We start from the raw sequence: 265,211 nt of genomic DNA, 5'->3' as shown, positions 1-265,211 counted from the left end.
GTTTCCATGCGAGGGTATATCTGGGTGTCTAATGTTGCTGCTTAGTTGAACTGTCTATTCGGACGGAGTCTCCGAGAAGTTTTTGTACTGTGTCATTTGAAAAATGTTAAGTGGCGCTGCAATACAGGAGGCTCGTTGTGCTGATCTTTTTCATCGCGCAACTGCTACTCGGCCACAGATCGCAGGGCACGATTCTAGCTCATCGTACCTCATTTTTGCGAGCAAGGCTACAATTGCGAGTAAGAAGATGATAATAAAGCTCAGCTTTATGTTTTGAGAGATAACTGACCGTGAACGACAACAAGCATCAGCCACGGCGTTCCGTTTTCAACTTCATGCATGTTTTTTTTTTTTTTTCGCATCGCGTGCTAGTCCCAAATATTGTGCTCGCTGTAAATGAAAAGTCAGCCATTCACATGATGTCTTTACGTTATTTGGGGGCAAATTTGTGCCTCTGATAATGACAAACCGCCAGGTTTATTCCAGGAAACCACCCGAAATTGCACATTTTGAATTGCAGGTTGGGCTTCACCGCATGACACGAGCACCGTGCATGCTAATATTTTTTTTTTATATCTGACAAACTGTTCCGCGCAAGTCGACATTTTTTCTAGAGCGTGTTTTTGATATGTTTCCCTACAGAATGTATATTCTAATTTTTTTCTCCTACCGGTGGTTTAATAAACACAACTCCTTTTTTATCATTTTTTTCGACGACTTGACAAAAATTTTGATTTTGATATTTTTTTTACAACTATGATATATAAAAACCTTTAAAAAACTAGTGTTATTGGAAAGGCCGTTAAATAATCTGCATTTCGTGTTCCTGCAATTAGTGCCTAACCAATTTTTTAGCAGGAAAAAAAATGTTTTTTTGGACCCCTAAAATTAGTCAATTTTCCGGCGGTAGCGAAATAGCTAATATAAATACTGGATGTGATGGTGTCTTCGTCTATCGGCATCGCCTGCGCTCCTACCGATTCACTCGCGCGAAGAATCATTTCGGCCCATCTCCATTTCTTTTCCCCTTCGCAGAACCTTAAGACTTGTCTTCACGAGGACGACAGCATGACCTCCCGCCGGGCTCGGATTCACCGGGTGTGCCGACTCTACGCAGCCTCGACCGAACTGCAGAGGCCCAGTCTGGGCTTCGGCATGCACGCGCCCACGAAAAGGACCAAAGCGGGCCCCAACTGCAATTCAGCTCGGTGCCCCATATTTATCGACAACGCGCACTTCCTGGCTTTCTGCCTCATCCCGAAGGTGGTTCTCAAGACTTGGTGGTTCGTTCGTATGGGGCTTTAAGCGCAGGGTTTTGTTCTAACTGCCGACTTTAAAGGGGTCATGCAGACAAAACACAAGTTTCGTTCATTCAAAAGATTGCCTCGTTAGAACCATACTGGCACTCCTTTTAACGAAAACTTCGCTCAAATGAGCTATATAATTAGGAAAAACGGGAATGGCCATGCGACCCACAGCTCATTTCCCGCAACAGAACCTGTGATGTCATACCAGCCAGCTCTGCCATTGGCGGAGGCCGGCAAAAGCAAACGCAAATTAGCAGAGCTTATAAGCTTGCCGCATGAGCTATTTGTGCTTAAATGTGGGGCACAAGAACCTGTGATGTCATACCAGCCAGCTCTGCCATTGGCGGAGGCCGGCAAAAGCAAACGCAAATTAGCAGAGCTTATAAGCTTGCCGCATGAGCTATTTGTGCTTAAATGTGGGGCACATTGTTTTTAAAGCAGTAAGAATGGTGGGACAAACAGTGGAAGTTCGAAGGCACACGTAAACATGGAAGTACCGATGCGTACTGCTGTTGGTACTGCGCGCACTATGTTTGGTTCAGCTGCACAGAACTGTGGCTCTTTAGGGTTGCCTCAGACGACACTGGCCGATTGACGCAAGCAACGGTGTCTTGCGTGAACATATTTGTCGAGCGAGCACTATGTTTCACGAGACGATTATTTTCTCTCTGAACAAAAACAAGCCAGGTTTAAAAAACAAACCAAAGGTAGAAAACGGCTTTCCGTGGTATGGTGGCGCCATCTAGGTTAAACAGCGGTAAACAAGGCTTCTAAATCGGCTGCAGAGCTGTCGGTTTCTGTGATGTCATTGCAGACCATGAAAATACACGATTTAGCGGGAAAATAAAAAATTTAACTGAAATTGAATAATTTCCCCGTGAATAAAACATCGTTTGCATCCGGACAAGCGCCGAGGGCACTATAAAACACGATATATTTCGAATAAAACAAACTTGCATTTTGTCTTCATGGCCCCTTTATCCTTGATGTAGGCCCACGCAAGAAAATTCGCGGTGTCACGCATGACAGCGCGCGGCACAGGTTGATTGTGCATTGCGGGAAAAATAACAGGCCCTGAAAGAGGTGATGTTGGATGGTGTGCGTAGTCTCTTCCGTAGGCGGTTTGTAAACGCTGAGTTCTATGTAAAGCATTGAAGGACTCTGGTTCTATTGAGGGTTCAGCGATTGGCCTGTACTGCAAATCTCAACGCAGTCATTTTTGGGGGACCGAGATTGTCTGCGAACGACATACAGTATTTTTCGCACAGCAAGGGCTCTAACTCAGTAGAACAATTTTACAAAAGATACATTTTTCACGTATCAAGATTTTATTGAAAATTGTTTAGTTCACAAAAGATAAGGGCAGTGCCATTGCAGGGTAGCACACATTCGGTCTGGCCGGTGTTCGTGTCTTGCGGACACGGACACCTTATTTTACAATAATGCGGCAACTCGCCCCACAACACGTATATGCGACGCGAGCTTTGATGTTGCGAGCTGACTTAGCTACACCAGAGAGAAAGAGAGAGAGAGAGAAAGAGAAAGAGAAAGAGAGAGAGAGAGAGAGAGAGAGAGAGAGAGAGAGAGAGAGAGAGAGAGAGAGAGAGAGAGAGAGAGAGAGAGAGAGAGAGAGAGAGAGAGAGAGAGAGAGAGAGAGAGAGAGAGAGAGAGAGAGAGAGAGAGAGAGAGAGAGAGAGAGACTTTATTGAGCCAAGCTCTGTTACGGGGATGTGGTGGATGCTGGCTTTAACCTAGCGGCGACTGACAGCTCGTTTCGTTAGGGAGGTTTGAACCTTTCAGACATCCACAGGACCTTGTAAATTTAGTCGTTAAATGTTGCTGCCGGTAGAGTCACGCCTGATGAGCCCTCTGGATCCTAGTAGGACCATCGCAATAGTGATGTTGATTTTCAGCGACGAACTGTGCAAGCTAACTGTGAAAATAAATTTTGCGAAGCACCCAATAACCTTTGCACCATTAATCACAAAAGCAACGCGATATCTCGAACTGGTTTGTACATATGGGCAGCGCTAAGCTGGGTATGAGCGCTTGAGCGTAGCACCACGCAAGGCCGCAATCGAATTCGCCGCAGGTGGCCTCTACCAGCCTGAAGATTCTCTTCCAAGACAAGCTGGGCGTACGGGTTCGTGGGCGAGCCAGTGGCAGAGGGGCCTGGGACGCACTGCACCGGGCCTTCGATAGTCAGACCTACCGACTGGGACCTCGTACGCTCTTCTTGCACGGCGGGGCATACACCAAGGCTCTGTTCGTGAGGCACCCGTTCGAAAGCTTGTCTCCGCGTACGTCGACAAGGCGCTCAGGCACGTCCTCCGGTATCTGCTTAGTCTACTGGCGGCGCTTTTGTCAGAAGCAGTATATATGGCTAACTGGTTCATTTGCGCTCTGGCCAATACTTCTTGAGCGAACCGAGACAACGTCTAGCGCTTTTAAAGGAGCCATGAAGACAAAATACAAGTTGAGTTTATTAGAAAGCCTACTTAGTCCCGATAACAATGATACCAATATCATCGCAATCTTCGAACAAATAACGGAGATATTGAAGAAAACGTGTGAAGCAGTCGCGACCCCTAGACAATTTTCCTCAACTTTTCTATGACGCCACGGAACCTTGTTTGGGCGATTGGCGGCCGCCTAACTGACCCGTCGCGACCACACATGACTGGACGTCTGTAATGGGGCCTCTAGTTCTATTTGACCGCATCACTTGAATGCTAACGTGCAGTTAACGCACTGAAAATTATGTTTTATTGTTGGCCCGTATGACGTCAATCTTGCTCATAACACGTCACTGTGGTGCAAAATTTGAAAGTTTTTAAATACTCCTTGCTTTTTTTTTTGTTAAAAAAATATTTTGTGGCTGTAATGGAGCTCAGTGAGATACTGAATTCTAGTCCTTTCAAATTAAACGAAGTTGTATTTTCTCTTCATGGCTCCTTTAAGATGTTATGCTCGACATGTTGCACAAGCTAATCTGCTTATTACCGCAAGTAAAAATAGCCAGTGTTGTTTTGCAGGCACTGGTCTTGGCAACGAACTGTTTTGAATTGCAATGAGAATATTGGCGTGGTAAGTTAGCGCAAAAATAGCACCTGCTTTAGCAAAGGCGAGCTCTTCTAAAGTGCACCGGCGCTATGCCAATAAAGTACACCTTTTGTTGTTTTCAGTGCTGTCGACATTGTTGTTAAGAAAACCCCGTTTCCAGAACTTCAATCAATCTCTCTATGCCTGTACTTCATCCATACCGCGAATTTCCACTGTTACTCGTTAGCGTAAGCCGCCGACCCAAGCGCTGACCCAATCAAGCAACTCAATTTTATACATGTCTCTCGTTTCTTAAGTTCCTCATGAATCAAAAGCACACAATTCCATCCTCTTGTGAAGAAATTTCCAGAATATGACGCGTGGGAATTGTAAGAAACTGCGTGAGCGGTCGTTCCAAGGGCTCACCCGCGCATGCATGTTGCATGTTTGCCTAGGAAGCCATATGCCTTAGGGCCCATAAAACCATTTTAATGAGCGACCTTTTATTAAATACATGCTACGCAGGCCGTTTGTCTGTGCAACTCATTACGGACGGACGGAAAAATTTCTATAGGTATAGTCGCTAAAGATGCTCACGCATTAAAGGAAATGACTTTCCTCACCACGGCATTACAGACCACGATCCGACGTGTCCTGGTTCTACGCGACGTTCTGGGACAAGATCCCGGGAGTGAAGGCAGAGCAGCGGAGCCCGACGTTCGCGGAGTTCGTCAACCTGCTTCTCTCCATGCCCGTACGTTCGTGGGACTCGCACTGGCTGCCGTACTACAGGCTCTGCCAGCCCTGTCTACTGGACTACGCCTTCGTCGGAAAGCTGGAGACCGCCAGCCGCGACTTCCCGCTCTTCTTCTCCGAGACCGGCGTGGACGGCAGCCGCTTCTCTCACGTCCACGCTGGACGCAACGCCAGCGGAGGTGCCACCAATGGCGTCAACGTCACTGGCGCTACCAACGCTAGCGCCAGAGACCACTTCGCCCAGCTCTCGTACAACCAGACCATGGGCCTGTATGCGCGCTACTTTTTCGACTTCGAGCTGTTCGGCTACGACTTCAGGGATTACCTCGTCTCGTGAACGTGTGGACGACGTCAGTGGGATGGGCAACTAAGCGGGACTTGTGTGGACAGCGGCGCTTTTTAGTGACCTTTTTATGTCGACTACCTCGTTTAGCGGGCATGATAGCTCATCACGTGTCCTTGCTGGAGATGTATCTTGGCGGATCTGCTATAATGCGGCACATGGACCCTGTCACCGTACATTTTCTGGATGCACATTACACTGTCATGTTTTAGTGTGGATTTGCAAAGCATTCTGGTATTTAGAGTACTGCGATGGCACGAAGCCATGCAGTCTGTGGAGTGAGGTGCGTGCATACCCTTAGCTACCTCCCGATATCGTTGTACATTGATATCGGATGCTTAGACGGTGCAGCAGAAACGCCATCGATGCACGTTGAGTAGAGAAACTCCGCCACACTCAGAGTCTACGGTGACTCGGTGCACATGTAGAGTGCATGACGTTTTCTAATGGCGAGTTTCGTACAAAGTCCACGAAACCCCTGTGACATGAGCGCAAGGTCATAGCCATGATCGATTACTCTTTAAAGGCAATATTTCACAGCGCTGCACGCAATTCGGCTGCCAACGTGGTCAACGTGTGTGAACTATGCGCCGTGAAAACCGTCGCACAGGTTCTTTTCTTTTAATACGAAAGTGTTTTATTCCTGGGTACACAATGATTTCACTTCCATCATCTCCGACGTCATATCCGTCACGGAGATGACGTCAATACAACGGAGCAAGCGGCCTGTAAAGGGTGCACATTTGCACACAGGGTCTTCTTGCGGGTAAGCAACCTTTAGTACTAAAGAGTACGTTATACTTAAGGTTGTTCGTTTTCGGGTTTTATATTTGAACACAAAAGTGTTTTATGCCGGGATACACCAAGATTTCACTGACGTCATATCCGTCACGGAAATGACGCCAGTACACCTATGCCGAAGCGACCTGCCAGCATGAGGTTGCTCACCAAGCACGCCCACAAGGCAGCCGCCGACCTGCAAATCATGCTCAGCTGCAGATTTCGCTGCAGGTTTCACTTTCGTGTTTTCCGATTCCTATGAAAGAGAAATCAACCACACTTTGTATGACCCACTAGTATGAGACTCGGGAGCCTGCACGTGCAAGAAGTTTAAATGTTTTTTTTTTTTGTAATCAACTATAGGAGTGATTGGTAACGTGTGGCATTTTAAAGTGGGATCCGTCCGGCCGACAATTGCAATACAGAGGGACAGGCAAGTGGTCTGATAGGACCAGCAAAATAAAATACTTCTTGTAACAAAACAAAGAAAAAAGGTCTGTATAGCTTTTCGTTTCACGGGTTGACTGAACCCAATCAAGAGCGATGTGTCAGGCCGGAGACATGACATTACGCGGGTACTAAACTTTTATTTGTCCTCTGCGACTTGAATTCACGTTGCGTTCAATGGCCTCACTTCCCCGTCTATTCAATGCTGCGATAGCAGCAGCGTAGAGGTCCATTCACTACCCGAAGCTAGAACTGAAGGAAACAGTTCGTCTAACCCTTCCGATTTATTTTCATCCAATCTACAAGTATATATGCACACGGATACTACTCTCAAAACAGGTACCTACTAAATTAAGTAGCATTTCACTGGGTAAAGAATGGAGGAGAAACCAAGAACAGTCTTTAACAGCTAATTTACTGTGAACTTCATTGTTAAGAACATTTTGATGCTGAACACCAGTGCTGTCCGCGCATGTATGCATGAAAATTAGCTGTAGCTACCTCCAGGGAATAGCGTTGACGCATCAAATCACTCTACCCAGTTCTGTCACCAAGAGTCACATTCGAATGCTCAGAAAGTAGTTTTATCGAATAACACAGAAAGGTCGGCTTGATTATATAAGCAAATACAATATGTCTCAGGTTTGTATCCACCGTGCATGCGTTAAGAGCAAATTCAATCGCGGCGAAGCGCACACGGGCACTCAATAAAACATTGTTTCTGCGTTTACTGCATCATGTATACATTATAATAAGTAAATAGGTGCCTTCGTAGTATTTTAATCAAGGCTGAAAACAACTCCCCAGGAGACGGCAATTTCCAACTGCCCTAAGGAACTTTATGCGGTTACAAATAATGCAGAACGACTAACAACAATGGGCATGTAAGTGTAGAAAGCAGATATTCTGTGAATTGCCAGTACAGTGTAAGGATGCCGTGCTTTTTATTGTAATAGCCATAGTGGGGGCATTTCCGGCAAAATTTAGGGGTCGCTCCGCATAGGTACGTCAACCGAGCGAACGACAGAAGAGCGCAGAACGAGAGGGTGGAGAGAACGCGTGAGTGACTGGAGTCGCCTTCGAAACGCTGGCGACGTGTTCAGGGAGACAGATGTCAAGTCGAAGTGCGGCTGGCGACCTGCCTGTGCCGAAGCGCTGATTCGGTTCCACGTCCTCTCGATTGGTCCCGTGGCTTCCGCTACCACTTATACGCGTTGTAAAATCGAGTGTACAAGCAGTTGAGGGCAGCGAAAGAGGAAGGGAGGGGAATGACAGCGCAAGTTCTGATGCAATGCGCGCCAAAAAAACAAAGAAACGATAGCGAAGAAAGAGTTGCAAATACGGTGCAGCAGCAAAGAGTTCGTTGATAGCTATCGCCAAACTTTCGCCTTCAAAGCAAGTAAACACACTTAAGTACTTCAGAAGGCAAAAGGTTTGGGCGTGTTGGTTCATCGTCACACGGAAAACAAGCGCTAAATAAAAACACGGGACGAGGAGTAGACGGGACAAGCGCTGACTTTCAACAAAAAGTTCATTGCCGCTCCAGCGCTTATAAACAAGTCTGAGAGCACGAAGAGAGGGGAAAAAGAAAGGGAAACATAAAAAACGGAGGCCAAAAAAAAAAGAACAGTGACGAGCCGCCTACGATAAGAAATCCAATTCGTGTTTCGATAAAGCCACAGACGGCCTGCTGACGCATTGATCCCCCGACCTCGCTATCTCGGCCGCTTCCACAATTTCCATTGTGAGGGCCGAGCGGTGAAAATACAAGATGGTAGTCTGGTCGTACAGGGGATGACACTGGTTACCCGAGACACATTTTTTACAGTGGGCAGCCAGCTGGCCGTCGGTGGCTACGCTCCTGACCTTGTTCTTGTGTTCTTGTAGACGAACGTTTAAGCATCTGCCGGTCTGGCCGATATAGTGTCTGCCACACGACAAAGGAATTTTGTAGACAACGCTACGTCGGCATTTCACAAACGCGTCTCTGTGCTTGATAGCGCAGATCGGTTTCCGCGCACGCGTGGGACAGCTCAACCTGCACAAAGCCAAAAGCGTGTTAGGCGCCGTGAACAAGACCTTGACCCCTGAACGTTGCCCAACTTTCTTGAGGTTATGCGAGATTTTATGTATGTAAGGGATGACAGCTATCTTTTCTTTAGCTCTTCTTTCTTTGCCCTTTCTCTGATTTTCTGCCTTCTGCTCATCGCTCAAACAAGACTCAATTTTTCTTTTGCGATGTAAACCTTCCGCGACGGAAACAATAACCTGCCTGCGGTAACCCGCGGCTTCCAAACGTACCACCTGCTTTCCAAGGCTTTCATCCACCGCGTGCGGGCATGACTTGCTGAGAGCGCTGGACAAGAACGACAGCACAATATTCCTCTTTACCAGCTTAGAGTGTGCCGAGCTGTACGGCAGGGGCGGCTTGTTGGCTCTAGGCTCGTACAACCAACACACGTGATCATCCTCAAAACGTAGCCGCAAATCTAAAAACCTGATGCTGTCATTCTCGGGCAATTCAAACGTAAAAATGAGCGGCGTAAAACAGGCGTAAAACGAAACACGAATTGGATTTCTTATCGTAGGCGGGACGTCACTGTTCTTCTTTTTTTTTTGGCCTCCGTTTTTGATGTTTCCCTTTCTTTTTCCCCTCTCTTCGTGCTCTCAGACTTGTTTATAAGCGCTGGAGCGGCAATGAACTTTTTGTTGAAAGTCAGCGCTTGTCCCGTCTACTCCTCGTCCCGTGTTTTTATTTAGCGCTTGTTTTCCGTGTGAGACTTAAGTACCCCGGGAATTTTTGTTTTTGTTTGTGGAGATACCGCCAGCCAAACCAGCGGATGAACCAGATTTAAAAAGAGGGAGTTCATCTCTCTGACTCTCGCTTCAGAGGGTAAATCTTCTTAACATAGAGCACACTTATGCACGAAAGACCTTCAGTTGAGTAGACGTCATGCACTGCCTCGTTTTCCGTCGTTCCTTTAGGTATTTCTTTCTCACTTATGAGTTCTGAGTCGTACTCTCTGAACCCATGGATAACTTTAAACGCACTATTGCATGTTTGAAGACCTAGAAATTATTTACATTGCTCACGAACTAAAAATTCTCCAGCGAAGCTAATTATAGTTTTACGCTCCTTGACCGGTCCCCCAGAGTGGGTATGTGTGTGAATAGACCCACGAGTAATTGACGGGTGTGTTCGATTCACGCGCTCCTCATCTCAGAGCATGCGATTCGTCATTGCCCCTCTCGAAGCCGAAACCTATAGAGACCGTTATCGGTGTTGGTAGGAAAGAAGTTCAGCTCACCTTAATCCACACTTCCCATTAGTGAGGCGAGGGTGAACCGGTCATTAGGTGCTTCCGAGGAGACATTAACTACTATTGCAACTTCTGATTAGCGTTGGCAGTGTATTTATTGACGAAGTGTTAGGCGCACCGGGGAATCTAGGGAAGAGACGCGAGGAAGCCGCGCGGAGTGGATGCGATGGTACTCCCCTCTACCAACGCCTAAATGCCTCACTGCCACAATGCCCCCTAAGCTATCTATCTCCACCACCTTATCTGGTTGTGCCCCAAAGTCATACGTTACCGCACATTCACACCCCCTACAAATGACCCGTCTGCCCCAACTGGCCCTCACACTGTCAATGTCCCTACCTTTACACTCACTGCAAAGTTCTCCATAAATATCGGTCTTGCACGAACTGTCAAAAACTGCCAACTTGCTCCCCACGTCAACCCAGCCCACTACTCCCGTTGACCAACCTCATCTGGGACACACATCTAGACACTTCGTCTTGAAGACAACACATAGCCTCACTCACTCCTCATGCCCCTTTTCTCCAGACGGGCCCAGTGCCTTCCCTCCTAATAAAAGTGCCTCTCCTTCTAGGATAAGCGGGTTCCCATGTGACAGGTTCGCTGAAATAACCGCCAGACGATCACCCAAGGTCATCCTCTATTAATAGGGAGTAACGAATGAAGACGTCTCTTCGGTGAAGCCGCAGTAATTCGGCTGCACGCAGACCTTTTTCCAATGACCTTCGCCTCAAAGCCTTTTCAGGTCGTTCTGTGTTTTCTTTGTCTACTGCAGGCTTACGGCCACGCTCTTCATGACGAGCATCTTTTTGTTGTAGTTGCACCTTATCTGCTACGGGCATCCACAACTTCCGCAAATGAGCTATTGAAGAAAGTGTTGCGTAAACCGGCGCTATCCTGGCGGTTCACGCAAAAAAAAAAAAAAAAGACCAGCACACCATTTACTCTGCTGAGACACGTGCAACACCATGACGGGATGCTTGCATGGTAGGAAAAAAATACCCGATGGGTTAAGTTCACTCCTGACGACTTGCAAATGATGGACAGCCCTTCGAACGCTTGTTTTAACAATCCGATCACACGCTGCAATCGTTACAGAAGCGTTACTGCATCAAGGAGAGGAGTATCCGTGTCTTCTATCGGCCCCATCTTGTTCCTGCTGCAGTTTTTCTCCATTTTGCATGAGGTCATCAGTAACTGACTTAATGTACCCGCACTTCAACAAATATACCATCGTGATGATACCTGGCGTGGGAGGCGGTGTTGCCATTATCGTAAAAAGTGTTTCAGGTCTAAGTTCCCCGCAGATTGAAGAGCACGAACATTCTTTTTTTGTAAATAAACCTATGTAGACACTTGTTCACGGTATGCGCTGCTTAGATGCTCCCGCCATAATCTACCGTGTTTTTGTCATCATCTGCGTGGCCACGTATGTCAACGCTACTAGACTTCCAGATAACATTTACAGGCGATTTTAACCTACTGCCTATATTCAGGAAAATCTGTAAGCAGTGGTTCATCGTCTGAAACAAGTACGAAACCCTTGGCAATGCCATTATACGGGCGAAACTCTCTACTACAGGTTAAACAGCGATACACCGATTTCTGATTGCTACCGGACTGCGCCCGTTGACACGTATTCAGCAGGTCTGGCGACCGTCTTTGTCTGCTCCCCGGAGCTTTTGAAACGCTCGATATCTGTTCGGGAAGCCTCGAGCTTCTCTGCGCAGATGCACGAACCGCCCAGTCTTTCGAATACGATAGGGTTGTAGTTGTCTTCACGGGAATAAGGCATCCCACATCACTTTCACTCCAGGAAAGCAAGAGCGTGGCCCAGTTCCTCCTTTCGAACCTTTCTTCTTGACCCGTGGAGAAACGTGACCCTCTCACCAATCGAATCTGAGGCTCTACCATCTGTGAGCGAACCTCAACTTTAATTGTGTAGCTGGATCGGGGCTGACTAAAGGCATTTGGGGATGAGATGAAGTAAATGATGCTGAGGTCATTGCCCCACGTCTGCCATTCGAAGTTCCTCAACAATTGCGAGCTCAGGATTGTATTTGCCGGGGAACAACTCAACTAGAGTAGACAGGTTTTTCTTACTCGTTGATAAAGGTATGGACCCATAGAAATGATTGTCCAATACAGTGAAATAAATATGAAGCAGAATTTGGGCGCGCGTAGTTCGCCACGTAGTTCGCCACACAAATCTTAGACTCGTTCAACGCATTTCCGCAATTTGCTGGCGGTGGCTACGATACACTCGGGCCAACGCGCAGAACTTGCACAAACGCACACGCAGCGCCCCAATCACCCTCATCCGCCGTATGTGCTCGCTACCTTCGTCGCTGCTTCGCTGGCGGGCAATTTCCGTCAGACCAGCGGCTTATCGAACCGGCTAGTGACAGCGGCGCCGACGTCCGAAGGTTGCCGCCGATACGCGCACCAACACTCCCAGAGCGCGCACTGAAAACATTGCGGTGGCCGCCGAGAAAGAAAAAAAAAAACCGGGTTTTGGGGTTTGCCACTTGGGCAATCCGCATCGCATCAAGCGTTCACCCTAGTGCTGCAAGCGCGCGGTCGGCGAACTCCGCGCGCGGAGGCCGCGTGCGCGTCCAAGGATCCCCGCGGCCGCGACTCCGCATCCAAGGCGCCGTCATGCGGCAACAAACAACAGGAGCACTGTGTCAAGGTGGCGGCCGGCTGCCGTCTGCGCTTGCTGCGCATGCGTCGCACAGGAGGGGTTCGTTGCCTCCGGCACGAGCGGGCAATTTTCCATTTCCCCAAGGAGAGGGTGGAGGCGGAAGGGTGGCGGAACCCACGGAACGCTGGAAGCCCCTTTCACATTTGCACATAACGCAATCAAGAGGTTTTATACCGCAGCAAAGCGTATTGCTTTGATTGATTGTAGGGTTTAACGCGCTGACGCAACGCAGGCGATGAGGCGCGCCGTAGTGGAGGGTTCCGGATTAATTTTGACCACCCGGGGTTCTTTAACGTCCCCCGAAATTTCCTATAAACGGGAGTTTTTGCTTTTCGCCTCCACCAGAAAAGCCCCCGCCGCGGCCGGGAACCGAACCCGCGCCCTCGTGCCCAGCAGCACAACGCCTTAGGCACTGAGCCACCGCGACGGGTAGTGTGTTATGTGTTGAATGTGCCGTTACGCGAAAATCCGGCACCCTCCGTCGGCGTGACCTATTTCCGAGAATGGCCGACAGCGCTAAGAGGATAAAAGTAAAGAAAATTGCGTGAATTGGGCTCTGGGATTCGAACCCGGGGCCTACGTAATGCGAATCAGACACACATCTTGTAGACCACAGCCGAGGCCTGGCTTAAGATAACGGTGAGCGTAATGAATGAGTTGTGGCTTTCGACTTGGGGACGTGTGCTAGAGGCATGGGCTGATGCCTACAGCAGTACTTTGGGCAGCCTGATTGGCTGATTACAAGAGTAGGACAGATTGCGCTAATAGCACGTGTGTAAGGCCGACAAGGGTGACTAGCCAAGCCTGTCAGTCATAGCAACAGAGAAAATAAAGAGATGAAATTGTAGGAGAATCGCGACGATGGTGATGAGAGGACACTGGACACGCGCTTTCGCTGCTCTTTCTACAACGTGGCGACCACGTTTCCCAGCTGCCACTTTTTGTGGCAGCTGGGAAACGTGGTCGCCCACGAAAGTGAGCCTCAGAAGCAGATGCAACCAAAAATCCCGCGCGGCGCGCAAAACGGCAGGCGCTATTGGCGGTGAGCGCGAACACAGGCGGCGCTGCGAAGCGCGCCTCCGTGACGTCAGCTTAGGGATTCTCGCATTTGTCGTCTGCTTCACTCAGGATCGCCCTCCCTGCTGTTTCTTTGCGCTCGGTCAACGTCTGATGCTTGTCCGCACCAGAATTGGCGTGTGGGTAACTTTTTATCATAATAATAGGCTTAAAATCGCATACACTAGCTCATGGTGTCAATTAAATGTATAGTTTTGGATACCGCTACGGGAGAAACATTGCCGGCGCCACCCCATTCCTTGCGAAGCCGGTCCCGTGCGGAGCGCGAAGAGTCGGAGCTAGGCGTCAGCTTCTCATGTAAGCATCGAACAAAAGGAACAGTCAGCTGCTAATAACCGATAACAGCGAAAATGGAAGACCAAAACAAATTCTAGGTCTTCAGGGCTGTCGGCTTTGGCAGAAGGCATCATGATTCCCGGTAATCATATGTACGGTAAAACAGTTTTTGCAACCTTGCCGAGCGCTCGAACGCGTTTTGTCACATAACTTTACGTTGTCAAGGTATGAAAGTTTGCCGACATGCACTATAGACTGCAAAAACTGTAGGTAAAGTTCCAAATAACCCAGTGTGTATATACGCGCGTGCTGATTCTATACCAGGCATCTAACCAGTATGGAGGTTTATTGAGCAAAATGAGTCACGTCTTCGTTAAATTTATAGTAACACATATATGTTTGTTAAGACCTGGAGGGATATTTCGGGTTATTTTGCTCAGCCATATCTTCCCGATATTCGGAAATGCGTTATAGGAAAACTGCACTCAAGAGGAGGAGTAGGAGTAAGGAGAGGAGGGGAAAACTTTGTTTAACAATTAAATCGAACTGGTTAGTGGGCCAGGTCCTCAGTCCAGGACAAGAGAGTAAAAGTAATTTTCTTCAAATGATAGAACGCCATCCCGACTAGAATAGGATTTGTTCTTCGCTCCTGTAAGGGTTGAAAAGCAATAAAGAGCGACTTGGAATTCTTCTTCGGTTTCGAGTCTTGTAATATATGCAGGTATACTATTTATTACGTTAGTTCGCGAGTATATCATGCCTTCAACACCGTAATCATGTCATCATTGTTCGAGTTGAGAGTCAGTTCTTTATGATAACGATATAATTACGAAAGAAATTCGGAGCACAAAAGCCGCCTTCGAGTACTGTGGACCACGTTGTTTAGGGCGCGATCGCGGTGGCGTAGCACAAACCTTCTCATTGTATTTGCATGTGAATAAACAAAGCACGCTGCGGATATACACCTTCTTGCACGCAGCCGCAATGAAAGCCAATTTGTGAAGAAGGGAATGTATGCCATACAAAATGAAGGAAATATCCACACGACCTTTGTGAGGCTCCCAAACATCCCGAAACCTCCTAATAAGAAGTTGGTGACGGCCCAGAAAAATTAATGCGTGGGGCAGAAAAAAAAAAGCAAGAAACATTAATCCGATACAAGACAACAACGAAAGAAACAGAAGAAAGCCGCTTTATTTCCTGCTGTGCGATGAGCGTGTAGAGGCCGCTGCTTGGTGCGTATACTATTAGACTGTTGAGTCTTCATAGGAGCATCTCAAAAATACTGCAGGGAAGCCTACGCATTTTGAATACTTATCGAGAAGCTCTGATCGCTGATCCTCGCGAATAAGCAAGAAATGACGAGTTACACACGATCTTCTGACCGATACTCTGAAGACAGTTGTTCTCTATCTCTTCGTGTGTTGCAAACTTGTGGGGGATACAGCTTCAAATTATTCAGATGCGTCAGAAGCTGGCAAAATAACTGAGTCGCTAGAAATACGCTTTTTAACGCACTACAGCAACGAAGCGGGCGATTTCTAGCCCAGGCACTGTGGCCCCTCACAAGCGGAGTTCAACAGACGACAGCGGCCCGAATCCCTAAGCCGACGTCAGAGCCAGGGGGCGCCACTCAAAGATCTCACCGCCAATAGGTGCAGCTAAAACCACACCAGCCGACACCGCCGCAAAAGCTGCGATGCAGAGATTACACAAATATCCAAATGACAACGAAGACAATACCGCAACAAAAGGCAACGCGCTCCCATACTTCAGTAGTTTTAAGTGTCGGTTCATTTTTTTTTTTTTTTTGCAGGTTTCATTTCGGTATCTGGCTTCGCCAGTGCAAAGTCACGTCTGTTCCTTTTCGACCTTACCTCATTTCATGCTTATTATTTTTTCCCGTGCTTGTCGGGTATGTTTTAGCTACTCAAGCGTATAGACAAGAATGTAGTGTGGCGCTCTTCAGCTTCCAGTATTTTCGCACGCCTGCCTCAGTTGTCACGTCCTCGTAGTCTCTTAGTTTTCTTGTTGTTCTTGCGGGAGTTGACGTATGCGCACTGAAGTGGAACAGGCCTATTCTCGAGTACGACCTTACAAAGACATTTTTCGCCCCTCCTTTTTGCTTTTGGTTTCCTTCGTTCGCTCTCAAGACTAACTGACTGCGATTCAAATGTAGCGTAATATAGGCTGGGTTTATAACGTTTACTCGTGCAGTCCTTGAGAGAAATTTGTGAAGCCTGTTAGAAGAGAGAAAAGGTAGAAAAGATGAGGCAGCTTTCCGGCTTCCGCCATGCCCCGTCCCTAACCTTCGCGCACGACTGCTGCTAGCCTTGGTAAAAACGCTATCCTCAACTTGCTAGCTACCGCAACAATAAACTACACCGATGTTTTTTCCAGGGTTAAAGCGAGCCTCCGTGCTCCGTCACTGTAAGTCCTCACGGTTAGAGCGTGACTGCGGATAGTTAATTTCGAGAGTACGACGTCGTTGTTTGGCACGTGTTTTGCACCTGACCGTCTAGAGTCTAGCCCCGTTATAACGCCCACGTTATTCGACGCGATTTGTTCGCTATGCGAAGTAATTCGATATCACCAAACCCGCTTGTAACGAACTTCCGCATCAAATTCGTTATAAACAATGTGAACAGTTGATTGAAAACACGATAGCGAAAAAAAGGCCACGCCACTCTCCATGGCTAGTAATTTACCCCTAAAGAAATTGATTGCGGAGAAACAAAGCAGTGATTTTCGCCTAAAAATTGCATTAGCACTATCAATTAGAATCGCATTCTCGACACGCGGCATCATTTCGACAAACTCCAGTCCACTTGTATTTCAGCGCAGTATCTCCGAAGTACATCGGTAGCAGAACGAGCTTTTTGCAACCTTGGCCGAGGGCGATCGTCTCCCGGCGACGGCTCGTCAGGGCCACCGCCGGCACCAGACACCATAGCCTCAGCAACTACTTCAGAATACAGCGGTCTCGCTGTCACAGCAACGTCGTCGTCGTCGACCGTCAAAAAGTCCTCAAAGGCAACTTTTTCTAGAAGAGCGTTCGGAGAATCGGCGAGTTCCTCCCAAAGCGTGGAAATATCGCTGCCGCCTTGCACTGCATGCCCTCGCAACTTCCGCGCCCTCTCGAGTCTCGACACAGTCCAGCACGGTGGAAGCTGTTGCGGATTGTGTCTCGAGTCTCGCTCTGCCTGGCAGGACTGATCATTTCGATTGCAGGCAGCAAAGTAATCTTCAATTCGTCATTAGAGAGTTTTAGCTAACCATTTTCGGGTCCGCTCCGGTATCGGCGGCGCGGTCAGCGCAACCGGAGCCAATGCCGTTCGCGGCCAAGCGGGCAATGGCGCTCCCGCTGGCTATCGGAGCGGAGCGGACCGTGAAAAACGGTCAGCTAAAACTCGCTATCTTTCAGCGGATTGCTCCCGCTGCTGCGTTTCACGGAAGCGCGGGCGTGCAGCGCAGCGGCCCAGAGCAGCCGGCGCAGAAGCGCGTTGGCGGACGTTTGGTGACGGAGCCCGCGCGCTCAGAGATCGATATATCTAGGGGTGTACGTTTTTTCGTTTTACATTTTTTTTAAATGGGAGGGTAAAAATCTGGCGCTCTTTTTCAAACTAAGAATGATTTTTTATTAAAACCATTCCGAAATTCCGTTTTTTTTTTCAGGTTAAATTTTTCACTCATCTTTGTTTACATGCATTATAATCTGCTTGCGCAACATTTCGGTCTTCAATCGAGATCTGTCTGATCGGTGAACGTATCTCAACTGGGAGGAAGTTCTCTCGACTACGCAGCTTCACAACAATGTCAGTGCAGCATTTACCAGCCATAGGTAAGCGAGCGGTAGAGTATTTCAAATACTCAATCAGTTCAGATGCTGTGTTTGTGGAGCTTGCTCCCACCAAGTTCTGGTTGTGCAGATCGCTGCTTGTGCAGATCGCTGCTTCGAAAAGGGCCATTCGGGGAGAAATCCCTTTTAACCCGATTCTCCTTAAACATGTTCGGGGTGAAAGAGTCGGGTAAAATTCGGGTTTTACCCGAAAACGAACAACCCTATCCATATACAATGCTTAGTTGGTTATAATAAATATATTTTGCATGCATAATGGCGGAATCATTTTGAGTGTTCGCTATAAAGCATAATTCGCTATATCCGAGTTCGTTATATTCGGGTTTCACTGTATTCGCTTCGAGGTGACGGTTTGTCCACTCCAGTAGATAGATAGATAGATTTTTATTATTGCGCAAAGTGAATACATGAACTCAAAGGGAGCCGAGGAAAAAGCTGTAAAACAACTTGACTAGCCCCAGTTCCCCGGTGAAGCAGGGGGAAAGGGCAAGGGCCAATATTGACAACAATATACGCGTACAAAAAACACAAGGTTTATACAGCGTATACACTGAAACTATAAACATTCTACTGGAATACGGAATACGCAGTAAACAGGGTTTGCGAAATAGGAACTTTGAAAGACAGCAACGAGAAGGAGAGGGAATGTGTACCCTTGTAACAATATAATGACTTCGGTATAAAAAAAACTGCGTATGTGGTTCAAAGGAATGGTAGAAATTTTTTTAAAGTAATGACGGCAATCCTTATCGCAGCATTTCTTGGAGTGCCCTCCGTCTAACGCCCTTCCCTAGCGCATATAGTGCCAGTATTTTCGTGCAGTCAGTTTTTATTCTAGGACGTTACGTAGCGCTTCCACTGCAGACGCTCACTTAAGGCAGGCTTTGAGCGCCCTCGACCGCTGGTCCCAATCCCAGGCCACAAAAGGAGCTCAGGCCACTCCCTCCCATGATGTGTCTCCAGTAAAGAGCTGCCTCTAACTGGCAGAAGATGTTTGGGCGGAAGAAGCAGACGCATAAGAGTTTAGGCCACGTATTTTCCTCGAGAATCGCTACTTTTCAGTGCATATTAGGTGCTACGCACTTTCATTGTCCCCGTAGTTCGATGCTTCATGAGTTGCGGTAACAACGGAAGGAATCGTGTTCGCGCACCGCCATACCTCGGCCTGCGTCTTACAGAGGACTGTGCTATATTAGCTGTTTCGCCGGCACCGCGCAACTGTCAACCAGGCGTGGTAAAAGCAGTGAAATCGACAGTTGGGCTAGTTGGTGCTCATACAGCGTTAAGTAGCGCTTGAAACTGACGAAAGCAGGGAAGACACACGCGACGGCGCTAACTCGCAACCGTTTTTATTACGCATGAACACAAATATATACTCAGAATGAACACGTACCAACGTCAACCCCTTGATAGTGCGCTTCGATATACACAACATTATAATGGTTACAAGATTGTGTTTATCGAACCAGAATGGTTAGCGAATGGTTACAGGATTGTGTTTATTGAACCGTTATCCTGCAACCATTGTAATCTTGTGTTTATCGAACCGCAGTATCGAGGAGTTGACCTGGGCACGTGTTCATTATGAGCATATGTTTGTGTTCATGCATAATAAAAACAGTTGCGAGTTAGCGCCGTCGTATCTGTCTTCTCTGCGTTCGTTCTGTTTCAAGCGCTACTTAAGGATGTGATAAAAACCATCTCAAATTTGGAATTTTATATATATATATATATATATATATATATATATATATATATATATATATATATATATATGTGTGTGTGTGTGTGTGTGTGTGTGTGTGTGTGTGTGCGTGTGCGTGTGCGTGTGTGTGTGTGTGTGTGTGTGCGTGTGTGTGCGCGTGCGTGCGTGCGTGCGTGCGTGCGCGCGCGCGTCGTAGTGTAGGGCTTCGGATTAATTTCGACCTCCTGGAGATCTTAACACGCGCCGAAATCTCCACACATGGCCGTTTTCACTGTCCGCTTCCATCGCATGCATATAAATGTCACGCCATCTGGAGTCAAATCAAATCCAATTAGTTTATTTTTCCCAAGTGGACGGTTCCTCGGGTAGAAGACACTTCTGCAGCTTGACGAAGCCCGCGTCATTGGCATCAGCAAAACAACGCCTCAGGCACACAGCCACCGCAGCGGGTGGTAGAAATAGTCTTACTGAGGAGTTCCCGCTTACGAGAGCTACCGATCGAGCCAACAATTTCCGACGTTCTCCGAGGCACTGCGGCTGTAAACAGCATGGCACCATTCGCCCTTACCGCATCTACTTCCTGAACACGTCCTACTCCAGAAGCCTCGTAGAAAGGCTCGGCGTTATTGGCCACGCTTAAGTAGCCTTATTATTTAGACCCTTTAATTACCACTGCATCGGCGCGATGGTAAAAGGTAAGCGGAAGGGCATATGCCTCGTTCTGAGTTCACACTTCCTCAAGAAGCACTCCGCGCATGCCGGCAATCACGAACGCGAAAGGAGCAGCGTAAGGACACTATGAAGCATGAGACAGTTTTCCTCCAAGCTGGCGGGGGGATTTTATTTCATACAACTTATCACCGGTGATTATTAAGCCTTTCTTGAGGGTTTGGATTCAAACAAAAAAGTATATACGAGGAACATCGCGTGAAGGTTGGAGAGGTAGTCCCATTCAGTCTTATCCTTGAACCACGGCTTTGAAGTGTCCACCGGGAGCATACATGCCTATAATGAGGCCATCAACTCGGACGAACCTTTCACGGTGGACCTCAGCGGGCCTTGAAACGGGAGGTGAAATACCTCAATCATGAGAATCGCGGACGACGCGTGCAAAGGAGTCGCGTGGGCCTACGTGGCCGAGTGCACGGACGAACGAAAGAAGACTCGTTCCTACACATACAGGTCGAGGAAATTCGGCGAGGGACAGCCGCCGACACGTCTTCTCGCCCGCACTGATTGCACAGAGAACCTCGGCTCGGGAGTGCGCGCCTTCCGCGCTACACAATTCAGACAATGCGAAGAAGGTCTGCTCATTGCCCCTTCGCGATAGCTCGCCTCAACAGACCAAGGGGGGGGGGGGTGGAATTAAGGCATCGGGCTATTTGACTGACTCCATAAGGTATTACCACATAAGGCGAAGAGTCGCCCTCTTTAACCTTTCCATAAGGACGCCACGCGCAGGCTTTCTCGTCAAGGCGGTGTTGTCAGCCTGAGCTGGTGTTTCTCGCATCCAGTAGGTGAACGCTACAGCTAGGTGGATATGTAAAAGCGCTTGAAGAGGCCTGGGAACGCGCCCCTGTCGCATTGCCCCGCGCGAAGGCCGTGCAACGAATCTCTGATTGGCCCGTTCGACGAATCTCTGATTGGCCCGTTCAAGGACGAGGGAAGCCCTTCGCCGCATTTCGAAAAAAACGTTTGTTCCCTTGCGCTATTGTCTTTGGTCCTGCGCCGTGCTTTCGCACAGGGTTCCCCCGTTTTTTTGAGAAGGGGGCATAATGACTGCGGGTCTTACTTGTGTCTCGACGGGAATTGTTATTTCATATTTCTATTTTCCCGCCTTGTCGTTTCTTGTCATGCGCCACGCGTATAGGAAGCGCAATTGTGCTGAACAGGAAAAAAGGAGCCAGCAATAAATCAAGGGCACAAAAGTAGCTGGCGTTGTTCCGAAACGATGGCAAGTACACTGTCTTGGCCCCTGATGTCCTTGAAAACAAAAAAATTATATTTCTTCCTTCACCTATCGGTTCAAATCCCAGCTCCTTCGTTCTCTGTTCTTTCTAGTTTTCGCGCATTTTGCCGCCTCGCATCCCTGCGAAGTAACTTTTGTCAACCCGAGATCCTAAACGCGACCCGGTCCGGCTTTCGTGTGCAAATTCACAATAAAGAAATGAAAACGATGTACCAATGTCTCAAAGGTAGCTTGCGCTTTTTTCAAGACTGGGGCAGGCCCTGCCTTGAGCCCTAATATCCCATGGAAACAAAGACATTGTCTCCTTTCTACCTCATCAGTTCCAAGTTTGGCCCCACTCTTTCGTTTTTTTTTTCTTCTGGTTTTTACACAATTACTGATTCGTGGCTTTCCCGAATTATCTTTTGAGAGTCATAAATCTTAAATGCAACTAAGCGCAGCTACGGAGAATCAAGATGGCACGTATATCCGAGATTATGGTTACGCGGCGACGAGGATAGAGCAGTATAGCTATACCGCTTTTTGTATGCTCTGGCAATGTAATATTTCGGGGTCTTAAGTGGAAACAAAGCTTTGCTATAGAGCAGTGAGACGCTGACACGCCGCAAGAAATACCGTGAGACTTACTTCGCAAGGTTAAGGCTAAAACTCCGCTAGATAAATGCCACGTGCCTCGTCAAACGAGTGCTATTTTTGCTACCAGTTGACTGAAGGGAACATGGAGACGTCTTAAAAGGAGCGAACATTTCTGATCGCCTGCACGTCGGCTAGTAGGGGAGTTTTTAAGCTCATTGTTCATGCACATTCAGGTGGACGCAAAAGGAACACCGAGCCGTCAACTACCACTACCACTACTTTTGCTACTACTACTACTACCATCACACTGGTATTACTACAACTATTACAACTGCTACTACTATTACTACAAATAATAATGTTATTGCATTAACAATTACTATTATTATTAGTATTCCTGAACGAACATGCACAGGCAGGAAAGAATTAGAATTAATTTGCAAAAGATCACCATCATCATCGTTGTCGTCGTCCAGTTGAATCATGGACATTAGACTAAGCACTGGAATACCTTTCGAGTGACCGAATTCACGGTGAAGTTAGCTACCCTCCGCATTTACTACCTGTGATTGTGCTTCCGAATCGAGGCCTCAAGCTATATTCAGCAAACATTATATATGGATCATCCTTCGCTTCGGGAATGCCCAACTCAATTTAACCTTTGAAAGATGCCATACTTGCATGGGCCATGGATCCCTGTAAGAATATTTTATAAAGACTGGAGCAGCGTTGATCGTATAAGGTGTTTCATTATATTGTCCTAATTCACACACAGTGTTACACTACAGAGGATCATGATACCGGAAGTTCAAGTTCTTGTTAAATCTTTTATTCGAAAAGGAAAGGCCGGATGCCTTGTGCGGGAGTTGGGAGGTGAGGATTCTTGGTCGAAGGGGGCTCATATGAGTCCGTGATCTTCGGGGGGCGGCATCAGTTTTTCACAGGACAATTGTTCAACATTGAATGGTTCATTCACTGGTGTAGGCCATCGCTATATAAATCGCGCTAGACCGCTCTTAGTGGCGAACCGTATTATAAGGTTAATGGTGTGTTCATCTAATGTGAGGGGATCGATACGGGTTGAGAGATCTGGGTTTGGGGAAGGGAAATTCCGGTATCGAGAGAATTTGTGGCATATCCAGACTATGTGGGGCAAATCAGCCTTGACGGCTTGCTGACTGTATGGACATTTCGGGTTGATGGGGAGGGGGGGGGGTAGTACCGTTGGCGAATTTTTTCCGGTGAAAATGATGCATCTGTATAGAATTTGTTAATAAATATTTCTTGGGTTCTTGTAAGGAAAAGTAAGTTCATGACGTTGAAGTTTCGTGATGGCGGGGAAGGGAGGGGGGGGGGGGAGGGGAGTGTGTCACGTGACGGGCACCTTGAAACAAAATCCCCCAAAAGAAAAACACGAGAGAAAGTACCACGACACAAATACCAGTACACCCAATGGCCATTCACACGCTCGGCACATACCACTCTGCACTCTACCAGGCATAAGTTCGAACAGCTACTTTCACCCCTGTCTCCGTGCGCCCGTAAACAGCACGCGTGGTCTTTGGCGTTATGCGACCGCCCACCACACGTGTGGCGAGGCAGGCGCAATCCGGACACGGCCGGACGTAACCCGATCGATGTACGCCTGACCAATAACCGTACGTGGAAGCAAAGCAAACCAGCTGGGATCGCATTTTTTGTTTTGGTAGGCGGTGTTGTAAACTTACCGCGGCACGTGCAAGGACGACTGCATTTACAAAAAAGTCTAATTCGCACAGAAAGATGATGTGTGCGCACGAGTGTGAGTGAGTGAGTGAGTGAGTGAGTGAGTGAGTGAGTGAGTGAGTGAGTGAGTGAGTGAGTGAGTGAGTGAGTGAGTGAGTGAGTGAGTGAGTGAGTGAGTGAGTGAGTTAGCGAGCGAGTGAGTGAGTGAGTGAGTGAGTGAGTGAGTGAGTGAGTGAGTGAGTGAGTGAGTGAGTGAGTGAGTGAGTGAGTGAGTGAGTGAGAGTGCACGTGCGCATGGGAGTGTTTGCATGCGTTCGTGTATGTGTACGTACGCGCGTGTTCGTGTATGTGTACGTACGCGCGTGTGTGTGAGACACCTGTATTTGTGTAACACCGCGGCATTTCGCGGAGCAACATGTGTGCTGCATACATTCGCTCCAGTTTGGAAATTTAATTAGATATGACTAGCAGCCGGCGGCAGATTGTCTTCTCAGACAACACGCGTGCCAACGCCCTCGCACGCCCGCGTGGCTGCCTCCGCGTTTGCAGTGATACGGAATGCAGGCGCGAGCCCTGGCACCGACACCTTCCAGGCAAGAAGCGCGCCCGTGTTTGTTGCCCCAATATCGCTACCGATGCCACGTTCTCCGTTCTTCTCAGTAGCAAAGTCCGACACGTGCAACCAAAACGTAAACAGGCCCATTTGAAATCAGCTGATGAGAAAATTTAGCTCGGAGGGTGATGCGCGTGGTTGTGCTCGCCTGGCATACGTGGCATGCGTGTCTGACGATGGGTCGCGGTCATTTCGACAACGCACTAATTAACTCTGACGCGCGACGGCAAGCGGTCTCTTCAAGCGGGCTGCTATAATGTATGTACGTTGCACACACTCACAAAGCCGGTGAAAGCACGTGCGCTGCAGGAAATGAAAAGAAATGGAAGAGACGATTGCGGGGATTCCTGGCAAAGCACCGGACCGCATCTCAGGCATGTGCACGCAAGGAGGGAACGGTCCATAGCGTGCGCTCTTCGCGCTGTATGCCGGTGTTTTTCTGACGTTAACCATTACCTTCAACGACACCTCTCCTTTTGCGAATATTTCTTCCTGCTTGCCTGTGCATAGAACTGTTTGGCGAGACGAGCGAGATGAAGCGATTACGTCACACCGCAAGGTCATGCGCTGTAAGAGGAATTAAAATTTCCGTTGCGTCATTTATAGTTAATAGCTTTGTAATGGAAGTACGTTCGCCGGATCTTTTGAAGGAAGCTATATTAGTGCAGGAATTCGTGTGTTCAAAGGGCGTCTCTGCTGCGGTTGCTAGGCTGCCCGTTTCGATTTCAGTTGTGGTCGCCTTCGGCTTAGAATTCGTCTGAAGTCATATCATCGCTATAAAAAGTATCTCAACCGATACGCCCGATATTTGTATTACAAAGAAGTGTGATCGTCGGCTAATTAATTGAGGACGAAATAAAACGTCGAGCGAGCGAGCTGTCTCTCCTGTTGCGGACCAAAAGTTGTGGCTCATTTTAATTTTTATTTTGCGTAGTATATCAAAACAATAAAACAGTGTGTGGTGCGGGATCCGCAACTTCAGCTATTGGCGGTAAATATGAAATGATCAGAGAAAGGGAAGTTGAAATGCTAAGATGAGTGTGGTCTTTTTGACTTGACTCGTACTTTTTCGGCACTTATCTGAGAATTAACTTGAGCCACCTTTCTGAAATCAATAAGCCCCAATCCTACCCACGGCGGTGGCTCAGTGGCTAAGGCGACGCGCTGCTGAACACAAGGTCGCGGGTTCGGTTCCCGGCCGTGGCGGGCCCTTTTCTGATGGAGGCGAGAAGCAAAAACGCCCGTGTGTACGAGATTTCGGCGCACGTTAAAGATCCCCAGGTGCTCAAAATTAATCCGGAGCCTTCCACTACGGCGCGCCTCATCGCCTGCGTTGCGTCGGTGCGTTAAACCCTACAATCAATCAATAAGCGCCCAATCCTGTGATAACGCTTGGATGTTGGCTTTGATTTTTTTTTAAGTACCTTGCAAGTGCTCTAACGGAAGTTTATCTGAGGTGCTGTTCCTTGGAACAGCTGTAATTTGCTCTTAATATGCTCAGAACTGACGGATTTGTGGGTGACTGGTAAAAGCACTTTACCATCCCTTCCTGAAGAAAGTTGAGAGAGGAGCGAAAGCTTTCTCGCATCAAAATTGAGTCAGAAGTGCGTCAAAGCCCTCGCTAAAATTGCGGCCAACCTTTGCTGAAAATACGCCCAAAGGACGCAAACTCCCAAGACGCCTGAACGAGTACTTATCAGAACATACTAGATCAAGAACACATTTATGGTAGTGCAACAAGAATAACCAGCAGCAGAACATAAGCTCAGGATGGCTGACTAAAGCCCTCGATGCTTTCATCAAGGTAATCAGCAGCTCCCTGGAAGGGCATAGCTTTGAGTACAGTGGGAGAAATAAAACTCTCTGTCTGTCTGTCTGTCTGTCTGTCTGTCTGTCTGTCTGTCTGTCTGTCTGTCTGTCTGTCTGTCTGTCTGTCTGTCTGTCCGTCTGTCCGTCCGTCTGTCCGTCCGTCCGCTTACGTGATAACCGCGGTATAAATAAGAACGTTGACCCCGGGCAGGCTGACTTAGCGACTTTGAACTGCTCCGCCAGTTACAGCGATTGCCAGAATTGGTTTCGAACCGCTATGCAAACACTGAGTATATAACGGGCACTATTTTATTTTTGTTGCTCCACTGCTTGTTCTTGTCCGTTTTACACCATGTCAGCCTTCTTTATTTATGTAGCTAAATGACCTCACAATAATTATACATTGGTGGTTTAGGTGTTCGTAACAATAGATAAATAGGTGAATGTATTAATTCAATCAGAAAATTGTTCAATACCCAAAGTACGTCCGAGAGAACAATGCTGCAGGTGGCGGATAAAGGTACAAGTTCCAGAGTTAGGCAATTACAAACGCGGAGCCCTACGAGAGCCGCGGCGGTGGTTAAATGTTACTGTTGGGCATACGGTATAAATTCAGTCCGGGTTCGGGTTTCCACCGGTTGATTGCGCCTGTACTTTCGCGCTGAACACTTGTTCTGATGACGGGACATATGCCTAAGTTCCCATCAGCCTAAATTACGAATGAAAAAAATCCCAATTACAAATCACCACTGCATTTACGATGCAGCCTCCCTACTTACGATCAAATTTACCTTTTTAACAATCAAGTTGTTCAGTTCTTGTTTTTAGCTGCTTGAACGTTGTCACAATTTCTCAAAAGAAAATGAACAAAATACTTTTCCTGAAAGGGTCCAGTATTAGCCAAAAAGTCTGGCATTATTGAAATGGTCATTCTTCAACCAAGGCTCAGTGGGTGAGGCCTTCTATAACCGAACACGAGGTGGCAGTTGAGACTCTCGGCAGCGGCGTCTGTGTTTCCCATTGAGGTAAAATACAAAGCACCTCCGAGAGCAAATGTAGGCAGTGGTTACATCGCTCCAGGGGATATAAACAAATACAGAGCACGCCTCTACCGCGCGTAGCCGGGCGCCAAATTTAAAATTTTATATTTTTAACGTCCCCCCAATCTCCCCAAGCCAAGCCGTCCATCAACATTTTCCATTTTCTGGGTATTTTTCCGCGGGCCGCACAAAAGCTCGATCGCCTTCGGCCGCGGTCGGAAGGGCGCACGTGGCCATACACTGCATCGGCCTTCACTGGTGACACGCGGCCGATCACAGAGAGGAAGCCTTCCTCAATTCACCAGGAAAACGAAAGAACCGCACCGGCCAGCGATCATTTTGTGCCCTGAGAACCACCAAGGGCGATCGTGACGCCTTTTGCCTGTAACCAAGAACCGCACCACAGCTCACCGCACAGGACGCACGGGCGAGACCAATTGTGTACGCCGTTATGTCGCGAACAATATTCCTCTACAGCTCCCGAGCTGTGCGTCAAAACCTACTCCTGGATTAGGGGAGAGCAGGCTCCGGTTCACATCTTTGCTTTGGTTCCTCGCCGCAAATGACTCGCGAGTCGCCCAACTCGTATCAGTGACATCTCTGGTCGAGGTCATTGAGAAAATGCGAAAGCCCATTACAGACAGCAACGTTGTGATCTCTTGTAAATTAAGGATGGAGGCAGGGCTTCCCTCAGTGCGACTGTCCAGCGTTCGCAGACAGCTGTGCAAGCGATCGCGAGCTATACGTCAATCACGAAAACCCGAGCAGGCGATGAAGAACCATTACCATTTGTGCGCGCGCAATTTACGCACAGATGTTTGCGCGCGTCATAATCGAACCACGAATGGTTCGGTTATGGGCCTGGCTAGTGCGTCGACAATCACGTGTCATTTGTGCAGCCGCTGATGCTAGCAATCGTCGCACCTTGCCGTAGAATGAAAGGTAGTCGCCATATGCATCGCGACATTGTTTTTTCTTTATTGAACTTTTGACAATTAGGAAATGCCGTGGCGCTGAGGCAAGAGGCCACAGTAATAGTCACCTGGCTAGGCCCCAAGCACCTTACAGCACAAACGACAGGAAAAGATGATTTGATTGATTGATTGATTGATTGTAGCGTTTAACGCGCAGACGCAACGCAGACGATGAGGCGCGGCGTATAGGGCTCCGGATTAATTTTGACCGCCCGGGGATCTTTAACGTGCGCCGAAATCTCATACACACGAGATTTTTCGCTTTTCGCCTCCATCAGAAAAGTGGCCGCCCCGGCCAGGAATTGAACCCGCGACCTCGTCTCAGCAGCGCAACGCCTTAGCCACTGAGCCACCACGGCGGGTGACAGGAAAAGAAGCAACCATACATGCCTTAATAAATAAAAAATATAAAAATATGCGTACACATTTTCAGAGTAATAAAAACAAAAATATTACATACTACAAAAATATATAACTCAACAGAGATACACGCTCTTTTGGGTAACAACACACTAAATAATAATATAAAATAAAAAGAAAAGAAAATTACCGCGAAATCACTCCGCTTTGGCAAAGAAAACGAACATAGCGTAAACATACACACCAAAAAGCACGAATATACAAGGAAATGTTACACTTCACGTAGAAAATACATTTTTGTTTTACGTCCGAAAGTGGGTACAGAGAAACTGTGTTCGAATAATGTCAAATAGTGCAGGATGACTGTTGTGGTCCCTCTACCTCGCAATATGCATAACCCTAGCATTGCACAAGGCAGGCATTCATGCACACTGCGAGGAACCACCGCGGGTTCGAGCTATTTGAGCACGCTCACGATACTGAAACGCCGTCGCGCCAACTTAACACCGCCTCTGTTGGGCAGGTGGAGAAGGGGGCGACAAAGGAATATGCCCAGGGTACGGAGGGAAGACGTTTATTTTATACTAACATTCTAGTCACATATTTTACAGACCCAATTACATAATTTACAGTACCGGTACGTACTTCCCGTCAGGTGAAAGGGGCGATGGGGCGCCACGCGCAAGTGCGCACGTTTCGTCGGCGCAGAGCCAGTGGGCTCTTCTGTCAGGGCAAATTCCGGGGTGCGCGCACGTTGTGCGCGCGCGCATCGCCGTGCTGGCCGGATCGGCTCGCAGCAGCGAGGGAGACGGGGCCCATTCGCTCACAGGCGCGTACCGCACGGCGTGATCGTCGAGTGTTAGGTACGGCCTTACTATATGCAAGCGTAGGGGCAACAGGAGCAGCCTTAGGCACGGGCCGCAGCCGGAAGGGCTGGTGGGCTTTCGCCGGCGCAACAGGGTTGCAGCCGGCTGGTAAAGAAAGCGTCACATACCTTCGGCCACCGCCTTCGGCGTCCTGGAAGCGTCTCCCCGAACGGACCCCCGCGCAGGGCGCGCGTTCGCCTCCCGGCGAGAGTCGGGTTCGGGCCTCGTTCAAACGGACCAATGAGGTGAGGTTAGCTCCGCTACCAGGGCGGAGCGCCCGCTGCGTGACAGTGTTTTATCGCCGCAACGGTCTCTGCAGGCTTCACCTCACGCAAGAGTTTGAGAGATGGCTCGGCTCTACGCAGTGGCGCCAAGACGAGCCGGAATTTTCGGGGAGAGAGGGGAAAGGCGCCGCGCGACGCCACAAACCCAGTGATCGCGCAATGGCTTGGGCGTCAGGATCCCCACACTGTTCAGGAGATTAGTAATTTGCTATTTAAGTGTTCGGGTACCATAAGTCGCGCTAGTTCGTATTTTTACGACGTTTTTACGTCGGAAATTATATGCCACTTCAGTGTTAGTGTAATTAAAAATAAGCTATCGGTAAGCTTGGAATTCCACAAAAATTGCTTCAGCCAGTCGTTTATTATACAAAGATTGAACATGAAGTACGCGATCTTGCTGAAAGTATGGAAATGTATTGACATAGTTTCCGAGATTGTGGATGAACCGCAGACCCTTCTATTGCATGCGATGCAAGTCTGCCATGAACGATTTTGACACAGCTGCCAGTACAAGTAAAAATAATGTAACCGTGGGTGTACACGGGCAAAGGAAAGTTTCCTTTTTATTCTCCCCGGCAACAGGGGTCTAAATTTACTCAACATGCCAATGCGTTGCGCAATAATACATTTTAGAGAACTGTTATGACATCTCCAACGAAGGTTTTCATGAAACACTACACCTACAAACTTGTTTTCGGAAACTCCAAAGGTCTAGATTTAAAGGTAAGTGCATTAGTAAGAGTAACAGCTGTGTTAATAGAGGGGAAAACTATATACTTCGTTTTATTAATGTTCAGCTGAAGCTTATTGGAACTAAGCCACCGCGATAGGAGCTCGAGCCATGAATTTGTTAAGGAAACGAGAGATGACACGTTCCGCGCTAAAAAGAAGACATTTGTATCACCTGCGCACAGTATACGATATCCGGTGTTTGTGGGATTGAAACAATCTCGTTGATGTACAAAAGAAATAATATTGGTCCTGATATTGAACCCTGAGGGACACCAAATTTTATATATTCAGTATCTGAAGATATATTATGAAGACTACAAACTGCTTTCGATAAGATAACTTCGTAGCAACTCGAGTGCAATACCTCTTAGGTCGAATATGGTAACTTAACAAATCATCATCATCATCATAATAATAATCATCAGCCTATCTACGCCCACTGCAGGGCAAAGGCCTCCCCCATTATTCTCCAATTACCTCGGTCCTGTGCCAACTGTGACCAGTTTATCCCCGCAAACTTCTTAATCTCATCTGCCCATCTAACTTTCTGCCGCTCCCTGCAACGCTTGCCTTCTCTAGGGATCCACTCTGTTACCCTTAATGACCAGCGGTCATCTTGCCTTCGCATGACAAGCCCTGCCCACGTCCATTTCTTCTTCTTAATTTCTACTAATATGTCCTTAACACGTGTTTGTTCCCTGACCCACTCCGCTCTCTTCTTGTCCCTTAATGTTACACCTATCATTTTACGCTCCATTGCCCGCTGAGTCGTTCTCAATTTAAGTTGAACCCTCTTAGTGAGCCTCCAAGTTTCTGCCCCGTAGGTGAGTACCGGTAAGATGCAGCTGTCATACACTTTCTTCTTCAGCGACAATGGTAGGCTGCTATTCATTATCTGAGAATGCCTGCCATATGCACCCCACCCCATTCTGATCCTTCTAATTATCTCTGCCTCATGGTTGGGATCTGGGGTCACAACTTGGCCTAAGTAGATATATTCGCTTACCACTTCCACTGCCTCGCCACCTATCTCAAACCGCTGTGCTGTCCCGAGGTTATTGATCATTACTTTAGTTCTCTGCATAATAATTTTCAGGCCCACGGTTCTACTCTGTTCGTCCAGTGCGGAAAGCATGCTTTGCAATTCGTCCCCCGAGTTACTTAGCAAGGCAATGTCATCAGCAAATCTGAGGTTACTGAGGTATTCCCCCATAAATACGCCAATTAAAAAATAATATCTCGTGTTTAATCGAATCGAACGCTTTACTGAAGTCTCAAAAATACCAATAATCTAAAGCTGTTTCTCTATGTTATCTACGAGTTTTTCTCTAATATTTACCTGTGCCGTTGACGGCACATGTAGTGAAACTGCAAGCTCCGCGGTGCGCAGACCGCGAAACCCTCAAGCTTACGTGCGCCCGCGTAGAACGGTCGCCCAACGCCGGAGACGCGATTAGTGATTATTAAGGCGATAAGCCTTAGTCAAAGGCTTCTGGATTGGACATCTAAGGCCCTTAGATGTCCCATAAAACGCAACAGGTGACCGTTGCAGCCGGCGACGTCAACACGAATGGTACTAAAATGGCCGCCGCGGTAAAAAGAATAAGAAGCCCGATTTGGCCCGTGGAATTTAAACCCTGGTCTCCTCAACAGGAGCCAAGTGCGTTCCCACTCGCTAACTCGGAACCTACAGGAACCCTTGCAGTGGGGGAACAAGAGTTAGCCTGGTTGGTATATGCGAATTGACGAAAAATTCACGACACGTAGTTTCAAGCAACGCCATGTTAATTAATTGTTGATTAGTGATTAATAGTTATGCTTAAAATGGTGGGTGTTAGATGGATTAAAATGAATTCACATAGATTTAGGTTGATTGAGATTAAGATAGATTAAGGATTAATTATACACTGGTAGGAATGAAGTTGGGATAAAGGTGAATCAAGATGTTCTAAGGTAAACTAAGATGGATTACGGTAAATTTAGGTGCAATAAGATGGATCAAGGTAGACAGTTAGGTAGATTAAGATGTATTGGGGTAGACTAAGGCGGAATTCAGGCCGATTAAGGCTGGGCCGACGCAGATTAAGATGAAATAAAGTGGATCAAAGTAGATTGAGATGGGTCTAGGGCAGTAAAAAAGCGTGAACGCTGTGTCGACGTGTGGATGTGTTTATAAAAATTAAGCCTCACAGCAGCACGCCACCTTCAAAGCACGTAAGGAGACTTAAGTGTCCTGAGAAATTTATTTGGGTGGTGCCCGCTTACATCACGAGCAAGGCAGTCCGTCTGCTCAGCGCAACGCTCACGTGCGTCCTACAGCTATATATACTTAGTCTCAGTTAGGCGTCGGTAATCCGCGCTCCCCCTTCCACCTCTTCAGGCCTAACTCAAGTGGCGTGACACTTACACAGTCGCACGACGATGTTTAACCCCTCTCTGTGACGGGTCGGAGGAAGCTCGAAAGAAACCGTGCGAAGCGTCGCCGATAACGCTACCCGTGAGAAAGCGCCGTCTTCTGCGCGCGCAGAAACAAAAACTGGCGATCGGCGACGCCTTAGGCAACGTTCCCCTTAACGGCTGAGTGTCGCCGATGGTATACGTCTGCTGTGCGAGCGCGACTTCTTACCGCAAACTGCACGTGGGCGTGATTCCTCTCGACTGCGAGTTACTCTTTCGGCGAAGCCGAGAAGCTCTACGAATGCACCTTTCCCAGGGTTGGGTGTATTGCGCGTCAACTTCGACTCTTAACTCGTGTTTGCTGGCCGATTAGGGCTCATGAAAGTGGCCACGAAGACGAAATACAAAATAATAAATAAATTTATTTAGGGCTGAGTTTTGTTCCTCTAGGCTAAATCTTTTTGTAGACTGAGCGCTCGTGCAGTCTTCTTGTGTTTCCTCTGTCCACGTCCTTTGCACTCCTTTTTATTTTTGAAGCCGTGAACCAGCTCGCCCAACAAAGCATACAAGTTTTAGATGCAACGCATCTCATCTCTTTCACCCACCTTGTCCCTCCGGCGTAATCCGGCGGCGTCCGCATCCCTCCCCCATTCTCCTCGCCGCGCCAGCTGCGCGCTAGCGCCGCTCTCACCGCAGCGCCATCTGCGTGTTAGCGCTCGGCTGCGCTCGCTCCGTCGCCGTGCCAGCTGTGTGTGGGTGCGGGTTAACACATGCGCATGCGCTGCTCTGCCCTGCTCTCTCTCATTCCCCTCACCGTACATATAAACGCGGTAACTGCGCCGCTCCGCTCAGTCGTTCCGCCGGCGCTCCTCCGATGACATCCTCCGGTGACCGCCGATGATTTGATATGGAGACTAACAGGCCTGATATCGCGATGGTCGGCGCAACCGTAAAATTTACACCATCTTCCCGCGAGGGGAACCATGGGGTAGATGCCACGCATCGGGGGTGAACATGCTGCGTAAATAGGACACACAACAACAGCAATCCACACGCTAACATAACGTAAATGCAACGGCAACCCCCGATGCGTCGCATCTACCCCATGGTTCCCCTCGCGGGAAGATGGTGTAAATTTTGTTCGTGAAGACGATCACGTCAAAATTACAGTCATGCCAATTCTGATGAAAACTTCCAAAAATTAAGCTTGGTATAAAAACTATAAAAACATTAAAGCCGTTCCATCAATGGGAAAGCTGTCAGAAGTGCAGAGCAGTGATTCGCCACAAGGGGCTGTGGCGCCGTTGTGCACTCACTCTTACCACCCATCACGCTTTTCGCCGTCCTGTCTCATTCCTCTCCTGATGAATTCAACCGAGATTTGTCCAACGAATTTTGAATTTCCCGCCTTCGCAGTGCTCGCGCACACCCTGCCTGAAACTGCGCCAGCGGGAGTTCCGTTCTTTCTGAGCTTGCTTTTCCTCCCGCACGTGCCGGCATTGCCCTGCCACTTTTTTTCGCTTACTATCGTAAGAACCAACCCAACGATTCTTTCGAACTAAATGAACGCGGGCGCTGGCGGTTAATAACGTAAATTTTGCCTCAAATGTGCCTGCAGTTTTCTTTGCGCTAAACAACGGGGAGATGGATGACAAGAGCCAGCGGTTCACGAGTTTCGAACGCTTGTGACTATATAAACCACTTGGCTTTCGAAGCTTCTGTGGGACGCTGCGACGACAGAACGCCGTGTGGCTCTACTTGGGTCCAGTGATCGAGCTACGACAAGGCGAGCCCCTAAAGTGTTTTGCACTACAAAAGATTACAAAGTTGTGACTCACTATTCACTTCTTCGAACTCCCCTTATGACATCACAGGGAATAAATATTTTGTGTGATGCGGCCGCCGACAAATATTGACGCCAATAAACGTAATAGTGAGAGCGTATAGTGGTGCCTTAATGCTCGCACGGGACGAACACGCAGATTTGTGCTTGGTACCTCCTTAAAGGCGCCATTTCTGACGTTGTGTATAGCGGGAAATTCGAAACTCTCTTCAATATCAGTGATACCTTTTGTTGTTGAATACAACGCTCCTGGCCGCCGGAATGGAGTTGCGGTAGTTACAAAAGCCTGGTTCTTAAAATGAAAACAGGAATGTGTGTTGTCTCAATGGGCTCTGTAATTAAGAGGCTTCACTCAGCGGCCGCGCGAGATTTACGGCTCCGCGAAGGCGTTACAAGTATTAGAGGACGGAACTTTGTTTAGCTAATACAGCTTCGCTATTTCTAAGGGAAAATCGTGGGAAGACCGACGGTGTTCTAAAGCGCATGTGTTTACATTATGCGTGATGGGATTTGTGCACCACTGGGAAGGGGTATAAAGTCCATCGTTTCTCTGCGAAAACTGATGTTGTCCAATATTCCCCCTGCAGTAATTCCCGTTCCTACGATTGCAGTTATAAAGTCTGCGTGCGTGCATGTTGTGTGTGCGCGCCCGCACCCGCGCGCGCGCGCGCGCGCGCGCGCGCGCGTGTGTGTGTGTGTGTGTGTGTGTGTGTGTGTGTGTGTGTGTGTGTGTGTGTGTGTGTGTGTGTGTGTGTGTGTGTGTGTGTGTGTGTGTGTGTGTGTGTGTGTGTGTGTGTGTGTGTGTGTGTGTGCGCGTGCGTGTGCGTGCATGCGTGTGTGTGTGTGCGTGTGCGTTAATGCGTGTGTGTGTGTGTGCGTGCATGCGCGTGTGTGTGCATGTGTGTGTGTGCGTGCGTGCGCGTGTGTGTGCATGTGTGTGTGTGCGTGCGTGCTAAGCGATGGGAAACTGTAGCGGCGTATACACTGGTGACCCTAATCCGTATTATTTTATTTTGCCGTCATTTTGGGCGTTTACTCAAGTACCCATTCTGTCGGATGTCAAACTATCACGGCGAAAAATGCAAGCACATCTCTTCCGTTCTTTTGCTTCCTTCTTTCGTCGAACGCGACAGTCGTCGTCGGCTTTTTCTCTTCGCCAGACCTCTTTCCTCGGCGGAGAATGCCTGCCGACGTCTTCCGAAAACAGTCGCGCGCCCGAATGGAGGCCATACACCGTAGGTTACCCTCAGTGCGCGCCGCGACCGAGCGCCAACCCGGGTGATGGCGGTGGTTGAGGGTCGCACGGGGTCGGCCGGCGTTTCGGAGGCTCTGGTGACCCCGCCACGACCCCCGCATGAGCAGGCGCGGTGTCTGCGCGTGTTCCCGCGCCAAAACGAATCGAGTGCGCGGCCTCGCGACCTTGAAGAAAGGTGACGCGTGCCAGTCCCGCTCTTTTTCCTGTTTGTTTCTGCTTTGTTTCTCGTTCTTCTTCCCTTCTACAAACCCCCCCCCCCCCCCCCCTTTTTTTTTTCTTTTTCTTTTTTGGTAGGAAGGTGACAGTAACTTTACAAGTTTTGCGTGGTTCCGAACACACCACTCGCGCAGTCAGCATCTCGATTCCATTCGATAAGCCATTGGGTTCAACACGCTGAGGCGATGCATCTGTGCTACGTGTAGGAAGTTTTATATGAATTTAGAATCCCAGGGTGTCTTTCGGTGCTCCGTTCTCATCTTTCACCTTTACTTATGAAACGACGGCCGTGGCCTTATTCTTAACCAGTGACTTCGTGTGCAGCAGAATTTTTTAGTCCGATAAAAGAAGACAGAAGAGATTGCCGTTAAAGTGCGTGTAGTCCAACCTCTGTAGGGGTCCAACTAATATCCAAAGGTAACAACGTAAAGCACCCACGCGCACATGCAGGCACGCACACACGGATAGCTGCGCGCACACGCTCGAACGCAGAGAGGGATAGGAGGGGAAGGGAAATGAGAGAAAGGGAAGATGGAGAAGGGTAAGAACCTATCAGCATAAATAACGGGGAGGCAATAGCCGTAGGCGTCTCTGAAGTTCTCTGTTACATAGCGGTTTGCCCAAAACAACGAACTACATGAAAATAAGTAGTTAAACCAGTCAGGTGTCTCCGGACTTGCGGGAATTAAACATATTCCAGCAGTCATTCGAGATGACTTCTTAGAAGATTTATTTGTTGATGGTGATCGTCGCGGTCGAAGACAGTTTAGAGGAAAGGCGGCTAAAACAGAAGGGTGATCAAGAAAGTATGGAAAGATGTTTGTAGATTGCAGTTTTTATTACCTTTTCAATCTGCAACTCTAGCTAGCGTTAAGCGAGATAGCGTGTTATGGTCGACAGCCATAAAACAAAAAACACAGGAAGCTCACACTAACGCGTATGACTTGAAAATAGCGAAGCTGTACGCAACCTTCACGACCATCCCGTTGGTTTACATCCACGATTGCAGCCGATTTGCTTTTTTCTTCACTGCCGCAACGACCTTTACTACATCATTATTGGTATAAGTGTGAGCTTGTTTCAGTTTTTTTTTTTTTTTTTTTTTGAAGTGATAATCATTGGACATTACCTTGGAGGAGCGCACGCTATGACGTCTCTTTCTCGTTCCGAGCAAGAGTGGATCCACGATTACGGCAAAGGCTGGAGCTTTTCTTGGCCAATCTCCCTAAGGGGTTATGCCTGGCTTGACAAACGTGCGCCGGGGACGCTGGGCGGCCACCGCGAGCACGCACACACGAGCGCTCGGTATTTTCTTGGTTTTTTTTTAACTGCCGGGCGGTCCCCGCATTCTTGGTCAATCTCCTTAGGTGAATATAAGCTTGGCTTGACGAACGTGCGCAGGGAACGCTGGGCGGTCGTCGCGAGGCACGCATACACGAGCGTTAGGCGTTTTCTTGGTTTTGTTAGCTGCCGGGCGTTCGCCGCGAGGCCCGCGCTGACGTTAACGCGCTCGGCAATGTCTTGGTATTTTTAAATGCCGACACGAAAATTACGATTTGCTAAACAGCTTCCCGGTTAATGTCACAATGCGTCCATTTTTGTTCAGTCAAGCGTAGAGAAAAATAGATTAAAAAATAAACATCTTTACAAGGCAATGCTTCATTTACCACCTGCTGTGTGATCGTTGCGATAGGATAATCACAATGAATGAGGGATTTCACATATTGCCACATTTGCATTTTGCAGGACGGAGTGGTGGTAAAACTCATAAAAAAATCACATACGGTCATTCCCGGGTTTTTACGACCTACAGCCACACCTGGTAACATTGAAGTATGCGAATAAAATTAGTCCTCATAACGATAATGATAACAACCACAATAATAATAGTAATCATAATAACATTGTTGGGCTTGAGCTATGACACCAGTTGTTGGAGCAGCTCATCTGTGTTTGAGCGTTGCTGCCTCTTGGCTTTCTACGCTTGCGTAGTTGCACCGGTTGCCGTTTTGGTATTGCTTCTCATGGCACAGTGTTTTCCTCGGATAGGACCAGCTGTCATATCACTATTAGATGCGACGGCATCTCATTCACTCGCCTTGTCCCTCCATACGGCATTGTCGTTGTCCGTCCACACCCCTCCCCCATTCTCCTCACCGCACGAGCTGCGCTCTCCGCCGCTCACCCCCTCTCCTCTCCGATAGCGAACACTCTCTCGCGAGGGGCATTGGATTCGATTGGCTTGGATTGGATTGGATTTGGATTGGATTGGATTGGATTAAAGTGGATTGTGTTGCGTCATAGCCGCGGCAGGGGGTTCACGGCACGTTTCACGCGATGGGAGAATCAACCTAACGGAAACAACAACGGAACCCCCTATGCGTCGCATCTACACAGGGGTTCCCGCGAGGGGAGGTGGGAGTAATTTTTACATAGCATTTCTCTTTGTATATTCCTAGACGTCTAACGAGCTTTAAGGGAAGTGACACCACAAACAAGAAGGCATTCGCATATGGCGACGCGCTAACGTGCGTAGTTTACGGATGTACCTAATTTGCCGGTACGAGCTCTTTGAGGAACTGTAAGATTACAAAAGCGCAAGTGCGCGAATCGCAAACCCTTTTCACTTTCCGCATTACGATTCCTGACGTCGCTAACCCTGAATGCGGCGTATTGCTGTATACTTTTTCAGTAAGCCTATGAGAAGGGGCACCTAGTAACATGCCTGGAAACGAGCAAAACGCACCGATAGGCTAATGAGCCTACAAGAGTCCCGCGCGCGTGGAGGAAATCACTCGTTGATGACCGAGGAGATCGCAAAGCACTACAAACACCGATAAAAGTGGCGTTCGTGGCCCTGGTCGATTTCCGCACTACGGTTTGTGACGTCACTAATTGTTTATGCGACAGATTTGCCGGCAACACCAATCACAAATTATCCTGTCGTTCTTTTCGTACTGTTAACGTTAGATGGCAGAAGGTGTTACGAACCTGAATGCATTTCCAGTTGCTTTCTATGGCGCTATACGCAGAACCGGTAAGCAAGCAACTCAACGTTATTTATTCTGAATCATTTGGTGTCTGTTGTCTGCCATCAGGATGGAAAATAGCCACAGTTATCCGGTTTAGATGTGTACGGCTGACTATAACCCGTGTATTGCAAGCCTACTTCACTTACATGTACCTTCTCCAAAATTGCGGGGTCAACTGTTTTGAAATTTCTAGAATAACATTTAGGACGAATGGCATTCTTCATCGCAACAAGCAATGATTTAGGGCCGGGTTATCCGCTGTCATCCACCTTCCAGAATTTTTTTTTTTTGCGAACTCGCGCAAAGATTCAGGGGCAAAAACCAAACAAATGTAATTTTCCTGCATCGACAAAGGTGTTCGATCGAACCTCTTATAAAAAATGAAGGCAGCTCACACTAACGCGTAAGACTTGAAGGTAGCGAAGCTGCACGCAACAGTAGCGTGTTTCCTCTTTTTCGCGGCGTTGTTCAAGCCTCGACGCTGTAGGATTGGCCGCAGCTGGATGTTCGTCTTCCTCCATCGCACACGGCTCTGCGCCGCACGTGGCCTGCTGGCCTTCCTTATCGGAGAGCGCTTATCGCTGCGGCGGCGGCCTCCTCGCCATCCTCCGCCAGATGGCGACACGCGTCCCGCGCACGTCTCCATTCCCTCCTCGCTTATCTCTCTCCGCCATCAGAGCGGGGCTCCGTGCCCGGCGCTTGAGAAAGGGGGTGTGGTTTGACCTCTAGCTCTCAAGGTCAAAACTGGTCACCCCGCGAAGACTGCCCGAGGTAGCGTAGTGTAGCTTTCGCTACAAAAGCTATTTATTACTCAGTGGTGAACACGTCATGAGATCAGAAATGACCTCTACATTCGATTAATGTTTGTACTGTTCGCGGTGACCATCTTTACGACAGAGTCGGAGTTATTTCTGGTGGCCCTCAGGACTCCGTTCTTTTCCAAGATTTTATTTATCTCGTTTATAAATAATGTTACTGAGCATACCTAGATGTTAAAATACGTTTTGCGAAGGTTAATGGGTTATCTAGCTCTTGCGAAGGTTGCTGCGTTATCTACCTCTAGCACATACACAGCACTCACAATAGCATTAGAAAGTGCAGCGCGATGGTGCACAGGCAGATACTCATCAACTTACAAACACAAGTTTCGATCCCGATAACAAAAGAAACTAAAGTTAAGCTTCTCGTGTAACTGCATCTCAGGGAAACAATATACTTGGGTGTTATCACATCGGAACACCTCGACTCCGTTGCCCATGAGCAAGAAATAACTAATAACTGAAACAGTTCCACGGAACGTGAAACCTGTCAAGTGCGGAGAAGTGACTGGCCAGAGGGGCTGTGGCGCCCTCTCTTGATAGTATTCTGGCCTCGCGGTACGCAATTCGACGGAGTCGATGCGTCCGCTATCCATAAAGATTACGGATAAACAGTGGATGGCTTAAAAGGCAAACTTTAATGAAGTACAAATGAAGTAAATAAAAAGGTTACAAGTTCAAAAAAATCACGCCATATCCACGGAATGAATGATGATAAGTGGGGCGAAGCTCGAGAGGGGGAGATCATCGGTAACCGTAACTCTCCCGTGAAAGTTCGCCCATTACATCATTAAAGAAGACGTAAGACCGTGCATTGTACAAATCAACTTTTATTTACGGAGTCAATGCTCCCAGGCCCAGACCTGGTGAAAGACCCCGCGCCATCGAGGACTACCCCGCACCTCCACCACAATTTGTCACGTAGGATGGGACACAACGGTAAAGAAAGAACTTTTATTTAGGGCGAACTTGTGCCCGAACAAGACGAGAGGAAACGAGCAAAGGTCCTTGCGTCTCGTTCGATCTCCGAGAACGACTGCCTGCGTTCGTGGCGTGATCTCTTGCGTGATCTCCCCCTCGCAGTGCACGTGCGCTCGCGCCTCCGTTGGCGAACACAGACAAGCTCGCGCTCCCGGTGCCGAGTTTGCGCTGCCGGTTGCAGCCGGTTCTTGCGCGTGCAACGCGGCCCACTTTGCGACATCTCCGAAAGCATGCGGCGGTCACGTACCACGAGACACAAGGGATGGACAGACCCATGGCTTTAGGAGCTTCGCCCCTAAAAAGAAAGGTTCCTTCCTCTGGTTAGCTCCGTAAAAAAGTGGTGCTGTCTCGAGGGCTGGCAGCGGCAGACTGACTGGTAGTGGTAGTCGCGGCGTCTCCGGTCCTAGGCGCGGCACTGTTCTGCGTAATGTTACTCAACACCTCGCCGGGGCTGCAGTACAGCGGAAGAAACGGGCCGAATTCCTTTCCCGGTCGTTCCCGGCTCGGAGAGAGAAGAAGAAGCGCGCACACACAAGTACAAGTACAAGAACAAACACAAAACACACTTGTTTCTCCCTCCGATGGACACCCGCTTGGCTCGGAGTTCATAGTTTGTGGCGTCTCGCTGTGCGTCGATGAATGCGAGCTGAACAACAGTTTCCATACCAGCCTGGCGTTAATACCGCAAGTAGTCACGAGAGGGCGCCGCAGCCGCTGAAAAAGCCTATAAAGAGACACGGGATTGAGTTTTCATTACCTTTGGGTAAATAATGCGTTAATGCGTGCTTTTATTCTTTATTTTGATGTTGTTGTTTACTTATTTGCGTCCTAGCAACGCCAGCCTCCGGCAACGGCGCAGTGCAAGGATAACCCCAAACACCTTGCGCATATATGAGTAAGGTGTGCCTGCTCGGCCTAACAATACATGTATATAAAAATACCTGTGTGGCCCAATGAGATTGACGTCGGCTTCGTAACCCGAGGGACCCAGGTTCGACCCCGGCCAGGGGACGCTGTGATTTTTTCGAAGCTTCTGTTCGGGTGCGTTACGCCGCGTTACCCGTTACGTGTTACTTTTTTGGCTAGATACCGTGACCCCGGACGAACTACAGTGACAAGCCGGGCCCCTAAAGTGCAGAGTCGTTTATGAATGCACCGGCTGTTCTTAAATTGACCTTGTACTATTCCATTTAGGAAACAAAGCTGCTTGCTTACGAGATTATCTAACTTGCCCTATTTTGGAATACACTGACCTTATGGCTCATTTCACGAGCTGCGTGCAACACAGTAGACGCGTCTCGGTTCTCGAGAAAGCCGCCCTGCGAGCGCGTCTCAAACTGAATCCTACAAGTGCCCGCTGAAGAAAAGCGACAGAATATAGGCGTTGGTACTTTGGATGAGCATCTCCGCCCACTTGCGGGGCAGGAGGAACGACCTCGACAGGTCGCCTAACTTCGTCCCTGCTGGCCAAGAGATTGTGAAATGGACTGTAGTTATATTCCTGTTACGTGTGTATAACTACTTTTCATTATATAATATAGCTAAATTACGTGAATATATCCAAGGCAACGTGAACGTGGTCGAATACGGCAACGAAACGCCGTTCGTTTTTACGTCACCACATATCAGCGCAATGGTTCCCTTCACTGAAAGGCTGTGTTAGCTTAGTTATCACCACTTTGTCCAGCCGCGGAAATCTCCAACGGCTGATACTGTGGCACCCGTGCATATGTGGTGAATTCCAGGTGAACTCAAACTGTCATCTAATGGAAATACGCCATAAAGACGAACAAACGCTTGAAGAAGGCTTTCAGACATACAAGTTTTGTTTTGTTTTTCTTCCCGCAAGCTGCACAGGAATTTTACACGCTATTTCCAATGCGAGTGTCCACGTTTTTCATCCCAAAAAGGCAGCTCTCTTCAACTCTACGGAAGCTAGACTATCGGCAGCCGTACTCTGGGGATAAAATCTTGGGCCACTGGCCTTCTCCGTCATCAACGCACAAGCTGACAAAAGAGCTCTTTGGCTTCCTAAAAACGACGGACTTGTACAGGCGAGTGTAGCCCAAAAGCCTACCCTCTGTGGACTCACTGCACTCTTTTGTCTATAGTGTCCTAATGCTGGGCCACTTTACGATGCGTCGTCATTTTCCCCCTTTTTTTCTATTTTTTTTTCTTTTTTCCCATTGTTCCCCCGTCCCACGATAGCATACTAAACCATAGCCTGCTTAACATTCACGCCTTTCTTCTACCTTTTAGGGGCGATGCACCTTATGGGCTCGGGCTGTCGGCGTCTCCGGTCGTCGTCGTCTCATGTAGTGACGGTACAAAAACAACGGGACGCTTGTTCTCCAACGCCTCGCGCTAGAACGTAACGCGTACTAAAAGAAAAGTGTATAATGGTTCAAATCGGTTCAAAATTAACTGATTTAAACATTCGTGGAACGCTCTCTGTCCGCATTAGCAATCGTCAAGCACAAGCAGAAGCTGTCTGTAGACGGGTTATAATTTGTGTTACACTAAAGTACCCACCGGCTCTTGACGGTTCGGGCGGTTCGGGTCGGGTCGACGGGTCGGGTGGTCGGTCGAAGCAAGAAAAGGCCTGCTTGCCTAGTGCCGGGGCCTCGTTGATCACCGAGGACAAGCCCTCAGTGCGAGGCGCCTGCATTGCACTGCGCTCGCGTTCCCCTCTGCCGCTATCCCAAACTGGGGCAGATCGGGCATGCAAATTGTTTAATTATGGTTCAACGCAAGATAAGGCGCGACCGCCTCAGCAAGCGCGCGATTGCTCTTCCCACCGGCGCTTCTCCGGCGCCCAATCAGCGCGCGCCGTGTTGCGAGAGGGGGACTTGCAATCTTTGAATTTACTTAGACACTGCACGCTTTGCCCCTCCCCAGGTTTCACGTTAGTGGAGTTGGTCCGTTTTTTCCCTTCTGTCCCTTGAACGCGCAGGACAGTTTAAGATTTTGCGCAGGTGACAGTGGAGGGTTGTTTCTAATTATCTGTAATGTAATGTAATGTAATGTTATGTAATGTCTCTTTGTATTATACATACATGTTTTGTTCGGTTTTTGTTTTCTTGTACTTTTTAGATGCGAAGCATCTCATGGTCTGGGCTATATGTCCCTCCCTTGTTGTTGTTGCGCCGCCCACACCCCCACTGCGCACGCTCAACTTGCTGAACGCCCGTTGGTGTCTTACCCTTTAATGGCTCCTGAAGCGACAGTGTTGCCGTTGTCTTCCTGGGCCGGCACGAGACGAGCACGCTTCACGCGCCTTCGACGTTATATCGTCGAAGGCGGCGGCGTGTGTCGGTGAGTCTCGGCGGGCCGTGATTACAAGCAGCCCACAACCATCCGGGGAACGTGCATCGACCTCATCTTCAGCAACTTTAGGGTTCATCCACTACAACAGCCTTTGACTTTACATTTCACAGACCATAAGGCGGTCATAATCAAAGCGGAACGCCAACCACAGCTCGTCGTCACCTACGTTGAACATGATCATGATAATGCCTAAATAAAGACAAACTCATACCACGTACAACGTCTCTCTCTCTCTCTCTCTCTCTCTCTCTCTCTCTCTCTCTCTCTCTCTCTCTCTCTCTCTCTCTCTCTCTCTCTCTCTCTCTCTATCTCTATCTATCTCTCTCTCTCTCTCTCTCTCTCTCTCTATCTCTCTCTCTCTCTCTCTCTAATGCCTCTCCACTCTAACACCCCCACCCCCCTCCAATAAAATTACACCATCTTCCCGTAGGATGCTTATGGTCGAGCGTGTTCCCTCCCTTGTTGTTTCTCCGTCCACACCTCCACTGCGCATGCGAGTCTCTCCTCCATTCTCCTCCTCACCCTACCCACGCGTCCCCTTACTCTAACACCACACACCAACTCTACTCACACTACTTACTTCAACTCTACTTACACACCAACCAACCCGCACTGCTGCTTCGCTCCTCCTCAGGGTTCCCCCCACGGGATTCGGGAAGATGGTGAATTTCTTTTTTGTTTTGCTTGCTTTTTTCGGTGCGGCTGAGGTATTTTCATTGTAGCTCAACAACAGCCCATCAGGGTTTTGAATTATTTCGATCGGCTCACTGAAAACAAAATTACATGCAAACCGGAAGCCAAACGCCACATTAGAAGACATCTCCACAAAAGAATGCTTCCGTAAAGCGTCCGGCATAAAATTGGTCTGGAAGGCTGCATTTCTTTCCACTAGTGTATTTCGATGACCTGACGGGGACCCAACCATTCCCTTCGTGGCGTCATTTCCGTACTGGCCGGTTTCTTTTTTTCTTTCTCACGGCACATCATTCGGGTCAGAGAAGGAATGCGAGAGACAGGAGGCCCTGGCTGCCACAAGGGCGGGTTGGTTCACGACTCGGAAGAGACCCCGTTTCGTTTTTTTTCCTTAAGATTTGTCTTTCGTAACAACGGCAAATAGTCGGTGGAGCCACCTCGGCCCTCTTGGCGTGCCTAGCAAGCGTCGCCCAAACGAGGTAAGGTAGGCAAATGGCCCATGAAGAGTTTCTCTGAGGGGGAGATGGCTGAGCACCGCGGGCCGGGGCTCCCTTGGGGTCAGGCAGTAACTATACTCAAGTGCTGCAGCCAGATCAACTACGTGTACACCCTTAAATAGAAAGCTCACTCAGTGTGCATGTCATTTCCCACTGAAGTCCCGTCAAACTGAATGAGCTGCAAGTAATAATTCATCATGTTTTATATGTCTTATTCCCCAACTCGAACGTGCACCTACAGAAATTATGAGAAGTATCTACCGTTGCGTAAGCATTCTTACGCCGCTCCTCCGTTTCACCAACCTTACTTTTCCTTGGTGTCTTTAAAGGAAGCCGTCAACGCAGACAGCGTTTTTGGGGGGGTTTGTTGTCTGCTTTGTTTATTTAGTGGCGTGAGGGCGCTGGATTAGATAGGCTTTCATGTTTACACGGTTTTTTACTTTGTTGTCTGCTTTGTTTATTTAATGGCGTGAGTGTGCTGTATTATATAGACTTTCACGCTTACACCGTTTTTTGCTTAGTTGTCTGCTTTATTTATTTAATGGCGTGAGGGGGCTGGATTATATAGACTTTCATGCTTACACGGTTTTTTACTTTGTTGTCTGCTTTGTTTATTTAATGGCGTGAGGGTGCTGTATTATATAGACTTTCATGCTTACACCGTTTTTGCTTTGTTGGCTCCTTTGTTTATTTAATGGCGTGAGGGCACTGGATTAGATAGACGTCCATGCTTTCGTGAGTTCACCCTGTTTTTCTTGCGTCTCTGTCATGAAGAGAAGAGAAAGAAGACGTACACAAAACGACAACAAAGAAGACGCAAGGCACGCGGCGCGAAGGTAATCGACACCGGCTACGGCGCCGAAGGCTCGCGACCACGGCACGAGCTTGCGCCGGCGACCAGCCAATGGGAAGCGGCCAGCGACAGCAGCTGGCAGCAGAAGCGGCCGAAGAACACGGAGAGTGAAGAGAGACCGGAACTCTGGCGGCCGGGTGCCCTGACCCGGGCCACGTCCAAGAGGTCCGTCACAACAAAACCCCTGACGCCCTCTTCCGCAAGCAAGTTGTCTCGTCGGACATCGGCAGAAGGCAGCGACGTTCCAAGAGAGCTGCGTCGGCTCTTCAGCGGCGGGAGCTCGGAGCGCGTCGCCCTACCTTCAGCCACGAGACGTCACGACCTGACTGTGCTACCGGGAAGTGAGGTGCGATGGACCATTTTCAATGACAAACCACGTACTTTCTCTACTTTTGTTTGAACTGTAACGTCTTGCCAATAGTTAGCCACGCTCACCTTTTGTTATTCTCTCATCACTGTATCTGTTTCTGTTGTGTTTATTTTGGGTGGTTTGGAGCAGTAGAACTTAGTCTCGGCGAAAGTTTTTCGTTCTGTTATTATTATTGTCCCGAACCTGACAGTCTGTCTATTAAAGGGAACCTTTCTTCGCCTCCCTGATGGCGACCGTCCACACGAAAACGCACTGCAGGAAGCAAACTTTCTCTGACGTTGATGGTGATCGTGGTTGAAGTGAAAGGTAATTGAAAACTGAAGCTTTGTCTGGTCGAAAGCCAATGTCTTTAAAGTCCAAATTTGTCAGAGTCTAAAATCCAAATCGTCACGCCCAAAACTCACTGCAGGAAAGCCAACTTACGCAACGGGTTTCCACAAAGACACTTCAAGCGCCCAAAAGAAAAATACTGCAGGGGTCGGAATGAAACCTGAGTCCCTCGCGTTATGAAGACAACGTTTACCTTATAGCGCCATTCCGACATTGTCGAAGAAGTTTGAATTTTGGGCCTTGACTTTTACGCAGGTTGCACTGGAGAAAGCTTCGCGTTTTAACCATCTTTCTCTGAAGAAAGTGCCTTTGGTGTTTTGTTTATCGGGGGAGGACGATGCATTAGATATACATTTGCTATGTGGTTTCTCCCTATTCGGTTTTAAAGAGGACCTTCATTTGTCTTTCTCCCACCACTTTTCCAGGAGCTGCTGTTGTTCCCTGGCCGAATGCTCTGCTGAGTGCCCGGCGGAGTAGAATACTCGGGATGAATTTTCAGGGAAATGCTCGAGCGGACACCAGCATAACGCAACTACGCACTACGTCTTCCCAACTGTCACGCATAATCAGGCTCCTAACACAGAACCTGGGTGTATTGAGAGAAGAAGGCACCATCCGAATAGTACGTACAACCACTCATTATCCCTTGTATCGCCTACAGTCTACCATTCAGAATCTCACAATGCCGGTCGAGGAGCAGGTCGACGCCATGATGCGCACAGCGTTGAAAGCTGCGCTCAACCTCTCACAGTTCACCTCTAATGAAAAACTCACTCACCTGGGTCTCACGAACACCGTACAAGAGGTAAACATACCACCGTTCAAACACAACGGATACGACAAGAAAAGTCCCGCACGGGGAGAACGATCTTATGGAGAGCAGGCAACCCACCCGATTGCATTCGCCAAGAGCATGAAACAGATATAAACTCTGCACAATGATCGGGCATCAAGACGCTGCCGCTTTCCACGAAAATGAATCCCAAAATCCACACAGAAAGAAAGAAGCCAAGGTCACTTTCCTGCAAAAGAAATTCGAACTCTGCGACAATACGGTGTACGTCGATGCAGCAAAGTATGATGAAGAAACAAACGGTGGCGTTAATGGTGACCACCCGTGAAGGGTGGTCACTATGCGTCACCATACGTCAGCAACTGCATCACCTGCGAAACACTCCTACAAAGCATGCGGATACCGGAGCCCTCTTCCTCGTCATTCGCTGGGAAGAACTGAACGGCCACGGGCTCAACGACATCACCGATTCGCTAGAGGCAGTGCGAATGCTCGCCGCAGGAAGAATACCGCTTGCCTTACGAAGGGCACTTGCGGAATACGTAGGTAAAGTCCACAAGATTACATTGAGACCCGAACACGAGGGAGTGCCGGGTAACGAGGCGGCGAACAGTCGAGCGCGCGACTTCACTCACCACCCCCCTGCGACCGACGCCCTACGATACCCTATCACCGCCACGTACGGTGGATACCTCCAAAACACCAGAAAACAGCGGGATACACATCCAATCCCTCATTGTGAACTTGCGGCAACCGAAGAATAGATGTTACAAAAATACAAACATTTTCGTTTATAAATCTCGCTAGGGAAGATTTTCGAATGCAGACTGCAGGGAAGATACACGACTGCAGACTGTGTGGAGAGACTGCTACCCTCTTCCACGTCACATGGGCCTGCCCGCACCCCTGCGCAGGGGCTGAATATGAAAAGGACCCGCCACTAACTTCACGAGAATCATGGGAGGCCCACATCGCTAGCCCTGACTTACAGGTCCAAAAGGCCCTAATCATCGAGGCGAAGACAGGAGCAGAAGCCACTGGAGCACAACAGGAACAAAGGGTTCCGCCTGTGATTCTCTCCCCTTATCTTCTCCTTCATCTTTCCTTCAAATAATTTTATTTAGTCAGTCAGGCGGCTTTTCCTCGCCCGCCGTTCCGGGGACGAAAAGGAGCCCTATGGGTTTCGCACAAAACCACCAGATGGTACGGTGGCCTCTGCGAATATCGGATGCCGCCACCGCCGCGGTAGTTCACTGCAGGCGCGGAGCGGTGAAACCTTTGCCAGTTTCTACGTTGCCGTGCGTTTGGAGCTGGCGTCCGAAAAGCGTGCTGGCAAAGTATGAAAACGGAGCGTGTAAACAGGCGCCAGCAAAATTTCTCAAAGTCATTGCCACAGCGTCCAGGTCATCCAGGCCCGAAAGAAGTGTCACTCCGAACAGGAATGTCTTCGCTAACAGCGAAACGTGCACATGAAGCAGACTGCGTATGTATGGTGGGTCTGCTGGTTCGAAGACCTGAATCATGGCAGCAACGCGTGGCGGCAACGAGGTGACCAGCGGAACAAAGATGCCACTCGTTCTTTTGTTTCAAACCAGTTATGCCACGACGCGCGTGGAACCGTTTCAAACGATATTACCTGAACTCCATCGTGGAGTTCCAAACAGCGACAATAAAGGCAATTTAAAATTTATAGAAAGCTTCGCTGTATTCTATGCATACATTTATTTATTTAGTTTGCAAGTTGTGTAGAAGAACGCCTAACACCTTGTACCACATGGTGTGGGAGTGTAAGGACGTAACGGAACTCCCTGGCACCGTCACCGGAGCAGTGATAGTCCCTGATGGCTGCGTAAACTTGGCGAACCAGCGCTGCCTGTGACCCGGGTCGTTCGTGCTGTGGCAGGCTATTGCTTTCAAGACTAGCGATGCCAACCACCCAGGATGATCACTTTAACGCAGAAGATCGTGCCCACCTCTCCCCTACCCACTTGTGGCCACAGGCCATTTGTACTACTAGTTTCCTGCGACAGACGATGCTTGCCAGATTCGGCCATCGAGAGCCATACTGAGTGACTTCTCGTTTGGTGCGGTTACCTTTTCTTTTCATTTTGAAATTTTTTATGTGCTTCGTTTACAGTTACGACGATCGAGTGCCCTGAATCCGACAGTTATGCATCATCTGTTAAGGTACAACGAATTACACTGTTTGAGTTAGGGTACTCGGAAAAGAATGCTTACACATTAAAAATCTGCCTCTCATGTCCATGGCACCGACCTGGGGTGTGGCTGACGGATTGGCGCGGCTACTCTATTGGACAGTCATTTGGACAGTAATTTGTTGACGGGAAAATATAGTTCTCTGCAGCAACACATTAAACACAGCCCCATCTGGAATGGTCCAAAGTGCGTGTGTGTGCGTGTGTGTATGTGTGTGTATGCGTATGTGCGTGTGCGTGAGTGAGCTTCTTTAGGTGTTTGTGTGTGCCCCCGTCCTCGTCCTAAAGTCGCTGAAGTGTGTGGGTCATTTTATTTGGGGTCATCAATATCATATTCCTGCAGCCCAAAAAAGAACATTGAAAACACAAAAAATCCCACTAAACAAACCCGCTGAGCGACTCCTCCCTGTTTGCTATGCTTACTGCCGAAGCGAACTGAGCCTGCGTCACAAATTGCAAACTTCCGGTCGGTCAAGAAGCCACCTTGAGTGCAACACATGAAGGAAAGGGATAGCACGAAGGAAGAAAAGAAAACGCAGAAAACACTTTCCCAGTCGAGAATTCCCGCTCTATCAGTTGGCGAAGTTGATCTCATCTCTCTCTCTCTCTCTCTCTCTTTCTCTCTCCCTCTTTTTTTCTCTGTGATTTCCACTTGCTTCGAAATGGGAAACATCGGAGGCGCGTTTGACTTTCCAGAGCCTTGCCCATGAACTGTTCCTTGGGTGACGTGTTTGACGTCACTGATGGCGGGAAGAAATGGCCAGTACTGTAAGAGAAAGAAAGGGTGCTAAAGCTAGCCAAAATATCGGGTGCTGAGGCAGGAACCCAAGGATTCCCCCGATCTCCGTCGTGGAGGGCAGGCCAGCGGGCGAAGTAAGCGGGGAAGCCGGGTAGCCGTGACACACAAAGAGGACAAGGCCGGCGCAACGGTGCGTTCCCGATGTTATCCGGCTGCGAAGAAAGAAGGGGCAGGAGTGAGCTATAGGGCTAGTTGGCTTACTCAGAAGAGAGAGAGAAAGAGAGAGAACTAACCTGTGCTTCGCCAGCACATATCGCTGTCTCCGATGGCATTCGTAGCTCCAACCATACAGTTTGCCGCGGGGAAGCGTTCCTTCGTTACTTGCCATGGCTCGCCAACGAGCTCAAAACTTGCCTGTGGCAGAAAAAAAAAACAGTGTTCTTGTAAACGACATTTAAAGTTAGCATATTATTTACAATGTGGATCTCTGAAAAATTCATTCGTCAAGGATTTTTCAGAACCTTCCCGTAAGACGAAGTATAAAAATAAAGTCGCCTTTTTGTTGATTTAGCTTCGAAGGCGAAAAGAAGACATGTGGCAGGCCAAAGAAAGTAGGAGAGGAGCGCTTTCAGCTGCCATGGTGACGCCCATGACAGCATGCGGGTTACGTTGGATATTAAGCAAATATTTATCTAAATTTTGTCAAACTTGGCCGTTTGTTAAAGAGAACTAATTGTTATGAAAAAGTTTTGATTGAGATACCATTTTTTGCAGACGAATTGTATCAGTTTTACAAAAGAACAGAACGTTCGTTTGCAAGTTTTGAGGTCTCAGACTAGACTGCTTTCCTTCTGAAAGAGGTCGAGGTTAGGCACTCGTGGTTACTAGAAACCACGCACTAATTGGCGTAGATATAGACGGCAAAAAGCGAAAACGCCGGTGTGTTCGACATTTCGGCGCACGTTAAAGATCCCCGTGTGGTCAAAATTAACCCGGAGTCCTCCACTATGGCGGGCCTCATCGTTTGTGCAGCGTCGTTGCGTTAAACCTCCTTATAAAGGCTGTGTCTAGAGTGCCGTCCGACGGTATTATAAGCGCTCTACTATATCGACGTCCACCGGAGTTTTATAACAAAATTGCCGCGTCTGACACTACATCGCTCTAGATAACGTAAAGCTAGACAACCTAACCTAAACGTAACATAACATGACCTAACGTACTTAAAGAAATCATTTAAAACATCAAAACTGATGTAAAAAAATAAAAATTATAGCCCAATTTTAACAAAATTAAAAAAAAAAAAAACAGAGGCAAGCCGGTCTCGAACCACCGTCCTTGGGATCGAGAAGCTAAGACGGATCCTCTACACTACAACTCTACATTTCCTTTTTTTACATTTTTACAAGTCAACGATGTAATAAAAAGCGCCTGCCATGTTTTGGTTGGCGGAAACTATTATAAAGATCAAATGATGTCAATTTTTGAAGCACTGGCAAAATTACCGCATCAGGATTTTCCACTTTGTACAACTCGCACAGATAGTTCACTTTTTCCCTGAAATATGCGCTCACAGTTTGCGCATTGACATCCGCATGGCGCACCGCCATTCGAGAGCGCCAGATACTATACAATCCTAAAAGCATAATCATATCATGCGGTACATCGTCTTCATTGTTTACACTGAGGAACCTGATTCCATAGGGTGTCACCGGATACTCCTTCTTTAGGGTTCTCATGAGGACGTCCCAGAAGAAAATGGCATCCCAACAGTCTATAAACACATGTTCTGTAGTTTCAGGTTTTTGACAAAGAACGCAGAAGTTGTTCCAAGCAACAAAAAGACCTCGCTCTTCCATCCATGTTTTCACAGAGAGTGTGTTTGTGTGCAATTGAAAAAAGAAGGTTTTCACAGAGGCTGGAATTACCATAGCTTTCACCCTGGACAAAACATCCTGTCCTAGGCCTGCAGAGTACACTGCTCGGTAAAGAAGTACAGGAAAGAGAATTTCTTTCAGATCTTTTTTCAAACCCTTCCTGGAAACATTTGAGAGATAATCCAAAGAAAACCGCATAGAAAGGAATCTAACTGCTTCAACTACTTCTTTCAGATAACGTCTAATTGTAGGCCATTCCTCGTTGCATGAAGAAACGATGAACTGCGGTAAAGCATTGGCAAGTGCAACTTGGAAAAAAACTTCGCAAGAAAGGGTCGTTTGAGTCCCTGAAGAACATAAAACGATTAACAATTTGTCTTACGTATATATGCGATAGCCCAAGCCCTCCCAGCTTCACTCTTCGAAAAAAAAGAACTTCAGCTCGTGCGTTCCCATGTTGAATTCCAAATAAAGACAGCAAAAATAAGATGCAACCTATTCACATGAACACGGGAACAGTGAATAGCTTGCATCACGAACCACACTTTCGCCAGAAAAAACAAGTTGCAGACAGTGGCCCTTGCGAAGACGGACAATGCACGCCCCCCCCCCCTCCCCCCCCCCCCCCCCCCCCCCCCCACACACACACACACTTTGTGGCTTTGTCGTGCAGTATTTGGGTTTCGTCTTGCCAGTACTGCTTGCTGTCCAAATAACTCTCCATCGGTACCCCCCGGTACCTCCCAGGCGTGGTGGTCCAGTTTACGCGTTCAAATACAGTCGGTGTTGATTCCCAGAGCTAGCCTAGTCTTAAATATTCTAATTTCGTCGGCCGGCACTCTAGCCACGCCTGCAGCGATCAGCTAGAGTGCCGTCGGACGGCACCCTAGACACTGCGCCTTATAAATAAATAGATATGGACGAACTTACACACCGAAAATTTCCATGCTTGCTCACGAGCTCTTTAAATTCGTACCTTACACACTTTGTAAGAAAAAAAAAATATGGCCTGGTTAATGTTGTATAAAGCGGTATGAAATGTAGTAATCGTAATATAAACGCTAATTAAAAATGACCAACATAAGATGCCAATTTGTATAAAAGGCTAACGACAAGAGAAGAAAATCGGGCCAGCGAAAAGTTTGTTGCTTAGTAAAATAACGAAGGGTTAAAAACAACGACGGGCAATTCGTTAAAGCCTCCGCTCGGGGCGTGTCATTGATTAAAAACTTAGTATTCTTCGATAGGATAAAACCCACAGCAAGAAAATGCTGTACTTTTCCGCTGTTTGTTAACCTTGTGTGTTTGTACACAGGCAGTGCAGTGACCAAGGAGAGAGAAAGTGTGTCTCGCATAGATTGAGGGGTGTCCCCGTGAGGCGAGCGAGCTCCGCGGCCTCGCTCCCGCCGTCGTAGTCGGCACTGAGGCGGTGAGACTTGAAGGCCAAGTCGATGAGACGATTCACGAGGGAACAGGTGAATAATAGCCCCACGGAAGGCCGCTGCTTCCTGAACCTCCCATGGTCGGGGCGGCCGATGCGGCACAGGCCACCGAATCACTGTTTACACGTCTCTAATGGTCGTCTCTGTAGTTTTGCGAGGCGCCACCAATGGCGGCAGAGCGAAAGGGAAACAGGGACAAGGTGGGGCCGACGTTTACGCTGTGCTGTAAGCATTGCGTTCAGTTTTTAAGGACGGCAGTCTTTCTTGGTCTGCCCAAACGAGAAACGTTTGGTCTGCCTGTCTGTCACTCGATTCAACTGACCGGGGGAAAAAAAACGGGTGCTTCAACAAGAAGACAGTTTCAAATAACGAAAGGCTGCGTCTAATCTCATGGCAACTGTGAGAATTACTTCCTGGAAATTCTCACGGCAGTTTCCATAACAGCTGGCTGGCCTGAAATTCGCTGAATAATATTTCCTCCTAACCTAACGTAACCCAACCTATAACGTATCAGAACCTAGCCAAATCCAGCCCAACTGCAACAATCCTAACCTAACCCAGCGCAACGACACAGAATACAATCTGTATTTCCACCCTATTCTAAAAGTCCTGTGCGTCGATCTTGATATAATAATAACCAGGATAAAAAATATTAACAAAACCACCATGAGCGAGATCTTCAAAAATTTCGAAAGCTAAAAAGGAAAAAAAAAAAACTTCGGCCACGCCGGACTCGAACCTGAGACTTTTCGTCTAAAAGCGAGTGCTATAACACAGGGCCACAGGAGTTTTTTTAAGCGCCACAGTAGCATCTGTAGGCAGGAGTTTTTAGGAAATACTTGTTTCACAAAATCTCCTGCGGGTGTGCTAAGCCAATCAGAGGCGACTGCCGCGAGAAATTCCTGGCGGTATTTCTCACGTTTGCCGGGATAATAGACACTACTGTAACAAAAACTGCTTCTCGGGATCATATACATTCACATTACTCAACACAAAAGAAACGTCAAGCATATTAGAGGCAAAATGTAAGTACATCACTCAGGGTAAGTGATCATTTAATTGGGAATACGTTGTCAATCGAGTGACACAAAAATTCGCGAGGTATATATTGTCACGTCGATATTTGTCAAGCCGCGATCGCCTGTTTGCGGTGTGTGTGATCGCCGTGCAGTGTTCAGTCCCCAGCGAGTTTTACGTTCCCTCTTCTTGGCCAGCCAGTTGTTCGAAGACGACGACGTAAACGTGTGGGTCCTGCGCTCGCGGGCCAGACTGATTCAGCCATCTTCACTGAGACTCGCCGTGCTGCATGTACTCTTCGGTGTAGCGCTACACCTAATAAATAGGTACATCGCCATCCTGCTGTCTGCACCTGCATCCACTAAGACGCAACAGTATAATCACGGTGGTGAGTATAATAAACCCTTTGACATGACATTTATAGACTACAAAAACGAGTTTTACGCAGTGAGCACCGCAGCAGTGCTGGCAGCATTTAAAGTCCAGGGGATAGAGAAGACTTGCGTAACACTCCTGGACGACATCGATAAAAGATGTACGGGCAGCATAATCCCTCACAAGCCAAGCGACCAATTCCGGATCCGTAGGGACGTAAGAGAGGGTGATACCATCTCGCCAAAACTGTTCACAACGTGTCTTGAAGGGGTATTCAGAAGGCTTGACGGGGACAACATGGTATTGCGGATAAACGGAGAATACCTGAGCCATTTGAGGTTTGCAGACGACGTAGTCTTGCTAAGAGAGACTGCAGTACACCTAAAAAAATGGCAGCATCTCCACTCCGTGGATGATGGCGAGAGTGCGGAGTACGGGGACTCGAAATGATATCCAAGTTGCGCCCCGACCGTCATTCGATTTGATCCGTAAGTTGCACCTCGATTATTCCCTAAATGAAGCTGCAACTCACGGCTCAAATCGAATTTCGCTTGATTTTCGCTTGATGGTGGTGTGCGCACTGATGGCACTAACTGACACTAACTCTGTCTTATCTACCAGACACAGGCTCGAATCCTGACAGTGCCTGTGTGATTTTTCGCGATTGTAAATGATATGCGTACGGACGCGGACGGACATTGTGCGGTCCTAATGCACTCAGCACCTAAAATGCTTAAGGTACTGAATTCAGAAAGCAAAGCCGAGGGAGGGGGGGTATGTATGTATGTATGTATGTATGTATGTATGTATGTATGTATGTATGTATGTATGTATGTATGTATGTATGTATGTATGTATGTATGTATGTATGTATGTATGTATGTATAAATCTTTATTCAGAAAAGGGGCGGCCAGTGGCCTAAGAAGGGGGGGGGGGGTGTTTGGAAGGAGGTGAAGGGCTCCTGTAGGCCCTAATTCTTCGGGCTACGCCTGACTCTTTGGCGAACTTCCAAAGGGAAAGCAATCTCTCCAGGCATGACTAGGATCCATGGGCGTAGTCCACTCTTCGTGTGATGGCACTTGCTGGGCGTGTCGGGCTCGGAATTCACGGAGGCCCCCACAGTCCCACAGGAGGTGTCTAATGTCCTGCTTGACTGTGGAGTCCTTGCAGTACGGGCAGGGGTACGGTGGGTCGATGAGAGCGGCGGAGCCGTTGCGTCTGTCTGGATTACTACGTGCCGCCACTTTAACGTAGGAGCGCCACTTGTGCAGCACATCCTCGGTAAGGGCGGCCCCTGTTCGGGCCTTGTAGGTCAGAACTTGTGCCCCTCTGGGTAAGCCCTTTGGAAGAGGGTGCTCATTTTGGGGAGTCATGTCTCTCAGGTTTGTATTCCTTCGTTTGCTCTCTTGTTCGACGAGGCTGGCCAGGTCGACGTCAATCAGTGGTGGCACCGGGTGTTCGGGAAGCGAGTGGAGCGTAGAGTTTTGCGCGCTAGCCATCGCGTGAGCAACCTCGTTTCCGAGGCTACCCGCATGTCCGGCACCCAGTCGATGCATACCTGGATGCTGTGGTTGTTTTTTAGTGCCACTCCTTCTTGATAAGGTGGCACACTGAACCATCGATGTTTGGTCCTTGAGGACGTTTAATGTCTTCTGTGTTGTCGCACATTACGGTGATTTTTTGTCGGGCCGTCCACAGTGAGCGCGCCGTCTCGGTGCGTACCACGAGTGTCGCCATCCACAAGGCATGGAGTTCTAGTTTTGTGCTTGTAGGCTCGTGATATTTGTAGGCCTGTGACCCTCTGTATGACCCAAAGGGTGTGACCACTGCAAGGGAGGCTTCCCGTGTCTCCTCATTACAAGCGGCATCTGTGTACACAGTAGTTGGCTGAAGCTCGGGGTCGTTGGTGTTGTGTGCACGAGCCTCCCGTTCCTTCGTGTGGCGCTCCTTGTTGCGTCTTTGTGGCAGTGGTTTTGGCCGAGTAACGAGCGTGTACTCCCACGGTGGTGAGCGGTAGTGGGGGTAGCTCGGGACGGACCTATTCATCAGCAAGGCGTATGATACGCCTGCCAGCATTCGTTAAGGTTCGCCTCGAGGCATTGCTCTCTTCTCGCAGCGAGCGTGGATGCCAAGGAAGGCAGTCGGGCGTACCTATGTAGGTCCTCAACTTTTGCGTGACGTGGGAGGTCGGTGACCACCCCAAGGGAATCTCGGTACAAGACCTCTAGCTTGAGCATTTGTGCCTTGGCTAGGTCAATGGCCATGGCGCCGTAGCACGCTTTAGCTGTGAGGACCGTGGTGACCAGCGTTCGAGTACTTCGGTGCAAGCACCGCCGAAGCGGCTGCCGCTCCTCTGTACTACGTATAGCATCGACTTCCACGACTTTCGGAGCTGCGATAGCCATTCGTTGGGAGTGTCATTCTCGTGGAAGGGAATGCCCAGTATTCGAGTCTAGCCATCTGTCGGTCGCGATATGGCATTTCCATTCAGGGTAAGGTGGACCTGGGCACGTTCAGCTTCTGAGCCCGGAATGAGCAGACACTGCGTCTTGGTTGGAGACACTTGCATGCCCGTCGGTCTGAAGTACTCTGAGAGTGTGTCGAGGCCTGTTTGAACAGCAGTCACGGCGGCTTCGGTGGTGGTATACTGCTGTGGAATAGCCCAGATGGTGACATCATCGGCGTAGGCAGTCGAGCCGAGACCCGGTATCTTCCCAAGTGCCTGGGGGGGGGGGGGAGTAAAAATAAATATGAAGAAATGTCAAGTAATGATGAATAAACATGCCGAAAGCGCCCTGTTCAGTCAATGTAACGGAACGATGGTACTAGTGGAAGATTATAGATTATAACTACCTTGGTCAGGTCGTCTGTGCTGATCCCAATGACGAGAAAGAAATCCGGTGCAGAATAGGTACGGGCTGGTGTGCACTAGGCAAACACTCCCAATTAATTAAAAAAAATTACACCATCTTCCCGTAGGGGAACCCTGAGTAGTATGCGAAGCAGCCATGGGGTCGACTGAAGTACCCATTACTTTAAAGTTCGTCGTTTCCGTTGACGTTCAGCTTCACGCGCCTTCGTTGTATCAGTAGCTTCTTGACGTAGTTTGAATGAGTGAAGGACATAAGGCGTGTTCGTAGCACATGCTCCCGTCTCGGTTTGTAGCGCAGTGGGAAGAGCGCCACGTACCTCCCGTTGCGGCCAGAGAGTCGTGGGATCGAAACCGGGCGCCGCCTATTTCTTTTATTTATAGTGTACTGCGCTGACGTCAGCCCAAAGGCTGACGGGGCTGAAGAGACGCGCATGCGCAGTAGAGTGCGGACGGCGGACAACGACAACGAGGTAGGGAGGGACACAGCCCCGAGCATGAAATGCTTCGCATCTAAAATAGTCTGCCTCTAGCCCTGATAAGGAGAATATACAACCAATGCGTTATTCCGGTGATGACATATGGAGCGGAAACTTGGCGCCCTACTAAACAACTTGAAAGCAAACTTAGGCCGGCTCAACGGGCCATGAAAACGAGAATGATAGGAGTATCTTTAAGGGAGGGGAAACGAGCTCTTTGGACCAGAGAACAAACTAGCGTAAAAGATACCATCGTTCAAATAAAGGTAAAGAAATGGACTTGGGCTGGCCACGTAGTTAAGCGAAATGACAACCGGTTGACCACCAGGGAGACAGCGGATACCAAGAGACGGGTCTACATGAAGAAAAAGACCTATGACGAGAAAGAGTACTAATATTGTACATCTCTTGGGCAATACATGTTGAATTGGTTTTTTTTTTTCTTTTGGGGTAGGAAATAGTAAAGGTTCGTACGATGTTTCGATGCCTCGCCGATGTTTTGGCGAGAGACAGAAGCCTTCTTGATTATGATCTGCGTTGGTGCCTGACGGTTGCGGAACTGATCACACGACGACGATAGTTGATGAGGGTTTTTCAAACTGTATATTGAGGCGAAAGACATATACAGAATGTTTACAGACTGAAGTAGACAGAGTAAGAAATAAAGTGGGGTTCTTTTTCAGCTAAAACTTTGTGCCTGCGGCACCCCCGTCAACGACGGACCCTGACCTAAGACTACCCAGGTGGCGAGACCATCCCTAGCCGAACCTGGCTAGCCCGGCAATACGCCGGCCGTGCATAGCACATTAAAACCCTGAGGATTCAACCTCGAGACCTCGTGTCGCGTGGGTTTGATGGGTTACTTAGGCTCCACCCCCGATACACAGGCCAATCGGTATGTCCTGGCGACCTGATTGGGTGGATTACCAAATCTGGGCCTAAACCGCGGTGGGAAACACCCCCCGTAACCCAGAAACAATGGCCACTCTCTCTCTCTCAGCAGAAAAAAGGAAGAGATCAAAAGCAAACAAAACAAGTACAGAAAACACTCAGAAACCCGCGGAGACACGTGCAAGCGGGAAAGCTTCTATGAACATGGCCTGCGTCGCCCGTTCCCACACCTCGTACAAGACCGGACAGCCACTCTGAACCAGCTGGAACCCATAACCATCCGTCTTAACGAAACCCGGCGCGCCTCCGAGATTCTCCGCCGTTGACAGGCGATGCCCCGTTAATTGGACCGTGGGCCAGAATCAACGCGTAGGGAACACGGGATACGGCGGCCGCCGCAGGCGTCGCATCTTCCGCATCCACCCCGGCCTGCTACACGAAGATCCCCGCACGCCCTCACTCCGCGCGTTGACGGGCCAACAAAGGAACAACTCGAAGCTCCCCCATTTCCGGCTGCACGACGGACCGAATAGTTTTACAACCAGCCATTCCGCTAAATGTACACGCAGTGAGCCGCAGAACCAGCTGCCGCCAAGCTCCCGGAATGCCTTTCGAGCCGCCGGACTACCAAAGTTTTCCCACAGTCGCAGCATGAGCGGCGACCAAACCCGCGGACGACTCGGTTGAGGCCCGAGACATTCGTGTCCTCACGCCAGCAGCTTGACCCAGAGGCCGTTCGCTCTTAACAACCTGGCTGCCATAAAGACATTCATCCGTTATTCCCAGAACCGCCGCTCCCTCTGCGTTCGACACATCCGGCGTCGCTGGCGCCTGGAACCCTACAGAAATGAACAAAGCAATGCATCAAATACGGCGCCAGAGTGGACGTGTATGCAAGAACGAAAACAAAAGATGTTGGCTCGAGCTGTTTCAAGCAAGGGAGAAACAACGCGGGAGACTCCAATCGAGCAAACCTTCATTTTTCTCATCGTGTGAGGAGCGTGAGGGGAGGTGAACAGCGTGAGAGAGGGGAGGAGGATAGAGGAGAATGGTGTTACGTGGCGGGGTGCATAGAAGACTAGCATCGTTCGGCGACATTGACAGTGAAGGAAGTAGATACGCGACAAACTTTTTCATAAAAAATGGCGCATGCCTCCCTGCCTGCCTGTCGTTCGGTCGTTGTGCGAAGCCGCTCAATCAAGGTCATAAAGTTAAAGAACGCCGCGCAAGCAAGAAAACGCGTTCTTAGGCAATACCAAGGATAGTGGGTCTATAAAGCCGCAGTCGTCTGCTGTACCATGCATAACCAAGCGGTGCTCGCCCTGCTTATACATTACCACTCGCATCCACCTTAGTTAAATGATTTTGCTTTACGCATGAACGTATATGTTCCACCCTTGAAGATTCGCGTCGCGGGTGTATGAAGCTCGGCGATTAAAGTTGGCACAGCGCAAGAATTGGGACAGTCGCGCAGCTGCAACGGCGGAATATTGTACGCGATTGCACTGTCTTGAACTGCGCCAATAAATCAGCGTAATAGTCTGGCAAATAATAATAGATAAACAATTATATAAGTGGTAAGAAAGTAATAAGATAAACCATGACCACCAAAATAAGATACAGTACGCTCACACCAAATACGGATTCAATTCGCGTAGCGGCCCTATAATTTTATTTCTCATAGAAGTGAAAAAAGTGTAGGAGGCCTCTTTGCCCAGCAGTCACAGCATTCTTCCAGGCGTTCGGGGTAAAGAGCGCATCAACTTGGTGCGACTGGTTCATAGAGAGATATAAAACTTAACTACAAGATTCACGTCAGAATTGTGGAGGTTCGGCTGTGTTTAATAACAAAGAGGATTGGGAGAAAGCCCTCAAAAGCAGTGACCTCTCCGTCCATTTCCAGGCTGTCCAGAGGGCGTACGAAAGGGCGGAGGTCCACTCCTCCCTGTCCCTACGGGGAAGCTGTCCGCAATTACAACCCCACGTAGTTTCTCAGGACCAAAAAATAAAAGTTCGTTGTCTGTCTGTCTGTCTGTCTGTCTGTCTGTCTGTCTGTTCATTGGGTAATGGCGGTGGAGTCTGAGCTGGAAATACAGGTGCGCCACTGGGGGGACGTGATCAAGAGCGGCCGTCCGTGCAACATAAATGTTGTGTGCTCCACGACTTGAAGCATAGCGCGCATTGGCTCCTAGTGGTTCCATGGTGCATGCGTTTTGCAGGCGGAGGGACCCAGCTCTCACAGTAATATGTGACGTTGACAGGGCTTGGAAGAGGCGTGCATACGCATGTGCCCGGAACTTATATTTATTTTACGTAACCATTCCAGTTGCAATGTTGAACAGGCATGACGAAGTTTCCGAAGTCACTGACAACCTTTATCCAGTGCAATCTATTCTATATCTAATTGTCTGCGGAAGGTAAGGTAAGGGGTGTTGTATGGAGAATGTTTCAGCCCTATATCAACGAAATGCTTGCGTAAAGGAAGTATATAGGTACCTACACACGGCAGGAAGTTTTCTACTCATACCTGCCGCTATAGAGATGGCCGTGGCTGCAGCGTGAGAACTCAGTTTGACAAAAAGTTGTCGGTCACCCAGGAACCTCCCCAGTTATCTACTATCAGATCTGCGTTAATTCTGATTACATGCACTTTTCGTCAGCTTTAGATATGTTTGGTTGGGGCTGAAAAAGGCGTGCCTGTGGGAAACTCTACATGTATATTCCCGGCCGGATATCCCTACCCCTACGAGCCTGTCGTGTTTCCGGTGTTCTCACTGCATGCGCTGCGGTCCTTAGTGCTAAGGCGTCAGTTTCATGCCCTGACCGTTCAGAAATACCTCTTGGGCTGTGAAAATATGTTCCCACATTGTCGGAAAAGGCTTTTGCTTTCCATTGTAAACAGTCCACGTGCTGTACTCAGTGAGACAGAGAAAGAGAAAAACATTTTTTGAGCAAGTTTATAAGTTATCTGATAGGCATAGAGTAGTAATATTTGGCAGAGGTGCTTTGCGACCCCCCCCCCCTCCAAATATATGTACATACATGTACTGGGTATGTGTTGGTTGACTGCGTTCTGCAAGCATTTAATACTTCGAAAAAAAAAAGTCGAAGAAAATGTTGCAGGGTCCCTTTAAGCTACTGAACAATTTCTCGGTAACTTGATTCTGCTTACTTCGTTTGAGGGCGAAAACTCAACGATACTTGTCGAAGAGTTTTACGTCGTGTTTGAGCCTCTTTCTTCGTTTTCGCCTCCTCGCCTTTTGACGGGAATTACACCAACAGGTAGACTGGCCTTGACTCACGTGGCAGCTTCCCCACGCTCGGTATTCTCGTCCACGTGTATCTTTTCTACTCACGTGTTGTCACGTTCCCCTGTCACGGGGCCCGGCCGCATCCGGCTAATTCTCGTTCCCCGCTCACAGGGTGCCGAGTTAACGCAGTGGTTAGCGCACTTTGCTCCTCTTCTGGAGACCGGGGCTCAAATCGTACACTAAACCAAACGTGTTTCTTTTCATTTATTTCCTCTCAACAGCGCCAGACATTTGGGCACCATTCGTGTCGACGCCGACGTTGATGACGGTCACTTCTCGCGTTTGACGAGGCATCTAAAGCTCGAAACTTGATAAAATATTCGTCCTGTTATCGTTTTAAGAGAGCAGTTGCAAGATTTCAAGATAGAACGCTTGCTCAGTTCGGGCGCATGCTGTACACACACGCACGCAACAGAGCGGGTTGATTGGCTCACCTGCTCACGTGTACCAATCGTGTGTCTGCGCGGCCGCTGGCGACGGCCGGAGCGGCCGATCTCAATGGGTCAAGGCCCGCCGATCGCGCTGACGTTCGAAAGTGAAACGCCGCACTGACCTACTCCCCGTGGGCGCGAGCGCCCGGCTTGAGCCGGGTTCACGGGGACAATGTATCCGACGCGACGACGCAATGCGCTCGAGCGCGCACGTGCGTTTTGTTCGGCTGCAAGGGAAAGGCAGAGCGCGTGCGTGGCTCACGACCAAGAAGTCATAGAGGCACAGCAGTTCCCGTAATTCGATAGAAATTGCAGACGACGCTAGCGCAACCGACATTCGGAGGTGTCACTTTCTTTACATGCAAGCTATGCGACGCACATTGCGTATACTTAGGGTTCGATTTGGGGTTAAACCCGATTTTACCCGATTCTTACACCTCGAACATGTTTCGGTAGAATCGGGTTAAACCAGATTTCTCCAGGAATGAACCTTCTGAAAGGAGCGATTTGCACAATCGTGCTCTGACGGTCGGCCGTTCTCAACCAGTACTTGCTGGAAGCAGGCCCCAAAAACATAGCCTTTGAACTCTTTGAGTATTTGATAGACTCTACCGCTCGCTACCTCAGACTGGTGAATGCTGCACTGACAATGTTGTGCCTAGCTATTGGAAGCTGTGTAGTCGACAGAACTTTCTCCCAGTTGAGATACGTTCAGCGATCAGCCAGGTCTTGAAGGAAGAGCGACATGCTGCGCAAGCTGATCATAATGTTTGTAAACAAGGATGAGTGAAAAATCATGAGCTTTTTGGGAATAAAATGTTTCCTTTTTTAGAAGATATCAATTTTCTTTATTGTCATAATTACTAATTCATTTCCAAACAAATGCCGAATTTCGGACGGCCTTTTCTAGAAAAGCCTGATGCTCTTAAAACCCTGAACCTCCCGCCCCCCGATAACCATTTTGAAATAAACACCAGTTTTAACGTGTTAGAGTTAAGAAGACTCTGATACTGTCTTAAATAAACTGTCTGTATTAGTTATCTGTAGATGCAACCTAAAAAACCAGAATTTCGCAATGGTTTTGCAAAAAAACCCGATTTCTTCCCGATTATCAGTTCGAAAAGTAGAACCCGATTTTCACCCCCGATTTTATAAAAATAAAAAAGAAGCCCAAAACGAACAACCCTATGTATAGTTTGCTACCATCCAACGACCGACGCATTTGTGCGTAGGCAGTCTCGTCCCGCGGTCCTCTGTGCACCAAATGTAAGGTCGGCATCCGCCCGAAACATCGACGAGACGAAAAAAAAACATTACGTTCTGTCAAAAATGTTGAAATGTATAGAGATATCTGTGAAATCACGCAGAAACAGTGTAAGCGTGCACGCCACCCGCGTGACAAGGCCCAATGCGGCGTGCATCTCTGCCTCACGCTGAAAGAAGTCTCTAAAAGGGGCAAATTCCCGCGTGGTGATTGTGTTGCAAATGTGAAACGTGTTGAACACAGACCAATCCTAGTAGCTCATGTGGCTTAAACAATAACCAGCTTCTCCGTGATGTAATACCATCTGCTACTTCAATCCAATCCAATGCCGCCATTGGCGGTGAGATGTTTGAGTGGCGCCCCCTGGCTCTGACGTTGGCTTAGGGATTCGCGCCGCTGTCGTCTGCTACACTCCGCTTGTGAGAGCAGCAGTGTCTGTGCCAGAAATCGCCCGCTTTGTTGCTGTAGTGCGTTAAAAAGCGTATTTCTAGTGATTCAGTTATTTTGCCAACTTCTGACGCATCCGAATAATTTGAAGCTGTATCTTCCACAAGTTTGCAACCCACGAGGAGATGGAGAACAACTTTCTTCAGGGCATCGGTCAGAAGATCGTGTGTAACTCGTCTTTTCTAGCTTATTCGCGAGGATCAGCGATCAGAGCTTCTCGATAAGTATTCAAAATGCGTTGGCTTCCCTGCAGTATTTTTGAGATGCTCTTATGAAGACTCAACAGTCTAATGCTACGTACCAAGCACACGCGCATCGAACACGCGCATCCCACAGCAGGAAATAAAACGGCTGTCTTCTATTTATTTCGTTGTTATCTTCTATCAGATGAATGTTTCTTGCTTTTTTTTCTGCCCGACGGATTAATTTTTCTGCACCGTCACAAACGTCTTATTAGGAGGTTTGGAGATGTTTGGGAGGCTCACAAAGATCGTGTGAATATTTCCTTCATGTTGTATGGCAGACATTCTCTTCTCCACAAATTGGCTTTCATTACGGCAGCGTGCAAAAAGGTGCATATCCGCAGCGTGCTTTGTTTATTCATATGCAAATACAATGAGAAGGTTTGTGCTACGACACCGTGATCGCGCCCTAAACAACGTTGTCCACAGTACTCGAAGGCGGCTTTTGTGCTCCGAATTTCTATTGTAACCATCGTTATCATAACGAACTGACTCTCAACCCGAACAATCATGACATGATTACGGTGTTGAAGGCAAGATATACTCGCTAACTAACGTAATAAATAGTATACCTGCATATATTACAAGACTCGAAACCGAAGAAGAATTCCAAGTAGCTCTTTATTGCTTTTCAACCCTTCCAGGCGCAAAGAACAAATCCTATTCTACTCGGGATGGCGTTCTGTGAATTAAAGAAAATTACTTTTACTCTCTTGTCCTGGACTGAGGACCCGGTCCACTAACCAGCTCGATTTAATTTTAAATAAAGTTTTCTACTCCTCCTCCTACTCCTCCTCCTCATCTAGAGTGCAGTTTTCTAACAGCGCATATCCGAATATCGGGCAGATATGGCTGTGGAAAACGTACCGAAATGTCCCTCCAGGTCTGAACAAACAGTGTTACTGTATCTTTAACGTAGACGAGACTCGTTTTGCTCAATAAACTTCCATAGTGGTTAGATGCCTGGTATAAAATCAGCACGCGCCTATATACTCAGTGGGTTATTTGGAACTCAACCTACAGTTCTTGCGGCCCATAGTGCATGTCGGCAAACCTTCATGCCTTGACACCGTAAAGTGATGTGGCACAATATGTTCGAGCGTTCGGCAAGGTTGCAAAAACTGTTTTACCTCACATATGATTACCGGGAATCGTAATGCCTTCTGCCAAAGCCAACAGCCCTGAAGGCCTAGAATGTGTTTTGGTCTTCCATTTTCGCTGTTGTCGGTAATTAGCAGCGGACTGTTCCATTTGTTCGAAAGATTGCTCAATAGAGAAGCTGACCCCTAGCTCCGACTCTTCGCGCTCCGCACAGGACCGGCTTCGCAAGGAATGGGGCGACGCCGACAATGTTTCTTCCATAGCGGTATCCAAAACTATACTTTAACTGACACCATGAGCTAGTGTATGCGATTTTAAGCCTATTATTATGATAAAAAGTTACCCACACGCCATTTCTGGTGCAGACAAGCGTCAGATGTTGACCGAGCGCGAAGAAGCAGCAGGGAGAGCGAGCCTGGCTGAAGCAGACGACAAATGCGATAATCCCTAAGCTGACGTCACGGAGGCGCGCTTCGCAGCGCCGCCCGTGTTCGCGCTCACCGCCAATAGGAAAACCACGCTCTCCTTGCTAAGCATGCCGTGCGTCTTATAGCAACGTGCACCCGCCGCGGTGGCTCAGTGGCTAAGGCGTTGCGCTGCTGAGCACGAGGACAGGTGTTCGATTACCGGCCGCGGAGGCCGCTTTTCTGATGGAGGCGAAAAGCAAAAACGCCCGTATGTACGAGATTTCGGCGCACGTTAAAGATCCCCAGGTGGTCAAAATTAATCCGGAGCCCTGCACTACGGCGCGCCTCATCGCCTGCGTTGCGTAGGCGCGTTAAACCCTACAATCAATCAATCAATCAATCAATCAATCAATCAATCAATCAATCAATCAATCAATCAATCAATCATATCAATCATATCAACGTGCGCTGCGCAGACATCACGTATCAACGAGGTTGTCAATAGCAGCAGCGCGCCCTCGAAGTGATTGCAAATGACGTGCTCACTCCCCGGCCTGCAGTGCATCGTAGCAACTGCGGCGTTCACAGCAACGCTCGACGGGCTGGCGTCGCCTTGGATACTTTGCACAGATAGAAAGCATAACCCCTTCCCGCTACACAGGATAGCATGTTCCTTAAAGGTCAAAAGGCCGAAGTTCGAAGCCACCCCCCAGAAAGCAAGATTTTTATTTACAACTGTCAACCACGTGTTATTCTCGCTCTATATACGAGCCACGCGTCGAGGCCACAACATGCTGGGTGAATACCCTAAGATGGTGTCACGTAAGCTGTAGTCAAGCAAAGTGAACTCACCGCAAGTATTGCAGAAATAAACGCAACTAGCTCTAACTCGAAACCGCAATTACTGAAGCTCAAGATTACGTTCACACACTTGTTGGAAACTCGACATGAGATCGCGAAAGCTCGGAGATCGCGAAAGCCCGTTCAGAACCCATCTTAAAGACCGTTAACTTCAAAGTTAAAGACCGTTAGCAGAAAATTCTTCGAGAGCAGCTAACACATCAGAAAATTACAGGATCCTTTCTAGATCAGAAGTTATACAAGGAGTGAGTGGCAATATTGAATAACTTGGTAAATAAGAGCAGAGGAACACCCACTTTTAATCAAGCGCCCGCGAACAACTTACGTCGGAATCCAAATACAGTTGTAACTTCTCAGCGTCCCCCCCCCCCTTTTCCTTTACATGAATCTTGTTACGATGCAAGTTCTTTAACTGTACCACAGAGCTAAAAAAATTCGAGGCATGTTTCTGCTGCGTAAACCAATTAGAGAGTTAGACTGTACGCTTTCTTAACATAACCTCTCTCACTCGCTTCAATCGACGATTTAACCGCCCAATTTTTTGTATGTCTACCTTTAAGTTAGGCTCCACCACATGCTGTAAAATAAAATGTGTACAGGACTACTGCAACGCGTTGAAGTAATTCAAGTACGCGATAGTTTTCCTGCCGAATTTTGCCTCATATTCTAAACTTGACTTCACCCACCGCTTTTTATTGCATGATTTGTATAGGTGGCCCGTTGCGTCGACCGTTGATATCTACGCCCTCAACGCTGCAACTGCTGCGCCGTCTGTTGGCACGTTGCCACAGCGCCTACGAGGTGTCTGCGCCGTAGTTGACAAGCGCTCATGTAGATTGGCTCGACCAGTACACCGACGTGAGGCAATTTGACAGGTGGAATCTGTGAAATGTCGCATTTCTGCCCGGTCGACGAAATTAAGAGGCGGTTCCTCAACACTGAAGGAAACATTACGAGCGGACCACCTTTACAAATTAAGTGCGCCACTCTTCCGGCGCATCATAGATTCGCTCTGAATCAGAACTGTCGCGTGCAACATCCCGAGCAAACCAGTGCGTCTTGCACTGATGATGCGTTGCCCCCTGGCGCAGGGTGGACCAAAGCGTGCCAGAGGCCGACAGGGTGCGCTACATCTTGAAGGGCATCGCTCCTTTAGCATTCGACGCGCTTGCTCTCCAGAACCCCATGAGGGTCAGCGATGCGCGGGCGACCTGCCAACGCCCCGACCAGCTGCAGTGTTTTCGCATGCGGTTAGATGAGGACATGATGGGCATACGTACACTGATACGTGCCATCATCCCCGAGGAGCAGGAAAACGGCAGCTTGCCGTATTTCGCACGTGACAATTGTCACCATAGCGCATCTTATCTATGCGACATCATCAACGAAGAGCAGCTATCCATGACGCGAGATTTCGTTCCCTTGTTAGCCACCCTGCCCTTGTGGGCACATGCCCGCCATTTTATGCACACAGCCAGCGCCACCTACTAGTTCGTTTCGTACACATCTGGGACTGTTTTGAACATCTGCTAAAATAACTCTCTCTGTTGCCGTACAACCTGTAGATCTGTGGCAGGGCCTAGACATGTAACATGTTCTTGGCATCAAAATTGGTCTTTTAATGCAAATTCTTCATTGCGCTCGGAGTCACATGCAACAGTTCCATCGCGTCTTCGCAACATATGTGTGTTCGTCTAATACAGACTCAACGAGGCGTGATAATCTTTTTAGAGCAGTCTGCGCTGGCGGGCTGGGCTTAATCCGTCCCTTTGTGCCGGAAAATAGCCTTACACGGTTGTCCCTTTTTCTGAACTCAACCCAGCCTGTCATTCCTTTATTTTTGCAAGTCAAGCTGGCAGATCTATTGCCTTAATTCCCACGTGTCGTACTCCTCTGGAATTGCCTCCCCGACGATATCGCATCTGTTACATCTCATGAACCTTCCTTTTCGATTCCTCGGGTCTAACTATTATGCTCCGTAATCTTTCGCTCAGCTTCAATTTTTGTGCACCTGTTATTTCTAATCTTTTTTGTTGGGTTTGGTGATATGTGCTATCTTTGAACTGCACATGCGGGCTTAGTGCGTCTTTTACGGCTTTGCCTAATTTGATTACGTACCCTCATATTTGTCACAGTTGTAATACCATGTTTCGTTACTTGATTTGATGTTTATCAACTTGTGAAATTTTTTTTCTTTCATTGTGCTTACGGCATTTTGCCTCCTTTTGTATTATTTTCTGTATTATGGTACTTTTTTCTGCTTCTGTTTTTGCTGTTTCGTTCTTACGTCAGTTTGTAATCGTGGTGCTCCCTCTTACTGTATGCCCAACAAAGGGTCCGTAAGGCATCTCGAATAAATAAATTAACAATCTGTTTGTGTCATCGTGATTTTCGTCCAGACCTTGTTTGGGGGGTTTACGTATCAAGTGTACAACTCAATGCGGTTCTTGTTGGTTCGTTTTTCAGCAGAAATATACGTTCGTTGTGTCTCGTGTTAAACTCCACAAGGACTTAATTCCCGTGCTTTTCCCGGCCCCGCTGTATAGAACTGTTTATTATAACTGGCCTGGACAAGATGTGCTCTCATGTATCCGTAAAACGCCACTTTCTTCACCAACTAAAACGTTCTTCTTCAAACTGCATATCGAAACTTTGCCTGTCAAGACGTGGCTGCACAATCGGAAAGTTTCTGTGTCTGCTGTAAACGGTCGCCTGTGCTATGTACCGCAAATAATGGAACAGTGTTTCGAAAGTGGTAAGGATGCTATACTGTTTTGGGATGTCCTCCAAAGAACTCTCAAGAAGAACTTTAAATTAATTCCACATAGTGTAAGGTATCTGGTATCACCCGTAGACGGAGATGTGCCATACAATTGTTTTTTCCCAACCACTTCGCATGGTTTGCGGAAAACCCGAATGCTGGGTAGACACGCAGAACCTATGGTTTCTTTCTCACCACACTTCTGCCAAATGATGATTAACCTTAAAGATGTCTACGACCAAAATGATTGCATACCTGACTTGCATCCCCTGCTTATAAGATGCTCACTGTTGTGCCCTTTTTAAACCAAATGTACAGTGGAATCTCGTCAGACCGTATCCGCATAAGCCATAGTTTCTTTTTATACGTAGTTATCCCGAATCTCCGACTCGGTTTCCCTTTAACCTAATCCATTCGGATAAACCGTAGTGCCGGTTAGTTCGTACTTTCTTCACATCCCCTTCAGGTACGGTTTAACGAAGTTTCACTGTGCATAATGTTTCTCTATCTTTTGTTCTGTTCTTCATCTTGTATTGAACTCACCTGTAGGTGTACATTATATATAGTTGTAAATATGTGTTGTGAATATCATTTCCTACAGTGAGTTCTAGTGCAATAAATACCATGTGGAAAACAAGAAAAAAGGAGGGCCTCAGTAGCCTTGGAGTAGAATCGCCGCCGACAGCGGCGCGAACGACAACGGTTAGAGCCTCAACAGTGCCAAACAAAATGCCACAAATCTAGAGCCTTGATTCTTTTTTTTTTTTTTCGTTAAACGTTCTCTTGGCTCAATTCTACGCATTGCTTTTGCAAATAAGGGTGGTTTGGTACGCTTTAGGTTGGTTTAGGGGCGGATGGAGAGCGACATATCAACGCGTTTAGTTAACCTTCTCCAACACACTGGAAGTGCCTAGCTTGTACGTTTCTTGAAACGGAATACTGCGTCCATGACAGAGCTTCCACCCGTGAGATCCACTCATATAAACAGAAAGAGGGCGGTGATAATTGGCGCTATTTGAACAAGAACGTTGTGTTCAATGTAAATAAATAAATAAATAAATAAATAAATAAATAAATAAATAAATAAATAAATAAATAAATAAACTCGCTATCAAAAATTACCCGGGTCACTTAGTTTTGCTTACGTACTTTGAAGGGGAAAGCCCGGCGATATTTATCAACTTCTTTACTGCTGCTCCCTGTTTGCGGCGCTTTCTTCGGTTCTCTTTCTTCGTCTTATAGCGCGAATTACTTCATTAAGCACACTGGAACACGTCGCTGTTTCCCTAGAATCACCGTCGTCCGCGGCTGGTGTTAGACTGTTGTACTCACGTGTCATCACATTCAAATGTCACGCAGCACGCACTGTTCTACAAATTTGGTGTTTCCAATGCATAGTTTTGGGGACTTGGTGCATTACACTTCCAAAGCTCCCGATTCCTGGCCAATGGCCTGGCCTTGAAAAAAAGAGTACTGCATGGTTACTTTTAGGGGCGATCCTCTTGCTCGGGCCCTGTCCCGTCCCTCGTTGCTGCTGTATCCGGCACATTAATGATAATTGTGGCAGGATCCCCCTAGGGATTGGCCAACCAAAGATTGGCCGAAGAGGTCAAAACGTTCAACGCGTTCGATGCTACCCAACAAGGAGGAGAGGAAGAAGAAGAGGTTGTCGTTCATAGCCTGCGAGCTCAAGACACGTACCGGGGGTACGCGACACAAGACGCTCTGCAGAAGGCGACGGCCAAGCTGGCTGTAATGTCACACACCGAATTCGCCAACTTATTCATGGAGATTCTCATCGTCCCAAACAAGCCCTATAAAATCACCACAAACATCGACGTCGTCGACGGGCTTGTCAACGGAGCGGTGGTAAGCTTCACGTGTCGAGTCTTTATATGATGTGGGGCGAATGTTTCACGGTTTTACTGATAAGCATTTTAGCTTCGCCCCTCTCATCATCATTCACTTCGTGGAGATGGCGGGATTTTTTTTTATCGAACACTCAATCATCGAGTGTAAGACTCAAATGTGTAAAAGTGTACATTTTGTTTTCACTGTATTGACTGATATTGGTTTTTTCTTCACTCGCGGCTTATGAGTGCATTTGCGTCATGTACACAGTCTGCGTGCACTAAGTATTGTACTTGTTTCGCCTAATTGTAATTAAGTTTGTTTTCCCTGCTGTCTATCTTCATCTGGGCCTCAACTAGCTTCGGCTATTGGCCCAACATCTTGTTGCATGTTTGCAATGCGCAAAATTATCTAATAAATATGAAATGAAATGAAATGAAATCCTTAAAATGGGTATGTGCGCAAAAAGAACGGAGCAATAAAGCAAACAGCTTTTGTTCCAGCGCTGGCAACGGGAGAACATAGCGCAGCGAATTGAAATATTCTACTCTGGAGACCCGGGTTCGAATCCCATGGAAGGACACCTTTTTAAAGCGAAGCTTTCTATGTCTCACTGATGAGAACGTTACGTCAAAACACAATGCAGGAAAGCGTACTTAATACTATGGGAGGGAACGTAATGATGATGATGATTATGATGATAAAACGAGAGGCAGGAAGGCCAACTTTATAAAATGGGAGGGCACATGGTGTTAATGATGATGATGACGACGTTAGTGATGACGGCGATGGCGATGGTGATGATGATGGTGATGATGATGGAAGAAGAAGAAGAAGAAGAAGAAGAAGAAGAAGAAGAAGAAGAAGAAGAAGAAGAAGAAGAAGAAGAAGAAGAAGAAGAAGAAGAAGAAGAGGAAGTGCGTAGCTTTCTCCGATACAATTTAAAAGTCCACAGTCCAATCATTCAAAGTGCAAACCAAAGACAAGGCTGAGCTAACCCAGTCAGCACATTCAGATCACCCAATCACACAAAATGTAAAATCATAACATTACATTCGCTTAGTTCAGTGCTGTCACAAATTTAACCCTGGCTTATTGAATTGTGGACTTTGCATTTGTACCGGAGAAAGCTTCGCGTTTCAAACATCTTTATTCCAGAATTGGGGCGTTAGACTTGTTCACCACTTACGGCGGCGGCCATTTTCTTGACCGGACAATGACGGTTTTTCCAAAATGGGACATTCGGGGCTTCCGCCTTGAAATAAGAAGAAAAAATTGGCTGCGTATCTGCTCCTTTCGTTGCAAATGTCGACAAAAGACGAGTCTTTATCGACTTTTGCCAAGTAAATGCCTCCCTTCGCTTTCCTGTTCACCTCTCATGTTGTTCCTCTTGCGTCTCGCTCTTGCCAAGGTAAAGATGCCAAAGGTTTGCGTAACTCATTTTAAATTTACCGCGTTCCATTACTTCAGGCCGGGTGTCTCGATGCCAGCGCTGCCGTACGGCGAAGACGCGCGTGAATCGAGGCGCCCTACTTCAACGTTTATAGAACCGCATTTCCCTACTCCACGTGTGTTGCAAGAAGAACGTGGAACCCACCTAGTGGAACCTTTCGTAACTGTTGCCGGTTGATTTCTTAAAATGGCGCCAGAAGCTATAGTGGCGCGGGCGACAGCAGGCGACGGCGGAATGAATTTTCTTTTCTGCAGTTGATGAAGTATTTAATTTCGCGAAAATCAAGCATATATGATTTTTTATAAAGGAACACTGGCAATATCATTTCTGTATTAATTTGTTGTCTTATATTTGCGTAACGTCTTGTTCTTCTTCAACAATGTTGACAAGTATGACCATTACACCGGACTTAGACGGGTAGATTTAGCCGTGACTACATAAGACTATTGCGCAGGCATTGTTTTACTTTGGCCGGGTCGCTGAGTCGAGTCACACACAGACAGACAGACAGACAAACAGACATACAGACAGAACAAAATTTCTGGGTTTAAGTAGCCCAAGAACAACTATCGTCTTTCAAATGGACGCGTCACGGCATCCGCACAGTGTTCAGAGAAGCAACTTTTCCTTTCTTTCTGCCCTTTCTTGGGAGCGGGCCAGCTGCATACACATCGAGGTCAGAGTGCCCCGTTATCGAACGCACCACCGTCTATGTACTCGGCATACCTCGTCCCCGCAATCCGCGCCAATGTTCCGTATATACACTACAGATGAGACCGGACTGGACGTCTGCCAGCGCCGGCGAAACGGTTCTTACCTTCCCGATCATCCACGGCAGTCGCATGCCTCGGCAGTTCTTCGAAATCAAACTCTGTAGTTAGGCGATTTACCGTAAGGCCCGATCGAAGAAGCGCGCGATAGAAGAATTGTCCGAATTTCGCTGCCCACACGTGTAGCATCTTTTGACGTGCACATCGCTTCTAGTGAGAGGGTGTGTTTGCTATTCTCCTGTACTATCGGTGTGCCACGGTCGTGAAACCCGGAAATCGACAACCCCTGCGGATTTATAACAATCGAATTTCCGCCGCTGGCTCGATAGATCTTCTAAGCGTGTCTTAAGTTACCGCGGTTATTTAAGGCAGTGGTTCTCTGCCATCACTACCCTGGGGACCCCTTTTGGGCTTTCTGTAGAGGGATGGAGGACCCCTGGAATGGTCCTCCATCCCTCATAAGCTGATCGGTGTCATAATGTCAAACAATTTGCACTTGCAGCTTGCGTCGCCCACAGACATCCAATACCCGCCTTTCTGCTTGACGTTAAAGACGATGCGCATCGTAATGTTAACCAATTTGATCTTGAATATAAAAGTCTTCTGAACACTCGTATGCTGCCTTTCCTGTGTCTGTTTTTTTTCCTTCGCGTAGGTGGCGTGTTGTGCAATAAGCACACGTTAAAATATGTGTAACGTGGGGAAACTAAACGCACATGTAATGCGGCCAAGCCACCTTATTGCTTTGAAAGCAAGCGCCAGCAAAATCGAGAAAATAATTGCGGGAAGAAACGTTTTGAGGGAGGCATCGCGGACTCCTCAAATCATCTCGCGGACCCCCATTTGATAACCACTTATTTAAGGCACGTGATTCCGTAATTTATCGATGGCAAAGTGTTCTGCCGTACCTGTTGAAGGTTTCGTCTTCTGTTCTTCTCAAAAAAGAAAAGAAAACACAACCTGCGGGTACAGGCATTCTTAAGCTTGCCAGAAATGTACCAGGACGAAACGTTCAATGTTATGACCATCCCAACCCACGGCCGAAAAAAGAAGCGTTATTTCGGTGCGTCTCCGAAACAAACAACGAATTCACTGTGCACCATTCGAACAAATGTTGTGTACATAAAACCCTTTTAATGTTATCAAAATTTGCCGACCTAACTGTTTTTTTTATTAGAATGAAAGAGGTGAATCATTTGTACACTAAGTACCTGTTCTCCTGCCTCTCATTTTCAGTTCCTTGGGGCCGTCCCCCTGTTTATTAACCGTCCGTGGTGGCTGAGAATGCCCCGGAACGCCCCCATAGCGCGAACTTTGCTGCGCCACTTGCGACACTGTATTAGTGAAGCACTTATTCTCTCTCGTTTCCCGTCATTGTCGGCGTTTTCCCCGATATCGACCCACATTGACGCAGCCCGCGACGGGACGTTCCGCTTCGAATCTCAAGGACGTGGACGTGGTTCTCTGTACCCCGAAGGCTGTGAATTTCGAATGCGAGCAAAGTACCCAAGACGTTTTGCGTCAGTGATCTCGTTGCTGGTGCAGCTGCGGGTTTTTCGGAGTACATTGTCACCTTTGGCAGAGACCCGATAAAACGGCACGGGATGCAAGTAGGTGTTTCCCCCATGAGCTAACTGTCCCCTCAAATAATGCCTCCAATAAAAATCTTGTTCAAGCGCCACTGCTTGAGTCGTACACTCCACCACATACATGAAGCGCTTTTATACTGTCCTGTTAATATAGCACTAACCCGCTGCCAAGTCATGAAATCAGAGTAGTTACGAGAAAGAAAGAAAGAAAGAAAGAAACAAGTTACTGGACGGACGGATGTACACATGTATGTATGTATGTATGTATGTATGTATGTATGTATGTATGTATGTATGTATGTATGTATGTATGTATGTATGCATGCATGCATGCATGCATGCATGTATGTATGTATGTATGTATGTATGTATGTATGTATGTATGTATGTATGTATGTATGTATGTATGTATGTATGTATGTATGTATGTATGCATGCTGCATGCATGCATGTATGGATGGATGGATGGATGGATGGATGGATTGACTGATGGCTACAAGAATATGTTATTTTTCAGTGCTTTCCTGTCTGTCTTCTCTACCGCCCGCTCGACGTTCATCGCGTTTTTCTGTTTTTTCTTTTGTTTAAGGTGCTGACCCAGGAACTTTCACAGAATTGTTTCGGTCATCTTCCGTGGCAAAGGATCAGCGGTCAGATGCCTTCCGTGTCTGTCCTCGTTGTTCAGGTAGAAAGAAAACCTCCTCCGCAATACGAAATGAAAAAAAAAATCAGTGCCCTTAATTCCAGTCTGTGAAGAAGGATGACCAGCGAAGCTGAGCACAGTGCAACGAGTGCACAAAACCAAACATGGTCGTTTGTAATTTGCGATTAAGCGTACTTCTTAGCTAATTAGCTAAACGAACCTCGGAAGGACTTAAATTTTGCTGTAGGGGACAAACATGGGGCTGTCTGTTTCCTTCCCTCATTGTAGACACCTCTCTATCTGTGTAACACGCCAACCCAAACTACCCGATCACAGAGGACAGCAGTCAGGTCGCACCGGGACGTCAGACGTCCCCGTTGAAATCTCCCCCCAGCAGAACGGGTATGTTATGACGCCTACAATGCTCGCACCAGAATGGCAGGAAGGAGACATACGCCGCGCGTGGCGAACTATATAAACGACTCGGAAATAGCAGCGTCGGTGGTGGACGGGAGGATGAAGCTGGGCTGTAACCACATTCCTTCCGTAGATGGTCATGCTTAATTGCGCAACCGAGAAGGTGAGAAAGCCAGCTTACAAAGGCCAAACTTAGACGGATCTCTTCACAGCCGGCTACAGCTCTAAACAGAAGTACGTACAGTGCTAAGAAGACGTATTTTAGGGACAGTACAAGACATATCAAAATATGGAGGCCGTAAAACCTTTTTAAATGAATTTTTCCATACGCTGAACACAAGTCGCCGACCTCGTTCCCCACGCCGAGTTTTCGTTCCACACGGATGCGAGGATGGGGGGATCAGGCATATACAGCTTCGCTGTAAAAATAATCGCTCATCCTCCAAAAGGAAAGGAACATTTCATCATCATCATCACCATCCTATCTACGCCCACTGCAGGGCAAATACCTCTCCCATAGATTTCCAATTATCCCCGTCGTGTGCTAACTGCGGCCAATTCATGCCCGCAAACTTCTTGATCTCATCTGCCCATCTAACTTTCTGCCGCCCCCTACCCCACTTGCCTTCTCTAGGGATCGACTCTGTTACCCTTAATGACCAACGGTTACCTTGCCTTCGTATTACATGACCTGCCCACGTCCATTTCTTCTCCTTAATTTCTGCCAAGTGTTTGTTACCTGATCCACTCCGCTCTCTTCTTGTCCCCCAACATTACACCTATCACCTTCCGTTCCATTGCTCGCTGAGTCGTCCTCAATTTAAGTTGAATCCTCTTAATGAGCCTCCAAGTTTCTGCCCCGTGGGTGAGTACCGGTAAGATGCAGACGGAACATTTACCCGTCCTCAATCCGACCTTCACAATAGTAAAGGGATTGTGAATAGTAAAGTATTATTACTGCGGCTGTCTTGGAGAGGGGCTGCGGCTGGAACTGACGTTGGTGAGACGGAGTATGATCGCCACTCTCGTTTATAATCTGCCCATGTAATCGCTGTGAATATCCCGCCGAATGATATTCACCTGCGCAGGACCACGTTCCACACTCTTTTTTGCTCAACTTATCCACTTCGGCCACAAAATCGAACCGTGTTTTCTTTCTATTTTCAGATGTTGGGGGTTAAACTCGCCGAAGCTACACCTTGCTTATGAGGCACGCCGTAGAGGAGGGCTACAGATTAATTTTGACTACCTGGGGATGCTTAACGTACGCCGAAATCTCGACACACGGGCATTTATGTTTTTTTGCCTTCATCTTAAAAACCGCAGCCACGGCCAGGAATCGAACTCGCGCCCATGCAGGCTTAACAGCACAACGCCTTACCGAATGAGCCCCCGCGGCGGGTGAAAACCTTCGCTTAGTTAGTCCCCACTCGCTGCGTATGCTTGGTCGCCCAACAAGTTCTTCATACTCAAGCTGTAACCATAATCGCTCTCCTCCTAACCGGACTTCCCGGATGAAAACGAATCAAGCGGACAAGAGGCTGAAGACGACACGCGTTGTTTCCCCCTTCTCCGAGCGCACAACGACGAAGGCAGCAGCAGAAGCTCCGCACACACAGACAGCACTCGTCTGAATTGGCGGCGCGTCGCGGCACTGCAAGGTTGCCTCATGCCCGTCGCCCAAGGCCACCGGCGAGGAGCGGCCGTGCCCCAGTGCACCCAGGGGCGCGGCGGGTGCGGACCAATTACGCCAACCAGTCGCGAGATCACCTCATCGAACGAGCCTCCGCCGCACATCGCGCCACTGCACAGCGGACGTTGCTCGCAGTCCCTTCCTGCCCGCCGCTGCTTCCTCACCAGGCGCCCAGGCGCAGCTACGCAAGTGCGCTCTCTAACGGTCTCCCTTTCGGATCCCCATTGTAAAAGAAAAGAGTAACGCCTCTCTCTCTCTCTCTCTCTCTCTCTCTCTCTCTCTCTCTCTCTCTCTCTCTCTCTCTCTCTCTCTCTCTCTCTCTCTCTCTCGCTCGCTCGCTCGCTCTCTCTCTCTCTCTCTCTCTGAGCATCTGTATGCGTACGCCAGACAGCGCGCCGTCTGACTGACGGATAGTGCCTGAACTATCTTGTTCTGTACGTATCTTCGGGGCTTTTATGGTCGAGTAGCTGTGTGGGTATTTGTCGGGGTTTTGAAACCGCCTACGTTTTCTTGTGGTTGCAAGCATTCAAACGACATCGTTTTTTCGGCTCAGGCTATGATTTTCGCTTTCAGCGCGATCACAGTAGAAGCTAAGGTACGAACACCTGCCGAGATCGCGCAGGGTCTGTAAGGGCGTACTGCAGCTACGTGCAGAGCCGATGGCGCGAAGCCAGGACAATGCGGCTGTTTCTTCTGATGGAAGCGAACAAAGCACGCCGTGCGCAACGTTAGGTAAAATATGCGGGTCGAACCTATGCAGGCCGAAACAAATGTGCCTCTGACGCTAAAATGGCCGATGGATCAGAGAATTAGAAACAGGGTTTGTTGTGTTGAACAAAAAATAGAGTAAACGTGGGTCTGATGGGGGGATTCAAAAAGGGGGCCTCGAAGGTGTGGACGAGCTCAGAACCACAAAAATACAGCATCTAGGTGACGCTAGCTTATTAAAAGTTTGCCTCTAGCAACTGAGTTGTGTCCTTCGACATAGAAACGTGTGTTAAGGATATGTGCTGAGGCATACATTAGTGGTTTCCACGTGCTAACTTATTAGCGATGTATGAAACTACGTACCTGTTAAATGTCCTTGTTGTTGATAATTTTGCAAGCTTTAATGGAAGAGAAGGCTTGTGGCCAGCGGGAGCAGAAGGGAAAGTGGGTTCTGTTCATATGGATGCCATCTTGAAGAGGGATTCCTTATAACTTGTAGACCACAGCTAAATTGCCCGGATTTTCATGGACTTATTCATAATCTCGCCGACGTACGGGTCACGTGACAGTGATGTGGGGTCGGTGTAAGTTGTGGTGCCGTTCGTGGTAAGCAGGAGGTAATGTACGAAAGCGAGGAAATGTGGGGCAGTGCCCGATGAGGTGGTTAAAATCGGCTGTGATTGTAGAGGGGTAGGGGGGGGGGGGGACGAATATCCCATTTGTTTCGCGCCGCGTGCGCGGGCATGTGCCAACTTATAGCAACCGAGGAAGGAGAAGACGCAAAAAGAGAAGGTTAGTGATAATTTTGACAGAGCACATTCAGATTTAGGACAATAATGCTTTTGAAGGCACTACATCATGAGGTGCACTTAGGTGTCCTCGTGATTTCCTTTGAACTATCATGTTACTTGCCGCTAAGTTTCGTCCCTGGATGTGGTGGTTTTAATCTGTTCGGGTAAACCTAAATGTGTATTTTTTATTAAAACAGCCCTCCTACCGTCAGATATGTAGCTACGTTTGTCTCAAATTTCCCGAGGTAGCTTCTCCACCGAACAACGCTGACACGTATGAACCATGCCATCAATGCTAACAGCTAAAATGTTGTTTTCTCACCTACACGCCTTGTTCGTACAGACAATTATGGTAGAAGATCGCCCTTATTCTTGCAAAAATGAAGCTCAAATTGACTTCAAATAAGCCACGTTAGAAAAACTTCCAGGGTTCACAAAATTACGCTTCACTTATGAAAACTGAAATTATCGGGCTAGAACAATGATCATCAGCGTCCAAGAATGACACGGTAATCCAACGCCATAGGACTTATAGAGCAGGGTTGGGGGATGAGACACGGAGATACTCCAAGACAAGCCGTAAGATTAACTCTGTCAGTACTCTGTGGGGCTTGAATTTAACCAAACAGCTGTCGGCCAGAGTTGTTTGAATGCAATAAAGAGAAACAAAAGCAGTTGTGGCAAAGTGGATAACTCCCGGTCCGCAACCCCTGATGCCTGCACAGTACAGTCACAGCGCGGAGAAGGTGGTTCTATCTGGATCGGCACCCCCCCCCCCCCCAAAAAAAAAAGCACATAGTAACTTAAAAGTGGATTCGTTTTCTGCTTGAGATATTTTATACGTAATGAACTTGTCGCCACACAGGAATTAACCACATACTTATTTTATTGGAGTCCTGACATTTTTGGAGAGCAGATGGTTCTGTGCGGCCATTAGTGTTGCTAAGAGCCAGTCCTACCGGGCTTTTGGCCTTTGGCTCTATAGGCGGAGTTGCGACGCGCTTAATATTGCTCGATGGCAAGAGTTCAAGCATTAAGATAAATGTTGCTGTCACTGGGAGGCAGAGCTTATCGGATGCTCCTATAGGCTACCGAATAGACACAAACACTGACCAACAGTCAATCGATCAATCTTCAAAAAAAAAACGTACAGAAGACAAGTTTACTTGGCGATGTAGGCCAACGGCCAGCGCCCGCATGAGTTGTCCACTTCAGTGCCGCTGGACGCGATCAACCTTTTCACGCGAGAGATAATAAAGAAGGAAAAGCGCTACTAATGTAATAAGTTTCATTGCAGAACGTCCGTCGATTTCGCGAGGTGTTATCGCACGGGAATAACTTTCTGCGACTGAGTCTTCATTGAGGCCCCACGCAACCATTAAACCGTATATCGCATCCCCTGATGGCCCTAGGATAGCGTGGCTTGGTGACGCAAGACGTTCCTATATATACTATACAGGTAGATAGGCATCGCAAAGGAGCGAAGAATGCGGCGACTCTGCTCCCTCTTATAATGGTTCGGGGAAACTGCACCTGCGGTTGTCTATCCTTTTCATCCTGCTTCGTTATCCTGTATTGTGTAATGACCATGGCGGTTCGAGCGTATGATGCTATTTCACCGCTTGGAGCCGATGGCATTTTCCGTATATAATCTAAACGCTGCTTTTCCTGGCTCCGCACAGCGTCCTTCTAAGCAGCCTGCGGGCGTCAAACTCCACGCTTATATCAGGACGGCGTGGGCCATTATCAAACACCGGGAAGGGATCAAACAAAAATGATCAGGATTTACGGGGAAGCATGGGGCCGGAGAGTATACAGAGTGCGCCGTTATTTCCAGCAATAATTTCAATTGGTAAGAGGTAGTAGCGTAAGGTTTAGAACGCGACCTATCCTGACCTATGAATCTCTCCCTTCCGCTCTCCTGCTCTATAAGGCATCAACTGTAAGGTCCAGGTTCCGCCATTACGATCACTGTGCAGTGTGGACCTAACCTAACCCATACCCATATCCTAGGCTGTGTTATGGATGCCCAGCCAGACAAGCCCTTCGGTGGAGGTCTAACAGGAATTTCGAGTGAATGTTTGTGAGTCTTGCGGATCATCGTGTTGAATTTTCTGCGTCTGGGTGACATTAGAGAGTTTTAGCATAGCGGCTACCAGAGGATTACGTTACGGCGGCGGGTTACCGGGACCCGTCTACGCAGGCACGCGAGGGGAGGGTGAGGTGGTTGCCCCTCAGCGGAGCGAATGCGCGGGCATGGCGAAGGCCGGCCCGCGGAACTAATTCACCCTACCGGAACGAATCCCCAAGTGCCCAGTCGGGCCCCGCTACCCACCGCCATGGCGTTAGGGGACGGTACCCGCTATGCTAAAGCACGCCGTAGCGTTAGCGGACGGTACCCGCTACGCTAAAACTCTCATAGCGGGTAGCGTCCGCTAACGCTACGGCAGCAGGTTTTGGGACTTGAGTGGGCACTTGCGGATTCGTTCCGGTAGGGTGGATTAGTTCCGCGTGCCGGCCCTCGCCATGCCCACGTATCCGTTCCGCTGAGGGGCGACCTCCTCGCCTTCCCTGCGCACACATGCGTAGTCAGGTCCCGGTAACCCGCCGCCGTAGCGTGAACCTCCGCTACCCACTATGCTAAAAATCTCTATTAATCAGAACGTATCGTAACAGGTATGTAATCCGCGACACGACAAAAGCTTGCACCAGCCGAAGCAAGTCCGCCTACCCCATGTCACGAGGTTTTGGAGCCCACCGACAAATTATGGGCGCCACCTGGTCCGTCGCACTCTTAAGTCGGTTAATTGGTATTGAGTTAGTCTTGTTAGCTCAAAAAATCACTCAGAATTTTTGCATGCTGGGTTGTAGTAATGGTGTGCCGTCTACCTGGAGGGTGATGGCAGGTGTTCCCGGTATCCTTGCGGAGCGAATACTCGTACTTTCGACTTCTGTGCAGCACAACAGAGGCCACACGACTTGGTCTACTCATTTAATACGTCCACCACTTCCTTCAAGCAGCTCTCCATTGCCAGGATTGGCCCCGCGGACGTCCGGATGGTAGTAGCGTCCGCGTATAGGGCATGTCTGATCCCCTAGATGTTCCGACGAAGCGCAGCAGGCTCGTGACGGCAGTGTTGAAGAGGCGAGGGGAGAGTACTGCTCCCTGTGGCGTACCGCGGCCTCCTACGTGGAATGGTTTTGTAGCGCCGCCTCCATTTATAAGAATGGCATTATTGTCGGAGGAAGTCCTTCACATATATGTACGTGCGCTCGCCGTATTCATGTGCGTTGAAGTTCTGTGAAATGTTTGTGCACCTCACATTGTCAAAGGTATATATACCTTGAGGTCGAATGCCAGGCCGGTTGGCGTATTTCTGGTACCAGGTATCATAACTTCTTTCAACTGAAAAAGGGCTCAGATGGCAGAACAGAACTCCATCATCGTTTTTGAAAAGAGGCCTGAGACTTCAATGTTGGGTTTTAACCGGTTTAGAATGGCGTTCTCGAATAACTTGCCGACGCACAAGATCGAAGATATCGGCCCCAGACCACCAGTAAATGGTGGTCTTCCCGACTTCGGTATAAAGACTTCCTCTGTTTTGTAGTGCACCAGTAGTACACCTCTCCGCCACACGTTGTTGATGCGGGCTGTTCGATTATTGACTAGTTCGGTTATTGACTAGGGGGTTGATGAGCGCTATGTTGGCAACTTGGCCTGTGCCAGCGGCAGTGTGGCGCTTCACCGTGCGAATGGCCCCGGTTGCCTCGTGAATATGAATATGTTGTTCGAGGAGCTTGTCAGGTTTCCCGATGTGCGCTGGCAGTGGTTTCTTGTGTTAATCAGAGAAATGCCGCGTCTTTACAGTAGCCAGACCGGAAGAAATATGGGTGAATGATTCATGCCGGGATCGGCGCTGTACGAAGCGTAACCCGGGAGGTGCACCGTTCTGCTTGTTTCTTGTATTGCTACAACCTCTGGTTGGTTTGTGGATGAGGCTATGCTTTGTGCAAGAGAATTGTGCTTGACTTTGAAGCCGCGAGAGTTTATGGTCAAACTGTGGCCGTCCAGTTGTCCGGACGCGAGTGCTATATTAGATTTTTCTTGTATTATGTATGGCTCAGGACCCTCGGCGGTGGCTACTGTAGCCTTCTCGGTGCTTTCGCGTTGCTTCGTCTCTATCGCAGTTGCTCTTACTTCTGTTTTAACGCAGTGTTCTTCGACTTGCGCGTCAAACCGTTGCTGTTCGGCGCCGAGTTGTGCAGCAAACTGCCCATTCGTACATCTTTACCCCAAAACAGTTTGTCCTCCCGGTCAAGCTAATCCACTTGGTGTTAATGAACTCTGCATGGTTCAAAATATAACGCTGGATTGACCTACTTCATTTACAGATGACGAAAGACGGAAAGCCAAGTTGGCACTGCGTTAGTAATTGGTCCCCAGTCAACACATAGAGCAACGGGTTAAGCAACCAAGCTTCCTAAGGGTTCCCAATTTCACATTGAAGGAAGTGGTGCCAGGCACGCGACCCGAGCTTTCGCCCTCCTTGCGTTTCTTCGCGAAACGGGAGTTCACCTATACTTGGAACCCGTTATTTATGCCATCGGGTATCGCAATAATAAAAAAATTGAAAAGGAGTGAAGAGCCACCCTCCGGTCGTTTCCCGTCAGATGTAAGCAAAATAAAAGGACTTCAGGGCTACGGCATACAAAGATACATTAAAGTGTCAACACGGGCTGCTCCAAGGAGTCGCGTGTGTGTACTCTCCCATCCAAGGACGCCTGCCAAGTGCTTAATAAGCCAGAGAGTAGCGGATCAGCTAATCTTATATGCGTGCACGTGTCTTGGAGACGGCGGGCATTTGCGATGCGCTCTCTCTTTAAGCTAATCCGAAGACAGCCACTCTAGGCGACTCGCTACGGCTCCCTCTTGTATGCGCTAGCCAACACGGGGCAAACAGATAAGAATGCGCAACGTGTGTAGGACGATGTACAGACGAAAACCTGTACACATGGCATCAATCACGGCGCCACGTATCACGCCGCCCTCGCCAATCTATTCCAATATGCTAGTTACTTTGGGGCTGGTTACCCGTTGAGTTGCCGTTGCATTGCCTCGAGTGAAAGGCCCATTGAGCTTAATTATGGAGACTTAGAGTAAGTGCCTGGTTCCAGTACAGATTTTATCTCTTTTCTTGACACCGTTGTTTTGCTTATGCGAACTGTTTCGAGTCTGTATTGACTGGTGCACATCCCAGAGGACTGTCACAAGCCCCAAGCGCGCTGACGCAGCGGAACACTGGCATGCAAGTATACTTCATTGAAAGCGATAACATTTCATAGTTGTGGCCGTCAAAGTGAAAATTGGCAATCAAGAGATTGGTAGCGCGGTATGGGATTATACGGTTTGGCGTGTCCAACATCTGCCTCCAAACGCTGAAGATCATGTTCATATTGCGTCTTGCAAAAATCATCTTTTACATGCCGAAGGGGAGGAAACTGAGATGGGGTAGGTAGAATGAAGATTATACGATCGAGTGAAGCTCAACGTGTTTACAAATATAGAATACAACAGAATTTTTATCTCCGGGAGGGGGGGGGGGGGGGGGGGGCGAAGGGAGGAGGCGAGGGGGTCTTCAGGTTGGAAACCTGCCGCCTGTGGCTTAAAAGCGTAGGTCGTCACGTACAGCAACTTCTTGCAGTATATGGATGGACGGATGGATGCATGGGTGGATGGATGGATGGCTGGATGGATGGATGGATGGATGGATGGATGGATGGATGGATGGATGGATGGATGGATGGATGGATGGATGGATGGATGGATGGATGGATGGATGGATGGATGGATGGATGGATGGATGGATGGATGGATGGATGGATGGATGGACTTTTCAAGGCAACCGATACACCCTGATTCACCCTTTCCACGAATGTCCGCAATTTCAAGGGCGCGGAAAGGTTATTTTCCCTCGGTCTCACCTACGCTGTTGCTGTACAGGAGCGTGTCCCCTGTCCTCCGCAAGCAATATTCCCCGCTACGGCGAGAGAGGGTTCGAGTAACACGATAATACGCTCAAGCAACCTTCTCTCTCCCATTGGTCTGTGTCCACTTTTTGTGACCCGACCACAGCTGCCCAAACTGATGCACTGTGTAACCCCGCCTTGTTTTAAATGGGCCAGACGACTTCCTCGAGCCTTTTTTGTCTTTTACGCTCCTTTTTTTTTTCTTTAGAGCACCTCGCAGTAAAAGACAAAACCTTTCAATTACCTAAAATTGAAAAAGAAAAAGGAAAAATGCGTGCGGCGAGCTCCCGCAACGAACGGAAGAATGCTCGAGGAGTCTACACTCCGCTGCGTACGGCATAGACATATATAACCGTAAGAAAAAAGAAAGCAAAAGAGGTCGTGCCGCGCGGAACCAGAAGTGCTGCGATTCCGGCCAAGATGGCGTCACCGCCCCGTTATACAGCTTTCTTCTTCTACCGTCAGGAGGACTTTGCCGCCACCCTCTTCGCAACCTTCCCTCTCCAAACGATTGCGCCGCGATGGTTCGTCACGCATCACTCACCTCCGCAGAAATCGCGCATGCATATAAATACATGTATATATGAGCGGCTGGGAAGACTCTCGTGGGTCGTAGATAGTGAGAACCACCGGCCAGCTTTCTCCTTCATATTTTTTTTTATATCTTCCTGCGTCTTAAGGCATTCAGCGGGCATGAGAAGGAGAGGAGAGAGGGGGCGAGAGTCACTCAGCCAGCCAGAAAGCAGGGATGCCGGGCATGGTTTTCGCGGGGAGGTTAGCCGAGCGGTGACCGGCGCTTTCGCCTCGCGGTTTCCGCAGGCGGAAGTGGAACGGCGGCGCGAGCAAAGCAGACAGTGTTCGCAGAAATAGACGCCACCACCACGAGTACTTCCGCATGCGCCGCGCGCAGTATACCTACACGCCGCCGGTAGTCTATTCCACCGCCGATTCATGGGTATGTATACCGCTGCGCACGCCGTAGACGGCACGCCGGAGTGTCGTTCCGTCGCTACAATTTCCGATATATATTCTGAGGGGGAGGTATAAAGCGCCACCTGCAGACTTATGTAACCACATTTCTCGCGAAACGTCGAAATACAGTTTCAGTGTCCACACGTTCTCCAGTGAGAATAAGGTTCCAATCAGAACGACCCGTACCACTACTCAACACTAATTACACCAAAAAGAGATGCGCGGCATGCTGAACATAAAAAAAAAAATTAGCCATTTCACTGAATGTGAAAAGCTGTCGGAAGAGCAGAGCAGTGATTCGCCATAACGGGTGGTGGCGCCGTTATCCGCTCACTGCTACCACCATCACGCTCTTCGCCGGCCTGTCTCACTCCCCTCTCGATGATTATGCAATTCAAATTTCCCGCCTTCACAGTGCTCGCGCGCCCCCTCCCTGAAACTGCGCCAGCGGGAGTTCTGTTCTTATTGTGCTTGCTTTAATTTCGTACGCTGGAGCTGTTTTGCGTCATTTAGAACGCGGAATTTTTTTCTTGCGCGGCTGGAGCCTCTCCAGGTCATTTCGAACGCGCCATTTTTTTCTTGCGCGGCCGCTTTTTTCGCTTATGTAAAAACCAACCCAACGAGCGTTCCTAACTAAGTGAGCGCGGAGGCTGCCGGTTATAGATACACAGATTTTGCCTGAAATGTACCTGCAGTTTTCTTTGCGCTAAACAACAAGGAGATGTATGACAAGCGCCAGCGGTTCACGAGGTTCGAACGGTTATGACTATTTAATGCGCGTTGTTTTCGAAGCCTGAGCGTGACTCCCTGACGACGGTATACCAGGCTCTTCGTGGGTCAGTTATCTCGCTGCGCCGCCTGATTCCGGCAGTCGCTTGACATCAACCGTTAGCGAGCTACGACGACAAGGCGCGCACATAAAGTGCTCTGCACTTAAAAAACATAACCTGCCGATAGTACATAATATATATGGTCTGCACCCCTTGTCTTTCGTCGGAGCAAAAATATGGAACATACCAAACTCTTCCAAAACATTACCATATATTTTGCCATCCCTAAAACGTTACTTCAGAATTCAAGTACTGTAAACCAGTAGCGTTAATTTGAATGTAAGAATCACTACTGTGAAAACACATTAAACAGCGTAATACGCTGGCTGTTATTTTTGCTTGTATGCCCCAATCTGCCATTTTCGTTAAGAATTGTAATCTTGAAAATACTTTTGCAATAGATCCAATACAATCGCCATGTAGGCAATGGATCCAGGTACATCATCAACATGTTGTTTCTGTTGTATTTTCATGAAATAAACTACTTGTTTCTGTTCTGTTCTGTTTTCGGTTTAGCGCACACTACAACAGCGTGGTGGGCATTGATCTCGTAATGCCGGAATTGGTTGTCGAGTCGTGATGTGTAGAATTATTTTTAGGAAAGTTGACGAATGGCCCAGTTGGTGTCGGGAAAATAGAGAAGGGAGGGGGGGGGGGGGACTTATGCGCGAAAAGCTCAAATGCAAGGAACGGGATTGGCAACGGCTTGACCTTATTATGCAATCAAAGGTTGCAATTGATTGTTTATTATTAATAAATTATGTGAATCAACCAATGATTGCGATGAATAATAACGACACCTTGCGCTGAACTTCACCCTCCCCCCATACCCTGCGCTGACTCCGGCGAGGCATACATCCGGTGTAATACGTACTCACCTAACGGGAATTTTCCCAAGCTTGATGTAACGGCTTATCAAAAGTATCCTGTCTATTATAATTAATCGTCAATTTAAATCAATCAATTAATCAATCAATCTGTTAAATATTTAGATATTAATCAATTGCTTAATTGTTTATTATTAATTTATTCGCCAAAACAATCAACCAACCAACCAATCAAACTTGTTGCTGAGCTAGTTGGTACATAATTAAAGAAAAAAAGATAAGGCGGCGCTAACCAGACGTGGACGAAGAAGACGAGAAACGACAGGTGGCGCGTATATTGGCCGCTTCTTGTCTTCTTTGTCCATGGGTCTGGTTAGCGCCACGTTTTGCTTTTTCTCTAACCAACCAACACTAGCTTCAGCCCTCCGTCGTAGGCCTCTCCTCATTTTTGCATATCTGGGGTGCAGTGAACACCATTAAACATAGCTGCCTCGGCTGGGTGCAGTCTAGAGCTTCCTGCAGCAGTAAGACGGCTTTGCCACTTCACCACCGTAGTGGGTCTTAACGCCGGTTACGATGTCCGGAGGTTGCTAAAGACACAGTGCAATGCTAGCTTCCTGCTGGCTTCATGCGATACGATCATGCTTTTACACCAACAACATGCCTGGAGAGCTCAGGTTTCGGTGGCGTTCGTCAACAATCCGCCAAAGTGTCAGCATGCGTGCCGAATTGATGGGCCGGAACTTGAGCCCCAACTTCCACCAAAACTCTGACCCGACGAGTGGTACATATAATAAAGGCACAAAAGAGCGGTCAAATTCGCTCAAAACGCTTTCTTTAAAGGGCAATAGTGTGGTTGCACTTTCGATCATTCGAAGCTCACGTGAGTTCTGTTTATTTCTACTTTGCCTGAATTTTTATTCCATCCGGATAGTTTTGAATTAAAAAAACCTTACTGCTCTTCTAGGCGATAGGAGACTGGGACTACGTGAGGAGCGAAAGCAGAAATTTGTCCCGAGAGCATGAGCCAGACAACATAAATGAAAAAGGCAGCAAGGCAGGCAGTGTGATTTATTTAGCCACCACCCCAGTACGTAGGGCAGGCCTCTAATTATCATCAACAACATCAACAACAACGAACACATCAACGGGAACCATAAGCAACACCAAACACCTCTCCGTCTCGACAAAAGCGGAGCTTTCGGCACATTTTGGGAAATACGGTTGTGGTTCCGTGCTTTTGGTGTTTGTCTGTGAACCCTGAAAAGTAACGCGAGAAGTTGTTTACTCCGAATCAGCCAACAACAACAACAACAACAACAACAACAACATAACGCAGAATTGAAGCTGTCCTGAAATAGGGAAAGCGCCGGCATCGGGAAAATTGAGAGCCTTTTCACGGAAGGATTTTTGGCAGTGGAGAGGGCTAGCTTTGTTGAATTAAGAAAACAGTGCAGGGCAAAACAAGTTCCTGGAAATTGTTTTCGCCAGCCGTGAGCTCTGCAGTCGTTGAATTCTGAAAATAAGAAGAGATATCAGTACATTCACGTCACCCATTAATTTCCGCTGAACAGATTGCTCCTGAAGCACTTGCACGCAAAGAATCTCTAGACTACAGTCAAAACCTTCTGAATTTCTTTGCCGAATCAAGCACGAATGTACACCCGGCGTCAACATAAGCCGGGGCACGCGAGCGCGTGGCAAAATGCATTGCCGCGACATCTGACGTTGCACTTCTGGTGTCGAGACATCGATGTGCGCGTGCGCGTCCAACCACGCTCGCTGCCTGTCTTTTCATTCGCTTCAAACGGCAATGCTTGTCACATTCAGCGCTTGGCGCCAGGGGCCATCTTTGGACAATCCCTCTTGCTCGCACACACTTCAGCAGCCGAGGGCGAGGGTGAAGATGCGTTGCTCGCTCGGCGCTGCTCTGACAAAGGATACATGGAAACGGGACTGCTATCTTAGTTTTAAATACTGCATTCTTTCTTGCAAGAAAGCTGTCTATGGCTAGGATCCAGCAGATCGTCTCCCGTAATAGAGCAATGTAGACAAGAATGTAGACAAGATGTAGACAAGAACTGCGTCTTAGGCCGGGTTCAGAGTGTTGTCGCAATTGTTGTAATATCTTTAAGTAATGACGTCATTTGACGTCTCAGCCAACCGAACTGTGTAAAACGCCGTTTTTTACGTCCATAGCGCACGATACGGCTGTTACGTATTTAGTCTGAACATAGCATTGAGCGAACGCACATCATTGTCGCGTGAACGCCCCCTTCACGTCTTCTCCAAGGGTCGAGCGCCTCGTGCGGGCACAGCATACCGCCCCTTCCCTTCCACCGCCGCACACTTCCGGAGAGCGCTGGCTCGCGCCACCACGGCGAACCTACTCCCCTCCCAATTTCGCGACATTCTCCTCCTTTTTTTCCTTCACTCGTCGGTCTTCCCATCGTTCGCTCGGTCACGACGACGCCGACGCGGCTGCGCCCAGAGAAGGGCGCCAAAGGGCTGCTCCTTAATATGTCTTCCCAGCAATTCATTTGTGTTAGGAGGTGAAGCAGGCATTAAGAGGATCGTTGTAAGCTTGATCTTTCTAAGATGACTTTCCCACATCGACTGTTGAACAGTTAATCAAGTCAATCTTCGGAGGGAATACAATCACATAAAGTGGATCTAACGCTTGTTTCATTGAAACTATACCGAAACAAATTATATGGCAATTAGCCGCTGAGACGAATCTAACACAAAGCCGGGTTTTCTATTTTTCAAAATTGCATAGTTCACAGTGAAATTGTAAAAATTGTGTAATTCTCGTCCGGTGTCAGTACATATGGGATTCTACGGGAGGGAAACGGACAGCCCTATGTTTCTCCGCCGGAAGAAAACTCTAGTTAATCAAAAGTTCATTCAGTCAATTAACCAGGAACTATGCTTAATCGTAAATTACAAACAAACGTGTTTGGCTTCGTGCACACCTCGGACCGAGTCAAAGCTCACGTTGAGGCTCGGCACCACAGCTTTGATGATCATCCTTCTTCACAGAGTGAAGGGCACTGAATTTTTTGTAAATTTTTTGACAAACCCAGGACCACGCCGAACTCTTCTCCCGTTTCCCCTTTTTTAATTGTTTCAGAACGTGTGGAAGGTGAAGTATCACCACACCTTCATAAAATAGATTATTTCTCGCTCCAGTTCGTATTCTGTTTGTGTGCTCATTCTTAGGTAACAACCAATTGTATGTTTTACGAAAAAAATATTAAAACTCGTTCCAGCGATTGTGATTGATATCTACTGAAAGCGCGGAGCCGCAGTTACGACCGTTTTCTCCAATACATGGCCATCTCTCTCCGCATACTATAGATTGCGTTATAATGGCAACAAACTAGTTCTCCAACGTTTACAACTTCACTACCTAATTATGACAAGTAAACGAAACTCGGCATAGCGGTATAATCGTCCTATCAGCATAGTTTCATAGAACTTGTTTTTGGGTACATTTAATAACAGCTGAGTTAAAGCCGTTTTCTTTAATCATACTCCCTACGTAGATTTCTATGCTTCGCTGCGCAACAGGCAGTGTCAGACGGCCAGCTTATAAAGACCAAGCTTCCGCCGATCTTCATAAAGTCGGCTTTACCTGTAAACACAGCGCCTTGCTGGGAACTCCGGAGGGAGCGTAAAAGGATGCAAGGACAGGCCGTATTCAAGCCCAGCCCAAGAACAGCGTCGCTGTTGGAAATACCGAAGTGGGAGAGCATATGTGGGACACAATTTGGTCACCGCGAGACGGACAAGATTAGTTATCTGTCATAGCAGGGCAGGGCGAGCAACGCATCTTCACTCTCACCCTCGGCCGCTGAAGCGTGTACGAGCAAGACATTCCGAGCAAAGAAAGCAACCCCTGGCGCCAAGCTCTGAATGTGATCAGCGCTACCGTTTGAAGCGAAGTAAAAGACAGGCTAGCGAGCGTTGTTGGACGCGCACGCGCACATCGATGTCTCGACACCAGAAGTGCAACGTCAGATGTCGCGGCAATGCATTTTGCCACGCGCTCGCGTGCCCCGGCTTATTTTGACGCCGGGTGTACGGTCGTGATACATTGAAATACGAACAACGCCGTGCGCTGCTTCCAGTATATGGCGCGCATTCTGACGACGGGCCGCGTATGCGAAGTAGGAACTACTTACAAGAGTTCATGACTAACCTTGTTATGCAAAGACCATCGTCTTTCCATTGTTTCTTGGGTGCTTGGCATGAAATTAAAAACAAGAGAATATACCTGCATGCGCCTTTTTCACTAAGCGCAGCGACGAAGTTTGATAAAGCTAGCGTGAGTGGGCGCCGAACGGCGCGGGAAGACAAACCAAAATGCTCACTCGCCGAACGACGGTCTTTCCATAACAAGGTTGTTGCTACTGTGCATACGCGGCTCGTCGCCAGGATGCGCGCCATATACTGGAAGTCACGCGCTCCGTTGTTGGTATTTCAGTGTATCACGATAGCACAACGTGCGTTTTCTGGCTGGCGTTTCCTTGGGAGCCCGCCAGCGCAAGGCCGAGAAACCGTTTCCAGTGGATGGGGCGATTTTGTTGAAGGGACCCTGCAACACGTTTTTAACCTTTTTTCTAAATCCTAAATGTTTTCAGAACGTAGTTGATAAACATAATCAGTACTCAGAAGAGGAGGTCACAAAGTACCTCAGCCGAAAATTACTGCTTTATGCCCATCAAATAACTTAGAAAGTTGCTCAACAAAATTTTCTCTCTTTTTCGGGCTTGGTGTTCTTCGAGCGCTCGAATTACGTCATTACATCTGCGTAGCGGCTATTGGCGGGATTTCTTTCAGTTGCAGCAATAAACGCATCCGATAGCCACTTTAGTAAGAACGGCACAAAAGCAAAGCAGAAACGTAAGGCGCATCTAGTACGACAAGCAAATCACGCAGTGCCGCTCCGTGCTGGCGATAAAGCTTTCGCAGTACTTCCCCACGCGAAGGAAAGAGTGAAAGCGTTTATCGGAAGGTTCTGCGGAGTTGCTTTTTTAAGGTAAAACAATATTAAGTGCGAATGCACTTTATAAGCGACCCCAAACCATCCACCGGCGGCGGCGGCGTCGGCGGCGGCGGCGGCGTCCGCAGTCCTCCTCTCTATATATAAAAAAAAAACAGCATCCGGCGCCAGGTTTCGATCCGAGGACTTTGCGGCCGCAGCGCGACGCTTTACCGACTAAGCCACGGACGCGACGCTGATATCAGTGTTAGTAACGCGCTTTATATCTTTAACGCATTCAAACTACGTCGTCAGCGGCGTGCGTTGGCGACTCAGCGGCGTTATAGCGGCTTGATAACTGCGTGGTGTACACGTGATACTACAAACCCGATGGAAGAGATGGAAGAGAAGGCGGCGAGGCGGTGGGCTGCGGGGGCCGAGCGCAAGCGCCGCAAGCGGGCCGACAACCGTGCATTCGCACTTTCACATTCTCCCCCTCGGGGAAATGCGGGGGAATTTTTTTGCGTTCGCTGAAACAACCGGGAGTTGTTTCTGGCTAGATACATTGTTTTTGTTTCTTTCTTTCTTTCTTTCCTTCTTTCTTTCTTGCTTTATTTATTTATTTATTTATTTATTTATTTATTTATTTATTTATTTATTTATTTATTTTTTGCGTGACGTGGTTTCGTACCAGTTCATATAGTTGTTCCAGGAGTGAGTTGCCCTATATTTTCTGAAATTAACATAATCGATAGCCGCATTGGTCCGCACACATGACACAACCAAAGCCGCAATTAATCCTTTTTTTCAGGCACTGGCCTTAAAAAACAGAAAACATCGGTCAAAAGGTAGAAAATAAAACGTGAAAAACAACCACTCCACTTTTAACAAAATGCCCACATAAAACACTTAACTTCACCAAAAGCGTCTATTATATACCACACGCAAGGCGAAGCTATGTTCTAGCATTGTTCACCTTTCCTTATCATATTGTCAAGGGTTGCGGAAGCTCACACTAAAAAAAAGGAAGGAAACAATGGCGTTACACGTGAAAGTCTGGCAAAAAATACCTGACCCTGGCAAGCAACCTTGAGCATACCTGAAGGCGTTCTATTGTTACACACCGCGCGCGAGTGACAGGCAGTCGGCACGTGCGGCACAGAAAACAATTATTTGCGGGGTCAAGCCAGTAGGAAGTACATCTCAGGGTCGCTCGGGCGACAAGCAGCGTGGCGTTGACCTGACGACGAAATGCTGAGCGGTCGGCCTCCCATTCGATAAACAACCGATAGACACGCTGAGGATGGGCGGTACGTCAAGTATCCTGATTCGTACATGATGAGTCGGATTTCTATCAGCAGAGATGTTTAATCTTTCAGTTCCTCCGTCGAGCCTTACCAGAAAAAATTACTAAGAAAGAAGTTGGCTGCGTATCTGCTCCTTCGTTGCAAATGCCGACGTCTTTCGTCGAGATTTGCCAAGTAAGTGCCTCCCTTCGCTTTCCCGCTCATCTCTCATGCTGTTCCTTTTCCGTCGCGCTCTTGCCAAGGTAAACACGCTAGAGGTTTGCTTAAGTCAATTTAAATTTACCGCGTTCCACAGCTCCAGGCCGGGTGCATCGATGCCAGCGCTGCCGTGCAGCGGAGACGCGCGTGAATAGAGGCCCCCTACTTCAACGTTTACAAAGCCGCGTTGCCCTACTCCACGTGCGTTCCAAGCAGAACGTGGACCCAATCTAGTGGAACCTTTCGTAACTGTTGCAGCTTAATTTTTCAGATGCCGCCAGGTAGCGCGGGCAACAGCAGGCGACGGTTTCTGCAGTTGATGTAGTATTTAATTTGCTACCGCAAAAACCAAGCACCCGTGTACTGTTTAATAAAGGTACACTGAAAATATCACTCATGTAGTGATTTTCTGACTTATATTTCCGCAATGTCTTGTTCTTGTTCAACAATGTTGACAAATATGAACATTTACACCGGACTTAGACGTTTACATTTGGCGGTGAGTATATAAGACTACTGCGCAGATTTCGTTTCACTTTGGCCGGGTGGCTGAATCTAGTGACAGACAGACGGACAGACAGACAGACAGACCAAAACTTTCCCGTTCAAGTAGCCCAAGAAAGACTGTCGTCTTTAAAAAATTCCCCCGCATTTCCCCGAGGGGGAGAATGTGAAAGTGCGAATGCACGGTTGTCGGCCCGCTTGCGGCGCTTGCGCTCGGCCCCCGCAGCCCACCGCCTCGCCGCCTTCTCTTCCATCTCTTCCATCGGGTTTGTAGTATCACGTGTACACCACGCAGTTATCAAGCCGCTATAACGCCGCTGAGTCGCCAACGCACGCCGCTGACGACGTAGTTTGAATGCGTTAAAGATATAAGGCGCGTTACTAACACTGATATCAGCGTCGCGTCCGTGGCTTGGTCGGTAGAGCGTCGCGCTGCGGCCGCAAAGTCCTCGGATCGAAACCTTGCGCCGGATGCTGTTTCTTTTTCAAATATAGAGGAGCACTGCGGACGCCAACGACGCCGGCGGTGGATGGTTTGGGGTCGCATTCGCACTTAAAATACCGAGTGCACATGAGGAGCGCCGTCGTCAGCCAGCTCGACCTCCGAGAACTTTCTTGCCAGCGTTCGTGGAGTGATCTCACGCGTGCTGCTCTCTTCGACAGTTCACACGTGCGTTCAGGCCTAAAGCGGGGAGCACAAAGGCCGAGTTCACGCTACAGACGCCCAGTTCTCGAAGCCGGTTGCCGCGGGTTCTATCGCGTGCTAACGCGGTCCATGTTGGGAGAGAGAGAGAAATAAACTTTATTGCGATACGTAGTTAGGAGGGGGCGGTGACCGGTAGTTGCAGTTTGCCGGAGAGATGTGAAAGGCTGCAGACAGAACGATCCGGGCCTGCCAGTCATGAAGAACTTTCAGGGACAAGTTCGGAAGGCCATATATGAGGTGCAACAGCCGGGTCTCCGACGAAGGGAGAAGGGCCGCCAGCTCTGCTGTTTCTCCAGCCTAGCACCTCTAGTGCACGCTGCGCCAATTTTTTGTTTAGTGGGAATCGCATATCAGAATATATGTCATCGATTCACCACAAAAGCAGTTATTACGGGCCAAAAGCAGTAAGTCGATAGTTATTTCGGCAGTGCACTGATCAGTTGCAAATAGTTCTGCGTTGGAGTTTTGTAGCCGCAACGAACGACTTCGATTTTTGTCAGAATAAAAACAATATGTAGTCTCACGGCCTGTGGTAACTCTAACACTAAGACTTTCTTTCTGCTCGCGATCAGGGGGTCACTAGCTCAGTTCAAAACTGCTATGGTTCTGGCCCTACGGCGTGGTCGTGCGAATGCGCACGAGCAGTTTCGACACCTCTGCGCATGCGCACTGGCGTCAGTCGGCTTCCGGATACCGTACCGGGACCGGTGGTCTGCTATGCTATAAATGTCTATTATTACATTGAAAAGTGCTACTTCAGTTCTTGCTGCCCCGTACGTGATCGATCATCAAAACATTGTATTTCCTTCTGTAAAATTGTATATGTATCAAATTGAGGGGGGCCTTTTCTGAAATAAAGAATGATGATTATGATACTAATTTAAGTGGCCTACTTATGTGCCTTAACAAATCCTTTGTAGGTGCTACGCAATGCACGCCTAGAAGGCCCAAGAACTATTTTATAATCAAGTGGCTCCCGGCGCATGCAGGTGAGGACGCGTCGAGCAACAACGCAAACCACAACGAGACGGCACACGCGGAGGCGCGAGCACTAACCAACCGCACCTCCGCAACTGACCATCCAACGTGGTTCGGTGCCAAGGACCGAATGACGGATTATGGTGAAATCATCAAGTCCTACCGCCTGGCTCGTAGAACTCTCCCGCCCCAGGACCAGGGGTTGATCCGGGCGGAGGCAGTGGTACTAAGACAGCTTCAGACTGGGTCCCTACCCACCCCGCCTATAATGCAGCGAATGTATCCGGAGGCGTACCCTACCGACAAGTGCCAACTCTGCTGCAGGGAGACAGAGTGCAGACAAGAAGTACATCTTGTGGGACTGTGTCATGAACCCTGAAGAAGCTGCGTCAAGAACCATCCAGCCACGGCTTGAAGAAGCCACAAGGAGCTACACCTACGAACATCAACACTGGGCCGTCCAGCAGGTCAGGGAAGCGCTCGAAAGGCATGAGACTCGCGAGCCAGCAACGGCGAGCTCACGTCTCGGCTGAGTAGTATCAGAGTCCGTCAATTGTCGGATTCTGGTAGTATCTAACTATCAGGACTATGCCGAGGCCCTCGTCGCGGCGCGTAAAAACGTCGTTCTTCAGGCTTAAATAAAGTTTATCGAATCCAATCCAATGTAGTAAGTATGAACCTGCCCTGTGTGTCCTGAACTGTCGCGTGCTGCATATCCCAGGTAAAGTTTCTACCCAAACTTCAAATTTTAGTCTCCTTTTTGCAGTGCAAGTGGCTGACGTTGACCGCAGCTTTCAGTCTTGATGGGTCCTTCTTGTTATTCCTACCGCCCCCCCCCCACCCCCCCCCCCCCCGCGCGCCTTTTCTTTCTATGCCCTCATAGGAGATTGACTAGAGCTTTCATCCCTTTGTCTTTTGCAATAATGTCTGCGCTTATTGTCTTGAATTCACGTTTTATTTAAGATCAGCCCCCCCCCCCTCCCCCCCGCCTCCAACCCCTACCCCACCCCCAGAAAAAAAAAAAAAAAAACGTCGAGGGTTGAATAAAACAGCCCGCATCTGCGCTGTAATAACAACAGTCGAAGCCCCTTTTATGAACAGGCAGATTGTTAAAACGCGACTGATTTCTCCAATGCAACCTAACTAAACTTCAACGTCCAATATCTAAACTGCCTCCACTATGTCGTCCGCATCATGTTGTCCGCCTCATCCGCACTATAGACGTCCGCATCACAATGCGGGGACCCAGTCCGACCACAAGAAGCGTTTTTATTCTTGTGAAGCACTTGATATCCCTTTTTAAAAACCCATCATCATCATCATCATCATCATCATCATCATCATCCCTCTAATGTATAAAGCTGGCTTTTTCGGCAGTGTGTTTTGGCGTACGGTCGCAATCAGTTAGGAAAAAAAAAACTTTGCTTTAAAAGGGGATCGATGCGCATTCATTCCGGCGTGGCTTATCAGCGTTGCGTGGTAGGGTGCAAAGAAGGCCACATTCGGCTCTTCGTATGGCTAAAATTTCAACCCTAAAGCTTAACATCCGCGCTGCCCACCGTGGGTAGCGTGCTGCGTCGGTGGGCCTTGTTCGCAGCTCCGAGACTAACTCTAAGTAACTTACGATGTTGGTGGAAATGATTTCAGTGAATTTATAGCAACAATAATTATATCGGCGATGACAGTGATAACTGGGGCTACTACTACTGCTAGTACTACTACTACTATTGCTACTACTACTACTACTACTACTACTACTACTACTACTACTACTACTACTACTACTACTGCTGCTGCTGCTACTACTACTACTACTACTACTACTACTACTACTACTACTAATACTAATACTAATACTAATACTAATACTACGCGTAAGCCTGCACGGCCTGATTTGTTTTTCGTCATGCGAGATGCCGTTGAATCGGCGCCTGCGCAGTGGGAAGCGTGACGTCAGCGGCGGAGATTCGATACGCGGGCCCCGGAACGGAGCACGCTGTGTGCAGAAGAAGGACGGCGTGTGGCCCGCATGAAGTTAGTGAAGGCGCAAAATAAGCAGACGAACGTGCTCGAGCACAGATAGAGAGAGAGAGAGAGAGAGAGAGAGAGAGAGAGAGAGAGAGAGAGAGAGAGAGAGAGAGAGAGAGAGAGGAGAGAGAGAGAGAGAGAGAGAGAGAGAGAGAGAGAGAGAGAGAGAATAGTCTTTAATTACTTTAATTATACTAGTGAGGGTAACCTGGCAAAGACACCTAGCTACGCGAAGGTACGTCATAAGCAAATCAAGATGTTTGGACTCGCAATGGGCTGATGACACGCTGGACGAACTATACCATAGCGAAAACACTAAGTGGCTCATTAAGCCAAAAAGCCGGCCTCAGCGTTGGCGTCGGCGTCAGGGGCAGAAACACGGCTCCTCGGGACGCGTTCCATAGCACAAGGCTTTCCATAGCACGAGCTTAAACACGCCAATAGCGAGAGGTGGTCCTCCATGACAGCACATAGCAGATCAAATGACCAAAAAAACTCAACCAAACGAGCGAACATACAAGTAGCGAAATTTAACATCGCCGTAACTCTCAAATAACGCGGCGGCAGGAACGAGCGGTGGCGCAACGTGCAGGAGGTACATAGAAGCCATTCGAAGGCGCTAAAGCGGATTGCAGATCAAGGCGTTTTAAGCGGCAAGATTACAAAGCCTTTCGACAAGGTGAGGCAGAAGTAAGGCGCCTCAGGCGCGCAACTGGACATTCATTCTTTCGCATTCACAACCCATAGGTAGTGCTTAGAACGTCCTCGGATTTTTTTTTTTTTTTTGTCATCGTTTTACGCAAGGACCTCATTAATAAGGGCGCAATACAGCTTCTACGGATTCCGAACGTAACGTCCTTTTCATAAAAACAAGGTCAGCAGCATACCCACAAGAGAGAGAGAGAGAGAGAGAGAGAGAGAGAGAGAGAGAGAGAGAGAGAGAGAGAGAGAGAGAGAGAGAGAGAGAGGGGGGGGGGGGAGATGGAGGGAAGGTGGGAAAGAGCGTCAATAGCCTGCATCACCCTCTACACCCACCCAATAGTTTATCGAATATGTGTATCTGACGCGACATGTGTATGCATAACTTAGTGGAGTAAAATAATCCGCAGGAATCTGTCCGCTGAGTTGACAGAGAGTAGGGTCAGCTTCCAGAACAACGCAAAGAACTTCCGAGGTTAGCCGCGGGATTTATGCACGCCCATGCGCACTGGAGTCAAGAAAAAGGCCGTAAAAACGCCACAGGTGCACGATCCACGACCGCCGACCAGTATCACAACGTTTGGAGATAACTTAGCGAAGGCCGCCTACTCTTCCCGCGCTGGGCTTGAACATTATACCTCGTATCTTGCGGCGTGGTTCAATCAAGATAGAGCAGATTGGATGAAGGTTTCTTTCGTCGATGCTTTTTTTAGCCCCTCACACATGAGTGTTAGCACAACCTTATCTGTAATCAGCGTCTCCTTGAACCGCGCAATGCCGCCGGTCGATATCCCTTCACCGGAGGGAACGGTGCGACCTTCTTTTGAAATGCACTCGTAATGGGGTGCGTTCTATGCTCGACGGCGGACGCGGCAGGCACGCCGGAATATATGTTTATTGACCACAGCAAACGAAAAGGCGGGAATTATGTAAGGCAGTAAGGCATGATCTAAGGTCATTCTCAAGAACGTGTAACCTGTTATCGCATACCTCGAAGATATGGGCCGTATAAATTTACTTTCCTTCTCTGCTGTAGTGGAGGCGAGGCGGTAGTCAGCCATGGTCTTGAACACCCCCTTCCCAACCCCCCCCTCTCTCTCTCTCTCTCTCTCTCTCTCTCTCTCTCTCTCTCTCTCTCTCTCTCTCTCTCTCTCTCATTATTATTATCAGTTGCGTACCACTGATCTGCTTGGAGTGTCGTTAGCGTTCAATATCTGAAGGAGACAGGTTGCCACCGCGTTGGCCTTCCAAAACAAATCAGATTGCATTTACGCAAAATTTACGATCTCTGTTCGGACCTCGCCCTTGCTAAAAACTGCCAATGACCGTAGGAGATACGAAACCATGTGGACGTATTTGCTTGTATTTTTATCTGATGCGCTCGTCTATTGATTTAAGTTGTCTCGCTTCCTAGGGGCGACAAATAGTCGCCCCTGAGAGGCATAGAGGATCTTTTTGTTGATCTGAGAAGCACAATTGAGCTTAGTAAATAATCAAAAGGTCTGCGCCAATACTTAGTTTGCTCAGTTACCTGGTCTCTGCTGGAACACTAAGTTGACGACCAGCGGTTCAGATCATTTATGTGCATACGGATAAATTGACGCCTCGTGTCTGCGTTGAAGGAAGCGGACGAGGTGAATACGGACACGCCCAACTCTGGGATTCGTAGTGCTTAGTTCGATGATCTCGGGGCTTTGCACAGCCAACCTGTTTATAGCAGAGTGCTCCAACGATCGCGATGCTGCCTGAGGGCTTCCCCGACTACCCGCAATGCCTGCCGGCGATAGCTATAACTGTTTCGGGGGTTGTTAGGACTAACAGCCCCGATGCTCCGGCGGGCATCTGCTGCGGGCATCTGTTGCGACGATCAAATATCGAAGTCTCTTCCGGAGCTGGCGATAAGTATAGCTTTCGGACCAGTGCTTCCATTCGTGAATGAAAGAGTGAAAACTTTCATGAACCCCCTCACAGAGATCTCCAACAATGACATGTTGACGACTGCGAACTTCCTTTCGCGAGATTGTCGACGTCGCTGGCGCGTGATGTCTAAATGCGCATTGGTTGCATACAGTGCCGGCGCTAAGCTGATGAGACACCATGAAGTTGAACACAAGACGAGTGAAGCTTTTTTTTTTCACTTCACGACGTGTGGGCTTCCCTCATCTTGGGTTGAACTTCTTCATATCGGTGGTCAGCTTAGCGCCTGCAGTGTATGCCGCTAAAAAATATAGGGCCGATCCATGCTGAGAAGAAGGTCGTTGAACCACGTTAGCGTCGTGTATGCTTTCTAACAATGAAACTACTCTAAATGCTACTCTACTGGCATCATTGCGTGAGTTTAGGGAACCACACGAAATACAAAATTGCTGAGACAGCATGTGCACCACAATGCACTTGAACGGCTTTGAGCTATTCTGTAGCTATGCGAAACTCTGGGAGTTTTGGGACTCACACGAACGAAAAAACCCAGGGGAAAGCGTTGGCCAATACGCTACCTTCCGTTCCAATGTCGGTACAGTGGCGGCACTTCCGGTACGATGCAGAATTAAACGTGGTACGATGCAGAATCAAAACGTGGTGATTAAACGTGGTAGCCCTCTCCCCGCACCTAAACTGACATACATAAGGTACGCAGCTATCCTTATTTACGGAAAGAACGCGTAGAATTGATCTAAGGGCGCATTTTGCCAGTAAAACAATACCGGAAATTTAATGAAAGTTGTATTGGGGCTGGAACTCATATGTACGCTTTAGAAGCGGCGACGCTGCCATCTAGGCCATTAAAGCCGAACGGAAAGCTCTTTCAGCAGTTGATCAAGAACACTGCGGCAGTGTTCCAAGCTAGCCAGTAGACAGAGCTAGGTGCAGCAGGAAGTGCCGGACGTGCACTGACTTGGAAAAGGAATGCTGCTGATGGTGTGCGACATCGCCTTCGTAAGGCTTAGCTTTGAGTAACCCTGACGTTGAGTAACCGTAAGCCACCACATCGAGTTCTCCATGAACAGCGCCTGCATCTCTGAAACTTCGCTTAGTTCCGAATAACCCGTGCCCAAATGGACGCGCACCCCACGAAAGATAAATTCCGTGAGCGATGACACGTTTCTTCCGGCACGTCGGAATTCATTGACAGCTCAGACGACGGCGCACCCGAAGGCCTGACGAGCAGACCCTTGGCCGCTTCGAAGCACGGAGGAAGCAAAATGCGAGTGAACAGTAATTTCTAATTTACTGAAGAACTGTAAAGCGTGAGGGAAAGGTACTTCTACTAAAGGAATCCTGCGGCGTGGCATAGTCGAGGCATCGGATTCGTGTCCTTAAAGGTCCGTTGGACACGAGCACCGAGCAGTTATCCTGGCGGTGATGGCGGCAGCAAGTAGCGCCTGCAGTCGAGAGGGCACAAGAGTGATGTGGCCGGCGCCCGCTGCTAGCGAGGCTAAAAAGAAAATCCAGTCCATGCCGTAAGAGACAGTGCGTGTGCACGAAGAAGCTGGTCCTTCGCATAGTTTTCCCTTTTCCACGACGCCGCAGCACAATCGCATCGTCATCCCCACTTCCTTGTCCCTCCTTGTACAGGCCTTTCTCGCTTGGACGTCGGCAAAATAACTGCGAGTGAAACAGCTCTGTGTCTCGCCTTTGCCACTGACCGGCCATTTCGAACCAGATTTTGAGAGCTCTCTGAATGATTGCTTGCTTTGTCAATTTTAGAGGCGTGTTCAAAGCGCTTTTTTTCTCTTCTCAATGACTTTGTCGTAATCCTATTAGCCTGCGTTCAACTAAACGTTTACCCACGTGTACGCCGCTTCTAATCCAAGGTCGAAACGGTAATGTTTATATCAGTGAAACCATCTTCGGTTTTACCTGCAATTAAAGGGCGCATGTCCTTCACTAAAAACAAGTGCGTCAGCGGTGGATCACATAATGCGATTGTGCATGGTTTTCTCCAAGCGTTCTGGCTACATTGATTGCTGCATTTTGCGGGATAATGTTCCAGCTAATAGGATCCTGTTTTTGCGAAACCGCCCTCATGCACTCCTCCACCGCACCGCCCCCTCAGCGCAGCGGCGTAGCTGATAAAAAAGAAAAAAACTCCTACAGCAACACACCCCTTGTCAGCCCCAATGCTCCATGACCTTAAATCAACTGATTTGTAGGATTTCGAGGAATACAGGAACATCAAGAAATGAAGAAAAAGATACTCGTACATTCTTAAAACGTTTTGTAATAAACAGGACAGTCTATTCAGCGTTCTACATTTATTTTTACATTTTGGAGCGAGAAGTGTTTAATTCGCCAAACTTACAAGACGGGCGTTAACCTGCACACACGTAACAGCGACCAAACAAGCGTGCCCTTCACTGCCGGTGGTTTGATAGGCACTGAACCAGAGCTGTTATCACTGATCAACTAACTGGACGGTTCGACGATCTAGATTAGCCCAAAATAAAAGCATTACCCTTGGCGTCCTGTCTGCACTCTGTCTGCGGCAGCTGTTTGGCAGTGCACGACAGCTTATCGCAGCATCCGTGCGCCACTTCAACGGAACCGATAAGCGTACTTGGCTTTTTAGCAACTCTGCCTTGGAAACGATCTGGTTCGTTTTCATTTCTTTGGCCAAACTTTTTTCTCCTCTCTTTGTAAGTCACAAGGCATCGAATGAAGAATAAGACAAGCAAAGAAGGAAAAGGCAAGAGTTGCGATAATGCATACACAGGTAAAACCTGGCACGACGAATACGTTTATGCGAACACAGCTTAAAGAACGTTTCCACGTTACGTCACAACATTCACTGATTTCCGCCTCTGAGTCGGCGTTAATAATGAAGGAAGGTACCTCGTGGGTGTTCACTCACGATCTCCTGCCCTAAGTGGTGCGAATCACGAAGTTATTGCGCGCTCTGCACGCCCAAAGAGTTGTCATATTCGAGAGAATAGGGGCCCAAATGTTTATCCCACCCGTCCCCCTTAAGCTTTGTAGCTTCTACAATGGTTTTTTAAGTCATTAATTTGTTTTAAGCACCCGCGGTACTAACGTTCGGAAAATTGCGCCGAAACGTTAACTAAACCCTTCGGGACACGTTCTGCCAACATCACTTTTTTTTTGCTGCTTAAATAACTGAGTGACGCTATTGCGCAACAGGCTGCACTTCTACCGAGAAGTCTCGTGAATTGTGTTGAGTTGGAAATTGACTATAATGCTGACGGCGCAAAGCAAATAGTGTGAGGCAGTCAACTGAGGCCATTGCGCCAAGTCGGTGGTGTTTCTTCGCCAGTCGCCCGTGGGAGAAGTATAGCAGCGGTGGCGGTGGTAGCGAGAGAACATAATTTTGGACGTCCTTCCTGGCACGTCGAGGAAGGGGAAGGCCGGTGTCCCAGGGCCCTTGCGTGGCCTTCGAGCCGTGATCAATCGCGCAGCGCTCATATCTCTCCGCACATAACCTCTGCTGCGCCGGGATTAGAAGTCGAAATAGGGTTGTGGCGCTTCATTGCTTCTACGGTTTGGCGGCACACCATGAACAGAGTGATCGCCTATACGTCTGGCTGACATCCCAGCGAAAAGTGAACTATGACCCCCGGCAGTAGCCGACACGTGGTTAAGGGACACCGTGCCATCGAGCACGCAGCCGATTGCCGTACACGCCAAGTCTAAGCCTTGGCACTCACTACAGTGCTTCGGTTGGGCACAAGCACTGACGTTACGACCTCTAGCGACCTTGTGTGCGTACAGTGTACTTGAATGGCTTAGAGACCCCTTCCCGTTCTATTTCGACGTTTGTTGTTGGCGCAAACTGCTCACGTAACTGTACTTCCAGCCTTCCCTGAGTTGCTTCGGTTTCTCTTTAGACGACCAGATTTAGGGGAAATCCCCAAGGAGACGTACGTTTCTGTAAAGAAAAAATTGACGTCCACATCAATGCAGCCACACGGCTACATAGGAAAGCTGTAAAGCTTCCTCAGAAGCTTTGTAGTTGAAGAAAAATTCGTCCTGGTCCAGGATTCGAACCCGGGACCACCGTTTATCTAGGGCAGTCTCTATACCAACTGAGCTAACCAGGCTGCATTGGCTGCGTTGAGGTGGATGTCAAATTTTCCTTCACAGGTTTCTCCTTGTGTTTACTGCTTGCAGCGGACATATATATCAACTGGCGATTAGAAGGAACGTCAAGTACAGATGGCGTGGTGGTCGGTTAACTGTTTTATTCCGGGGGAAGATTGGAAGCCACAACGCTTCTCCATTACAATAAGTGAACGGCCGTAAACCTGCTTGGAAAAAAAAAGTTGCAAGTTCACGACGAAAATGTTCGAGAGCTCAAGTTGACCTGCACGAGATAACGTCACGAGCTCATTTAGGTCCATGGGTTCGCGATACGAAAGAGAGAGCGAGAGAGAGAAAGAACTTTATTTTCCCAGAAGTAGAGAGCTTGGGCTCTGTTTGCCGCGTTAGTCAGCCAGGAGATCTTGGTCCCGAGTGGCTTCTTCGGCCATGTGGACAAGGCGTAGCTGCGTTAGGGGCTCGGAGCTGCACAGCAGGGTTTTCCAGTGTTCTAGGTGTTTGATATCTAGCGGGGTAGGGGGGTCTTGTTCCGTGATGCTCTTTGGCATTTCCACATAGCGTGAGGTCTGCGCGGTGGCCGCAGTGTTTGCACTTATCCGTGAATATTTCTGGGTGGAAGTGACTATAGGCCAACGGGTTCGGGCAGGCATTTGTTTAAAGTTGCCTCCATGCCTTGGCTTGTGCAGCGTTGAGTGTGCGGTGGGCGGCTGGGAATTCGCACCTGCTGTGTTTGTAGTAATTTGTTATCTCTTTGTACGAGTTGAAGCTGTCGAACTTCTCTGAGTGCTCTGTTGCCAGTGCGGGAGGGTTAATTGCTGCTCGGGTGACAATCTCGCAAGCAGCCGTGTGGGCCTGTTCGTTGCCCTGTAACTCTTCGAGTGCATGAGTCCAGATAAGTTTAAAGCCGGTGTACACTGTCGGTTAATATTTTGTGGAAATGCGTGTTGACTTGAGACAAAGGTTGTGACTGCAGTTATGGTAATATGGACACTGATAATGACGCTGAAGTGCGCTGGTGATGCTGATGACCAGGGCAATAATGGCGCGCTTCTTCGGACATCGCTCGTCTTCTTCTGTACGATTTTCGTCGCTGGAATTAAGAGAAGAATGGGGGAATAAAGGGGCGCTTCCGGTGCGTTGTTTCATGCGGACAAACTGCTGCACTTCCATTATCAGCAGGGATGGGGAATGAAGGCTCGAAACGGACTTACATGGGAATTACCCCTTCATACAGCTCGCCGTGGCTCTTCTGTGTATGGTGAGCCGAAAATCTTCCATACTTTACAGCTCCCTCGAAGTGAGTGGTGTAGCCGGTTGAGAATGACACCCATTCGCACTAAATTTTGGCAAGCTGTTCTGGAACTGCAAGTGGACTCGACCTATTTCGAGCATACCGCGATGGTGTCGACGCCTTGCAGGCGACAAAGACGACGAACGGTGCTTGCATCTGGTCGTGCTAGGTCAGGCCAAGGTGGTGAAATCAAAGCGTCCGGTGTTGGGCCAATCGAGAGCTCCGCAACGCTCGCATAAACGAGTGAGTGCGTACGTTTTTGCGGTGACGTAAAATTTTCACGTTAAAACGACTAGCGAGTAACGTCAGTGGTCGCCAGCTTTTATTTGCTTCGAATCAGTATTCATCTGACCGGTTATGTGCCGCTAACGCTTCATTCGTGCGCAAAGCAATTGATCGCTGCCCAGCGGTGAACCGAGCTACGCTGGCCGCGGTTAAGTTCCCTTGTAAGCATGCGCGCATCGGCTCTCTGAGAGTTACCAGTGCTATACTTCGAACGGGGCTATGTTGTTTGTGTTTCTACTTGACTACCGTTTGAATCCTCTGGTGTAGTCTGCAAACTTTTAATGGTTGGGTTTGAGCCGTAAAGGCTTCAGACGCTGCGCCCAAGAAGCCAGGGCATTTTGGGCAGATCTCGGGAGCACACCGGTGTGCTGTAACGTCCTTATGCTCATCATCTTGTAATGAATTTATACAGTTGAAAACTTGCCTCTGGCTCTTCATCTATAGGGTCTATCGCCTGCAAGAAGCTGGCTAGTCACAGTACCCCGACGCGGGCCGTCGTGGTATACGGCCGTTATGATGTTTTCAAAATTGCCAGCAGATGTTGGGGGAAGTGATTTTTGTTTTCTTTTTAAAGTGAAAGCTTTCTTACTGGTAGCGATGGCGTCCTGTCAAAAAAATGGCCGCGTATCTGCTCCTTTCGTTTCAAATGTCGACGAAAGACGATAGTTGACTGGCGCCCCTACCATGTATACGCTTCCCTCCTCTTTCGCGATCACCTGTCATGCCATTCCTCTCCCGTCTCGTTCCTCCCAAGATAACACGCTAGAGCTTTGCTCAAATCAATTTATATTTACGGCGTTCCACTGCTCAGAGTCTGGTGTCTCGATGCCAGCGCTGCCGAACGGCGGAGACGAGCGTGATTCGATGCACCTTACTACAATGTTTATAGAACCACTTTGCCCAGCTCCACGTGCATTCCATACGGAACGTTGAACCTGTCTAGTGGGACCTTTCGTTACTGTTGCCGTTTGATTTCGCAAATTTCCACCAGGAGGTATTGTGACGCGGCAAAAGCGGGCGACGATTTTCTACACTTGTAGTATTTCATTTGATATCACAAAAAACGAGCGTCCATGAATTTTTTAATAAAAGAACACTGCAAATATCACTTATGAATCGATTTTCTGCCTCACATTTGCGTAATGTTTTGTTTTTGTTCAACGATGTTGACAAGTATAAAGATTGCCACCGGACTTAGGCGTTTAGGTTCGGCTGTGGCTATATAAGACTATTGCGCAGATTCAGTTCCCACTTCCTTTCCTCCTTCTAATAACCACAGACGACAACTTTGGTCGAGTGGCTGAATCGAATCGCAGGCAGACAGACAGACCGTGTCTGTCCTAACTATGGAACTAGGGAACACAATGGAACACCGCATGTCACCCGCCGCGGTGGCTCAGTGGCTAAGGCGTTGTGCTGCTGAGCACGAGGTCGCGGGTTCGATTCCCGGCCGCGGCGGCCGCTTTTCTGATGCAGGCGAGAAGAAAAACGCCCGTGTGTTCGAGATTTCGGCGCAGGTTAAAGATTCCCAGGTGGTCAAAATTAATCCGGAGCCCTCCACTATATAGTATACGGCGCGAATCATCGCCTGTGTTGCGTCGGCGCGTTAAACCCTACAATCAATCAATCAATCAGACAGACAGACCAAACTTTCTGCGTTTAAGTAGGGCAAGAACACTGTCGTCTTTAAAAAACCAATGCATTTCCCCATACACCGGTTGGTCGACTGAAAAGCTCTGATAATATATCTGAACAGACGGCGCGTGCGTGAAACCGGGTTTCCATTGTGTCAAAACGTGTACTTGAAAGTAGAGAAAAAGGAACGGTTCTAGATAAGACAGTAAACGCATCGATCATGAAGGAGGAGTACAATAGTGTACCGTTATCTCGTAAAGCACGTGTCGGTATACATTTGGGCCGTTCGTAGATGCGTTTACTTAGTGCGCCAAAAATCGTCTCACGGGTTCGTTCTTCGTTGCGATTTGGGTTTCTGAAGATTTGACGATCGACCGGACGCACTTTCAGAGAAGGTTGGGCTCGCTTTTAGAGAAGTATTTGATTACTTTCGACGAAGTTCTAATGTGAGAAAGATATCAGGCTTATCTCAACTTTCTTCTGGAAGGGACGGTAAATGTTGTTTTTTTTTCACCACTGAACAGAACATAATTAATCATATTAAGCTCTCACGTATTGATACGGAATTATATTACATGTGATACTGTCCGGCGACACGACTACAGACAGTGACGCCAAAAAGACAGCTCCCTATGGAGTTTCATCTGCGAGGCTTCCATAGTGAGCCACGCTTAACCCCTTCCAACCTTCCCTTCCCCAACTACGCCTCACGCCATCCCATTTAATAAATTATTCTGCACTACTCTCTACAGACAGCGCGGAAGAGATGGTTTGCGTGCATCACATTCGGGTGTGATTGTCGTTGGTCAACATGCCATAGTGCAAAAGGTAATGTGTCTGCGTGGAGAGTTCAGGTGAAAAAAAGCTGCTAAATATCTCAGTGTGTGATTAATACGACACACACTCAAAAACATGATCTCAGGTGCTTTGCGGGAAAGTCAGGTCAAAAGGATCGCAAACAATAAAGTAAAATTTTGTTAAAAGAGGTTGTTCGATACCATCAAACAAACAATCTCGCACGCTGGGAAATACGATAAAAGATAAAGGGAGGAGTGGTTTATCGGAAGCCGCACATAAAAGAAAAAATACAAGGTGGAACTAACTTAGAGCCCTCCCCCAATTCCCCGGGAGGGGGGGGGATGTATAATAAAACGCAGATGTCTGCCTTACCCAGAGTAGGATTTCTGACGTGCGAATCATGCTCAATAAAATAAAATACGGAACCTTGATAAGCAGGACGTCGTTATTTTATTACACAGTATACTAGGGCCGTTTTACTAAGATAAAATATAAATTCATATTGAGAATCCGCATGCGCGCAAGCCATGTTAGTTCTAAAAAACAAACGTAGACTCCAACAAAACAATGACGGTACGGGCAAGAAAAATTCGACAAACTGTCGGCATTGCACAGACACGCCCGTACATTTTCTTTCATTTTTCTTTGCTCGACTGCACTACCGCGACGCGTGGGAAGTCTATGCACGAGTAGATAAACAGCGGCACACGCCTGTCGTGTCTCACCAGTGACGTATACAGATATCGCCCTCCGCTATCCGGTATACATCGCGGGTGAATCAGTGGCGAATCAGTTACAACCGGGCCGACAACACAATGCGCTCATCTCGTGTAGTCAGTCAGTTTACTCGCCACGGGGAGGGAAGCGGATGTGGGGGCCCACGCGCGGACACCTCGGCACGAGCCTACTCTCGTGACGTATGCTTCGTCGACGAGGCCTGGGTCGTTGCGAGAGCTCGTTCAACTGTCGGATTGCCGCGCGCCTGTCATTCCTCGTGGACACGTTCTCTTTGATGATGGCAATAAAATTTTCGCGATGTACGCCTTTTGATGACAACAAAAGAGGAGGCGTGAGGGAATAATACGGGCCAGCCGTGTTTTTTTTTTTTTTTTTTTATTCAGAATTGTTTCCGCGGGTGCTATCCGTGAGGGGGCAGAGATATAGGCGCAATGCCTGACAAAGCCTCTGCCCCCCTACATTTCAGCGTAGAAGGTAATGCAGAAAACGTATCCTCAAGCACGCAACAAAAGATACGCGGTACACAATGCTACAGCAAAGTTGTATATATCTACCCTCTGGCGGTGGGCGATGTCCGCGCGAATGTTCTGTAGGCCTTGATTTAATTTAAGTCTCTTGTAAAAACTGTCATACTTAAATTGGCAACGAATATTACTCTATCATTGCTCGGAGTTTCATTTAGTTGTCACAATTACTTCAAAGTGAACTTGTAAGCGGTTCAGATTTCCGGTCTGCTGTCTATAAACGGCCGTCTATACGGAGGCAGAACGATTACAGGCGGAAATCGGCTGTAACTCTAGTTTTATCGACACTGTGCCGATACAAGTTATACGATAATTAATTTAGAATTATTCACAAGGGCGTTGTGTGTATGTGTCTTTATTCTATGAATTTAGTAAGTCACCATACATATTTCAGTAGTTATCCACCAAGCCAGATTTGCTGGTCTGCTATCTTAACAGCGCAAAAAGGGCTCTAATTTTTTTTAAGAAGCAGCAAGATTCACGTGCACGCTCTTTTTATTTTTATTTTTGCCTGCATAAGAAATAGTCATTCACCAGCCTATCTATAGACACCGGACACGCCTATTAATTTTATATTTATTTAGCAAAGATACATAATGTGTACGTTCGCCAAACTATGTGCTTCGTATACGAAATAAGATACCATGGAACAACTTTTGAACAACATATCGGTGAATATAAAGCTAGTACCAATTAGCGTTTATTCCTATAATGAGCCACCTATGCGGGCCCGATGTTAAAGGGACCCTGCAGCACTTCCGATAAACGCGTTCACTCTTTCCTTCGCGTCTCGATGCATTGTGAAAGCTATAGTTATCGCCAGCACGTAGCGGCAGTGCGTGATTTGCTCGTCGCAGCAGATACCCATTCCGTTTCTGCTTTGCTTTTGTGGCTTTCTCTCTAAATTGGCTATCGAATGCGCTTATTGCTGCACTCAAGCAAAGCCAGTCAATAGTCGCTACACCACTCTTATGACGGAATTCCAGCGGTCGAAGAACGCCAAGACTGCGAAAGAGAGAAAAATCTTTTGAGCTGCTTTTCAGGTCACCTGATGGGCATATAGCAGTAATGTCTGGCTGAGGTACTTTGCGACCCTTTAATCTAAACACTGAATGCGTTGGTTGACTACGTTCTGCGAGCATTTAATATATTTTTTAAAAGGTTAAAAAAGTGTTGCAGGTTACCTTTAAGGCAAAGGCCCACTGGACACGATGTAGGGAACAGCCTCGCGTACTGAATTACTTCGTCACTTCCCTCGCACACATTCGAGTCATACGATTGCGCCCCTCGCAATACGATACGTGCAATAGCAGGAAGCGACGCCATCACGCGAGCGTTCCGGTCTTACACACGCCGTGGCCGTTACATGGGAAAAGGGCAAACGATACGCTTATCGGAGTTCACGCCGGTACAGGCTGCTAGTTTTTACGGATATGGCGGAATCTCGTCCATTCGGTCGGAAATATAAAGCAGAATATGTGCTTACCTAAGTACGTAGCTCACACACCCAGCCCTTGTACGCGGTTCACTTGTATAAAACGTACAAAACCGCACGCATACCAAAAATTGGAAACAGGTACCGACCCAAAAGCGGACAGAATCATCAGAACCACCAATGGGCAAAAAACAATTTTCAGAAACGTTCCACACAAATAGTCTAAACAAACTGTAAAGAGACAAAAATGCCGAACTCCCCAAAGCACCAAGTGAAAGCTAGCTGGAATTTTCATAACCACATAAAATTCAAGTCATAAGGCACCAAAACCTAGTATGGACCGTAAAGGCATGGGCACTCAAAGGCGGTAAAAGACGGGGAAGTTGCCTAAAAACTACAAAATTAAAGATGCAAACAGCTAACAGAAGCCGTTAACGTAAAGTGACAGAAACGAAGAAGATCAGGGGAGTTGAAAGGATGGCAACAAAAATACAAATGGACATCTATAAAGCAGGAAAACGACGGAAAAAGAAACATTTTTTTTTACAATAACACTAAAAGAAGTGCGTTGCTTGTTGAGGCTCGAGCTGGCTGATTCAGGACAAGGACCTATACGGACGAATTGCTGCAAAAGAAGAGTTTTCTGTGGAAAACGTACTATTGTCACCGGGCTTACGTATCTAAACTACAAAACGCATAGTAAGGGTACGCCAAATTATACATCCAGCCAGAAATGGAGAGAAGATCCACGGGCCTCGAACACTGAGTTTCACAGTAGGGAAGCGGTGGTTACATGGCCGTCACGACCGTCGTTTTTTTCAGTGCAAATCCAAAAAGAGAGTATCAGTCTCTTTATTTTAAACTGGTGAACAGCAATACCTACATTACTTATGCAGGCAAAATTGCGTTTGCCATCACCCCGGTTAAAAGAGAAAGCCTATACTTATCGTCACAATTACCATCACCTCCGCTCCGCTATCTGTATTCCGCAAAGGCACTGCCTGGGGGATAGGGAAGAGTATTATAAGACCAACTGCGTATGTTATCACGAAACATGATGCCTGTGCTTGACTGCACGCAAAGAAAGCCTATCAAGGCTGCATGTACGTAACGACGCACCACCATCATCAAACGTCTCCATCATGATGACTGCGCAAACCGTGGTATGATTCCCTTTGCGCACCTGCCCGGAGCAAAGCAACTTTGGGAACTGAAAACTTCGCGCCCCACCGCGAGGCACCCCATCGGCGTTGCAAACTGAGTGCAGCCGCATCGTCCGTGTGACGTCACCTTAAAAGCATCCATGTAATTTTAATCAAGGAACATCCCCCGTGGCCACAGGGTTCAAAGAGAGGGGTCAAAACAAGATATTCCCATGCACGCGTTTGGCATGAGCCTAAAGAATGATCACAAAGAAATCACAGTCACGCGGAACGAACATAAAAAAAGAACTGAAAAAAAAAAGAAGAAACAAAGGGAAAATTTTTAAGAAAGGTAATAATATCACATATGCAGTGATGTTTGGCCTCAGACATGCATAATGCTCTGTTTTTGCTCAACAAAGTTGAGAACATTGCCACCGGACTTTATGCTAAGACATGGCTGTGGCTATATAAACGTATCACTCAACCTGTGCATTAACTTTGGCCGACCGGCTGAATCGATGGAAGGACGGACAGACAGACAGACAGACAGACAGACAGACAGACAGACAGACAGACAGACAGACAGACAGACAGACAGACAGACAGAGCAAAATTTCCGCCTTGTAGTCGCCCAACAAAGACTACTATTGTCTAAAGGAGCAGCAAGAGCGTCGATGACACAGCCGCGTCGTCGACGCTCTCAACGGCGGGGCGGTGGCGTTGCGCGGGCGTCAGTCACGTGTCTGCGCCTTCCGGTGGCGCGGGCGCGTGGCACGATCCCTCGTTTGCCCAGATTAGCGAATCGCAAGCGCTGCACGCAGCGACCGGCAGCGTGGGGCGTGGAGGCACCGCTCTCGGATTTGGCACGCGTCGCCACTGCCGCATCACCCCTTTCGAGACTGCGAGCCTCCACGCTCGTGCGAAGAGTCCCTGCGTTGTCTCCGCTCGTTGTCTCCGCCTGCGTTGTCTCCGCCTGGGGCTTCAAATGTCTAAGAACGCCACGAAGCGCCGGGGATAAGCTGCCTTGAGGGACTAAAGATTTTGGACGAAGGAATTCGCATATGAAATTGTTCGTTGCAACCGGAACGAACCAGGAAAGGAGGCGCCCTTGCGATCAAGCCGAGAATGACTAGCGAAGTGCTGCTGATCGCGTAATTGAGAAGCGTTGTTAATTTTGAGTTTGCAATGGATATTTCATTTCAAATACTTTGGACCAACACTAAGAGAACTCTCCAGGCAAGGAGCGTCAAGTCTGGGTTTAAATCGAAAGTCATGCAAGCACTTTCAGCCATGCCAGCGTAAAAGATGACAAAGTGAAAGTGTGGAAAAGCGGTAAATTCCTTATTCGAACCAGTGTTGCACCTGCTGTTAAATGGGTGGAGAATCTTTTTTTCTGTCATTCAATCAAGCACAAGCCATGGCTCACTGCACTTGCATGGCGGCTTGCTGGCTGGTCGCCAAGCTACCTAATCCAATTTGTCGTGCAACAGCCGAGTCAACAGAAAGACAAAATAGTTGCCGTAATTGGTTCTGGGGTAAATAGCGTGAAGACATGTGTAGATTCTTGGCACACTGGTCTCATCATCGCGATCTGTAGACCCAGTCATGCTGAATATCATTGTAACTGTACAACGAGGGAGGGGGGAGGGGGGAGCATGGGAGGCATCTTGGGTGCAATGGGAAGTGTATCGGTCGTTTTTTGGGGAGGGGGAAATGCTCAACAAAAATTTAATAAATATTGCGGGGTTCTCCCGAATGCTGATTTCCGAGGCTCGAATCGCGGCCGCTGGATGTGAGCGCACATTTTCGGTCGGAATAAAGGCGCACATTTTAAAGCTTCGCGCGCAGTCACCACGTGGTGAAAGAAACGCGGAGCTTCGGTTCTTTGTCCAAAAGTCACTCCCCTTCAACAACCCGGAAGCAGATAATGCCATCGACCCTACACCAGTCACGGCATCAGCGCTGTTCGCACAACGTCCACCCTTCGTGCAATGTCGGGTTCCGATGTCCCATTAATCGCTCCTATAACAACCGGTGCGTGCAGCAGTCCACGTGCTTAAAGTTACACACGCTGGGAATTTCACTCTATCCGGGCGTCACCCCAGCCTCATAAAAATCGCGCTTGTGACGTCAACGTTGACCGAAACTGTCGCCTTCGGTTCGCACGTGCGTTCTGTGGAGGCTTAATGTACCTTGTATTACCTTGAGGGTCGACAGGCACCCTCAAGCAGTGTGTAACTCTGTTTCTGTCGATGTAACCCCAACGTTGTGCTAAAAATAACTAAAATTTATTTTATTTGATTTTGATTGATTATGAGGTTTTACGCGCCGACGCTACACTGGTGATGAGGCGCGCCGTAGTGGAGGGCCCCGGATCAATTTTGAACACCTGGGGATCTTTAGCGTGCGCCCAAATCTCGAACAGTCAGGCGTTTTTCCTTTTCGCCTCCATCAGTGTTTAGTTTGATTTGATTTGATCTTTCGAGAGCACCTAACACGATCATAAATGTAGGTGAAACTTTTGCAGAGGGTTTTAGAGGCTCCTCGTTACTTCTAAATGAGCACCGCAGCAATGAGGAAAGGCCGTGTCTAGAGTGCCGTCCGACGGTATTATAAGCACTCCACTATCTCGACGTTCACCGGCGTTTTGTAACAAAATTGCCGCGTCTGGCACTACCATGCTCTAGATACCTTAAAGCTAGGCAACCTAACCTAAACATAACATAACATGACCTAACGGACACAAAGAAATTACTTAAAACACCAAAAATAACCTAAGCCATAAAAATTATAGTTCAATTTAAAGATACCAAAAAATAACCGAAGCAAAAGCAGGTCTCGAACCACCGTCCTTGGGATCAAGAAGCTAAGACGTATCCTCTACACTGCAACGACAGACGGTCCAGCCTGCGATAGCATAATCTGAAGTATGCTAACGTTGTCGGACGGCACACTACCCATGCCTGCAGCGATCAGCTAGAGTGCCGTCGGACGGCACTCTAGACACTGCGATGAGGAAATTGATAACAACGCAGAGACGAGAGAGAGAGAGAGGGAGAGAGATAGAGATAGAGAGAGAGAGAGGGGGGGGGGGGAGAGGGAGAGAGGGAGAGAGAGAGAGAGAGAGACTAATAAGAACCACTAGTAGTGAGACTGGATCTAAGTGCGTCAGCTTATGTTGCAAAAATTATATTTTTCACACGCCACAATTACCTATCCGCCAGAAGAACAGTACAATGTTGCACACGATGATGCCATGAGTGCGCCATCAATAATTTGTGCGTTTCATGCTAGACATCAAGGGACGTTTACGCAGAATATCCCACATGGTTTGTGTAAATATAATCCCTTAACTCTGCAATTAACAGTGGTCTGGCGCGGGTTTTCTTGCAGGGAGACCCCTAGTCCGTCCTGCTGACTTAGAAACTGTTGCAACTAAGAGCTGCAACTGATCCTACTCTATACCCCCTTCCTCCCCCCCCCCCCCCAACTGCAACCTTCCCCTGATTGGCTTCGGCTTTCAAAAAAAAGCTCCAACTGCAGGGACACCTTTTGTTGTACTTCCCTAACACATAAAAACGTTGTGACGTCGACAAAACAGGCCGATGTCGCGGCTGCAATAAAATTTGATTGAGCCAGTCAACCTCGTATAGGCAACACGTGCGGGGAGTGCATGTTGTTTTGACGCAGCTGCGTCCGTTAGCCGAGAGTAAGGGCACATGCGACCTGCTTCAGCACGTGCTGCGCTGTAGGGCTGCCCATTCGTGGAGTTAAAAAAAAATGGCCGCGTACGTATCTGCTCGCTTCGCTGCTAATGTTAGCCGAAAGACGATGATCTTTTGCCGCCCTTGACACGTAAATGCCTCTGTTCTCTTCCCCGCCCACCTCTAACGCTCTTCCCCTCCCGTCTACGATAAACACGGTGGATGTTTGTTCAAGTCAGTTCAATTTTCCCGCGTTCGCACTCCTCGTGAACAGCCATGAGGATTGCGCGGAACGACGACACGAGGAGGAGACAACAGGACGAGCGCAACTAACAACTAATTTATTCAAGGGCTTACGCCCCCAAATATAAGACAATTTGGCGCATGCGCCGAACGTACACGTGCGAAATGCCAAGAATAAACATGTTCATCGTCAACTCTACAGGCAGGACTTTAACAATTCAGACTCGCTTTTATACAAAGCCAAAGATGTATACAAAGCCCGTCAACAAATCTTGCTGCACTCCTCGCGTGTTAGCCATGGAAACCTTTCGTTACTGTTGAACTTGGAATTCCCGCCTCGAGGTCTACGCTCGGGAGCTATCTTCTTTTTTTTTTTCGGGTCAAAACATTATTTAAATCCCGTATTTTTAATTAGCTATCGCAGAGCTGGAGCACACAACTATTGTTAGTTAAAATAACACAGCCAGTACAAGCTATGTATTTAAGTGCTGCGTCAAATATGGCTAATCATGGCAAAAGGGAAAAAATGGCAAATATGACATTTGACTCCGAAATATTGAAAATTATGAAGTACGGTACCAGATTTAAAGGATTGGAATTGGATTTGCTTACATACACAACTTATTCAGGAACTCGTTGAACTTTTGGTCGGGTGGCTGAATCGAGGCGCAGAAGACATACCTACCGCCGACCAAAATCTCCGGGTTTAAATAGCCCAAGAAAGACTATCCCTTTGAGAACCCACTTTTGATTTGGAGCGAAGCTGTTAGTACGACTAGATGCACTCGAAGGAAGCATCATGAGAATGTTTTTAATGCTCTGGAGACAAGAAACGATGCGCCGAGTTTAAATTTGGTGGAAACATGGGGAATACCAGGGGTGATTGGCCGTGAAAGCTTTACACGTGTGGGTTAATTCGACGCTTTGGGAAAGATGACTAAATTGACATTATAGCCCTTTCAGACTCCTTAAACGAACGGACATAATGTGCGCCTTATTCCTGAAATCCCCAAAATGTTGCAGACCATGCAAATTCGCGCGGAAATGTGGGGAACATTACGTTTTGATGTTCAGGCAAAATTTGGTGTCTGAATTAATTATGTTTAATTATAGCACGTTAATTGTTTGTCCGGCGTCGTCGAGTAACTGCGTATAGCAAAACGTCTCAATTTGCGGAACCTGACGGCCACTGTTCTGCGCTGTCTGCGTGGAGGTGCTTAGAGGAGTTGCGGTCATCTGAAATAAATCTGGAGGTCCTAATTCCTTGGTAACTGCCTCGCTAAAACATGGGTCGTGATTCTGCAAGGATGCACAAGTCTACTGTGATTTTATTCTGTGCGTGTGCATGGAATGTAAAAACTATAGCTTTTTACGGTCAAAACTCACATGCAGCTGTGGAAATGACCATTGAAAAGTAGCAGGCACATTATTATATAGTTGGTAACATCCAAACGAAGCCACCGAGAATATGAAGATTTCGTCAAGGACGCTGTCCTTTTGCGCGATGCAACACTACCAACAACAATGCAGCTGCAGCGGCGCAGCTTCGTACAGGAGTTCCATTTTTGTTTTTAGGGGCGAAGCTCCTTAAGTCATGGGTCTGTCCATCCCTTGTGTCTCGTGGTACGTGACCGCCGCATGCTTTCGGAGATGCCGCAAAGTGGGCCGCGTTGCACGCGCAAGAGCCGGCTGCAACCGGCAGCGCAAACTCGGCACCGGGAGGGCGAGCTTGTCTGTGTTCGCCAACGGAGGCGCGAGCGCACGTGCACTGCGAGGGGGAGATCACGCAAGAGGTCACGCCACGAACGCAGGCAGTCGTTCTCGGAGATCGAACGAGACGCAAGGACCTTTGCTCGTTTCCTCTCGTCTTGTTCGGGCACAAGTTCGCCCTAAATAAAAGTTCTTTCTTTACCGTTGTGTCTCATCCTACGTGACAAATTGTGGTGGAGGTGCGGGGTCTTTAACCAGGTCTGGGCCTGGGAGCATTGACTCCGAAAATAAAAGTTGATTTGTACAATGTACGCACACAGTCTTACGTCTTTCTTAATGATGTAATGGGCGAACTTTCACGGGAGAGTTACGGTTACCGATGATCTCCCCCTCTCGAGCTTCGCCCCACTTATCATCATTCATTCCGTGGATATGGCGTGATTTTTGTTTTCTCCCAAGGGCAAGGCCCATTGCTCGCCACAACTCCCGTCACGTAGAGTCGGGATCAATTTGAAGGCGATCCCGAGTGGTCCTCGGGTGGCAAAAAACAAGCAGCAACGCAATGTTACGTATTGTATCAGGGTTGTATCACGCAAGAGACAGGGAGGGGAAGAAGAAACTTGTACCTGTATGTGCAAAGTTCTGAAGATGGCCGCTGTACAGGTTGAAAGGCCCGCTGAGCGATGCTCCTGCGATCACCTTCAAATTGATCCTGACTGTACATGTAGCGGTGGAGCATAAACTTCGTCGCGCCCAAGCCGGTCACACCTATCGTCGCCCCGTATCGCGTTCACCCAAGTCGGCATTCCTCTCGCCATCAGACCGATTTCAGCCGCGATGAACGCGGCTTAGCCGGAACATGCGGTACCCACTGCGTTATTCATGCTACGCCGCGGTTCAACGGCGTTCCTTGGTTCGTAGCCGCCTTTTCCCTTTACTGTGCATCTATCCCGCCTCCTCTTGCGAGTGCGTTGCGCTAATAACTGGAAGCAATTGCGTCATACTATTACGGCCAACGCGAGGTCCCTCATACTTCGGGTAGCGGCGCTAGATTTTCCCGATACGGTTCCCGCTACACGCGGTTATGTAAGCCCTGCCAAGGGCACTGCTTTAATGCGCTTGACTAAAGACGCTGCACTAGCCATCCTGTAAACAAACAGGGTTTGAACTTGACAAACAGGACTTGACAAACAGGGAGCGAACGACATCCTTATCGTTTCATCTTACACAAAGTTGACCTCAGAAAATGTGCGCTTTCTGTCAACAGAAGGGACGTTTAGCCCAGGCTCCTAAGCAAAGGCCTTTTTATATGGAGAAGGAACAGTCTCGTAGCGACAGTTCAATAACATCGGATGAAGGTTAACGTACGGTTCGCTAACGAGACACCCCAACGAGCGGCCAGCAGTGAAGTGGCACGTACGATGTATTCTTGCGACGAACGAACGCGTCGAGGATCGAAAAGGTATTGGTCCTTCTTTCACGTGATCGTATAGAAGGCCAGCTACGTTACTTATCTGTTGTCGTCGTCGTTGTCGTCGTTGTCGTTGTTTTTGTTGTCGTTGTCATTGTTATTGTTGTTGTTGACGTTGTTGTGGCTGTCGTTGTCGTTGTTCTTTTTGTTGTCGTTGTCGTTGTTGTTTTTGAAGCTGTTTTTGTTGATGTTGTTGTTTTTGTTGTTGTTAACCAGCGTTTATTGGAGCGCAAGATGCCGTTGTGAATGGCCTTCCGAGCCCGAGAAACTCCAAACCATAAACAAGCCCTTCTTGCGCGACACACATGGCTTATTTGTGTATCTGGCATATCTGGCGGGCACCCGATTACCTCGCATCTCTTCTGCTCCAGGGAGGGGAAAATGACTATTTTTGTTTAGAAGCAAAATACAAGGTATGCCGAAATAAGGACGCCTCCCAAGGGGCTGACGTCCTAACTACAGCAGCTCGATTCAAATCAACTAAGTTTATTCGTCATCACCATCATCATCATCACCAAAATCATCATCATCATGCCGTCGCTCACTGGCGCACCGAGCACGTTGAGCTCGTGCTTCCAACAGCGACGTTGAAATGTGTCCCAGGAGTTCAGGGTCCCTGCTCCCTCCGAAGGAATCGGAAGGAATATTGCCAATGATTACGTGCGACGGCTGTCAATTCGCACGCACGCAAACGGATTAGCCCTCCATCCGTTTCTCATTAGAGAGTTTTAGCATACCGTATGTTCCGTGTCTTCCCTAAGTGTCGCGTTGACCAGGACCCAACTGGGCACTTGCGCAATCGTCGCGGTAGGGTGGATTACTTTCGCGGGCCGGCCCTCGCCATGCCCGCTCATTCGTTACGGTGGGGTGTGTCCTCATCGCCGTGACCGCGCGCGCAGGCGCAGTCGGGTCCCGGTACTGACTGTACGCACAGATGGAACACACGGTATGCTAAAACTCTCTACTATGAACAGGAAACGGATAACTCACTTCGCGATCCCTTTGGATGAGGTAATTGATGTTCCTGTACTTCTATGAGGATGGAAATACTACTCCTCAATGGGGCGCAAAGCCCTGCGAATCCGCTCGCCAGTCATCATTAAATGTCCCTCATGGGACGAAGCGAAATCGATACACACCAGGGGCAGGACTCGCCACTGCCCCCTTAAAACAGTAGCAAGGTCGTGATCGCAGTCGTTATTTGAGTCCTGCGGTAGCTAGCTCCTCCTATCGCGGTGTAAATGAAGTACGTATCGCTGGGAATCAGGCAAGTATCATATTCAACGATAAAACTCTCTTCGCATCAACTTGAGGGTGCTTGAAGGCTGACTGCTGCGATATTTATCTCGATATGGATAAAGTCGTGCAGCCGCTGCTTATCGCTTCAAAGACGTCCGAAATTCGGGGTATATTTATTCTCCAGGGTGTGGCAAGACAATCTCAGGGAAGCATCGTATTCTGGCAAAATGAACGTATTCTGGCAAAATGAACCTAAAAATAAAGTTCGAGACTATCTGTGCCAGCATCAACTTTACTGGTCGGGCATTTTTTTGTTTTACCTCATCGACGAAGCGTCGCTTTCATAATCGATAACAAGATAAGAGCGCACCTTCTGCCGTCATTCCGCTCAGAGCGTTGGAATGTTGCAATCCTCTCCGCAATGTCTGTTGGAAGGTTCAGCTCACTCTTTAAAAAGCGATAGTAATGTTAACGGGAAGTTTTCTGTTCCTTCAGTTTTTGTTTACATTAGGAGCCGAACAACACTTCTAAGGTGGCTTTGCTTCTACACAATCCAAGCATAGTTGAAAAATGCTAACAATACTCTTTCTTTATGTTTACTCCTCTTTTCAGCAGGTGCTCACCCAAAACAGAAAGCCGAAAAGGCTTCAGTGCGATCTCGTCAATCTTCGTACGACCATACCGCTATCTGATATACGTGGCTAGCATTTTCAAGGGGCGTTATGGGTTAATGGATGAGGCTGTATCCACGTATGCATGCAAGTCGAAATGAACAAGGACGTGAATCGAATCTTTCAAAGAGTCGAGCTAACGAAGGGGTCAGGAGACTCATTATCACACGCGGAATACATCGTGCGGGTATTTTTTTCGCACGAAAAAAAAATAGCCCTGAACATAATCATTATGCAACACTTGTCGTTTATGTAAGAACTCGAGAGCGGAAAACTTAAGGCACTGAAAGAAATCCGTTGTAATTTCATTTGCGGCCGGCTCAGGGTGGGTAGTTAAACTGACGGGATATTCCACGAGCAGGCTCTCTAAATGGTGCAGTGATGTTACACCGCTTCGCGAACGCGTTTTTATGCCGTCTCAATGTAAGTGCGCCGTCTGTGAAATCGGAGAGATGGTGTCTAAAGCCGCCGATCTCGCCTTGGGAGAATTAGACCCATAAGCATTTACTTAGTGGCACAAGGGTGAACGCCTGCGGCTGGTCACGCACGCGCCGATATCTCCAGCGCGGGAGCCTGAGAAGAGAACGCTGCTACTTTCGGCATCCTGTATTTTACCGTTTATAGCTCGCTTGACGCGGGTATGCACCGGTCTGACATTAAGCCTAACGTCACACTTCCAGGTCTAACGTCGACAACCAGTAACCGCAGTTCGACGTACAATAAGTATGACGTGCCTGGCACACTTCGTTGGATGTGACTTGAAGGTTAACTAATGTTAGGCTTAAAAGTATTAAGTTAGGCCTAAAATTGTGTTTTTAGGTCTAACGTCGTCAATGGGTGCACATTAGAAATATGACTCATTGTACTCTACGTACTTCAAGCTCGGGGTATCCGACGGCGTTGTGAGCTTTCATATCTTGACGCTTTAGGCCTTAGGTCCAGTGCTCCGGCATACCTGACAGCCGCTGATACTATTCTAGCAACGTTATACGTATACGGCCGAACAAATCGCCTTATCCATCGCCATGACGGAAACCCGGTTTAAGCAAATCTACACGGACTCCCGCTCGGCGGCAAGCGCCTTCCTCAAAGGAACTATTGCCAAAGAGGCAGCCAGAATTCTACAGGGAAGAAAACAAGAGACGTTCCATAACATCACATGGTTCCCGGCCCACATGTACCACGGAGTCCACGACACCCTCCCCAACGCCAACGAGTTCGCTCACGATCGCGCGCGAGAAGCCGTCAGCCGCGGCGATCGAACAGGCCGAGCTCCCGAGGCCCCCAGAGAGTTCCGAGACACGTTACTCACGTTCAACGAAGTAGTCACACACTACCAACTTACGCGAAGAACACTCCCGCTGGCCCACCCTGCTCTCACACACCCACAGTCAGCAGCATTTAGAATGCTTCAGACCTGTTCCTTCCCAACCAGGAGCCGGTTTAGCTTATTTCACCCGGACATTGACCCTCACTGTCCTCTCTGCGACGCAGCTTACTGTAACTTAGACCATATGCTATGGCTGTGCCCGGCGTTACAAGAGGACGCCGAAGTCATCACAGAGGAGGAATGGACGCTCCATGGCGCTCCACAGCGAAGACTACTACACACAACTCCGGGCTGTCCAGAAGGCCTGCGTTAGGGCGGAGGTCCTAAACCTCCCGCCACCCGCGCAGGTGCGGCCCGCGTCTTCTCTGGACGGTTGTCTGGGCCGCTAGGTTAGACCTTCCGGACCTAATAAAGTTCAATGTCTGTCTGTCTGACCCTCACATACGCTGCTGAGGGAGGCATGCCAAAAACTTCAAAAAAGCCAATCACTCACATTGCAAGAACTCTGAGCGTCAGCCAGAAGAAATCTGTGCCCGTACTCCGAATCTTACATTCCAACTCTCAAGCACTTACAACTGGTCCGAACTAACCTCTTCTAGTATGTTATAGGCTGAAGAGGACACTTCCGGCGTGTTTGTTACCATTGCTTTCGGCAATCATACTCAGCGTTGACCCAACGACTAAGCTTGATGTATAGAGTTTCTGGAGCAATCTTTGCAGGTGTTTTCCTAATTCCGTGAACAAGGCGATGTCCTCCCCAAATTTCAAGCGGCTCGGATATTTTCATTTACTCGCATCCCTTCTCTAGCCAAGCTTCCTAAATATCTCCTATGGATGTGCCGTTAAATAATTCGGTTAAAATGGTGCCCCCTTGACTGACGACCTAGACAGGCAGCTTTCCACTGCCCCTACATAACTCGTATGTGGTCTCTGAGAGTTCACGCACATTATGTGGAAATTACAAAGAAAACCACGGAACAAGACCCCCATACCTCCTATAGATATGAAACATCTAGAGCACTGTGAAACCCTGCTGTGCAGCTCCGATGCCCTAACGCAGCTACGCCTTGTCCAGATGGCCGAAGAAGACGCCAGGGACCAAGATCTCCCGGCTGAATAACGCGGCATGGAGAGCCCAAGCCCTCTACTTCTGGGCAAAGTTCTCCCTCCCTCCCTCCCTCCCTCCCCTCCCCTCCCCTCCCCTCCCCCCCCCCTCTCTCTCTCTCTCTCTCTCTCTCTCTCTCTCTCTCTCTCTCTCTCTCTCTCTCTCTCTCTCTCTCTCTCTCCCACCTCTCTCTCTGAGAGCTGTATACGTACGGCCATGGACACATTAAACGCTATAACGAAAATATGAACCAAAGCGCACTAACACGGCAATTTCTTTCATGCAAATCATACTGAAGCTTGGCGAAATTAGTGACAAACGTGAGAAATGTGGCTTCCCAAATATACCAATAGCGCACCATTATAGGGCTTCAAAGAAGAGTCACTTTTTTTTCATTTTTGTGTGATCTGGTTCATATTTTTGCGTTCGCATTTCGTTTGTTCATGACTGTACGTAGGGGTGTTCGTTTACGGGTAAAACCCGATTTTACTCAAATTTTACACCCCGAACGTGTTTCAGAAAAATCGGGTTAAACCCGCTTTCTCCCCGAACGGACTTTCTCAAAGTAGCGATCTGCGCAATCGGGCACTAACGGTTCGCCGTTCTTCACCAGTACTTGCTGGAAGCAAGCCACACAAACACAGTTTTCGAACTATACTCGGGAGCAAGTTAAGAACAGCAATAGCTCGTGTACGGTTTCACTCCGCCTAAGCGACGGACCCGGATGTCAACGGGCGCGTGCGTTTTAAAAGGAGACTGCTATGAATGCGTGGTATCGTCTGCCGTTCCTCGCGTAGTTTGTTTGTCGTCGCTGCAGAGGTTTATAAGCATTATAAATCCAAAAAATAACTAAACGGCTCTTGCGGCGTTCAAAATATTCCCAGTAACGCACTACTTGCGGGGCGCGGAGTAACATCCGGCTACGGTGACGAGGCACAGTGGCAACTTCAAGGCTGTCGAGGCTGTCGAGGGGACGAAAAGAAGATTAGAATGCTGGTGGACGAAAAGCAGAGAGGGGAATATTGCCTAGGACAGTTACCACCTGCAACAGGGAAAAGAAAGTATTTCGGGCCTAATAAGCTTTAGTGCCTGCCCTAAGCAGCGCTATAGTATTAAACCAAGAGTGTAAAATATGGTTATATTAGTCCTTTTTGGTAAGATGACATGACATCACCCCGCTTCAAAGGGGAAACCAATAGGAATCATCATCATCATCATCAACGTTGCCGTTCTTAAGTTGTAACCGGGTGTAGTAGAGTGCTAGTATGACTCTACCGCTCGCTACTGCAGGCTGGCAAATGCGGCACTGGCATTGTTGTGCCTAGCTAATGGAACCTATGCCGGCCGATGTACGTTCAACGATCGAACAGGTTTCGAATGGGGGCCGACATGCGGTGCACGAATATGATAATGTATGTAAACAAGAATGTGTAAAACATCTATGACAAGCTTTTCGTGAACAAAATGTTCCATTTTTTTAAAGGCATTAATGCTCTTTACTGTCATCATTAATGATTCATTTCCAAACAAAAGGCAAATTCCGGATAGTATTTGCTAGAAAACCTTGATGCATCACCGCCCCCCCCTCCTCCCCTATTACCAACTTCACACTAACACCAATTTTAACGCGCTGGAGTTGCGAAGCTCGCTATACCGTCTGATAAAAGAAACTGACGGTATTATGCACTATACATTAGTATATTTAACCTTAACAAAAACAAATTTCGGAAAGGTTCTACAAAAAAAAAAACGATTTGTCCCCGATTATTAGTTTAAAAAATAGCACCCGATTTTTTCCTTCCCGATTTTAAAATATATACTAAATCCCGAAAACGAACAGCCCTAACTGTACGTGTCTTCTATCCTTTGTTCTCGAAAATGTTTTATCACGACAGGGGTTTCTACTGATTGAAAGGCTTTTTCAGAATCTAAAGATCAAACATGAAAGGTTAATTACCGTGTGAAGCCGTCTATTACCAGGTTGGTGGTATGAATGCGATCCACAGCTGAGAAGCGTTTCCTAAATCCAGACAATTCTTTTGGTTGTTCAAAATCCAGGCTGTCGCTTAGGCGGTTCATCAAACAACTAGTATACTAGAGAGCAGGCTGCTGGGTCTGCTGTTTTTACGCGCTTTTGCATCACCTTTCATATGAATTAGAAATAGTGTTACGTGGCTGCAGGACACTGAAAATGAACCATGGAAGGTGCGAGCGATGTATTTACACTATGCACACGATATCGGCCATGAGGGAGACCGCGAAGCTGGCCCGTCTTATTCTTCTTCTTCGGTGATACGCCGCACAGCTTTCTTCTTTTTCTTCCTGTGAATGTTTTTTTTTTTTTTGGGGGGGGGGGGAGAGGATAATAGTACATTGAATGTCCGAAGAAATGTGAGAATACTATTTCTGGCTTTGATCCCAGTACATTATCACCATCCCTAAAGACCCGCGGTAAGTTCCGTCGTTCCGTGCTGCTTTGCCTCCCTTCATTTCTTTGGGCGCCTTTTCCACCTCGTCATTTGTTACTGCCGGAACTCACAAACAAAGCTATACGATTATAGAGTTCAGTACTGTTTTCCCTGCTTGAAGTTACTATAATAAAAATGGACATAGAATATATGGTGTGTATATGGTGCTTTCCTGGCCTTAACCTGACCCAAAAACGGCTACTGGCCATTCCGCGCGTGCCCCATGCTGAGGTTGTAAGTGCCTGCTGTCACTTCTGTGCATTGTTCGGGTGACCTTCGAGGTCTTGAGAGTTCATCGTCCCGAGCGGCATCCGGGCGGAAAGCGAGCAGCGACATCAGTGGCACGCGTAAGGCAGCCGCTTGATCGACGCCTGTGTTGACAGCGTACGAGGCAGCACACAAGTTCAGGAATACGGCGCACGAGCCACCAAAACTGTGCGGCGTAATTTTTGACGTCGGACTGTTGTCGGCTGAAACGTTGAGTTTAATCCTTGTTATGCCTTTCACAGCCCCGTCCTTCTTGCTCAGCGGTGTAGAGCAACTAATGTATTTACAAGGGGCTCTTCTTCATATTACACGCCCCCCACTCGAACACACACAAGCACGCACGCACGCACACACACGCACACGCACACGCACGCACACACACCCGCACACGCACATGCACACGCACACATTTATATTGAAAGTAAATCAGATTTATAGATTGAAAGTTCCCGCGTTATTTTCTGATTATAGCTTGCATGGTGAAATTGCGGTCACTGAACTGCAAGTATCGACCAAGGTGAAAAAGCTCCAAGGCAGCTTGAGGGTTCCTTGATCCCAGTGAGCAAAAACAAGAGGCCGCCGTCGCTTAAATATGTAAAATGTGTCGAAGTGACGTAGGGTGGATGGTAGGCCCATTGCAATCTGCAGAGTAACTACGGCTCGCGGTTTCAGACGATGTTCGTACAAGTTATTACACTATGAGCTACGACGACAGGCTCTTCTCTTTCGTCAAGCCCGAGGATAGGGGCAAATTGTCCCAGCCATGCTATCATTACGCCTGTGAGCGCGTTCGGCGACTACGTTAGTCGTATGATTGCCCGTCGCTACGTTTGTGCTCTTTCAATCATCTTGAGTGCATAAACGTGACTACATGGTCGGCGACCCCAGTTTCATTTTGCAGTTGTAGGTTGTCTAACCGGAACTTTCCACTTGCCTGTATTTTCTGATAGCTCGGAGACATGTTGGCCTTCATGCGCTCGTGAAAAATAAAAGTGAATTGGAATAAATGATTTGTTGGGAACCTCACAGGGAACAGAGATAGCTTTAGCCGGATGATGGTTCTGGAAACAAAACGTTTTGGGAAGAAGATAGCCGAGAATTTACACAAATGAACGAAATGCATACATTGTAATCCTGCATGGTAATAAAAACAAAAAAAACCGTGCGAATTGTGGATGGTTATTGCTTTACCAAAAACCTCCTGCAATACAAAAAGATTTCAACGTTGTTTTTAAGTTTCTTTTCTGTTTTACAGGAAACTGTTTTTCGGGTACATTATTGAGTATTATGGGAACATGACAGCTATTCTAGCAAAGCCGACCTAGGGAAAGAGTGAGGTTACACAAAACGCACGCCTTTCCAAAGTGGTTGCGGAATTTTTTCACAATATTTTATTCCATAAACTCTAGTTGATGGGCTTTCGAAAACCATTTTACAATCTTATTAGTGACTACCTCTGCGGACGAACACAAGTTGTTTTATTGCTCAAGGAAGCCAATTTGTTTCAAATGCCAGGTTTTTTTTCTGTAAAGCATAATTTAACATGCTGCGGCGTCTGACACGGAGACAAATTACGGCCAGTCTGTCTCATTTAATTGCTTAAATCCAGTCCAATGCAAGAGAGGGCGCCACTGCCTCAGCAAGCGCGCGATTGTTCCTCCTACCGGCGCTTCCCTGGCGCCCGATCAGCCCTCACCGTGTGGCCATAGAGAGACTTACAATCTTTGAATACTCTTAACCACTGCATGCTTCACCCCTCCCCAGGTTTTACGTTAATATAGATTGCCCGGAATTTTTTTCATGAGCGAAACCTTCCGAGTGTTCACATAAATTTTAACAAGTAATAATAAGTTCTGTAAAGCACACGCCACTCCCCAATATACCGTGAGTTTAATCCGATAGTCTGAGTTATTATCGACACAGCAGACTCCCGTTATAGCGAACTCGGTTAAGAATATTAACTGAATGTTGACACGCATGAGCTCTTTTGCTGTCCGTAGCCTGAGCAGTGAAGAATACTATCTTCTTAATTAATGGGAGTCTATGATGGTACGGACATTCTTCTGAGAATTTTTTACTTCATCTTAGCGGGAGCCCAGTGTGTGTACACAGTTGTTCTCGTTTAATGGCAGCTCGCAATGGAATTATACTGTTGTACCGTCCCTGTTGGAGCTCTCTTACCGCTTCGCGAACCAAACTACAATGCATATTTGGAATGACGAGTGGTGTGTACTGCTGCACCCGCGTGGTACGTTTCATTCTGGGGCTACCTTTCAACGCGATTCCAGCGAATTACGAGGTGATTATTGCAAACATTGTCTAATCGTCTTACCGGATTTGAGCCTTCAATGCGTAGTCAAAATCTTCACTTTTTTTCGAGCGATTTTCGCAAGTTTATTCATGAGTGAAATTATTTCTAAAGAACCTTTTTCCTCGCACGACACTCCACGCCGTTTCTCCTAAGGTCAGATATGACGACACAATAATAAGACAGCGCCGGGTCAAATTTATATCAGTGCTTGCATCTCTAACTTGTAAAACAACTTGTGTGTGAACAAATAAATCGATATTAACCACGCAACGGAATCCGAATCAAATTCTAGGGCTTAGCATGAAAATACCTCGCAAACCAGCGTAAAATACTGGTTTCGTCGGTACCCCCGCGGTGGCTCAGTGGCTAAGGCGTTGTGCTGCTGAGCACGAGGACGCGGGTTCGATTCCCATCTGCGGCGGCCGCTTTTCTGATGGAGGCGAAAAGCGAAAACGCCGGTGTGTACTAGATTTCGGCGCACGTTAAAGATCCCCGGGTGGTCAAAAATAATCCGGGGCCCTCCACTACGGCGCGCCTCATCGCCTGCGTTGCGCCGGAGCGTTAAACCCTACAATCAAGATAGTTTTGTTGCTGCTGTGGGGCGCCTATGGCGCGCAGTGTTTGCGCTCCTGCCTCCAGATACTCTAAAAACTTCGACTTCGACATTTGTGGGTTTAATGCACCGAAGGGGAGGGCTTTGGATTAATTTTGACCACCTGGAGATTTCACGCTCTCCGAAATCTCGACACACTGGCTTTTTCGTTATTTCCGTCTATCTGACAAGCAGCCACTGTGGCTGGGGTCGAACCTGGGTCCTTCAAGTCAGAAACACAACGCTATAACCCGTAATCCACCGCGGCGGGACTGCTACAGATAAACTAAAGCTCAAAACTGGCGCTAAGCACTCGAATAAGGGTTGATATGGTTTCAACTGCACAACACAGCTACAAATACGACTTCGACTAATTCACTTTAGTGTTTCCTCCATACCGGAGCGCCATAGAAAGGAAATGTAGTTCGCAAGCACCGCGTGGCTCTACGTAACCTAATGCACAGGCGAAAAAAAGTACCGTGCATGAACCAGATCGAGTCTTAAAAGGAAGACGCGATACTGTAGGCTATATACTTCCCGACCCCATCAAGAACGTCCGAACAAACCCATACCTATGTTCCATAGGCGGCACAGCAGTTGTTTGCTGCTTTGCGCAGAAAATAAAGGCTCGCCGTGTGATCTCGACTAATGAAAGCCGGCGTGGCAGTCGTACCCGTTGAATGCCACTGTGCGGAAGTAGCTTAAATGAGGCCGGCATAAGGCAGGAGGCCGATAATACGTGGCCGCACGATACCGCTAAGCGCAGCCTTGACTGCAGGCCGGATGCAAGCGGACGATGACCGCGAAACTGCGGCAGAAAGATTGTATATATATATATATATATATATATATATATATATATATATATATATATATATATATATATATATATATATATATATATATATATATATATATATATATATATATATATATATATATATATATATATATATATATATATATATATACAGAAAGAAATGCCGGCAGTCTACAACGCCAAAGAAGGCATAGGGGAGTGGTTAGACTATTTTTTTACCGTTAGTGACGTTACATTATTATTAATTTTTATTAATTACGTGAGAAAGAAAGAAAGAAAAACACGCGCCCAGAGTGGGGACCGAACCCACGCCTTTCGATTAGATCTCGAATGCCTTACCAATTCGGCTATCTAGGCGACTGTGTTCTGCTTCACTTTCTGGGGCATTTATATTTACTACAACTGTATCTGACGCTTGAGGGTGGTAGCCAGCGCCACTCATACTACACGGGGAGAAGGGGACCTTCTTTTTCAACCCCCGGGGCGTGACGCGAACGTCTACAGCCTGTCATGAGCGGTCAACTGGCGGGAAACCCTCTTATGCTACCTTGGCATCAAGGCTGCCAGAACCGAGGCCCTCGCTAAGCTTTCGCACGATAATAGTGTTTGGAAATGAGGGGCTCGTTAGGAAATACAGAAAGAAATGCCGGCAGTCTACAACGCCAAAGAAAGCATAGGGGAGTGGTTAGACTATTTTTTTACCGCTAGTGACGTTACATTATTATTAATTTTTATTAATTACGTGAGAAAGAAAGAAAGAAAAACACGCGCCCAGAGTAGGGACCGAACCCACGCCTTTCGATTAGATCTCGAATGCCTTACCAATTCGGCTATCTGGGCTAGTGTGTTGTGCTTCACTTTCTGGGGTATTTATATTTACTACAACTGCATCTGACGCTTGAGGGTGGTAGCCAGCGCCACTCATATATCTCGACGTTACTGTAGCGTCTAGTGTCCCTTTTCTGTCTTAGTATAACAAGGCGATGGGGAGATTTATTTCAGGGCGGAATTCTGTTTCAGTCGCGAGAACGGAGCGTTGTTTGATTACACATATCCGCAACTTGTGACGTGTTGCCATGTGCCACTGAAAAGCAAAACAGGGTTTTCTCTGACTCTGCAATTTGAAGGCTCTTTAAATAAGAATCTGGAAGGGCGTTACAGTTGTGGCAATGCACGCAGCCCGCCAAGCCATACTTTCTGTAACTCGAGTTCCTTACACTACGTACCATATGACGCACGCGATGGACGGGTGCGGATGTGACTTCATTTAAAGACAATCCGCGGTTCTCGTGCCGCGCCTGCCGAGCTGTTATGTGTGATTTAAAAGGATGATAAATACACCAAGAATGCACCCGTACGTATGAGTGACGCCAATTTTGAGCATAGAATTGAGCTTTTATTTTCTGCCGTCAGGTGGCCACAGCGCACGCGTTCTGCAGAAATGTGTGGCGTCTCATCGAAAACACATTGAAGGTCACCTCTCCTGAACGGTGGCGAAGAGCTTCGTAATTACCCTACTTTGGCTATGGCACTCTTCCGTCCTTCGTACGCAAACTAGTGTTCTCCATGACACATCGCACCACATTTGGTCCTACCTGCGTAACTAGGGGCGGTAATCTCGTGTTTTGTCCGTTTTGTGTCCGTTTCAAAAGTGTCCGTTTTGAGAAAGCCGTCATTGACTCAAAGCGAACACCCGGATGGGACGTGCCTGCAAGCACGGCGGAGCTATGAGCCACGGCTTCTCGAAGCAGACGATTTGGAGCAGACGATTTTTCGTAGCCTTGTTGTTGGTTCGCTGGCGGACCAATAAACATATAAAAGATAGTTTAAGGTAGGTTTAGTCATTTAAAATATTTAAAATGTGTCTACAAGAACAGTTAAGCAAAAGTCAACCCAAAGCCCGCCTGAAACTGGAAGTACGTCACAATAAAGCGGACACAAAACGGACTTTTTCAAAACGGACCGGCACGAGAATACCGCCCCTGTAGGTTTCAAATACCACCGTTATTAGCGAGTTTGCTGACGCTTTCGACCATGTCAGAAAATGGCGGTAGTTTATTCCACGTCAAGGAAAGATCTGTCTAGTTTGTCCCTCCCCCCTCCTTTGTAGGGAATTGGAGCAAACCCCCGTTGTAATGAGACCGAATGAATAGATTTCTCGTCTTACTAGCTTTTTCAGTTCCAACACCAGTGCACTAGGAGCAAAAAAATCAGTCAATTTCTCAAGAGTAAGGTTGCTTAAAGGCGAAGCTTTCTTTCATTCAACCTGAATTCAGTTCTCAGGTAACTGAAATATGAAATAAATGGTGTTAGTAGTAAGCGTGTGGTGGTTGATACTTTGTTTCAAACATAACCTCTAGATTTGCCGCAGCAGCATTCGGTCCCTCACCTTTCTACGCGCGTTCCGCAAGGCACTCTCCTGTTAGCTGCGTCATTTTCTCTTGCTTTGAAACCGTTGTGGGATCATGCTTCACGAGACGGACTACTTTGACGTATGACCGCGCGCAAACGACCGCACCGGAACGTCAGTTTCTCAGTTGGGAGCCAGATTGAGCTCTTCGACTCCCGGCCGCGGCGGGCGCTTTTCTGATGGAGGGGAAAAACAAAAACGCCCGTGTGTTCCAGATTTCGGCGCACGGTAAAGGTCCCCAGGCGTTCCAAATTATTCCGGAGCCCTCCACTACGGCGCGCCTCATCACCTGTGAATCGTCGGCGCGTTAAACCCCACAATCAATCAATCAATCAATCAATCAATCAATCAATCAATCAATCAATCAATCAATCAATCAATCAATCAATCAATCAATCAATCAATCAATCAATCAAGATTGATCTCTCACTCCCGCGGCGAGGGGCTGACTAGAACATAATCCACGATATCCAGTATAATAGACCTTGTACTGATCCAGAAGTGGTAGTATACTATAACAATTTTGCGACGAACATGTAACAGGGCTGAAGCATCTTTTAGCGCACCTTGATGTTTAATGTCTTCCGCATCAGATTCGGTCGGATAAAACTCAGTCGGGAGGTCACTTCATACCTACGTAATTACCCCGCTGTGAGACTCGGAAATAAGGCAACGCCGTACGCAGGCAAGTGCTTTGCTTACAGAAAGAGAGGTCTGGACGCGTGCCGGATGATTTTATCGCAGTCGCTTTTATCTGCCTCCCAGATGGCTTGCACCGACAGTATTCAAGGCTTGCCACTGCAAACCCGTTGACCCCGCCTCGCGTGCATCTCTTCAATCTGCTCAACGCCGCCGATAAGTTTGAATACGTCGCAAAGCAATTGTTCTTTCTTCTTTTGCCTTCGAGCCTCTTCCATTCAGCTCGAACAATCTCCCTGCCGCGAGCTTGATTACTAGAAAATGCGTTTGCCGAAGTGCGTACGTATTTCAATGTACGTACAAAGTGCACATGTTATCCCTTACATGCTGCTCTGAGAAAATAGGGAGTATATTGGGAGTAAAGGCCCCCAAAACGTAGGGCAGAAGAGAGAGAGAGAGAGCTATAAGAGATAAGAATCATAAAAGATAAGAAAAATAAGAGATAAAAATAAATTAGCCCATCGCTTTGAATGGGTGACTTGAAGTCCGGGTGGTCTGCCAGGGGAGGATGTAATCCCAAATCGTCTCAGCAACTATAATCCCGTGCAGGTAATCAAATAAGGCATATAGCACTTTTCGCTGAGATGACAGAGACGACGACGGTCCAATTAGTGCTTTAACGTCACAAAACCGTGTGGAGCCACGTGATCTTCAGTGCGAAGTGGTACCGTGCTTGGTTATTTGCCGGACACTCAGTCAAGACGTCCTAACTGTTTCCAACAATGCACGGTTGTGGCATTAAGGTCTCAACGTATGTCTGAGAGAATAGCGGTATGAATTCGTGAGAGCTGTGTAGAGGCGCAACCGATCGTATAGAGCCGCTAGCCGACGCGGAATTTGCTCCGGCAACCTAATTCTCAGGGCAAGATCTACATCATGCATGAAACAATGCAGGAACAGACTAGAAGTTGTTTCTGGTTGAAGTGGAAGAAATGTTTATTTTTACATCGACCGCCTTTCAGGACTAGGAAGTATACTCACAACGCCATTTTTCGTTCCAATAAACGTCTATCAACAACAATAACAGTGAACTCCACGCCATCCTTGCCGAAAGTTCAAATGCCTATATATATGTTTGTTTACTCCCACCAACAAATATTTCGATGAATCCTTGTCCCCAGCAAATGTATGTCGGGAGTTATGACCTGAGTGAGTGAGTGAGTGAGTGAGCGAGTGAGTGAGTGAGTGAGTGAGTGAGTGAGTGAGTGAGTGAGTGAGTGAGTGAGTGAGTGAGTGAGTGAGTGAGTGAGTGAGTGAGTGAGTGAGTGAGTGAGTGAGTGAGTGAGTGAGTGAGTGAGTGAGTGAGTGAGTGAGTGAGTGAGTGAGTGAGTGAGTGAGTGAGCGAAGTAACTTTCTCACCTCTATAGCAGCGGCACTCCAAATGTCTGATTTCATAGGGGATTCTACGTGTATGTAATATATATGCGTCAGGAAACGCATGTCTGTCCCAGGCTCGACACCGCCGTACCGTCCGCAATCGTTCCAAGTTGCCGAGTCATGGACGGCAAAGGAAAGCCGGAGTCCAGTCCGACAGCAGCTACCAACGTGGCCTTTGGTGCCAGAGAGCGTCCTTCCGCGAGGTTGAGAGTGCGCCAGGGTGAAGCAGCAGCGGCGGGCGATCGACCACAGCCCGAACCGCAGCCTCCGACAGGTGCGGCAACGGCGGGGACCAAGAACACCGACAAAGCCAAGCGGCCGCTCAAAAAGCAGGACTCTGTGCATACCAAAAAGCGTCCCGATGCAGCCAGCACCGCCGCGTCCAAGGCGACCAACGCGTACGATAATCGGTGTAATTCTCGTTTTCTTAGCTGTGTTACCTTGACGTTATAGTTACCAAGTGAAATGCCGTTGCTTCGACTCAACCCGCCATTTTTACAGGTGGGTGGAAAGCTAATTCAATATGCTTTCCATGTTAGCCGAAATTCGCTGCACAGGGAAAGTCGAGATTAAAGTGGAATAATTGTTCAAAACAACCAAGTAAGCGGGGAGACAGAACAGAGTAAACAATAAACTCTTCTTAGCCCTTCTTGCGTTGACATCTAGCAAGCGATGTCAGCCATATTCTATGCCAGGTTGGATGCAAAGCATCGCGCGCATCCACTACATGGCCAGATGTACTTCTACTCTCTTATCAGCACAGTATTACGTATAAGAGTGAATTTGCGCCCCCCATAGGCCAAGAAAATTTGGGGGACCCTTGAGGTTGACTTTAAGTCTGGAATGCGAAAGCATTATCACAGTTGGCGATAAGGAAGGCTGTCCCGCGTGCATCAAGAGAGAGCACGCCCTACGGCGCATTATGCCCTAGCACTGACGTCATCGAACCCCTAGCTGCGCCCGCGAGCGGTGAAAACGTTCCGCTCCTGCTCGCACGCCGTCGCTTGTCCGCGCCCTACGATCCCGGGGATTTCAGTGAGCGCCTTATAGAAATGTCTTCCGCTCAGGCTAAAAGCGCAGCCATTAACAGCTTTCACCTTTTTTCCACTATTTCTGCTCTCTAGGGACCAATGGCAATGGATAAAGGTCATCACGGCATCACGCGTCTGGCTCGGATTGGTTGTGACGCAAATTTTCGCGGTGTTGTACTTCCTGTCGACGCTGCGGACGTCTTCCAGAGGTGCGCTTGCCTCTTCACTCTCGCTCTATTCGCCAGTTATATACACAGCGGTGCAGACATGCATAGAAAGCCGTAACTCATATGAAACAGACGCGTATAGCTAAAATTCATATTTCATCTTGTCGCTTAACCATGGATAGAAGAGCCGTGGTTATCTGTATTAGCCAGAAGGGGACAAAAGCTTCGAAAGATTGTCCGGAGGCGCAGAACAAGCAAACCCAAGACGTCCCGTTCTTGCACGCAAATCGGATACTTGCGAATGCCCTCCCCCAAGTCGTGCCGTGTTTCGTAAAGACCATTTAGAGAAGTCAATTTTGTGAAGATGCTTTTAACACCTGTTCCAGTATAGGAATTTTGAAACAAATTAGGCCTATGTCACAATCCTCCGCTAAGACGATTCTGCGACCGCGCCTAGTATCGCATACACGTTTACAATGTATTGTTAACCACGGAGCCTCAATGGAGAGCATGAAAATGAAATTGACTTCATACTTTGCTATAACCAAGGCGCCGTGCAGGATGTGAAAGTTCTCGGAAGGGAGAGGTGTAGTGACCATCGTATGGTAAGATCCCGAATTAGGCTAGATTTGAGGAGGGGCCGTAACAAGCTAGTACGAAATAATCCGATAAATGAGCTAACATAAGGCGGAAAATTGAAGAATTCAGGATCGCGCTGCAAAACCGATTTTCAGCTTTAACCGAGAAAGCAGAGCTTTCGACACAGTAAGCGAGCGACAATCTTACACGCATTATCACGGAGCGTGCAGCAGAAGTAGGAGGTACGATCATACAGGTAACCGTTCCCATGAAACGAAATATTTAATTATAAAACGGCAAAGCATGAGATTACAACTATAGCGGAGCTCTCGAAGTTAATCAATAAGCGTGAGACAGCTGACATACGGAAGTATAATAGGGAGAGGATGGAATATGCTGTAAAGAACGGAGGCAGCCTGAAAGCAGTGAAGAGGCGTTTAGGCGGGGGGAAAAATCAGAGGTATGCAAGCAAGGCAATGTCAAGTAACGCAATGTAATCACAAATCGGGATAAAATAGACATAGTAGCCGAAGAGTTCTATAGAGATCTGTACAGTAGCTGGGACATCCAGGATAACGCTGAACAAGAAAGTAGTTAAGAGGAGATAGACATCCCACCAGTAACGACAGAAGAATTAAAGAAGGTTTTGAAACAAATGAAAGGGGGACAAAGCCCCTGGTGAAGATCAGATAACAGCAGACCTCTTGAAGGATTCCGGGCAAATTGTACTAGTAAAACTGCCAAACCTGTATACGCAATGCCTAATGACCGCAATGGTACCAGAATCTTGGAAGAACGCGAGCATCACCCTAATCCATTAGAAAGGTGACATGAAGGACTTGAAAAATTACAGGCCGATCAGCTTACTGTCAGTCGTCTACAAGGTACTTACCAAGGTAATCGCTAACAGAATTTCTGCAACCTTAGATTTCACTCAACCAAATTTCACTCAGGGTTTCGTAACAGTTATTCAACAATAGACCATATTCACATGATCAACCAGGGGATACAGAAATGCGCGGAGTATACTGAAGCCCTATATATAGTCTTCATAGATTGAGAGATCATTTGACTCGGTCGAAACCTAAGCAGACATTCAGGCATTACGTAACCAGGGTCTAGACGAGCATTAAGTAAGAATACTAGAGGATATTTACAATGGGTCCACAGCTACCATCATCTTCCATAAGGAGAGCAGTAAAATACCTATAAGGAAGAGCGTCAGACAAGGAGACACAATCTCTCTAATGTTATTCACAGCATGTTTACAAGAGGTTTCAGAACATTGGAACGGGAACAGGTGGGCGTAAGGGTTAATGGAACAAACCTCAGTAACTTCAGATCTGCTGATGACGTTGCCTTGTTAATTAACTAGTGGGACGAATCGCACAGCATGTTTACAGCCATAGACAAGCAGTGTAGAAGCATGGGTCTGAAAATTAATATGCAGAAAACTAAAGTAATGATCAATAACCTCCGGACAGCACAGCGGTTTGAGATAGGTGGCGAGGCAGTGGAGGTGGTAAGCGAATATATATCTACTTAGGCCAAGTAGTGACCGAGGATCCGAGCCAGGAGTCAGGGATAATTAGAAGGATAAGAATGGGGTGGAGTGCATTCAACAGGCATTCTCAGATAATCAATGGCAGCCTACCGTTGTCCGCGAAGAAGAAAGTGTATGACAGCTGCATCTTACCGGTACTCACCTACGGGGCAGAAACATGGAGGCTCACTAAAAGGGTTCAACTTAAAGTGAGGACGACTCAGCGAGCAATGGAACGGAAGATGGTAGGTGTAACATTAAGGGACAAGAAGAGAGCGGAGTGGGTCGGCAGAAGGTTAGACTGACATATGAGATCAGGAAGTTTGCGGGGATAAATTGGTCGCAGTTGGCATAGGGCCGGGGTAATTGGAGATCTATGGGAGAGGCTTTTGCCCTGTAGTGGGCATAGATAGGGTGATGATGAATGAATGATGAACTACGGTTCGGATACGTTGAATATAACAGTGACACTTTCACTGCCGTTCCAGCTCCCACGTGAATTACAAGCCGTGATGAGAATTCCCCAGCAAACATACCGCATGTTTGCCCGCTAAGGTAGAGCTATAAATCCTACCAGTGCTTGCTAAAGTGATTAACTTGCTGAAATAGAAGCCAGCTACAGTTTTACTCGAGTGTATCGCACCTGTGTGGCCGTGGTGCCTAACACGACGGCAGCCCTATCATCCTGGCTGGACGGGGCTACCATCAGTGCATGCAGCCCCGTCCCAGGATAAGATTGTTCATAAGGGGAAAAAACACTTCCTGAATTGAAGCAAAACAGCGCGAAAAAACGAAGGACGAGGGAGAACACACACACGAGCGCTGCTGGGTCACTACTTGGCCTAAGTAGATATATATTCGCTTACCACCTCCACTGCCTCGCCACCTATCTCAAACCGCTGTGCTGTCCGGAGGTTATTGATCATTACTTTAGTTTTCTGCATATTAATTTTCAGACCCACGCTTCTACACTGCTTGTCTATGGCTGTAAACATGCTGTGCGATTCGTCCCACTAGTTACTTAACAAGGCAACGTCATCAGCAGATCTGAAGTTACTGAGGTTTGTTCTCCCTCGTCCTTCGTTTTTTCGCGCTGTTTTGCTTCAGTTCATAATGAACCAACTGGCCCCACTTCAGACTTACTGAATCCTGCTGCACAAAGCAACAACTGTGATGATGGAGATGACGATGGTAGCGGTGGTGGTTGTAAACGCCGGTGCAGCGCACGGCCTACCGGCGGTACCCCCTGCGGCTGCTCCGGTTGGGCGCTACGCAGCCGACTGGGGCTCCCTCGACCGGCGACCGCTTCCGTCCTGGTACGACGAAGCCAAGGTGCGAATGGGTCTTTAGACTTTACACCCCTAAATGGGAAGACGAAAACTAGAATAAAATAAAAACTAACCTTTACGTCATAGTGGATGGTTTTACTGTGCGATATTTTCATAAGAACCCTCAGGGAAGATGTGAGAAGGCTTATTTCTTATGCCACGCATATGCCACGTTGTTTTTACCATTTTATGATATACACTCCGTGCGTGCATCTTCTGATCTACACAGTCAAACCCGATTATAACGAACCCGGATAGAGGGAATTATGCTATATATATCGAACAAAAATAAATCAGTTACGAAAATACACCCGAAACACATTCCTTACAACGAAGGCCACATCGGATATATCGAACTCGGCGAACCTAGGATTGCCGCCGAAACGCATGGTCTGTCTCACAGCGGTAATTTAGAGGTTGAATGGCCGCGGTTGATACGTTCAGCCTCACATGGAGCGATGTGACGTCCGGGCACTTTCCGTAACTGAAGCAGAGTGGAAAGCCGTTGAAAATAGTTCATGACTGGACCATAGAATTCAAACGGGACCATAGAATTCCTTTGGGGATTTCCTGAGTGTCGTCGAAAACCAGGTTGCCGTCACTGTGAGCCCCTCTGACGCAGACAACGTCGACGATGTCATGGCACCTGGCACTGCTGAAAGCACCAAAGAGGCAGAGGATGTCGCGGGTGAAAGCCGTCCGCCTCTTAATGAAGCACTTTCGGCAGGTGATATGCTCCGCCATTATTGCTTCGATATTGAAAGACAGGGGCTCGAATGCTGTGCTAGTTGACGCCGCCAAAGTGAAAGTGAAAACAAGAATCACCTCTTTTTTGCGAAGTAGGCAGTGGAGGCGGAAAGTAGCCTTATTGCTTGCAATAAATGGAATGCGCTGCCTACTTACGTACTGTCGAACACCTCCCTCACAGTCATGGCTGCAAGTGTACTAATTTCCACGTGGTTCTCCGCAGGCCCAGGCGTTGCTTAGCAACGCAGTGTTTTACTTGTCTTTTTACTATGGTGAAGTTCGTGCTGGAATAACACTTGCCCTGCGCATGACAACCGTTTCACTGCTTCAGACGCCGACGCCGACTTTCTCGTTCAATGCTGCCTTTATATCTTTCCATTAAAATATTAGGAAGCTTCATGAAGCTGGACATTTCGACTTAAGTGCCGAAATACAATCACAGAAAGATCTGAGCAAACTTAGAGGCGCTTCGCATTCCGGTCAATCCCTGTGAAACCATGTAACTGCAGGACTCCGGACGTTTTTCAGTAGAGCTGTTTATGCCGACAAAAATCCGCCCAGCGTAGACAGAAAAACCCAAGCGCACGTGAGCGCGTGCCTCGCGGCGACCGCCCGGCGTCGTCCAGGCTTGCGCGTGGGATTACGCCGCATGTGGAGCTCCCGCCTTCGTCGTCGTCGTCCTGTAGCCGCCGGCGCGCCAAGTGTCCGCCGCGCCGAAGAGGATGACGACGCATCTGTCAAGCCACCCCTTACAAATCAACACGTAGGGACGGCCACCGGACCAGCTGACGACGAAGTGCAGGTCTACCAAGGCGAAGACGCGCTACAAGGGGGTTCGCTCTACGCGACTGCGCCGTCGGAAGACGACGACGGAAAGGACGACGAGGATTGCTGCTGAAGAAAACACTGTACATACCTAAATGGTTTTTGCTTTACATTGCCGTCCACTGCTGAAGGCCGGTTACTCCCTCTTTCCTGGGATCCGCTGTCAGTGTGGGGAGAAGCTAGGTCGACGTCCAGCTCTGCTGTTTCTCCAGCCTTGCGCCACTAGTGCTAGCTGCGCCAATTTTTCGTGTGCACAGCTCAGCGAAGTACTCTTTGCTACTTGCAAGCTCACTTGCAATCACTGCCGTTTAGAGCAATGTCCATATGCGAACGCTCGTCATAAGACCGCTCTCGCTGCGGCGGCAGAGGCGAGAACCTCTTTCAGTGTGGTGGTTGCGTGGCTCTGGGGTCAAGCGACAGAATGGGTCAGGTTTAGCACTTGTAAGCCTAGTTAACTTGGGCGAGAGGTTTGTTTGGCTTGTTTTTGCGAAGCCCTTTTGAACAGAGAAATTTCCATGAAAGATTGGCCAAACCTGCCACACTTGCGTTCCGGCGGCGGCGCGCAATCCATGGTGAGACTGAGGGACCAAGCGCCAGCGAAGAAGCATTTAAACCATCGTCTGGTCCCGTGGTACCGCAGCGGCGAGGCACCGAGCGAGCGCAGCCTCACGTCACGTCACACCTGCCACCCTTCCGCTCCGACTGCTCAACGTCATTGCGACGCGATGAATGACCTTGCGAGGCATGTCATAGTAGAGCGTTCTCCCCAAGATGTTTCGTGACTCACCCCTGCTTTGTCAGGAACAAAGTTGGCTTGATGTGAGGTAACAAAGTTGACAGCATGCAGGCAGCACGAACCACTTTAAGGAACGGGCTTCATATGATTGGTGTCGCACATGTAACGTCGCAAATGTAACAGGCGAGCCGAAATGTAACCAGCCTTTCGCATTTCCAGGTCGGGCTATTCGTGCACTGGGGCCTGTACTCGGTGCCTGCCTTCTACTCGGAGTGGTTCTGGTGGCACTGGCAGATGAACGGCACTGCCGCGTACCGCGATTTCATGGCGCGCAACTACCGCGCCAGCTACACGTACGCGGACTTCGCGCCGCGCTTCCGGGCCCAGTTCTTCGACGCTGATCGCTGGGCGGAGCTGTTCAAGAAGTCAGGAGTGCGCTACGTCGTGCTCACCAGCAAGCACCACGAAGGATACGCGCTCTGGCCATCCAAGGTTTGTGCCAGCGCACCACTCTAAGCCCTACAATCAATCAATCAATCAATCAATCAATCAATCAATCAATCAATCAATCAATCAATCAATCAATCAATCAATCAACCAATCAATCAATCAATCAATCAATCGATCAATCAATCAATCAATCAATCAATTGTTCATTCATTCCATAATTAAGGATTCAATAAACAATATAACCGCGTGGGCCTTCGAGTGTCCAAGGGCTTAATACAACAAAAATCACTCAATAGATTGGCATCTCTGGTGATTGTATGGTCGAAAGCACCATGTGATAAAGTTAATGCTCATCTGTTTCCAAATTAGTCAGTTATGCAACAGAAGACTTCGAAAATGTTACACAATCAAGGAATCAATCTGACAAAACATTTACCACCCATTGGTAATGGTTTAAAATGCGTGAGTATCTCGCCTCTGTTCCTCGTAAACTTGACGATCGGCTCGATGCGCACGTCCGGCTCACCTAAATGAAGTTTGCGTGCGTCAAAGAACACGAGCTGTATACTTAAACTTGAAACTCCCCCATTCCCTCACGCCACGTAATGTTGTAACGGATTGGACCATTCTTCAATTACATTTAGCTTCTCCTGAACTGCAGGTATCCTGGAACTGGAACGCTGGGGACGTGGGTCCGAGACGAGACCTCGTGGGCGAATTGGCCCGCGCCGTGCGCAAAAAAGGCGGCATGCACTTCGGCCTGTACTACTCGCTCTACGAGTGGTTCAACCCACTCTACCAGCGCGACAAGGCGGCTTGTTGGGCCACGGACGAATACGTCAAGGCCAAGGTCTTACCAGAGCTGCGGGATATCGTGGAGACGTGAGCGCTCACCACTCAAACGCCGAGCTTGCCACGACTGAGTTCGCTGTGCAGCGCATGCAGTAGATACGCCTAGCGGCTATATAATATTTGCAAAACAGACATCCGCAACGACTTAATGCGCAAAATGTATTCCCGGACATGGATGAATGTGGTCGCAGGTCTTGCATTTATAGAGAACACAGTCGTTACATTGGTTGATGTTAGCACAGGACCGGGATAATTGGAGATTAGTGGAAGAGGCCTTTCCCCTGCAGTGGGCGTAGATAGGCTGGTGATGAGGATGATGATTATAATTATGATGATGATGATGACAGTCGTTACACTAAGAACTGAAGGGTAAAGTATTGTTGATGCTGGCGAGAAGACAAATAGCATATATGCAAATGCAGAAGCACGAAGCACATGGTTGCCCACCGGGACAGTTACCCGCTGCCTCCATTACAGTTGTAAATCTATACCTATAAAAAGAAGTGCCTGACTGACTGACTGACTGACTGACTGACTGACTGACTGACTGACTGACTGACTGACTGACTGACTGACTGACTGTGACTGACTGACTGACTGACTGACTGACTGACTGACTGACTGACTGACTGACTGACTGACTGACTGACTGACTGACTCATCAACGCCCAGCCAAAACTGTTACACCTAGAGACTTGAAATTTCACGAGTTTATTTGCGTCATTGAGTAGGTGCTCACTAAGGCGGGTTTTTCAGAAATTGCCTTCCTAACCGAAGAAAAGGGCGAAATTGTGGTTTCGCGAATTCGTGATTTTCTCGGTCACTCATTCACATATCGAAGCGCTTTTTGCTGATATAAGTAGCCCTTAAGAATACCTAAAAAGAAGTTTTTGGATTTCGCCCTAACCTACACCAGCGAGGTGATTCCGCATTCCGGAACTAAAACGGTGTTCCTAAAGATTCTCAAATAAATCTTTCACCGATTCAGTAATACAACTGATTTTTGCTAGAATATGTTACTCATACAAATGCACAGAAACGTTTTTGAGGATTTCGCTCTGCGACGCCGCTAAAAGGGCCCAATTGTTTTTTACAAATGACACGGCTGATGAGCCAAAAAGGCCTGACAGGTTATGTACACGTCTAGCCAAACTGCTCTTTCAAACGGCTACATATTGCAAGGGCACATTCTGATTACGGTGTTGGAGGTCAATATTTCTTAAAAATTTTAAAAATTACACCATGGAGAGAGTGAAAAGCGGTAAAATAGTTTTTCAGATATTAATTTTTTTACCACCCGCCATCTGACATATCGAACTAGTTTTTGTTGAGTTAGGCAACTTACTCACGTATATCAACACTGTTACACAACATGTTTCAATGACACCCTCCCAATAGAGGCAAGCGAGATTTCGGGAAAACACTGTGTTTTTACACTTCCCTAAATAACCACCCAGCCACTTGATATCTCCCATTCGTTTTTTCTTGAAAATGCTGCCCATTTAATTGCCCAAAAACCCACTTTCAGGATTTTGTCCTAACATGCGGATAAGAAGGCCAGCGAGATTTTTTAATCTGCATCGTTTTGGACGTAAAATACAGTTGAATTTTCCCGCGTTCGCTTTGCGGTCGCCATCTGTTGACACCTTCAGCAACTACGCGTCTCCTGTAGGAGCAGGTGTCATATATCATAAATGTAAAAGAGAAGATGTACCAGTAAAAAGCGCGAAGGTTAGCCCTCGGCATCTGCTGGGACTTCCTGCAACCTCGCGCCTCCCGTAGGGAGCCCGTGTTACTTATGATAAAACAGTACCGATGAGCATCGTTCATATCTTCTGAGATAGCACTTCCTACGAGGAAGAATACCCCTCACCCAGCCTGCCTCCATCATGTGTTCCGAGCGCAATCTCCTGCCGAATTTAAGTTGTGTTTGCAACCTGGCACTCTTCCTCATATAATATTAAGTGTGCAAGCAAGCCAAGCTCCTCCTTCTTCCATCCAATTTTCCAAACCTTGAGCTGCGGGAGAACCTGGTGACTAACAGCGGTCTGGATTTCCAGACAATACTTCCTCCAGAGCGAAGGCTGCCCACTCATCACATGGCTTTCTGAAATTGGGAACCACTCCCACTTCACCGGCGGCTCAATAAAACCTTTTTCACTAACTGACTCATTCGCTCAAACGCGCCATCTTGGTGCAATTTGTTTAGCGGAGTAAAACACGAGTGCCAGTCGTTCCACATTACCACGACGCGCCTGCAGTAGGAGCCTATGTACTGACAGCAGGCAGGCGCTCCCGAGTGTGTACCACTTCCCAATGAAGTAGCCTATTATGGCGACTAACAAATACCAATTTCTGTCCTTAATATAATGGCCCACCCGGGCACCGCCGGGTACTACCGCTAGTAGTGAATAAAGCGTTCTCCGCCATATTACCATGGTGCACCAACTCTTACCTTTTGTAGTTTTGTAGACACTCCTTCGAAGCCCGGCCGGTTAGGTATAATGTTTCGAATCACGTAAGCTCGGGTTCATATCAGCCCAGGAGCTATACCCTTTTCAAAAGGTGCAGAGTTCTCACTTGCGCCGGACAGTCTGAATGTAGTTTCTCCAATAGCAACGCGCATAGAAACACGTCCTCTATAAAGGGAGAATACGTTTAATCAGTGCTCCGTCTTATCTTGAGATCAAGGTTCGCCCATTTTATTTATTTATTTATTTATTTATTTATTTATTTATTTATTTATTTATTTATTTATTTATTTATTTATTTATTTAGTGCATACTGCCAGCCACCTCTTGGTGGCCAAAGCAGGAGTGGCGTACATTTGAATACTTCCAGTGATGAAACACGCTAGAAAATGTGCTGAATATTTCTTTTTCTTCCACATTCATATCTTGTCAGCTTCTTGCCTTCCTGCCTTGCGGCTTGCCTGGAACCTAAAACTAGCGAAGTTTCATCTTCTTGGTAGCATAAATACCAGCGCTTTTTTTTCCTGACCCGTTTATCAACCGCAGTTGACTAAAACATAAGCCCGCTAAGGACGCAGATCATTCAACTATTTGTATCGCCCGCATTGCGTAGTTACCACCGGACTCCCGACCGTGGTGGCGCGCAGGTACCGACCGGACGTGATCTGGTCGGACGGCGACTGGGAGGCTCCGGACACCTACTGGAAGAGCCAGGAGTTCCTCGCCTGGCTCTACAACGACAGCCCCGTCCGCGAAAGCGTGGTGGTGAACGACCGCTGGGGCAAGAACACCAGCTGTCGCCACGGCGACGTGTACGCCTGCCGCGACCACTACAATCCGGGCAAGCTGGTTTCCCACAAGTGGGAGAACGCACTGCCCCTGGACAAAGGTAAACGCGCACCGCATCACCAACTGCTCTCGCCCTACATTTACTACAGGGGCAGCGAACGAAGATCGTACGAGTGCTAAACCTGAACGCATAATTTTCGGCGTTTTGCTTACCAAAAGCCGAATAATTACGAATCTGTACCACTTCAGTCTTATCGCTTCAGCTAGCGCGCAAAGAAGCTGTTTAGCGGTTCACTATAGAAACCCAGGGGAGGCTGAATCTGGAGACATTGCCCTCATGCATCATACCATATGGAGAGAGAGAGAGAGAGAGAGAGAGAGAGAGAGAGAGAGAGAGAGAGAGAGAGAGAGAGAGAGAGAGAGAGAGAGAGAGAGAGAGATCTTTGATGAAGTCTGGCGATGTTGGCCGGGCTAAAATGCCTAACTTGCTACGCCAGTTGATGACGTGATGAAGATGATGGTGATGATGTTCAAGAACTTGATGCGCACAGAAATGGCGAGTTATTCACAGCGACTGGTCTAGACCTGTGTGTTTCAGGTACCCTATCAGCACTTTTGGTAGCCCGTAAAGCACGTTTGGGACAAGCCCATGGTTCTAGAACGTCCTTTAGCTGCATGTCCACGGTAAGCGGCAGTCCCAAAGCCACTGCGAGGGACACTCTTTGAGCACTGAATCGAGCACATTCACAGAGCAGGTGCTGCAGGGTTTCTCGCACATCACAGTGTGGGCAGAGTGGCAACGTAGCTTGTTCCATCTTAAAGAGGAAGTTGCGCGTGTATGCGACATTAAACCGCATATGATGTAGAATAGCTTCTACCCGCTATGGAGAGAGGCAAGGAAAAAGCCTCACATCATTACAGACTCCATACAGGCAGCTCAAAATTACATAAACGGCACAATACGTCGAAGATTTGCCAAAATTTGAGTCAGCACCCTAAACTGCTCCGGAAAACCCACATGATCACTTGTGCGCTAGTACATGAAGGACTTGAGAGAAACGAAGCGCCTACAGTACCACCCGCGAAATTACAAACCGGGCGGATAGCCCCTCCTATGGCCTCACCCTTCTCCCTAACTCCTATTTAGAACGCCTAATAATCAAACGGGCACACAGGCAACCCTATCTAACCCTACACAAAACCTTAAGTGCCAAAGTAGCTTAAACCCTAACAAGAACCCAAACGAACACCTTCCCGAGCTTGCACAGATATTCCATGATGTAGCCACATCAATACCCGCTAAAAAGCCCAGATTGGGGAACTACTCGGATACATTATACCATACGCCATGGGAGTGCCCCGTGGCCTTCCACCACACCAAACAACACACACACACACACTTTGGGAGGCAGCACTGGTCAGCTCTGAACAGGCTAATCATCAATTCTGATGGTCCGAGCACTGGAGGGGTCAGGAGAACCGGAAGCCCTGGACATAGGTCCCCACCCCCTTGGAGGAGAGAGCCTAAACGGCAAAAAAACGTATTATTATATCTGTATCTGCACCCGGTATACTTGCACCGCCTCCATAAATGCGCCTTAAATTATTGTCGAGACAAATTACATCCTTCCTATCTGCGTATACCTCTCGTTATCACTTTCTCCTTCTGCATTGTTTTACCTTCCAAACACAGCAAATTATCTTTGAAAAGTGCTGCTTTTTCTACCAGAAGCGTCCGGTTACTACCAGACTCATGGCCACCTCGTAATATACACGTTTGTCCTTGCGCTCGTCTGCGCAGGTGACGAAAAAGTTGGCGCAATCTGGGGCTACCGGCGAAACGTGCAGCTGTCAGACTTGTTGACCATCGAGGAGCTCATCGAGGAGCTCGTGTCCACGGTCAGCTGCAACGGCAACCTTCTCTTCAACATCGGCCCCACCGGCGACGGCACCATCCCGCTCCTGTTCCAAGAGCGGCTCACGCAGCTGGGCGCCTGGCTCCGGGTCAACGGGGAAGCTGTCTACGGATCCCGGCCCTGGAAGCACCAGAAGGACGCGCTCGCGGCACACGTCTGGTACACGTGCAAGCCGGGACCGAAGCGGGACATGGTCTACGTCTTCTTTCTCAAGTGGCCCAAGGAAAACAAGCTCTCGCTCGGGTCTCTCAGGCTGGCGAGTGATGCCGAGATCACGATGCTGGGCGTTCCGAACGTCACCCTTTCGGCCAGCCCTAAGAAGCATGAAGGCACCGCAGGGGGACAGGCTTTGATCGTGACGCTTCCCTTTTTGACGCCGGATATGATGACGACACCGTGGGCTTGGGTGTTACGAGTTGAAGGGGCGCTCTGAGCTTAATCTTAGAGTTGGTGCTGCGCTGGCATTGCGTTCACATTACGTACGCGCGTTAGCCAGTTTGTCACATAGATAGGTTGAGTCACGAAAAGAACCTGGGCAGGAAAGCTTGCCGCACATCATAAGTTCTTTCCGTGCGTACAATTTTTACAGCGAAACGGTATATCGATACCCGATGGTTCAATCGTGTCCGCCGTCTTTAGACAAATACGCTTTCCGGCAAAACCAACTTCGTCGTGAACGCTTTGTACATATCTTCGAAAAACTCATACTGCGATTGACCATTAAGATGCCTCTATTACGACGCCGAGTGTAATTTTACTGGTCATATTTGTTTACTTCACCACGTAGTTGTAATCAGTTATAAGTTCCTGTCCAATACATGGGCCTCTGCGGGAGGATTATAGTTACACAAAACGGCTCTCACTCGTGTTTAACTATACCGAAACAAATCGTATAACGTTAAACTTCTCAAACTCCTACATAACCATGGCAAGATACATCTCAGCAGGTATCATGAATAACTTTAAGTTGCAGTATTAATTCAAATAACATGAAGCCGTTGCTCCTACACCCTTCAAGCAGCATTACAAAGCCATTGTGAAAGGGAGATCGCGAGAATTTCTTTAAGTACGAAGTTGTACCATACTCTGGTACAACTTAAGAACGACACCGTAAGATTCCCCTGCGCCTCTCTACCACAGCTGGCTGTTACTCCGCGCAGCTGAAAGAGGGCTTTACTGTGAGTATTTTGAGCATGACACGAGATTTTCCGTGACTTTCTAGGTCTCAATCTGCTTGTAAATTAGTGCAGCGATGACAAACAAAGTGAGAAAAACGAGGTCATGTCCCGGCTGAAGGAGCCCTGAAGAAATAATACAAGTTTGTACGAACTCTGCTTTAGTACCTCACTCAGCTCCATTCAAGCCAAGACGCCTTTTTAACCAAAAAGAAAATGTAAACGCAAGAAGTGTTACGAAAATTCAGATTTCGCGCTACAGTGACGTGTTACGGGCAGGAGTGACGTCTTATGGACCAGAACTAAAACCATTTTATCAGTATCTAACTGCACGTTAGTATTCAAGTGATGCGAACAAATGGGACTAGAGGCCCGACAACAATTTCCCAGTTATGTGTCTTAGCGATACTTTAGGTCGACGGCCGCCAGTCGCACAAACAAACTTCTATGAAGTTTGTTTGTGCGACTGGCGGCCGTTGGCCGTCGACGCCGCCCCCGAGAATTCCATGTAACGGCTGGCAGAATCTCTGCTTTCACACGTTGTAGAGCCACGTGTGTAAATTCAAGTGAGGTCGCATGGGCAATTGTTGTGGGTGTCGTTTAAAGCTTTGCTTTCCAACCACGTCCACAGCGTGGATTGGAGCTAATTTTTTTTTTTAACGAAAACGCTTCTTTGCTGATAAATATTTAGACGACAGAGGAAGGTACATTCAGGTACATCCTGTTACATATAGACAGCATTGTAGGGCTACTTGCTGCAACTTCTTTTATTTTATTTCCCTGTTTTCTATTCGTGCTATTTTTGCCTGCAGCAAATGGAAGACAGAGCAGTAAGGGAAAAGTTAAAATAGTGAAAGAAACCAGCAGAGCGGGGAGGGGGACACAGTAGCACATATATGACAAGAAGAAAGAAAAACTGATACGTGCCCCCTGGTTTAGGGTAATAGCACTGAACACTGAGGCAATATTGAGAACAGTTTTACGGGGGGATAACGCTAAGAGGGTGTGGTTCTGTTACAACCTGTCTGGTTGCGCAATTACCGGCGAACAACATGGAAAAAAGGAATAATTTGACACGCTTGTAATAATTTAAGACGCGCCCATCCAAATGTACCATGAAAACCGTCTCGGTCTGGGGAGGGCGGGGGGGGGGGGGGGGGGCGAAACGCACGAGGCACCACCGTATGGAAAGACAGTCACACTGAACGCATGCGACACTGCATCTGACTCGTTGCCAACGTAGTAAAAATGTTGCTGCCGCTGTTGTTCCTTCGTTCGTGGCGCACACCCTGGGGTACTGGCCAGGCATCGGAAGCTTTCAGGGATAGTGCGCCCGCTTAGCGAAATTCACAAAACTGCGAATTGAAAGCGTAAAAGCCGTATAGTGCACACCGCGTGCACCTGAACACGTTTGGGCGTTAGTAGAACAGGTGCGCACCAGCCGCGCAGAACCCTGGTTCTAGCGAAGCTGTGGCGTGTACCAGTCTGCTTGCTGACGCTATTCTCGCCGCAACCCGAAGAACAGGAAGCGAAGAAAGAGGCGCGTACACGGTGTAGCAAAAAGCTCGAAGGAATTCACGCCAAAAGACAAAAAAAAGACGAAAGGGAAGAAGGAAATCCAAAAAACGATATAGCAGCAAATAAGCCGTTAATGACAATCGCCGCGCTTTCGGCTTCAAGGCACGTAAGCTTACTTAAGCGCTCTAAACAATTTTCTTGCTCTCGTTTGAACAGCGCCTGGGTAAATCTTCCAACACTGCGGCGGATTCAGGGCATCATTACAGCGGGAATTTCTATGGCTAGGACAAGAGATTTTATGGCGTCTGCGCAGAAAAACTCCCCCTTTAAAATGAAGGGTGAAAGAGACAATTGAGAGTGCGAGAGGCAACAACAGAAGCAAGCGCATAATCGCACTCGCGTCGGAGCGGAACCTCTCCCCACAAAAAGTGTGTGCGTGTGCGTGTGCGTGTGCGCGTGCGCGTGCGTGTGCGTGCGCGTGTGCGTGGCGTGTGTGTGCGTGCGTGTACGTGTATGTGTGTGTGTGTGTGTGAGAGAGAGAGAGATAGATATAGAGACGAAAGAGAGAGAGAGATGTAGATAGATCGATAGAGAGAGAGAGAGAGAGAGAGAGAGAGAGAGAGAGAGAGAGAGAGAGAGAGAGAGAGAGAGAGAGAGAGAGAGAGAGAGAGAGAGAGAGATCACTTTATTTGCCAAGCAAGCTGGCTTAGGAACGCGTAGTGGCCGCTGGCAAAAGGCTGGCGGTGACGGTACATGGGGCCTCGGTAAACCAGAAGTAGTTGAACTCCTGTTTGCGAGCTGTCCAGCGCGTCCTCCGAAAGCTGAAAGCTGGCGCTGGTGGGGTTGGGCTGAGACACAATCAAGGGAAGGAACTATCTGTCTGTCTGTCTGTCTGTCTGTCTGTCTGTCTGTCTGTCTGTCTGTCTGTCTGTCTGTCTGTGTTTGTTCCTTTCTTTTTTAGAGCGCAGGTATTATGCGAAAGCTCCGGTGGTTTCACGGCGCCCCTCGCCCTCGTAGCTCGATGTAATTGAGAGAACGAGGACACCGATTGTTATCTCGTTCTTTCTGCATTTTTTATCCGTCCATCGGTCTGTCTTTCCGTTCTTTTTTGTTGTTATCGAGATGGCGTTAACGATAAGGAGGGCAGGAAATCGATTTTCTGATGTCCGACCCCCAACGGTGTAGTGAGTGCACTTTTCGTGCAACCCACAACACGCCAGTCGCATAAACATGCCCCAGTGAAAGCGCGCGAGTAAGCTCGCATTTGCGCTCCCAGAGCAGAGGGTAAAAATAACCGTCGTTCCCATCCGGCTCGAATCCCTATCCTTCGTAAGCGACTGCCTGCCTCAATTCGCTTGCTTTATTCGCCATTGCTGTAATTACAATCCTTTCCGGACGTGAGGCCATTGACTTTCTCTCCATGGTTAGTACGGGCGAAGTGTAAACGCTTTCCGAAATAGGAAAGCGGCAAGGAGAACGCACATTAAATAAACGAACGCAAGTGCAAAAAAAAAAAAATAATAAAATGAGCTACGCCTGCAGGGTTACAAAATAACCGCCTTGCCTCTTAAGAGCCGCTTTCGAAACATTGAAATTCGTCGGAAAACCTGCCCAACGCCAGGAGCGTACGTCACGGCGCCCGCATAACATCTCCGCTTTCGTCGTATTAAAAGCGAAGAGAATCTCGCGCGCGGAAACGCGAACCAAATACAGCTAAAGCAAAGTGCCTCGAAGAGGTATCCACGTTCGCGTCCTTCGACCAGGGAAGGCATTCATTATGCGATGTAAGAAAGGCGGTGCGCCAGCTCTGTACGCCTAGTGAAAACCTGAAAACCCCGCACCCTCCCCTTGTCCCTCCACGCCTGCTATACTCGAGGAGACAAAAATAGATCCGCATCACTTAACGTCTCTCACGGGGGGTTGTGCCTAACAAACACTGCGCTTCTCCACACAAGCATCCGCTGATCGCTGGAAGATATATGGCGTTAGTACGGCCGCCGAGTTCAGAGCGCGAAGTGCATGTGTACCGGCGTGAGCGTCGAACCCGAATTCTTTTCGGGAAATGAGCCGAACGCCGGCCACAGGTCTGTTTTCGCGAAACCCCCAGGTGCGGAGTAAGGAATGGGGTGGTCACCGCCGCGGGCTACAGTTACCGCCGCCGTCTTTTAAGCTGGCGCGGCTGTGTTGACGTCATCGATGACGTCAATTACACGGCTTAGGCAGCGGGAGGAAGGCATCGAATTCTTTGTGTCCTTTTTTTGCGTGTTGTGTTTGTCATTGTTGTTGTTGTTGTTGTTCCGATAAAAGTCGTGGTATGTCTGGGAGGGGTCAAGGGCCAAATCTAAGGCACCTCGCTGAAGCAGCATTCTGAAGATCGAACAACGTGGTAGGTGTCTCTACTCTTTCACTGTTGGTGCGAGGTTCAGCACGAACAGTAGAGGCTATGGCGGTGCCTTTTATTCTATATATCGTATTTATTCGACTCTAACGCGGTCACGATTATAAGGCGAGGGTGCAGTTAGGAGAGTTTAAAAATCGCCAGATATATATGTATATATATATATGGAAATGAGGGGCTCGTTAGAAAATACAGAAAGAAAAGCCGGCAGTCTACAACACCAAAGGAGGCATAGGGGAATGGTTCGACTATTTTTTGACCGTTAGTGAAGATATATTTTTTTTAATTATTTACGTAGAAAGAAAGAAAAAAAGAAAGAAAGAAAGAAAAACACGCGCCCAGAGTTGGGACAGAACCCACGCCTTTCGATTAGATCTCGAATGCCGGCAACTAACGGTCAAAAAATAGTCTAACCATTCCCTTATGCCTCCTTTGGCGTTGTAGACTGTCGGCATTTCTTTCTGTATATATATATATATATATATATATATATATATATATATATATATATATATATATATATATATATATATATATATATATATATATATATATATATATATATATATATATTATATATATATATATATATATATATATATATATATATATATATATATATATATATATATATATATATATATATATATATATAACACAGAAATAAGGGTTGGCAGTCGAGAAAACCTCGGAAAGCAAAGGGGAGGATGTGGTAGACCATTGAAACAGATTAAGAATTTGGAAAGAAAGAAAGAAAGTGAAGAAAAAATGCCCGCCAGGTGGGATCCCACCTGGCGGGCATTTTTTCTTCACTTTCTTTCTTTCTTTCCAAATTCTTAATCTGTTTCAATGGTCTACCACATCCTCCCCTTTGCTTTCCGAGGTTTTCTCGACTGCCAACCCTTATTTCTGTGTTATTTTCAACGAGCCCCTCATTTCCTATTCTGATTCGCTACATGCATAGCGAGGGCCTCTGTTCTGGCAGTCTTGTTGCCAAAGGGAGCTTAAGAGGGTTCAAAGCTGGTCGACCACTCTGGACATGTCGTAGACACTCGAGTCACGACCCGGGGGTTAAAAAGAAGGTCCCCTTCACCCCGATTAGTCCGAATGGCGCTGGCTACCACCCCAAGCACAGGAAACAAACATACCTAACATAAATACCCCAGAAAGTGAATGGGAAAATCGCCCCGCCGGTAGCGTAGTGGTTATCGCACCAGACCGGTATTCTGGAGGTCGTGGGTTCGGATCCCACCTGGCGGGCATTTTTTCTTCACTTTCTTTCTTTCTTTCCAAATTCTTAATCTGTTTCAATGGTCTACCACATCCTCCCCTTTGCTTTCCGAGGTTTTCTCGACTGCCAACCCTTATTTCTGTGTTATTTTCAACGAGCCCCTCATTTCCTATTCTGATTCGCTACATGCATAGCGAGGGCCTCTGTTCTGGCAGTCTTGTTGCCAAAGGGAGCTTAAGAGGGTTCAAAGCTGGTCGACCACTCTGGACATGTCGTAGACACTCGAGTCACGACCCGGGGGTTAAAAAGAAGGTCCCCTTCACCCCGATTAGTCCGAATGGCGCTGGCTACCACCCCCAAGCACAGGAAACAAACATACCTAACATAAATACCCCAGAAAGTGAATGGGAAAATCGCCCCGCCGGTAGCGTAGTGGTTATCGCACCAGACCGGTATTCTGGAGGTCGTGGGTTCGGATCCCACCTGGCGGGCATTTTTTCTTCACTTTCTTTCTTTCTTTCCAAATTCTTAATCTGTTTCAATGGTCTACCACATCCTCCCCTTTGCTTTCCGAGGTTTTCTCGACTGCCAACCCTTATTTCTGTGTTATTTTCAACGAGCCCCTCATTTCCTATTCTGATTCGCTATATATATATATATATATATATATATATATATATATATATATATATATATATATATATAGGTCGTTATAAGAGGTTTCTGGCGACTGGATGTGAAATACGTAGAAGTTCATTAACTCAACGTTTCGGACAGGGGGATCATCCTTTATCAAGAGTAATGTCTTGCAGAATGGAAGCTGTTTATATACAGTTCAAGCATTTGAGGCTCCAGGGCGGTCACCTACATTTTAAGGTTGAAAGAGATGAGGAAGGGAGAAAAGAGCATGGAAGGCAGCAATAAGGAAGGGTTAAAATAAAAAAGCAAAAATAAATAAGAGAGGGAGATGGAAAGAGATGAGGAAGCGAGAACTAAAGAGTGAGAGAGAAAGGCAGGAATAAGAAAGGGCAAAAATTACACCATCTTCCCGTAGGGGAACCCTGAGTAGTATGCGAAGGAGCCATGGGGTCGACTGTAGTTCCCATTAGTTTTCAGTTAGTCTTTTCCGTTGACGTTCAGCTTCGCGTGCCTTCGTTTTATCAGTATAGCTTCTTGACGTAGTTTGAATGAGTGAAGGACATAAGGCGCGTTCGTAGCACATGCTCCCGTCTCGGTTTGTAGCGCAGTGGGGAGAGCGCCACGTACCTCCTGTTGTGACCAGAGAGTCGTGGGATCGAAACCGGGCGCCACCTATTTCTTTTTATAGTGGACTGCGCTAACGTCAGCCCAAGCGCTGACGGGGCTGAAGAGACGCGCATGCGCCGTAGAGTGCGGAAGGCGGACAACGACAACGAGGGAGGGAGGTACACAGCCCCGAGCATGAGGTGCTTCGCATCTAAAATAAAAAATATAGTAAAAATGTACAAAGTACCCGGAGAGCGAGTGAAAGACAGACACGCATATTTGTCTGGCTAGCCGAGGAGCGATAGGGGACACATAACTGCGTGGGTAACAGGCGCGGCGAGCTGTAAGTTGTAACCACCCCGGTCAGCGTCGGCTCCCATAGGGGAGCAGTATGCATACGTGCGTACTGCATACGTGCATTTACATATATATATATATATATATATATATATATATATATATATATATATATATATATATATATATATATATATATATATATATATATATATATATATATATATATATATATATATATATATATATGTGTGTGTGTGTGTGTGTGTGTGTGTGTGTGTGTGTGTGTTTGTGTGTGTAGCGAATCAGAAATAGGAAATGAGGGGCTCGCTGAATTACGACAGAATCCCACCCGGCGGGCATTTTTTCACCACTTTCTTGCTGACTCACAACATTCATCTGTTTCTATGACCTACCCTTACCGCCCTTTGCTTTCCGAGGTTTTCTTGACTGCCAACCCTTATGCTATATATATATATATATATATATATATATATATATATATATATATATATATATATATATATATATATATATATATATATATATATATACATATATATATATATATATATATATATATATATATATATATATATATATATATATTTATATATATATATATAGCGAATCAGAATAGGAAATGAGGGGCTCGTTGAAAATAAGGCAGAAAATAAGAATTGGCAGTCAAGACAACCTCGGAAAGCAAAGGGGAGGATGTAGTACGTCAAGATAAAGAATTTGGAAAATACGAAAGTGGAGAAAAAATGCCCGCCAGGTGGGATCCGAACCCACGACCTCCAGAATACCGGTCTGGTGCGATATATATATATTGTCAAGAAGACAGCCGACACGCCGGTAGCCGGTTGAGCTTGTTTAATTGCAGGAGAGAAGCCGATGGATAGCGCAGGTCTGAGCGTTGCGACCACCAAACGCGTTTCTGGCGCATGCACTTCCTGGGGTTCATCGTCGTCTCTGACACCTCTTTGGCGCATATACCCGTGTGGGGATTTGGCATAATCCTATATGGGCTATGCTGGTGAGGCACATACCCCGATGTCTGGATGGCATGTTGCGTCTATTGCATTTGTTCATCACCCTCGTTACAATATATATATATATATATATATATATATATATATATATATATATATATATATATATATATATATATATATATATATATATATATATATATATATATATATATATATATATATATATATATATATATAATATGCAGTGGAATCTCGTTGATAAGAGTCTGTACATTACGTTTTTCGACCTAATACGTTTTTCTTTTCGTTCCCGGCCAACATCACTTAGAAATAATGCATTTTTGTGCCTTTATTACGTTCACATTTTTGCCAAATATTGGATAATACGATCACGAAAGCGGATCTCGGCCGAAATTCCTTGTAATCTTACCTTTATTCTTCTGTATACTCGCTCAAACCGCATTCTAACAAGCCACGACCTGCACGTTGCAGAGACACCTAGGGAGCAGAAGCGCCGGTTCTGCGGCTAAAACATTACTGCAATGCGTGGCCGTTCTGTGCAAGGCTTACGATAAATCAGGCGATGCACCCCGCCATGTATCAAATCGTATCATAATCAAAGAAGAAGGCGCGCAATGCCTGCGGCAGGCGCGACTTCCCTTCCCGATTTCTCCCATGGACCGTGCTTCCCTCGCAGTGATTTGTTCTCTTTTTGCCTTGTGGCTAAGCGTGACCGTGTTTTCATGCTTGTGACAACGTCAAAGAAATGGAAGCCGCAAGTGGAAATTGTGCGCCAATTAGAAGAGAACCCGCAGAGGAAGTGCGCGGAATTGACGAGCGAGCTCGTTTTGCCAGTGTCAACGCTGAACACTCTTGTCGGTCAGCAAGAGTAATTTCTAAAGAACTGCAAGTTTTTGGACCTGGTGTAAACAAACACGAGGTGCGAAGCATGAGTAAAATGAAAACATCCTGCTTACATGGTTCAAGGAAGTTGGAGCGACAGGAGTGAACTTCGACGGGTCAGCTTCCAAGCATGCGGAGGCTGCCTTCACCGATTTACGGTACGACAGGGATTGTCGTACAAGGCAGTGTCTGCCAAAGCACCCAAAGCACCAAATACCGGCAGCTTCTTTTTAAATGTTTTAGAAGAATTTACTCCTGGACATTTAAAAGAATAAAGGGCAGCACAGATTAAGCAGTTACTTCAATGTTCCTCCATAAAAGTGAGTTGCTGACAGAGCATGCATATTTTCCGCCTTTTTTTAACCTATTTGGATGATACGATTTTTGGATAATACGTTTTATTTTCCGGTTCCCGTGAAAAACGTATCAACCAGATTTCACTGTAAACTGAGCTCCGAATGTAAGGCGGGGTATGACTTTGAGACTATGCATTTTGGAAAAAGAAACCTCGCCTTATACTCGAATAAATACGGTACATCTTCTCTTGCCGGGCGGCGATTTTTAGCGGCAGGAGAAAGATGTGGCAGAAGGCTCGGTAGCCAAAAAGCCTATCGCCTAAGTGAGCCAATTTTAATAACGGTGCGCTGATCAAACTTGGCAATACCCTTGAGTCGGCCGACGTGGTAGTGTTGCCATTGCACCACTGGTCACGGTTGTCAACCCTTTGGTTATATTGGTCACGCATATTGTCCATTTCAAAAACAAGCTTTGAAGATTAGTCGCATCTTCACCGATAAATGTTTGCTTGTGTTTCAAGGCAATAAGAGGCTTGCGAGCTTAGCAGCCTTGGCCTTCTGATGCAAGCTCGCATTCAACAGCAGAATAAAGAATGCCGACAGGATCACTGGAGGAGCACAACGTACGTATCCCGCCATCGGCGAGCAATTATCCTGCACAGCAGGGATCGCCGATCTGTGCTCAGACAAGTGCAAACGCACTCCCGACCCTGTGGCGAATGCACTCCGCAAACAACCAAAGGAGGCCATCGGCAAATCTTCAGGGCATACCGCCACCACGAACGCCCTTATGGGCATGTCACAGGCCGCAATCACAAGTCGCACACGACATTTTTCCGACAGACATCCCACCTCTACAATCGCGCAGAAAATGGATGGCTCCACCACCGACATTAGACCAATGTGCTGACCCCACCTCGTGAACCAAATCCGTACCATGTCCAAAACAGGAACTCTCAATGTAGTCCAGGGTTCGATTGATTGATTGATTGTAGGGTTTAACGCGCCGACGCAACGCAGGCGATGAGGCGCGCCGTAGTGGAGGGCTCCGGATTAATTTTGACCACCTGGGGATCTTTATCGTGCGCCGAAATCTCGTACGCACAGGCGTTTTTGCTTTTCGCCTAGTCCAGGGTTCGACGGAAGTCCGTCCGGTAATGTGGTAAGTTCATAACAAAAATGCGGTCACTGACCAAGTCAAAAGAATACAATTGATGTTTCGGATCCCCTACGGAATCCTTGATCACAATGAGGCGAAGCAAGACGTCGTCGCGGTTTTCATGCTTTCAAGATGCGTCGTAATGATCGTGCGTAGATACCGGGCATATTGCCCTCTGTCCGGTTGATGGTATCTGATGTCGTTTGAATAACAAGAGATTCAACGAGGAGCCTGATTGTTGCGTTTCTTTATTTTGCAATGATTGTGGCACTGTCCCAGTCAATTTGGTGATTTTGAGCTTCCACGTGTTCTGCGAGTGCATTCATGGTGACGTTCTTTTTGTTTACGCCACGCTTGTGTTCCTTGAGGCGTCTCGGGAACTTTCCAGTTTCACCAACGTATACGCAATCGCAGTCGCCACACGGGATCTTGTAAATGACACCAGGGTACTTTTCTTTCAGGAGCTTGTCCTTCACGTTCACTAGCTTGCCACGAAGTTTTGCGCAGGGCACGTGGGCAACCCGCAAGTCATAATTGGAAAATACCCTGGAAAGGGCTTCGCTGACGCCGGCGACGTAAGGGATTGCCGCCCTGGAGTGGAATGTTCGCCTCGGTGCATCTTCGGCAGGAGACAAAATTCGCTGTTCGATTCGCTTGATGAATTTCCGCGGGTACTCGTTCTGAGATAGTTCTTGTTGAATCTTCTTTAATTATCTATCTAGTTGCTTCTCCTCGGTGCAAATGCGCTCGGCGCGGGTTACCAAGGAGGAAACAACAGATGTCTTGTGGCCAATGGGGTGGCAGGAGACGAATTTAAGGTACTGGCCTGTGTGGGTCGCCTTCCTGTGCACAGAAAAGGCGAGTCCATTATCTGTGCGCCTCACAAGAACGTCAAGAAAGGGCAGCCATCCATTTTCTTCTTGTTCAACAGTGAACTGGATACTGGGTTCCACGGAATTCAAGCATTGCTGAAATCTTGTAACGTCATCCTTTCGGAGAACACAAAAGCAATCGTCCACGTAACGGTAGAAAACTTTTGGGGCGGGCGGGAAAGAACCCAGAGCTTTTTCTTCTATGGCCTCCATCACAAGTTAGCTGTAGTTACCGATATTGAAGCTCCCATCGCCGTGCCGCGGGCATGCTTGTAGAATTTGTTGCAGTACGTGATGTACGTGTTGCTCAAACAGAAGTCGAGCAGCTTGTAGAGCTCAGGCACATTAAAGGGGGTGCGGTCGGCGAGTGTGCTGTCACGGTTCAAAACATCCCGGCATGCGGTCACAGCAAGGTCGACAGGGACGCTGGTAAAGAGGGATGTCACGTCAAAGGACACCATAGCGTCGTCGGGACTCAAGGTCACATGTCGCACTCTCTCAGCAAAGTCGGATCCGTTTTGGATGTGCGTCGATGTTTTACCCGCTACGGGACTCAGCACTTGGTGCAGGTATCCAGAAAGACAGTACAGTGGCGACCTTGTAAAGTCTACTATTGGGCGGAGAGGATATCCTTGCTTGTGTATCTTAGGTACGCCATGAGTGGCGGGGGCTGAGCCGTTAGTGCATAGAAGTCGGTAATAGAGCTTCTTTTGTTCAGGAGGCACTAGCTTGAAAAGTTCAGCAAGAAGCCCTTGAAGCATACTTAGCACGCTAGTTGTCGGGTCCTTGGGCAAACCCACGTACGTTGGGCTGTCGTTCGGTAGAGACATTATTTTCTAATTGTACTCACTCCCGTTTAGAAGCACGGTGGCGTTCCCTTTGTCGGCTGGAAGGACTATTGCTGTTATCCTGAAGGCTTCGTCTCACCGAATGAAAAAAATTTAGGGAAGCCTGCGCTCACGCGCAAGGCTTAAATGGCGAAGCTGTTGTATGTGAGCATTGCCGGGAACTTAGTTAAGTATCAGTATCATCGATTATCTGCATCGAACAGGTCGTCGTTTTTTTCGCGGCGAGCGGTGGATGCACTGTCATCCTCAGCATTGTAGACGTGAGGCAGTAGTGGCTTGAGGCATCGTCTCGAGGTAGTGGTGGTGGAATCTACAAGTCGCATCGGGGAGGATTGGGACACTCGTAGCCATGTCTCCAATTATCCATACATAACGGCTTCTTGAGAATGCGGCGGTCACGGTGACCTCTCGCAAACAGGGTGTCTTTTCAGCTTTGTCATTAGCGCTGCAGTTTTGTTTTTGATTTTTTTTACATGCGTGGTAACGCTTGACGACAGCGCTGGAGTTTTTTTTTTTTTTTTTTTTGCTAAAGCCACTGCGAGTGCTGAGGGCGATCGGCGGTCGCCGCTAGGCACGCCCTCACGAGTGTTCGGCATTTCCTTGGTATATTTTTCTGCAACGGCGAACTTCCGACTTGCACGATAGCTCCGCTGTTGAAAACGCTGGACAAAACGTGTATCGCATTTATTTATTTATTTATTTATTTATTTATTTATTTATTTATTTATTTATTTATTTATTTATTTATTTATTCCAAATACGTACAGCACCCGTTGAGCATTTTTGTAGGGGGGTTAATTAGTAATCACAATTCGGCGTTTTTAGGTAAGTATATTTGTTAATTCCAGTTGATCCGATCTTAATGTTATAGAGAAGCTTTAGTCTACAAATTTTTCTTCGCGAGCATGTTTCCCACCCTAAGTCATCTCGAATGACAGAGCTTCTTATATAAAAGTTGAAGTCACCTTTTAAACCACCTTCAGGTGATCCAACCTTTCTGCGAGGTAAGCATCTAACACAGGCTTAACTTTCCCTGAACAAGAAAACACAGATGTGATGAACATCTCGCACAAGCGTTCGGGTGGTATGCATTTATGTAGAGTTACTTCAGCATGCATGCAGTCACGTGCACTTTGCGCAGCTCCAAATCTACAATAGCACTCCTTTCTAATAATAACGCTCAGTGGCTAAGGCGTTGTGCTGCTGCGCCCAAGGACGCGGGTTCGACCCCGGCCGCGATGGCTGCTTCTCCGGTGGAGGCGAAAGGCGAAAACGCCCGTGTGTGGAGGTTTCGCCGCATGTTAAAGATCCCCGGGTGGTCAAAATGAATCCGGAGCCTTCCACTACTGCGCGCCTCGTAGCACAGTTATAGCTACAGTGCGTTAAACCTCACTATCAATCAATAGCGTCATCGTTTTCGGTTGCCGCAAACAAGGTTCAGGGTCCCAGCCGTGACCGGTCGGAGCGGATGATTGACCTCTGTCCTTTGATAGGAGTCCTTTGCAAAAGTCCCTGGCGAGCCAGAACTGACCGGCCTGAGACTGCTCGGCCGGATGCCCTTGGGAAATCAGGCGGCTGCGCGTATACATGCGAGCCCGCGGCGCGTGTATTTTCCACCGCTGCATGTATCAGTGAGGTCGTCTCCGAGTTGGACCCCCGAAGGCGTCAGTCCCGTTTGAGGGCTCCCCGCCGTGCACACGGTCCGCGGGCGACCGTTAATGTGCCGGCCCGCCAAGTTCGCCTATGATAACGAAGATTGCATCTTGATGCCGCTCGTTGAAAGGGCGGCCACTCGAAATAGGTGGGGTAGGGAGATTGAGTATCTGCGGTGGATCTCGTTCGACACCTGGCCGATTCCCAGAAAAGCTAGCTCGCGCCGGTTCGCGAGAGGACGACACGGGTCGTCTCGTCTTCTCGTGGCACGTGGATCTTGAGGCTGCAGTTTGCGTTTTTGTCGAATGGAAGTGGGTGGGGCATTGATCAAGGTGAAGTTGCAGGTCGAATGTAAGGGAATTCCAGAATGGTAGCGAGTGAGTTGCAAATCAAGTGCGCGCAAAAAACTCCAGCGCGGCTCGAGCATTAGTCTATGTCGAATCTATAATTACAGGTGTATTTTACAAGTGCAACGCAGTGGGGAATTTGTAACAAGCAGGTTATTTAGTCATTTGATTTTCCTCGTGTACAAACCGAACTCGGAGCAAGCGCGAACGTAGTAGTCTGCTGGTCATAGAGCAGCGTTAATTTGAAATGTTCTGGTGGAAATTTGTACCCATTACAGTTGCACGGCGCAGCTATATTGGCGGCGAGCAATATGTCCCTTAGGGTTCGTTAATGTGCGCCTAAATCTGACACATTATTGAAGACAATAAGCTCTTCGGGCCACCTAAACGACATCTGTCTGTCTGTCTGTCTGCCTGCCTGTCTGTCTGTCTGTCTGTCTGTCTGTCTGTCTGTCTGTCTGTCTGTCTGTCTGTCTGTCTGTCTGTCTGTCTGTCTGTCTGTCTGTCTGTAATTCGATTCAGCCGCCTGGCCAAACTGAGAAAATGCTATAACCAGCGCCTTCGGTGTTTGAATACTATGTACAGCCTATTACACCGAGCCATATTGGCAAGCACATTGCGCAGCAGTTGCCAACGCATAGTTGTGGGGACAAGATACAGGCTAGAGTCACTAGGTACCTACACTGGGTAGTGACGCTGGGCAGGACAGTGCCAAACACTAAAGTTTCTGACCTTGTGGCTCATACCTATCTACATTCTACAGCGTTAAGGAAACATAGATGCGAAATGCATTCAAGTTCATAAACGAAAGCTTTCAAGTTCTTATAATGAGGCAAGCACTTTATATTGTTTTTACGATAGCAAATGATAAACATTCGCCCTAAAGGCAGTGTCGAAGATAGAGAGAGAGAGAGAGAGAGTGTAAACATTTCATCGAGCAAATGGTGGTGGTTGAGCCGTCACTGGGTGGGGTGGGTTGGCCTCAGTCCAGTTACCGTTGGGCCTTGGCTGCAGCCCTGGTTAGCGTAGTGGGAGCTGGACAGCAAGCCATCCCACTGCTCGGGGGAAGGGCTGGGATTGGGAGTGATAAAAAGCGAGATAAAATCAAATACGAAAAAAGATTTCAGCTCCTGGTGTTCCAAGCAAAATAAAAAACAAAAGATAAAGAAAATTGAGACGCTCGCTATACCAACAGATAACCGGCTACAACGTCGAACGCAGAAAAATTGAATGGAACTGAACAAACATCCACTCCATTTATCACGGAATGAGCGAGACGGGATGAGGAAGCCGTGACGGGCTGGTGGAGGAAAAAGGAGAGGCAGTTACGTGCAGGTGCGGCCGAACACTATCAAAGCAAGTGGATACGCAAACAGATATGAGATCAATTTTATTATTATTATTCACCGTTATTATTCATTATAACTATTATTAGGTTCAAATCGAAGTTCTCCGCTTTCCCTGCGTCTACTCTGAATGATCACTGCAGCGTGTTGGTTTCTGTTTTCCTTCACAAGCGCCGTGGGAACGCATTTGTTTGCATACGTCGTTTGATTACTCGGCGCCACATGGCTTAACACTAGATAACTTTCCGTGAGAATTATATCAGAGCAAACAATTACCCCACCCACTTGCGCCCAAAACAACGCCAAATTTACGCACAAAGTACGTATGCACTCAACAAACGCATCCAGACTCCCGCCCCTTTTGTTCGTGTCACTCGCACATCTACTCTGGCTCTTTGTTTTGATAAGGGCTCTTCCAGGGTATCGGACGCGTCCTTGGGCTTGATAGCCCGCCGAGCCCCCTCTGGGTGCTTTTTATGGATCGAGCACCACTGTGGAGGACCACGGCTCTCTCCTAGAGCAATCGAGTTCGAGCACACTCGAATATGGAGGGCACCGTATGTTTTTTTAGCCCCAGGTCTTAGTAATCTTCACTAGAACGCTCGTCGCCTCCGTAGAGACGGTTGCTGCGTCCGTCATACTATATCGAAAGCGGCGTTGACCGTCACTTGCAGGTTTAGTCCGACCAGCTATTATCGCTGACGCTGGTCCCATTCCAGCAACGGCGGCTAGTTTTTGATGATGTAGACGAGTAATAATAGATTAAAGCAGTTCCACTCAACGTGAAAACTGTCAGGTGCAGAGAAGTTATTCGCCAGAGGGGATGTGGCTCCCTCTCTTGACTAGTTTTAGTATCATCTTGGCGTTGATACCGAAAGTAGTCAAGCGAGGGCGCCGCAGCCCCTGAAAAGGTTTACGAAGAGACACTGGATTGAGTTTTTATCAATTGATGTGTTAATTCATGATTTTTATTCGTTTTATATTATCGTGTACTTATTTGCGGCCTATCAACGGCAGCTTCCGTGGCAACTGCGCAGTGCAAAGATCACCCCCAACACTTTCCGTATAAGGAACGTGTGCTTCTGTGACGCAACGGGATTGACATCGTCTTTGTAACGCGAGGGACCGACTCACCCAGCGCCTGTAGCTTAGGCTGCTGAGCGAACACTCGCTCCAAACACTCGCACCGCTGTCGCTTATGCAATGCCTCCCCCCTTTTTTCTTTATTCTCTCTCTGCGTGTTTTCTTCCTCTCTTTCTCTTTCAGAGCTTTTCTATTCCACCCCTAACATCCCTAGTCATTTATCCCCTCTCCCCCTCCCCCTGCAATGGGTTGTATGCTGGTGAGCTCCCAGCTGAGCTCGATGATATCCCCAGTGCACTTTCATTTCTCTCTTCCACCAAATCACTTCTCTCTAATGCGAGGGATCCAAGTTCGGTCTCGAACAGGGGAAGTGGGGATCTTTCCGAAGCCTCTCTTTGGGAGCGTGACGCCGCGTGACTGCGGACGAGATAGAACGACAAGCCGGCCTCCCAATGCGCCCCGCACTTAAAACTCCCGGGTGAGTAGGATTTCAGCGCGACCTCAAGGTTCACAGGTGGTCTAAATTAAACGGTAGCCCTCGGCACGCCTCGCAGCTTAGACGTGCGCCTTCGCAGCTTAAAACATCACTTTGAACTTACAGTCCTATACATACTTCACCGCGTTGCCAATCGGCTCCGTAGCCTACCGTGTAGAACGCCTTTTCTTCGCGCGTTCTGGGTCGTTCTTGAAAGAAGAGTCATGTTTGCGCCAGCGCGGAAAGCTGGCGGTGTTGGTCTGGCTTGATGCTACGGACAGAAGCGAATAGGCACGGACAAAAAAATAAACAGGAGCTGTTCGTGAGGGTGTGCTTTTTGTTCGCTTGGTCAGGTAACGGTCTATGCGCCAGCGGCTCTAAACACGGTGGTGTTTCAATTGTCGAAATTCTACTTATATGGTCAGCAAAGGCAAACTTTCTCGTTCACTTAGTGCGTTTAAGGCTGGTTCTTATTTCCGTCCAACAAAATTAACTCGCTCGCTCGCTCACTCACTCACTCACTCACTCACGCTTGCACCTGACATACACACTGAAAATATCAAGAACTGCCAGATTCATGCTGCATTCTAACTGAGCCTTCAGGAGCTTCCTGCAACTTCTTATCCTCCCTTTTTTTCCCTCCCCGTCCATTCCCATTCCCCATCCTTACCATGGTTCCTGGTTTCTAAAGAGTAGTGCTACTGCTAGGCCCTTCATGCCAGCACCAGTCTTCGCTCCGTCTCCAGCTGTGTTTGGCCTCCTCGGCAAATATCGGAAGACTCAGGATTGATGCTGCTGTTAACGTTGATGCCGAATCTTCCATCCACTCCGACCAACAGGAGAGCACGCATTATATTATTATTATTATTATCATTATTATTTGCTTGTTTGTTTAGATGGGGTGACTCAAGGTCTAGCCAGCGCACCCATAAAAGTCTATTCCGTGCGCTTTTTCGCAATGCTTCGCTGCAAGCCGCCACGTTGAAACATACCCTATTGCGAAAGAAAAGTTAATGGAACGCCAACCGTAAAAAAAAAGCTCCGCAATTGTTTGTTCTTTTCTGCTTCCCATGCAATGCAGGCATATATATATATATATATATATATATATATATATATATATATATATATATATATATATATATATATATATATATAGTGGAGGGCCGCTTCTTGCCGTGTGGGTCTGTCGCATCGGCCGGTTGCTCGTTGCACGGACGGTCGACGGCACATTTAGAATGTTCAATCTCCTGCCCGAACAATTTTTTATGGCGACCGTCGTAAATACAAGGGGTCATCGTTTTCCCTAGCGTGCTCCAGGGGAAATTAAATCTGTGAATTACATCCGTAAACACAAATCCGCCGTATAATCGGAATCGTGCTGCGAGCGCAAACCCCACCGCATCAATCGGAAGGATTGCCAGTATCATTTTCTTTTTTTCGTTTTTCTTTATTTTGCGAACGACAACCAAACACAAGACTCGGGTATGCCGATAAAGACTAGAACAGAACATGGATTCGGAGCATTGACTTTATCTTCAGGGCACGTGGCTTCAGGGAAGCTGTAGAGGTCATGCGTGTCACTAAGTGGCCACGCCCTTCTCGCATTGAGTGAAGAGTCTGAGGAGTGCCCAAATGAAAATCGAGGCATTGTCTGGACGTAGTCTGGAGATTTATTTTTCAGTCCAGTGCTCCTTGAGGGGCTTGTCTGCAAAGAGGAATGTTTTTACTAATGTTATCGGAGGATGTCGGTATCTGTATACGGTGTTGTCGCTGTCGTATCCCTTGTAAGTCATCCAGACACCTTCAAGTAGCTGAGGCCCCAATTTCTCAGCGTGGCTTAGCTACCAACTATCTATAAAGACATTGATCTTCGCTCACAACTGTCCTATGATAGAAAAGTGAGTAAAGTATCCACTCGACACCCCGTTTATTTCATATCAGGCAATACCAGAACTCTTGTAAGCCCAAACATACCGCACCAGGTCAGAACTTCTAGCCAGGTTACGCCGGGGTATACAACAAAAACGTTGGCGTTTTTTTTTTTTTTTTTTTTGCACGAGACAAAAGCCACATTCTGTACTATACCCTCAATTTTATTATCTTTGTGCATTCGAACAACGGTTTATAGTTAGAGTTCCGCTAAGTACCCACTGAACCGTACACCGGCACAAAGAATAACCCCCCCCTTCCCCCCCATACCTGCATCTTCTACCATATTCCCGTGACTTCATCGACAGATCGGTAAGTTTCATTTTTACATTTGCGTAAAATTTCCCTCCCTGCACGCCCAGAGGGATTACACCACTTTCCCTAGTAGCTGATGCAGAGATACAGTGGACGTGTATCTCTGTGGATGGTGTATCGACGTGGATCCACGTCGACCCTTCTTTTCCTCTCATGGAGGTCCCCTCAAGTACCCCCACCAAGCATGCCATGAGCGCCATCCTCTTCCCACCTCCCTGCTATGCTCAGAGTACACACCTCACCACAGGGTACTCGCGATAGATTCTGCGAACGTGTGTATGTGTGTAGAGTGGGGGGGATAAACTGTATTATTACCATTCGGTGTAAAAAAAAAGGTTCATCACATTTCTTTTCATATATATCTCTGTCACAAAACTCCACTGCAGGACTGGTGTACTGAATGAAACGACTACATTGCAAATTACATCCCCAGTGTCTTTTTTGTTTGTTTGTTTGTTTGTTTGTTTGTTTGTTTGTTTGTTTGTTTGTTTGTTTGTTTGTTTGTTTGTTTGTTTGTTTGTTTGTTTGTTTGTTTGTTTGTTTGTTTGTTTGTTTGTTTGCGGGTGTCGGATGGGGCGACACAATTCCCAAACAGGAGGGGGCAAAAGCATACGTTTGCATCAGAGGTGAAGAGAATGGGGAATCTCAAAGCGCAGAGGAACGGAATCAGGCGAAGACCGCAAATGCCCGCGGTGCGAGAGAAGAAACTGGAAAGTAGCGTTGAGGAACCACTCTCTCATACTTGCGCAATAAAGTTCTCTCTCTCTCTCTCTCTCTCTCTCTCTCTCTCTCTCTCTCTCTCTCTCTCTCTCTCTCTCTCGCTCCCAGCCGCCCACGCAGTGATCTGATCACGCGGTAATGAAGCGGCGAGACATGCCGATTATGTCGCCGGTGCATGAAGCGTACTGTTTTTTTCAGAAGCACCGACAGCGGCGGAGAGGTTGTACAAATAAAAGTAATCTAGATAGAACACGGCTGTTGCTCGGCACTCACTTGACATGACTGCAGTCCTCGGATACTGTTCTAGCAGCAGTGAGATAAATGCACGGGCGTTGCTAAAAAGCGGCAGAAAATACTTCGGAATGAACGATTTTGCGCGTAAAAAAGAGCGCCGCACTGTCGACGGCGTCGAGTGCACTGCGACGTCTGAACAGACTCGAGTTCGCCTTATCGCCATCTCCGCCAGTCTCTCTCGAGAAGGGTTGTTGCTGCGGCGGCGACAGCTCTGCCGTCAACGGTCCGACGCGACCGCAAACGCGACCGCTTATCACTCAAAAAATAGCGTTAACACGCGTGAGTGGTGGAAGAAATGCGCAAGTCACGGTCAGAGAGATATGAGGGATGCACAATCAACGACGCGCGTGTCCAGAGACTGGTTCACTTTTTACCCCTTTTCTTCCGTCTTCGTTATCATCTCCATTTTCTTTTTTATGCGACCCACGGCGGCCACTCGAGCGTCGTCCGATAGAGGAACAGCGGCGTATTTTATTTCACTCGCGGCGGGCTAGCTGTTTGCGCTGGAGCTATGAAGAGGATAGCGCGTCGACGGCTTTTGCAAAACAGCCGCCTGGGGGAACTCAAATCAAAGATTATGCGTTACGGGGTATTACGTCGGGTGACTGACCAGAGTGACTGGCAAGTTCCCCGCCGGCACTGAGCAAGCGAAGAGCTGTAATACAAGGCAAATACAGACGCTGCAGGTTACTTTTATTGGGACCTTAGGACCTTAAGACCTTCGGACCTCGCTTTGTCCGGGGATTGGCATCCGTGTACACAGTGTTGCGCATGCGCGAGGAGCATTGAATTGACCCGCGGTGGTGGCTCAGTGGCTAAGGCGTTGCTCTGCTGAGCACGAGGTCGCCGGTTCGATTCCCGGCCGCGGCGGCCGCTTTTCTGATGGAGGCGAAAAGCAAAAACGCCCGTGTGTACGAGATTCCGCCGCACGTTAAAGATCCCCAGGTGGTCAAAATTAATCCGGAGCCCTCCACTACGGCGCGCCTCATCGCCTGCGTTGCGTCGGCGCGTTAAACTCAATCAATCAATCAATCAATCATTCGAGGAGCATTGGATTGGATTGGATTGGATTGAATTGGATTAAATTAGATTACACTGGATTGGATTGAATTGGAATTGTATATACTGTACACACGCGTTGTCACTCATTTACATGCGCGAGTGGGCAATGTCACTAGTGATTTACGGTAAAACGATCCCCTGTGCTTCGCCCGCTCGTCATGATTCACTTCGTGGAGATGCGTGAATTTTTTTCGCTCTTGACGGCATAAGAGCGAGAGACACGAATCGTAATGGTATACGTGAGTGTCAGCGTGGTATTGAAATTACGAACTGCAAATAGCGCAGGGAGAGTCCTTTATTGCGCGACCGACAACTCACTATGTGCCCCTCGTACCCCACACGTGCACGCACACTCGGGTTGATGTAGCTTCGATTATGCGTTCGCTTCCTTTCTTCGCTTTTAATTCGCGTTTGCGGGGTATAAACTTTCGTCGTTTGTTTATTCAGGATGTATGCCATGTGCTGCAGGTCATAGCCAATGTATATGTACCTGCAAAACCCGGAAACCAGTATATATGCGCGTATATTTAACATTCGGCCCTTGGTAACGACGGTATTTGAGCGCCAACTTTATGACGGGATATCCGTAACCATAACCCAGCAATAGCTTATTTTTAGTGTGGTAGTTTATTGCTTGCCTTCAGTATCTTGTCACAGCTAGTGCCCCTAACAAAACTCCGAGTCAAAACGTTGATTACTATTCTTTTTGCTAATGCCATCAACGTCATCTGCAAAAATGGCATTAATGTGACGCTTATATAGTTTCCTCCGAAGCGCATTTTGAATCATTTTGAAATTAGCTGGCACTTTCTGGGAGTCAGGGCACTGCTTTCGATATTTTCTCATCCAGCTGTATGTGTAAAAAGAGGGCTCACCAGCAGAATATCTATGAAATGGCGCAACCGTATAGCAATTTCCACAAAGTTCATGCAGTTTGCACTAACCTTGTTCAATTCACAAACGTGAAAATATGTTGTGGGGTGATCTTTATTTTTTTTTTCGGAAACCCTACATTTTGTTGCGAACGAATTGTACAGGCTTTGCGCACAAGACATAACGAGGATCCGGTTCGTTTGGAGCTATATTCGTTCCTGATCAGAAGGGGCATGTGAACTTGGGTCATATGTTGTGTGGTTGTGCTACGCAAGCCTCCTATCTGGAGGATAAGGTCAAGTGGGACAGTGCTCTCAGGAGCAGTGAACTTAACGATCAACTCTGGGCTGTCCAGAAGGCCCGCGTAGCGGCGGAGTGTCTCGGGCTCCCCGTCCCGACGTGGGAGATGCCCTCTACACCTTGACAACGGTCAGGTGTCCTTCAGGACCCTTTTTGGAAATAAAGTTTCACCACCACCACCACTGAAAAATTGGATCGCGCAGCATATCTGTGTGTACACGGTGCACGCAACGTTGCGACAAAGCGCGGAAACATCGCTGCAGTTATTAGTAGACGATCTATACCGCTTCAGAAAATCGCCGTGTTTAGTGCTGAAACCCGTTAGGATATAGATATTCCGTTGCACCTTTCTTCAGCTTTAACTAAGGGTGTTCTATCTATCCCCCAGTTGCACAAATTGACGATGCTGAACCCCCGTAGCATTGCTTATTCTAGTGTGAGGGTCTAAATCGGGTTACATCACATTTCTTGTTCGCTATGGCAGCACATACCGGGTGTCCCAGCTAACATGCACCAAGATTTCAAAAAAAGGGCAGAGGCGTTACTTGAAGAAAACCTAGTGCGTAATGTTTGCAGCCCTGTGGTGAAGCGGACGGTATTTTTTTCATCAATGAGACATAATTAATTAATTGTAATTATTATCTAACTGGAGAAGTATACTTTCCCGATCATTACAGTGTCAATGAGGCACTTGTAGGTGCCCACGGGTGGCATCTAACTGTGGTATTTTCCGCGGCGAACTGATTGCGTGCTCATTTATTCTGACTGATAAAGAAACACCGCGAAATATGAAAAAAAATTACACCATCTTCCCGTAGGGGAACCCTGAGTAGCATGCGAAGCAGCCATGGGGTCGACTGAAGTTCCCATTAGTTTTCAGTTCGTTGTTTCCGTTGGCGTTCAGCTTCGCGAGCCTTCGTTGTATCAATAGCTTCTTGGCGTAGTTTGAATGAGTGAAGGACATAAGGCGCGTTCGTAGAACATGCTCCCGTCTCGGTTTGTAGCGCAGTGGGAAGAGCGCAACATACCTCCCGTTGCGGCGAGAGAGTCGTGGGATCGAAACCGGGCGCCGCCTAACCATTTATCTTTATAGTGGACTGCGCTGACGTCAGCCCAAACGCTGACGGGGCTGAAGAGACGGGCATGCGCAGTAGAGTGCGGACGGCGGACAACGACAACGAGGGAGGTAGAGACACAGCCCCGAGCATGAAATGCTTCGCATCTAAAATACCACGTTACGGCCCTCCCGCCCGCCTCGTAAAACAATGCCCTCAAACAGGCTGCCTCTGAGTTAGCCAGAATTAAATAAAGAAAAGAAAGAAAGAAGAAATCGCGACCAAATTTGTGCCTTATCTGCCACACGCGCCCCGCGAAACTTGCTGTTGCTGCCCCGTCCTTGCATACCCTTATCAAGGTGGTGGGCTGTCTTTTCGGGTGGGTGACAGGCGAAGCAGTTGCTTTCGATCATCTAATTTGAGGGCGCTGGTTTATGAGGCGCGCGGGATCACCGTCACGTGGTATTTTCATATTTATCAAGGGTTCTTTATCAGTCAGAATAAATGAGTACGCAATTAGTTCGTCGCTGAAAATACCGCAGTTAGATTTCTCTCGTGGGTACGTAACTACAAGTGCCTCATTGACACTTTAATTATTAGGACAGTAATTATCGAGTTAGATAATTTATTACAATTAATGATTAGATCTCATTAATGAAAAAATATACTGTCCGCCCCTCCATAGTACTGCAAACATTACGCACTAGGTTTTCTTTGAGTAACGCCATTGCTCTTTTTCGAAATCTTGGCGCACGATTGCTGGGACACCTTGAATAGTATATTAATAGGGTCGTTCTCCGAATTCGTGGATTCGCTTCACAAACCAAGCTTGCGAAAGTGGAACCAACGGGTTTCCCTAGCCTCAGTTTCACATATAGCTAAGTCATTGCTGCTAGTGCGAAGCACGGTTAACGTAACACCACACTCTAATCACCATTCCTTCACGTGAGTGTTGGCCTCACAGCTGAAACTTTATTTCCCAGAGCCGCAAAGAAGCGCGAAGTGTTTCGCAACATCGGAAATTTTTCAAAATTGAGAACGTATCAAAACTGTAAGGTTATTAGGTGAAGTCGCTCTGTGTACGAGTGGGCAGTCATGCACATCGACCTTGCTATAGCATGTGCTGCTCGATTAAACGAAAGATAATTTTGGTAAGGATGAAAACGTGTACTGTGAATGTCCTATAGGGTTAGCCAACCACTACCTCTATTTCACCTGCTGTTTGTAAGCGCCTTGTACGTTCAAAGGTGGCCTCTGGTTCATCGAATGATGCAAGGGATTATCGACACGTACTTGAAAATAATCACCGCCCATAGTTTCATAGCAAGATCATGTGCTGAAAAGTGGACTGTATTCGTCTGATTCAGCGCCCCATTGTATGTGAGGTTTTATGGCTTGTACATAGTTCATTTGTCAATTTCATTGTCATTTCCCATACCTTCCATATTCATTCCTTTCTCTTTCTGTCCCCAGTACCCTCCCCCCAGTGGGAAGACGCAGGCCCAAGATCACTTTCTCCGGCCGACCTATTCTCCTTTTCAATAAACATTTACTCTCTCTCTCTCTCTCTCTCTCTCTCTCTCTCTCTCTCTCTCTCTCTCTCTCTCTCTCTCTCTCTCTCTCTCTCTCTCTCTCTCTCTCTCTCTCTCTCTCTCTCTCTCTCTAATATCGGGCACCGAAACGATGCCCTAAGGGTAACTGGTAAGGGAATCGCGCCGTGTGGCACTAGAATAGAATGAGCGACTCAGAAGGAAGGAGATTTTGAGAGGCATAATAAACGTGTCCAGATACAACAAGGGATTTGGTATACGCTAGCACCCAGAGTTACTCAATATATATGCAGCAACTCTGGCTAGCACCTTCTTTTTTCAAGCAACAAGAGCAGTCGTACGCGGCTGCGACACTCACCTCGAGCGAAGAAGAGAGTGCCTGCATTCCGCCTCTCATTCGAAAAAATCGCAATGAGAGGTGTCGCTGCGCAGCTGAGCTTACTTTACGAGTCTTCTTCCGTCGTGTTTAACGGCGCAGCTGTTTGGTGATAAGCATGTGCAACGCGAGAAGTTTATAAAGACAATTTTTTCCCGCTCTTTTTCTTCGTTCTTTTCTTTTTCTTTTCAAACTCGACCTCGTTACGCGCTTTGGCTGGCAGCAATATCACCGAGCTAGTAAGAATGCTTCTTATGCATGCGCCGCATGAATGCCGTGTGCACCTACATCGATGTCTGTTCTGCACAAATTTCGAGTGGGGCGATGCCCGTTATAGTATCACACTAGATTAAAGTGCGCGTACATGTTGTCCTAAAGCGCCGCAGCTGTCTCTACATCCAGTCATTATCTCTCTTCGAGGGGTTCAGTATTTTTTTACAGCTGACCAGCTCCGACCTCTCCTCCCAGCGTAGCCTGATGGATAAGGCCCGGGTGGCCAGCGCAGGCCAGGGTATCCAGAACAAGAGGACATCAGCCACCAAGCGAGGGATCTGGCCATAGAGTGTCTCAATAATACCAAGAGTGGAGACTGTCGCTGCAATCAAACGCCGCCATGGGAATTGTGGGTAGTGTGAGAATCGGAATGGCAGCAAGTGACTAGTGCAAAGTGCTATGGATTAGGCTTGTCGGCTCTGAAGTGTTGGTTCTGTTTTCGGTATGTTTTTTTTTTTTTCGTTTTCGGTATGCCAATTGCTGGCATTCAGTGGCTATCACAGATATGTCTAAATAACAGCGTGATTAGCATTTAACGCATGCCCTCGCGTTAGCGGGGGGAGTTCATTAAGATGAAGGGGTAACCACGTGTAGCGACGGCGACAAGCGATAAAAATACACTGCCGCCAATTCCCTCCGTCGTCATCGCTTGTCACTGCCGCTCGCTTGTGGGCTGCTTCTGGCTGGCAAAAGGCGAGTGATGGGGACGGCCCCGGCGGCCTGCGTATAAATGTTTTCACTTGTCGCTGTCGCCTACACTATCCGTTTGCTGCACCCATTGGCATACGATTTTCGCGTTGCTAGTCGCCGTCGCTGCATGTGGTTACCCCTTGAAGCATGCACTACCTGAGACAGGCTTTCGAGGCAACATACATGGCGATTCGACAAGCCGGGATTTACTTGCCATTTAGATCATTCACGCAATTTCGTAATGATTTGCGCCCGTGCTTGAAGACTTATTTGTTGCGGTAATAGCTTCGCCTCTGGTTGGTTTATGTCTGCTTGGGCCAAAGCGCGCAGCAGACGATAATAATACAGTATTGAGAGGAAGCAAAAACACAGTTTAAGGCAATGTAAATAATTTATTTCCACCTAAATATTACAATAAACAAAGGAAACAGTATCTAGATGGAAGTATATAAAATTTATAAAGATATCCGGGACGGCCCGCTGTATCTGGCGGCATGAGCCCAACGCGAGACGCCTGCTTTCTTATTTCTAACCGCAAAGTTTATTTCTAGACGTAGGCCGTCTTACACAGTATTTTATACCAAGTAAAATTTATTAACGGCGGAACTTTTGGCAGCATTTTTTTTAGCAAAAAACTCAATTTGCGTAGCCACAAAGTCGTTGGCGGCCATGCCACGCCGCTACAGACTACACACTATGGCGGCACCCATGGAGACACGGAGCGCTTTCGCAGAATCGGGTTGGCACTAGCGCCAGATTTTACTCTAGGTAAGGGTGAGAAACTCTATGGCCCAGGCTTCAGCACCTAAGCCTCACCTGAATAATGTTTGCTCCTCCTCTCCACTTCGTAAAGTCGCGCTTCATGGTTAAAAGTACGTGTCCGAAGTTTGTGAAGCCTGATTCATTCAGCCTTACCTAGCTTGAGACGAGAAGAGGTAAAGTTCGTCGTTGAAAATTATGGTGGGCGAGAACGTTGTATTGGAGTAAGGTAGAGCGACGACGCTGTCTACGGTCGTCCGAGTCAACAGCTTCTAAAAATGCCCGAAGCATGGGTGCGCAGGCAAAGGCACGAACCCCCTCATTGCCTGGGGGAAATGAATGACCCGGGGTCCAAACTATGGGTATACTGGCCACGCCGGTCATTGGATGAGAAGCTTATGGGGGCCGAACTCGGCTCCACACCATCTATTCCTCCCAACTCTCCAACTCACAAATTCTGCCCCTCTCCGTACGTCCTATATTTCATGATATGGGAGTGCCCTCAAACCCCAACACTGACTCCTCTCCCGACCCCTTCCCAAGAGCAGTTGGATGGAGGGCCAACTGGCCAGCCCACACGTGGAGAATCCGCTTGAGCGAACGTCCCGGGTGCAGCTTGATACACGTGCCCGGGACATCCTGGACTGAGGTCGTCGCCCAGTGCACTCGAGGAAATGGCTCTTCCATCTTCCGCTATCCTCTTTCGAAAAAATTCAATACCTCCTCCTCATTTTGACAGCAGGACTGATTAAGCTTTTAGTTCTGCCGCCGAGCGTTACCGAAAAAAAATACAAAAAATGCAGAGCGAACGTGAACTGCCGTTTGACACTGAAGATTTCGCGACGCTATCGCATCTCACTGTCTTGCTGCAGGACTATCGAGGCACTCCACTTGAAGAAGGCCGGCACGCAGCAGGACGACTGAGGCAAACATTTTAAAGAAGGTTGTAATTACGGGGATTCTCGGAAAGGATGAATTGAAAGCACCGGCGTACAGAGGCTATATCAAGTGGGCATTGTTCTGATGTGTTCTCCTATCTCCCATTACGCCCCGATTTGGGGCTTGTGAACGAATGTGCTTGCCTTTAATATAGCTTCAAAAGCTAGGCACACATTGTTTCCCTTCGTAAAAGGCTAGAGACAGTGATAAACACCACGATGGTATTTATTTGCCTTAGTCCTTTGTCTGTCTGTCTGTCTGTCTTTCTGTCTGTTCATTTGTGTGTGTGCTTGATCATGTTTATTTTATGTATGTATGTATGTACGTATGTATGTATGTATGTATGTATGTATGTATGTATGTATGTATGTATGTATGTATGTATGTATGTATGTATTTTTATTCATTTAGTTTATACTGTTATCCTGTGCTTAAGAGGGCAGGATATTGCAAAATTGGGGCAATACATATATTAGCGCCTAATTGTTGGCACATTACACAAAAATAAGTGAAGGACAAAACAAACGAGGAAATCAGCCAAACGAGATACAACCATGATCAAACGCCAGTAAAATGACTAGCAAAAGGTGAGCATTACAATTAGGAAAACAGAAAATTTAGCCTTAGCTAATGCGAAAAATAAACATGAAGGAGTTCAAAAGGTCAACAGATCAAACACAATTTCACGGAAAACTAGTCAGCTTTGAAGTGAAATTCTTAAGAGAGGTGCTAGTAAGAAATTAGATCGCAAAGCAATGCCAATCCCTTGTCACAGACAGAAAGCAAGAGCATTTAAATGGGTCATTGAGGAATGCGCATTCCGCTAGATGTTTCTGATGCTTCGTTCTTGTACTCCTGGACGCCGGGAGAATGAAAATGTTCTCACATAGCATTTTGGGCCACCATACATTATTTAAAAAAAAAGTAATTTGAGGAATAAAATTTCGGCCTGTCGATTACGAGTATGGAGCTCAGCTCTTCTCTGTAAATCGGTGGGGTAGTCGTAGCTGTTATATTTACTAAATATAAAGCGGATGGCTCGTTCCTGGGCATTTTCTAAATTTGCCAAACGCGGTTCTGTGTGCCGGAGCCAGCCGATCATACCGTACTCAGGGATCGCTTATAGGAGACATTTATAAACGGATAATTTTGTAGCCGGTGATGCTATGCATATAGATCCTGTCAGCGAATGTAGCGATGTAATGGTATTGTCCGTAACAAATGCCACTTGCCTGCCGTATTTTAGGTCACCAAATATTATTACGTCAAGGCATTTATGTTCTTCAACACTTTCTATTTGAGTTTGCTGAATTTCATAGGGAAGATTAGCGGTTCTTTCTTTCTCTAATTACTCTAATGGTTACGTGTCCTTTTTCTGGAAGAGGGGAGAGGGGGGCGTTAACAGACGTTTTGTCGCAGCAGTTTGTTATTTTGCATAGAACCTGGTTAGGGGAAATCGAATAGTATTAGTTTTTAATTACTTTATATATAACGAAATCATCGTACGGTATGTTGACTGTAGCATTAGTATTGTAAATAATATCATCAATGCAAAGAAAGAACAGGACTGGCTCTAGAACCGTTCCTTGGGGAACCCCGAACATTCGTGCTACGTTTTTTTTTTTTTTATCATTGGCCTCCACACTGAACAAGCTGATGGCGATCTACGAGATAATGAGACGAGCCACTGAATAACCGTCCCGCCACCAAAACAGCTGTGAAGTTTATAGAAAATATTGTGATGAGATACGCGATGAAACGCCTTCGAAAGATCAAGGAACGGGATATCCGTCCACCCGCCGCTATCACTCGCCACAGCTAGGCCATGTAGTGTTACACTGCGAGTTGGGTGCTTTCTCTAGCATTCATGGCACCCTGCATTGCAATCTCCGCTCTGCTAGTATAGAAGTGCGATTCCCCCGCTATATCATTGGCAGTCACACCGCTGCTGCGCTGCGAAAAACGTGACATCCTCGCCTTTCGATCGACCGCCGTACTCTGACCCCGATCTGGCGTAGAGCTCCGGGCAGCAGCCTTAGTCATTCCCGGCTCGAACTCAATTGCACAGGATGGCAACGCCTGATTTGCCCAAGCTTATTGAATAGCATTATAAATAAAAAGAACACTTCAAAAACGTTTATAATCCACCATAAGAATTGACAGATTACTTTTCCCGAGAAAGAATTTGAGTGCATAAAACCTAAAAGCAAGCAATCGAGAAAGGAAGTCGGACTTCATAGCATGGTGCACGGAGCGCTTACTCATTCTAAGCAAATCAATCCCACACGTGTGCCGGTGCAGAGCCGTTATTTTTTTCTTCACGCCAGACCGGTAGTCATCCGAGCTTGTTTAGCAACCGGTTGACATAGGCTGATTCCGTGCAAAAATATGCACCTCTGGCAGGCTTTTTTTTTTCTGCTTTAAAGCGAAGCTTTCTATGCCTTACTGATGGTGAAGGCAACCAAGTAAAACGCACTGCACAAAAGCCACATTTACACAACAGGTTTCAAAAAACAGTGATGATGATAAGCGAAGGTCCATCAAGCGCCTCAAGAAAAAAAAAATGGCCGCGCATCTGCTCCTTTCATTGCAAATGTCCCCGAAAGACCATAATCGACTGGCACCCCCGCCAAGTAAAGGCCTCCCTTCTTTTTCCCGTTCACCTCTCATGCTGTTTCTTCCCCATCTCGTTCCTTCCAAGATAACACGCTAGAGGTTTGCTCAAGTCAATTTAAATTTACGGCGTTCTACTGCTCCAAGTCGGGTGTCTTAATGCCAGCGCTGCCGTACGGCGGAGACGCGCGTGAGTCGAGGCACCCTGCTACAACGTTTACAGAACCAACTCCACGAGCATTCGAAGAGCAACGTGGATCCAACCTAGTGGAACCTTTCGTTGTTATCGCTGTTTGATTTCTTAAATGCCGCCAGGAGGTAGCGCGGGCACCAGCAGGCGACGGTCTTCTGGCGTTGATGTAGTGTTTTATTTGCTTTCGCGAAAACCAAGAATCTGTGAATTTTTTAATAAAGAAACACTGCAAATATCACTCGTGTATTGATCTGCTGCCTTATATTTGCGTAATGTCTTGTTCTTGCTAAACAATGTTGACAACTATGAACACTGACACCGGACTTTGACGTTTAGATTTGGCTGTGAGTATATAAGACTATTGCGCAGTTGGCATTCGTTCTACTATTGCCGGGTGGCTGAATCAAGTCACAGACAGACAGACAGACAGACAGACAGACAGACAGACAGACCAAACTTTCTGCGTTTAAGTAGCCCAAGAAAGGCTACCGTCTTTAAAACGCTTTCCGTGGTCGGAATCGAACATGGGTCCCGCGCGTTATGAAAACAACGTCTAATTGATGGCGCCATTCCGACACGGTCAAATCAGTTTAGACTTCGAAGTTCGAATTTGGCTCGTGGTTGCGTGGGAGAGAGCTTCACGTTTTGACCATCTTTCTCTTGAACAGCTTTAAAACTGCATAACGGCGTCCACGGGAGCCGGCGCAGAAAGAAATCGTGAGGTACCGGCGCACGCCGTCAGGTGGCAAGGCAGATTGAAACGAATAAAAGGAGGGAAAAAATGGAAGCTAAATCGTCGTTAGAGATGTACAGGGCTGAGAAATTGAACATCAGAAAGGAAAATTTCTACGATAATTCCCCCAGGGCAGTGCTTTGCTTTTTGAGGCTAGAGCAGGTTGCCTGCAAACTAAGAGTTTTGCGGGGAAGTATTCACAAAATGATGGGGTATGTGTGGTCTGCGGAAAAGAAACAGAAACTATGCGGCACAGAATGTTAGAATGTGAGGGTATCCATCCAAATCTACATGAAGGGAATATTGGGCTTCCAGAAGCCCTAGGATTTAAGGATATCAGAGAGGAAGTTAACTTGAAGGCTGTCGAGGGGACGAAAGTAAGATTAGAATGCTGGTGGACGAAAAGCAGAGAGGGGAATATTGCTTAGGACAGTTACCACCTGTAACAGGGAAAAAAAAGTATTTCGGGCCTAATAAGCTTTAGTGCCTGCCCTAAGCAGCGCTAGTATTAAACCAAGAGTGTAAAACATAGTTATATTAGTCCTTTTTGGTAAGATGACATGTCATCACCCCGCTTCAAAGGGGAAACCAATAGCAATCATCATCATCATCAACAACTACGCCATCTTAGGTAATTCGCTCGCAGTGCGATCTGCGACTGCTGGTATAAAATGTTGCGGCCGTACCAAACAGTTCTAACCTTGGGCTACCGGTCAGTACCTACGGTACCGATCAGAGCCTAGAACGCACTGGTCAGTCCGGATCCAGCATCGTAGCACACACATAAACCAGACTAGTATCATATTCGTCTTCTCGGCAATAATATTCCCTTTTTTAACATTTCCTTTAGTTCAGACTTTTAGAACCTTTATTAGCTATGGCTTCAGGATTAGGAGTTTTCTTTTGGCCTGAGGCTCTGTTTGTCAACGCACGAAAGCTGGCAGGAAGAGATCCGAGAATTTGCTTGCAAGCAGACATAGCAGGGCCATTTTTTGTATGGCAACACCATCTATTTCGCACCAAAGAATAGCTTTTTTTTCTTTTTCGCAGTGAAGTGGGCACTGGAGGCGCGAACTTAAAAAGGGGCCCTGCAACCTTTTCGATAAACGCTTTCACTTTTCCTTCGCGTCTGGAAGCACTGCGAAAGCTATATCATAGTCCTTCAATGCTTTTGAAGGACTCTGGCTATAGTTATCGCCCGCACGGAGAGGCACGGCGTCAATTTCTCCTCGCAGAAGATATGCCTTCCATTTCTGCTTTGTTTTTGTGACTTTATTTTTAAAGTTGCTATCGAAAAGCGTTCATTATTGCAACTGAAGGAAAACCGGCCAACAGCCGCTACATGGCCTTAGTGGCGTAATTCGAGCCGTCGAAGAACGTCAAGACCGGGAAAGAGAGAAAAATCTTTTGAGCGAGTTTCCCAGTTATCTGATGGGAATAGAGCAGTAATTCTTGGCTGAGGTACTTTTCGACCCCCTAATCTAAGTACTGGGTGGGTTGGGTGACAAGGTTCTGCAAGCATGTAAGATTAAAAAAAACGTTGAAAAAAGTGTTGCACGGTCCCCTTAACGATTCCGGCTCCTTCACTAGAATGGAAGCCATGCTTGTAGCAGGTCGGTCAAGGTGGTTTACAAGCCCAACCAATGCCAAAGTATTGTTATGCCTGCGATGAGAACCGTAGTCATCTTTAAGAAATCTTCTTCAGCCACGGAGATAGAGAGAGACAGAGAGAATAAACTTTACTACGGGTATCGTAACGTGGGGTTGGGTCCTCAGTCCGGGATTCCATTTAAAGACCACTGCTGCAACAGCCCTGTATTGTAGAAAACACTGCCGCACGGCTGTTGGCCTTGCACAGCGGTGCATCACAATAAACAATCGCGCACAATAACGGGCTGAGTGATCTCCCGCGGTTCAAAAACAAACTCTTCGTTTAAACACGCAGTGCAGCCACTGCCATGTGTGCGCGTCCCCCAGGGCCAATCGGCCACGACTGAGCGCAATGACCCCAGAAAACCAAGAAAATAAAAACTGCGATAGAGCGAGCAAGCGCGCATGACCAGCAGACGAAATATGGCGCTCCGCTTATTTGGCTTTTAAATCGAAAGATTTCTCAGTGGGACCAATGGCGTTCTGTCAAAAAAAAATGGCGAAGCTTGCACTAAATCGCGCAAGTCTTGAACCAGACCGGAGCTGGAGGATTTCTTTCTATGTAAGCACTGAAGGACGCGCCAGCACGCATTGCATTAGGTTTGAAATTGTTTATTTACATGTTCCTTCGTCGCTTTTCACTGTGGTAGTATATAGCAGTCATCGTCATATCCATGAATATCGTCGTCTTCCTCATGTATGACTGGCGGGCCCGGATGGTTTTGTCCGCAGGCTTTCACATTTCCCACAAAGTGGAACGCGTTAGCACGCGAGAGCCGGCGGCAACCGGCTTCCCGAACTGGGCGTATAGCGCGAGCTGTCTTGTGCTCCCCCCCTGAGGCGCGACGCCCGTGAACCGCTGTCTTGGTATTTTTTGCGAGCACCACGCGCAATCCTGGACCACGCCGCCAGCTCCTCGTGAGGCGCGTGCCCACGTGCGCGGTAAGCGGCGGGTGTAACTGTGACCCAGGGTTTTCTGATGACGCCGCACCCATTACGGCCAGCAACAACAAGCTCCGCTGCTAAAACTAATGCATTTCCCCAGGACCGGTAGGCCGACCGAAAAGCTCTCGTAAGATCTCTGGACAGACGGCGCGTTAGTGAAACCGAGCTTCTATTGTGTCAAGACGTGAACTTGAAAGTAGAGAAAAAGGATCGGTTCTAGATAAGACAATACACGCATCGCTCATGAAGAAGGAGTGCAATAGTTTACTTTTATCTCACAAACCACGTGCCGGTATACATTTAGATTGTTTGTAGATGTGTCTACTTAGGGCGGGAGAAACCGTCGCATGGTTTCGTTCGTTCATTTGCGATTTAGGCCTTCGAAGGTTTGACGATCGATTGGACGCACTTTTAGCGAAGGGTTTGACGCACTTTTGACGCAGTCTTGACATTCCGTGCATCAGGTGATGGACAGGCAGGAAAAAAGAAAAGAAGGCCAGTTCAATAATACAGAAACCGATTCCCACCGCTGGTCTATCCTGCATCTTGGTTACAAACAAACTTAAGTGAGTTAAATTCTTGAGTAAACGTGGTTGAGAAGCAGTTTTGCGGCAGCCGTTTCACGTCATGCCCGCATGATTCTCTCAGGTTTCGCTGCAACGATTATTTCAGAGAATAATTTGTGGGCACTATTAAAATCACATATAGATCCGCCTTTGTATCCAAGTAATAAGAAGTCTTGGTTGCCATCAGTGGATCTCAAAGAGTTGACTCTATCGTTGTCAGAAGCACACCAGCCGGAGCTATACCTGCCATACTGCCTCTGTGAATGAGTTCAGGTTAGTAGCGTCTGTGGCAAATATAAGCCCATTCATTGCCCGACGCTTCACACTAGGCCACAAGATAGATAACCTCCACTGCTACTGAATCGGTTGCCACCCGGAAGGCGATTGGGCTATCAGCGGGGTTCACGATGACCATATTAAGCACTCTCTGTGGAAGTTATGACATTATGCTTACTTGCCCTGCAACAAGACCACGTTCTTGCCATCCACTGGATACCCCGTCATTGTGGCCAGGCTGATAACGATTTGGCCTACGCGGTAGCAAAGAAGTCTTCAGCAGGCGCAGTTGTACATTCGTCATTTCAAATACGAAACGTGACGGCCGCTCTTCCTTCAGGCCTTCCTCGCACCACCACGACAACTTACTAGACCCACCCCGACCACCGTCATAGAAGGCTCCATCGACTTGACCTTTATTTCCAGTTTCGGTTAGCGAAGCAACGCCATGCCGAAGCACGTCTGTGGCGCCTGCTGCAGGCGAACACACTGCCACGTCGCTCAATACTGTACCATTTTCAGCCGACTTTGCATCTGTCACCTAACTTCCCTGCATGTGGTGCGAAGTACACCGTCGGCCATCTCGTATGGGCATTCCCTAAAGACTCATTTTCCTTAATCCCGTCAGTCGAGCTCTGCGAGGAGGCGCTGCGTGGCTCGGACTTGCAGAATCAGAAGAATCTGGCGGATCGAGCTGCCACGGCCACCGGCAGGCTGCGGCCCAACGCACTTAACCAGACTTTTGAAATAATCTCGCACTCGCTCTCTCCCTATATCTCTTTTTCTCACTCGCCGACTGCTTTGCCAGAAGCTACCAGCACAGCATCGGCAGCGCAAGTGACGCCGAAACTGACCAGTCTATAGACCTTCCCGCGTGTTATCCGCGATTGTACGTGCTACGTCGATTCTCGAGAAATTAGCCACGTCGTTGGCTCGTTGGACGATCGGGGTACGTCCGATAGGGTCCTGACTAGAATTTCCGCAAAAACACAAGCTATTCAAGGCTGTTTTGACGTTCGTGCGAACCATTGTTTTGATAGCTAGATTGCAGCTTAAAAGAGTTGCCAATCTCAAGCCTCGTCTTGGAGAACTGCTGTATATGAGCAACATATAGTATGAAATTCATGTTGTGTATTTAGTCATACCCTCCCCAGCAAACCATTAACATCTCTGCGACGTCCCAAAAAGATCTGAAAGTCTATGTTCCAGCAGTATCCCACCCAGTATTAAACATTATCAAACATCCGAAGTACATGCAACACTTTTATAAGAAAAAATTCGACGTTAAGAATATGTTGCTGGTACCTTATATTCGTACGTTATTTCGACTATATGAAATACGTACTCTCGATGTTGCTGATACTTTATTTGTGGACGCGATTAAACATATTTTGCTGACGGAGTTCAGACGTTGCTGGTATTTCAGTATTTCACTTCGTACATGTCTATCGCAGTTACAGCTATATCTACAATATTTTATTTTCAAACTCCCCGTAGACGTACTTTTGTAAGGTTACCAAGAGGTTTGGAAGCGAATGCGCGAGTTTTGTGATCCAGGAATACTGCTTTTTTATTCCACATCTTTTTCATCCCTGCCTTCATGTGTAATGCTGTTTTCCCCCTCCAGCCCACAGAGTAGCCGGCCAGAGTTCATACCACCAGCCGACATCTCTGGTTTTCCTCACTGCCTTCTCCGCAGAGGTCATGAAGCTGTTTGCTGCTCACAACATAACCGGGAATCTAATAAAAAGTATTCTAATTTAGAAAAGGCCGGCCGCGGTGGCCGCTTTTCTGGTGGAGGCGGAAAGCAAAAACGCCCTTGTGTACGAGATTTCAGCGCAGAATAAAGATTCCCTGGTGGTCAAAATGAATCCGGAGCCACCGTCCACTACGGCGCGCCTCATCACCTGCGTTAAACCCTACAATCATTCAATCAATTTAGAAAAGAAATTAGCTATTGTGAACGAAAACACCCTCTTTCTGTAACACCCTCTTTCTGTATATTTTGCGTCGTTTTTATTCGATGGAACCACACACCAATCTTAACACAGCTTGGCTCGATTTGCCGGGCCAAACCACACTGCGACAGGGTGACGTCCGCGTCTCTGTGCGCTGTAAAAACTAAAATGAATGCCCACAAACATATAACTACAAAGCATTTCAAAATTAATTTAATTTTCTTTGCTTTTCTTTGCCCTTTTTTTCTTCCTTGACCCAATACATAGTCGCGTATCCTAAGAACAAAGATGCTAGAGAGACTCAACAGCCCTCGGCTATCTCGCCGGTGTCCCACGAACTGCATCCAGCTCGAAGGCCGTTGAAGTTGATAACGTGGGGTTGAAAGTAGGCGCATTGCAACAGTTTATCAGCATTGAGTTCGATGGCCACCGGTTTCAATGGCTACTGAAGTATAATTGACCGGGGGCTATCAGATGTACTAAACCAGTCAACGATGATAGTTTCTCAATAGGTTGCAATGCTGCACCAGGAAACCTAAGAAGCTTCCTATTATAAGTAAATGAAATTAGATTCCGACATAACGAACATGCACATTACTCTAGGCAGCGCGTAAATTTAGGGGAAGATTCATAATTGTTCCCCAGCGCAAATGCCCAGAAACAAAATAATAAAGTATAAAACTATATATGACTCATCACCCTACCTTCTTGTTCTTTTGTTGTCCTCATGTACTTCTGCTGTTTTGTAAACACATATTAACGTAGGAATTTCAAGGCTTCTTTCAATGACCGTAGAGCTAAGGCGTGGCTTGTTCGTAATAATGACGAGCGGGTATTCCAGCTAGTATATGCGCACCCGAACAACAAAATTTGATCTCCGAGTGCCAACCTGAGTGTTTGGGTTCCATTGGTTACTGACAGACTACACGCGTGAGATTTGGAATACACGAGAACAACATTTTGGGAACAAATCCAGTGAAGTGGCGCAAGGCTGTACAGTACGCAGCGCGCGTTTTTCCAGCGACTGGTAGTCAAGCAGGTCGCGCTAAGTGACTGCGTGCACGCGGGGGCATACCATGTTCGTCGTTTTTTCTTTCTTTCTTTCTTTCTTTCTTTCTTTCTTTCTTTCTTGCTTTCTTTCTTTCTTTCTTCGTTTTGTTCTGTGCGAGTGCGTGTCGTTTCACAGTCGGAAGTAGGCGCGTGCGCCAATCGAGGAATTAGTGCGCCGGAAGTGACCGTGTGTGGCCGCTGTTCGGCATAAGGGCAACTTTCGCCGAGGGAACGGGGCTACTGATAAGCGCTTGCAAACACCGCAAGTCGCCTGTTCTTTTTCGTGTTCTTCGAGGCAAAATCCTTGCCCTAATCCTCTGAACCCTTCAACGCTTGCTCAATTTTGACCGCAAAGAAGTTGCGTTTCATTCTCTCCGCTTTTTGACCCCTCACCGCCGGACAACCTCAGCTGGCTGCATACGGCGCTTGTCCAGTTCTTACACGCCCATCCGCGCCTACCACGAAAGTTGTAGTGACCACGTACAATCAGACGGAGTAGAGAGGATTTGAAACAAAGCTAGACCCCCACCTAGGCCTGGTCAGCCTGAAACTAATGTGGGTTCACAGAACATTTTTAGGGCCCACGGATATGGTGAAAATCATAAGCTAGTTTCATCCGCGCTTTATGAGATGGGTACGTAGGTTATTACCTAGGTTGTGTTGGAAAACGAAGGGAAAATCCACAGCATTACGCGCGTTCGATTCCCGCCTGCGGAAGAACGCCCGTATGTACGACATTTCGGCGCCCGCTTAAGATCCCCACGTGATCAAAATTAGTCCGGAGCCCCCCACTACGGCGCGCCTCATCGCCTGCGTTGCGTCGGCGCGTTAAACCCCACAATAAATCAAAACCCACAGCACCGTAAATTTTTCATCTAGAGACGGGCACTTTAGTTGTGTTGGGATTGGACAAAGGTGTTAAAGATAGCGTGAACGAAACGAGACGGCATGAGAGATAAGAAAACAGCTAGGGAAGGTATATGCAAAAACTGTAACGAAGAGAAATAACTAAAAAATTACGAAAACATCTAAGTACTTCTTGTGATGTATAATCACCAAAGCATATCGAGGAAAATTTCCCATTCTGTCCGCTCACTATTACTATCATCCTTTTCTCTTTCGTAGCTTCTTCTAAAGGTTACTACGACTTGGAACATACTCGCGTTCGCATCGCCGAGAGAGGAGCACATTTGTCAGGAACGTACTGTGCTAAACCTCTAATTGTTACTTCTGTAATCAGATCTAATGACATTCAGAGCAAATGTCATTCGCTCTAAGTGTCATTAATTCGGCGCTACACGAGAATACCGAATGGCATTTGAGGCGAATGACATTTAGCGCCTAACTGAGGTTCGGGAGCTCCTTCAGCAGCCAAATGGGTAGTCTCGACAGCAGTGGCGCGTCACTAGAGAAGACACTTCAGTAATAAACCAAATAATACGGTTTCTAAAAACTGTTAGTAAACTTATATTTTACCTGTCATGTTGTTTGTCAAATAAAGAAGTACAAACACGTACTAACAAAAAAGAAAATCTCGTCCCCAATGCGCGCGCTACCCTCATACGGATTTTTTGCGGTCTTGTCTCGGCTTGCGATGTCTACTGATGCCACCTAAACCGGCGATTGTCTCATTTTTATTTTCGAATTAATCCCTCGTCGTGCTTTAAAAAGATATTATGTATGAAAACATTGTACATGCACTTGAAATACAACTTTGCGGTTTTGCGAGCTCGCTAATTGTCACCGCTATCCCTCCCAAATGGCATTTGTTTCGCCGTGTACACCCGCACGGGCAAAACGAATGTCATTAACAACGAATGTCATCCACTCTGAATGACATTAGATTTGCCGTGTGACAGGAGTATTACTTGTGTGGGCCTCAGTACATGTCTTTAACACGCGTTCATAAGTCAAAGGCTGCAACGCATTCCCTATTTCCGCTACTATTCTTTTCCTTTTGCGTCGTACCGAACTTTTACAGCATCGCTGTGAACTAGATAGTTGTGAAAAGTACATTATACACCGCACAGCATGAGGGTCGTCTCAGCGGCCACGCGTGCTGTAGTTATACGTTACTTTGTTACGTATACGGTTTGTTAGGTGGAGAGGTTAGAAACCAGTAAGCCCCAAGCTACTCCATTACAATGGATGAAGGGTCATGAATCCGATCGAAAAGTCCCAAGCTCGCGACAAAAATGTTCGCGGGGTCATGTTGGTGTCCATGAAATGACGACATTAGTCATATTCACCGGCTCACAATGGGATACCTATATACGCTCTCATTTTTTTCTGAGATTTGAACGCGACGTACAAAACCTTCCATATAAAGTTGCCTTTGCCGCAAAACTTATTTGTTGACAGACGACAACAATGATGAGCGGGGTCACAAAAGACCCCAATGAAGGCAAGACTAACAACTTCAATGCGACAAATATAAAAAAATTAGGGAGAACCACCCATCTCCGGTTACTGTCGATGGGATGAAACTAGCCTTGCCGTTGTACGACGTAGGGAACTAAATTCACTTCCCCCACCCTCCCAACCTTTTTCCCTCCCTCTTCCCCTATCCCTCGGATTGCTTCCTATTCCTCGCCTTGAACGTCAAATTGAGGTCAAATTGAAGGTAAAAATAACGCACGTGTAGGACAGAAAGCGCGAGGTAGCATCCTGTTTTTATTCCGAGTCTCCGTCCCGCCCGACGTGTGCCAGTTTTGCTCAAATGAACTTTTTTTCTTTTTTTGCAGTTGTGAAAAACAGCAAGCGAAGTTACTGATAGGGGATGATGAGGCTGTTGGCCTGATATATAGCACACGTGCGAGATCTCCTGTGAGCGCAAACTGCGCATTAGAGCTAATCGCCGTTTTCACTGCGCACAGAAGGCAGGAATGTGGAAAGACTCCTCAAAAATTGTATACGACTCGTCAGTTATCATGGGTAATAACTTCGGGTCTAAAGTCACCCACATTCGTCATGTTGTTAGAGAGTTTTAGCATAGCGGGTACCGTCCGCTAACGCGACGGCGGTGGGTGGCGGGGCACGACTGGGAAGGTGAAAATTCGTTCCTTTGGGGGGATTAGTTCCGCGGGCCGGCTTTCGCCATGCCCGCGCATTCCCTCCACTGAGGGGCAACCTCCTCGCCCTCCTCGCGCGCGCATGCGCGGTCGGGTCCCGGTAACCCGCCACCGTAGCGTGAGCCTCCGCTAGCCGCTATGCTAAAACTCTCTATTTGGTAACGTTGTACGTATCCGCGTGCATAATAGGGTACAGTAACTATTGCACATCGAGTATGACAGCTTTATGGGCAAGATCAGCAAACACGACAGCGCCTGTGGCGTGGTATCTTATTTATTTATTTAGTTGGTTAGTTAGTTAGTTTCTTGGTTGCTTGGTTGGTAAGATGTTTGTTAGTCAGTTAGTCAGTCAGTCGGTTGGATAGTCAGTTAGTCAGTCAGTTAGATAGATATTTACTCAGTTAATTGTTTTGTGTGTTTAATTAGTTAGTGAGTTAATTAGTTAGCTAGTAAGATAGTTGTTTAGTTAGTTGGTTCGTTAGCTTGTTTGTTGATTAGCCTGTTTGTTTGTTTGTTTGTTTGTGTGTTTGTTTGTTTGTTTGCTTGCTTGCTTGCTTGCTTGCTTGCTTGCTTGCTTGCTTGCTTGCTTGCTTGGTTGTTTTGCGGAGTGAGCAAAGAAAATTGGACCGTCCATCCATATTATCTTATTCTCTATTTTGCGTGAAGTACCGATACGTATCATAAGTACGTCTGTGTTCAAGTGAGTTAAACAATAGACGAAGAGCTGTGACCATATGGAACATGCAGCGTAAAAAAGGACGGGACAGAAGAAGAATTAACGACGACACAGCGCTGATTCTTCGTTAACTCTTCTTTTGCCCCGTCCTTTTTGCGCTGCATGTTCGATATGGTCACTATGAACCAACTAGCCCAACTTGCCATCCTTCTACGAAGAGTTGCTGTCAATGGTTAAAAATGGTGATAATATAACGGTGACCGGTGAAGCCTATTGTCGTGCTACTTTTTCACTGCTTCAATTTGGTTGGTGGTTCGATCCTGTCCTGTGTTGCTGTGGGCTCGGAAGTTCCCATGTTGGCTGAGGCTGTGAATGGGTAGGCTGGAGGTACGGTGTTTCGTGCTTTGCCAGCTGTCAAGGCGGAGTTCGCGGGGTTGCGCTATGCACAGCTGCTAACGCGCCTACATTGTCATTCCAACGCCTTCTGGCGCCGCTGGGTAATCCCTGCCTGTTTTTTTTTTTTTTTTTTTTTTTTGTCCTTCCTTGCTTTCACCGAAGGCCAATCATTCGTTCAGGTGCGGTGAAGACTCGCTCGCGTTTAGCAGTCCCGTGTACTCGTTGGGGAAAAAAACGGCGCAAATAACGAGGGCAAGAGGAGGAAACACACAACAACGAGCGCTGTTTCTTCCCCTTGACCTCGTTATTCACGCTGTCTTTTTTGCCAACGCGTGATAAACCAAGTAGCCCAGTATCGTACCTTGCTGCAGTCCTTTCAGATTCGACAACATAAATAAATAAATAAAATAAATAAATAAATAAACATGGGCCGCCTTTTCCTCCGAATCCCCACACAGTCGACACGACGCATCTGAACCGAAGTAATGGCGACCTCCGTTCATAGCTGCGCCAACAGATGGCGCTAGCTAGCGCATTCGATGACCCCGAAAGCAGTCTGACTTCACTTACCTCACAGGCGCATAGATAAATGCGCTGGGAGCCGGTGGCACGCGCTTATTGGTAAATAACACTCCGCACGTTCGTCGCCTTCGTTGTCCATCCAAACGGATCGAACCACATCATCCCTGGGCCATACCCTCACCCTCCTCACCCTCAAACCCTTTCAACCGCACAATGAAGGCCGAGAACCACGAGGAAACCAACGTTTCAAACAAACAAACAAGCGAATACTATCAGCTTACAGGTGGCAGCATATTCTGTTTTACATGACAAGTTCTCAAGCTAGGTGTCCAAGGTGTTGTGGTCTCAATACCTGAGGCTCGAAAAAGGGAAGCCTGGGCATGCGCTGAACAGCAAGGAGAGGAGAATTATTTGAAATTGATTAACTGGCTGGCAGTTGAGAAAGAAGGATTCCAAACAAACAACAACAACAAAACAAACAAAATAACACCAGGGATAACAGAAGGGGCCAAAAAAAGGGGAAGAAACCTCGGAGAAAATCCTTGCGACGTAGACGACGCCTCCGCGTAGACGACGCCTCCGCATATAAACGCCGCATGGATACATGGGCGCCATCATCGTTCACTCCTTGACTTCACCCGCAAAACGAACATTTTCATTTTCATCTAGTCACCATCAACTCATACCCCCATATATATGCCCTGTGGCAAAATAAACGTTCATAAAAAAAATACAACGCTCGTGTCTGTGTCTTTCACGGTCTGTAATTCCAGTATGTACAGTTCCTACCAACCCGAAGGACATAATACTCTAGTAGGAAAAAACCTTTCGATTGATGAGATTACGTGGCCGGGAGAACGTTTCACGTACGCAACATAATTGCCGAGCGATCTTTCTTTCTTTCTTTTTTTTTTTTGCTCTTTTGGTGTCTGCAAGTACACGTATACCTGTCACGAAAAATTGTGCGTGTTCCTAACAGCGGAGCTGTCGTACAAGCCGTACGTCCGCCGTTGCAGGGAAAAATACCAAGAAAATTCCCAGCGTCTGTGAGCGCGTGCCTCACGGCGACCGCCGAGCGTCCTCGGCACGCGCAGTGGCTTTAGAAAAAAAAAACTACAGCGCTAATGCTAATGCTATAGAGGCACCCTGCCTGGAAGAGGTCACCGCGGCCGCCGCATTCTCTAGAAGCCATTCTGGATAATTAAAGCGGAGAGTTGGGCGAGTTGATTGCTGCTGACTAATGAACTCATACTTCTAGCGAACTTTGTCACAGGACGAAGAAAGAACAGAAAAAAAGAAGAAAGAAAAGAAAAAGAAAGCGTGTGTTTCGTCTTTTCTTTCTTCGTCCTGTGCCAAAGTTCGCTAGAAGTACGAGTTCATTCTGGATAATTGGAGACATGGCTACGAGTGTGCCACTCCTTCCCGAGATGACTTGAAGATCCCGCCACCGCTGCCTCGAGTCTATGTCGAAGAGCTGATGAAAGTTTACAAGGCCGAGAATGACTTTGCATCCACCCACCGCTCACCGCGAAGAAGACGACGACCTCTTGGATGCATATGACGACGATTACTAGCACCGCAACTATGCAAATAAACGATGATACTGAAACTTAACTGCGTCCGGCAATTCTCACCTACAACAACTTCGCTATTCAAGTCCTGCGCATAAGTGCAAGTTTCCCTGAATTTTTAGAGTAAATCTTGTAAAAACAGTGCGCGGATGGGGCGAATAAGGAATACAACAGGACGAAGTGTTCATGGTATCCACACGACTCGGGGTGTCGTTGTACACCTACCGGACATTCTGCGTCTAAATTCAAAATATTTACACTAAGTACTCACAACGAGCATCTCAACGTGCTTGAGTGTTTTCCAATGAGAAAATAGCCATGGCACTGGTATATTGGGTAACTGTGTGAAAGGCCCAATTAAACACGCCGACAAGGTCACACAGCTGAAACACAAACGCAGCAGAATTATAGCGCTGAATTAAGATACCTCATAATGTATTGACTGGAAACTCTCGGTAGGCGTAATTGTGAATAAACTTATTCGCCAGCACAAAATACCGCAGAGCTCATTTTCCATGTAATAAACGAAAATAATACGTGCAATCTGAAAAAAAAAAAAAAAAGAACCTAGGACTGGGAAAACCAGCTTTCAGGCTTGCTCTACAACGGCTACGCACAGGCAGCGCTGACCTCGCTCATGGTGTTAGAGCACTTTGAACAGAGCTTTAAACGAATGTTCGGTGTGAATAGCGGCAGCACGTTTTCGGAAACATTTGGTGAGGTTTAAAGCGACCATGATCAGATGTCGGGGGCAACGTAGTCGTTGGAATTCTGGCAAGGGTGGAAAAATTGCTTTTGAACAAAGGGCTTCCGGGTCGTATACGTGCACTGGCCTGAGGAACAATTTTTTTCCTCTTCATTCGCAGCAATTTCACTCAAATGGCAGACCGTTAAGGAACCTCGTAAAAGCGTTGCAGTTAGGTGATACTTCGCAGAGCCCCGAGACACGTTGAATACGAATGCAGCAAAATATTTTGGAGATTCCTGAATACTTTTTGGTAATTCGTCACCGAAAGTTGCTCCTATTGTGGTTAAGGATACCGGATTCTATGTCGCTGCAACCTGGCAGAACAATCTCCAAAATCTGGAACTGCGCACAAAGCAATTTGCTCCCTTCAATAATAGCTGGGCGAATTTATTTGCGCAATACTGCAGAACTCCCAAAATCTGGAACTGCGCACAAAGCAATTCGCTCCTTCAATAATAGCTGGGCGAATGTATTTGCGCAATACTCCAGAACTCCCGAAATCTGGAACTGCGCACAAAGCAATTTGCTCCCTTCAATAATAGCTGGGCGAATGTATTTGCGCAATACTCCAGAACTCCCAAAATCTGGAACTGCGCACAAAGCAATTTGCTCCATTCAATAATAGCTGGGCGAATTTATTTGCGCAATACTCCAGAATCCCGGAGTAATCAATGCTGACGAGCTCTGACGAGCAAAAAGCCAGACTTGTTTACAAAAGCCGGATTAGCGATGCTTGATGGGACCACACTCTTTTATTGACTCGGGCTTTTGAGCCATTCTTTTCTAGATATATGTGAAACTCGGCTAAACAAAGCTTTAAAGCATTACTGCTGTGACCTCCTGTGGGCGGCTCGCTCTCCCCTGAAGCTGAAGCACGCAGCAATTGGCAGCTGTCGCGACGTGGTAAATGGAGCGAAAGCCAGCTGCTCTCACGTCAGAATGAGTTTGTTTTCCTTTTTTTTACGAGGGAGGCACTGTGTTCGCGTGTGTGAACTTTTCGGAGCGAACACGCCCCGCGTCCGTGTATAGAGGATGAAATCCGCACCTGCTTCCGAAATGACTCGTGAAGCAAAATACACGGCTCAATTTTTTAAACGTTAAACGTTCTTAGAACACGTCCCCAGCTGATGCCACTGATGTCTAAGCGGTGGTTGAGAGTGTTTTTATACAAAGTGCTGCTTCTGGACGGGTGGCGGTCTCTGTTAAAGCCATTTTTTTCTCCACGCAGAGAAAACAGGTCCCGACAGAAAGGGTTCCGTAAAATTGGATCTCTTTTCCGTACAACCGGTTTTGCAAGGTACGGAACGGAAGGGGTTCCGTAAAGTTGGACCTCTCTTCCGTACAACCGGTTTTGTAAGGTACGGAACGGAAAGGGACCGGTAATAGAGAGTAGAGACCGTCTGTTCCGTTCCGTCATGTACGTAGTTACCGTTTCTTCCGCGACCCGTCTGGGCATTAATGCATTCATCGCGGTAGAAGGATTGGTTTCGCGGGCCGGCCATCGCCATGTCCGCGCATTCGTCACGGCGGAAAGCGCCTCCTCGCCCTTCCTCCTCGCCCTTCTGCGCACGCAGGCGCAGTCGGCTCCCGGTCAACACGGTAACTACGTACATGACGGAACAGACGGGCTGCTGAAACCAGAGCCGGCTGGGCACTTGTGCATACGTCGCGGTAGGGGGATTAGTTCCGCAGGCCGGCCTTCGCCATGTCCGCGTTCGTCACAGTGGGGTGCGCCTCCTCGCCCTTCCGTGCGAGCAGGCGCAGGTGGGTCCCGGTAAACACGGTAACTACGTACACGACAAAACAGGCGGACTGCTAAAACTCTCTAATATTAGGCCTCTCTTCCGTACAACCAGTGTTTCAGGTATACGGAAGCCAAGGGGCTCCGTAAAATTTGATCTCCCTTCCCTATAACCGGTTTTCTGGAGTACGGAACGGAATGGTTCCGTAAAATTTCACCTATCTTCCGTACAACGGTTGTTTTAAGGTACGGAACAGAAGGGGCTCCGTAAAATTATACCCCTCTTCAGTATAACCAGTGCCTTGGAGTACGGAAGAAAAGTCGATTTTCCACGGAACCCCTTCCGCTCGGACCTGTTTTTGCAGCACGGAGAGAAAGGTAAAGAGGTTTTACGCGCAACTGCTGTAACCAGGCACTCACGGTAGTACATGCATTAAACTCGGACATTCTACAGTTTAATCGTTGCCGACAAACACCACATACGCCTTCTTTTCTTTGAGAAATGCGCATTAGCAGCGCATTGTTGCTTTTTTTCGCTCAGTGATCGGGGGACGAGTGACAACGTGACAAGCTTTCAAAAAAATAATTAAAAATCGGGGAATAGAATCGACGACTTTATCCAGCAAGGAGGCCAAGATTATATGTTGTGGGATATTAGAGTAAGGGGATGATGGTTCAAGTAAAGCTTGTTCACGGTCTTTAGAGTGTTCACTTGAGCATGCCAGTGCGGGCTACGCCCGTATAGGTGCACCACGCGTTAGTTTGGTAGAGTTGGCGAAGACCCTCTGCGATAGTAATGAGTCATCCGGAACCAGAAAGTGCGCGATCCATGAGTTGTCCGGGAGCCACAGAGGGTGTGCTTCAGGTGGGTCATCTAGAAAGGGTGTGACGATCGGCCATCATACTACAATATAGAGACCTGTTTTAAATCCGAATTTTATGAGTTTGAGTAATATTTGAGCATTTTATCTGACGCACTGGACGTGTCCTTCAGAAGTCCTTGGTCATACGGGGGTTGTAAGAAGCTTATATCGGCCAATTGTGTCAGCTGTACATACCGAGGTCACACGGAAAAGGTTGGGTGTGCTGTTACTGCCACCTGGGCTCAGTAGGATGCCTGGGATGCCTGGGGACTCAGTTTTGACGCAGTTTTGAAGTTACAAGCTTTCACGCTTTTCTCAACTTTGTTCAGAAAGGGGTGGTAATTTTTTTAGATTAAACGTGTCTCGAACATATTGTATGCAAAAAAAAAAATCACTTCGGTTGTTAGTCGGCGCGGTGCATTGTTGAAATTCGTTCGTCCCGTATCGTATGCGTGAGTATTTTTTGTGAACGTGGCAAATCGCGGTCAGGAATTTGGGAGAGGCTGTAAAGCTAAAACCGTGAAAAAACAGTTGTAGTTGAAGAACACAAGGCCGACAGGAAAACGCTAGCTATATTTCCCACTGTAAAAATGAGAGCTGGGGCAAAAAAAAAGAATAAGAGAAGGAAGCTAGGGTCGTCTGCTTGGCATTTTTTAACCTGCCTGTTAAGTACATCCTAACGAGTGCAGCTCGGAATAGAACTAGCGGAGTCGTATACGGAGTAGCATAGTAGAACGTACAACAGCAGCTTCCACCGAGCGCCCGGGGCAACGACAGGTCAGTCGGCGCGAGGTTCACATGCACTACTGCAGCTTGCATTCCGGTACGAGAATTTCGGGTTCAACGTGTCGCCGCTACGCATGCACTGCGCGTGGGACTCTATAGGAAGGTTTTCGGATTAATTTATGTCTCCAAGGGTTAAAATATTGTGCGCTTATGTCGCTGAGTGACAAGAATGCTTTGTAATTCGTCCCTCGAGTTACAAAGCATACTTACCGTACTGGACAAAGAGAGTAGAACCGTGGGCCTGAAAATTAAAATGCACAAAACTAAAATAATGACCAATAACCTCGGGACAGCACAGCGGTTTGAGATAGGTGGAGAGGCAGTGGAAGTGGTAAGCGAATTTGCCTACTTAGGCCAAGTTGTGAACCCGGATCCCAACCATGAGGCAGAGAAATTAGAAGGATAAGAATGGGGTGGAGTGCATTCGGCAGGCATTCTCAGATAGTGAATGGCAGCCTGCCATTGTCCCTGAAGAAGAAAGTGTATGATAGCTGCATCTTACCGGCACTCACCTACGTGGCAGAAACTTGGAGGCTCACTAAGAGGGTTCAACTTAAATTGAGGACGACTCAGCGCGCAATGGAACGGAAGATGATAGGTGTAACATTAAGGGACAAGAAGAGAGCGGAGTGGGTCAGGGAACGAACGCGCGTTAAGGACATATCAGTAGAAATTAAGAAGAAGAAATGGGCGTGGGCAGGGCATGTAATGCGAAGGCAAGATAACCGTTTGGTCATTAAGAGTAACAGAGTGGATCCCTAGAGAAGACAAGCGCGGCATGGGGCGGCAGAAAATTAGATGGGCAGATGAGATCAAGACGTTTGCGGGGACAAATTGGTCGCAGTTAGCACAGAAACGGGATAATTGGAGAATAATGGGAATGCCTTTGCGCTGCAGTGAGCTTAGATAGGATGATGATGATGATGGTGGTGATCATGATCATGATGATGATGATGTCGCTGTGCACGTGGCGGTTGATTTCGCGCTACTTTTGTGAGGAGTCACCGTGGCCATCTTTCGGAATCAGCACAAGCAAGCGCATACACAGAAGCCACTGCGACGGCCCTGTGGACAGATTATGGAGGGTTAGCCTAGTGGGGAATAAAAGAATGAAATCATGAATAATTAATTAATTAATTAATAATTAGGCGGTCAATCGGTCAACCAATCGATTGATCAATGATTATGATTATGACGACGACGAGGATGATGACGATGATGGTGGTACCTGAAGGCTTCCGCTTTGCACCGGGGTGATGGCTAATGCCATTTCGTCTGCATAAGTAATTTAGCTACTGGCGCTTATCATTTTAAAATGAGACATATGAGTAGTGAGTCACTACACCTATGCGGCTGGTCGGTTCACCGACCCTTGGGATACAGGGGCTGTCCCAAAGAATATGTGAGTCAATCTTCGTTGAACTGACCAGTGGTGACTCACCCCATGAACTTATACGGCTGGCACATTATTCATGTTTAAAAAAAAAAACCACGTGGTTTGGCCATAGCCAGGACAAACAGAGACAAGTCAGCCCTGGCAGCAGATAAGATAGGCCTTCACGGCAGCCGTACATTTCGCCAGGCTTGCCAGCGCACACACAAAAAACCTCCACCCAAAGTGGTGTACGGTATTTTCACGATTCCAGACAACGCCCACTTATAAAAGCATCGTTACAAGCTTTTTTCAAACAGAAAAGCTTTGAAAAACACGTATTTTCAAGTTAGTGTTCTTCCAACCTCAGCAGTCGTTCCCACTTGGAGCTGCGCAGGTTGGGATAAAAGTGACCGAGATACTACGGCATGCATTACCGAGTAGCAACTTTTATTTCACATGCCCCGAGCCCCTAAGTGTCGCACTTTTTTGCCCGCACCGCCTCAACACTTCCTCTCTGTTACCTTGGTTGGCCGACAGGCTTCCCACTCGTACAGATCGACAAACGTGACTTTACGATATAAGGAAACTAGCGCTCTCGCGTCAAAAATTGACAAAAGCCGGAAACGAAGGACCGTAAATATAAAGCTTGGCGTGCTCGCGAACAGCATCGGCGCACGGGCAGACCGCAATTATAATAGCGTACGTTAAAGGGCGAACGCTGCTGCTACGCCGTGAAGGCACAGCAGCCACGCGCTAGTTTTCTGCTGCGACCCGGGGTCAGGCAGGCCGGGCCTCCGCCGCGGGTTCACGCGGCGGCGGCAAGGTGACCCACGCGAGCACGCAGTCATTACTCGCTACGACTGCCACTGCGACGACGTGTTCTTCGGCAGTGCATGCGTCGAAGCATATGCGCACTGCATGCGGCCGCCCCGACGAACGCGCGCGAGCTAAACGCCGCGGCTGCAGCAGGCCGCCGGAGTGTTAACAATGTCGCCGAGAACGACTAGGCTGTCAATCACACGTCCCCGCAGCCGTGTGTGACTGCAGGGTAAACAGTGAGCGCCAGGTGCAGCCTGCAACGGTACAACACTACTCTGTTCAGCTATGCGTGTGTGTGTATGTTTGAATGTACGTGTGTATCTATTACATACGTACATACATGCATACATACAGAAAGAATACTTTGGAGAAGGTGGCGGCATACATACATACATACATACATACATACATACATACATACATACATACATACATACATACATACATACATACATACATACATACATACATACATACATACATACATACATACATACATACATACATACAATGTATTGGTATGCTTGGCTCCAAGCACAAAAATAAATATCGTCCGTTCTTTTCTTTCTTTTAGAAAGAAGAAAAGAAAACGTGGCGCAAACTAGAGGTGGACGAAAGAGAAAACATACGACGGATGCCGGCGCCATCCCACGACAGATACAGTCGTTTTCTTCTTTCTTTAAGTATGTATCAACTAGCTCAGCAACAAGTTCTGTTAAATTGTCCGCTCGTACGCACTTGCGTTAAGGCCTCTCCCGCTTGCCATTGTCGTCATGCCTCCGCTCCTCGCCACCGAGTAACATCCCACTCAGCCTACTTGCGGTACATCGCAGCCACCTGGCACGCAACTTCAGCAGGGATAGTCGTATACGTTTCGTCGTGGACGACTATAGACAAACAGTAGAGTACGGCACGCTGTTGCCGTACACGCATCACTATCTTTTCTCCTCAACCTGGTAATTTATATCATGGTCAGCTCAGTGCGTCAATGTGTAGCGGCATCGTTTTGAGAAATATTACTTGCGGTGCACCAGTTGAAACAGCTCATAATCGCCCCTTGATCGCTATAGTGACAATTGATTGATTGATTGATTGATTGATTGATTGATTGATTGATTGATTGATTGATTGATTGATTGATTGATTGATTGATTGATTGATTGATTGATTGATTGATTGATTGATTGATTGATTGATCGTCACCATGGTCGAGTTCAACCCGCCCTCGATAGGCTACATTATTCAGAGATGCACGCACCGGTAAGCCAAGCGCATCGTTTACGGAGCGAAACCAAGGGAGTAACCCGAGCAATATTATTACACTAATAATAATAACGGAAGTGGACCTGGATGAGCCCGAATGGGGAGCACAAAAATGAAATAGACTTCATATTATGCGATAACCCTGGCATCGTGCAGGATGTAGAAGTGCTCGGAAGGGTAAGGTGTAGTGACCACCGTATGGTAAGATCTCGAATTAGGCTAGATTTGAGGAGGGACCGCAACAAGCTAGTACGTAAGAAGCCGATAAATGAGCTAACAGTAAGATGTAAAGTAGAAGAATTCAGGATCGCGCTGCAGAACCGATATTCCGCCCTTAACGAGGAAGCCGAGCTTACGACACATGAAGCCAGCGACAACCTTACACGCATTCTGACGGAGTGTGCAGTAGAAGTCGGGGGCACTATGGCTAGACAGGATACTGGTAAACTTTCTCAGGAGACGAAAGATCTAATCAGGAAACGGCAAACCATGAGAATCTCCACCGCAGCTGACAGAATAGAACTAGCCGAGCTCTCGAAGTTAATCAATGAGTGTAAGACAGCTGACATACGGAAGTATAATATGGAGAGGATCGAATACGCTGTAAAGAACGGAGGTAGCCTGAAAGCAGTGAAGAGGCGTCTTGGCGGGGGGAAAAATCAGATGTATGCACTTAAGGATAAGCAAGGCAATGTCATCACAAATAGGGATAAAATAGTCACAGTGGCCGAGGAGTTCTGTAGGGATCTGTACAGTAGCCGGGACATCCAGGATAATGCCGAACGAGACAGTAGTTCAGAGGAGATAGACATCCTACCAGTAACGACCGAAGAAGTAAGGAAGGCTTTGAAAGAAATGAAAGGGGGCAAAGCACCTGGTGAGGATCAGATAACAGCATACCTCTTGAAGGATGGCGGAGAAATTGTACTTGAAAAACTGGCAAACCTGTATACGCAATGCCTAATGACCGCAATGGTACCGGAATCTTGGAAGAACGCGAACATCATCCTAATCCATAAGAAAGGCGACATGAAGGACTTGAAAAATTACAGGCCGATCAGCTTACTGTCAGTCGTCTACAAGGTATTTACCAAGGTAATCGCTAACCGAATCTCTGCAACCTTATATTTCAGTCAACCTAAAGAACAAGCAGGGCTCCGTAAAGGTTATTCAACAATGGACCATATTCACACGATCAATCAGGTGATAGAGAAGTGCACTGAGTATACTGAACCTCTATATATAGCCTTCATAGATTATGAGAAAGCATTTCACTCGGTCGAAATCCTAGCAGTCATTCAGGCATTACTGAACCAGGGGGTAGATGAGCATTATGTAAGAATACTAGATGATATCTATAATGGGTCTACAGCTACCATCATCCTCCATAGGGAGAGCAGTAAAATACCTATAAGGAAGGGTGTCAGACAAGCAGACACAATCTCTCCAATGTTATTCACAGCATGCTTACAAGAAGTATTCAGAACGTTGGATTGGGAACAGGTGGGAGTAAGGGTTAATGGAGAATACCTCAGTAACCTCAGATTTGCTGATGACGTTGCCTTGCTAAGTAACTCGGGGGACGAATTGCAAAGCATGCTTTCCGCACTGGGCGAACAGAGTAGAACCGTGGGCCTGAAAATTAATATGCAGAAAACTAAAGTAATGATCAATAACCTCGGGACAGCACAGCAGTTTGAGATAGATGGCGAGGCAGTGGAAGTGGTAAGCGAATATATATACTTAGGCCAAGTTGTGACCCCAGATCCCAACCCATATGAGGTGGAGATAATTAGAAGGATCAGAATGGGGTGGGGTGCATATGGCAGACATTCTCAGATAATGAATAGCAGCCTACCATTGTCGCTGAAGAAGAAAGTGTATGGCAGCTGCATCTTACCGGTACTCACCTACGGGGCAGAAACTTGGAGGCTCACAAAGAGGGTTCAACTTAAATTGAGAACGACTCAGCGGGCAATGGAGCGGAAAATGATAGATGTAACGTTAAGGGACAAGAAGAGAGCGGAGTGGATCAGGGAGCAAACTGGTGTTAAAGACATATTAGTAGAAATTAAGAAGAAGAAATGGACGTGGGCAGGGCATGTAATGCGAAGGCAAGATAACCGCTGGTCATTAAGGGTAACAAAGTGGATCCCTAGAGAAGGCAAGCGTTGCAGGGGGCGGCAGAAAGTTAGATGGGCAGATGAGATCAAGAAGTTTGCGGGGATAAATTGGTCACAGTTGGCACAGGACCGAGGTAATTGGAGAATAATGGGAGAGGCCTTTGCCCTGCAGTGGGCGTAGATAGGCTGGTGATGATGATGATGATGATGAATAACGTGCCAGGCGAGGCAAACTTCTGGCCAGCTCCATGCGCGCCACCATACAGTGGTCAAAAAAAGACGAGCGCCGTCGAGTTCCTTGTAAGGAAACTGAGGTAACACGCGCAAGAGAGCGCGAACGTAACGCATTGAATACAGTCATCTGCACTGCAACGTCTAGGTGGGTAACAATGCCATTCTTTCGATGTGTTTCTTTTTCCTCAAACGTGCCGGAAACGTCCGGAGACAGCGCTACGCTGCGCAGAAAATGAATTGCGCACGCCCGGCACACCAGGCCGTCCCAGCGAACGGTCCACACGAAAGCCATTGTCCGAGCGCAAGCAAAAGTGTGTAATGATACCTGTGAGACTGCCAGCCGCACAACGGAGCCGCAGCGTTGAATATACGTGCGCGTTCTACTGTCCTTTCGCTCACTCACCCGCTCCTCTCCAAGAAACGAGTGCGCGTCTAGGGTGCAGCGCGTGCGAAAATAAGGAAACGTGCTGGGGCATGAAGTATACGGTATTTAGCTGACTTCGTTATTATAACAGAAAGATGGCCCCACTTCGAACAACGGAACAACACCTGCACCACAAGACGAAAATTTCTTGAAAACCTGACCTGCTGGGAAAACTAAGTGACGTCTGATACGCTCAGAAGTACGGTGAAAAAAAAAAATGAGGAGGGGTTGGTCTATGTTAGCGACAGGAGAATAAACACTTTTTAGTACGCCTTTTTTTTTTGCTTTCAACAGGTTGCAACCATTGCAGCAGAAATCTGGCGCTTTATGGTGGAGGGCCGGACCGTTGCCTACTTCTTCTTTGCCGGCCTTTTCTTCAGTACCTTAAGGAAGAAGGACCCAGCCATTCCTTCCCAGAGTCGATCTCGAGACGACCCCACCTGAAATAATTAAGGTCCGTTCACAATTGCGACGAAGCAACACGATTTCTGTCACTTTCGTCGCCCGGTGATCACTTTTGTCGCCGTGACAGAAATCGCACTGCTTCGTCGCAAGTGTGAACGGGCCTTAACCGTTTATTGCAGTAGCAAGACATGGGCTGGTATTGAAGCTTGAAAGGGCGTCCTCAGTTCAAGGTGATTTGAGCGCGGGCAACATCGACAGCCCTGGCCACCTGAAGTTGGTCGTACAAGCCGTTGCTCGCCAGGGCCATCTCCCAAAGCTCAATAGTGGAAAGCTGCTAGCTGGGGGCTTGGGTGAATCGGATTGGTCGTAAACGCCTTTCATATGGCGTAGTGTTCCGTATTCTCCTAAAAATCGTCTACTGCATGACAGTGACAAGTGTACATAGCCCGGGACGACGACTAAAAGAGGCGGATACAATAACGCATTGCAAAAATACAAAACTAGATTGACGATACAATCAATGCAAGCAAAAGCTATAGGCATTCTTCAGAACGCGCTTGTGATCCAATCGCTAGGGAGAGATAGAGAGGGGGGGGGGGGAGAAAAAAATATCTGGACGTTTCGTCCTCCTCAGTTATGCCAAACGAGATTTCTATAGCGGAATAATGACGGCCTCGCATATAGGTGCGTGGAACGACCTGCGTTTGGTGCCGGATGATAGACAGCGAATCCACGGGTGTTTATTATGATGGACAGTTGCATCTCGTCGCAACCATCACAAACGGAACGGCGAGGTCTGATTTGGCTGCTCATTCGGGAACGGGAGGCACACATCCACATCTTGAAAGTAACTTATCGATGTCTTCAAGGTTTAAGCAGTTTGATGAGACATAATACCTTTCCTACCGATATACAACAATAAAAGAAAAAAAAAACGCCACGCGCTCACCCCAAAGACGCTAAAACAATACAAGGAGGTTGTTACCAATATATGTACACGGCCTCCTGTTACTCTCCACTGTGTGCCATGTAGGGGGCACGGACCTTTGTCAAGTCTTTGTATGGCTTTTTGTCTGCGCCTCCAAACATCCTTGATGTTGAAATAAATTGTATTGAATTGAATCGAATTGAGATGACGAAAACAAATCAAGGTTCATGTGGCTGCGCCAAGGGTTTCTGCTTCATCATATAAAAGAAAGCACGCGTTGTTTGTAACCAAGTATACCAGTGCATTAATGCACTTTCCGACGGGCTGTTGGCTTTGCATTGCTTTTGTGACATCCCGTACGCTGATAACACGATTTGTATTCAACGCACTCTGTTCTGTCCGTCGAGAGCACACATAATAAGAACCCAGTAACGCTGGTACGCATGTATTGTAAGGTCGCTCACACATGGACGAGAGAGGAGTGGGGAACACAAACAGGTGACAAGCTGCACAGTGGGAAGGTGCAGTCGCGTGCCGTATGTAATAACTCCAGTTTAACGCCTCTGTCTCAGCCTGATGAGCAGCTAAAGCCTGGAGGTCCATGCCCTAGTGCATGGACCACAACACGGTCTTAAGTCAGTCAAATACATAAGTACAAAAACATAGACACTACCTTCTTCATGTTAGGAGGAGCAGGATAATAGTGAAGCCCATATATATATATATATATATATATATATATATATATATATATATATATATATATATATATATATATATATATATATATATATATATATATATATATATATATATATATATATATATATATATATAACGAGAGCACAGCTGCAGGTAAGTTGACGGCGTGGGTACAATAAAAATTAGCTCAAAAGGCGGACGACTCGACTCACACACAAGGTAAAGAAAGAGAGCGTTGCGTCGTTTTCTTCACCGCTATTACGTGTTGAATTTTGTCATACACTTCGCAAGCAGGACGACATAGGAGATAGAGGCGTGTCGCGTGCAATGAGCGGTGTGCAATGAACCCTTCACGGCCGAGCATACGTCCCATGACGCCTTTCGCGGCCTCTCACTGCGTGCGGGGCGGCGCCGCACGTACGGCCGCACCGCTCGTGACATGTTTAGACACCGTAATGTCGCGCCCAAGATCTGAGGGAAAAGGCTAGGACGAAGCGAGGTCGAACAAAATAACGCAATCCAGTTTTTGCGTTGCATTTCAGCGATCATTTTGAAAACGTCGTTTTTCACCGTAAACCACAGCTCCGGTTTTAAAACCTCAACTACCTACGTCCGCAAATTAGTAATCGGTCGAGAAATGTCCCTGTCGCAAGCTTCGTTTTGCAGAAAGGCTCGGCGCCAAGCATCACTGCACGTGTGAAGGTCGACTTCCACGCAGCTTACAAGGGGAATGGAGCGGCGTTAATTGTTTTCTGCGTGTCAACATCAGCTTGTTTTGCAGCGCATATCCCGTTTTCAGAGAGACATAGAGTGTGTGTTCGCGAGTGTGAGTGTGTGTGTAGTTGTGTGTGCGCGTGTTGTTCGAATTACAGCGCGCCACCTCCCACATAGCTTTGCCTCGCTTAAACCTTGAGGCATTGCCGACACTCGTGTACCTGAAAGCGAAAATAATTGGTTCGCTGAAGATCCATCAATATGTGCGCGTGGCCTTGCTACGGCCTGCTTTTGCCATGTCTTCTTTTTTTTTTTTCGTGCCAGTGAGCTTGCCGTGACGGTTTTTCGGAACAATAGAGCTTTTATATCGGACAGAACCACAACGATATGAATAGAGAATTCGGATCCAAGAGACCAGAAGTGCCCATTCCGAGGATGTGTAGCCTCACTCTTACTTTTCAACTTAGCCATGTTAAACTAGCCAGGAAACAACATGAAATGCCAAAAAATTCATGATACGATATAACCACATGGACAACCAAAGACTGGTTGGCCCAGAAGGAAGAAGCGCTTCAAGAGGCGGCGAACTACGTGGATATCCTCGCTGGAGAAAGTCGTGTTGGTGTGATCTGGAAAAGGCCAAAATAATAAGGATTCATACGAGCTGATACAAGAGCCAAGGAGTGCTAAGCATCATGCAGGAAGGACAAAACATTCCCGAAGTTCACTAACACATTTCCACATGGTACATTACTACACTCAATGCATCCGACACTGCACACATACACTTGTAAATTCTGCGTGTAGCCATGCACTCTCTACCACATGGTATGGGAGTGCCGCCACACACCATCCCTTGCCCCAAACCCAAATCCCTCACTTGAGCAGTGGCAGGGTCGGTTGACCAGCTCCAACCCGGATCACCAACAACATCTGGTAGACCGGGCGAGACAGGCCGCCAAGACCCAGGGCTTCCTGGACTAAGGAGGTCTCCCACCTGGCGGACAACCCAACAACATTGACTGCTCAATTAAATGTTTATTCCTCCTCCTCCTCACTAATCGCATACAGGCTAGCATACCACCAGCTACACAAACAAGGGAAACACCAGATAGAGGCATAAAAGAAGTTTTTTATGAAACCGCTTTCGCACCACCAGATTCCCCGCCATGAGTGAGCTACAAAGTTTGGAATAACAAACAGCTTCACGGGGATCAAGGAAGCCACCGGATCTGGCGAACAAAAAGGCTACAAAACATTAGAACATACCGAGCTAACCGAGCCATACTCGACTGAGTAGGCAGGCCTCTACGCACGCAACGCAGAGTTTCTATGTGCTGAGTGGGAATTTTGTTCGTCGACAGAAATATGTGTTACCTCTATTTTTTTCTGGGTGAATCTAGATTAATATGATGGTTGACCTCTGGCCGAAAAATCTTTCGGGGGCAAAGCAAGCAAGAAAAACAAGCTAACAAGTACGCAGACAAGCAAGCAAGCAAGCAAGCAAGCAAGCAAGCAAGCCCGCGATATACTCTTAGCATCTTCTGCGGAGCCATTACTCAGTATCGACCAATTCCGCGAGTTGGGACATGGAATATGTTTCGAAGCAGTTTTCTTTTTGGTTTCTTCGCTATGGTTCACCTGAGGCGGTTCTGTCTCCTTGACACCAGAGAACCCTCCAAATCTGCCCAGCGGACGACTGGGCTTGGCCACTCCTTCGGCTGGGTCCGTGGCCTCAAGTGGGTATGAGCGTAGGGCAGTACGCTTCAATCGAACGACTTCCAGAATTAAGGCAACGGCAGATGTCTTCGCAGTTTGTGTATAGTTCCGGTTGAGGCAAATAATGCGGTCTCGTTTCACCTTGCGGACTACAGCGCAACATAAAACCAGTGTATGAGACTCCGAAAGTTCGTTGCCGTTTGCAATTATATATATACAATTTAATCCACTGCCACGAAGCTGACAGTTTCTGGAGCGTCAAAACAGTGACGATCCTTCCTGTTTATAAATATTACCAAGTTCCACGTGATTCATTAATCCTTTCTGGGTGTTTGGGGTGTACTTCCAGTGAGAATGTGCTCGTCTTCATTATAATGGGAGCTCATTCCCCCCAGAAATACCGCATAGTAGACCATAACGTTCGCAGACTCCGGTTCTGCACGGACTCATGCTTGAGGAAGCGGACGGCGCGAGCAAGTCCCCCGTGTGTTGGTAAAACTTTACTTATCGTCTGGTTTCCCCATAGGGGAAACTAACCATTTTCTCCATTAAAGTAAATCACGTTAGTTTAAAATTCGGCAATAAGAACCGGCACGCATAGACATAGCGAAATATCCTCCCTTTAATACAAAGCCCGGCAACCGATGTCAATTGCTGCGAAACGGGGAATTTTCAGCCGTCCCATAAAACGCAAATTCGGCTACACGCGGTGTCCCTTCAGCCCCGAGTGCATGTGTCCTTTAGTCCTGCACAGCCGATTCGGATTTTATCGAGCGTTATCGAAGTGAATGTTCCGGTTGCGACATCCTTCCGCCAGCGCGCCTCTCCGATTAGAGCTCGTTCAAAACTACAACAGGAGCTCATTTGTACCGAGTTCAGGAGAACGGGCCGTATCGCGAGCACTGCCGGACAGACGCACTTACTCGCAGCCTCTTCTCCCTCGAGACCTTGATTTTCTTGAACGGAGACGGTTTCCGCTACTGCGAGCTAACTCGCGTATACCCGCCTTCAATCACAGCCCACACTCTTTACGAAAATGCTAGTAAAAAGGTAGTAACGGGTTGTGATTACTAACTCCTTACGAACTTTACTACCCCCTGAATGGTACGTAGGTCCTGCCACTAAGTATGGAACCTAAATGCTAATAAGGAAGGAACAGCGCACATTTTGACGAAGGACGGACAGAAATACACACCACAATGTGTATTTCTGTCCGTCCTTCGTCAAAATGTGCGCTGTTCCTTCCTTTGTATCTGACCACCAACTAGCCCAACATGGTACCCTTTGCTAAATGCTATTGTTTCTGGTCTGAACCATGCACTTAGTAACTGCTGTTTTTCTTATTCTAACAGTCCCTGATAGCAACAAAATTCTATGAATTATTGAACATGATAACTACACCACTTTTTCCACTCCAAATCACGATTAAAAAGTTTTTGTAAATCTACATGCTGACTCGTATATGCTCACATTACAACGCACACTTCTAAAATTATCGCTAAAATATTTGATTTTTGCGACAAGCCCACTGGCCCTATCGGAGGACTTTCCGCTACTGGCTATAAAAGCAGCAAGAGCTGTTACTGAAGTAACTAAGTTATGCTCACTCTCCTCGTGCAAACTGTTCAATTTATTTGTTGTCTACGTGTGATGTGCATGTCCGCGATGAATGTGTCTATGTAGTGCTGCGTGCTCAGCCGATCCACATTGGCACGCGTAGCTTTTTACTAGGTTTGCATGTCCAGTTAGTAAAAGCACTCAGTGCCTAGTGGATGCTGTGACAAGTAACTGGTCAGTGTTCCGTTAGCAAGTGTCACGACCTTTTTTTCAGAGTGATAGGGCAAACAGAGTATTGGAGAGTATACGCTTCCACGCGGGCCGTGTTCCTTACGCCTGCGTACGGCACAGACTGCCTATTGTACACGACCCGCAGGAACTCGGGTGCTGCTGCACCCGGAGAGCCGTTCCGTAACCAGCGGTGCATACATTCATGTCCACGCCTTTCCTTGTACGCACTGTGCAAGGCAACAGGGAGCCAAAGGCGTCTTTGCTTCGAAGCCGCTCCATCACTCGCCCGGCTCGGCACTCGGCAGCCATGAGGCTGGCGTGTACTTACACAGTATAAGTACTCTTGTCACAAGCGGAAAGCGGGAACGCTGCGATTCTATGGTGGGGGGTTGCGTGTCCGTTTTATCTCGTGGCTGGCGGTTGTGGCGTGAGCGCCTTGGGTTGAGTTGCGGTGGGACAACAGACGCTGTTTGAGATATGCATGGAGACATAAATGCGCTCGAGTACCCGCGCATCTTTGGTACGAGTGCGAACACGAAAATGTGAACCAGAACACGCAAATTTGAAGGATACTGTTCGTGAAAGTCCAATAGTGGCGAGCTATTGGTATATTTGTATATTTGTATAACTGTTTTGGCGCTCTTTGCCCTAGTTGGCCTTGCACCATTAACATCCAACCATCATCCTCGCCTTATAATTAGGCCACGCGTCAATTTGACGTGCATGGAAATAAATTGTGGTATTTGTCTGTTCTGGTTCATATTTTTGTGTTTGTGTTTCATTTGTCCATGACTGTATACGTTGCTGTGCGATCTACACCTGATATCAGCTGAAAACCCGATTGGTAAGACCGCAACAGCAGATTTATGAGAGGCAGGCCCACCTATAGGACAAACATGACCCTGGCTTGCTCCAAACCACGGTGTTTTACATCAGAACCCAGTTTAGACGCCTGAATAATCGAAGGTTTAGGTTACGAAGGCGTATTGCCGACTGTGGGGATATTTCCCTAGTTATTTCCCCACGTTAATCGTGGAGCTTCTACCAAATCAATGGCAATCTTATCCTATTCCACTTCTTCAGTCATTCTTCTTCGCCAGGGCAACCGCCAGCTAATCGGAAAAGGTACAAAACGGTTTCTGTACTTAAAAGCGACAATAGCGATTCCCCAGAACCATACCGCGTTGTATCACTAACATTTTTTGTTGCAAAATGTTGTAGCATATACTTTCTTCCGACACTTACTGCCATCTAGAACCGAATAACTTACTTTTTGTCAGTCAACATGGCTTGAGAACAGAGATTTCCCACCGATATCAGCCATTAATTTGGCATAAACCTACAACCTGACTGCATTTAAACTTTTGGACAGCGTACGTCTTTCCGTCTGAATTGAAAATTAACAGCATTTTTATTGCATCATTTAACGTTATCCTGGGTTCACAGCTCATATCCTTTCGACAGCAGTTTACTGTGGCAAAATATTTGTCTCCTATTTCAGGTGCTGCTTTCCGGCGACCCCCACTAGAAGTAGCGCCACTACTTTTTCTGCATATAGAGCAATGACCACCCCTAAAAATTTCCTTCATCTGTACAAGTTTTTGCCGATAATTGCACCTTAAATCGCTCGAAAATTAGAGATGGCTATACTCCCTTCAAAAAGACCTAAACGTTATTGGCAAGTGATGTTGCGCAAACACTTTTTCGCAAAAGAATATAACATAGAATATAGGTGAGTTTAATTACATTCTCTATGCATAGCAAACGTATTTTCATGCATTTTCTATGCATGGAAAAGGTATTTAAACTCACCTAAATTTCATGTCATAATATATATATCCTTTTGAGAAAGAGAACTTGTTTGTGGGCCAGTTTGTATCTGAACTGTTTTAGCACAGCGCGTATTAGGTTTGCAAAGATAAGTACCAGAACAAAAAAAGGCTGTACACGCACACAAAAGAGCATTGTGTGGGCGTGTATCGTCTGTTTCTTTCAGAGTTTCGTCCTTGTAAACATAATGAGTGCGGTATTTTCATATTCCTTTTGCCGTAGGCAAAATAACTGCATCTGCAGTAAGTCCTAAATAACATCCACATGTCAAAGTCAGCTTTGTCTCAAAACCTCGATAGGCGTATATTTCACGTCTTATCTCTCACGGGTGACGCATGTAACCTTAGTATACGTACAACCACATTGAAAACATCTGGATGCTTACGTAGAAAATGACGAAACACCCCAGCTAGCGTTCGTAAAATAGCTTATCTGACGTATTTTCGTCCACATCTGGGACTCTCCTCTCCGTATGGTTTCATTCATTTTGAAGCATACCTTATTAACTATACAGCTATAAAAGCAGCACACAGCAGAGCCTCGCGATTCATCACGAGCAACTATGGTAGCTCTTTTTTTTTTTTTCAGTCACACTTACAAAAAACATTTCGTTGACCCGCTTCAAAAAACACAACGCACCTCCATTATCTTGCTATCGCTTCACAAATACATTCCGGAATCAAGGCCACCCCTATACCCACTTACAGCCCAATTACACACGTCAAAAGGGCGACACAATCTGCAACACGTTCCCCGCAACTTTTGAAAAACAGACATTTAATCCCTCGCCGGCACTGCGTCGTGCTGTTGTGATCTGCTGTCGTACTCCTGACAAGCTGAACTTATCGTGGCATTTTCCGCGACCAGATATTAAAGCATTTATCGCCCTACCGCAATACAAAAAAAAAAAATCCCGGGCCATCTTCATTAACGTGAAACCTGTGGAGGGACGAGGCATGCAGTGTATAAGTGTATTCTTGGCGCCTTGGCGTTACTTCCAACGAAGACAAAACCGTTGGGAGGTAGAGGTATACAGCTTTGCTGTAAAAGTCTCTTGCCTTTGAAGCACGAAGCTCTCTAGCGCGAGGCGCCAACGAGTGTCCCGGTGTTTTTTTAGTACGCGTTACGAAGCGCTCCCCTGGCGTTTTTTTAGTACGCGTTACGTTATTCTAGCGCGAGACGTAAACGAGTTTCCCGGTGTTTTAGTACCGTGACTGCATGAGACGACGATTACGACGACGACAGGAGACGCCAACAGCCCCAGGCCCTTAGGGGCTTCGCCCCTAATACTTACTTTTTTTACTTCGAAGCTGAACACGGCTCGCTTGTCCGGGTTTCTTCGTGTCGTGGGTGGTCAGCAGAATACACCTTGCGGAGAAGCCAACCGCCTCGCGATTGCTCTGTAACTCTCAATCTAACGAAGACCCTTGTAAAAAGTGATCGTGTGATTGACCGCTAATACGACTCTGTCATATTACGCCAACTTTCACTTACTTATCGTAATTAGCTCACCGTGGAGTTGTAAACTATTCGAAATTCGCGTCTGTTTTCAATGCACGGGTTTCTACGGGAGGATATGGTTGTAGAAAACAGCTGCAGTTCGTGTTTTAACGGAACTATTTTGAAACAAGTTGTACGCGTTGGACAAAAGACAAGCACAAGGAAGTTCTGGAATGGGCAGCACCATATGCCTGTCTGTTGGTTAAATCTGTTGTACTTCCAAATTTCATTAGCCTAATCAACTGAGAAGAATTGTGAATCGCTAATCGCAAAAACAATCGTGTTTTGTTCGCTGCACTCGTCGGTACTGCGCCCCGGTCCATGCGCTCGTAGATAACGTATTGTCATATTGCAATTCATTTTTATTTATCGTTATTCTAAGTGTTATTCATTTTGTATTACAATTTTGTCGGTATTTTAAAATCTTCGCTGACCAATCATGTCAGCATGGTTAAGTGTAATTTTTTTTTCTTCCCTCATCCACAACTCACCAAAGAAGGAGCGACGCAGTTAAGAAGACTCCAAACTAACTCTTTCCCGCACGCCTCACAGTTGCACATGATTCATCCCAGCCTGTACAGTTACGACTGCCAATTCTGCGGCACCCCCAACACTCTCTATCACATGGTGTGGGAGTGCAAGGGTGTGAAGGAACTCCCAGAGGTCCTGGTGCCATCGACGGAGCAGTGGGAGAGAGAGAGAGAGAGAGAGAGAGAGAGAGAGAGAGAGAAATAAACGTTTAATAAAAACGAGCAAATTTGGTGCTAGATGGCAGGGGCACCAGCCCTGTGCGACCACCAGATGTGGGGCACCAGCCAGGGGCGTCGAGCAGTGGGAGGCCCTGCTGTCCAGCGAGGTCCTGGATGACCAGCGCGGCCTGGTGATCCGGGCCAGACAAGCAGCTGAGGGCCATGGCATCCTGGACTAGGGACGCCACCCACCATGGATGGTCAACGCTACTACACTGAAGATCATCCAGTTCTCAATTTTCCTTTTATAGGAATCAATAAACGTTTATTCCTCCTCCTCCTTCCCGACTGCTATTGTTTGTTTTGACCATCTTTTTTTTTTTCATTTATGTGGCTCTAATCCTCAACCGACATACGAGCAGTGGGTGTGACACGGCTGACCAGCTCCGACTTTTCCTCTAAGCGTAGCCTGGTGGAGAGGGCCCGGGCGGCCCGCGCAGGCCAGGGTATCCCGGACTAGAGGAAACCCCCCACCAGGCGGGTGCCCAGACATCAGCACCTAAGGCTCACCTAAATAAAGTTTACTCCGCATCCTCCTATTTGATACCCAGAGCGCCAAAATGGCATTACAGTGGGGAGGTACACAGGGGGACACAAACTCGAATTGCAACAAGTACAGTACAGTCAAAGCAGACACTAGCGTGTATACTCAACAGCAAGAAACTCAGGTTGACAAAAGTATATGGAAATTCAAGTGACATTGAAGCGACGAAAGGGAAAAAAAACGCAATTTTTAGTCTTTTATGCAGCACTTAAACAAAAGAAACTCGTTGTCAGTTCACCGACTTCGCTTACTCTAACAACGGAAAAAACAATCCCTACCGATAGCAGGAACAATCACTAACGGCAGACAAATCCACTGGAATACTGATCGCTGTTGTATGACTATTATTGTTTTCTCGTCTTTCCCATGATTTTGTTTCGATATTTGCAGCGTATTCTTCTGTACTGCAGCGCTGATTCTTCTTTGTCTGTTATTTCTCCGTACGTGTTACTTTTCCACTTGTATCCCTCCCCCCCCAACCTCGTGCTCCGTATAAGAGCCTGTAAGGTATCGAAGTAAAAAGACTAACGCATTAAAAAAAACGAACTTCGAACATTTAGTTTTCTGAAGCCGTTGTTTAGGCAAACGCGGAACGATTTACGAAAGCAACGAACGCTGATCTATTTTCCCGTCCTCCCGCGCACTTGTTTGCCCGTCATTACTCTAATACGGCATCCTCCAACTCCATCCGCATCTTTTACGCAGAATCCTGCAGGCGCCGCCGACGACAAGCCACCGCGCAGCATCGACCTCAGGAGGGGTGTTGGTCACGATCCAGCTCCTCAACTAGAGTGTCCTCAACGTGAACATCGGAGTGTGTCGTTTTATATGTGTATCTGTTAACTCAACTCATCTGCCGACGTCTCTTGTGAGAAGCCAGATAATCTCGGGATAGCCCAAATCCGTGTCTTGTGTGGTTGCACGAAGGAGAAGGGTCCGGAACTAATCCTCCCAAGCCTACCATTAACTCCCATGTTCTCCCACCCCCCCCCCCTTCCACACACACACACACACACGCACGCACACGCACACACACACACACACGCATCTACATCTGCCCACTCCTGGGGGTAGCGGGATTGCGATCCCACGCATCGTTCCCCTCCTGATGATGACACCGCGTCGTGACGTAGGATGAAATTATGAAATTCTTGCTTTGGGCGACGCGTACACCGTAGTCCCGCCGTGTTAACGTACGTGCTCGCGTCACGCGATGGAGGTCAATTCAGCCGCGTTCCACGCCGTGGTATGGCACTGGCTTACGCCGTTGTGCGCGGGATTGCGGACGATGTAACAGAACCCGAGCTGCCATGAATTAGCCCGGATCGAACCTTACTCTGGGGAATGCCTCGCAGTTTAAGTGTGTGCGTGTCTATATGTCTGCGCGTATGTACGTAGTATGTATGTATGTGTGTGTATGTATGTATGTATGTATGTATGTATGTATGTATGTATGTATGTATGTATGTATGTATGTGTATGCATGCATGTATGTATGTATGCATGTATGTATGTATGTATGCATGTATGTGTATGCATCTATGTTTATGCATGTATACGTACGTACGTGCGTGTATGCGTATGCATCTATATTTACTTAGTGTCCTTTGTTGCCGGGTAAGCTCGATATGGTCCGATATTTTCCCCCGAGCACTGTTGGTGATACTCAAGGTCAAGTTCGAATCCTTCACCGAAAACAGTGCCAGCCACAGACAGCCACTTCTCCTTATAAATGTAAGTATATCCCCGTGTGCATGCATCTATGTTCCCTACCCACACCCTTCTTAAATGCAGCAAATTAAGGAAACACTCAAAACTCATTATTTTTCCTCTCTGTCTCCTTTTTCTTTTCTTTTTGCGCGAATCCCCCCCGTATGGTGTGAAATATAAGGGTAGCAACGCCGCATGTTTTCGTTCTCCGGCTACTCGACCTGCCGTCGCACTGTTTGCGATCCCCCAAACACCTGCAGATTTAATACGCTTACATCTACGTTTAGTACGCTTACGCAACCCCGCAATCCCTTTTTGCCGCGACGACGGAATGCGGCGAAATAACGCACTCGACGCACGTCCCCCGCTCCGTTTATCTGAAATCTGCTGTTTCGCCACAAATCAACGCCACCCATCCCGTGTTCGTCCTAGATTATAGCCGATGGGCTTCTCTGAACACAATGATCGCTCTTCCAGCAAAACAACCTCGCCCGGACTGTTAAAGCGGCCATTAAGACAAAATACTATTAGGACAAAATACTATAATACTTATAGTTACAATTTGAAAGAACTAGCCTCGGTCCATACCAGCCCCAAAAAGTGTCTCATTTACCGAAAAAACGCGAGATAACTGAAAAACTCTTAAATTTCGCGCCACAGTGGCGCAATGCTGGCAGGAGTGATGTAATATGGGCCGGCAGTTGTGTTACCTACACGTTAGCATTCGAGTGATACAACCAAAGAGGCACCACTAGAATCACCTTGTCATCTTTTTTGGCAGTGGCTTAGGCCGGGAAATTCTGTGATGTCGTGTCGTAGAGATGTCGCCAGAAAGTGGCTTCGGAAGCTGCGGAGTCGCCATTGTTGTATCTGTCTTTCTTAGCACTTATCTCCCTTATTCGTTCGAAGGTTGCGATAAAATTGGTATTATTGCTATCTGGACAAAGCAGTTTTTTTTTAATAAAGTAAACTTGTATTTCATCTTTGTGCCCCCTTTTTAAGCTCCAGTCGAGTGTAAGACACCGGTTAGCATTGCAGCGCAGACTATTCTGCAGGAAAGAAATAATACGCCGAGTTTATCTCGCCGCAGCGGAGATGGCGTCGGCTTCCTTTCGGCGCTGAACCGAAGAAGCACAACGCCGTGACGAGAGCGTCGCGACAACAGCAATCAGCGAGCCGTTTAACGAAGCAGAATGCCAGCGCAACGAGCTCGCCAGCAGCGTCCGTAAGTATTCCGTGCGTGGCAACATAACAGGCGGCATCTTTTCCTGCCACACGCCGTCTCAGAGTCATCCATCCCTTTCCCGACGGTTGTTTACTGGCTGTTACGCATCGCGGCCTGCATCCTGTCCCTCGACGTATTTACTGCAAAGGCGCCACAACCTTCTCGCGCATAGCCGTTGTACAAAATCTGCCCGACCTCTCTGACGCGCCTTTCACGGTTCCACTGCGCCCCAACCATTCGCCACCTTCCAAGCGCTGGTCACCGCTCGGAGTTAACCCAATTGATGCTCCAATAAAATTTATTCTCTCTCACTCTCTCTTCGGGTTTGAAAAAGTGCGAAACCGAAAATGTTTAGCGTCGAACGGACTCTCAGCTTAGAATTTCTCCGCCTACGACGGCCCAACTTGGAAGGTGTAAGCGAGGCAGCCGCTAAAGTTCGTCCTGTCCAGGCATTTATACACCCCCCCCCCCCCCCCCCCTCCCACCGCCAAAAAAAAAATCGAAATTCCGCATAATCCCGTCACTCCCGTCAACCTCCATTTCCAACAGGCGACATAAACGTAACCGAAGCGCAATGGAAGTGCCAAACAGGAGCATTGTCCCCATCTACCGTCACACCAGAGGATGTCTTGATGCGCGAAAACATGGAAAACGGCAATTCCGTGCGTAGAAAGGAGTACTGGCATTATTTTTGTTATTTTGCAGTAACCCTCACGCGTGCCGGCACTGCGATAAGGGAGAGACGTTCAGACACGAAAGGCCAGGGACTACTCCGTGCATTCCTCGCCCATTGTTAACCAGGCAGGCAGATAGCGGGGCGAGAAGTGATGAGGAACAGCAATGGCCGAGGCGCGCGTGCCGTCCGAAATATCCAGAACAGCTGGCGGAGGTTCGTTGCAGGCGCCGCATTCCTGCCCGCCCGCGGACGGAGTCGGAGGGGGAGCGCTCCCGAACAGCGAGCCAAAAGGCCAAAAGTAGCGTATCCAGCAACGCGACGGGAGTGGCAGGGCGAGGCTACGACGGGAGAAAGGCAAAGGTCATTGCCACCCGTCGTCCCAGCCCCCCCCCACCCCACAAGCGACGCTCTTGCGTGAACGCTTACCATCCGCGGTTAGTTCGCACACACACCCCCGACTATCATTAGGCCCCGAATGAGTGTGTCAAGGTCAGCCAGTCTGGGTGGATCGCTGTGCGCATTGTAAACATGAAAACGGTATGACAGCGTTCGCGGCCCGTCCGTCTTTTGCGCCAAGAAAACATAAACATACGTATTTTTGTGAGAATGAGTGTAGGCTTAGTTCCCTCTCTCTCTCTAACCCAGCCTTTTTTTTTTTTTTTGCTACAATGTCACTGCTGTGACAATAAATCAATGTAAACAAACAACATTCCACGGGTATCGTCGTACACGCTGCTGTCTGTCTGTTTACGACCGAACGAAAAAAAAAATAAAGACAGCGCGAACCTTGAAAGTAAACGCTCCTCCGCAGTGTGGCCGCTTCTATCGGCGACAGTGCAACGAGCGCTACACACAAGCGTGCGGTTAAGTGGGCCACGACATTGACGCAACCGTGCTGAAAACGAGGCCACGCTCTGAAATGTGTGCACCGCTCAACAAGTTTGAATCTCCCGCCGCCACGCGCGCCCGTTAGGCCTAACCGTGACGACGGGTAACGCGAAATCTCCCTCACGGGCCCCGTCCCGAGTGCAGAAGTGGCAACGAACCCCACCACCCGCTTCGTGACGGGCTCCCGTCCACAAAAGAAAGAAATGTGCTGCACGACTTCCGTTTCCAGCAAGGCTGGCTTCTAATTCTGGAGTCGCCTCGGCCAGTGAAGGCAGCGAGGAAGGAGAAGACACAGCAGACCAGGCTTTTTTTTGTCGGCAATATAGCTCTCTTTTTTAATTGTTTCTATCAAAAAAGAACAACAAAGTTCATCGAAGGCTTCAACTCTCTCTCTCTCCAGTCTAAACGAGTAACAAACAATTGATTCTCTAATAAAAAAAAATTTCACAAAACTTTCAGCACTTGTTACTCTACACATTTGGCTTACACAAACCAACAGGACGAGGTAAACGTGTTATAGGTCTAAATTTAGTCCATTCCTCTTCCCTTACACGTCTTCATTCAAAAAGCCCAGATGATAGGAATATTTACACTATGTACAACATACACAGCCACTCACGCACGCAAAATGATCCGCAGCACACAATCCCCGAGAAAGCTATCCCGCGCAGCTACAACTTCGAACGAAAGAAAAAAAGCCACAGCCGTTACCGGGTAAAAGGAAAGCTTCACAAAATGCAATTGTGCCAGGGTAACAAAAAAAAAAAGAGAAAAACATCGGTTGTGAGTATTTTTTTTTTTTTTTGCAACTGTTAGCTACGAAAGCGGCTGCGGCTTGGAATGTTGTGCTATTTTGGTTACACCGTAGGTCAAGCTTGTTAACAGCAGCAACACCTTATCACAAAACACGCAACAAAAAAAAAAAAAGGTATGAACGTTCCGTTAAATGCAGTGTCGCAGGACTGGGAAACAGCAGGGACTCTTCGTGCAAATCTTAATTTGGCGGCGGTCCCGTTGCGAGCGCATCACGGGCCGTTAGCTAACTGTTACGACAGGCTGCTTTTCGGCCCCCTCTACTCCTAACAAAAATAAAAAAGGGGCAACGGCGGCGGGAGGAAAGAAAAAAAAAACGTGACAAGAAAGAAGCTTCGGGCGAAAGAAGTGGCCGCCGAGAAACGCAAGGCGCAGCGAAATAAGTTAACACACTACTGGCCCACATACGGGACCTCCCGCAGCCATTTTTCGCGGAGTCTCGCCAGGATCACCCGGAAAACGAAAACTTCCTGCTACGCAGGCGACGTGCTCCTCATTCGGAACGCCACAAATAAATAGACGACCCGCCATCGAGTGGGGGCGAATTTTTTCGCTGCGCAACCACAAAACCCTTGGGGGGAGATGAGCAGGCAGTTAGGTCAGACCCCTGGTCAACTGAGCGGTCTTGCGATTAGGACAACGCTTGGGCAACAACCTCACAGGCGTACCAGCCGCAGTAAGGGGGGGGGTGGGAAGATGAAAAAAAAAAAAAAAAAAAGCGTTTTGATCGGACTTGGGACGGGCCTAATCTAAACCTGAACAAACAGATCACAGAAACAGGCACACCAAAACCTCTCTCCGCGTTTGCAGCTGCGCTCGGCGACCGTCGAGCGCTAAACCGAAACTGGCACGGACAGCAGGGTGGCGACCTGTCGCGTTGCATCATCATCCACGTGTCACGACAAAGCGGGGGGTGCGAACGAAAGTTTCTCTTTTCTTTTTGTTTCCCTCACACAGGCGGATTTGGGCGTTCCTCGGCAGGATCGTCGGGGAAGCGGCGGCGGCGAATTTTCTGGCTCGATGCGCGGGGGGGCTGGCGAGAGGCGACACTGTACATCGTTCGACGATAGCACTGTACTACATCCCGTTGTGGCCTGGGTTTCCGACGACGCGCACCACCACGTAGCCGATCAGAGCGCCGACGCGTCCACTTCTTCCTGGTACCTGCACGCCAGGTAGTCGGCCGAGTCGGCGAGCTGGTGCAGGATGGCGTGCAGGCCCTGCAGGTGGTGCCTGAAGGCGGCCGCCAGGTGCAGGCTCTGCTCGAGGCCGCCCTCGCGATCCGTCACCACGCTGTCCACGTCCGAGTCGGTGTCCGACGTGGAGCCCGTCGAGCCGAGGCTGTCATCCGACGGCTGCCGCGTGTGCTTCGGCGGCGGCCGCAGCAGCGCGCCCGTGAGCGGCACCACGGCCGAGGTGCCGCCCGCGCTGGGGCCCCAGAGCAGCTCGTTCTTGACGTCGTTGAGCATGTTGTAGAAGGAGTAGAGGTCCGTCTGCGACAGGTTGGCCGGCGGCGCCCGGCCGGCCTTGTCGGCGAGGTCCATGTCGCGCAGCCTCGAGGGCACCAGCACCGTGGCGTCCATGTTGTTCACGGACTTGACGAAGCGGTCCATGGCGCTGAGGATGCTCTGCTGCGAACAGGTGAACGAGTCCTCGTTGCGACTTGTCCGCCTCGAGGACGAGGAGCCCGGGCCCCGGTGGTTGGCGTCGAGCCGATACATGTGGAGGTTGTCCAGGGCAGACACCGGTCCGCTCACCGTGGGCACCCGCTTCAGTTGGCCGGCAGCGGAGTCCTGCGAGAGAGACTGTCCCGCGTAAGACTGTCGCCGCGACTTTTGACTCGCTCCAATGGCGGAAAGTCGCCGGGGGCTCAGACTGTTTGCACTCTCCATTCGCGAGGAGGTACGACTTCTTCTCTCGGGGGGCAGATACACGCAGCGTGCACGTCTCGATTGACCACTTTTTTTATGCCCCACGCCAGCCGCGACCGGAAAAGGGAGCCCCCACCCGAACGACGCAGGCGGGACGGACCCACTCGCACAGCCGGGGGGAGCGCGCCCCTCGCTGCTGACGTCGACGGGCCGCTTCGGTGCCGCGCCGCCGACGGCCGCGCTCGTTAGCGCTCGCTGTTCGCGTTCGAGGTCGCTTACGTGAAAGGCCGATGACGACAGTGGGAAACACGGCCCGGCGTAGCGCTACGCGGCCGCCCGGCCGCCTGCCTTTCCTACCTCGGCTGCGGAAAATGGGTGCGAACCAGTTCCGCCGCGATGTCGCCCCACTATCAGGTGATGAGCGGGCTTTGCCATTGGCCGGCCGCTCTGTTCACGGGGTGCCGCCTCGTCACGTGACCGGAGTGTACACGTGCTAGCCGGCGCGGCCGCGGCGTGCTTGGCCGCTCTTCCGATGGGAAGTTTTCGTTACAATTCGCGCAAACGCTCCCTTAATCGTTTTGTTCCTCGTTTGCGCCTCTGAACATACCACTGGAGAGGGAAACCGCGACGAAGTGACGTTTGTTACTCGGAAAAGAACGGGAAAATTACGGCCGACGGACGCTACGGCCCTATTGTCGTCTTCCACCGTATCGCTACTGTAGGTGGCGGAATTTCAGGGCACGCCGCGATAACAGACGCGTTCGAAATTTTGGACCAGTTTTGTTTCGTTCCACTCAAAGAATACGGCACGAACCATTATGCGCGATTTTAGTGAAATGCGTTGCGCGCGATGTACTCGGCTTGGTGGAACGGTGTCGCCATCTGTAGAAGCGGCGCCGAACGACGACCCTAAAATCAGTGTGGCTAGAGGCGTGACGTGCGGCGCCAAATGTGCGCGCGGCGCATTGAACCCGGTTTACTCGTGGAATCGCAGCTGGGCACGAATTCTGATTGCGCGCAGGAATAAAATAATTTCCTCGCAGCCACTTTCGACTCTGCTCGTGAGCATGAAGCCCGCGCTTTTAATATTCAGGTGATATTGCCGCGAGAACCGGAACTGCGTTTAAGCCGACGTTGCTTTTTTTTAATCGGTCTTCCTTGGCAGAGAATGGATATCGCTTTCTTTTTCTTTTCTTTTTTGTGACACTGCTGCCTTGCAAATAACTTTCGATTGGATTTCTCTGAGTGTTGACTCCCGCACCGCAAATGAAGGCTAAGAAAAATATGGCAATTTCTACTCTACTATAATTGATGCATGCATAACCAAGACGCTCAGTACCCTGCCCGTTAATTGCAAACATCCAAACTGCTATCATTAATTCGTTCATATCCCAAAACTCGTCCTGGAGGGCTAAAAAGTTTGCGGACATGCATTTAAATACCCACTTCATCATCATCAGTCACTCGCGTAAGTTACAGTGAACTAGTAGCCTGAATGTTGCGACACCGCAGTGAAGAAATATATGTGTATGTATAAATCTTTACTGGGCAAAAAAAAAAAAAGATAGTATATACCAAGGAAGGGGAAAAAGTGTGCGAAGAAATCGACGTTGTAGTGTGGCACGGGTAGACATCGTTAGAATATACGAATTTCGCATTTCTGTCAGCGACATTCTGCGGCCAAGCGATATTAAACCTGCCTTAATAAACATTTTCTTTTGTGGTCAAACGAGAATTCATTCAGCTGTTCATGCACACATCTTATCTGCGACTTACAGGAATAGAAACTAACGGTTCATGGCTTTATGCAAGCCTCGCTATTTTTTTTTTTTTTTTGTGCTTGGTGTGATGAATTCCTGATCAAAATAGTTATTTTTTTATAGATGTAAGATATACGGCAGGCGCCGCACAAATTTGTGTTTTTTTCTTTCTTCTTTTATTTTTTATTTCCTTTTTGAGCGGCAAATGTCAATAGCAACGCTACCTTTGGGCAAATAATTTAAAGGGTGTAGTCACTGTATTTCGTTAGAGGCTTCATACCCGGCCCCTCGACATTAACGTTAAGAAATGTGTCCGGGGATGGGGATTGTTCTACACGAAAGTTCGCCACAAAACAGATGTTTATAAGCTGTATACAGATGTCAAACGTTGGGCCACAACATAAATTACCACAATTGTTGTTATACCTTTAAAACTCAATGCTCTAAAAAAAACAAGAAAGAAAAACAACCATGTCTTGTTGACATACAGCTGCGGCATATGCTGTCCTTGACTATTGTATAGTACTCAAACAGTTCACAGCGGTAGACTACGCCGCGATGATCTGCTGATCGAGTGGTTTCCATCTCTCTCCGGGCCGCAAAAAAAGGGGTCTAGCGGAACGTGTTCCGTAAAAATTCGTTCCTGAAACGAATTCGGCCTCTCCTCCGCATAACCGGTTTTCGGGAAAGCAGAATTCCTTCCGTTGGGGTCTGGTTTTGGCATCACGGATAAAGAACAAAACAAATTAGCAGATTCCTTCGTATGGCGGCTAAGTGTGCTTGAAAAAATCGGTTTCACCGCTGAAAGCTGCTTGAGCCGCTATGCGCCAGCTACATGTCAGCAGGAAGACATTGTTGTTTTAGGCTTAAGGCCTGGATGGCGACCACACTGATACGTTAGATTTCAAATTTACAATTAGGCTGACAAAAATTATGAAGGTCAGCTCGAACATACTTTCGCAAGAAGTTCGTAGCGCAGATTCGCACGCACCTACACTCTCAGTATCGCAGTTTCGGAAACGAATTAAACAAAAATATATTACCTTACTGCTTACGTGTTCCTCCTACTTGCCGCGCGACCTGCTATAGCTTGCTTCGTCCCTCGATCGACTGCTTTACACACACCGCGGCTGCCCTCTGCCGCGCGCAGAATGTATCTGTATAGCAGTCTTCCAAACGTCACACACGTGGCCTTTGCGTTATTAGTTTTTTCCCCTCTAATATGTCAGCTGTTTCGCGACATACAGTGGAGAGACAGTCTGTATAAAAAATTCCACTCGTTGTGTCAGGCGGCAGCGAGGCGGGGACATTGATCGTATTATTTTCCACGGACTTGTAGTTCAATTAGAACAGCATTCCGCGAGCGAATGGGGGAAAAAAAAGGAAGGGGGAAGGAAGGATATGGAAGGGCTGACATGAAATTTCGTTGAAGCGCGAATAATGATAACAATAACATTTTTGAGCTGATCGTAAAATGTATACGAAAAGCTCTGATATTAGGTTGGAAGTTATTTGGCGTTCACGGCGAACGGGACGAAGCATTCTGCACTAAAAAAGAAGGCGAAGTGAAATAAGAAAGCAATTGTGTGCTGCATTACGATGTTCGTTTTGTTATTTTACGGCGGCTTTTGGCGCAAGGACACCATGGAAGGATATCTTACTTGCCTGCCCACCATGATCCTCTTGTCCTTTTTTTTTATTTATTTTAGTGCGGTATCATTATTACACTACCTTCCCGCCGTCCTTCACGCGTCGTGTTCTCTCGTGCGTCGAACTTCTCCGAGATGTGTGCGAGACTGCCGGCCGTTGGCGCGAATCGACGGTTGAGACGAAGAGGCACTTTTGCTTTCTTAAAACAGATATACAATCGGAAAAGAAAAGGGAAGGGGAAGATGAAATGAACAGGCATTCCAGTTGTTCCAACAGGGAATAATTTCTAGGTATGGGTCGGGTATGTGACCGTCTCAGCTCTGTTCGTCTTTCACTGCAGGTTCTGTTCCCCCTGTCGCACAGTGTACCTGCGCTTTTCCAATAATGGCATACAGAGCGCTGGAATTAATGGATCCACTGGTTATCTTGCGTTTCACACCTCTACCACCAGCCCCCTCCTCTCCCCTTGTTTTATACTGGGTAATGGGGTTCGGCTATGCATTGCGATATACGTTAATAAGAGCTCCTAAACCACTATTCGTCCACTTTAAACGCAGCACAGTTCCGTACAACCCATTTTCGCGGTTTCAGACAGAGTGCGTCCGTCTGAATGTATGCGTAACGAAACGGAACCTTTTCTTTTCAACTTTCCACCGTAAAAACGGTGGGAGGAAGTAGGGGGGAGTTGGGTATGTAAAAAGAAAAATGGGAGTAACGTGGCGTTTCTATGCCTTTTTTTGTTTGTTTGTTCTGTGATGGCCCTTCCTGCTGTGGGTCATGATTCGTCTAGTTTATTACTTCGCTCTTTTTCACGAACCTGTATTGAGCCAGAGAAAGAAAACGCGTGTCACTGAGTTAACCTTGAATGTCAATCAGCGTTAAATGTTTTGGTTCCCCGTCCACAGAAATCAGCCAATACCAAAAACAACAAACGAGAGGCAAGTTAGAACAGATGGGCGAAACTTGTTAGCCATATACGGACTGAATCGCAGCATGTGTGCGGCTGAATACATAGTATCACGTATCACGTGTGGCATTACTTCAATGTGTCAGCCAGGGACGCCGCACATCATTGCTGGTGTCATTGCTAACCTATAGTTCAGCATCCAAGTAAAGAAGAAAGAGAATTGCTTACCGAAGTTCATTTTCTACTCTCGTTAGGATAGAAACATACAGTAGACTGATACTACGCAATATGCATGACACTGTTCGCGGGTATTATCACCGTGATCCTATCCTATAGCTGCGCGGGGGGAATTACAGGACATAACGAACCGAGGGCTATTCTAGAGGACCGCACGCCTCATGCGGCATAGCGTTCTGCTTTGATATTTGTGCGGTTATGTCACGTGACAAGTTTATTCGTGCGACGTTGAAATTCCAAACAGCCGACTGATTGCACGGATGACGCTGCACTCACTACGCACGCCTCTGCAGCTGGTACTCGTAGATCACCAACAACCATGCTGTTTTTCCCTTCAATTTGCACAGGCCCCCACTCTCCACCCCTCGCCCTTTTCCTCGCGTAAACAAAACTTAATATCAGTGTTGTCTTTTGAAAATAGCCTGGCCTTTTTGATTCCGTTCTCAGAATTTGAGAACAAAATTATGACAAGTTGGTACGGCTGACAAGAGGTAGTGGTATAGCTACATTCTGTACCAGGATAATTTCCCAATTTCTTCTCTTGCTTACGCTATGACTTCCCAATCGCTTCCCCTCTCCTATTCACTCATCTGTTCCAATTCCAACTGCGGCTACGTAAGTTTTCTTCCTCTCAGTGCCGCAAAACTGGCCCCAGCGAACGGCTTCTGTAAAACTCTTTCCAGGAGCCAATTCGGCCTCTATTCCGTATTGCCGGTTTTTGTGAGTACAAAACCACTTCCGTTGGGACAGGTTTTTGCATCACAAGGAGACTGTTTATTCCACTCCTTGGGCTGCAGAAACGGAGGGGTTCCGTAAAAGTAGCTCCTCAACTTAATTCGGCCTTTCTCCGGTATCAGGGGAGAGGCCGGATGTCGGGAGTACGGAACCTTTTCTTAGGATCCGTTTTGTATATCACGGAGAGAGAAAAAATCAGGCCACTGCCTCCGTGCTACAAAAACGGGCCCCAAAAGAAGCGGATCTGTAAATGTAGCTCCTCTACCAAATTCGACCTGTCATCCGTTTAACCGGTTTTGGAGCACGGAATTTTTTTTTCCGTCGGGACACGTTTTTTGGCACAGAGAGAGAAGAAAACAGGCTATTCTTTCCGTACTGCAAAAAGGGACCCCAGTCACTCCTGGAGCGGAATCAGCCTCTCTCCCGGAAAACCGGTTTTTGGGAGTACGGAAACCCTTCCGGAGGAATCCGTTTTTCGCATCGCGGAGAGCGAGTAAACAGCCGACTGCACGCAGTGCGCAGGCGGAGCCGTTGGGGGTCGTCCGGCTCTGTCAAGGTCGGCGGAGTGCGATCCGATTCCGCTGGTTTTGCATGCGTGCAACTCGCTGCCGCCGAGGAAGCTTCTGCGCCCAGGAAGATAGAAGATTGTCGGCGTTAGGCAAGACGAGTGAAAGAAAACAAAAGTGGCGGGAGAAGGAGCCCGTCTCAGCTGCAAGTCACGCAAGGGACAGAGACGGGAAGCGGCTATACCGCTGGAAGAGGGGGTCAAGAAAAAAAGTACCAAGTCAAAGAGAACCGAGTTGCAGAACAGGGGTGTTTTACCTATGCTCGCGTGTTCGTGTTCTTATCCTTTTCTTTAATATTTTTCAGCAAGCGGAGAATATTCCTGGACAGTTATTTTCACACCCCCCCCCCCCAAGCTTAATTACATTTCTCACAGAGCTTAATCAATATTATTTTCTTGGTTTGATTTTTTGTGCGTGATGAACGTAGATAGGTGGTATAGCAACCACAATAACGGAATACACGGCGCATAGCTATCCAAACGTGACCTTAAGCTATACGGGGCCGCAGTATAGAAAAGTAGTACAGACTGTCTGTACCAAAGCAATAACAGTGCTCCCCACCAGAAGAGACATAAACGAAACACATAGCACATGAAAGCGATTCTATGCGCATTTTGCAAATTCATTCAGCTCCACTCATGCATTCATTAGTTATTAATTAACTTGGCAGGAAAGTGGTACTTGGGAACTGAAACATCAATTCGTGTCGTCGCATTTACCTCTGCGCGGCGACCTGCGTATTCAGGGAACATCTAGCTCGCAATTTACTTTCCCTTTGCGGGGACAACAGTAAAGACAGCCTAGTTACAATGGGCCCCCACTTAAATCCAGCTAAGTCACGCCTGATCTGAACTAAGGGTCTCCTGCAATTGGACTTTAAAGAGAAGAGAAGTATTCAAACTGGATAAAACACCGCCGACCTGCATACCTCGTGGAAGTTGAGGGGAATGTAAGGGGGGATGAGGGGGGGGGGGGGGGGGCTGCAGAATTGTTTGCGCCAACTGAGGGTTCCTTGACGTGCGAAGGAATTGCGCACACACAGATGTTATTGTATTTCAAGAATAGCTTGCGCCGCCGTCAATCGAATCCACGTCACAATAAGTTGTTCAACTTGCCTCGGCTCCATAACTATCGAGAGGCAAAAAGAGGGACCTTTGAACGAGAAGTAAGCATGATAATCACGAAACGCGTAGGGAATGATTCGAAATTGATCGCCCATGAAAAGCGCCGACCAGCAAGCGCCACTTCCATATCATTACCCTCCGAGTCCCTTTGCACCGAGAAGAGGCCTCCCGCTGAGTAGAGCTCCACGGAAAGACTCCTCTGCCATTATCAGCCGCTGATGATGAGGCGGCAAAGCTTGCGCTAGACATCTAGCAGACGAGCGCACGACAACGACGTACGCGCGCGCAACCGCGGCAACAGAAGAAAAAAAAAAAAAACGCACGCAAGAAAAATGCACGCAGAGAGCTCCGAGACACGCGCCTGTTACGATTGGGCGAGCGTATCATCTCCCGACGAGTGCGGCCAATCGTAGCTCGACAGTAGCTGGCGCGCGCGATAGTCGCGCGATCTCTGCACAAGTGCCGCACTGCCAGCTGGCATATTTCGCTCGGCACACTCCGCGCCGCACTTGCAAGCTCCTCGCGGGTTTTGCGCTGTGATAGTTCCGCCGCTGCTGTGAAAGTAGCCGCAGGGGTCGGACTGCGCGACGGGTAACGTATAGATTTCTGCGGGACTCGACCGACTGAAGCCCAGTGTTCTGCGGTGGCGCTGGAATTTTTCCGGCGGGGTTGAATTCTCAGGCGGCGTGACGCTATTGGTTGTAACCACATTTTTTTTTTGTGAAGTTGTTTTACGCGCGCAGCCAATCGCGTGAGAACGCGTGGGAATTAAATCCCACCGGTGAAGTTCCAATGCCACGCATAATTCGGGTTTTTCGTTGTATACGTAGGGTTGTTTGTTTTCGGTTTTTATATGTTTTATGGGGGGGGGGGGGTAAAAATCGGGCGCTATTTTTCGAACTGATCATCGGGAATGAAATCGGGATTAAAAAAAAACATTCCGAATTTCGGTTTTTTTTCGGGTTAAATTTACAGATATACAAAATAATACACTCAGTTTATTTTGGGCAGTATCTCGAGCTACTACATGTAACTCTAACGCGTTAAAATTTGTGTTTGTTTCAAGCTAGTAATCTAGGGGACATCAGGGATTTCTAGAAAAAATCTCTCCGAAAATCGGCATTTGTTTAAAAATGAATCTGTAATGGTGACAGTAAAGAGCATTGATAATCTAAAAATTGATACATTTATTCACGAAAAGCTGGTCATCGATTGTTCCCTCAGCCTTGTTTACATGCACTATCATCTGCTTGCGCACCATGTCGGTCTTCATTCGATAACTGAGAGGAAGTTTTCTCCACTACACAGCTTCACAACAATGTCAGTGCAGCATTTTCCAGTCCCAGGTAGCCAGCGGTAGAGACGTGCCAATATTCAATGATTTCGACAGCTCTGCTTGAGAGGATTGCTGCCGGCAAGTACTCGTTGAGAAAAGCGGACCGTCAGCGCACGATTGTGCAGATCGCTACTTTGAAAAGGGCCATTCGGGGAGAAATCGGGTCTAACTCAGTTCTCCTGAAACATGTTCGGGGTGTAAAAATGGGGTAAAATCGGGTTTTAGCCGAAAACGAACCCTCTGTATATATGCCATGGGCTGAACTCTGGAGCGGAATATGTTGAGTTGCGTCCGTTTCAAAGATGTCCATTTCGTCGCTTCCGGTTGAAGACGTGATGTTGCTGCACTTGGTTAATTGATAAAACGTTTTTATTGAGCTTTCAGAAGCTTCCAGTCGATCTCTCGTTGTTCAACTTCAGGTCTTCTGGGGCTCAGGGAGGTGTGAGAGGGGAGGGGTCTGGTCAGATCCCGCAGCGTTCTCGGAGTCGGCGACCTGAAAGATGTCAGGGTGAGGAACACTCGGCGGAAATGTTGAACTGGCGGCCGGACACATTGCTTTGACCGTTGAGTGGGCCGTGCAGGGGAGCCAAGGGTCGCCGCCGGCGTCGGTCGTGGAGAAGGCACTCAAAGGAGCAGGTCACCCGACTCGGCTGGTACACTGCATAATGGGGCGAAGGCGACTGAGTCCGTAGAATGTGACACACGCGGGGCTTTTAACCCGCACTAAGGCACAGAAATATTCATTATCTTGCGTCCCATGCTCACTGCTCTCTTCCGATCAGAGCTCGCTCGAAGTGGACACTTTGCAACGGGCATGAAAGAGACAATACAACACTCAGGATTCCGTCCCTGGCTTGATTGGTCGGGCTATGCAGTGCTCTTGATCACAAGTCAAAGGAGCAAGGAACTAACCTTCTTGATACCAAGTATAACAACGCATACTTCGCACAGGTGGTTGTATACGTGACTCGGTTTCTAAACCTTTCACCTGCTGAGCATAAAGTCGGCCGGGTGCGGTTTTGGACGCGGTGGATATGTTGAGAAATAAAAAGAATTCACGCTCAGCAGTTATCAGGTAGTTGGGCAACGAGGCTAGGAAATACCAGTGAAGATGGTGTTACAAAATAAACGACAAATACGGTTTGGGCCGCAGTTTGACTATACTCCATTCACGAGCTTGTTGACCGGAGCGCGGTCCCGACGAGTGCAAGGAAAAAAACCCGCTTGTTTCTAATTCGCGAATTAAGAATTCTCCTGAAGTAATTAGCGTAATGAAATTTTGAAGGACTACACTTCTATCGTAGCAGACTATAAACGGTGCTCCTATTCCCAAGGAGGTTTTGTGATGCTTCTGGAATGGCGTAGGAGCGGCATGTTATTGGTATACAGTCAACGCCCTAAACATTTGGTTCGGGATAGTTCCTATGAAACACGAGTTAGAGACCTTAAAAGCCAGTGTGTTAATTGGCAGCAGACGGGAATTCCGAATCGCTGACAACTTGACTGAGAAATAATTATGACAAGTAAATGAAACTAAGCTCAGTGATAGAGTTGTCTTAGCGGCAATTTCGCTATATAATTATTTTTGAAAAATTCTACGTTAGGTTGAGAGCTAGCACTCGCAAGAAAGTCGGCGTTGCCGCAGAGCGTGGTCTGTTGACGGACCACGGCACGAGCGGCCCGGCACGCCCAGGAGAGAGCCACACGCAGCTTCGTTGTAATGCAGTCGCGTGTATGGTGCTTGGGAGTAGGCTAACGAACTTCAGATGGCTAATCCGTAGCCTCTTTCCGAAACAGCGCGCGAACGTCAGGCCAGGTGTAGCTCCAACCTCCAAAGGGGGTTGGAGGTTGCGAGGTTGAAGGGGAACATTAACTGAGCAACAAAAAACAAAAGCAACAAAACTAAAAACGCCAACCCCCACCCTTAAAAATATAGCAAGTCTGGAAAGGAGCCCATGAAAGAATAAAATAAAAAATATGAGGCGCCATGGGCGCTATTTTCGTGACCTTCAATTTGATTTTTTTAGGTTCTGACAGAAATTGCGGGCGTGTCTGGTCACGTCGATAAGGAATCGCGCGTGCTCGCTGCCCAGCTAACAAATGAAATGCTTTGTAGCTCTCCGTATTTTGTAGGTATCTTTAAAAATCGTACTTCTATCACTATGCCGAGTTTCGTTCACCTGTCATAATTAGTTTCCAGTAAAGTTGTAAATGTTGCAGAATTCCGGTCTGCCGTCAATACATAGCCATCTACGGAGGAAGTACGGTTACAGAAAACGGCTGTAACTTTTGCTTTACCAAAACTATCACGAAACAAACTTATGAGAATCAACCAAAAATTATTTCAAAGTTATGCGAATGTGTCTTTATTCGATCGATATATTGTCACCATACGTAACTCCATGTAGTTATACACCAAAACAGCCTCGTTGGCCTTTCATCTTAGAGTAGCGCTAGGGCTGTATATTTTTTTCACTGTGCCTTTTTTTTTTTTTCAGGAGCAACTACGAAATGCCCGACTATGTTGGTCATTCTTGATCAGTCTTCGGCGCCGGTGTATCGTCAGCAGATGGGGAACTTGTTAACTTCGTGGTGGCGCTTCGTGCTGGCTCCGGATAAGACACATAATCTTACCCTTCACAACTGCCTCAACTGAGTAGGCATATTACCGTTAAGTCCCGCGGTAAATGACCAGACAGGCCATCATTGAGAGCATACTTGTTTGTCCGCCGATTTCTAAACCCATACATGCAGTCCGGATGTGAAACAAAAAGACGTCAATTGTAAACGTGTAGTGTGACTCGACAGGATTTACGTATAAAAAAAGCCCCCCCTTCACGCCGCAGTCATTTTTATCTATAGTTACGCGAAACTATGACTGGGACCGTAGGGGGCAGCACGTCATGGGTTTTAATTGCGACCGGACAAATGTGCACGCAGTGGGTATACAGATTGGCCTTCGAAGACGCGGGGGAAACCGCTGCGACCATTTATTGATGCGCGCATCTCACAAAACCGCGCTACTTCAGCAGAAGGTACGCACGATCTAACGGACGCGCCGGTCACACTAGTTTTGAAAACGCACGAAAAGAAAAAAGCGAGACGAGCATCACGCGAGAATCATCGACGCGGTTGTTCCCAGAACGAGGAACCACTCCTCCTCGCACGAGAAAACCCGGCATTTCTGAGCGGGAAATAGGGGGAAATGGTGGCCATTGGCATTAAGCGCTTACGCCACGCTGTTACGCAGACGACACAAAAATGAAAAGTGGGCAACTTTCCAAGACGCGACGGAGCCGCGAAGCAGAGAGGCAGGTATTCTTTTCTTTTCGCAGACACAAGCGCATTAACGTGTATACATACACGTCTATAATGCGCACCAACACCAATTACCTCCCTTCCTTTTTTTTTTTTTTTTTCTTTTCTGAGTGCGTGCGCGCGAATAGGCGAAGTCCGAGGTAGGCAGGCGCGGGAGCTTCTCAAACAATGACGTCACGACGAACGCTTGACGCCAAGCGTGACGTCGTCGTTCGGGGGACCGGCAAAGCGACCCCCCTCAAGTTCGTGACGGGGGGCAGTGCTTCCCCACTTGCGTGCAATGTAAAATAATCGTGGAACCGTCCTGCGTTTGATTTCGAGCCAATGTCCTGAAGCATTTTTTTACTGCGTAAAGGATGCACCCGCGTTACGTCATAGTGGCCACGTCCTTGGAAGAAAACCTGAGGGTCACCGCGCGTGAGAACAAAAAAAGGATGAAGACGTAGACTCTTATAAACATGCGTGGTCTGAAACATAAAATAGCCCTCCTAGCTTGAATTCAGCTCCCGCCTTTTCCGCGGGGAAATTTTTCGTCGTCTGGGAACGTAGGATAACTTTAATGACTACGTAATCGTTCCAGACACCGCGAGTTGGCTGAGATTTTACTTATTCTCTGGCAGTAACAAGCTGCATGCGTAGTGCATCAGACGTCATTAATACGAGCCGAAGCGGTACTTCGTAATTAAATGAGGTAACGTTGAATCTTCGACGTTAGGATATTTCCACTCTGATGTCAGAAAGTTCGTGCTACTTTTTCTACACCATCCCCCTTCTATATTCACCCTTTCGGAAAGGGTATGTCTCAGCGAGGGTGCCTCCGTGTTTAGACTGAAGTCCGCTGAACGCCGTAATCTTCAATTCCGGAATGTGACACGACATATCAATGGAAAAGTAGGCACCGAGCACATGAGAAGCCAAATCCTCCCGTGTTTGTTTACGTAGGTTGGTTACCGCAGGGAAAAACCAGACGTGCGTCCGCGCATGCGCGCGTGCGTGTGTATAGGACCACTTTTGTCTTCAATTTTTACATGTGCTTCACCCGAGGAAATGATTGCTGGAGGTGGGACGGCTTCACTAAGAGGTGCGTTCACCTACACCCTTCCGGACACACATACCCTCCTCCAACGACCTCCTGTTTTCCTGCTCCAAGTAAAGAAAAAAAAATCTGGAAAACGAAACCCCGGCAGATTGCAGTATCGATAACTCTTTCCTGTGCGTGCGTCGCATATCTGCTTTACCGTGAACCATGACATACAACTCGGCTTTTATCAGGGGAGCTATATTTACGACCGTAACATTCTTAAGACCGGAGAGACGGAGTCTCCTCATCGGAAGGCACTCCTTGTCAGCACTGGCGGCTAATGCTCTGCGCCTATATTTCCTTCTGCGAACCGACGTGAGCGACCGAGCGCGTATGGCGTGTTTTCGCCAGAGTTGTTTATATATGAGAGGGTAAATACCCCCCTCCCGCCGCACATACTGGACGCTTCATTCCCAGTGACACTTTACGGAATGGTGCTTTGCACGAGGTGGAAATCTGAATTCTTGAGTTTAGAGAAGGGCGCTGCACAAGGAGGACATGGTGGCACGGTGTTGGAAAGTGGGACGAGGGGGGGATGATGCGCGTGTACGTTTTGCGATGAACATCACATGCGCGGCTTGTACCTCTGACTTCTTTATCATTTGCACGACAAGCAAAAGAGGGAATGTTGGCACCATTTCAAAGCGCTACGAACTCGAAAAAAAAAAAAAAAAAAACTCCGCCGCGTTTTGGGAGAGCCACGATTGCAGTTTAACCCTATAGATGGTATTCACTGAAAAGTTTAGCTGTCGATTTCTTCTCTTGGCAACACTGGAAACGGCCACGGACATGGCCGAAGTGCTACGGACATGGCGCGGCTTGTACCACGGCGCCCGCACGCCGCAAAAAAAAAAAAAAAAAAAAAAAAAAAAACGGCGTGCGTCGTTTGCCCCGTTTCAACCCGATTCTCAACGGTGGTGTCAACAGAGATTTTATTAATCGCACTCACATTGAAGCCGAGGCATCACTCTGCGTTCGGTAAGGTGGAGTTTGTAACGTGCACCAAACAGCATGTGTTTAGCGCGGACAAGTAGCGTCATCCCGCGGAGCCCTACGCAACCAGTGACGACGCACTCCCATGGTTGCCCGCATGCGAGCCTCGCCTGTGAATACAACCTATAAGAACATCATGAAGGGCAGAATCAGGCTCTTCAAAGATGAGAAAGATGATTGTAGTAACGGTTAGATATAAGGAGCAAACGTCTTGGATTGGCCGAAACGGTGAACCTTGGTGGCAACGAATGAATTCGGACCGTGCAGGATATAAGTTAGAATTCGTCTTTTGAATGTCGCTCTTTGTCTTCTTTCTCCGGACACGCGCGCACGCACACAATCACACGAACGCACGCAAACACATGTTGTGTGAGTGCGCATTGTAACACATTGTATTGTGCGTATATGTGCATCGTAACATGCAACATTTCCCATATTTGAAAGTGCCGAGCTTTTGCCACACGCGGTATTCTTTAGTGAAACAAAACAACAACAAAAACTAGCCGTGTATCTGCTCGCGTTGCTGCAAATGTCGTCAAAAGGCGTTGGCCTTCTGCCGCCCGTGTTACGCAACTGCCCCTCCCGTTTCATCCGCCCACCTCTCACGTTGTTCCCTCCCTGCCTCTTCAAGAAAATTTATTAATCGCCGATACAAAGGCCCGCTGTGCTAAATACTACACGGGTCGCCTAAACCATACACACTGCATGTATTACTTCACTCACTACACCACTCACTACACACACAGTTCACTCCACAGTTCTCCGTAGTTCACTAGTACACGCACTAATAGAAGCACAATTACTCTCACTGCAGGTTTGCGGAGTTTAATTTTGGCGCGTTCGCACAGCTGTGAACTGTTGGGACTGTTGGGACTTAGCGCTCGAGCATCCACGAGTGCGAGGCTCGGGCGCCGGCCTTCTTTATATTTTTTGGCTAAAACGTACGTTCTTTTCAACTCGCTTTTTTTTATTTGCTCTTGCAAAAATCGAGCACACAGCTACTTTAAATTAAAAACACGCTACAAGCACCACTTATGTGTAGACATTCTTCATAAAAAAATAATATTAAGTTTTTGTTGAACAATCTTGACAAATATGGAGCATATTTCTAGATTTCTTCTTCTTAAACCTATAGCTGTTATGCCCACTGCAGGACGAGGGCCTCTCCCAAAGATCTTCAGCCACGCCTATCGAGTGCCTGGAGGCCGATAGTGTGATTGTATAATCATTAGGAGGTTCCTAGCAAATGTACTCAACCAGGGTTGCCAAATCCTTGTCTAGTGAGGAAATGCTGTCTGTGTCCCAGGGAGCGTCATCTAGCATGGTTGAACCTGTCTAGTACAGCGTCCGTGCTATCCGGCTGCGTTATATACCGGGCCAGGCAACATTTCGAACCTGGTACAACGCTCTAGATTTATTAGGTTTATTAGGTCTAGACTACATCTGGATTAAATTAAATCTAGAAATATACATTTATTGGTTTGAAAATGTTTTGCCTATATAAACGTCTCGGTCAAGAATTCTCTTTGGTCGTGCGGCTGAATCGGGGACGGACGGACGGATGGACGGACAGACCAAAATTTTCGCGTTTGAGTATAGTCGAAGAAAGACAATGGTCTCTAAAATAAGGCCAACCATTACAAGCGAGACTGCGACGTTCCCCGTGCTGTATAGACGAGGCAGCCAATTACGTGATGCGGGAGAATTCTGTAGAGTGGCGCGATATATGCACCGGTCCAGAATCTGCGTGCACCGATGAGTGTAGTCGTGCGTGGTGTAGCAATTCAACTCCGACGAAGCGCGACTGTTAATTGCTCGCCCGTGCGCGCTGTTACTCATGCCGCGCGCCATGTACCAGGCCGGTTGTTGCTCAACGCATGCATGTTCCTCGCTGGGTCCGCCGAGACGTGCTTCCCTTTTCCGCCGAAGCGTTGGACTATCGGTGGGAAGAGTCAGTGCTGCAGGCTCAAGGCTGCCCATCATATATATATATATATATATATATATATATATATATATATATATATATATATATATATATATATATATATATAAAAAGAACGGGAGATACTTGCTTGCACCGGCTTCGAAGCAGGGATCTGCTCCTGCAGAGGTGATTGCCCTCGCCCCGGCAGGCTGTATACCCTCGAAACCACCACCACTACGAGTATCACCCATTGCATTACCTTCACTGTATAACTCATTCGTATTAACACAACGTTTGGGAAGATCCCATGTATAAAGGGCCAGGTCACACCTATTGCTAGCATATTTATTTACCGATATCATGCATAAAGGAGTCCTTCGGTCTCGTGTTATGCAGTTGACTCTCGGTAATTTGAAGTCGCTTAACTGGATTTTTCGGTTAATTAGAAGTGACGTGCTGGTCCCGGAATTTTTGCGTGCATATGAATGGCAGAAATTGCTCAATAATTCCAAGCTAAAATCCGTTATACGGGTTAAGTGGAAGTTATTTCGAATGACAAGCGCCCAGGTGACCATCATTTCTCGACAAAATTCGAAAATTTCAAGCGCAATAACAGCGTCGTGTTCTGTACTGATTTCGGCACTATTGCTATTTAGGCAGCGCGCAGTTGGTAAAGCGGCAGGCCAGTTGAGGACTTGTTGCGGACTAATATGACAGCATTGTTTTTCTGATTTTTGTTTAATTGGAAGTTTCGTTAATTCGATGTGTCTTGCGGCCCTCATAGACTTCGTATTAACGGGAGCCGACTGTACACAGTTTTCTTCAAATTCTGCAGGAAAATCTGGTTCTCGATTTGATTAATAATTTCGATGAACGATTTTTTGTATTCCTCGCCGCAGGGCATCCATCTTCAGCACGGCCCTCCTCCACCATTCAAATGTCCCGCGAGATGCTATGTGGACGAAGGATGCACACGTGGTGGTCTTTCCTACACAAGCGGCGCGACAGCAACACGGCCACGATCCACTCCTCCCGCCGGCCACAAGGAGCGGCCAATGGCATGTGACCGCGTCAGTCACCAATCTGACGTTTGAGGCGTAACGCGAAGTTTGTGACCGAACGCGAAGTATACATATAACTAAGGCTCATTTCTTTCGATATTTAGAGTCCAGAGGGAAGCAAATGCACAAAGGTGAAACTATACGCTCCAACTCCTGAAACTTGAGAGTGTTTGCGCTCCAATCTACGCCTCCAGACTTTGTGAGCTTGCAGTCTGTGCTCCAGCGCTTGACGACTTGCGAGGGGGAACTCCGCGTGATCAATACCGAGATGGAACATTTGATACCTGTCGAATTACTGGAAGCTGAGCTAGAGGCTGTGCTACACTACGAAGATGAGGCGCTTAACGCGATATGAAGCCTCAACACAGTCATAGAATCTCTAAAGAGCCCGAATGCATCAGCTGCAGCATCTTGACTTTGTTTGACGGCTCGTCACGGGAGACGCTTTAGTCATTTAGCCGTTCAACAGGACCCAGGCTTCCACAATTGGAAATCACGCCATTTCGCGGTGACATAAGCAAGTGGCTGCCGTTTTGGGAGCAGTTTGAGGCAACTATCGGCAAGAGCCCGACATGGAGCGTAACGGAGAAATTTCACCTTTCCGGAGAGGCCGCATCAGCAATTGCCAATTTAGAGACAACCGAAGCATGTTATAAGGATGCCATCGAGATGCTTCGCTCTAGGTTTGGAGATCCGTTTCGCATCGAACAGGAACATCTGTACCGTCTACGATCCCTAGCTGCTGTTCGGTCTTCCTCCGACGTGACTGGGTTACGCCGCCTCTACGATACCCTCCAGAGCCAAGTTCGAGGTTTGACGGCATTGAAAGTGCCCACTCCATCATACGCCTCGATGCTTATGGACATACTGCTTCGGAGTCTTCCTCCCGACATTGTTGTTAAGTACCATCGACGTTGTGCTGAAACTTCAACGTCGACTTCTGGGGAGCGCGCTCAACCACCTGATACGAGGCTGCAAGATCTCGTAGATTTCATTCGTATCGAGGTTAAAAGCCGTGAGAAATCACAACCACTGCTTGACAAAGCGTCAAGCAACTTTGTTAAGAAGCAACCAGGACCCTCACAAGCCACGTCCTCCGACAGTTGCTGTCTTTCACAATGCACGAAAGCCACAACCGAAAGAAAGTCCTTGCCTTTTCTGCAAGAACAGACAACATATGACCGAGGAATGTACGGCGAAACTAACGAGTACTGACAAAAAGAAGCTTCTTTGCATGGACGCACGCTGTTTTCGCTGCACAGCTAAAGGGCACCGCTCAAGCGAATGCCGGAGACGTATTGTGTGCTCACACTGCAAACGAAGACACGCGACGTCTCTCTGCATGCAGAAAAGTACGAACTCTGGACAGCAGAAGACTAACAAAATGCGTACTACACGTCTGCGGAGATAAGCCAAAGCATGAAAGAGGGTCCCACTGTACTTCATCAGACCATACGTGGATGGGATGTTCCTGACCAAAGCAGGGTCTTTTTGCGTGCTGTCGTTGACAGGGGCAGTCACAGAAGCTTTTTTTGGGAAGATATATCCAAGGAGCTGAAACTTCCGGTTGTCGGAGAGGTAAACTTGGCGATTAACACGTTCGGCAATACTCGGAGAACCAGAAGCCGAACTTTATCGGATAGTTAGACTCAAGCTACAAAGCCAATTTGACAGCGTTGACTGTGTCCTGAACGCCATGGAAATTCCAGAAATATTCCAAGATATCTACTCCCATGTAGCTGATATCCCATTAGTCAAGAAATTTGAAAAAGCAGGAAAAAACATCGCGGAGAGTGACAAATTGGGGTGGAGTGTTGGAGACAACAGTATTGGACTGCTTATTGGTGCTGATCATATGTGGCTAATCATGACTCCAGAGGTTACCAGAGATTCCAACTCAAGCTTTGTTGCCATCAACACAATGTTTGAATGGACATTTCAAGGTTCGACGCAACACCATCTGCCTTACACGCCCGCATGCTTGGTTAGCGTTTTGCACAGCTTTTGCAGAGCGTTTTGCACAGAGTTTTGCACAGCTTGGTTAGCGTTTTGCACATGCGACAACGGCAGACCACGAAGTCCCTGAAGACAAGCTTGGACGCAAGTTCTGGGAACTCTAAACCATGGTAATATTGGGAGACTACCAAGAACGCCACACAAGCGCAGTATTGGAGGCCATACGCATCTATAAACAGAATAACGAGATCATGGGAGATGGAGAGATGCTACTTAAGAAGTGGTCAACGAATTCCGGTCAACTACAAAATTTATTTAACAGCAACGAGAAACAAATGGCCGCACTGAGCAAAGAGGAACCAGTCCTACCATCGAAAGATAGAAAGGTTTTCGGCAGTGCCTGGGATTACGACAATGCACTTCATGTCAGTATGAAGTCAACAATACCTTTGTTGAACAAAACACCAGTAACAAAGCGGATTGTGCTGCAAGCAATCGCAGGAATTTTCGATCCGCTCGGTGTAATATGCCCCCTAGTCGTCAAGGGCAAAATGCTGTTTCAGTGACTCTGGACAGAAAAGACCAGCTGGGATTTGCCTCTTCCTCCGCACATGCAGGAAGAACGGTCGAATTGGTCGAACAATGTCTAAAAGCTAGAAGACATCAGAATTCCCCACTACCTGTTTTATGGGCTTGAGAAATTACCTGAAAACTTAGAGGTACACGTTTTTTTCTGATGTGAGTCCTCAAGCCTATGGCGCCGTGGGCGTATCTTCGTTTTTTGAGCAACAGCACCTCAGCAGAGACTACTTTTTTGTTTTCGAAGTCAAGAGTAGCACCAATCCGAAAGTTGACAGTGCCCAAACTCGAACTTATGGGAACTCTCGTAGCCGCAAGAATGGGTGAATACCTGAACAGGAAGGTCTTCTGTGGCACCACAACCATTTGGTACTGGACGGATTCCTAAAAATGTGAGAAAATATGCAGGGGCAGAACTATAGTGATTATCGCAGGAGGAACCAATGACGTTCTGCAGGGAAGGGGCGCGGGAGTGCGCAAGCAACTGGAAAAGGGGGTGAAGGAGCTTCGGACGCTGTGCCCACATGTGCAGGTCGTCGTTAGCACAGTACCAGATATCATTGGGAGAGGGGTGCATGTGGAAAGGGAAGTTGTAGCGGTAAACCGAGACATACGGGAGCTGGGCAAGGAGCTGAGTTTCGCTGTCGTAGACATCAACAGGGATGTCCGATGGGTTGGCCGGAAAAGGGCGTTCCAGCGTGACGGAGTGTATTTCAGCGGGCAGGTGGGAGCAGCCATCGGAAGACGACACGCGGCGCGAACTGTGGATTTTTTAGGGGGGCCACAGGCCTTTGCGAAGATGGTGTAGACAAATGCAAGGAGCAAAGTGAGATAGCGGGGTCAGTGCAGATTAGTGCAGGTAAACGAAAGGGACGACGACGGCGTGTAAAGGAGAGAGGGAGGAAACTGAAGATCGCATACATAAACATGCAGGGCGGCAGGAAAAGAGAGAAGTGGATGGAGATTAGTGAGCAGCTAGAACAGGAAGATATCCAGGTATACGCTGTGACCGAGACGCACCTACGAGACTTGGAAGAACCTCCGGTAATTGGAAAGTATGTATGGGAAGGTTGTAATAGGACGGCTGGATTGAGAAAAGGCGGAGGAGTAGGCATGCTTATACGGCAGGGGGCTAATTGGAAGAGAGTGAAAGAAGACTGTAAAGAACATGTGTGGGTGAAAGGTATAGTGGTGGGTAGGGAGATGGCTTTAGGGGTGGCGTATCTATGGACGGGTAAGGATAGCAAAGAACAAAACGAAAAACTGGTGGCGTGTCTAAAAAAGAGTACATCGAGGATTTGAAACGTTCCGGGGAGGTACTATTGGTAGGGGACATGAACGCCCACATTGAAGATCTAGACGGGTACACAGACTTCAACGGAAATCTAATGCTAGATATGTGTGAGTACCAAAAGCTGATCATAGTAAATAGGGAACAAAAATGCGAGGGTCAAATAACGTGGGAGTGTGGTAGGAGACAGTCAAGTATTGACTACTGCCTTATTTCAGAGGGACTCTATGAATGGTTGGATGGCATGACCATAGATGAGGAAGGGGGCCACAGTCTGGGCAGTGACCACAAGCGCATAAACCTGGGTTTTGAGAAACTGGGGGGCGACAAAACGGGTCGACCGGGTCAGCGCACAAAGTTAAACAGCAAACAAATTGCGGTTATAGCCAAAAGCATAGAGGCTGACATAGAAAGAAATCCTGGAGAAGAGTGGGAATATGACAGGCTCATCAAAACTATGCAGGAAAAAATATTCAAGGCAGAGGGGGCCAATCGATGGAGAGGAAAGAAAACACCCAAAAGCTGGTGGAACAAAGAAATCAAGGAGGCGATGGAGAGGCGTAAACAGGCGTCTAAAGACCACAGACAGGCCAAGAGGGCAGAGAGACAGCAGGAAGAGGTGGACCTAAAATGGGAGCAATATAAGCACATGAAACAGGAAGTGCAGCAATTAGTGCATGCGAAAATTAAGGGGGACAGCGAGCGATGGGTAGCGCAAATACGAGGGAGGGGTAGAGACGCGCCGAAAAGGTTTTGGAACCATGTGCAGGCATTAGGGAAACGCACGAGTCCCACAGAAGGCGGTACTATAGAAAACGAGCAGGGACAGATGCTCAAGGGAGAGGAAGCATTGTCATACCTACACAAAATCATCACGGAGAAGTTCGGTAAGATGGATGAAGAGGCCCCGCAGCGACACAGAGATGTCGCGACGGCTAGGCCGGAATGTCTGGAGATAGATGGGAACAAGCTGAAATGGAAAAGAGCTGAGGAAAAGGTCCCCAAAAATACCGCGGTAGGCACAGATGGGATACCGATGGAGTTGATCAACCAATTAGGACCAAAGAGCAAGGGAAAGCTACTACAAACCATCAGAACAAGGATAGAAGAAAAGGCAATACCGGCCGCGTGGCAAATGAGCAGGATGAACTTGGTGTACAAGGGCAAAGGAGTCAAGACAAACCCGAGTTCGTATAGGCCAGTAACAGTCACGTCAGTGCTGTACAGGTTAGCAATGCAGGCAGTGAAGTTCGAACTAGAGCAGTGGGTGGAAGAAAATAGGATATTAGGGGAACTTCAAAATGGGTTTCGAAACTGCAGAAGACTCGACGACAACTTATTTGTGGTGAGCCAATGCATAGAGGTGGCGAAGATGCAAAACCGACCTTTGTGGTTAGCCTTTCTGGACATTAAAGCGGCGTATGATAATGTAGACAGGGAGAGGCTATGGAGTATCCTGGAGAACGAGTGAATTGGGGCAGAATTCATTAGCTTACTCAGGGAGCTATACCGGGAGAACCAAGTTGAAATAGTGTGGGAGGGGATAACATACAATAGGCCTGTATACACCTACAAGGGTTTGAAACAAGGGTGTCCTCTCTCTCCGCTGCTGTTCATGATCTACATGGCGGGGTTAGAAAGGAAGCTAGAAGTCAGTACGCTGGGGTTCGACTTATCATACATGAAAAACAAGCAGGTGGTGGAACAACGGGATCCGGGACTAATGTATGCAGATGACATATTATTGATGGCGGATAACCGGATAGGTATGCAGGACTTGATGGATATATGCGGTGAAGAAGCGACGCACCTAGGGCTATCCTTTAGCAGAGAAAAATTGGGGATCATGGCCTTTAACGACGGCGCGGAGCTCAAAACAGTATCAGTGCAGCAAGTAGAAATACCATTGGTGAAAGAGTATAAATATTTAGGAGTATGGCTGAACGACAGCGAAGATTACACGCAGGCGCATGAGGCGCACCTTAAGACGAAAGGAAGACGGAACGCGGCCATAATGAAGCATAGAGCCCTCTGGGGATACAGCAAATACGAGGTGGTAAGGGGAGTCTGGAAAGGGGTCATGGTACCAGGATTAACTTTCGCAAATTCGGTTCTGTGCATGAAGCCAGAGACCCAAGCCGGCCTGGTGGTAAATCAGAGGGTGGTAGGCAGATTGGCCCTAGGGGCGCACAGCAAAACTACAAATGAAGCGGTACAAGGGGATATGGGCTGGTCGTCTTTCGAGGCGAGGGAGGCGCAGAGCAAGATAAAGTTTGAGGAGCAGCGACTTCGTGACATGGAGGACGAAAAATGGGCCGCGAGGGTGTTTAAGTACCTGTATATGAGGAGCGTGGACACGCGGTGGAGACGGAGGACCAGACAGCTGACCAAGCGGTACGGAAATTCGGTAGAGGAAAGTGGTGTTTACACAACAGTTAAAAAGCAGGTAAAGGCAGCAGAGACGACGAAGTGGGCACAGAGCATGGAAGCGAAAAAAACCCTGGAGACTTATAGGGCAGAGAAACGGGAAATTAAGAAGGAGGGATTCTATGACAATACGAGAGGCAGTACTTTGCTCTTCGAGGCACGGGCAGGGTGCCTGAGAACCCGGGCATACACGGGTAGCTACAGGCAGCAGGATAAAACATGTGCGTGCTGCGGCAGTGATCGGGAAACTATATACCATATTGTCAGGAACTGCACAGAGATACGACCACCGCGGGGTGAGGGGGAAACGACGCTGGTGGAGGCTTTGGGATTTGGGGCGAGGGTGAACCTCAACTTCAAGGCCATAGAGGTGAAGAAGAGGCGACTGGAGTGGTGATGGAGGAAAAGTAGGGAAGGGATGAGTACGCAGGCGGAGTAATCATACGGATGAGAATTTAGAACAGCGAGGGGAGAAAAAAACGGGGGTGGGGGTGATGAGTTTTTGAGAGGGAGATTGGAGGGAAGATGCAAATCTATTAGGTTAGCTGGGAGTAGGGCGAGTAGGCGTAATAAAACTGGCAAGTCGGTTACTGACAACCGACGCTCCGATTCAAAGGGAAAGCCACTAATCATCACAATCATCATCATCATCATCATCATCATCATCATCATCATCATCAGGTAAAGTGTCCAGCATACTTAACTATTGACACTGTTTTTCAAACCGGAGAAGCAATGGTCTGGTTGCTCGGGGTTTGTTACTAACTTATTAGACAGTGTCCTGGACGGGCATTTTGTAACTAGGCGGATGTTTTGGCAGCGCATGTTTAGGACATTTGAGTCCATGCAAACTGCATGAGTTAAATCAAAGGCCACGATCCACTCTCCTAAAGTCCTGAATCCAAACTGCCAAAGTCTGAAGCCAAAGTCCACTTTTACTCAGCCGAAGTCCGAAGCCAACTCCCGCGCTACGAACTCAAAGGAAATGCTGTGCGCCCTGAATGCGATGATAGCGCAGTCGGACAGACGTCGGTTTGTCAACACGGGGGATCCAGGTTCAATTCCGATCACAGAAAACCTTTTTTTTTTTTTTTTTGAGGCGCGCACTCCGCACACCTGCTCGTGTGCTCCTTTCCTTTTCGCTACTTTCTCTCGCACTTCTTGTTGTTGTTGCGCCTTTAGATATGGCCCATACCCAATCAGGGGATCGGCCAATCAACGGAGGACGTTTAAAATAAATGTAATTCTTATCTAATTACGAGACGCTTAGAAAAGATAATTTAGACCGGTTGGAAAGAGTTCTGGTTCCATAAACGACAGAAAAAAACGGGAAAGTTACGGCGTGGGTGACCAATCGCAATCATAAAGTGAATCTATTGGAATTTTCAATGAAGCGCCGGAGGGCAGGGCATACATCCCGGCGGCAGAACCCCGTTTCGGATGCCCCGAACGATAGTAGAGCCGGCACTGTTAGGGATATTCCCAAACTGCAAAGCGGCACCTCAATGGACTGACGTCTGAGACGTGAAAAAGGTCGACATGTCAAGAGGTAGTGTTCTACAGACTCGTCTTCGTTACAATAGCTGCAGGCGCCAGACGAGACCTGTGTAAGTACCTATTTAACTGGGGTACTCGACAACGTAGGGCTGTAATAATCGCCTCTAAGTTGCGCGAAGGGCACCATTCAGGTTTCCATGAGAATTTCAGATGATTAAAATCTCTTAATGGCAATAAAACTGATTCTTGCAGTTCTTTGAGTTTCAGCATCCTGCGGTACCTAGCAGCGGTTATTAAAGGCGTCGGCTCAACGACGTCTACAACAGGCCCAGAAAGTGCGATCCTTGCTAGAGAGTCGGCAGTCTCGTTGAATGTGATCCCCGCATGACCAGGAACCCAAAGAAGGTTAATTTCAGTGAGGTGAGGTGGCAGGAATGACGGAAATGTCCGCAGAAGGGGAACGTCTTTAGGGGAAGAAATGGCTAAGCATACAGAAAAATAATCTGAAATTATTATTGGAGATGTAATTGATGCATACAGCTTTCGTAGGGCCAGGACAATTGCCAGTAATTCCGCGAAGAATATGGGGATAAAATCAACCAGACGAACCGAAAAGGACCAGTTAAGGGAAAGGGAAAGTATACCTATACCGGATTTTTCTTGTCGTTGAGAGGCATCTGTACATAATGTTGCACCTGGCTGCATGGAGGCCAAATAATCTTGGAGAAGGCGATTGAGCAGTCGGGCTGGTAACAGTTAAGCCTTGTTGGGAAAAATTTTCCGGAAATTGATAGAAAGAGGAGAACTCCTGTCATGATATGGAATAACCTGATTTATTGCTACATCCAATGGAGAAAGGAAGCTCTGTACCAAAATGCTTTGCGGACATAAGGATCTGGGCCATTGGTGCACCACAAACGCGTGGTTCAGCAATAAAGATAAACTGCTCCCTGTTTACCCCACAGTTATAAGCTATCAGAAAAGTTTCCACAGTAAGTATCAGAAACCTATTAGGCAGAGGAGGAACGCGCGCTTCCAAGTAAACTACTGCAAGCTGCATTCTTAGGTAACCCTAAGAAGCAGCGAAGAGCCTGCCGCTCCAGAAGAACCAGACAATGTAGCTTATACGTCGCGGACCCAGCGAATAGCACACACCCAAACTCTAAAATGGGGCGAACGTACATTCTGTATATCATAAGGAGGGTCTCTCTGCGCATACCCTTCTTTCTATGACTGAGACGCCTCAACATCCCAACAGCACGTGCACCCTTGACCTCTATGAGGGCTATATGTGGGATCCAGTCAAGCTAACTGGTGCATATTATCCCAAGACACTTTAAAGAAGGAGCCAGAGGAATTATGCACCCTCGGTAACTGAGAGTACAGTTAACAGTAGTTGAGATCGGAAAAACTAATAAGGAAAATTTGTTGACATTCACAAAAGACAAATACTGTCCAACCAGTCCAACCAGGAGGCAATAATGTTCAGTTATGACTGCATTAATGCGTAAAGTGCTTGAATGTCAGGTGCTGATGCAAAAAACGCAATATCGTCCGCCTAGACATATGTAGAGACACCAGAAACCACCGAAATAGTGCTTACAACGATGTTAATAAGAACCGGGGAAAGGACCGCCCCTTGCGGTACGCCCCTAGACTGCGGCAGCTGTGAGGAAGTAACATTAAATTTTACACAACTGAACTGCCTGTCTCTCAGAAATTCGCAAATCCAAGCTATAATGTAGCTTGGGAAGTTTAGGACTTGTAACCGGCACAACACAGGCTATTCCACGCTATCAATAGCTTTTGCTACATCTATACGGTCACAAGAGCCGCAAACTGTTTAGTGCGACGGGCTAGTTTAATCCGGCTTTCAAGGTCCATATGCGCACTGCAAATCGAACACCCAGGGCGGAAACCAATTTGTCTGGGGCTAAAGATTCTAGAACTGGACACCAATTGCATTCTTTGCCTAGCATTTTCCTCCTCTTAACTTTTCTGCGCCGAGTTTTGCAGGCCCGTGCGGAATGAGCTGTCCTTGAATGTATTTCCACTGGCCTACCGCAGACTGACCCAGACACGACCCGTGCCGTATACGATAAACCCCCTGTTACACACGAGGTCATGGATTCGATCCTCGGAAGCACTCGGCCACAGCCAAAGTATTTCCGATAGAAGCGGAGGGCTACTAAGTTGGCATAAAATTATTCTGAAGCCCCCTTTTTTTTAGGGTTTAACGCGCCGACGCAACGCAGGCGATGAGGCGCGTCGTAGTGGAGGGCTCCGGATTAATTTTGACCACCTGGGGGTCTTTAACGTGCGCCAAAATCTCGTACACACGGGCGTTTTAGCTTTTCGCCTCCATCAGAAAAGCGGCCGCCGCGGCCGGGAATCGAACCCGCGACCTCGTGCTCAGCAGCGCAACGCCTCTGAAGCCCTTTCTTCCCAGAGTAATCGCGCAATACGAGATATCTTCCTTATTCCACTGACGCTCGCCAAAAGCTTATTTCGTAACACTTACAATAGAATTTCACCCGAGGTGACACAAAGGTGAGCCACAAAAGTGAGCCAACAAAATTTGTCAGGCAATAGTTTATGGTCAAAAGTACTGACTTTGAAACCCAAATCCAGTGCACCTTTATTCAACTTTCGGTTCATCTGGGTTTTGGCACGGCCCTCGGAGCACTCTTTCCACGTCCTGTACATAAACCCTAAAAAAAAAGTACAGGTGAGTATGTTCTCCTTACCTGAAAGCTTGTTTTCGCTAGGCTAAGCTAGCTATTCACACCAAGTTTGGCGCCGTTAGGGTATGTATCCAGCAATACAGTTGAAGTCACTGCTACAATCATGGAGGAAAGGAAAGCTGCTACATTTGTATGAAACTCCATTATTGTAGCACGAATCGATGCTGACATCTACTAGAACAAGTTCCAGTGACTTTAGGTAGGCGCGGTCGACTAGCGACATCTAGCCGCCATAAGTTGAAGGCATGTTTTTTACAGTTTCGGCAGTTTCGGTGCTGATAGCGATAGCGTGGCGTTAGCCACCATAGCGTCAACGTTACGGATCCGGTGTGGGCTGCATTTTAGATGATTTCGAGCGCAGTCTCGTCGCACGCATAATCATGTGCGGGCTGTGCGCTGATGACGTACGTGTTTGCGCTACTTTGGCGGGAAATTCAACACTGCAACCAGCCCCTCCAAGTTAGTTTGCCACCAAAAACGTCGTCACTGCATGCAATGGAGGAAAAAAAGCAGTGCCACGCACGGTGGCCCCACCCACCGTTAGCCTCGCATTTAAATGAGGAGAGGCGAACTTAGTAGTAATGATTTACAATGGTGCAAATCACAAACTCATTGCCCTGTGGACGTCGATAACCCGGGGCAGTCAATCACAAACGTGAGTTAACTTTAAACGACAAATTCCGCAACCTAACAGGGATTTTTCAATTACACAGAGCGTCCGAAAAAAAAAATGGAGCGTGAATTTGTCTTCAGACGGGATGATTGAGAAGAACAACCGCAGATTGTGACAGCAGGTTGTGATGTCCAGCGCGTCATGCTCCCGCCACGTGTGAGCGGCGTAGCGACGCGCGTTATCGCCTTGGCTGTGCAATTGATAAAAAATTCCCCGCATTTCCCCGAGGGGAAGAATGTGAAAGTGCGAATGCACGAGTTGAATTTGCGCGGTTCGGTAATGTTCGCGAAAGAGAGATCACACACACACACACACACAACTACAAAGAAAGAAAGATGCATTTATTCACAGACACCTATTTGTGTTGTCGTTGTACTTGATTGCTAGAGCGGATCTCAGCTTTGAAATTTCGTGTCAGTACTCCTTTAAGCGGGTGCATTAGCCCTTCTCACGCCCGATTCCTGGCCAATCCCCCACGTGGGTATGTGCCATGTCAGCGGCCAGGCAGCGCGCGCCCATCTCCCCCCGTTGCCAAGGAAGACGAGGAGATTCCTGGCCAATCCCCCACGTGGGTATGCTATGCGGACATCGCCGGTGGACGCAGGTTCAGGGTCGCTTAAAGGAGCCATGAAGAGAAAACACAAGTTTGGTTCATTCGAAAGATTGCCTCGTTAGAACCATAACGACACCACTTATAACGCAAACTTCGCTCAAATAAGCTACATAATTAGGAAAAACGGGAATGGTCATGCGACCCACCAGCTCATTTCCCGCAACAGAACCTATGCCGTCACATGGGCTAAGCTCTGCGATTGGCGGAGGCCGGCAAAAGCAAACGCATGTTAGGCAGGGCTTACAGTTTGCATAACGAGCTAAATGCCCGTATTCTTTTTATGACAAAGAACGGTGGAGTAAACGGTTGAAGTTCCGAACGAACACGCAAGCGTGTGCGCCAATGCGTACGAAACAACCGCCTGGCCGAGCTCGACATCTCGCCGTCGCGCAGACGAATTTTCGGGTTCGAGGCGCTCTGACCTTGGAGGAAAAATGCCGTAAACACCGCGCATTGACGCTCGTATCTTTCTGGTCGAAGCAGAGAGCTCGCGCGAACGGCTTTCCATACACGACACCGGCCAACTGGCATAAGCGATACTGCTACTGAAGTTGAACTATTATTAACCGTAATAAAAATACGGCACATACGTACCAGTCTGTATTCGTCCGTGGCGACGGCGCTGACGAGGCAGCGGTGCCGACGGCAGGGCGTTCGTCTGTTGTGGCTATCGCGGAATGGTCGCTTTCCCGTCCACCGCGTATCCCACAACTCTTGCCGCTCGTGCACTTAGAAGCGTTGAGCGTTCAAGTGGTGTGAGGTTGTTAAATGCAAGCCCGAGCTCCCCGGCGAGAGTTTTGTTCTCCGGATCAGGCGATTCCATGACTAGGGCTGCGGGTGCACTAGGTTTTACTAGCATTTTTAAAATGGCCGCCGTCTCGGTCGACTCCCGCGTGTGGGTGCTATATGGAGTCGACATACTAAGTATCTGTTTCATGGACCGGCCCGTGTGACACCATTGCTCACGTCACCAAATGTGCAATTTTAGCGGGAGATTTAAAATTTTGGCTTAAATTGCCTTATTTCTCAGTGAATAAAGCATCATTTGCTTCCGGGAAAGCGCTTGGGGTACTATGAAACACCTAATCTTTCGAATAAAACAAACTTTTGTTTTCTCTTCATGGCTCCTTTAAGAAGTGCATCGCACTTAAAGGGACACTGAAGTGAATTTGTCAAGCTCCCGTTTTTGCTTGCACTGTGTAGACTGGCTCAAATTAGCACACTTTTCATCGTTTTTACGATTGACAAATCGGTAATTATTTTACAAAGCGCGAAAGAAGAAAAACTACCATGCCCGGTTTGCGGCGGCCGCACCAACTAAAGCTGTGACGTTAGGAGGAGCGGGCACCGTGATTGGACGATGCCCAAGGTGAGCAACCAAACAAGTTTCGGTTTCGGTTCTGTAAAAAACAACCGGTGGCGTTGTTGGATGGGCATTCTCAATGACTCAGTAATCATCATACCGCGCTTCTGCCATGTTGTCAGCTGTAAAAATGCATAAAGATAAGCCTCCTAGGACGGCTTGGAATCGTAGCATTCACTAGCCGAAACCTACACAGTGCATGAACGCCCTCCGCGTACCCGTAGACGCCCAAATGTCATGCGCTTTTCCCCCATAATTGGAGCTTGCCTCCCTCATGCCTGTATCGTAAAAAGCGTGTTCGCACCAGGCCAAGGGTCTGTTCATTCTGGCCTGTGCCCACTGCCTGCAAGCAGTCGGTGCTTATGGCAACAGCACGCCAACGAGAACTCGCTAGCGCGCCATGCATGTGCCAGCCTGCGCGCGTTTTGTGAACTAGTTCGTGTAGCCATGAACGTTGCGGCCCAAAAAAAGGTGAACTCAATATAGAAAACATCGGCGGAAAACAGAAAAGTTAACTTACAAAAAAAAAAAAAAAAAAGCACGTACCCGCGGGGATTCGAACTCGTGACTTGCAAAACATTCACAGTGACATACCCAGCGCCCCAGACTACTGCGCCACGGAGCGGGACGCGAAAGCCTTGCTAATATAGGGTATATATTGTACAACCGGTTTACACTTTTATTTAGTTTTGGCATTTCAAGCAGCTTAGGTGACTATTTGTTGTACTGCGATCGTGCAGTAAGCGTCGCCCGAGTTTCCACAGTAGCTCACGTCTAGCAATTGCATTTCGTAGACGGAAAAGCGTTCGCAGATGCGTAGTCGTGCTGCTGACCGCTGTGCTTGTTCGCCCAGCGCAAAAAAGTGCTTCCCGCGCCCTAGTTTTACGCTGTACGGTAAAAATATCAGTTGATTTTATTTCCTTAGTACCTATATTGACTTCCCTGACTCTTCTCCCGCCTTCAAGAGGCCTTATATTTTCCTACTGGCGTACCAGTCAGCGAAGCGTCGCATCTGCGCTTGTGCAGCACTTGTGTGAAGCGAACTTGACTTGGAGCTAGATACAGTGTACAAACAAACCAAGTAAAGAAAGGCACATTCTTCCATTCACAAACGTGTCCTGGCTTCGTTTCAACTAAGCGAACGAATTGCGACCAAGCAATTTCGTCCGACGACCTGCCGGCGGCCGGCGGACGAAACGCTGGGCCGACTGACTCTGTCGGCCGGGGAGCCGTGCAGTAGCGCAGCCGTGGCGCAGCCAATTGCCAGCTCATCCCCTCCTGACGTCACACGAAAACGCCACAGAAAATGGGCGAGCGTAAAGAGAGGAGGACAGCATTTTCGAATTAGTTTTTCTACTAAATAAAATCGCGTAAACGCGCCTAGAGTGGTCGAAACATGGCCTGGGGACTCCGGACTACAATTTGCGCTAGTAATCCCGCAATGTTTACATATCACTTCAGTGTCCCTTTCAAACTGGCAGCTGCAGGCGCGGCCTTTTCTCTGCTTGAACTGTCGGGCTCACATCCGTCCGTCCACCTTGAGCTGTCGGCCGAACAAACCCTGTTTCGCCCGTCCGTCAGCTCGCCACACACGACATAGATATTGGGAGCTGTCATACACACGCACGCAAATGCACACGGCTATCTCCTCAGTCCACTCCTAACACTGAGCAGACGATCTTTCATTGGCTCCTGTATATATATATATATATATATATATATATATATATATATATATATATATATATATATATATATATATATATATATATATATATATATATATATATATATATATATATATATATATATATATATATATATATTGAAAGCAAAGTCACGGGGAAGCGCAGACCGTTTATTCCGGCTTCGCGAAAGGAACAACCCGCAGAGACTCCGACGAAGATGACGGTCGCACCAGGCACGGGATATCAGGGTGGCAGCCGGTGGCGCGTGAATGAAGATGATGCTGATGATGGGAGTGTTTCTAGATGCTATGAATGGGGAGAATGACCACTGTAGCTATCGGTATGAAAACATCGCTCACAATATATATATATACCTAGTGTGAGCGCTGTCTTCACATTGATTGCTTGAGTGGTCATTCTCCCTATTGTGTCCAAACACACTATCATCAGCATCGTCTCGCCCACGCATCGTTTGGTGTCATCATCGTATCGATGGGCTCACGCGATCGTAATCATCATCGGAGTTCGCTGGTTCGGCTGGCTGCTGAGTAACGACCGCCGGAATAAACACCGCCCTGCATTAGGCCTGCTTTCCTGCTTTCCTCTCTCAAGTGGTGGAAAGCTGTCTTCACAATATATATATTCTGGAGGTCGTGGGTTCGGGTTAGAGCACTGCATGGGCCCGGGCCGGCCTGAAAGCCCGGGCCCAACCCGGCCCGCGGGCCGGGCCGGGCCACCTGAAATCGATTATCGGAGGGCGCGGGCCCGGGCCGGGCTCGGGCTTGAATTAATAGGTCCGGCCGTTAATAGCGCCGACGTGAAGTGTTTAAAAAAGCATGAAAATGAATATTCTGAGTTTACTTTTACGCGCTTCTTGATGTTAGTTGTACACATTGTTTTAAAAACGTGTTTTGCTAGGTCTGATAGTCACTATACTGTAATTTTAATGACATTTCATGTACTGCATCAAGATTTTATATTTTGGTGTATAACATACCAAAGGTACGGTTACAAGGAATTCCCTATCGGGGAAGGAATTAAGACACCCTGGAGCTGTGCACCTATGTGTGTATACACATCAGTGCACAACTCCAGGTGCACAGCTCCAGGTGCACAGGTACACGTGTGTTTTAGATGTCGAACCAATCTAAATGCGGCTGTCGTGGCTGGAAATAAAACTCGCGAGCTGGGGAAACACCGCCGCTTAACAACCACTGCAGGGAAAATATTTCAACACACTCACATACTCGCGGATTCAAATGGGGAGCAAAAATTTTTAGCAATACCAACTTGTGACCGAGAAAACCACGTAAAGTTGCCAAGAGTCTGGTCATCAAAGGTGATGGTGTCTCTCGTGTAAGAATTCGAGCTATTATTACGCCGGTGTGGCGGGAATTGCAGACAGGGTAAGCTAAACTACGTGCACTTTTAAACCCTTATTGTTTTGCGTTTCAATTCATGACGTGCTTGTGCAGACTTGATGCTCCGTCTGATTGCCCGCTACAAAGACACTGGACCAAATATAATAAACAAATTTTCTTCAGCGTCTAATACCGGGCCTTGTCACACACACGCGGGCCCTCCCTAGGGTCAAAAATAAATGGGCAGGCCCGGGCCGGGCCTGGGCTTGAGACGACGGGCCCGGGCCGGGCCCGGGCCAGGCTCACTTATAAATGCCCGGGCCTGAGCCAGGCCCGAGCTCGGTGTTACGGGCCCGGGTCGGGCTACTCAAAGCGGGCTCGGGCCTTAAAATCGGGCGCGTGCAGTGCTCTAGTTGGGATCCCACCCGGCGGGCATTTTTTCACCACTTCCTTTCTGACTCAAAAACTTCTTCATCTGTTTCTATGACCAACCACAACCTCCCCTTTGCTTTCCGAGGTTTTCTTGACTGCCAACCTTTATTTTCTGTCTTATTTCACCGAGCCCTTCATTTCCCATTTTCTCATTCGCTATATATATATATATATATATATATATATATATATATATATATATATATATATATATATATATATATATATATATATATATATATAGGTTTAAAAACCTACTGTTCTTCCCTAACTGAAGATAAAAATAAATACTTTTCAAAAGATTTACCTTCTCTTCTACAAACGAATCCGAAAAAGTTCTGGCAAATATTATCCCCTGACCGCGACTCAAACCGGATATCTTTACATAGTAACACCAACGCCCCCCTTTCAGATAATGATTGTACCTCTGCATTTAACGCATTTTTTTCATCGGTCTTCACTCGAGAGCATCATACTAATTTACCTAACGTCGATGATTATGATTGGCAGTACATGCAAAGTATTGAAGTCACAGAAGAGGGTGTTGCATGCCTCATCAATAATCTGAAGTTATCTACTTCTTGCGGTGTAGATAATATTAGTTCCAAAATACCAAAAAATACCACAGCTGTTTCTAGTAAAATTCTTTGTGTAATATTCAAACAGTCGTTATTCTCTAGGCAGCTGCCCAGTGACTGGAAAATAGGTAAAGTGGTCCCCGTATTTAAATCTGGTAACAGAAATAGCCCGGAAAATTACCGCCCCATTTCATTGACCTGCATCTGCTGCAAGCTTATCGAGCATATAATAGCATCCCATGTTTACAATCAATCACCTAGAGTCGAATCATTTCTTTTTTCATAATCAACATGGTTTCAGAAAAAGCTTATCATGAGAAACACAGTGACTTGAATTCAGGGCCGTACCCAGAGGGGGGGTTTGGGGGTTCGAACCCCTCCCGAAATTTTTTCCAGGCAGCACGTAAGCAATACTTACTGTTACTTTTAGCAAAACTACCCCCTTCCCAAAATTCATACCCCCCCCCCCCCCCGAAAAAAATTTCTGGGTACGGCCCTGCTTGAATTCACGACTGACCTGCACTTTAACATGAACAATAACCTACAGACTGACTGAATTTTCCTCGACTTCTCCAAAGCTTTTGATCGTGTTGCCCATTGTCGCCTTATTACAAAATTAACCGCTCTTCGCCTCGACTCCTTCACGCTATCATGGCTTCGAAATTTTCTTTCCAATCATCAACAGTTCACAGTAGTTAACAATACTGCTTTATCTCCGACTTACGTTACATCAGGTGTGCCCCAGGGCAGCGTCCTGGGCCCTTTGCTCTCCCTTATATACATTAACGATTTGCCACTAAATATTTCCTCTCGTATTCGCATCTTTGCTGACGATTGCATTATTTACAGACCAATTAATAGTACTGATGACCACCAAGTGCTTCAAAACGATCTCAGCCTAATTTGCCATTGGTGTAACACTTGGCTAATGTCTCTAAATGTGTCAAAATGCCAGGTAATTTCTTTTAGCCGTAAGCGCGACTACTCACATTTTTCCTACAATATCAATCACAATGAACTGTTGCATCCCATTTCCTATAAATATTTAGGCGTTCACCTAACCAAACCTCTCATGGTCATCCCATGTTACAGCCATATGTGCCAAAGCATCAAAGACATTAGGCTATTTACGTCGTAATCTTAGTAATTCGCCTTCGGGTATTCGTAAATTGGCCTATCATACATTTGTTCGCCCACAACTCGAGTACGCTTCATCTATTTGGTCCCCGCATCCTAACTATCTAATCGACATGATCGAATCGGTCCAAAATAGAGCCGCCCGTTTCATCTCCCGTGATTACAGCCACCATTCCAGCGTAACAAAAATGAAGCTTGATCTTTCCCTCCAGCCTCTAGTTTTTCGCCGCGATATCACCCTTTTATCATTGCTCCACAAATATGTTAATAACTGCACTCGTTCCACATTACCTATCCAAATCGCATCAAACACGTCCAGAAGATTAAATAACCAATTAAAATTTTCCCGTATGTATGGTTCCACACATTCGTTTAACTTTACTGCGCTTCCTGTGGCTATTCGCTTATGGAATAGCCTTCCTGACAGCATTGCTGCTGAAAATAATCAGGAAAAATTTCGTCATCTTCAACACGAGCACTTGGAGAGCAGCAGATATAATTAGGCATCATCTTGTTTCCTTCACTGGATAAGGTGTTTGAAGTGCTGCGGTTGTTTCCCTTGCCTTCAGCCTTTTTTTAAATGCAGAGCATTTCTTAGCCTCGCCTGTTCCTGCGTCGGACGGTGTCAACAGTTTCGCGTCCGCAGCAGGTGCGCCTCTCCTTCCCTCCTCTCTCTCAACAGCAGCTGGCGCGCGCATGCGTCGTAGTCAGCCCGTTCGCTCCGTCGCGGTCTCGGCGTAACAGGTGCGTGATAGCAGCGCGGTGGGGCGTTGAAGGGCGCGCGCTGCTTGCGCATGCGCGCTCTCCCCCCCGTACTGCTCTCCCTCTACTGCGCGCGCTGCAAATATAGCGGCTAGCAGTCGCTCGTGTTTCAGTCACTGCGTTGCTCCTTCCTTCCTTGGTTGACGCTCGTGCCCACGTTTACTCGTGTCTGCTACTCCAGCATCACGGAAGAAGCGATGGAAGCAACACTGCCTTCAATCAGTACTGAGGCCCCAATGCTTTGCATTTACTCGTGTTCCCCTCGCGGGAAGGCGCGGGAATTTTTTTTTTGTGCGTGTCGTGTGCACGCTATCTGTCGCAATATGTTAATTCTTTTTCCGCATTTTCTGTCGTCAAATGTTATTGCGAGATATGTACCTTTCATTTGATGAGGTTTGTGTGCTCTGAACATTGTAGCACTTTTTGCGTTATTTCCCTGCAATGTAATTATGCGTTTTTCTTCTCTTGTTTTTCTCTGATTTTGCCATGTGTGTACTGAAGTTTTTAGTTCTTTACAATCTTTTCTGCCGAGTGTTGGCTGCTTGCAACTTCTGCAATTTTCATGTAACCCCCCTTACTCAATGCCCCCGGGCCTGTAAGGTATTTTAAATAAATAAATAATATATATATATATATATATATATATATATATATATATATATATACAGCAATAGGTCATGTAATGTCTCACTCCGCTGAGGCCTCTGACTCGGCTGACTCGGATGACACACCCGGACAGACCTGCGCTCTTTTTGAAAGAGGATTTGCTGACGCGTGACATCGTCTGCTTTTTGCCATATAGTTGCCACGTGAGCACGTGCTCAATGGTAACGAGCTCATGCTACCCCACTTTAGACCCTGGGTGAGAGCGTGCTAATGCAGCCTGTTGGTCAATGGGCATCAAAGGTTTAGGCCATGCCATTTTTTGGGTCTTCAGCTTCACGGAATGCTCGACAAGTATCCTGACAACGTTCCACACTGATGGACCAGCATAGGCGTGCGCACAGGGGGGGCAGGGGGGGCGGCCGCCCCCCCTAATCCGCTGAAGGGGGGCGCCAAATTTGCCCCATACCTTGCCGATGTAGCACATGAAAGTAAAAATTTCTGCTCAGAAATATTTTGTGTGTTGCAATTCCATCGCATTGAAATAAAAATTTTACGAGCACTGCGTTCGGACCGCTAGGCCTTCAGTGGGAAGAGGTCGGGAGTTGATGTAAGGAGGGGGGGGGGGCGCAGCGCTAAGACTTTGCCCCCCCTAATCGAGAACTCTGCGCACGCCTATGTGGACCAGGGCACACGGCTTTCCATGATTTCCTTCGTTGCACACCAGCCTCGGACATTTCGCCATTTCTCTAAAATCTTTGTGACACTATCTACAGGCATAAATAGGAAGTAACCGCTTCAGTTTTTTTTTGCCTGCAGTATGGACAGCTACATATCATTGTTGCCTTGTTTCTTTTCTTTTTGGACGCCAATGTGAACTTTGGGACAAAGAGGGACAATGGACGTGCCTGGGCAAATCTGCGTAGCATGTGCAATGGTTTTGGAATCCTGTATGGTCCGGAAGGCGGCCCAAAAGCAAGGGATCTTGGAATACGTCTGCTAGCTACGATGGATATACAGTCCAACCTCGTTAATTCGAAAGCGCAGGGTCCCGAGAATTTGTTCGAATTAACGAAAGCTTTTCAAATACACATAACTTTGCAGGGACCGCGGCGTCAGTTAACAAGTTGTTCGAATTAACGAGGTTAGACTGTAGTAAAAATATGAAGCCCGTATGCGTGGACAATGCAGGTCCATATCAACACACGAGAGTTGACAACAGACGGGTGGCCTGCGTAACGATATGAAGAGGCAATAAATGTTACAAAATTTAGCTTCGCCTGTTTGAAGAGTTTACAAAATATCCTGCAGTAACGCCAGCGACAGGAGCAGCGCAATCCAGCGCCAACGCACGCGAATTCCAGTGCAAGGACCAGCGCAATACAGCGCCAGTACACGCGCATTCAAGCGTCAAGAGCAGCGCATTTCAGCGGTCGCGCACGCGTTTTGCAGTGAGAAGCGCCGCTGGATTGTTGGATTGAAAAAAAACTTTTACTTTGGAAAAAAACTTCTATTTTGGAAAAACTTTTATTTGCTGCTGGAAAACCCGCGCTGCACGCTGCATGACTGCTCGATGGGGCTAGCATGTATACTTCTCATTTGAAGCAGATAATCTCGTGTGTGATGGAATTTTCGAGCACAAATCAGGTGAAGAAATACCATTTGGTTGCTGCAGTCGTACTGTGTGGACTTGTGTGGTCGATGGTAGCTTCCATTTGGGAAGAGAGAAACAGGTCAGGGCGCACGTTGCGGAACGCATTGCAAATAATGTACCGGTATTCAATCGCGACCAAGAGTTGCGACTATTGGTAATGGATGGACAACAGGGAGACCAGAACTCAGGAGGCATCACTTACTGTGCTACTACCACCATAAAAATGAGCTAGAACTGTACGCTTTGGAACAGAGTGATGGAATTCTGGCACATAGAAAAGTTTTACTAAGGCAGAAGGGCACTTAATGAATATGGCACCTCTACCGAATCGTCTCGCATTCCGGAAGTTTCAAATTGCAGAGTAGACTCCAACAATAGCTGACTAGAATTCTTCCGAACTTCCCAGCTTTGTGATGCTGCATATTCTTTTACCGGGATTGTCAACATTGACAGAAACAATCTGTAATTGACTGCATAGTATGTGCAAGCACAGCACAGAAAACAAAATGTTTTCCTCAAAGCTTCTAAGCAGTACAAATAGCAAAGCATCTTGAAGGGCCCATGAAAGACAACATTAATTCAAAATAATGCCTCGTTGGAAGAACGATTATTGAAGTATTAATGCAGACTTTAATCCGTGGAGGAACTCTTGTCCGTCTCGAAGTGTCGGATTATAGAGGGCTCTGACTGGCTGAAAGCAGGCGATCATGAGAGCCGCAGCACACGCAAAGCGAGGCGTCGGTCAATTGCTACTCGCGTCATTGGTCAGGGGCCTCGCAAGTGGACCTACGTCACGGCTGAAACGGCCACTCAGAATTCCACCCCAGGGCCCAGATAAGTAATGTTACGAGAGGACGAAAAAGTGAACAGCGGGACACAAAGCTGCGGTGCTGGCCAGCCGAGGTGGGCGCAGCCAGTGCTGGCTCAGACATAGCCGCTATGTTTGATCAGGTATTCCAAATCATTAAGCCAGTGCATTGTATGCCCTGTTTTCGCAGCTACCTTAAGTACATCACTGGGTTCTTGTGACACCATATAATGGAGCCATAAATGAATAATTTGAATCCCCCCTATTGTAAACATACTTTGCCACTGAAATGTTACAGTATTAACATTGTTCGCCTCTCTCATGGTTCATGTTTTTCCGCCTGCCACCACATAATATTGAGGGTAATAGAAGACTAAAGACTTAACAGCCACTTTCCCTCACTTTGTGAGTGAAAGCGGTTGTTAAGCCTTAATTAGGCTGTTAACCAGGCACCCTCACTTTGTGAGGGCGCCTGGCTGATGCTGACCAATATAAGCGATTATTGAAAGTTTTGTGGGATTGAAGGTACTTCAAATAATTTTTTTAAGGTCATATGGCAGCAAACGAAGGACTACAGCGAAACAAAGTAAAGGAAATGAACATAAATCGGAGGCGGATATCACAAGTAGCTTTACGAGCTACGAGTAGCCCTCGTAACAAATGTGACAGCATATGAAGTCAAAATAAATTGCGGACATTCGCGCCCGCCACTTATCACAAGGCACGGTGGGTTAAAGTAAGCTTAACTTATTCAATTCCAGTTAACTTTCATCGTCTAAGGCAAGAACGAAGTCTAAGGCTACGCTGCTACGCGACATAGGGTACGCTAAAACATTGCTATGGTTCACTATGTTTGATCAGGTATTCCAAATCACTAGTCAGTGTATTGAATGCCGTTTTCACAGCTACCTTAAAGTACATCACCGGGTTCTTGTGACACCATATAATGGAGCAATAAATGAGTAATTTGAATCCACCCTATTTTAAACCGACCTGAGTGATGGCAGCAACGTTTCCCTTTGAACAAAATTTTTAAGGGATGTGCACTGCCAATGATTTAGAATAAAGAAAACTTGCATGTTGCATTCATGGTACTTTAAAGTACAAGCGGTACCACCTCCCTACTTCATATATGGACAAATTTTACTCAGGCTTGCAATACGGAGCTGCTTGTATTTTGTACCATAAAACCAACACTGCTGTTTGGTGTCAATGTACCACAAGCCCCATGAAACTGAAAGAAACAACACCATTGCAGAACCAACATACGGGTTGGTTTTACAATGCATCAGTTCAGGCAAACTAAAACTTCACAGTTTTTTTCAGGCTAAAGTCATGCAAAGGTTAACTGTAGAGTCAGATCAGCAGTACCTGGATAAAGCCATTTTTTACCTAGAATCACAATAGACAGTTCGTCTACTGAGGTCTGAGGGAGCTAAGAGAATAGATTCGAGTAAACTACCAATGACGCCAATTCCACAAGACCACAGAGACAACAAAAATGACACGAGAAAAGAAGCGACTGTACACATGAACTTTATTCTACTGCTCAAACATGACTGTGCCCGGTTGTTGAAAGGGCTGGCAAAGTCTCGTCCAATTCACTTCTGCTCAGGCTCATCAGGAAGTCCTTCAAGACCCTAGGAAGAAACAAAACAGGAAAGCTGTAAGCTGATATGCATAAAAAAAAGACAATTAGAACCTGGTACTGTCTATAAAAACTACTGAAATATGCAATATAGTTAAAATGTCGCTTGCTGCAGCTGCTTAATTCGCCTGCCAGTACAGCCGACACTCCTTGAAAGCTCATCTAGGTACTTTTTGTGGTCTATCATTTTTTCTCATGCAGAGCCACGCAACTATTGCGATGAAGATGCCTGACGAGTGCTTCCAACGAAGTTTGCAATCTTTCAAGCGATACCTGACTGTTTAATCCGATAATTAGGAAGACTGCCAATGAAATAAATAAATAATATGTATGCGTGTGTGTATGTATGTATGCAGTTAATAAATTGAAGAGACTGGGTGTTTTTATGTGGCTATATACATCGTAAAGAAAGCCTCCGCTGCAACAGAAGATCTGGCAGTGCATAATAATCTGGCCTTCAGCTGCTTAGCAGCTGTTTTAGCTGCACAGCACTAAGATGCTTCAGGGTTGTCTCAGACAGCACTAACCAATTGGCATAAGCGACGATATCTTACGTGACCATATTTGTCGAGTGAGCACCATCTTTCACGAAACGATTATTCTTTTCTACCTTAAAGAAAAATAAGCCAGGTAC

The 265,211-nt window shown here is 47.7% G+C and overlaps 2 protein-coding genes, 1 long non-coding RNA gene and 1 pseudogene across 5 annotated transcripts in view; 2 read left to right on the top strand and 2 right to left on the bottom strand.

Annotated features, from left to right (window-relative positions):
• The window catches only part of LOC144169400 (carbohydrate sulfotransferase 13-like), a 10,030-nt pseudogene extending 3,081 nt beyond the window's left edge, over positions 1–6,949 (top strand). Inside the window, exons 2-4 of the transcript XR_013322439.1 lie at positions 1,036–1,263; positions 3,400–3,628; positions 4,986–6,949. The product of XR_013322439.1 is annotated as a carbohydrate sulfotransferase 13-like (transcript). The remainder of the gene's footprint in view (positions 1–1,035; positions 1,264–3,399; positions 3,629–4,985) is intronic.
• Positions 6,950–49,830: 42,881 nt separating this feature from the next.
• LOC144167472 (uncharacterized) lies at positions 49,831–171,731 on the bottom strand. Of its 2 annotated transcripts, none has more exons than XR_013322005.1 (3): positions 171,513–171,731; positions 51,218–51,338; positions 49,831–51,136 (listed from the first exon to the last, which is right to left on the bottom strand). It is a non-coding gene; the product is annotated as an uncharacterized LOC144167472 (long non-coding RNA). The 2 variants fall into 2 exon arrangements; XR_013322006.1 differs by lacking the exon at positions 171,513–171,731 and adding an exon at positions 113,182–113,265.
• Positions 137,115–151,053, top strand: LOC144170929 (alpha-L-fucosidase-like). Its single transcript, XM_077700927.1, has 6 exons — positions 137,115–137,406; positions 141,477–141,646; positions 144,170–144,442; positions 145,062–145,282; positions 148,371–148,612; positions 150,314–151,053. Exons 1-6 carry the CDS (start codon positions 137,115–137,117, stop codon positions 150,859–150,861), a joined length of 1,746 nt encoding a protein of 581 aa, XP_077557053.1. The 3' UTR covers positions 150,862–151,053.
• Positions 171,732–221,689: 49,958 nt separating the features above from the next.
• On the bottom strand, positions 221,690–224,422 carry LOC144169399 (mid1-interacting protein 1A). Its single transcript, XM_077698521.1, has one exon. The coding sequence runs from the start codon at positions 224,087–224,089 to the stop codon at positions 223,328–223,330; it is 762 nt and encodes a 253-aa protein (XP_077554647.1). The 5' UTR covers positions 224,090–224,422; the 3' UTR covers positions 221,690–223,327.
• Positions 224,423–265,211: the final 40,789 nt, after the last annotated feature.

This window comes from Haemaphysalis longicornis, unplaced genomic scaffold (genome assembly GCF_048455015.1).
Source record: "Haemaphysalis longicornis isolate Haplotype H1 unplaced genomic scaffold, Haemaphysalis longicornis Haplotype H1 scaffold_2, whole genome shotgun sequence".
NCBI classification, from domain to species: Eukaryota; Metazoa; Arthropoda; class Arachnida; order Ixodida; family Ixodidae; genus Haemaphysalis; species Haemaphysalis longicornis.
The sequence above is the reverse complement of the archived record's forward strand: the minus strand, read 5'-3'. Positions and strand labels throughout refer to the sequence as shown.

What these genes read in the sequence shown, in the direction of transcription:
- LOC144170929 (XM_077700927.1), top strand. Translation starts at nt 137,115, where the DNA reads ATGGACGGCAAAGGAAAGCCGGAGTCCAGTCCGACAGCAGCTACCAAC. An exon ending in CAACGCGTACGATAATCGGT is followed by an intron (nt 137,407 to 141,476) that starts GTAATTCTCGTT and finishes TGCTGCACAAAG; the next exon opens with CAACAACTGTGATGATGGAG. An exon ending in CCTGGTACGACGAAGCCAAG is followed by an intron (nt 141,647 to 144,169) that starts GTGCGAATGGGT and finishes TCGCATTTCCAG; the next exon opens with GTCGGGCTATTCGTGCACTG.
- LOC144169399 (XM_077698521.1), bottom strand. Translation starts at nt 224,089, where the DNA reads ATGGAGAGTGCAAACAGTCTGAGCCCCCGGCGACTTTCCGCCATTGGA.